A 288,358-nucleotide genomic window follows, 5' to 3' on the forward strand; every position below is an offset into this window, starting at 1 on the left:
GCCATTAACTTGTACACCATTCCTTGTTATGCTTCTCAGCCACAAGAAAGAGGGACAGGAGAAAGTTGCTGAGACAAATTTATTTTGCTAACCGTCAGCAGATTCACTGACAGATTCAGAGCAGGATTCACTAAGACTTTCGGAGCAGTCCCTGAACGTAACTGTGACATTTTAAGTTACTTAAAGCCTGGAAACATGAGAAGAAGGTTGCATTTGCACTTGCTTTTCTGTAAGGGTATCTATGGCCATGGAAGCAGAAAGGAAAACAGAGTTTTAGAAAGGTTTCACTATTCAGCAGAAGTTATAGCAATCCAGATATGAAAAGGATAGTGCAGGAATTATAGCAAAAGCAGTTCTGACCACTAAAAGGTTAAGGGTCTTCTACCAGCAATATTCATCTTTATCCACTTCCATAGGCAGTTTATCATCAGTTCCAAATTTTTGTCATTTATCTCCAGCTCCAAGTTAGCCACTCGCAAAGAAAGAAATACGCAGGTGAATTGCTCTGTTTCCATTCTAGACTTTGAACTAAGGAGAGAAAACTAACACGCTAACCTACTGCTAAATATAACCATTTTATAATTACACAGATTAATCTGTGAATGAGAGATTTTTTGAATAAAGTCTGTGGGAAACAAACTTATGTTCTACTTGGTCATATTTCTTTCACCTTGAACATAAAAAAAGACCAGGTTGGGTTAATATACAGCTGATAGGGTAGAAATCCCCTTACCTTTCATATCACATGGCAAATTTACTCAGCACAACCATTTCTATTGAATCATAGCATTACCAGGCACAGAATATTTGCAAGTGATTCACAGTTAAACTAAACCTTAGAGAATCTAAACCTGGTTTACTGGCTGTGGGTCAATACTGAAGAGTTTCAAAGAGTTCAGAAAACTTCCATGTATGAACATTCATCTTGAATGCAGTTCTTTTCCTGTCAGTCAGTTTTGTTAAAGACTACTCTGAGCGAGGAGCTTCATCTGAACATATATATAAAAGAAGATATAGGGAAGTATGCAAAACAGTTTAGTAACAGACAGATGGGATGATGACAGTATTCAAAGACATATGGACCTACTGTAATCCATTAGAGAATATGTTCCTCCATACAGTCACAAGCACTCTGTATACGACCGATACTGTTACCGGTTTGCCTTTTTCACTGGGTATGAAAAGCTCAGAACATCTAAGAAGCTTCTCCAGCTTTTCAAGTTATGCCCCCTAGCAACTGCTAAATCAAAATGCAATCTGTAGGCCAGTTGGAAATACAGCAGTAGCCCCTAATGTCAGAGCACAGCACTACAGCGGCTGTGACGGTGGCTGCCCCACCAGCTCTGGCCCAAAGAATGGCAGCAAGCAGCCACACCACAGCTGGAAAAACGCGGTAGTCCAACATCTAAAGCTCACCTTCCCCATTGCTGTGCATGTATAGCTGCTGTGGTGAACATACTGAAGAGAGTGGTGATGAAGAGAGTAGTGGTGATGATGAGAGTGGTGGATGAAGGAAAGGCTGTGGACGTCACTTACCTGGACTTTAGCAAAGCCTTTGACACAGTCTCCGATAGCATTCTCCTTGGGAAGCTGGCAGCTCATGGCTTGGATGGGCATACTCTTCGCTGGGTAAAACACTGGTTGGGTGGCAGAGCCCAGAGAGTTGTGGTAAATGGAGTTAAGTCCAGTTGGTGACCGGTCACGAGCGGTGTTCCCCAGGGCTCAGTTTTGGGGCAGTCTTATTTAATATCTTTATCAACAATCTAGATGAGGGGATTGAGTGCACCCTCAGTAAGTTTGCAGATGACACCAAACTGGGTGGGAGTGTCGATCTGCTGGAGGGTAGGATGGCCCTGCAGAGGCACCTAGACAGGCTGGATCGATGGGCCAAGGCCAGCTGTATGAGGTTTAACAAGGCCAAGTGCTGGGTCCTGCACTTGGGTCACAACAACCCCATGCAATGCTACAGGCTTGGGGAAGGGTGGCTGGAAAGCTGCCTGGCCGAAAAGGACCTGGGGGTGTTGGTCGACAGCCAGCTGAACATGAGCCAGCAGTGTGCCCAGGTGGCCAAGAAGGCCAACAGCATCCTGGCTTGTATCAGGAATAGTGTGGCCAGCAGGAGCAGGGAGGTGATTGTTCCCCTCTACTTGGCGCTGGTGAGGCTGCACCTGGAATACTGTGTCCAGTTTTGGGCCCCTCAATACAAGACAGACATTGAGGTGCTGGAGCATGTTCAGAGAAGGGCAACAAGGCTGGTGAAGGGTCTGGAGCACAGGCCTTATGAGGAGCAGCTGAGGGAACTGGGGTTGTTTAGTCTGGAGAAGAGGAGGCTGAGGGGAGACCTTATTGCTCTCTACAACTACCTGAAAGGAGGTTGTAGTGAGGTGGGTGTTGGTCTCTTCTCCCATGTAGTTAGCGATAGGACAAGAGGAAATGGGCTTAAGCTGTGCCAGGGGAGGTTTAGGTTGGAAATTAGGAAAAATTTCTTTACGGAAAGGGTAGTCAAGCATTGGAACAGGCTGCCCAGAGAGGTGGTGGAGTCACCATCCCTGGAAGTGTTCAAAAAACGGGTAGATGTGGCACTTGGGGACATGGTTTAGTCTAGTCTACCCTTGATTGGTTTAGTGTGGACTTGGTAATGTTAGGTTAATGGTTGGACTGGATGATCTTAAAGGTCTTTTCCAACCTAAACGATTCTATGATTCTGTGAGAGACTAAACCAGGCAGCTCCAAAGCTTTGCATTCTGGTTCCAGCAAGGAAGCAATTTAGAGGGTTGTTTTTAATAGAAGCTGGTGAAGAATTCAGTGAGGTGATGTAGGGAAGGGAAATAAGGTTAGTTTAAATTCAAATATAAAGTCAAAGAAATTACTGCATTGACTTTGCCTGCCTGTTTTGAGCAAGTAAGCACAGGATCCCTACCTAAGCTTGTATACCAACACTGAGTTAAATATTTATCTGTCAAGACTTGCCTACATATTGTTGGATTTCATACAATGTTTTATTGGTATTTTTCAATAAAGTGCAATATGCAGCTGCTTATATTTTAAGTTTCCATAGGTACCATGTTTTAATATTGACTTTTCACATTTTCAACACAGCAAGGCACAATTCTGTATGTAAGCCAAAATGGTTGAAGTTTTGAAAGATACTGAATTAAATATAAATTACTCTATTATCTTTATATTAAAATTACCTTAAGTTGAATAAAATTCAGCTTTAGATTTCAAAACTTAGATTCTTGTCATATGTATGAGGTTAGCGTATAAAATTACCTTCATTTTAACCTCTGAGTTGTAAAACACAGTTGTGCTTTTTTTTTTATTTAATTCAAACACCTAACACAGTTAGCATTCACAGAACAAGTCCACACCTGCCTCCTATTTAATATCAGATAAGCGAATTGGAGAGGACATGCAGACATTCTCCACAATCAACTAATCAGGAAACAAACATTATGCATCTTTTCAGAAAGGTATTTGGCTGTATATTCCTAAATGTCTCTGCTAAGTCCTACTTAGAGAACAGGATAACATTTAAAAACCAAACACCCCAACTCACAAACCCAAAACCACACATCTTCCAAGTTAATAAGGAGCAAACAGTGAAAGAGTTTAGTCTTTTTATGGTGTTTTTGTTAAGGAAAAGTAACAACAGAGAACAATGAGCTGAAGGAAGAAACAAACCAGTCTAAGGTCACATCAGAAAACTCCTCTCATTGACTCAATATGCTCTGCAAAAAGGATCTTCAACTTATTTCTTTTACATTATAATCATTGTAGGAACCACAATAGCAGAATCAAAAAAAGGCAGCCTATAGCAGTTTGCTGCTAAATTAAATTCTTGGTAGTGGTTTCTTTGATAATTTCTTATCATACCCAGATAGCTCTGGATGTCATCATGCTATGTAACATATAAGCAAAATAAGGGACGATCATTCTGCAGAGGAGATTATTGTATTTTGATTATTCATTCCACTTGCTCAGAACAGAAAGAGCTTGTTTTCCTTCTACACCATGCTGAGGAGACCAGGAGGAGCGCAGGAACAGGAGTAGTATCTTGGTGGACAAGGCTCCAGCACTACACAAGCTGCTGCCTCAACATGCCAGCGCCTCAAGACTCTGCAGAAGGCAGCAGCTGTGACAGTCACTGTCCTTCAGATCACCTGCAGAAAATCAGCCAGGGAGCATGCTGCCAACTGCATGGCACTGATAAAAGCACAGCTGAAGTGACCATTTGAAAAGGGAAAACAACTTTGGACATTTGAGGCTCTTGATATAATTCTAGTTTGACTGAGGTAGTAATAGACAAACACAAGTCACTGCTGCGTTATTACAGAGATTTTTAATGAAAATTTCTGACTGCTAGAAACTTGCCTATAATTTAATAGATTATCTTACAATATCAGACATGCATTAATCATAGAATCATAGAATCGTCTAGGTTGGAAAAGACCTTTAAGATCATCCAGTCCAACCATTAACCTACACTACCAAGTCCACACTAAACCAATCAAGGGTAGACTAGACTAAACCATATCCCGAAGTGCCACATCTACCTGTTTTTTGAACACTTCCAGGGATGGTGACTCCACCACCTCTCTGGGCAGCCTGTTCCAATGCTTGGCCACCCTTTCCGTAAAGAAATTTTTCCTAATTTCCAGTCTAAACCTCCCCTGGCACAGCTTGAGCCCATTTCCTCTTGTCCTATCGCTAGCTACTTGGGAGAAGAGACCAACACCCACCTCACTACTACCTCCTTTCAGGTAGTTGTAGAGAGTGATAAGGTCTCCCCTCAGCCTCCTCTTCTCCAGGCTAAACAACCCCAGTTCCCTCAGCCGCTCCTCATAAGACTTGTTCTCCAGACCCTTCACCAGTAATGATTACCTTCAACAAACAAAACTCAGTTTACATTTTCTACACAAATTCAATATGCTTTGTAAAAGAAAGACTAGCCTTGTCATCAATAGAAAATATTCCAAAGCCAATACTAAAAAACTGGTGACTTGATTGTGTCAGCCTACTGCCTTTGGCCTCGTGCTTGCAGTAGCCACTGTGCTAACAGGGTAGGCAGGCAGCATTACTTAAACATAGAGGAGGGCAGATAATTCTGAAGAACAACCTCAGTTTGTCTAGCCCTTTTCCCTGTTACTCCATAGACATATGGCAGACATGATTATTTCCAATGCAAGACAAAAAGCATTAACTGAAAGCCTCTGAATGAACTGGAGTTAAAAAAAAAAAAAAAAATCAGGTTAGATATGGCTAAGAGGCATTGCTCCTGACCTTTACTTGCTAATATGAAGAACAGTAAACTAGGCTTAATGTCCAGGGGAGGGAAATCACATTATGCAATTATGGTTTAATACTTGAAGGTATTAACCATACCCAAATGCTGACGTCCAAACCATATCCACATCCAACCATATCCTAATGCTTAGCTCCAGTACAGTCTATCAAATTACATTAGGGATTAGGTTGGCCTCCTGCCGGAGGGAATATTTTTAGATTACCAGTGAAAGTGCCTTGGAAGAACTACCTATACTGCAATGCCCGTGACAAAGCCAATGCACTGAGAAATCAGTCCCTTTGCTACAACAATATAGCACTACAGCTGGCTGAAGCAGCCTGTCTAGTAACAGTGCTGTGAGCTGGCAGACACCTGGCATTAGTCACATTCTCCTCAGAGATCTTTATATTTTCTTAATCACAATTTTTAGTTCCTTATTTTCTACTTTAGCTTTTGAAGGTGTTCCTTATTTTCCAGGAACTGTTAGGTAACATTTGTGCAGATTGCCATTATGTCCCAAATAGTTAAACACTGACCCAATGCTGTTTGTAAAAATAATTTTTAAAAATTTTTTTTAAAAATCCTTTCCCTCCCCCCAGTAGTTTCTGTCCGTGGCAAGCCACCTATAACCTTTTGAACAACAACCAGAAAAACCCCTAACAAAATATAGATATCAGACCTCTTTATTTTACATAACTCTGAAGTCTCTCAATTGACCTGCAAGGTCAAGGTTACGGTCTCTCAAATTGACCTCCAATTTGCTAAAAGATTTTAACTCAACTTATTTAAAAAAAAAAAAAAATGTTTTCTACAACAGGATTAAAAAACAACCAAGCAAAAAACCACCCAGCTGACCCACACTAACAGGAACCATGCTACAATTAAGAACCACACTCCCCAAATAGTTTAATTGTATAATCATAATTTAAATAGCAGATCATTCAACAGTATAACATCCACATATAGAAAAAAAGATAGGGGGACAAGACAGTGTACATTCCACACAAAAACATAGATGATTTGCTTCTATTTACTCAAATATATGTCATTCAAGAGCTCATGGTAAAAACTGAGGTTGTTCTTCATTAGCACAGGATTACCTAGTTTTCTTCTATGTGGCTTATTAGCAGTTGCTGTAAGACAGTTCAGAAATTTTCATTTAAAGTTTAACATGCTTACCAGCTATCAGAATTCTCCTGCCTTCTCTCAATGTAAGCCCACACACCAAGAAAAATAAAAGAAGAAAAATCCTTAGGATAAAGAGTCCTTTCAACACCATGCAGTCAGCTTGCAGTCCTCTCTCCTTAATTCCAGTTACTAAATAGCTTCTGCTTTTCCAACCCCTTGAGTACCATGCCTGGAAAAAACTGTTATCAGAAAGCTGATCCTGCTTCTACGCCCTGAGTCACTGCAAACATTGTATTTTAACTTCAAACAACCTGCCCTTCTATATGGACAAAAAAAAAAAAAAAAAAAAAAAAGAAATCCAACTGTAGTACTTCAGACACCTCAGCTCTGTGTATTTCGGTTTCCAGCTCTGCTAGCCTTACCCACATTTAGGGTTGCCTGTCATCTCACTGACTATAATAAGCATGCAGTCCTTATCAGTCTTAGAGAGGATTACATATTCTCACTTTTCATATTTAAAAAGCATTTTTCCTTCCTGAAACTGAAGCTAACATTTGACAGTAGATACTTTGATTTCTTAAGGGGAGGAAAAATACTTAGAGAAATTCTTCCATTTCTATCCCAAACTATAGATTCAGGGTGGTCTGTGGGCACAAAGGCAGCCCAAATACTCGTGACATGAAGGACTACCTCAGAATGAACACATGGGAAGCAGAAAGGGGCAGGAGTGGTTTTTTTCCTTCCGATAGGTACTTTTGTACTAGCAAACAGAGCTGAGCAGAGCACTGTGGAAAACAGAAGACTGCTAAATGTAGTCACTCCCATAGTCTTCACAGAGCACAAGTCATGTACTTCTGCTCAGTCTCTAATCTCCTTCCCTGGGACCAAAGGAAGGAAACAGTGAAAGATTTCCTTTTTTTTTTTTTAAGCCAGCACTGGTGTGAGCAACAAACACTCTACACCACAGAGCAGCAGAGGGAATCTGATTTTCTTTTCCTGCAGCAAACACTCTCCAAAATGTCACTCTATTAGAGAATTTCTGTAATTTTTTTCCCGATCTGTAGAATATCTCCCAAGCACCTCCAGGCAAAAGGAAATGACTGGAAAGCCTGGTGCTCCAAAGGGGCATTTATGACACTTACTGGGCCTGAACAACATAACTTGAGTTTTCATTTGTAGTGCTGTAGAGTCATTCCTCTACAAGCGACGGTTTGGATTCTGTAACTTCACCAAATCTGAGTATTCATTACATCATGCGTAGACACATTAACTGGAAAAGAGTTATGCTAAACTGCTGTGCCCCAGATCCATTCCCCATGCAGACACTTCAGCAGCGTTACCAACCCAGTCTTCCTGACACCAACCATTTTTCTGTGTCAGCTTTAAAAACACTTTTCTTTTTGAAAGGACTATGTTAATATTCTCTCAGAAAACCATAGTGAAAGTCATGAATTTTAGAGAGTAAGAGTCTGAATTATTTGTATCAAAGAAATTTTAGAAGACTGTGAAGGCTTTCTGATGTCTCATATAAGAGGATCATGGTCCTGCTCACGCTTGTCAAATACCACGTGCTATTTCAGATGAATGCTGAACATGTATGTCTTGAGCCCAGCAGAACAGAAGCAATCAGCAAGGGCTTGGCAAATGCCTTTAAACATCACTGTTTAACACTGTGGGGAAAAAAGTAATCTGACAATTTGAGATGTGCGAGACACCCCTGGAAATACTCTTCAGTTTTCTAAATGATGTAAATATTTGAATCAGCAAATCATGACATGCACAGTGAAACTACGTAATCCCTTTTTTTTTCCCCTTTTCCATTTAGAATATATTACCTTCCTATCTCAACATTTTCTGTAAGTTACATGAGGCAAAAAACCCAATTAAGATCTGTTTTAATCAGGATCCAGTCCAACACAACTGCTGAATGGCATTTAGGAAATAACAAAGAGGATGCAGTATTCACGGTGGTAAGATTCACATGTTACATACCACATTCCAACATCTCAGTATTACTCAGATTTTGAAATGGTAAGCCTACTTTTTTGTTACAGCTCAACTGCATTTGCTGAAAACAACCAAAAAACCCCATATAAAACTAGTTAACTACACCACTGGTATCGGCCACATAAGAAAAGCAGGGATTATACTGTTAAAAGTGAACAGCTGTTAAAACCAGGAAGTAATATTTCTCCACAGTTAGGATGAACAGACACTTGTTCGTTCACGCTCTATCAAAATCCTTGGAACAGGTAACTAATTTGTGTTTTGAAGTTCCTTATTAATATACACAATGTTAGTATTATTCTCATTTCCATGAACAAAAGGCTTTTAATATATCTTGTGCACAAGCAGTAAAGTCCTTATACAGAAAATAAATAAGATAAGCACTTAAAGAGGCAGTTCTCCACACTGAAGTTGAACACCAAGGGCAGCCCATGCCAATACTAGCCAGGTCTCTTGCCAGCTATACACAGCAGTTGGGATAAACTTTCCCCCCCCCCCTTTGACTGCATGTCAGGAATGTTATTCTGAAGATAACCTCTATGCTTGATGCAGGTCAGGGAAAGGATATAAGGAAGTTTAGAAATAGATTACATGCACAACCAACCGCTTGGGTGGTTGTGTTTTGACTTGCTTACACACTTCCATTCAACCTAACCACAGAAGCCAACACAGAGTGCTACAGCAACTACCTTCTGCTACCTGACCTAGCTTGGCAGCGTCCAAACAGCATGTTAACAGGCAGCTCAGGTGTTAGCATGCCCTTCTTTTGTAAGCCTGGTGAGCATATTTGTCCACTGGATCAGATACAGATAAACCAGGAACACCATTTACTGCACTATCATGCATAACTCAAGAGAGTGTGAAGGTAATTACAGAGCAACAGTATGGTCAGATTACCAGAACTTGATGAAAGTCAACTTAAACTTCTGCATTAACAACCACTCTATTTTCTAAAATGGACAATTATTTTTAGTAGTAAATAGATGCAACTTGCTTTCAAATTTAAAGTGCATCTTAATAAAATTCATAGTTCTATATTTAGAATTAAAATAAGCCAAAATGCAAATGCTGAATTGTTTTATGCAGTGATAGTAATTCTCATTTATTTTGTGGTATATTGTATATACCACAAAAATCAGGTGTTTTGCAAAGCCTCCCCTAGAACTGCATTTTCACCTGAGAATGCTTTTGTTTTAAAGACACAAAAGCCCTCTTTTTTAAGAGTTAAGAAGTTACAGGCATTCAAAAGGCAAATAAAAAGGATCTCCAAGAACTCTTGAAAACCATCCTCAGGTGTCTGTCATCCCACATAACTTTCTTGAATGTTATAGTACTGCTAGCCCATAGGAGAATAGCTTAAGATGTTGTTAGAAACCTCTATATTGACTCTATACTGACTTTTCCTTTGAGTGCTGCAAGGTCCCCAAAGAGATCCCACAGAAATCCCATCAGAAATCCAGCTGGTCCAGATAAAGCACACAGCACTAAACCAGGGCCTAGGACAGCCGGCCACAGTGGGGCCACCAGCAGCCCTGGTACCGCAGCACTAGCACTCAGGGGCAGCTCAGACTCTGCAGGTTTCAAGTATGCGGGAGCCAGAGTTACAACGTAATTACACAGCTACAAAGCTGGATGCCATTACAGTAGCTGGAAGTCCCTACCCTGAGGACTCAGTCGCAACAGCGACCAACAGAACCAAAAGCCTAGCACAGAAACATCACATACTCAACTAATAAAAAGCCAAATCTTTAAAGAAGCCAGAAGAAATCCAGCCACTAAATCAGTCAGAATTCTTTTTAATCATTGGCCACCATCTTCTCTCCCCAATTCTCATCTACATCCGGGCACACTAGCATCTATTTGAGAGGGAGCACAACTACCTGCAGTTACTCACAAGAGGAAGGCTAGACCTCTAAGTCAGCTGCATTATCATCTCTACTGCAAGACAACATTTGTTCAGAAGTCAGGAATAACTCACAGGATTTCACATCTCACATTCCAGTCCCACCATGCTTTTCCTTCTTTAAAGGCTATTTAACATATTTTACATTAACATCTGTGATGCGCTTAGCATTAATACTTAGTAACTAGTGCTATTTCATCGCTCTGCCCTACCTTCAACTACATGTCTTCCGCCTCCAATTTTAATCCATTTTATGCCCCATTTACTTGAGTTTCAGCATAATCAGAGGCATTAAATTGCTCCAAAACTCATTAGAAATACATTTCTTGACACATCTGGCTTTGCAGTCTACTGTAGCGGTTTAGTTTTTCTTCTCTTCTGCTTTTACTCATTTTTCCATATCTTCTGGGATTGCCTTACTGTCGTGTATTTGTGCACTGGGACCACATCTCTGATTTTTACTTGGTTCATCAACATTTCAACAAAGCCCCTCCTCCCTTCCCTACATTAATTTCAAAAGTTGTTTCTTCGGCTAAGGCCATCTCTGTCAAAATACTACTTCCAAGGCAGCTAGTTCAAGAAACCATTAGAAATGTCTCTTTCTATTTCCTCCCTTTATTTAGTTGGGTTATTGACAAAACTACCACTCTGGGGATACCCTCTCTTGAGAATATAGAATTCTCTTCCCCTTGTCAGAAGTACAGGAGCATGTTGATCCTGTTGCCTGAATATATATTGAGCTGTCCACAGCTACACATTTGATTAAAATGTTTCGACCATCAAGAGCTGGAGGCAAAGTTTATTCACAGATGTAACATGATGGAAGGGATCGCTCTGATCATCTAAGTGTAGCTGTTCATCCTGGATCGCCTTGTTTTCAGGAGAGATATCATATACAGTATCCCATACTGGAACAGAAAGCCACTTTTTCCCCTCATAGAAAAAGGAGTGTCAGCTACAAGATTCGCAGTCATTAATTTGATTAAAATATTGAATTGACAATAACATTTTGAAGAAAATCCACCCAGCGTTAACGGAACTAGAGGAAAAAGCCCAGAAGTATCTTATTTTAAGAATGCGCTTGCTCCATATCTTTCCTTTCCCTCTGACAAATCCTTTGTCCTGGGAAGATAACGTGTCTTACACAGCAAATGCGTAACACTACCTAAAGACAAAACAGTGCAAAATACAGCAGTTGGAATGCTTTAATCACAGATCACACTGTACCCAAGACATACCGACATACAGTATCAAATAAAAATACTGCCCAGTTATAAACATGATTTTGACTGAAATGCTGGGAGGTGAGATAGTCCCTCACCATGACTTAACAAGTGGGTGAAGTCTGACAACTGCAGTTTTAAGCAGCACAGGTACTGACAGACAAGGCACAAAATAATAGCCAAGGGCAAATCATTACCTTTTTTTGTATGAACAGTCTCAATATTTGTGTGTAACTGGTCACCCAAAAGTAATACATTCCTCGAGCAAGCTCTCCTTTTCCAATCCAAAAATCTCCCAACCGTATTTAATCATTTATCTGCAAAAGCAACCTGCTCCTGTGATTTTGTACAACAAACTAATCCGCATTGTGCATGCAAGCTATTACTTTCCCAATTTCAACTGTGCCTAAAAGCACTTCAGCAATGCTATTTACCAGTACCTCCGCAATTTTGCCCTCTCACAGTATATTATAAAGAAGCCTCTCCAGCAAAGAGCAGACTTACGTTATTTTCAGCAAATTCACATCAAATTGTACATCTTGTTTGAAACCCTTTGTGTATTGTCATTAGCAAGTCAAGCAGTTGTGAATACAAATTCAGCACTCCTTGAAAAATCTCATTCAGAAAAAATTTCAAAAAACCCTGCATTCACCAGAAAAAGCATGCAAGGCAACTACTTCTCTTTTATGGTGATCCCTAATGCATCTAGAGATTCCAGTCACTGCTTAGATTAGCCCTAATGATCATACAGGTTTTCCCTGAACACCCTGTATAGCAATCAAATTTGCTATCACCACAGATCAGTCAGCAAAATGCAGCAGGTAAGACAAAGCCAGGAGCAAGGAGAATGATAGCCCAAACTTCATTATTTTCAAAAATAAAACAAAAACAACAACAATGAAAAACTATCAGGCAGGGCATAGTTGTTGTTTGAGCTTTTAAACTCCTGAACAATAAAGACATTTTTCTTAGACTAGAGCAGCACACCATTAGAGTCTCATTTAGTTATATCCCACTGCAAGATGGAAACCCAAAAGACTACCAAAATTTTGCTAACATAATACCATAAAATCATATCCATTTAACAGGCAGCCATACAACAGTAGTGGTAGGGAACTCTTTTTTTAATTTCCTGTCAATGTTTGCAGATACCTTGCTGCAGTGAATGATGTCCTGAATGCAAATTACCTCAGCTCCGTAAGAGGCACACTGCAATGTCTGGGACTGCCAATATACAGTACAATGCCAGCAGACGTATATTTAGGAAAAAAGGAACAGAAGAAAATAGTTCAGAAAGGGTGTAAATTTGCACTTAAGTGAACAAAACCAAGGAACCAGTGCAAGATTTGAATTGTGCAAGAAGTTAACCTAGTCTATGTACAGCAAGGACTGAAGTAGCTGTACTGATAGCTGGAAGAAGCTATTTCTTGCTATGAAAGTGAGCTACTGTGTCCTTGTGTTCTGAGCTATGTCTTCATTACACAGCTAAATCAAGTGGAGATACAACCTTCTAGGATAGCTTAATCCAATGCAGAATCAAAGTACTGCCATGCTCACACATTGCAGAGCTCTTGGCTTGTGAAAGGTGCTGAACAAGCCAAGAGTAGCCTACGCCTGCTTCTTGGCAGATAGCTAATTTTGAGTTAAAATGCATACATGTATTTGAAGTAAAGATTTGTTCAAGTTAGTATCAACTCTGAATTCTAATTCAGCAGAAAAAAGATACCAAATCCACATTAGTTACTCCCTTCAAAACCAGATTATTAATCATGCTACTCCATTGAATGCTCCCCTCTAAACCATCTCCAGATTGTCAGCCTTGACGTTTTCCAGCCATTTTGAAGTATCTCTGAGGAGTCACATACTCTTTTGTCCAAACATTTAAATTAATGTCAGCTTCTAATAGGAAGTAATTTTTGCTTTGTCCTGTAGGTAGTTAAACACACCAAGCTTTTTCAAGCTGAAATGTTAACAAAATTCAATTGTGATTTTGCCTATGACAATGAACCCGAATGATTTGGACTATTATATGTTGAAAAGGAGAAAGATTTTTCTGTTAGACACTTAGACTGCAATGCACAAGAGGTCTGATGCTGTAACGGAAACCTTAAGTAGCCCCTTTCAGCATTAGAAAATTTTCAAACACCAAGAATGGAAACACTTCCAGATCTTCTGTCTCCCAGCACGGAAAACCTGTGATGTTCCCTACTTCATCAGGCCAATGTCAAAGGCTCTGAGGAAACTATTGAGCGTACAGGAGTTATAATAGGTCTTATTAAGTCTTCTCACTAATTAACACACAATTTACTAGTCTGAGAAGAGTTCCAATATGCCTGATATATACATAATCCAGATTTTTTTTTCTAATGCATTTATAAGCAAACATAGCTCATGTAATAATACATCTAGTTTCTCCAGTTGCTTTCCAGATACAGATCCAAGACAATCGCCGGAGTCCTGTTCCCAAGCAGTAACAAGTAACTAGCATATTTCACAACACCTGGCAGAGGTAAGGATTGGTGATGTGTAGGCTACACTAACTCCTCCTTCCCCCTACCATTTTCAAGCAGGTCAAAGGCATACTCCTGCATTAGAAAAGCCCTTTAAAACCCCGTTAGCATTTTGCAAGTCAGAAAAGTGTAAACACCTGCTTTTTTTTTTTTTTTTTGGATAGGCAAAAGAACACACCCAGCTTTATGTTGCACCTGGGGATTAAAGTTTATTCTTGCATAATCAAGGCGGTCTGATCACCTTCTGTCAGCAACAGAAGCAAGTGCAGTTGCATTCTGACTACAAAGAACAGAGAGGGAGGCTAGGAAGCTATCCTGGGATTATAGGATGCTGGAGCACATGCCGCAGTAGCCACTGCCAACAGAAGGAGCAGATAGGGAGCCAAAGTCCTACTAACAGGAAACATGGGGTCCCTGTTGTTAGCATACCTCTGTTAGAGGGAAATGAAATCCTTTAAGTCTACATCCTACAAATACAACTGACAACTCCTCTTTCCCGATGTCAACATGCAAGTAAAGCCTTGGGGGGGAAAAAAAAAAATCCCACCACCAATAAAAAATTGTGGATTCACACACTTATCCAAAGACACTACACATTAAAGCTAAAATAAAGCACACTAGGAACAGCATTGTGATAGTCTGTTCTTATCTGTGCACACCCCTTGTTAAATTAAGCAGGCTTCTTGGCCAGGAAATTGTGAAAAGACAAGCTAAACATCCCTGTCCTTATATTTGGCGTGTCATCGTTCCCAACAATATAACAAGCATATGTCAGAGATTTCAAGCTTTATTTCATCCACTTTGTCCTTCCACATCCATAAAACCAAGCTGCTGTGACATTACAAGTGTGAGCACAGCGTGTCACACCTGCTGTCATGTCACAGAATCACAGGGTTTAGACAGGTAAATGGGTATGTGCGTTACCTTGCTCATAAGCAACAACCTTCTGAAGTTTGGATTTTATGATAGCCTATTTTTACAGCACGGCCAAGGCAACACAGATAACCAGCCTAAGCTGACCACCCCTTTTAATAGCACTGCATTAATGCCGTAGCAGCTGCCTTCTGAAGCGCAAGTCTAACACAGGTTCGCTGCTGAAAGGGGTAAAGAAACCCGAGGCATCGGGAAGGGGCACGCGTCAGGCACGGATCTGTCGGAGGAGGGAGACTGCTTTCTTGCCGGTCTAAGAGCTGTTAAAAGCACAACTCGGGAACATGTCGTGCCCAGGTGGGGCTGAGGGTATGAGCCGAGCTGCGGCCGCCCTGCCGGCCCGCCCGCCCCCGGCTCCGAGGGCCCGGCGGGCTCCCCCCTGCCCCGGCTCTGCAGCCGCCACGGCCGCCCGCGGGGACGCTCGTCCAAGCCCTCAGCTTCACCGCACAGGCACGCACGGCAAAAGTTCACTAAATAAGCCCCTTCCCTGACTTTGAAGGGGAAACACCACCTTTTACTTACCGAGACCGCCCGCTGCCAGCCGAGCAAGCAGAGGAAGCCCGTGGGAGCTCGCCGCGGGAGCCCAACCCGAACCCGCACGGCAAGAGCGACCCGGGCAGGACGGCGCTGCCGCCTTCCCCGCTCCCCCCGGGGCAGGGCGGCCCCGGGCCTGCCCGCCAGGTCCGGTCCCGTCCCGTCCCGCACCCCCCCTCCGCCTGCGGGGCCGAAGGAACCGTTAGAGCCGTTACCTGCGGGCGCCCTCGGGAGCCCCGCGAGGCAGGTGGGCGCCGCTCCGTTGGGGCCGGCGGCGGGGCTGGATTTCCTGCGGATGGCCGCCCGCCTGAAGTTCGCGCCCTCGGCTCCGTTCATCCTCGGGGCGGGGGAGAGACGGAGAGAGGCAGAGTGAGGGAGAAGCCGCGGGGTCCTCAGCGCCCCTCCCGCCCCCGGGGCGGCGGGGACGACATAGCCCCGACGGCAGCGCCTCCCTCCCGGCCCGCCCTGCGCCGCTCCCCGCCAGCACCTGAGCGGCCGCCTCCTCCGCCCTGCCCAGCGCTGCCTGCCCGGCGAGCCCCAGCCCTCCGCCGCCCGTCCCGGGCCAGCGCTGAGCGGCAACTTCCCCGAGCAAGTTCCCCCCGCGGCCGGCGCAGGGAAGTCGGTGCCGTGGGCGCCGCACCTGCTCTACTTCCTCCTGGCCGGTGCTGAGCTGAGCCGAGCCGCCCTGGGCCCAGCCCCCGCCCTGGCCGGGCGCGTCGCCCGGGCCCACGGCTGGCCCAGCTCACGCAATCGCCTGGACCCACGGCTGGCCCCGCTCACGCAATGGGCCCACGGCTGGCCCCGCTCACGCAATTGCCCGGGCCCACGGCTGGCCCCGCTGCGCCCCGCTCACGCACAGCCCCGCCGTGTCCGTGTGCTGCCTTCTCTCAGCGTTCGCCTCCGAAATGGCTCCCCTGGAAGGAGGCCCGGTTCCCATAAGATTTATCAGTGTATGTAAAAGACGTTGGCTGTAATGCGGTCCCCCTCTTCCAACGAGAAAATTGTCAAAGACATCCGAGTGCTTAGAAGTTAGTTTTGATGCCAGGGATGGAGCTGCAATGCTTGCATCAACAATAATTCCAGCTAAAACGGTTCCTTCGGGGCAAAGCAGTTGCTTCCCCCTCTAAACTTTAATTAACATTAACTGAAAAAGACAATCAGAAGGCTATGCTGTTGTGAGACCTGGGAGTAGGTTCACTCATATAGCAACAGTGTCTGAAAGCACCTATTTACCTGCTGAACCCAGACGTGATATTTGGAGGCAGAGCACTTCCACCTGTGCCACCATGAGAGCAGGTGACAGCAGTCTGTGGTATGCAGGATGAGAATCTTTGAGTCTGTCAGGGAGCTTCATGTGGTGCAGTTAGAGATGAACTGGTTGCAAAGTGGTGTTCCTGCTACACAAGGATTTCCTAGGGTTTGGAAAGCCCAGGTTTTAGGGCTTCTTTAAAAGATAGCCTCCTGTTTTGTAACGTGCCGCTGCATTTGCCATCAGCCATACTTGGAGTATTCCCTCACAAAAGAGAGGGAGAGCAGTCAGCTACGCTCCAGGGATGTTCTCCCTTTGGCGATGGTCCGACACAACCTTTATTTGCCAGGAAGCCCATGAATTGCTGGGGCTTGGAAGACTATTCTGGGGAAGTACTACTCTGCACTTGCCCTGCTCTTACATCATTTTTGGCCACTGTCAGAGATGGGAAGTGGGCGAGAGAGACCTTTCATTTGACCCATACAGCCACGCTTATGCTCTTACATCTTCAGCAATAAGATTTTATGGACTGCTCAGGCAGGCTGCTGACTTTGCAACATCCTTGTCTCCCAAGGGATCAGGATACCTGTAGTCAGCACCCACAGGGTCATGCATGCAACGTGGCCACATCTGCATGGGGGAGCCATGTGACGGGGCATCATGTTCCTCCAGAGTCCTGTGCTACTGTGTGAGGCTCCTGCTGAGTCTTTTCCAGCGGGCTTCCTTGGCATGCAGGACGCGATGGTAACACACTTTCTCCTGAAGTCAGGAGGCCACCTGTGTGAGGCACCAGCTGTGTTGGACCCATGGGAGGCATGGCAGCAGAGAGGGGCCGTGATGGTGCTACCCATACTACACATGCAGCAGCAAGGGAGCACGAGGAGGAAGTCAAATGAGTGGGTCTTCTCCTTTCAGTGTTAGAGAGCAGGTCAGCAACGAGCACAGAGGGAACTGGTGTAGCTGGGACATCTGCCACCATGCACCAAGGATCTTACTCTTTTGGCCTCTTTGTGAAATCATTCTTTTCTGGAAAAGGGTTGATACCTTACATTTTCTGCTAAAAATGAGGGAGATCACCTCCTAAATTTATTTGTGTGCTTGCAATTGCAAACACTGGGTTTTACTTGTGGAAGCATGTAAAAAAAACAGTGACTCAGAGGTAAAAGATTGATTTATATCCTGACTTCAGTCACTTGACCTGGGCTGGGCATATGGAGATGAATATACTTATGCTATGAAGAGAGCTAGTACCTGCTACCTTTATTGCAACAAGCTAGAGATCTTGTAAACTTTAGCTACGTACAGTTCATGGGTGTGTACCAAGGGTCAATCATTAACTCGTTCAGATAAAAATCTTCTTCCAGATCACTCGTGCACATTTAAATCTTCCTCTGGACTCTGACTAACTCTAACACTGAGTAATCTTTAGTTTACTGATTTAAACAAGGAGAGAGCAAGAGAGGCAGAGAACCTCTCATTAATAATTCTCAAAGCACTACACCAAGGAGGAAGCATCAGCCTCTCTTGATGGGGGAGGAAAATGAGGTATTATGGGAAGAAGTGATTTATTCAAAGTTGTCCAAGACATCAATACAATAGTAAAATACAAAATGTTAGTTTATGGGAATGAAAGTAAGACTGAAAATAGAAGACCTTTCTCTGTTTCTCTTATGGGTGATAACTTAACTAAGATTAACCCAAATATTAGCCAATTGCTCAACTGCCCATCTTTAGCCAGGTATAATTATCACTTATTATTGAACTTTGTACTTGCCTCTTTAAACATGGAACTCTGCTCCTGGAAGGAAAACAGCTAAGGAAGCAAGGGCAAACGCATACACCCCACAAATCCCAAACAAATGGTAGGAACTATGTTAATTTTGTTTTCTGCGATGTTATCAGTGAGCAGTAACTTATTACAATGTCACTCTGGAAAATAAAGGTCTCCTCAGAAAAGAGAATCATGACAACTCGGTGGCATCAGGAGATCGGTCACAAAAGCTCATTTTCTTGAGAAAATCCTCCTGAAGCACACTGATGTATTTAAAGCAGTGAGGTGACAGCCTGTGATAGAAGAAATTCACACAGTCAGTAAATTCATGGTAACTGTAGAGCATTTGTACACTGCAGTGCGGTACAGGCTTCTCAGAGTAGCTAATTGTCTCTTTTCAGTTAGCTACAGCACAGACCTGGAGCAGCTGGTTCAAGCTGGCTCTGAACTGCTGTACACCAGCAACAGGTCCGTTCTGCCTGCTTTAACAGGATAATAACCGGCCGCCCCTTCTGGCATGCCCTTCCTCCTTTTTTATACACTGCTCTCAATCTCTTGTTCTCCATCTCCAGGGAGAGACAGCGAGTCTTTTGGCAATGTCAGCAAAGAGGAAAAACATTTTTCTAAGTGTAAAAAGTCAATCTGAGATAGATATTATCTTGGAAAACATCACCCTAAATGATTAAAAATTTAGTGTAATGACTGGAGAAGGGATCCAAAACCAGAAAATACTGAATAAGCTTAAACATAGACGTTGCTGCAAATTCTGCTTAAAATACATGAAGGTCAGAAAATTACACTACTTGAATAAAAGGCTTGCAATGTACCTCCCACCCTAGACAAAGTGCAGGAAAAGTTATGTACCCCTCTGTTGTATGGTAACTGAGGTAACCAGTAGGCCACATCTAACCTATGCAAATATGGTCACTAGCTGGGCCATCTGGCTCCAAAGCTTTCTGTGGGGGTGGTGAGAAATACAGTGGTGGAGACTTGATGTAATTATACCTATTTGCATGCAGGAGGAACAACAGGATCGCTGTGGAAGCACACAGAGGTGTAGAAGGAAGGCAAGGACAGCTGGCAAGGTTTAGCCTCAAGAAAAAGTTGAAAGAACGCTTCTGGCATGCGAAAGGCTTGCGAGCACTCATCTCATGCTGCTGGAGCCCCAAAGCATTCAGGCAAACAGGACTTTATAGGCAATCATTTTTGTGAGAAAACAGATGCTTCACTTTGTATGTAAACCATTGTTCCTCCAGTAAACCTCTTTGTATTAACCTTTTCTTCTCCTTAAGGGAAACAGCCTTCAGAAGACTTGATTTTGACTAACTCCTTGAGTGAGACTGTTTCTGTTGTTGCCTCTGGTCAACTTGCTTTATTTCTGCCGGAGTTTAACTTTATTTTCTTGTCAGTTACACAGTAAATCTGTTCCTGGATTCAGTTTATGGCCTCTAGCATTAGTTTCTCCGAATACTACCTTGTGCTGTACCCCACGGTAAATCTGTGTAGTAACATATTTTTAGAGCATTAATCTACAGGACCCTGAGAAAGAAGATGCATGAACTCAGCACCTAACAAAAACACATGTATAATGTTTCTAAACATTACGAACATTAGCCTCTTTAGAGTAGCTTATTTAGAGCTAACTTGGACAGTACCTCCTCTGAGGTCTGACAGAAAAATTACATTCTCTGTTAGGTATGAAACTCCAAATAAAAACTAAAGTTAAAATGCAGCTTATAATATAGAAAATCCATACTTAAATACATAGCTAACCAAGCCAAGTCCTGCCTAAGTTAGGGTACAGCTCGTCATACATTTTGAATCTGCTGTGAACTGCATGTTGTATAACCCACAAACCAGTTCTGCCAGCAGGGAACTATAATGAAGAACAAGAACCGATATAGCAAAAAATAGAGTAGGATACTAATTAGAGAAGAATCTCACTCATCTCAGGCCCTCATGCACATTCCAGATGAAAAGTCTCTTCCGAGGGCAGCAGCAGTTACAATGCACAAAGCAACTGCAGTGTGTGCAACAGAGATACACAGAGTAAGCAAGCAAATGCGAGGCAGATACTTAACCTCAGTTAAATCAGCAGGCAAACACAGAATCCAGCATTCAAAGACATAATGTGACTTTCAGCCTGAGGCTGCAGTCTCTGGCTTCTTAGCCTGGGGAGCCAAAGATGAGAGGGACTCAAGCCTGATGCTTGTTCCCTGGGCAGCACCCAGTGTGTGTGTCAGAACAGGGTGGGGAACCCTGAATGTATAGCATTGCACTGGCTTACACCAAAAAACACACCCAGCTTTTTTGTTACTAACTCCCCATCGAAAAGTCTAGAACATACCATATCTTAGGAACGGCTTTACTTCCCCATGAGAAGGAGCTGCAGCGTCAACAGCATGAATTAGGAGTCAAACATCAGAAGCAACCCATGACAAGCACTCCAGGGGGGTTAGACAAATCCTAGGTATTAACTGGTGAAACAAAAAAGGATGGGTAGGCAGCCCTCAGAAGAAAATCCATGGCAGCTTCTTTTTGCCCAGACAATAATGTTTCTACAGATCTCTCTTCTGTCTTGACCGTATGAGAGGGAACACTGTTGTATTTTATTTGTTTCCTCCTGTTGTCATTTTGGGCCCTGTCAAAGATAACTATGGGGACTACCCAGCAGCAGGTTTTGTCCACTTCCAGCCACTGTAATAAAGAATCCTATTTATACCCCCTAGAAAAGAGGAAGCCAGGGCTTCTTTCTCTACCATACAGATGAATGCTGACATGTAGCTCTGCAAGAACAGCACTATGATAATCAAAGGAAGAAACATTCCTGCTACGTACTGCCTCGATGTTAATTTTGTCTTACCCCTTTTTTGCTGCACAAAAGCATTTTGTCTATTGCAAGCAAATTCTTGGAATTTATTGAAATCGTGTTGAGATAAAGCTATCACACATATGCCTTAGTTTTACTGAAGGATTGCTGCTTAGAGGTAGTAATTGCTATTTAATCAGTTTTGTTAGATAAGTCTTGCAGAATGGCATTCATTTAACAAAGACTGATTGCTTTTAGAAGTAAGAATATTGTTCATTATCACCACCACAGGTTAATGAAATATGTTTCCCACTATCCAATTAATGTCAGACATTTTGACAGCATTAGCAGCAGTGCTTTAGCTTTGATTTGGATTAACTACAGGTGAAAACAAATTTCTGTAAGGTCATGTTAGTAAACAGGAGAAAGCTAGCTATGCTCAAGAAGATGTTCTACTCTCCTCCCATTTCTTATTTCCTTCTGCAGTGAAAGACACCAGCCATTACAAAAAGAAGTTTAAAAACCATGGTCTAAGCTCCCCATTTGAGACATTTTAGTGGGGTCTGATTCCCAGGGCAAGAGTGACAGATCAATAGTGCCTCTAGCTTTTTGCCAGATCAAGTTAAATTCACTGTTGAAAATTGTGAATTAATAAATTAGGCAAAGCTGCTCCTGATATAGCCCACAAGTTCCTTGTGGTCTGACAGGAAAAGATGTGCCAGTGAGATCCTTGGTGGGCTTTTCCAAGGGGCCACTGAGGAGCTGGTGGTGGGCTGTGCTAATCCGCCGATGGTGGCAGCAGCCAGCTTCTAGCCACCATCTCTTCTGGGACCTGCAGCTTCTCCCTTTTCTCCGAGAGTCCCATGCCTGGTGAGATGATGGGAAAGTTGGTGGTGACTCCTGGGGAAAAGATGACAGCTTGTGTGGAAGGAGCTGGTGGCTGCTATGAACTGTTCCTCTGGCGTGCTCCCTACGGGAGGAGCTCTTCTCCCTACGGGAAGAGCTGCAGCTGGGAGCAGGGGCTCTGTCCACATCGAAATGTGTGACCATGAAACAAAGTGTTCTTTGCCATTGCTTTGCATTATTCCCAATGTCTAGCCTCAGCTCCCCTCTCTTTCGTCAGTGCTATGACAAATGGGATTGTACGTTGTTTAAAGAGCCGTGTACTGCTAAGATGCTGTATACATTAAATATTAACCATTGTCTCTCTATGAATGCGTACCAAAACAGTGAAGCAAAACGTTTTGGTTCTCTCCTTAACAAATCAGCACCTAGAGAGCAATTGGCTGATAAAACATGTTGCGAAAAGAAAGGCATAATTCTTACTTCCAGCTCTGGAAGAGAGTATATCGGTCTCAATATTGCAATACTCCCTTAACTTTGTTTCTTTTCCTTACTGTAAAAACCAAGCTGTCAGGTACTTAAGTTTGCTTCTAATGAGGCATATGGTACGTGCACTGGAGTTTCAGCATGCTTCTCAATAATTTATAGTGACTTAAAACAGAGAGACTTCAAAGCTGTTGCTGCATTTGCAGACTCCTCTAAGTTAGCCTCATCCACCCTTGTTTGCCTTCATTCTGTTCCGCATTTCACAGACTCCTTTCGATCTTTTGGGACTGAAATATGATTATTTGGAGCAAAGGCTGTGAAAAGGATATAAATGCTGCTCCTGTTCCACTTAAACTCTCTCTTGTATCCTAAATCTCAAAAATAGCATTCCATTCATATTTATAATTTTTACAATGTATTTTTACCTCCAGAGAGCTAGCATTGTCTAATTTTGGAACTCAGTACTTCAAGCTAGCTTTACGGTATACATCTGAGGCTCTATGCACTGCAAATGGCTGTAACTTTACCAGACTGAAATGTGCCATGCTTTTATATTCAAGCATAAATAGTGCTAAACATAACTGCATAGACAAGGGGTTTGAAACTTCAGAAACTCCAGAATCTTAAGCTGGGCTCTGTCACGGATTTATATTCGTGATTTTGAACACAGTTGTTAAAAGGATGCAGTGACTTTAAAGGAAATCCAAGTTCTCTACCAGAAAAAGAACATTTCTATTTTACTGATCTAACATTGTTGGAGGAAGAAAAGTTTTCCCATGTTTAGTCAGTGTTTTCATCTTGGACCCTGTGAGTCAAATTGCCTTTTTGGTTTCCAGGCCTGGCAGACAGTCAGAAAGAGGGCATAGGGCTAAGGAAATTAAAACCAGAAAGTGGATGCTAAACCTCAGCTATTTATAGTGAGGATATATTAATACCAAGCACGGGAGAAATAGGGGACAAGCTCTGAACGAAATCAAGCACTCAAGTAATGCGGGTTCTGGAGCAGGGTATATACCACATGGACTAAATAACTCACCTTTCTGAGAGCACCTGGCTACCGCATCTAAAATGACTTTGGTATCCAGTGTGGGCAGGGTGGATGTACGTGGAGAGGTGAAGGGTTACATGTAAAGAAACCTGGCTCACTTTGCTGAGCGTTGATGTCTTCCCATCGCATAGTCTCAATTTGTCTATCTGTAGCTGAGAGATAACAGTACCTATTTTGCAAAGATGTTTCAGAAATGAATTAGTAAGTGTACAGTGCTCTGAAGGTAAAAAGAGCTACTTTGAATTTGGCTTAGATAACAAAAACCTTTGAAAGCAGTGGTGGCTTTACAGAGGCTTTTCTTTTTTAAGTAACGTAGGACTTTGGGATTGCTGCTATTTGTATGCAGTGCATTTATATAAGTTCTAATTTTACATTTTGCATGGCTGAAGTTGAGTCACAAGCTGGTCGCGAAAGCACTCATCAGTCACATCTTCAAATTGCACGAGATACTCCATGTTATGCCCACAGTCCTGTCATCTGCTCCACACGGGTGAATGCCCAACATCCAGGTGGAGCCCACTAAAGTCCGTGGAGCTTTGGTCCAACGCAGGGATCTCTTTAAGTCAAAGCTCAAAGGAATGAACTGAATGGCAGGTCCATTAACTCAGGTCAAAGCAAGTTTCCCAACCAACTGTGAATGACATGGGTAAAACCCCACCTGATTCTAAAGTAACTTCCTTGCTCTAGGGCCTGATGGTAGCATCCATATAGCCATGAAGCTTCATCTTAGAGAACTAACAAAGAAAAGAAAGAGCTACCTTGGATGGGTCAGCACTGAGCCATCTGAGTTTACAGAGGTTGTCTGTCTGTAACAGAGGTTTCTTATCACTATAGCAAAGCCATTTAGTCTTGTATAGGGGGATAGAAGACGACCTGTGTCCCATAAAAAGAATAGTTCTTTTTCTCCTGTGATCATGGGCCTTTCCCATCTCTCTGAAGAGGAACAAAATATTGGGCCCACATCCTCTGCATTCAGAATTTGATCTTCAAGGCAGTTCTGTACTCATGTAGCTTTCCATATTATATTCCTAATCTGAGTAAGTAGCCTTAGTTTTAATACTTTAACCAACGTGACAGCACTGAATAGCAAAAATCAATTTCTTGACAGAGGTAATCAACACTTAAAAAGATGACAGCCCTCCCCAGGTAAGGAATCCTATGAATTAATTTAAATGGACACAACTCTCTCATTATTTATTTCCAAATTTTCCTGATAACTCACTTACTTAAGGGAGACGAAAGGGCTTGTTTCCTGCCCTTCTATGGAGCTTTCGCACAAATAACATTTTCTCAATCACATATTATAACAGTAATTTAAACCTTTTTTTCCCTCTAAAACCAGCCACCAAAACTTATTCCTGACATTAGATACCTCCAATATGATATAAGAGAATTTATAAATAATAATGAATGAAATATGTGTTTTCTAATATACTGCTCTAGTCAAGAAGGAATCATTCTTGCAAAGGTCAATATTTTTTACTGGGTTATCGAGCTTCTGCTGAGTTGTCAACTATAGTATTGAGCCTTATTTTTGTGCAAAGTTAGGAATTTATTCTTTCATTCAGGCAATCACTCAAACCTTCCACTGAGAGGAAAGCATTTGTGCCTGTGCCTTTAGAAAACACAAATAGATGAGAGCTGGCTTTATTCCCAATATTTTTTCCCAGGATGTACATAATTAGTATTATCTATTTTAGCTCCATTTTCCCCCTGTATTTTGTTCTATATATAAAATCTTCTCTTCTATGCTTGTCATTCACAGGCTGCTAGAAGATGTGGATGTCAGGCCCTTTAATATGGCCCTCTTCATAATTAGTACATCTGTTCTTATTATTGGTCTCATGAAATCTAGGTTTCAACATTGTTCAAAATTATGCAGTAATTTTTTGTGCTCAACCTGAGTTGCCAGTGGCCTGTCAGTGTTTCATGGTGTTAAGAGAGTCGAAGTATGGCTCCTGCTGCCTTTAGGTATAACTGGGAGTACTCTGCATTTCTTTAAGCATAACTCCAGGACTTATCAAGGGAAGCATCCAGAAACAAGGACTTGCAGTAGCAGTCACTGTAAACTTGAGCTTTGGGATATTTTCCATTATTATCTGGCATGTTTCTATAGGAAAACCAATAGTTCATTTGTCAGAAATTACCTCCTGCTCCAGAACGAGAGATACTACACAGACATTTTCTTTGGAAACAAAAGATATACATTTTTTAGGCCTGTTTTTTTGGTGGTTTTTTTTTTTCCTTCAATCCAGACTATTTCAGTGACCTTACTCATACCATTGCCTCTCAGAGAGCTGCACAGGACCAGCTGAAGGGAGGATACAGAGGAAGGGGAAGGAGCAATAAGGGTTAGAAGTTTCTCAAATCAACTTTGCCATGAGAATGTTCACACAAAGGGCAACCCTGTGTGAAACTGCTATCAAAACAAATATGCTAAGGAAGAAAAGTCCTCTCTCCCCTTTTTTTATTCTCAGAAACTCTTTTAATTTAAAATTGAAGAGGAGGAACACCCAGTGTAAGAAATTTCTATCCTGAGCAGCTACACTTCTGCTAAAATGATCAATGCAACACTGCTGCCAAAGGCACTTCTGCCATGAACACAGATAAGGTGGGAGACCTCCCCCCGCTAGATGAGAAAAAGGAAGAAAAGAGAGAAGTGGGAAGAACTTGGACAAGTAACAGCTCTTGAATTGCATTTCTGACACTATGCACAAATCCTGTTACTATCCAAAGCACCTTGCCAGCCAGCCAAAAACAAAAGCAGCCCTCCAATAGCTCCTATTGAGTGAAATATCACAGCAGGCTTGGAGGCACAAACCTTCCTCCAGGCTCTTCCCTTTTCCTGGCCCATTTCTAAAAGCTGGACATTTGCTACCCCTCAGAGACCCTGCCAGCAGTGAGGTTCACCGGAGGAGCTGCCTGCCAGGGCCACACTCCCAGACCACTGCAGGACTGGCTGCTGAGGGAGGACTTTGACCCCCTTGCTGTCAGAGCAAGAGATAAAATCTCCACAAGAGATAAAAGACATTTCTTACTTTAAAAAGCAGGTATGGTACGCTGTACTGTATACGGCACTCTCAAGACAATTTTATGCCAACTTCAGCTCTTCCTTTGCTTCCACATCCCCTGAGGGTGGAAGTTTGCATCTTACAAAGCATTTCTGTACTGAGACTTCAAGCAGATGTTGCAGCATTTCAGAGATTACTCAAATCTGTTGGAAACAGTATACGGGGAATCAGCCTTTATTTTAGCGTCTGCCTCAATCTCAGAAAACAGAGGAAGCTTTTTTGCTTTAATTCTGATTCCTTTTTCCTTGAATGTTGATTCCCCTTCTCAATTTCCTTTCTGATACCTTTTAAACTTACAATTATGGATCTTTAAGAACTAAATAAATGCAAAAGTATAAGCCAAGCCAATGCACTGCAAACTGACGTAAATAGAAGTAGACCAGACAGCATGGAATTAAATGAACAAAAATGGCCAGTTTATTCACTGGAACAGTTATGCATTACACTGTAATTTTAATTGCAACGTAAAGATGTAAGAATCAGTATATTTGCTTCTTTTAATTATTTTCTTCAGCACTAGAGTGTTTTTCCCAACCATTTGACTGCATGATCATATTACACATGTACAAGCACAGACTTTATGAATCCCTCACAAGGCATTAATCTAGGATTGTCTACAAGGACAAGGAAGAGTTAACATGGGAATTACTTCAATTTTAAAAACAAATGATGCATTTTTGGAAACAAGAATTATTTAACTTTTTTGCTTTTAGCATAAAGTAGCAACAAGAAGAGTTTCCAATATTCAGTCTTTAGCAAATGAACATATATACTTTTATATTCATCATCTAGAAACACTCCATCATTTAACCCCAAGAAGGCAGGACAACATAATGTCAATTCAACAGGAGTAGCTGAGTTATTACAGCAGTAAACATACAGTATACAAATTTGTGTTTGTCACAAACTCCACCAATGTTAAAACTCTTTTGAAAGGAACACAGCAATCTGTATGGTTCGTTAGATACAGAACATCATGCAAATGGAAACAGTCATTAGATTACAAAAGTCACAAAACATCAGTTTTCTTTTTTTTTTTTTAAATTGTTTACAAAGGATCAAGTTAATTAACCCTTTAACAGTCAAACCATAGGGCTGAAAATCAATAGGGCAATAACTAATAAAATGGACTTAATTTATCCACTGGCATAGCACACATAGCCATATCTGTGAACAGGAGGGGGGAAAAAAAAGAAGCTAGATTACTCTTATTTCTTCTTCATAGCTGATAAAATAACAACTCGGCTAGCAAGCCAGTCTACTTGAAACTTTTATCAATCACTTGTGTTTACTGATTTCCAAAATATTCTTGAAATCCAATAACCATATAATCAATAAAAACTTTTCAACTCAGTTTACTAATGCTGAGAAAAAAACACACTCTCCTCCACTCTTTCTTTTACAGCAAATCATGATAAACAAAACAAATACAGAGATTTGTAGAAAGGCATTTTTGAAACACGAGGCCCTATCACCCAGAGTCTGCCTGCACATTAACTCCAGTCATGGAATATAGGATTTTTCCTTTACCTTTTGTCAGTTTGTCACGTGGTTGCAATTTGATTTCACAAAGGGGATTTTCAAGAACTCCACAGGAAACAGATTAAAAACCAACAAGGATTTAAGCCATGCACCTCCAAATGCAAGATACAGACTCTCTGTGATAGTCCTCTTGCCTTTCTAGCAAGAGGAATATGCAGATTACACAAGAAATAGGAATTTTCTATCTTAGTTATGGATGTGGAAAAGCTACGCAATGTTAAGAATCTCATGCATGCATTTTACATTGCATATTTAGATGCATTTGTGCCTGAAGGCGAAAGGCAATTGCTTTTTTGATTCTTTTCCACAGGATGCTTAATTATACTAAAAAACCCCCTTAATGGCTAAAAAAGTCTGAATATTATATATCCCTTTCAGACTGACTGCACACACAACAAAGGAAAACTGAAGAAAAGTGATGACTGGAATTTTTAAAGAGGTAACTGTAGCAATTCCCATACTTTGAAGGTAAAACTTCAGTGCCTGCCGTTCTCAGATGAAGATTTCCAAAGCACAAAAGAAAGAAATTTAATGTAACCTCAGTGGATATGCATCTTCTGCCAAAGAAAGGAACAGACCTCGGAAGGGCCGGTATAATCTATGCCTTATGATGATGATCAATCCAGCTATAGTGGAATTGGCAGCACAACTACTGACTTTGGCATTGCAAGCTGAACAATAAGGTTGGTATCAAAATAAGGGCCCAGGCTCGTGGGTGTCATTCCCAGTGTGATAAGGACTGGGTCACATTTTACTAACAGCTTACTTGCAGATTTCCAACGTAACTATTTTGAACATCCTTCATAGGTGAGGTAATATTTCATAAGTGAGTTTATATTTCATAACTAATCTCCTTTCTATTCACACTTAAATATGGCAAATGGCTTAAACAAGTTCAAATAAAAAATTATCTGGAAGTCATTTTGGCATTAAAACTTGCAGCGTTAATTAGTTTCACTCTATGAACCCTACTGTATAGCTATGATTACATTAATTTACTGTGAAAAATGTGAGTGGAGAAAGCACAGAGATGCCAACCTGTCAATCAGATCAATCAGAAAGAATATCACTATTGCCTCCATCTAGAAGGCAGAAAATTCTATACAATTATCATTAAAAATGGTAATATTTCCTCTTTCTGTAAAACCTCCATTTTTCTTCTGACTGATAGAAAATATATTTTCTATACTGTTACATTTTACAATTTTATCTTTTTCTCCCCTTATATTTGAATTTTTTTTTCTATTTTTTTTTCCTTTTCTTCCCCCCTCCCATTTCCTATAAACTGGATTTCCAGAAGTGGACCGTTTCACTGAACAAGGAATATTTTTTCACTACATCTGAAAATAAAACCCAAACCAAAATGCCCCAGAACTGAATAGGCTATTCCAAATCCAAAGACATTTCAAGGCCATCATAGAGAACAAAAGCTGCATTTCAGATAAAAAAGTCAGAGCAGGATTTGAATTGCTTCCTTACTGTGTAGGACACATTTCAGTATTTCCGAGTACACTCGGCCTTTACAAATGTATGTATAATTTTTTCTTAATTTTTAAAAATCAGAATACATATCAACACATCATAAATTAATTTTAAATGGGCAAAATATAATATTTTGCAACCCTTAAAAAACCAAGCTTTTGTTTCTGGTTTTGTCTGCATGTAAATATTTCCTACAAAATCTCTCACAAAGTTGTATGTAATCAATCACTATATAATAAAGAAGAGTTTATCATCTCAATTTCAAGATATGTATTTTATTTTGTACTGGTTAACTGACAAAAGTTGTCCCAGGGACCTACACAGTTTTACAACTTACAATGCAATAACTACAGCCATTTGTACATTTAAGTTGGTTTGTTTCTAGTTCTCTTACATTTCCAACACTTAAATTTTATTACATATAAAAAAATGTAAATTGAAAGCTTAGAAATGAAGAATTTAAAGCTTTAAGAGAATAAAAAATTTAATAAACCCACTTATTTCTATAAAACGTGGCCACAATTTCTGTACCATTGGATGCTGTTTCATAACTTTTGATCCTCATGGACATACCAGTACAATGTTTCAATTTCCCAAAGTTGCTCTGCAAATTACAACTGGAAACAAATACGTTCCTAAACAACTGTTCTGATACATTTTTCCCAACAAATTCATATCTATATAGAAAGCAAATGTATTTCACTGAATTGCTGTTTAATTTAACTTAAATTCAGAGAAAATGCATTTGATTTGGATATGAAAATAGGAAAAACTATTCCAAGTGAAGCCTGCAGTAACTGTATTCAAAGTGCAATGCAAATTCTTTTTCTTTTTAACAATGTACAGTAGCTGTCTTTGTTGGACGCAGACATGGCCACTGTGCGATATTCATACACCAGTCTGACAAGGTCAGGAATGCTTTTTGAAGGAAGCATTTGCCTCAGACAAAATGTTTGGTTTGGGTTTGTTTGGTTGGTTTTTTTAATAAAAATCAAAATAGCAGCTAATTTCAGTATCAGACAGTATGATAGAGCTGAACGAGTTTTTACTTGACTTTTCTATGACAAGACAACACGTAGGTTAAGTATGATACTGAACAGTGATGTAAATGTGTACGAGAAGAATCACATGAACCGCATGGAAACCGAAGTCGAAACACTGCCGAGTGTTGTCTGTTTGATCTGATCAGAATTGGTTATCGGTTTGTTCCTATTTTCTCCACCTCTGACTCTGAATGTTTTGTTACAATAGCTCAGCTGCTTTGCCAAGGTTACACGACATACACTATTGATGACACAGAGTATTTCTATTTACAGCACCTTCGTTACTGGTACTATGGTAATAATGATTTGTTAGGCACACTGAGTGGTCACCGATTCTTTCCTCTGCTGATGTTTTGTGTATTGTAACATTTGGTAAGCACTGTTACTAACAGAAGACTGACTTCATTTTCTCAGATTCAGGCAGAATATGAAAGCATTATTCCAACCGCACCTGCAGCAACTTTTTTTCCCCCAGCTGCCCTGTACCTTAGGCTGTATTCTGTTTCCCGCTTCTAGGTCATACGTATGCTGCAGAGAAGGAATAAAGACATGTGGAAATACCTAAGCCTTTCTTCTGTAAATAAATTAAGGCCACCTGACAAAGCAAGGAGTCTGCTAGTTGCCAACAAGTAGGCAGATAGGCAGTACTGCAGACTTTTTCTCTAGCTGATAACCAGACGGGAAGCCCATAGATGCTGAACCATGACCCCCTACTCAGTTGCTTGCCTTGCTGTCAGGTACTGTGCAAAATAAATTCCTCTATCCTCGATTTTGTTCTGAAACTCACTACTTTTTAAGAAAAAACCCAGACTTACTCAGCTTTTACAGGAAAGAATCTTTAACTAGGAACACTGTGCACTGTTGCGATAGAGTCTGCGTAGCGTAGATCACCTGAGTATTTGTCATAAACTGACATGAGCTAAGGTTCTGTATCTGTTGATTTTTGGCAAGGAAAAAATGCACTACAGGAAAGTCCTACTAACTTTGATCCACACCATTAACCCTACCTGCATGAGTTCTTTCACCACAGAATACTTCACACAAAATGCATACAACTTTGCCACTCATACTAGCCTTTCACGGTAAGGCCTCGAACTAGTATCCTGAATATGGCAGCGGGAGGAATTAATTTAATTAGCACACATTTTACCTGTTTTAGATTTTCTTTCTCAGATACCAAATAGAAAGTAACCCCAAAAAACAGCACCAATTCATCTACTTGTCTGAAATGCAAAAATATAATTACGATGCAAGCAAACAACTGAAAACAAATCAATACATCATCCTTTCATCTCCTTCTTAGGCTTAATAATTATCTTTCAGTGAAGAGCTAGAACAAAACCAGAAGCTAGTGTAATAGGAATTAAAAAACCCAAGTGCATAAACAATATCAGTGCAGCAGCAAAATGTACAGTCATTGTTAACATTCCAATTCAACCCATTTCCAACATTTTTGTGCAATAAAAATTGGCCATATGCTGGCCAATGCAACAAGCCTCTTTTTAATATTAACACAGTCATTCTTCACTTAAGCTATTTCTGCTTGGTTTTAAAAAATAAAATCAGTGAAACACAACTCCCACAAAAAAAAAAAAAAGACTATTTTATAAACACAAAATTCTGGTGCAAATAAAGTAAGAAATAAATATCACACCCTTAATGACAAAAGGAAATTTGAACTGGTTCCTATGGCTGAACTTAGAGGATGTGAGGGTAGGATTTTTGTAACATACTTTTTTAAATATTGGCTTAAGTCTCTCATTATTTCAGAGGTAAAGCCAAGCAGCTGGGAGGAACATTTCTGTCAAGATGTTAAATTTCACTACTCTTTAGTTGTGACAGCAAAGTTTGAATACAATCAGAGGAACCATAAAAAGTCTTCTTGATAGGTTGGGCTCTGTGCTTTGTGTTCTTCTTCTCAACCTTCCCTCGGTCGCCAGAGCAGGGGATATGAATCCAGACTTGTCAATGCAGCAACAAGGCAGGATTGTCTACCCGCTTGCTGGGAACAACCCCAACCTTTGTTTCATGAACTCCACTCTGTTTGCATTTTCTCTTATGTTGCATATGAAGATTAGGGGTAAGGAGGAGGCTTAGAGAGACAGTTGAGAGGGGCACACTGAGAGCTGGAATGTGGCTGCTCTTCTGCAAGAGCATTAGGACTGAAAATTAAAAAGAAAAGAGAAAAAGTGCTTAAAATACACAGCAAACTTTTTACATGCATGCAAATAGTACAGGGCTGGAAACAAACTTCAAAAGGGGATGAAATGTCATCTATAAATCTGTAACCTCAGATATACAGTATACATAAAGAAAATCCTCAGTGCGCACACATTCAGTGACACCTGGATGCATACATGAAATGCCACAGATATCCTGCTTGCCAGTTCATGTACACGATTGCTGTTTGCATGCTCTGATGAAAAATGCTATGTGGAGAAATGAGTGAATGTGCAAAACAGGGGAGCAAATAATTACAGGTGCCATCTTTATGTGAACATTAAAGATTTCCTATATGTAACCGGTTAATTGTTCGAAATGAAGCACAGTGCCAGTCTGGAAATCAGGTTTCGTCACTTTGCAAAAACGTGATCTTTTACTGAATGTGACCTATTTAGTAGTATATTCATACAGATACGGTGTAACCTTCTTCATCAGGCAACATAAGCATGACATTTTTCAATAAACACTTGCAAAAGGTGGGGCTTTTTATGGTTTGTTTTCTTTTGGTTTTGTGCTGTTTGAATCCTCTTCAATTCTATCATATGCTTTTGTCATTTGACTGGTTTTCATGTACAATTTGTCTGACAACAGCATTCATCCCTGAAGCATCTAAATGCGTAAATGTGCATTTATAGTGCAGAGAGGTCTGAACCAGCTTTCAGCAAACCAGGTGGGGCTGGCGTAGCAGCCTAGCAGTGGCAGCACAAAGATAACGGGCAGCTAGCACAAACATACCCCACTTCTTGGTGTAGAGTTCCAGGGCGCTCCTGCTAGAAAAGCTTCAGATACTCAGGTTTGCTCATTTAAAAGCAGCTCAGCAGTCTATGCTACACTGCAGTAGGCAATGTAGACACAGCTTAAGTGAGACCTGTATGATTCCTCGGCCTTGGGCTCTCCTGTTTTAAAAGGGTGAACTTCAGCTCATCTAGCCAATGTCAAGCTAAGTGACAGCCACTAAACTTTCAAGGAAAGCATGTGGCAAAACAAGATACCAAAAGAGAATGCAAGTAAATGCAATTTATAAAATTGCAAAAACTAGCTCTTTGATGTGTCTGGGAAGAGTTTTTTCCCTAATGCTTCAAATGTTCTACAGTCTTGAAGTTATTCCAAGCTCAGCAGTGTGATATATGATGAAGCACAATCATTTATGTCCCTGTCTTCAAGAAAATTTGCTTTTTTCATTTTCCTTCTTTAGAAACGATGCTGTTACATATTATCTCTGCTGGACAGACTATTGGAGTGTTGGCTGATGGAATGCAATTAGTCTATCGCTGGAAATGAATCAATTTGAAATGCTAGAGGTATTTGAAAATCTGCCACTGGAAATGCCAGCAGTACTGAAAATGTCTGTAATTCCACATATAGCATTTACTCAGGGAAACAAAGAAATGACATTGCGTTTGCTTGAAGACAGAAACAAGCGTGCACCATCACCATTAAGAAAGTAGATGTCAATGTCCACATTTTCAAATCAGAGAAGCCTAGGAGACTATGACCACAAATCCACAGGTATTACAATTCAGCAGGGGCTACAGTCCTTGCACCTCTGGGCTTATTTGAAGAACATAGACTTGCATGTCTTAAGTTAGATTCTGTTTCATATTAATGCTCCTGAAGATGAGTTTCCTGATTGCAAAATGGCTGGTGAGAGTCCTTTATAGAAGCTCAGGATCTCACAAGATTTGCTTTGTGCTCAGCTGTCTGAGTAGGTCAGTCCCCCAAGGTGTTTAGTGTTATGGACTATGACTCCTCAGTTTACATATTGATTTAGTCTAACCCTAAGCACCTAGGCATAAATATTTAATCTAAAATATTTTCTTGAAGCTTAGTAGTTGGACTTATTTAATCAAACACTCTGAGAAGAAACCAGACCTGTCTTCTCTAAGTAATTCTTCCCATGGCTGTAACTATCCTTTTCTTGTGCCATATTCTGCCACATACGATGCAGATACAGCACCTAAAGAGGGATCCGAGTGAGATCTTTGCCTACTCCACTCAAATGAGTCTGCGTCAGGAGTGGCTGCAGATGGACCCAAAAGGTCTGCATTTACTCTCAAACTTATCCACTCATCAAGAGCCAGCTCCTGGCTTCAGCACCTCCTAAGTTTTCAAGACAGGCTTAGGAGAAGCACTAGTCTTAAGTCCTTCAGAGAAATAAAAGTGAATTAGAACTTAACATCACATTTGGGGAAGACAAACATGGGGTGATCATGTCACCCTACAAAGACTGCCTTACTCTCTTCCCCTGCTGCCCCATTTCTTTTTTCAAAGGACTTCTCTAATTGTCCAAAGGGAACAGAAACTTGACATTTTCCTTGCTCATTAGCAGAGATGTGTTTGTCTTCCAGGGCTTCCTTCCCAGCTTTAAAAATAAGCAACACAAGATGTTTGTGCTCTGAGGGAGAGGACTGGTGAGGAAATGGCCATAGTTAAGACTAGTTATGTACAACAATGGCCTAGAACAGGACCTCTTTGAGACACATGAGATTCTCCTCTACACAAATATGCACAACCATAATAATGTTTTGGTGTGACCTTCAGTACAAAGTCAGCCCTGACTGCAAATACTGTAATACACATTATCCCAGACTAAACTCAGATTAGGAAACACTGTGCTTAGAGTTACATTCGTTTTCTCTTCATGGTAATTCTGTGTTGCTTCTCACTTTGAAATACCAGCACACTTCTATGCACAGAAGAAATATAGAACTTTGTCTCACCATTCCCTTTCAATCAATAATAAATACTAGGGGCATTAGGAAGAGAAAAAAAAAAGCAAGGTTATCAAGCACCTTTGTGGCAACATATATACATCCATCACTTGCAGTCCCAGTAGATTTGAATCTTATCCTAACACTCTACTGTTACAGCATCCTTTCTTCAGAAACACAATACATCCAGTTCATTAATGCAGATTACTGTAGCAGTATACGAACAAAAATTACATCAGAATCAGCAAGTGACACGTGGCATGCAGTGTGCTTTTTATGGCAGTATAGGTGATCATGGCAGCAGGTCCTGGAGCTGAGCTATCAGGCATATTGACAGTCATGGGCAGTAGAGGATGGCAGGTGAGATTAATAACACAAAGCAATAGAGAGACATGGAAGAATCTGAAGCTGTTAACTATTAACTGAGAATAAGGAAGAACATTGTTACATGCCCCATGGGATATGTGCGGCTTTTACAACATTTGGGTTTAACAGACATTTTTGTAAACCCCCCTTCAAAGGCCAATATCATTTGGGGATCTATTCATTCAGTTGATGAATGAGGCCTGTGTCATTTTTTTGTGTTAGTGTTATCATCTGTTTTTAAGCAGCTCTTTTTTTCCCCAGCACTCAAAATGCTAATCATGTATTTCTAAAATCAATTGGAAAATAGCATGCAAAGCCCTTTGGTGTTAGTAAGTACTCTGTTCTCTGTCTTAAAGATGCCATTCGCATGCAATATTGTCTGGCATTGATTGTAACCGTAACAAATCATCAATAGAAAATATAAACAGACCAGTGATATTTTCAGAACACAACCATTTTGTATACAATAATATTTTACCTTATTTTTAACTTATTCCCTATTTCATATGAAATAAAAGCATTATTTCTTATTATAAAATTAAGATTAATTTAATTTGCAGTAACAGGGTTTTTTGGGGTTGTTTTTTGTTTTTATTAATAGATAACTTGGGTCTAGAGTTTGGCCTCTGATAATGAAAATGAGGTTTTCACTGCATTCAACAGAAACCTGAATACAATCCAAAGACAGACACTTGCTTTTTAATATTGGATGATGGTGATATTTTAGCCTTGTTCGATACAGTCCATCAGACAGGCAGCTACAGATGCTAGGAAGGGTGAACATCATCCAGTAATTTTCAGGGTAGGCCTAAATTTGGTTGCTTGTCCCATACTCCTGGACCTAGAAATTGAGGTGATGCGTGGAAGGCAGAGTAAGACTTTCAAGCATTGTTGCATCAGTTTACTTAGAAAATCTCTTAAGAAAGGTTCCCACAGATTCTCCAGATTAGGTTCCAGTTGAAATATGCAGACTTAAGCAAAAAGACAGACAGCTGTATAGCTAAATAAATTGACTAAACGTGTCCTGGAGTTTCATTTAGCTTGAATCTGTTCATAGCTTATCTAGTGAGGTTCACCAAAACCTATGCACTGCAATCACAATTACTAGAAATCTCAGAGTTACACAGGTCCCACTTAAAATTCAGTATAGATAATGAATGAGGGAAAACTCTCTGTATTTGATGTTAAAGTTCAGAGTGAATCTACCTGTGTTATGGGCAGGCATATTAACTAGCTTGAACATGATTAGACATACTGCAGCATGCAGAAAACATCTGTGTGAATTACAAATCTTAACAAGCTATTGTTTAATCCTGTGTGAAATGTCACTGAGAGGTCACATTACTGCAAGAGTAATGTTAGAAACTTAAAAAACAAGCATACCTCTCTTGAAAAGGGTGACTTCAGGGCTGGACCCAGCCTTAACCTGCCTCATCAGAGGCAGATTTCAATCAACACATGATTGAAAGCATGTGTGCCATATCAGAGGACAAGGAAGGGCAGTACAAGCTCCTGTCTTCCTCCTCTGCTGGATTTAGAAAATCTGAACTTCAGTAATTTTAACTGGTTCTTCAAATGCCTTCATATTTTACTCCAGATTTCAATTACTTTATTTAAAGCACTCAATAACTTATGCCATCATGCTGACTTGCATTAAACCTGTTGTTACGCTTCACTGCTTTATGAGACTGTGCAGCTATATGGCCCAGACAAGCAAGGCAACAGTGTTAATGTAATAGTCTGTTGTTTTCACTTCACCAGAAGAGTATCAATCTAGCAGTAAAAACCAACAGTCATTTGAAAGTCAATAGTTCAGCTAAGTATACAGGTGTGTGTTGTTTGTGGGATGACTGATGTGAATTTTTAAAAATATTAACCATATTTTTAATTATCATTATTGTTTTCCATATTCCAGGGGTTTGATTCAGAAACATGGCAAGAAAGTGCTCTTGAACAACACTTCCAGTTCTGGTTGTAGCTGATGAGGTCTTCCTCAGTGAGGAAGAATTCAGGGGCAAACCAGAAAACCTTGAGACTTTGCTTTAGACCTTATCCCTTTCTGTAGGTTTGTTCGCAGAACAAGGTAATGCTTGCAGATAAATGTATAGCAGCAGTATATCAGGTAGGTTTTCTATTCTGAGAAGAATTTTTAAAATGGCAGGAGCAATTGTTTGTTAGCATTTAGAGAGGGATGGTATTAGAGCATGTTCTCCACCAGGAGAATAGCTCTGGAAGGAACAGAATAGGCTTTGGTTTTGTGATGGTAAACTAAATAGTGTTGAAATAAGACTTATTGACATTAAACTTCTGCATAACCAAAGCACCTAATGATGTTCTCAAATTGTTGTAACATCTAGAATATAGCAGAAACCACTTCCCAGGGATTTTAAATGGAACTAGTAACCCTTTCCAGTGTGCTGTAAAACTCCAAACTGGAAACCAGTCAACAGTACTTAACAGTTAGAACTTTCACCAACTTCTCAGTAACATTTTCATAATACCCTTATATAGTAAGGAAGTTAATAATATTTCCACTTTATAGGCAATAACAGAGAGGCAGAAATGAAGCAGCTGCTCCAAGGCCACCGAGATCGCCTGTGACTCGCAGAATTAGTGCTCAGCGGTGCCAGACGTACGGTCTGAAAGCTGTACCGCACCCCATTCCCCAGTGGGCATCACTGCAGCAGACTTCCACGCATGCGAAGCTTAGCACTGCATGTGAAATAGCTTCATTATATGTAGGGCTATAGATCAGCTTGGTCACTGCAGATCAGGCTAAGGTCTAAAAATAACGTAACCTATTTCAAATGAGGGAGTATAGTCATAAGTGAATATATGCACAGAATATACTGTGAACTGTTAAGAAAAGTATTGCAATCTCTTTATGTTTAGGTTGTGTTTTGTGCCTTGATTAACTGAACTGTCTCAGAAGCATGATTTGACCTTTGCACCACCTGCAAGTAAGGACACCAAGAGTTTACTTTTAATGACAAGATTAAGATCTGACCGCGGTAGCACTGAGTTTCCAGGTCAGAGAGAGCTTCTCAGAAGTGTCTACTAAAATCTCACAAGTGCCTTTAAAATACTACCTTATAAAAAGAGAAACCTACACCTACTCCTAAAATTACAAGCCCCCATTTATGTAAATTTATCTGGCAACAAAATAAAAATCATTACTATTTTGGCATCACTGAGAAACTGTCTGCATAAAGAGACCAAGTGAGGACTGCAAGATCCAACTTTGCATTCTTTTCCATATTTTTACATGGATATAAGTGTGTGAATGCTGTGATTGATGTTTGTACTGTCACTGCTGAAATTATCACTGTTCCTCAAGCTGTTAAAAATTTGCTGTTAGTGAAGAATTGCAGTGAAGAGCTTTCATATAAGGAAGAGGAAGGGAGTTGCAGGCGTGCATGCAGCTATGTGCAAAGAGAAAATAGTTAGTTAAATTTACCTGACAGTCTGGCAATCTGGCCCCCTGGCTAGTTGTGAGCCGTGTGGCGGTATGGAGGCAGCAGGCTGCTGACAATCTACAAGAAACTGATAAATTAGACATATATACAGAGAGATTACAGAGCAAGGGGTTAGTAACAGTAGTACACAGGCTTTGCATCTGATGGAGAGATTTAGTGAGGAATGTGTTCTTGGTTCCTTATCTGACAGAAACACCTTTTTCCTGATAGTAATAGCATTAGGTGCTGCCTTTTTTTTCTTTTTACAAGAACCAGTGAAGACATTTTTGTTTGCCTTCCCTTAGCATTGGCAAATTTTTGTTCAAACAGACAGCAACAGCGGGCTGTATTCAGAATCTGGGTTTAAACCTTGTACTCATCACTCTTCTGCTGGTGATGAAGTTGTTTTGCTTACATCTAATATAAAAAGTGTCAATAAAGCTACTCAAAATTTCTCCAGAAAACTTACATCCGTATAACAACACTTACAGATGCCATCTCATTATGGTCTTTGAGAAAAAGCTTGCAAGAAAGTCTTCGCAACTTCTAAATAGTGCTTGTGAGATTATTTTTTGTAGGAAAAAGGGAGAAATTGATACAGTCTGTTTTCACTGTTCTGTCTAGATTATTTTATCAATTCTCTGCCAAAGCAGTTTCCACACTAATCTCTTGCAACACTGTATTCTAGTTCTTAATTTATTAAATAACCATAAAGCCAAATAATCCTTTGTTGCTATAATTTTACATTTGGAATATGAAAACAGCTTTAAACTCAGTAATACTTGTGGGACTTAAGAAAAGTAGTTGAACAAGACAACCCTGCTTTCTAGCTCACTAGTTTCTACCAAGATTTCTCAAGGTTTGCTAATTTTCCCCGCAGGGGTCTGGCCTTTCATTCCACAGCCTGTGTGATTCAGATTGTCAGACAACAGAGTCATCAAGGTCCTTTTGAACATTAAAATCTACAGGTGAAATCCTGACCATCTGGAAAACTACTGGAGATTACTTTTTGTCTCTGGCAGGGTTTGCATATCTATCACCCTCTCTCCTTCAACTTGATCCTCAACCTGACTCTTCAGTGGAAAGGAGTTACTTTCCCCGAACCTTAAAAACGAGATGACTAGACTTCATGTACTTGGAAAGAATTTGATTCCCCCCCAATTGGCTGCTACTTACAGCTCAATACCAGTAATAATTTCTCTTTACAGTGTGGACATTTTCCAAACCCCACTTCTATTCTTCGCCTCAATCAAGTAGAAAAACATGGAAGTAATTTGCTGCCAAGAGTCTTGAGATGACATCAGGTACAATGCAGAGCAACACACCTTCCTAGCAACACTGAGCATCATATGCAGTATCTTAACATTTCCTTCTCATACAAGTCCAGAGTGCTTCTCTACTTCCTGTGAAGATCTGTGCTGACCTCCAGTGGGTGGAAGCAAGTGTACCCAAATCACTAGTTTCTTACTGCTTCAGCCAAGAGGATAGGGGTTTGGCCCTATTTTCAAGTGCACAGGTATCTACATCAGAAAAATATATGCACAGTTAGTGCTGACACCATTGTGTCAGGAAGCAGAAATGGAGTAAGTATACTGTGCCATTCTCTCATATGCCAGGATGGTCATTGCAGTCCTCAGTATGTCTTTTAGCAGAGGAGTGCAAGAGTTTGCAATGTATTTGAGCCATGAATAGAAGGGTCTGTCATTTTAGCACAAAGCTCAAGAAAAGGTGCCTGGGGGCACAGACAGAGCAGGCTAACTGAAGACAGGAAATGATTGTAAAAAAAAAAAAAAAAAGAAAAAAGTCTTATTCTAAACAAACTAGTTTTCAGAAGTCCAAAGCAAAGTCATCCCTGATTTATAGAAGGTAGTCAGTGAGAAAAAGAATACAGAACAGAATGCTGTGTGATGAAAAGGTGGGGACAGTTTTCATAAATACAGAAGAAATTGTTCTGACAGGCTTTTCCAGAACACCACAAATGCCCGATTTACGATCCCATTCTAACATCTTGAACATCCTGCAAATACTTTATGATGCCTCTTCACCTGCTAGATTTGGCAGAACACATGAACAGAGAGCCAGATTCTGCAAGCATTATGCAACCTACATAATAACTATTCAATGCGAGCAAACTCCCTCGACTTCATGTGAAACAACAGTTCTACCTGGCATCAGCAATGCTCGCACCATCTGGCTCACACTCACTTACATCAGTGGTGATCTGATATCTGGTGATCCATATGATTTAAAATGGCTGAATCGTCCTCCTACATCCTCCAGGAGTGAAGTCTTTGAGGATTATGCTAGGAAAAAGCTAAGCAGAATGCATATGGCTTACATATACACATTTCAAATTCAAAGGAGCTCTTATCTACTTACGTCCAAGTAGCTGTGCCAGAGCTAACTTTATTCCTTACATATTTGATCTTTAAGTATTTTGGAGGGTTTATAACCCTATCATCTAATGCCATGACAGTCATAAATGCATGTAACAAGAAGTAATTTTAAAAGTGAAAATTAGAAGCCAGCATTCAGTCCTTCCCTTCTACTAAGGAACTCCTGCCTGTATCAAATAAATGTTTGTTTCTGAAATACTCTGTTGAAGGTTAAAAGTTTCAAAGATGCCTTTACTGATTCTGTGGTCAATGTGACATACCATAAAGACAAGGAAAGACAGACATGCTCTCTTTTACTAAAAAATAAAAGCAAATTAAAAAATTAGGTTTGAAGAGGCCTGTTCCCAGTATTTTTTCAAATCTCAGGGAGTTTCAGTTGAGCTACACAGTGCAAGTTTACTATTTGTGTAGAAGACACTTTGGAGACAGACACAGATTATACTTTCTGCTGTGTCTTCAGAGAACACCACCACCAAAGTGGTTAATAAAGTTATTAAATACAGACTATCTTATTTCTCCATCACCTCCAGTTGCTGTGAGGAAATAAACTACTGGGGGCAGGAGGTGGGCTGGCTGATCTCGAGAACCCTTTTACAATTCTATGAACCTATAATGAACAAATGAAGTTCAGTGACCATTTCAACCACAAAAGGCGAAGAGGAGCTATCATACATGTCAGTTTTCACCGAATTCAGCAGGACTTGAGGCTGTACAGAGCCCTGTGGCAGTATCAGACAACGTACACCACTGCACCTGTGGGGAGCCTTGAGGCTTGACTTGTGCTATACATTAGGCCTGTTCCAATTTTCCAGTTCTTAACATTTTAGCCATTTGCTGGCAATGGTGGTGTAAAGGGCTCAGAGACTTCCTCTCTCAAAGACTAGCCAGTGCTGATTTTCCTTTGGAACTTAATGCTCAGTCCTAACCAGGCTAATCAGCTCCTGATATAGGAGCATTAAAAATACCAAGCTCAAAGAAGCTACATCTGCTCATGAGGCCTGAATGCGGTGCTATAAATTATCTGCAGAGAGAAAATCTCACAAAAAAGTATTTTCCTGTACTTCCTTTTGGCTTGGCCACAAAAACAACGCATTTCCCTCATGTCACAAGGTGTGCTCTGCCCTCCAGTCTGTGAACTGGGTGACTCCATTCAACACAGGCCTGCTTAATTGGGTTATTAGTGTCTGAGAGATGGGCATGCCTTGTGTTGACATCAGCAATGTCCTCAGTGAAAACCCTACATGCAAGCATTTTCAGTCCCACCTGCGCAGGACCCAGCGTACTGCAATGGCACATTTCGACACTCAGTAAATTACTAACCTCTACACAGTGCTGTCAAAGACCGATACTAGTAAGAATCCCAAGATAAGCATTAGCAATGCTATGAATCAGTAACTGACACATAACGTACTTTTAACTGTGCCTAGTTCAGTTAATCAATGGAGTGTTTTTTTCTCTTTTATCTGAAAATATAAAATTGAGAGTCAAACAACAAACATATCAAACATTTTTTACATGTACTGTCACATATTTGGTACTTCTGATATGAAAAACATTGGGAAAAATCTGTTCTTTATAAAAGAAAAGCTCTCAAGAAATGCTTATGACAAAATGTGAGACTGGGACTTTTTCAGTCTTTTAAAACAAACTCTCCTTAGCATCCCATTGACCACTCCAGGCCAACGGAAAGTCATTCTTTCCTAGCTAAAAGTTTTTGAGCTATCTCATTTTGTGTCATGCTACCCAATGTCAACTGAACTTGCTCCATAAAGTTTGAGGAATTTGATAACGTCTATGAAGATATTATTGACAATTTACTTGAAAAGAGAAGCTGTCTCCATTTATATAGTAATGAACTGTTTTCTTCCCCAAGATATCAGTTTAATGGGAAAGAATGAATGGTTAATAGCATGAGTCAAAAGTATTGGGCAAAGAACAAATCAGTAGTCTTCTAGTTGTGCAGAGGCAGAGACACATTGCATCACACAGCAAGTCCTACAAAGACAATAAATCAATCCTCCCTACTCAAAGGTGGGGAACAAGGAAAATTTCCAAATCCAACAAACAAGTGTGAGATGTCAAGAACAGGGCAGAGGGTACTAGAACACTCACCCACCTGCTGAGTTAAGATCTGTAGAGATGCTTTCAAACTGTAATCTGACAGGATGAGAAAAGTCCCCAAACTGTTTATGTCCAGAGTTGATGGGGACATAAGTTTATACTATTATTTGACTAGCTGGTTTCACTTATAATTTATCTCTGTTTTTCTAACAGATGCCAAGAAAACTTTGACCTTTCTCAAGGCCAAGAGGAACTTCAAGTGGTAATGGTTATCACAAAGAACAGCTGGTGAGAGGACAGCTGTGGCTTACCTTAGGAAAAAAGCATGAACAATGGTACAGGTCAAAGATTAGAAGAGTCTCTCCCTTCTCCTGCTTCCAGGGTCAGTTTGGGTCTGGAAAAACAGTTACCTCTGCCCTATGCACAGCCCCAGCTGGTCAGTCTGCCAGCTGCAAACTGGGTGCAGCTCTGTGTTTCCGCAGGCTGTCCCTGGAGGGAGAGGACTATGGTGGAGCAACCACATGGATCCCGGCTGGTCTTATTAATCCCAGCTCTTTCAGAGCAGGACTGACTTAGGTTGTCCTGGCTTGGGAGCAAAAGGAGCAGTGCCAAGGGACTCAGCTATGGTGCAGAGCCATTGTACAGCTCCGTGAGAGCCAGCCCTGTTCTGGCACAGCGAGCACGCAGGCAGCCTAATAAACTTAACCAGGTGCAAGTTAGCTCCTGCACAGACATTTTCCAGTACCCAGGTTCTCTTGGTTTTCCCACTGTCTGAGTTTTACCTCTGCTTCTATTAAACTGAATAATGGACTGTTGATTGGAGATAGACAAATTTATCAACTAAGTATCAGTTTTGGCTTACCTCATGGAAAAGCTGATCTACTATGACATTTTTATGTCAAGTCTTGCAAATACCCAGGTAACTCATATCTTAAGCTTGCTATTCAGAGAAACTTGATGTCTTAGATTACTGCTGGTTGGAGGTGTTTAAACAACAATGAATTCTTCCACTACTTGTTTCTTAGTCTTCTCAAAAACTGTTTGAAGAATAAAGGTTAAGAGACTTGAGCATGCTGCTGAACTCCCATTCACACAGAGCTGAAGGCATCAGCAGTATCTACATATTGCACTAAGATGCAATAGGCCATCAGTAGGATGCATCTCAAATCCTCATCTCCTGTCATCTCCACACGTCCACTCCTTTTCTTGCAAAGGTGGCCTTGGAATGTCCCACTGTTTCTACATTCCCAAGCTTCTGACACAGGCCTCCTCCTGTTCCTCCTCCTCTCAGATCTTTACCTTCAGGACAAGGTCAGACAGAGTAAACATAACAGAGAGATTTCTGCTAAACGCTTCTCAGGAGTAAGAGCAGATGATTAAGCCTAATGGAACAGGCAGGGTATCTAACTGATAATTTCTTATAGCATTTAAAGAAATGCTATGCGTCTTGGCAATTTCCACAAGCCAGCCCATGGAGCATCACTAACAACTTCACGCACTGTCTGACAGACATGGTTTAGTAGGTCACCAATTCAGTGGTTTTCCAGAACATGTGAGGTTTCTTGGCTGTGTTCTAGTGTGTTCTTTCATCTATACAACAGCTGCACTATATAGAGTGGGTTTTCCCCTTATTTCCTCATTTTGCGTGACTTGATTTCTACTTTCTTTTTAGACCTGAATTATCCCCAACCTAGACAGCTGTTCCTCCATCAGTCTATGTGCTTCAGTGGTACTGTAAGCTCAAAGTATAGTGATAAAGCTATATCCCAGCACTGCCCTTTGCTGTAGCTCATATTAAGAATAAGTTTTAAAAAAATAAATAATACCTAGTCATAAACAAAATTAGTGAACTGCATTTCTCTCCAATTACAGATTAAGAACATTAAGAGGTTTCTTGTCAGCGCTATAGGCTTTTTCACACTTTCTATATCATGATATGTTTATATTATTTCTCAAATGGTTTCTGTGAATGCTTTAAATAATTCCTCATTAAATCTACTGAGAAGCTAAATAGTGGGTTAGTAAAATAGCAGAAATGGAAATGGTAGAAGCTGAAAAATATATATTCAGTTCCTTTCTTTTATATACCGTTCATAAAAAGCACATTTAGAAAGGTCTGATGATTCATGAAGTACTTACTAAAAGACACACACATTTTAAACACTTCAAAAGAGGAAAAGAAAGGTCTTAAAAATACAGAAATCATTACACTTCTGTCTTGTTGGTTACCCATCTTTCATGGGAAGGTAAATGTCTAGGATACATTTCAGATGGCCACAAATATGTCCAAACCAAAAATACTTGCACTAAAGAAGGGCCTCATCCAAAACTTGAAGTCAGTGGGAATGGTAACTTTAGTAGGCTTTGGAAGAAACAACATAAAGTACAACTATAAGCTTTCACAGCCCTAAAAAATGCAGACAGGGAGATACTTACAATTAGGGATACTAGTCTTGATTAAAGAATTGTTGGTGAGCTTATTCCATACATCACAACATCCCAAGGAACTGCTCTATTATAGAGCTAAAACATCAGCATGTCTAATTTAAACAGAGAATCACTTCAGCTTTGCCTATTTTATGAGATGAGAAGCACAATATTGAATATTCCTGTATATTTGATGGTAAAAATCAATATGTCATGAAACCACATTAAACCTTGTCATAAAAGAAGATAAAGACCAACATTGTCAAGATATTTCAATAGCTGTTTCAGTTAATAAGAATGGATTCCAAAGCCCCAAATTTTTGTAGAAAGCAACAAATATCTGGTAACACGCCTTAAAGGTACAATGTATCACCTGCATACCTGTTTAGTTAAAAAGAACCAGAAGTCTAATAAGATTTTACTGCAGAACTTCAACAAATGATGCTAATATTAACGATTCCATGCAGCAATGACATCATAACTTAGGTACAGAAAAATGTCAATAACCTTTTAATGAAAATATACAACACAGTAAAGCATGGACTTCACCGCAATCTTTTTGTTTGGTTGGTTGGGTTTTTTTTGTTTTAACAAACAGATTGGGGCTTCTATTAAAAACAGGTTTTATTTTGGAAATACCTTCTTTATACAGCAAAAAATACAAATCAAAATTAAATGAAACTTGTAGAACTGCAGTGAATTCATGCCATAATATGTAAATTATGTTGAAGTAGCTAAATTATATTGATTAGCATGAAATGTATGGGTGTGGTCTCATCAGCGATAACTGCAAAGCTAAATGCAAGAGGGGAAAAGCATAGAGCAAAAAGGTCCTATTCACAGTGGCACCAAGAGGTAAAAGTACATTTAGCCAGCTAACTTCTTCATCAGTTACAGCCAACTAACATCCTTTGCAAAGATACTGCTCTTCAAATTCAAAATGGCCTCCACAAGGACAATCTACCGTGCTTGAAATGGCATAAATATGTGATGCTCATTAAGCGTAGCTAAATGAGCATATCAGATGCAGGACATGGCCCTGAGAGCGGAACGATATATACATATATCTGTATATATGCACTAATACCGCTCATTAAACAATGAACACATATATACACAAATATGGCATGTTTACAAAACCCACAGAAAAATAGAACAATGCAGAACAAAAAGTGAACACAGATAATAAGTTAATAATGACTGAATTATCCTTTTTGTGAAGAGCATCATGGTCAGGTAAAAAAAAAAAAAAAACCCAAACTTATACTTGATTTTGAAAAAACCTGCTAAACACACATCAAACGCATTTTTCATGGAGAGCAGAGACAGAGTAGACCAATACCACATGAGTCTTGCAATAGCCAGTAGCCTGCCTGATTATACAGGCTCAGAGACATCTTGCAGGTATAGGATCACCATCAACACAAGTAGGTTCTCGGTAGATAAAAATACAACATATTCATAGCTGAGGACTCAGAAGAATCATCCACGGATCTCTAGTTAGGCAAAGGGCAATTTGCACTCGGACTGTAAATTTGCATTGTCAGAAAAAAGTTGTGTGTTTTTTGATTTTTTTTTTTTTTTTAAATAATGGTTCTGAAGAACTATCATGCTCCAACTGCTTTACATTGCTTGGATGAATCAAATCAAAATTACCTGACTGAACAATCAGAGCAGACTAGCCTGACTAGTTAAATATTATATGGCTGCATAACTTAGTAGTGGTGATTCACTTAACCACCTACCCTGCTTTTCAAGACTAAATTCTTTCACTTAACGTACAGATAAATCCGTTATTGGTCATGAACTAGAATTCAGAATAAAACTCTTTAACACAAAATCAGCATAGAAAGAGGTATCTGGATCCTAGTCATGTTGATTTTCCTTTTCATTAATCTATAAAATTCCTTCACAAAGGAGAAGTAAGAAATATTTAAAACTGTTCACTGGGTGACCTGAGCAATCATAAAGACCTACAGAGCACCCTCTTACCAAAATTGAGGTCTGAGCTGATAGCATTCTTCAAAGGACTTCTTCCACAATAATTTTTAAAAGAAGCTGTGCTTTCCTCCATGTTCAGATTTCTCAAAGTTGAAAAGTGCATAGAAAAGCATAGTTGAGGTACTGAAGTAACATCTATAGTAGCAAGGCTTAGGAATCTGTGAGTTTTCTGACATTGGTATTTAAACTCAAAAGCAAAACTGGAACTATTTTTGGCAAAATATTTCTAAACAAACAAAAAGTGTGCACAGCTGAAGACCTTGAAATTAAACCCCTTTTCACCACACAATGAAAGATGACAGAAACCCACTATCAAAAATTTATTCCCACTACCTTTCCAACGCTGTAAGGTGTGCAGGCTCATCTCTGCAGAAAGCCTCCACTGTGGACAGCAGAGTCAGCCTGAGCCTCCCTCAGTCATTTTCCCAATCCCTTCATCAAAAAAAGGACAGTAAAGACAGCTTCATTTCCTACCAAGGACTTCTACCCATAATATTCCTTTTGAAGATGCTTTCCCGTATCTTCACACTGCCTAAACAATGTGAAGAAGCAAAAAGCAGGAGCCAAAGCCAAGAATCTTGCCCCACATGATAAATTCTACTTTAACATTATTTTAAGAAAAATATGTAAGAACAAACATGAGTTTCTGATTACACAGAGAATAACCTTTTGCAGAATACTTCTGAAAATCGTATCCTAAACAAGGCACTTTGAAAAAGCTCAAAATCCATAAAGAAGAAAATAAACTAGCAGTAGAAGATATCCCTCATCTCTTGTGCCAGGAGAGGTTATTCAACACCCCATATGGCCTATCAAAAGCCTCTAACTCCCTGTAATACTAATAACCACCCTACTCAGCAGACCCTCTACTCCTTGTTGTGTTAAATTGTTTGTGCTGCATCAAACAGATCAATGCATTCCCAGGTTTCTGAGCTGTTCTTCACAGGTGAAACCCCTTCCAGTGTAAAAGGCAACTAACAAAGACAACTCTTAAGCAATTCCCCTTGAGTCCCAGCTTAAAGACTTAATTGGAAGGCTTCTTAGGACCTCTAATTTGGGTGATTTGTGTTTTTTCATTATTGTTTTCTTTGTTATCTTCAAGAAATAGTTTCTACCTACAGGTGCTATAAGTTAGCTCTTGGAGACACTATTATGAAGTCTCTATAGCAATTTCCTTCAGAATAGAACTTCTGTAAATTAATTTAAAATTCATGGCAAGAATGCAAACCAACAAACAAAAGCTAGTTATTTGTATCATACTGTTATTCATATTTGATTTGTCTGTAAGCATAGAGCTACAGCAAAAATTAATCTTGGATGACTTTTATATAGAGTATATACTAGATACTCCTAATTATATATGAGAGGTCATGGACTTAGTGCTTGAGCAGTTGCTGTACTATTATACAGCATTCTTTGTGCTGTCTTTATCTTCCACATTAGTCTCTTTTTGTGAGAATCAAATGCCATTCTGTAAATCAGCCTTGAAAGACACCTGAAAAGCAAGCAAACTTTCAGGTTTAATGTGCTTTCAGAAATGAGCAACTCCATAAAATTACCTAATTTTGCAGTGGTTTTTATTTTTACAAGTTTTAGAGGTACCATTTTGTGAAATGGTCTTGTAACAATGAAGAACAATAAAATCTAAACCCTACAGAACAAAAACTTGGGACTGGAGTAAACTAGTATAGTTCTGTTGAAACCCAGGGGGCTAGCCTGGGTTGTGTCAACTAAATATTTGACCTCAGCTAGGCTTTGAATTTGAGGGAAATGTGTCACACCTTAAGGCTACTTTCCTTTTTCTATTTTAATCAAGTAAAATATATGACTGTATAGAATTCTCTAGAAAGGAAAGGATTGTTTATTATGATCTTATGATCTGATTTCCTAGGAAACATGAAATACTTTACTATTCAAAGTGTTTTCCTGTGTGGGATTTTAAATACTGAAATCTGCCCTGTGGTACCTAAACTGGAAACAATAGAGAAAAGAAGCATCTACCACAGTTTTTTTTTTGGGGGGGGGGGGGGGGGGGCACTTGAACAAAGGAGAGACTCTCAGGTGGATCGTAATTGACCCTTTAACCACCCCTGTTTAAGGGAGAACACCACAAGCCATTAGTTACTCTTCATCTCATAAGCCTGTTGGGAAACCTTTTTCTTCAGGTGCATCATCCACACAAGGATCTTCAATTGATTTAATTTTAAGCTAAAATTACCGAACATTATATTCAACTTTTACAATTTCCATGCTAAAATAACCGACAGAGAAAAGAGTGCTATCAGGGCACCTACAGCAGACTTTTTCTGTCTTGTTCTTTCCTTGAAGAAGGCAAGAGAGACATACTTGATATTTGGGACTGGGGATATTAAGAGCCATCTAGTGACTTTGTTTTCAGGCTCTGCATATGAAAATTTGGAAGGAGTTTGAATGCAACTGCAAAGGAAAGGTCATTTTTAATACAGTTACACACTGTCAAATCCAGCCTTAGGCTTTCTATATGCCCTGACTTCTTCACAAGTTATGAAAACAGCCACATGCAAAAGCAGCCTGGAAATGTGTTGAGTACATACTGGCTGGTTCTGTCTATCAGAAGGATAAAGACTTTAAAGCATAAAAATAATGGAAAATAACAGAAGAAAAGAAGAAACACACAGCAAAGCTAAATGCATACTACTTCCTAGGGGAAATTAAACATGCTACTTTGGAAATGGACTGAGTGGTATTTTTAGCCACAACAGTTAGGAGCTCTTACTTCAATTAGAAAGCCCAGACAAATTTATACTGCCACAGCTTGATGTCAGTCAGATAGAAACCTAGTAGGAAATGACAATCTCTTTCTTGCGAGGTCTTTAATTCAGCTGATCTTCACTAGTGAGCCTTCAGACCAGCGTCTTCCTCTGAAAAAGGCAGCCAAAAGCAGTCCCAGCTTTCCCTCTACCAGGTAGCCAGCAGCAAAGCTGAGGCCAGAGCATGGTGAAGGCAGCTGCTTCTGCCAAGTACCAAGTCCAGAAGAAGGTGCAAGGGAAGGACAGGCACAGCTTGCCTACAGCATGGGGAGCATGGGGCAGGGGACCCTGCCCAGTTTCTCCCTCTACCTACTTCGGTTTGGCTCCTGGTGTCTGTCAAAGGCATCCCAACTACAGGCTCCCAGACCCCACAACGCTGGGAACTAATGAAAGGATAGGGAAGCCTGCACATCATATGGGTGAAATATTTATGTGAATGAAATAGTTCACAGATTTAAAAGAAAAAAACATCAAAACCTGACTGCATTTAATTTAGGCTTCATTGCTCCTCCACTCCTGAGGATACAGCCTCAAGCCAAGCTATACCCTGCTCCGTAGTGTTTGAGCTTCGACACTGCTCTTCTGCAACCTCTCAGATGAAGAAGCAGGTGTGGGGTTTTTTTCTATCCCCAGCTACATTTCTTGCTGGCTTGCTTGACTGAACAAATCATCTGAGAAAAGAAACTCTGATACAAGGCTTTTAAAAATTTTGCATAAAAGCAGCAAAATAACATCCTTCACTGTTTCTTACTTTCAGGAAACACATAATTAGACAGATGGCAAAAAAATCCTACTTGGCGCATCATTCCTTTGAACAGTAAAAAATCTTCCAGAAACTGGTAAGAACAATGCTGAAAAATTCCCTACCTAATCCTCAACCTGATTCTAACATGGGCCCTGCTAATACTGGAATCTGAGTGCTCAGAAAGATCTCTAGTTTGACCCTGTCAGTCTCACAGGCTGAGACTAAGGCCATGTGATGGCATAAAATTCTGACAAATGCATTCAGAAATATACTCTGATATGCAGAGATGTACCTAAGGTGCCAGGTAACACTCCAGACAAACATTATTTTCTGGACAATTCTACTTTTCAGGCTGCTTCATCCTTTGGCCTCTGTTACTGGACAAAGTTAGAGACTATGACAATGTTTCTCAATCTGTGGTCTGTGCATCTGTGATGCTCCATGACATATCGCTGGAATTTTGGGTTCTTCGATCACAGGGAGGTCTACATGGCACCGGGCCTGCTGGCGGCTGATGGAGATCGGTTGTCTCCAAGGGGGAAAAGGATTCTCGCCCAAGAGTTGGCGGGACTCATTGAGAGGGCTTTAAACTAGGTTTGAAGGGGGAAGGGGATATAAACAGGCCCGCTAGTAAGGAGCCCAGGGGCGGCATGGCAACATTGGGGGCAAAATCGACAGCCCAGCTTAAGTGCATGTACAGCAATGCACGTAGCATGGGCAACAAACAGGAGGAGCTGGAGGCCCTTGTGCAGCAGGATGGCTATGACATAGTCGCCATCACGGAAACGTGGTGGGACGACTCTCATGACTGGAGTGCTGCACTGGAGGGCTATAAGCTCTTCAGAAGGGATAGGCAGGGTAGGAAAGGCGGTGGGGTGGCTCTGTATGTTAGGGAGTGTTTCGACTGCATAGAGCTTGACAGTGGTGATGACAAGGTGGAATGCTTATGGGTAAGGATGAGGGGGAAGGCTGGAAAGGCGGATGTCCTGTTGGGAGTCTGCTATAGACCACCCAACCAGGAGGTAGAGGTAGATGAGGCATTCTATAAGCGGCTGGCAGAAGTGTCGCAATCGCTAGCCCTTGTTCTCGTGGGGGACTTCAACTTGCCAGACATCTGCTGGAAATACCACACAGCAGAGAGGCAGCAGTCTTGGAAGTTCCTAGAGCATGTGGGGGATAACTTTCTAATGCAGCTGGTAAGCGAGCCTACCAGGGGAGGTGCCCCGCTTGACCTGCTGTTTACCAACAGAGAAGGGCTTGTGGGAAATGTCGAGGTCGGAGGCCGTCTCGGGCTTAGCGACCACGACATGATAAAGTTCTCAATTTTGGGTGATGCTAAGCGGAGGGGCACCAAAACTATTACCATGGACTTCCGGAGGGCAGACTTTGCCCTCTTCAGGACCCTGGTTGGGAAAGTCCCTTGGGAGGCGGTCCTGAAGGGCAAAGCGGTCCAGGAAGGCTGGGCCCTCTTCAAGAAGGAAGTCTTAAGGGCGCAGGAGCGGGCTGTCCCCGTGTGTCGTAAGACCAACCGGCGGGGAAATCGACCGGCCTGGCTGAATAGGGAGCTTTTGCGGGGACTCAGGGAAAAAAGGAGAGTCTACCGCCTTTGGCAGAAGGGGCGGGCAGCTCAGGAGGAGTACAGGGATCTTGTTAGGTCCTGCAGGGAGGAAATTAGAAAGGCAAAAGCCCAGCTAGAACTCAATCTGGCCAGTGCTGTAAAAGACAATAAAAAATGCTTTTATAAGTACATCAGCAATAAAAGGAGAGCCAAGGAGGATCTCCATTCTTTGCTGGATGTGGGGGGGAACATTGTCACCGAGGACAAGGAAAAGGCTGAAGTACTTAACGCCTTCTTTGCCTCTGTGTTCAACAGCCAGACCGGTCATCCCCAGGGTACTCAGGCCCTTGAGCAAGAGGATAGGGATAGGGACCAGAATGGAGCCCTCATAGTCCAGGAGGAAGCAGTTAATGACCTGCTATGCCACCTGGACGCTCACAAGTCTATGGGGCCGGATGGGATCCACCCAAGAGTACTGAGGGAGCTGGCAGAGGAGCTTGCCAAGCCACTTTCCATCATCTATCAACAGTCCTGGTTAACAGGGGAGGTCCCTGATGACTGGAGGCTTGCCAATGTGACGCCCATCTACAAGAAGGGCCGGAAGGAGGACCCGGGGAACTACAGGCCTGTCAGCCTGACCTCGGTGCCGGGGAAGATTATGGAGAGGTTCATCTTGAGCGAACTCCACAGGCAAGTACAGGTCAACCAGGGGATCAGGCCCAGCCAGCATGGGTTCACAAAAGGCAGGTCCTGCTTGACCAACCTGATCTCCTTCTATGACCTGGTGACCCGCCTGGTAGATGATGGAAAGGCTGTGCATGTCATCTACCTGGACTTTAGCAAAGCTTTTGACACCGTCTCGCATAATATCCTCCTCGGGAAGCTGGCAGCTCACGGCTTAGACAGGCATACTCTTCGCTGGGTAAAGAACTGGTTGGGTGGCCGAGCCCAGAGAGTAGTGATAAATGGTGTTAAGTCCAGTTGGCGGCCGGTCACGAGCGGTGTTCCCCAGGGCTCTGTTTTAGGGCCAGTCTTGTTCAATATCTTTATCAATGATCTGGATGAGGGGATCGAGTGCACCCTCAGTAAGTTTGCAGACGACACCAAATTGGGTGGGAGTGTCGATCTGCTCAAGGGTAGGATGGCCCTGCAGAGGGACCTGGACAGACTGGATCGATGGGCCGTGGCCAACTGTATGAGGTTCAACAAGGCCAAGTGCCGGGTCCTGCACTTCGGTCACAACAACCCCATGCAACGCTACAGGCTTGGGGAGGAGTGGCTGGAAAGCTGCCTGGCCGAAAAGGATCTGGGGGTGTTAGTAGATAGCCGGCTGAACTTGAGCCAGCAGTGTGCCCAGGTGGCCAAGAAGGCCAACAGCATCCTGGCTTGTATCAGGAATGCTGTGGCCAGCAGGAGCAGGGAGGTGATTGTCCCCCTGTACTCGGCGCTGGTGAGGCCGCACCTGGAATACTGTGTCCAGTTTTGGGCCCCTCACTACAAGAAAGACATTGAGGTGCTGGAGCGTGTTCAGAGGCGGGCAACGAAGCTGGTGAAGGGTCTGGAGAACAAGTCTTATGAGGAGCGGCTGAGGGAACTGGGGTTGTTTAGCCTGGAAAAGAGGAGGCTGAGGGGAGACCTTATCGCTCTCTACAACTACCTGAAAGGAGGTTGTAGTGAGGTGGGTGTTGGTCTCTTCTCCCAAGTAGCTAGCGATAGGACAAGAGGAAATGGGCTTAAGCTGCGCCAGGGGAGGTTTAGACTGGAGATTAGGAAGAATTTCTTTACGGAAAGGGTGGTCAGGCATTGGAACAGGCTGCCCAGAGAGGTGGTGGAGTCACCATCCCTGGAGGCGTTTAAAAAACGGGTAGATGTGGCACTTCGGGATATGGTTTAGTCTGGTCTACCCTTGATTAGTCTAGAGTGGGCTTGGTAGTGTAGGTTAATGGTTGGACTGGATGATCTTAAAGGTCTTTTCCAACCTAGATGATTCTATGATTCTATGATTCTATATCAGATGCTGGTCCATGAAAATAGTGAAAAAAAAATTTAACGCACAAAGGCAGTCAGGATCCAGAGTCCCAAATTCAAAGATCACGTACTTTACCATTTTACTAACAATTTTGCAATACAGTAAATTTTGTTTACCTATCTGTTGAGCACAGTTCTTTTTTAAAATCATTACTTCTTCCAACCACTAAACTGCATTTACAATATACAGTCAGTGTTCTTCACACAAAGGTCATCCAGTCCTTGGATTAAAATCTGGTTCTCCTTGGCCTGGCACTCCTGTAAATTGTACATGGGAAGTACAATTGCAATTAGAAGAGTATTTTAAATTGTATTTTACAAGATTGCCATTCTGGGGCTTAGAACCTCGCATTTCCAAACTGGGGAGTTTGGCTATAAAGAAAATGCAAAATCCAGTTCTTTAAAGAGATGTGAATGTCCATCAGAAAGAAAATAATCCTTATTCTGTTGTAGGACGAAGTGGAAAGAATACAAGAGACACTGCCAGTGTTTAGGAAACAGATTCCTTTCTACGGGGTAGAAAACAAGCATGTGGTCTTCCACTGCCAACAGAATACAAAGGAATTGCTGAAAGATCAGTACCATTCATTTTATACATTTTAAAGTCTTTGCTTCTTTCCCCCTCTCCGCCTTTTTCTCCCCGGAAGCCAGCTCTTTGATTTATTTAGTGCAACACTCCTTAGGAAAATGTCTTGTTTAGACTCTCTGCAGTTTTACACTTGTCCTCTGAGTGGGCGTTACTTGCATGGCACTACTCAAAGGCGGCTGCGATATTGCTGGGACTGAGTGAGAGATATAACCTCTTATAGGCTATTGCTCAGCTTTCCAGAATAAACATTTACCTGAGCAGAAACCACTTTAGGGGTTTTAGCTTTTATATTTTCTACTTATGCTTTTTGTGTATAACAAATTTCATAACAAAGAATGAAAAAATTTACCACCAGACAAGAGTGTGCACATTTAAAGGCTAAAAGTTCCGCTCAGGCACAGAAGAAAAGTAATTATTAGCTTGTCTGTCAGGAGAAGAAAGATGTCACAACCTTTGAAATGGCAATCCAGTTTGCATTTCCTTTCTACGCCTTGTTTGAAGCGGATACTACATTTTGGCAGGAAATGAAGAGCAAAAGCTTCCTGCGAAGATAAACTTCATGACTCAATTTATATAAACTAAACCTTCTGTGAGTTTAACATTACCCTTTAGAAAAACCTGATTGAATGCTCCAGGGTGAGCAGAAGACGGATGCTGCATAGGCTTGTGCACACTGCTAGTCTCTCCCTTGCTGGTCCTCACACATCTGACTCCTCTGTCCCGTTGGGTTTGTGTCTTCCATGGGGGCTACCAACACAACCACCAGACAAAGCACCACCCAGGCACAGGGGTGCAGCCTCTGTGGATGCCAGCGGAACGGCACCCACCTATACCACAGCAGGACTTTTTCCCCACTGCATGCGCAACCAGTTTGGACTGCTGCCGGCAGAATGTCATCTCCTGCCACAGGTGACAGAGGAGAAGACATTTTGCTTTTCAGTTCTCAAGAAGGTGCCCAAATTAGATTGCATCTGCAGTCCTGGGTGGGTCCCCTGCTCTGCTAACCACTCAGCACCACATGCACCCAAGGAAAAAATGTTTACCTGGTGTGGCCACGGTTAACCTTTTTTCCTTGCTGAGACGGTGCCCATGGATGAATTCACTCATGGAAGGGGGGCCCCTCAGAAGATATGATTCTGTGGAGGCGGGATGAGGGGGGGCTCTTAATAATTTCTGGAGGTAGGTCCCTGAAGTCCTGGGATGGCTCTGATCACAAAGGGAAGGTGAGAATTGTCTTGCAGGAGATCCAAGAAAAATACATATGGAAACAAAAGAGTTTTACTTTAATTACCTTTCAAAGCCTCATGAATGACAACATCACGTTAATTTGCTTAACAGGTAAAAACAAACTAGTGTTGCCACCCCATGTCATTTCCACAGCAGGGCACCTTGCCTGCATTGGAAATCTTGGTTCATATTAGGGGAGGAGGACAGGAGGTTGAGTTATATCTCAGCATCCTGGAGTCGACATGTACAAGGCTCCCTGAATGTTCTCTTGGTTTTGCATTGTGACTAGAGCATACAAGAAAAGGGAATGATTATCTAGGACTTCTCTAACAGAGAGTCCTTTTCCTCTTCAGAACCATGGAGATCCCCACACCTACAGAGCTTTGGCAGGGCAGTCACAAGACGAGAACTCACTGCCTGAACAGTGAAATATTTGCATTAGGTTATGAATGGCAGCCATCCCCCTTCAAAAGGTTGCTTGCTCCCATGCGAACACATCCATATTCTTTTCGCGCTGATGAAGAACAAGCGAGCACCAGAGCTTAACAAAGAGATGCAGTTTCTTTTGTGTTAAGCGCTGAAATGCTCATAGACCACAATCCTTTTTTTATTTCAGATGCTCGTTACGGAAAACTTTAAGGAAAACTTAAGGAATACTTGTTAAAGAAAATACATTCACACTAATATTAAAGACATACAAGATGCACTGAGACACTGACAGAATACAGTTCAAAACACTGCATTAAGGAGGAGGAAATAACATAGTGAGTAGGTGGATCAGAACGACATGTTGCCAGCCTTTGAATTTTGTATTCATATTCTCCCCACCTCCTTCTCCCCAGTCAAAGTACGAAAAAAAAAAAAAAAGAATTATAATGTTTACAATTCAGTGAAAGACTTTAATGAAAGTCTGGCCACTGCACTGTACTGTAAAGATCTCTGCATGCATACCTTTTCCTCTGAGTGCCACTGCTGACCAGTAAGTTTGGTTGCTGTGGGCCCTGACTATGCAGGAAGAAAGTGTCTATGCTTGGCACGGTGGCTGATGCCTCCTCACTTACTTTAGGGCTGCCGATCTTGCTCTTTCCAAGCTTGCCTTTGCTGCGTCGGGACTGCTCATGGTCGAACTCTAAATCCTCCAGTCGCTGGGTAAGGGCAAGTTTTTGCTGGATAGCTACGCGCAACAGAGAGTTTAGGGTCTTCTTCTCATCCTCCGCAGCTGCTAGCTGCCTCTGCATCTCATCCAGCTGCGTGACATACTCATCACACCTGGGAAAACAAACAAGGCAGAAATCTGGGGAACGAGTCCACGAACCAACCCTACTGGTGATCACATTCCCAGGCCGCAATTACAGGGACAAATTCACATCGAAGCTTTTGCCAAAACTAACCCTGGAAGCAGACAGTTTGAATTCTTCTGTTCCCATTTTGAACAAATTTGGACTTGGGTCTGAGTGCTAACACTTCTTGTTCAGCAGGAGAACATGTATCTAGAATATCAGAGTAGTCTATGACAACATGATATGTTTCTAATGCAGATAACGAGCAATTGTAGGGAAGGTTTGGGATTATCTCCAGGTTAGACGACAAATAGCAATTTTGGCAGCTGGTTCAGCTAGTAACTCACCGGGGATAAGAATGTCTACTACTTAGATAATATTATTTTTCATAGACTGTAATATCTACTTATGCAAAATATTTTTAATAAAAATGATGAAAGAAAGACTGCAAGTACTTTGAACACTTGACACATCAGATTTTGTGAAATGAGAAGCCCTCAGTTGTTTGCCACTGTTAACTGATTAAAGAGGTACTATTCAGGAAGCCCTGCACCTGGAAGTTATTTCACATTTACTGTTGAATCTCTTAGAGGTGTGCTCAGGTATCTATTGCTATGATCACCTACTCATTTTTAACCCTCAGCCTCTTTTATCTGCATGAAAAACTGTATCATTTTCATTTGCTTTAGGTCTCAGAAGATTTTGAAATAAAACCACCCTTCTCATTATTTTGTTAGCATTTAAGACTGAATTCAATTTAGTTCCGCTTTAAACAATGATTCATAAAATTAACAGGAAGAGCAAGGCATTTCAGTATGGTCTTAGTCACTTTTTGAAGTGAAATAGCTTCAGTTTGTTAACAATAGACCATCTAATCAGTAAAAACCAAAAGTGAGAAATGTATACCAGTAGCGAAATGATTCACAGATAGCAGTACTGTCTGACCATTGGACATTTGTGGCAACATCCAGGAAGTTTTCATATTAAATGATGCAGTTTTTGTCAAATCTCCTCCCCATGTGATCTGTATAAATCTAAATAGCTTTGCTGTGTAATTACAATAGTGTAACGGATGAGGATTTAACTTTATCAGTATCACTCACAGAAAACAAAAATAGAAAATAATTTTAGTTTTCCTTCTCAAAATGCCTCAAAAATAAACTTTTGAATTATTGCAAACTGAGAGATGAAAATTTCTCTGAAACTTTAATCTTCTTGGGAAACAGAAATAAAGTATACTTGAAAATTCATAGTTATTCTTCACACACAAACACTCACACATATATATTGCACTCTCCTTTTGAATAATTCAGGCACTGGAAGAAAAATTACTAAGTCAGACATAGTTTCATCTACACTTTCAGTATTATCTTTCTTCTACAGGACCTTGATAAGCATGACTGTTTCTATTCAAGCCTTGAGGAAGAGAGATATTTCTGAAATGTTGGTTGGCTTAAAGCCAACTTGCACACCTATTTCTGCTCCAAGCCATGAGATATCGATTGATGCTTTAGCCAGTTTCGTTGACAGAGACATTAGAATGAAATCAGCATTCTGGAGATGAAATTCAATTCATTTGAAATAGGAATCACTATAATGTCTGTGTTATCAGAGTTTTAAAGACTTACTCTTGTAACCAGACGGATCCTGTATGCATCTCTCTTATTCGCTCCTGCTTTCCTCTTTGTGTAGGAGACATTTTCCAAATAGGTTTTCTGTTGAAAATTTTAAAAAGTAACACATGCAGCAACACCTGTGGCACAGTGCCACTACAGGAATGAACTGCCTTGCTTTAGTATGCCAATAAGCCAATTTTGGTTTTGGAAAAAGATTGGTTTTCCTCAGGCCTTAGGATGTGTTCTTGGTATTTAGGCATCTGCTTTGTAGAACAGCGTAACTGAGCAGTTAAGAAACAAGCTCCATGAAGGTGGATATTATTAAAGCAGACTTAGACAAACCTACTTTTTGTTACCTGCTATGAACTATAACAAGCTGGCCCTAGAAACCTGGATATATTAGGTGCTGTTAGCTGGCCTCATACTCGAGACAAAACCAATCTTGTTAATACAACATTTTCCAACTGTTCTGATTAATTATAAGCCCTTCCTAGAAGTCTCCCCCTAACAGCAACCCCACATTTTTGGCAGTTCACTGCAGTGTTTGGGTGGTTCCAGTCATCTGACCTCTACCAAGACTCAAAGTTTCCTACTATTTTTCACAAACACATGGTCCATTGTCTCTGTGTTTTTTTGCTCAAGCATGTGGGGTTTTTTTGAGAAACAGCATTCAGAAAGGTTAAACCTAAATCAGTCAAGCAAAGGCCATAATTAACTTTAGAAACTGCTGAATTAACAGCATCAGATCTCCTTGAAGTCTGCAACAGTGAAGGTTATTCCATGTAGTGGGAGGTAGTTACTGCCTGCAGCCATGGCACTTCCTTCACTGAAATATTCCCTGCTACACACAAGTGTGGGATAAGAAGAGAAGTGCTTCCAATTAAAAAACAAAAAAGCATTACACACATCCATATTGCCTTTTGCCCACACGTTTTATAAGCATTTGTGAAGTCTCACAGCATACCAATGAAGAAAAAGGCTAAGAGCTCCTAAGAGAGATGACTTCTGGCATGGCACAGACCATTACGGACTGAGCAGGGCTCCAGGATGCACCAGGCTCTGAACGGGTCTTTCAGAAGTACTCCAATGATAGTGAATAACAAAAGTTAAATTATGTCCTCCTGAGTCAGAGCTCTTTTCCAATTTCTCCCTTGCCCCAGGACAGGTGTAAGCTGCAAGTGACTATTAAATAAACTGCACTGTTATCTTGCTGTCTGCTGGTCTACTTATTGCCAGAGCAAAAGTCAAGATTTCACCTATTTCTCATTTCTCTTGTCTCAGAAAGGAAGCAGACAGACACATAAGCCCACTTATTTTGTATGAACTGATCCAAGAAGCTTATATAGGAGTTTAAAGGATTTCTAGTTCCATCTATCTCTCTTGTCTAGGAATGCAAACCAAATGCCAAGTCAGGCTTATGCATAATTTAGGTAACATAAATCATAGCAGAGCTTGAGCTAAAACCCAGCAACACTGACAGTGACAGATCCCTGCTTGAGCCATATAAGCATAATTCTTTTCTGCTCATAAATGTTTTCTCATCTAGGATAGCTCCAGGACCTGTCCGAACGTCCTAGTCCATCTCTTCAGCACACCTTTTTCTTTAAATATTAATCTTAAGAAAATGCCTTGATGGATGGAGAATAAAATCAGTGCATGAAGTGTCAGGACTGTGGCAATATAGTAAGTAATATTTCTTGCTCTCTCCTTTTGAGCATCTCTAGGCTGGGAAAGCAAGCATACGTAAGGACTCAGTAAAGTTAGCTTTCTGAATCCCGTTAGGATCCTGCTTTAAAAGTAGTTCCTTCTCTCCTTCAGCACTAGACTTCATTTTCCTTCCTCTCCCAGGAAAACCCCTGCTCTAGATGGGAAAACTAATGGTTTAAAGAATATGTGTTTCATTTGTCCTCTGGATGAGTGCTTCCCACTCCCACAGCTCCTGCCTGGGTCAACGACTTGGGGTTGGAGTGAGGGGAAATGACAAGAGGGGCCGGAAAGGCTCTCACCATTTTTTCTGGTCTGGGACTACCAGAAGCAGTCCAGGACAAAATAAGCAGGCTAAAGGCAGGAGCTGCAAATCTGATGGCCAGCACATGGCCCTGGCATCAAACAGGAACTTCAGCTCTGCCAACCCCATGCATCCCACAGAAAAGAAGGCTTTATAGACTCTTGCTTTATTTTTCTTTTTTCATAGAATCGTAGAATCATTTAGGTTGGAAAAGACCTTTAAGATCATCCAGTCCAAACATTAACCTACACTACCAAGTCCACACTAAACCAATCAAGGGTAGACTAGACTAAACCATGTCCCAAAGTGCCACATCTACCTGTTTTTTGAACACTTCCAGGGATGGTGACTCCACCACCTCTCTGGGCAGCCTGTTCCAATGCTTGACCACCCTTTCTGTAAAGAAATTTTTCCTAATTTCCAACCTAAACCTCCCCTGGCGCAGCTTGAGCCCATTTCCTCTTGTCCTATCGCTAACTACCTGGGAGAAGAGACCAACACCCACCTCACTACAACCTCCTCTCAGGTAGTTGTAGGGAGCGATAAGGTCTCCCCTCAGCCTCCTCTTCTCCAGGCTAAACAACCCCAGTTCCCTCAGCCGCTCCTCATAAGGCCTGTGCTACAGACCCTTCACCAGCCTTGCTGCCCTTCTCTGAACACACTCCAGCACCTCAATGTCTTTCTTGTATTGAGGGGCCCAAAACTGGACACAGTATTCCAGGTGCGGCCTCACCAGTGCTGAGTACAGGGGAACAATCACCTCCCTGCTCCTGCTGGCCACACTATTCCTGATACAAGCCAGGATGCTGTTGGCCTTCTTGGCCACCTGGCCACACTCCTGGCTCATGTTCAGCCGGCTGTCTACCAACACCCCCAGGTCCTTTTCGGCCAGGCAGCTTTCCAGCCACTCTTCCCCAAGCCTGTAGCGCTGCATGGGGTTGTTGTGACCGAAGTGCAGGACCCGACACTTGGCCTTGTTGATCCTCATACAATTGACCTCAGCCCATCGGTCCAGCCTGTCCAGGTCCCTCTGCAGGGCCATCCTACCCTCCAGCAGATCAACACTCCCACCCAACTTGGTGTCATCTGCAAACTTACTGAGGGTGCACTCAATCCCCTCATCCAGGTCATCGATAAAGATATTAAACAAGGCTGGCAGGTGTTTGGGGAAAAGGGATTTTGAACTGTATTGAGGACGTATTCTTGGCAGGTCTGAAAGAAATTCAGAAAGGGATCACAAGACTAATGAAGAGGGAAGGAGGAAGCTGTAGAGATCAGAATCACAGAGACTATGGATTGGGAAAAAAACAGTCCCAGAAGGAAAAAGAGCAAAAGTAGAGGTACAAGCAGGACAGAAGGACTTTTGAGGAGGAGGAGAGAAGAACTGAAGAAAGACCTTAAGGAATGGAAGGATGCACAAGTGTCAGGGGAAATCACGGAAAAAGGATGGCTCCTGCTTTCTGCATGGGGGAGCTTTGGAGGAAAGTGTTGTATTTGCTGTTCAGACCAGAAACAGGTGTGCTCTGCTCTCCTTATAACATGGTATGACCTTTATCCAGTGCATTTAAGGAAGAAACCATACAGTTCAGCACCGGAATGAAAATCTGTTTGGGGACCAAATGAACAGAAAAGGATGGTTTATGAAAGAGAAAGGATATTGCTTTATCAAACAGTATATGAAATGATTTTCAGATCTATAATATAACTCTACTATCAGAGAGATATTTTCCTGACAGTACAAATTCAGAAGTACCATGTGATGCAGGATAACCATGGAAACCACTGGTTTATTCAACAGAAGACTAAACAATTGCTTTTTTATGCTGAAGGTTGCTATTGCATCAATTGTTACTGCATGAAGAATCTTACAGCCTTGTATTTTCAAACAGATTTCTCTTCTTGAACAGACATCTATAGTATACCAGCTCTCTGTCATTTAAACAAATACTATTCCAAATGGAGTATTCAGAATGAGTCAATGATTTGTACATTTAGGAAGACTGATTTAATTATAAAGGCCATTAGATTCCAGGGTAAGGAAGGAAAAGGAATATTTTACAACAGAAAAATCTATAGGAGCACACTGAAGTGCAAGACCTTGCGGTGAACGATTTTTTGTAACTGTGCTCAGAAAATAATGGGCAAAACTTACAACCTCATGGCAGGGATACGTTCCACAGGCCACACAGTGAGTGTTTAATCAGTACTGCATGGAGTTTATCAGCAGCAGTAGATGCTTTGGGTGGAATTTTCTCTACTGACATTAGATATTCACAAAGTGGAAATCTGTAACTCGGCCAGTCACCCAGATTCTCTTTATAGTTCATAGAAGAGAAACAGAAGCTTCATTGCATCCTACACACAAAATATCTAGAAAAGGCATCTAGATGAATGGCTCCCTTTAAGCCTAATTCTCCCAGAAAAGATGCTGCTGTCTCCACCAGCTTTAGGATATGCCTTAAACCCAACAGAAGCATGCACTCAGGATGCTCAAATAGGGTAAAGAATATTCAATACACCAACAACCTGGCATTCCCTTTAAGTAACAACTTCTAAATCTTTGCAAACGTCTTTTGCCTCATAGGTTGATGATTTATGCTCCACACAAGACCCTTGTTTGCTTTATGCTCATGATGCCACTCCTCTCCTCTGGAGTTAGCAGCTTTCCAGGTAGTCTTATAGAGTTAGTACATTCATGTATCTCCTAGAATAATGAGCTTGCAAATAAAGATCAACACATGCATTTCTAATATATACACACACACACCACTTCACTTTCTTGAAGAAAATCTTTAGATGCCAATGAAATCAATGGAGCTACCTTGGTTCACACCACCTGCTGAGCTGGTTCTTCATTTCCATTATGGCACTACATGTACTCTTCTGATGATGAACCTGTGATGAATTTGTACACAGCACCAATGCCACAGCATGTAAATGTCCCTTCTCCTTCCTTCCCACCTCTGCCAGCTGCTGCTGCCACTGTCACTAAGCAACAAAGGACCTTAGAAGGCTGGAAGAGGTGAGATGGCACCTATGTATCGCAGGGAGCACTGGAGAGATGTTGGCATGAGGCATGAAGATGTCTTATCACTTATGGACTAAAGCACAAGCAAGAAATCTGCATTGTGTTTGGCCATAAGGGGAAAAAATGCCTTGATATAACAGAACAATTTCCTGAGGATCTAATTTCCTTGCATATTCGGGAATTAAGAATTTATTAATGAAAGTGTTGGATCTTTAAAAAAAAATTAGTTTTAGGTAACCTTTTAAAAAGCAGCTAAAACCAAAAGCTCTTCTGAAGAAGGGGTGGGAGGAGGAAAGATGAGAGATGATTAATTACTGTCCTGCCAGGAGGACTGTGTTACATTAGATAAGTGAAACTCTTATCCTGTGAAGGAGAAGATAATAAATTGAATATCACAGCGAGAGAAAATAAGAATTCATGCTGGAATGGGAAATTGCAGTGGCCTTACAATTATTAGTGCTGGATTACAGCATAGTCTGGCTGATGAAATAGATTTTATTAGTGGTAAGTAATAAATCTCACGATAATGAAAACATGGGATTCTGAAGATCATCATTAACCGTACGATAGCTTTACATGACAGAATCACTGCATACTTCTGAATGTGAAAATCAGCCACATAAATCTACTATTTGATTTCCACTTTAAAAAGCCCTATAAATGCAAATATACTGGAGGTTGATATTGGCATATATAACACTTCCCTCAAGGTTGTATGGACATTGCTATTCTCCAGCTTTATTTTCCAAGACACGCATCTCAGTAGCACTTGAAAGGTTGCATTTTTTTCACAGTGTGCACTCCAAGACTCCTTCACCTTCATCCAGCAAACACCTGACCTTGCAGAAAATAATTTCTCTCTCTCCTCCTAAGCACCCAACATACACAGCTAAGCCTGTTCTCACTTAGCACACACATAATTACTTTTACAGTGCTCAGCCAGATGGTGGAACCATATCCCTTACCTGGTTGCAAACATTGCTCTCAAGGATGAGAAGGTTGCTGCATCTTCCTTCAAAGCCTTTAATTCATTCCGTAGTTTGGTCATGGTTTCAGTCACCATTGCTTTTTCGTTTTCGTATTTATTCTTCAAATTGGCTAGTGCCACTTCAGCTGTCTGAAAGCACAAACAAGGATATATGCTTATGAGACAGATATCTAATAACAGCTAAGATGCCATGTTTGATTTTACTTTAGAGTTCCTCCTTCATTCATACAGTAAAAGACAGTTAGACCTGAGCTTCATTGCACTGCACCCTTTAATGTCTTCTTTCAAGTTGTACTGCATGAAAACAGGAAAAGGAGAAAGCAGTTGAAAGGACAAAGCCAATTTCAATGCACTGGCAACAACCTGATACCTTAAATGTCTCTGCAAAACTGTGCAGTTGTACGCTGAGGGCTCAGGCAAGTGAGCAAGTTACTACAGCTTAAGGAGTTGCTACTGTGTTGTTTGGGCTGCAGTAAACAACCAGGGGTGTGTCCCACAACCACATCGCAAACCGGACGCACAGCACGTGAGACTTGGCCTCTGTAGCCAAGGTGGGCACCAACGTGTTTTGCCTCATGACTCCTGCCAGCTGAAGCTTTCCTTGGGCGAGGCGACTGCTAGGACCTGACAGCTTGCTTTTATGTCTGAGCACTGGCAATGCCTGCTGTCGTGCAAAACAGCATTATTTTGGCAGTTTTAACCACTACAAAAAAGAACAAAAAAGGTGTAAATTACAATTTTCATTTAATAGGAAAGCAAGGGCTTATAGTCATCCTATTCTTTCATTTTTTCTGCTCCCTCCTTTTTTTTTTTCAATTTTGTCCATTACATTTCTTTAATGTGTTACCCTACTGCTTTTAATATTACATATGTCTTATTTCTGCAAGAGTTGAACCTTCTGCCTTACTTATGAAGTCTGGAATCATTTTGAAGTTATTCAAAATACATAGTTTTATAGAGGCTTTATACCTACTGCTGCTATGAGACATTTAAAATTATCGCCATTGAATGAAACGAAGAAAAAAAAAGCTTCCTTTTACATTTATTGGGCGGGGGGTTATGGTTGTTTTTTCACTTCACTTAGTGCATAATAAATTGCAGCATTTCATATAGGCAATCAGCTTCCCCTGTTGATCTTGTGGGTTCTTGAGCCATCACCAGGGGAGGGAAGTATAGAAGAACATTAGGTTAAAGCCACCAGCAAGAGGACGTGACAAAAGATGGTAATGGCCGAACAGCTGGAAACCTATTTTAAACTCAGTTTTCTGAAACTCAATACATTTCCCCCTAACAATGTCTCTTAGCAAAAGGACATATTACCACCTCCTACTAAAATACAAATCTATTCATTTGTGTCTGGGGAAATAGCACAGTTAGAAATGGCGGCGTTAAAAAACAACTCAATTTTTTTCCCAATTGTACACTCACTAATAATGTTTTCTCTACTTTCACACTAGTTTACACTGAGAGAAGATATTTTAAAAAATCACTAGTAACTACCTGTCAATTTAAATAGATGGGTTTTTCCATGCCAAGTTTGAAATCATCAGGACTATATGTTAAAAAATCAACCACTTGGGGATATATTCAAATAAATGCAGCTTTTCTCTACCTTGCTGACATATGCTTTGGTATAATGTAGGATGGTAGACACCATCCTACGCCTTGGCAGGATAAAGCAGAAATCGTCAGCTTTCTATCTGTTTTCAGTCATGAGCAAAAATGTACACTCATAAATTAACATGGAGAAGAAGGATTAACTATGTTTAATAAAACTACTTTTGTGAAGGGAAATCTAGGAAATAGTGCATCAGAGGACAAATTCCTATTTAACAGATAGGATTAAATCAGATTTATTTAAGAATTTTCAGGTCACTAATGAGGCAGAAGTGGTTTATGAGAGCACAGGCAGACTCTGTAGCTCCAACTGAGTTCTGCTTTGCCCCTAAGGCAGGAATTCAGATGTCTTTGCTTTGTAAGAGAAATGCAGCCTTATGTCCCTTAACCTATCATAACTCATCTTCGAATACAGAATTCATGTAAAGATTTTCCTTTGTTTAGGAATGAAAATGAGTTAAAGATATGTGCTACCTAACGCTAGACTTTTAAAAAAAATATTGTTTCAGCAGTGGGATTACATATTCCATGTAAACCAAATACTTCACACATCACTGAAACTGTGCACAATGATCAGGCAAATCATTCTGATCCCTATGTTTTAGTCTGGATGTCAGGGTAAGTTAAATGGAAATGTAACACTACATGATGAAAAATAACTTAGAAATATAATTTAGTTGGTGAATAAAGGTAACAGAGGAATGACTGTGTGAAATCTTCAAACTTTTTTTTTTCTACCTTTTAGAGTTTACTATAAACCAACATATAGAAAACGAAGCAGAAATTGCAAAACCTGTTGGAAGTGCCTGGTGGCTCTCCACGCACCAGACAATCTTTTGAACACACCCCTTTGCAGGCTGTCGAGGGTCTCCCTTCTGAAAGTCTCCACAGTGAAGAACGAATGGGCACAAAGTGCTCTACTAGCGAAGCAAATAAAACTAACAAAAATGTGTTTTTAAGAGGCAAGAGAAAGAAGGGGGAAGCAAGCAAGGGGAGCTTCAGTTAGAAACCTGCAGACAGGCAGCCGGGGCCAGCAGAGCAGGAGTGCATTGCTTTAGCATGAGGCTCAGGAGGTCCTTGTAAGTGCTGGTGGGCGCCCGACACTGCGGGTGCTCAGCTTACCCACGACTCATCATTTTGGGACCTGGAGGCTGACTGAAGCCATTTGCTGTTGGACTCCTTGGCTCTGAGGATGACATTTTACAATGCAGCCAAGTCAATCTATGTTGGCTAGCTGTCACCAAAAGAATAATTACCCAGCCTTTCCCCATCCCTCCCCTTTGCACAACGGGTGGTTTCCTTCTGTGCTTACTGTGAGCCAGTTTGGGGAGCCTGAAGAGGCAGAACACTTGCCTGAAGCACCCTGGAGCCAGAATGTGTGATGGGGAGTGGGGCTGAGGGGAGAAGGGGAGCTTGGACTCCATCTTTCAGAGGTACCTGTGTGTCTGCTCACCTCAGCTGTACTGCTAGGCTGTGCAAGAGTAACAGGGACAAAATGAACTGAAGCCATAGCTTCATGCTACTCTTCCTCCAGCAGCTGCTCTAGTCTAGATTATTTCTATTTGTTCCCCCTCTCAGCCAATCTCCAAAATTGTGCCCATTGAACCACATACGCGTGATTGTGCCTGAAACCTGTGGGATAATCTAGATTTTAAAAACCTGGGGCAAAGGGTGCATTCAGAGAGTCCTGTGAAAGGAAGGATGGGGCAAATAAAAGTCTCCATCCCCAAGTAGTGGGTACCAGAAGGAAGCAGATGCCCTGGCTTTGTTTTTAACAGCTCTTTCTGAAGCATTTGGGTTTAAGCTGTGGTTAACTACAAAACTGTGTTAAGAGAAACTTTGCTCCACATAAAAATGCAACCTCTGAGCAACACACATGGAAATGGAGAGCACAAGAAAAGGATGAAAACACAGAAAAATGTCTGACTACTCTTCAGTGAAGTAAATAACGCAATAAGTCAGGAGAGGGGCTAATGACACTCCTGACAGGGGACCAGTCATGCAGAGGAATTGGGCGAACGCACCACCCAGCCACTCAGCGAGCTGCCTGGAGACACAGGATTAATGGCTTGCAGAGCATGTAGCATTTTCTGTGCAGAGGACATCACCCGGAGCTGACAGCAAGGCTGGGAGGGAGCAGAGAGCTCTGACACCCGGACTCCTGCGGGGTGTGAAACACTATCCAGGAAGAGAGAGCTGGGGCGTGCAAAGCTCAGCAACCCCATCCCCAAAACCCAGCCACAGAGCCGCACAGGCTGAGGTGGGCACACACCCAAGCCCAGGACCCGAGGCACTGCCAGAACTAACGACATCCTTATCTTTACAGAAGAGATGCCCAAATCCAGCTGCCTAAAAGTTGCTACCTGAGTCCTGAAATACATGAACAAACCTCATTTTCTCTATATATTCCCATTCTAAGACAAGTTCATATCCCATTTACTTTATATTAGCAATGTGAGAAGCAAACCAAGTAAAAAAATTGTTTCTGAAAGAATATTAAGTCCTACAGTGCTAAGTACTTTATTTTTTCACACGAGAAAGCAGAACAGTAGCCTGCTGTCTTAGTGCAGAAATCATACATGGTACTGGATCTTTCCATGCAGCCTCACTTTCCCAGCAGAAATTCTACTGTATTCTGTCTATATAATATCAGGGCACTTGTTTATAGATGAGGTACTGTATGTCTGGGGTTATCAAGTTATTTTTTCTGAAGGACTTTTATGGGTATCTCAGTTATGGGAGCTGGAGACACCATAGTTACGGCCAATACAGATGTCAAGGTCTTGCTGACTCAGGCCCTTCCCATCGACTATTTACCTATGAGAACAACCGATCATTTTTCAATCAGAGCTTCAGGTTATTAAATTCCCCTCATAGGCAGCTTTGCTTTCTGAATGTTAGTAGAAATCAAAACCATTATTGAACTGGTCCTAAAAGTTATTATATCATTAATTTGATATTACCTTACAATTTATGCTACTTGGTAATGCTAATGCTACTTGGGTTTGCTCCACAAAACTGGTGCTGACACAGTAATTATGGCTACAAATAAATGGATACATAAATCAAGACCAGGTAAGCAGGCAAGCTATCAAGATATATATGCCTTGCTATCACGAACAATTAATTTAATAATCCATTTTCCTGGGCTTAGGTTTGCAGCTTCTTAGAGCAAATCTTGCTCTCTTTTTTGTGTTACAGGGTTTTGTCCATTCCGTCTGCGGCCCAGCCTGATGCTTAATGCTTATTTGAAAATATTACTAAGGATATACATATTTATGTATATAAATATATAAAGATATAATTATATAAATATAATTATATAACTATATACAATATTTATATAAGATATAAATATTACTAAAGATAATACAGCCTGATAAAAAAATATCATGAGGTATTGCCAAATGCATTAAACTAGGCAACACCTTGTCGGGTTCAAACAGAAATTTATTGTATGCTGTTAAAGATTTAAAAGGTGCAGCTGCACTGCTGGAGGGCCAGGCCCACTGCAGCAGGAGGAGAGAGTCCTTCAGGGCTCTTCTGCAGTTGGGTAAGTTATTGCCAAGAGAAGTGAACACAATTCAAGTCGGGAGGCAGAAACTCTCTTCTTTTTCTCTTCCGGTGAACCATTTGCCCCTGTGTACCTGGGTAACAGAGGATGTCAGTGCACTGTGACGAAGTGTACTGCCAGGAAAAACTGTACAATTCTCGTTTTAATTTGCTGTTGCAATGACTTCTGGTGGTCACTAGATAGCACCCGTGCTTCCCTGGTTAAGGGTGTGACTTCCCTACCGAAATACAGCCCGAAATACCAGACCCAGGGACCTGCTGATGGTCTTCCCTCCTGGATCTGAATGGCGAGATTCTTTGGGAAGGCCAGGTCTTGCCATTTTGACAGTGCATTTGATGGTGCTCATCTTGCTTTCCAATATTATTTCAGCCAAAAAAGCTTCACCTAAAGCGTCTCTCTTTGGAGTGCTAACAAATACAGGTGTTTGGTAACAGTATTGCTACGAAGCACGAAGAGCTGCATCCAGCCCCGCACCAGCTGTGGGCTTCCCTCTGGCAGGGGCCTGCTGCAGCTCTCCCCTGCTACCTCGGGCAGTTTGCCGTACTACATAAGGGATGAAAAGACACAGTTTTGTATTAACATCAGCTTCATGAGGGCTCGAGGAAGGTTTTTAACAAATGAAAATTCTAGCTCTTATGGTTCTGCAGCAAATGTGAAAAACTGAACCAGATGTCCTCTGTAGGCTCATCGATACTGAAACCCACAAAGGAGAAATATCCCCAGCATATTACAGCTTAAAAACTTATTATTTTGGAGAGGAAGAACTCAAGGGGATGAATCTTGATTCATGTTTTTTGAACATGAGATGTGCTTTGGATCCTGGGATACACTTGAGGCTGGCGGTACTGCTAGCACATAATAAAACTCACCCCCCCTTCTCTGTAACTTTAAATTTCTCCTATCCTTTTGTATTATTATGTCTTTTAACTTGAAAGTTTGAGGATGTTGTTATTAGGTTTGCATGAACAGTATTGCAAGATTCTATACCCAGTTGTACAGTTACCAATATCTATGCTGCTATCCAATAAATAAAAGTCTAATTAATAACACCACCTTACTCAGCAAATCTGTCTTTCCCATTTCAGTGAGCAAACTTTAGGATGATGCTTTATTTCTGACAGCAATAAAGACCAAGACTGAGCTAGATTCTCTGGTAGTATAAAAAAAAATGATAGCTCTATGCTAGTAGAAAAAAATCTTTAACTTGGAATCTAAACCCATATACCTCAATTACATCCTAATTACATTTTAATTACATGGAAAATCCACATATAATTGCTCACTGCTATTACTGCTTAGCTAGAGATGGTATTTAATTACTTGAATTAATATTTAACATGTGTTGTACTGGAGGGGAGGAAATGCTATAAAAGACTCAATGTATATTGAAATATTGCTGCAATTTAAAAATCCCCAGTACTCTAGAAATGCAGTTACAGATCCAACAATCAATTAAACTTGAAACTGTAACTTCAGACTACTTGACTATTGGGAATTTTAACACTGAAATCCCATCAGTGTCATCAGCTAATAGTATCCCAAGCTGTTAACCAGGATTCATGCCCTCATGTGGCATAGATACAAAGGGCTTGGGAGGATATACTATGCAAAAACATTGTCAGTACCCTTGAAAAACACACCATTACATGGTCCTCTTTTGGCATTTGATATAAAATGTTAAAAATATAACTTTAGAATGAATCCTTCTCAAAATAAAAAACTGCAGTTACTGTTTGTCAGCTTTATCATGTAGTGATGTTGTCCTTTTTCTGAAAAAAAAGAAAAAAGAAAGAAAAATAAAACCTTGATTTTACTTCTTAAAGGATTAAAAATGTGACAATAGCAGGAGAAATTACTTCTGACTAAAAAGAAAAAGCATTAAAAAAAATTCCAACCACCTATAATGAAAATAACATTTCACCTGCTGTCTTGTTAAAGAAACGCCCAGCTTCTGTACAGTCCAAAGCCACTGGCCACACTTACGCCTGCCACTTTTTTCCTGAGGCGCGCCTTAGCTTTTGTGGCATTTATTTTTAATTCCCTTAAATTTGCTGGGGGGCATTCAAGTTTTGCAGCCTGTGGAGTATTACCAAGAGCCAAGAAGAATGCAATGGGTTGTTTGCACCATCTGCCCCTCTACATCCCATCAGCAGGGCCACCTGCAGCTGCTGAGGTGCTGGCCCAGGTGGTCTCCCCTACGCTTGCCCTCCCCACCGCTCCAGCAATACCTGCCCTGGCGAGGGGTAAGCACGCCCCTGAGCGCCTCTTCCAATGTTGGTGATTTTATCATTTTGCAATAATACTAGCAACATGCCTGTGCATCAAGCTCCGTGGTAGCTAATCCCTCCCTGCCGCTCTGCTTTTCTCTCGCTCGACAGGAAAGTCTCTTCTGCCTGTGACCTTGGTGAATGGTGGGTGCTGAGAAAAGCAGAGCTAAAGAGCTTAAAGAGGAGGCAGGGAGGGAGGGAAGAAAGGTCTGCCTTTGCCATGATTGAGTGAGAGGCTAAATAACCTGTGAGTAAAATCTCTCCTCCGAAATACTCCTGGGAAAGCTTGTAAGTGACCTGTATAAATAACAGATGTTCCCGACTGACTGCTTTATTAGCATCTTACCTGCTTGTTGGCTTTCAGCACTGCTCTCAGGGTTGCGATCTGCTCTCGCTTTGTACTCAGGAGTGATTTCAGTTTCAGTATCTCTTCCATTAAGGCCTCCTTGTCTTTATCGATCATGGGCGCCAGCTCCCGAGCTGCAGCACGCTGGCGCGACAGCTGCAGCGACCGATCAACAGCCTTCTGCAAGTGCTTGATTTGGTCCCTTATTATGGCATTGAGGTTGTAGATGTTCATCGGCTCTTTGCGGATATCACTGGTATCGGAGACGGGGGAGGAAGGAGGGGCTGTGATAACAGGAGAAATGGTAGGTGTTTTTGTCGGGCTCTGTTCCTTGCCAGGCTCCGTGACCTCTTTCGTCACCTGCTCGGTCGGGGTCCTGGCTTCTACAGGCGATGCCACCCCCCTTCTGGCGAGCCGGGGGGAAAGGAGACCTCGAGGGTCGTCTGGTCCTTTCAGGCTCCCGCTGCGGGTGACTCTGCTTTGCCTGTAATAGTCCAACATGACCCTGTTGGGTGTCTCATTGTTGCACAGGCAGACATGATGGTAAAGCTGAGCCAGCTCCTCACTAAACGTCACCAGCTCGTCCTGGGCGGTGTTGAGGGTATTATGGTTTTCATTTGCTATGCTTGTCATCCTTTGCAATTCCTTTTCCATGTGGACCATTTTTTCCTGGCTTTCCTTGGTCGACTTCTCCAGGTTTGTCACCTGTTCATCATATGTCTGGATTCTGCTCTCATACTTGGCCTTCTCTTCAGTGTAGTTTTCCACATATTTATTATATTTCTCCTTTAAGGCTTTGATTTCTGCTTTAAGGTCTATCACCTCAGTAACAGCTACTTTGTATTTACATTCTAGGATCTCCAAGCCATTGATGTCCACTTCATAGTCGTGTGCTTCCTCGCCGGGGTCTCGGCCCTTCTCACCGTCAAGCTCAGCTTTCAGCTCCTTGTTGCTCTGCAGCCCCCTCATGGCGTTGACGTGCTCCGTGAGCCTGTGGACTCGCTCGTGTTGCTCGGTCAGGGCTCCCTTGGTGTGTTCCAGCTGCGTCTGAGACTCCTGCAGGTTGGCCAGGAGAATGGCCTTCTCTCTCTCCACCTGCAACAGAAGAAAAGTAAGAAACCCAGGATCTCGTCCTACCCATGCTGAACACCACACTCTGCAATCACATTCATCTCTTCCACTCCCCGACTCTGCATACACAACTTGAAGGCTTCAAAGAGATTTTAGCCATATATCCCTAAACCATAAAATTAAGTCAGAGAGATGTACATATAACTCATACAGGGTTATGAAGTCCCAGCCTCTGTTACAATTTGCAATATCGCTAGGTCACAATTTTACACGTTGCCCACTGAAGAGTTACTTAGTGGCCAAGCACTAAGTGCTTAGTCAGCTAGATTGATAACGGATTTATTACAACATATGTTCCCTGAATTTTAATAGGCCTGAACTGCATGGCTGCCAACTATCAGTCAACTATAAGCCTTTCCACTGATAAATACACATTTCTCAATGGAGTTTGAATTTACATTTCCCATGAATAGCTCTACCAATCCTTCACAATATTTATTTATATCTTTGGACTGTTGCAAACTTTCATTAAGGCTTGATTACTGAGTGCAAATACAGTAAACAAATGGCTGTGTACATTCCCACAGATTAGATTAAATAACCCGCTGTGTGGGAATGTAACACAGATCAGGAGACTGAGGAGATGCAACTCCCAGGACTCCCCATCCCCACCACTTAACTATAAGCAAAATCTATCCTTTTAAGGACAAGGCAGAAAAAGCAGGATTTGTGGTATAACTAACAAACCACTGGTGCTGACCCAGTAAGTTCCTTTTGGAATGTCCACAGAGAAATGCGGATATTGAACAGCAGAAGAGGTCATGCAGGAGGACTCTAGACATTTTAATGCACAGCATCTTAAAGCAAGTGAACAAGAAAAACATAAACTTTGATCTGCTCAGGTATTTGCTATTCACAGTAACACCCCCGAAAGACTCCCATTTCAAGTTTTAAGTGTAATGCTCCAGCCTTTTTCCTACGCCTTTGTCCTGTTTTGAGTTCATAGAATCATAGAATCATAGAATCGTTTAGATTGGAAAAGACCTTTAAGATCATCCAGTCCAACCATTAACCTACACTACCAAGTCTACTCTAAGCCAATCAAGGGTAGACTAGACTAAACCATGTCCCCAAGTGCCACATCTACCCGTTTTTTGAACACTTCCAGGGATGGTGACTCCACCACCTCTCTGGGCAGCCTGTTCCAATTCTTGACCACTCTTTCCGTAAAGAAATTTTTCCTAATTTCCAACCTAAACCTCCCCTGGCGCAGCTTGAGCCCATTTCCTCTCGTCCTATCGCTAACTACTTGGGAGAAGAGACCAACACCCACCTCACTACAACCTCCTCTCAGGTAGTTGTAGGGAGCGATAAGGTCTCCCCTCAGCCTCCTCTTCTCCAGGCTAAACAACCCCAGTTCCCTCAGCCGCTCCTCATAAGGCCTGTGCTCCAGACCCTTCACCAGCTTTGTTGCCCTTCTCTGGACACGCTCCAGCACCTCAATGTCTTTCTTGTAGTGAGGGGCCCAGAAGCGGAGGAAGGCACAAGGAGATGAGATCCTTCTTGCTTTACAGCTTTTCCAACAGGACCCTGAGCCTACCAGGTTTTCTGCTCTTTCTCTCCCACTGTTGCAGTACCTTAGCCCTGTGTTTACACATGCAGTGAAAATGGCATGCTCCATGTTCCCTTTATGAGTGGCTGAATTACTAATTCTGAGAATTCAAAGCTGTCAGTTCTGAAAAACCCTTTAAAAAGTATTTCCTTCCCTATCAGCAACCCCCAGGCAGTATTTGGAACAGAGTCAAATCATCCACCATGAATCTTAGTGAAGCAAAAGAAAAGCCTTTTAGAGACTGAGAGGGTATTAATGCCATCTCACAAAATGTTCCAAGCAGTGCTTCAGACTTTTACTTTCTCGTAACGAGGCTTTTGAGCAGTGGCTGCTGCTCAGAAGTATTAAGGCACTAGAGCATATGATGATCCCCTGGTTTTACAGACAGCTTTCAAAACACAGCCTCTATTAGAACCTGCAATTGATTGCAGGCAGAAACTGTAAGAATAGAAATAGAAGCCATGTTAAAAACATCTAAAAAAAAATCAACCTAGTTTTCTTGTGTACAGGTGACTGATGGCTTAAGAATTAAAAAAACAGGGCCAAACCTCATCATTATTTTATGACCCCAAAGAGTCTGTCTCCTTAGATATAGGGCGCTCCACTTTAGGCGGAGTCTAGCACAGCACATATTCTGTGCTGTAATGCAGAAGAAGTACCACAAGTATGTTGGTACATTTATCCATTTGATGTTGTTTCCCCACTGCTGCCTCAGTCTGCCTGTTGCTGGTCACCCTCCCTGTCTCAGCCCTCTCTTGTTGAGAAAATCCAAATTAGAGCAACCTTCCCCTTTGCCAAGAGCATCTTAAAAGGTGACCACTCTCCACAGATTTCTTGATCAGATCTGTCCTGGGGAGCCTCAGAGAGCTGCCCAGCAAAAGACTCCTCACTAGCTTTCCTCTGGTTTTTCTATTGGGCAGTCTGTCCCAGGTCTGCTCTCCCCAGAAACTTTCAGCTGAACTCTAGTTATTATCGCCTGGTCTAGCAAGCTTAGGTATTAATTGCATTACCCATCATCAGATAATGAAAGTATTTATTCCTTCAGGCTAGTAAGGTGAGCTACACATGTGCATGAAAATCTGAGTGTTGGTTAATTTAAAGGACTGTCTCACCTTATGGTGAGAAGTCATATGGATGATAATGATCCACACGTTACACACCAAAGGCAGTTAGCTTTTTAAGGTGTATGGGTTCATTGTGGGTATATTCACATAAAAGTAGGCAATTAAGTGTAGATTGCACTAGTGTAAAAATAAATACAGAGCTTACAGCCAGAGAGCCTTTCCTTTGAGAAAACAACTTGGTGCTAAAGCAGCACGGTGTTTCAGTATCTGCTTAAGTTAGTTAGACAGAATTGATCCTGCCAGATTACTCATCTCAGACATCATATTCTATCATGAAGGAAAACTGTAACAGAGCTAATTGGGATCTTTATGATCATTTCTCTGCTGAACATGAATGGGTTCTGGAAATAAATACTTTTTTCAAATAGAAAGGACTGTTTCCAGAGAAAACATGCAACTTTTAAAACCCATATACCAACTTGGACAGTAGGTAAAATGAAATATGTAGAGCTACTAAATTTTACTCATTCTGGTCCAGTAATTATGGATTAAGATAATCCACTTCTGTTTAAAAATACATGCTCCTACTTTTAAGGAAAAAAAAACCCCAAACCTCTAACTCAGCCCTGAGCACACCTTCTGCATATTAATGACTCTGCTGTTTCCAAGTACAGTAATTATATTTCTTGTTCTAGACAATATCTTTATTTCCACCCATAGCAAACTTTTGGGAATTGCAGTTATGTTTCAGTCCTGTTGGTGGGGTTTTTTTGACATTAAAATTAGTAGCTGCAGTAAGGATCTTTACCATCTTAAAATGAAAATAAAAGCAATTCAAAAGTAGCTGTACCCATTTCATGATGCATCCTTCCCTTCAAAGATTTCTGTTTGAGGAGATTTTCTTCACAATTTGCTCTATAGTTTGCAATTATGGAACCCAAATGTATTGGGTTTGTGTGGCAAGCCTTTGGTAGCGGGGGGGCTACAGGGGTGACTTCTGTGAGAAGCTGCTAGAAGTTTTCCCCCATGTCCGACAGAGCCAATGCCAGCCGGCTCCAAGACAGACCCGCCACTGGCCAGGGCCGAGCCAAGCAGCAACGGTGGCAGCGCCTCTGTGATAACATACTTAAGAAGGGGGAAAAAGAAAAAAAAACACACAGGGACACAAACTGCAGCTGGAGAGAGGAGTGAGAATATGTGAGAGGAACAACTCTGCAGACACCAAGGTCAGTGAAGGAGGAGGGGGAGGAGGAGCTCCAGGCACCGGAGCAGAGGTTCCCCTGCAGCCCGTGGTGAAGACCACGGTGAGGCAGGCTGTGCCCCTGCAGCCCATGGAGGTCCACGGGGGAGCAGATATCCACCTGCAGCCTGGGGAGGACCCCACGCCGGAGCAGGTGGCTGTGCCCAAAGGAGGCTGTGACCCCATGGGAAGCCTGCACTGGAACAGGCTCCTGGCAGGACCTGTGGACCCATGGAGAGAGGAGCCCACGCTGGAGCAGGTTTGCTGGCAGGGCGTGTGACCCCGTGGGGGACCCACACTGGAGCAGTCTGCTCCTGAAGGACTGCACCCCGTGGAAGGGACCCACGTTGGAGCAGTTCGTGAAGAACTGCAGCCCATGGGAAAGACCCATGTTGGAGAAGTTCATGGAAGACTGTCTCCCATGGAAGGGACTCAATGCTGGAGCAGGGAAAGTGTGTGAGGGGTCCTCCCCTGAGGAGGAAGGAGCAGCAGAGACAACGTGTGATGAACTGACTGCGACTCCTATTCCCCATCCCCCTGCACTGCTGGTAGTAGAGCAATAGGGAGTGATGTTGAGCCTGGGAAGAAGGGAAGTGGGGGAGGAAGGTGTTTTAAGAATTAGTTTTTATTTCTCATTATCCTACCCTGATTTGATTGGTAATAAATTAATTTCCCCAAGTCGAGTCTGTTTTGCCTGTGATGGTAATTGCTGAGTGACCTCCTTATCTCAACCCATGAGCCTTTTGTTGTATTTTCTCTCTCCTGTCCAGCTTAGGAGGGGGAATGATAGAGTGGCTTTGGTGAGCACCTGGCATCCAGCCAGGGTCAACCCACCACACCAATTTTACCATTGTTATTTATCCCTTTTTTTTTTTTTTTTTAAATACCATCAGAATATCAGTGAAGAATTCCTGGTGGAGACTGGAACAAGTGAACAGGAAAACTCAATTCAAGAACCTTGAATCTCAGCTGTATCATGTCTTTGTCAGAGAGTACCGGACAGCTGGAGAAGAGTGACAGAATATGTGCCAATAGAGGTTTTTTTCTTTTTTTTTTTTAAGAGAACTTAATCTGAGTTTTCCAAATATGATGGCCTCAGGAATACAGAAAGCATCACCATGGAAGGAAGGAAGAAGTCCTAGGCTTTAAAGAAGAGATGGATAATTCTTCCCAATGGAGAACAATCATGAAAGCAGAGCAGAAAGCTTTTCTAAGAAAATCTCAGAATACAAGCATTTTCAGCAAGATACTTATTAGTTAGTGGATTTAAAAGATGGAAAAGGAATGCTTGCAATTAAAGTTTTAGGTTTCAATTAAAGGTTTAGGTTGGAAATTAGGAGAAATTTCTTCATGGAAAGGGTAGTCAAGCATTGGAACAGGCTGCCCGGAGAGGTGGTGGAGTCACCATCCCTGGAAGTGTTCAAAAAGCGGGTAGATGTGGCACTTTGGGACATGGTTTAGTCTAGTCTACCCTTGATTGGTTTAGTGTGGACTTGGTAGTGTAGGTTAATGTTTGGACTGGATGATCTTAAAGGTCTTTTCCAACCTAAATGATTCTATTCTATGATTCTATTCTATTCTATGATTCTATGAAATCTCTTCTAATGACCAGCACAAATCATGCAGCAGCATCTTAAAGCTACAGAAAGAATTATATCTGTCATACTAACTTTTCTGGTGAAGGCTTCTTTTTGAGATTGAGGAGTGACAAAATTTTCCACACACGTACAAAATGGCAAACCTGAAGTTCGCTTCTCTCAAAAAACGAGCCTGCTGTCCTATAAACATAAAAATACTTCCCAAGAGAGGGCCAGTTCCTTCAGCAGTCTGTCATTGAACAGCCTCTTCAGAGAAAACAAGAGGAATACATACCAAATATTGACATATCGCTAAATGAACACCACATGGCAAAGACACTGCTGAGGAGAAAAAAATCCAGTTTCACTGAAGAATTACCTTTTGTCAGCTTGAACTTGATTAAATCTCCCATCTACTATGAAGAAAAGTTTTGGAGGGATTTTTCACATTTAATTTGTGTCACTCAAGGTGAGCTGATGCAACTCAATAGATGATCACTTAAAAAAAAGTACACACCAGCATTTTGCAGTAAGCCTTGTCAGTATCTAAAGAAATCAGGTTTTCAGCTGGGTCTAGTCCTTCTTTTCAAACCTTTTAACAAGATTAGAATGCTGAGCAATGGTGGTGGCTATATTTATTTTCTAGGGTCCTTCTAGGATCCTGTGATGGGCAGCTTGTGGCCAGTCACCAGAATGCCAGAACGCCAACTCTTTGCTTAAGAAGTGTAAAATAAATAAGTTTTTAAGTCAGAGATGATCAAAACATTAGTATCTTTCAAGTAGAAGTTTTCTGATTCACCAAGCTCAATATTTAATTTAATAAAATCAAGACAAAACATATCCAAACAATCTTGGTTTTCATTTCCAAACAGCTTTTACTCCAAATTTATATTGCATTCATTTTAAATTATGGTTGAAAATGCTTATGTTATAGTTTAAAAGTGAACATTTCAAAGCATTTTTTCTGAAGCTGCAGTTTTAAAATTTTTAACATTGTATTCCTGAATGAAATAAAAAGCTGCATATATGTGCATCTATTATATACATAAATGTATATGTACATACACATTCATATTTTTATATATGCATTTATACACAAACTACACACACTGTTTACATTTTAATACTGGAGAAGTTTCTGACAGAACTTTTCACAGAAACAAAATTCCAAATTTCAAGCTTTTCCACTTGAATTATGTATTTCTTGCATCAAAATTATTTGTGCAAAGCACTGGATGCCATCAGTGTTTGCCATGTCATAGCTCAGATCAAAACTTCCCACAGCGCGTTTGGCAATGAAATAAACAGAACAATTAACTCTTCAGCAAATATAGGACAGACCACGCAGGGATTTATTGTTCTCTAGCAAGCATTGAAAACTGGATTTGCTCTACTTTACTTCCAAATCACTTAAAATTTTAAGTAGTAAAGGATTTACATTTACCCTCTTTAGAAGAGGCATTTTTTGGAAGCTGGCAGCTAGAAAATGCTGGATGTTTCCTTGATGGTGCCAAAACGTTTCAAGCTCTCGTGGCAGAGAAGATGCTCAACAGCTTGGGCAGTGGGACCCCTTCTCTGTGTGGCACTGTACCCCTTTCGAAGAGGACGTCAGCATCAGGGCTGGCAGCTTGAGTTTTAATCTGGCTTGCATCCCAGGCTCCTATTCTGGTTATGCCTGGGCTGGGCTTGGATGAATAGGTAACAAATGCTCGCTGTATGGTCCCTAAGGAACCCCCTGCAGCCTGCGCATCCGCCGGGACTGCCAGGGTGGACAAGGGCACTCTGTGACACCTCACACGCCACATGCTCTCCAAGTGCACGGTTATTAAGAGGAGTGCTCTGCTCCTTTTGTCCTCTCTTGACGGTATGCCAAATCTTGCTCAAACAGAATTTAATGGCAAAACCTCCCTCTGACTTGCACGGGAGTATAATCAAGCCTGTCTGTATTTTAGTGGGCTTGTTTCCGGATAGCTTTGGTCATACTGAAGAGTACTTTATTCCACTTGCAGTTTCAGGGACATTTCCCATTATCAAAGCAGGAAAAAAAAGAATCTAACCATCTGCAACCACAGCAACTACGTCCTTTTCTCCTCTTTGCATTAAACATCTGCTCAGATCACTCGGACTTTTTGCAGACACATACTCTGTTTACTGGGGATATTTCTAGCAAAACCTGTATATGAAGAAACACCAAAGCACAAGTCTGAGAACAGGACATACGCGGTCAAGAACGTCACTGGGAGAAATCATTGCAAAACAGGCACTAGGGTCCACAGGATGTGTGTCTAAACACTTCAGGACATTAAATTCTGCTCTTACCTGCATGAGTTGCTGCTTCAGTTTCTGTATTTCTGATATGTTGAGCTCACTGAAGAGGTCAGAGACGGGGTGCAGAGATTCTCCTTTCCTACCCGCAGCAGTTCGGTAGTCACTGTTGAGTTTCACAAGAGGCCCGTGGATATGTCCGTTCATTTTGTCATCATTGTTGGGCTCGCCCCCGTCCTCTGCAAACTTCAATCCATCTACTGATATATTAATATGGTTATTATACATACTATCATTGAGGTTGATATACTGGGAGAGTTCCTTCCTCAGATTGTTCTTTTGCTCTCTTTCATTTTTTAAAGTTTCCAGAGCTTCCTCCAGCTGATGCTCAGCAATCTCCTTCAGCCGGATGGCATCTTCTAGCTGACTATTAAGCAACACTGTCTCCTCCTCAAATCGTTTAATCTCATGCTTTAAGCCTTCATATTCAACCTGAATTAGACAAGACAAAGAACATTCATAATACTAAAACTTGAGTCATGAAAACCTGCCATTTATCAGCCTTATTGAAATAGGTGTTACAGAAAATACAGTTTGAAATGCCAGACATTGCCTGCAGCTGCAAAGAACTGGCTGCACAGAAAATGCAAGTGGAGCTCGCTCTGTTATACTCCACCGCTCACTTTTTCAGCATGTGAGAATCAAGAAATGTAACACCTTTTTCTGAGTAACTTATGGCAATAAACAATAAATTTCATGGAAAGAAGGCTGTTTAGTAGCAGATATCCTGGTAACCATAGATTTATTATGAACTGCAATAAGCAATGTTGGTATATCATGGTATGTATAGATCTTGGGTTAATATAGTCTGATTTAGTACTTGCAAGTATTCTGAAGATGACTTCCTATCTAAATTCTTACCAGATGTAAAGTCACTCAGGCACAGATACTCTAAAGTGTCTGGTGTCTTGTAGTGTCCAAGTACAACAACTGCAGAAGAGCCTCAACTCTCTTCTCTGTGTCGTAAAAGCCTCTCTATTATTCAAGCAGCATTTCATTTTAAAAATTAAACAGCAAACTATTTATACAGTCAATCAGTTTAAACTCTAAGGTGCCCCAAATTGTTAGAGATTTTAAACTACCGGACAAATGTAGTAAACAGCTTATCCAGCCACACAATCCTTGAACTGTGTGTTGGGGATGCCATTTTGGAGCCCTTGGAAACCTCTTGCTCTAACAGCGCTGCCTGAAGTGCTTCCTGCAGTCACCTGGTGCGGCCTCGCCAGGCTTGGAGGGACTCGCTGGTCTTCTTCCTTCTCAGAGGGCAAGCTCCCCACCCCACACCCAGGTGCAGTATTTTATCAAGGTATTTATTGGCAGTGTGGGCTGAGGGAAAAAACCAGCTGCTTCTCTCTTCTTTAAAAAGCAGCTCCCACATTCATTCAGTGCTTTCTATTGCACCTAACAAGAAGCAAAGCCTAGGTAAACCCAATCTAGCTCAAAACCAGTTGCTCAGCAATATCTAGATGGCACAGCTGATCCCCGCTGCAGAACGCCTTCCCTTGCTGGCTCTCCTCATCTTCCTTTTCACTGTTGGAAAATCCCACAGCAATGAAAAGGAAGAGCTTTGTTTGTAAAGGTCCTTGCCCATGCTTGACCAACTCTCCTGGAAAAAATTATTATGCTTTAATTTTTAATTTAATTCTAAATCATGCTATTCATCCACCTTTTCATTTCTAAATGCAAAATATTCCCAGTATCCAGTGGAATAATTTAATAGTTTGGTGAAAGAGGAAAAGAAATATTGAATTTTCATGTTTCCATAAAAAAGTTTGTTTGGTTGAGGCTTTTCTCATTCAAAGGCATTAATATGCGTTATTATCTGCAATTTTAAGGCATTGTCTAGAATATTTTTTATTTGACATATATGTATTTAAACAAAGTATAATAAGGTTCTGGTGAAAACAGAAATATCAACCATTCCTATTGGAGTAGAATATTTATCAACCTGCCAAAAGTCTTGTGCTCGTAAGCCTTTGGAAAGGCAAACTTAAAAATCAAAGCACTAATCTTCAAACCCAGTGAATGGAAACATTTCAAACAACAAAGAAAGTTCCAAAGTTGTGTTGGGAAATGTTAAATAGAAAAGGAAAATCAATGATGTTTTGCAATCTACATTTAGGAACTTGATATCTTTTCTAACTGGACAGAGAGATCCATCTGAAAAATTATTAAATCCCATCAAGTATCTGTGTTTATAACTTAAGGACATGGTAGAAGATTTTTTAAAATTTTAAGTCCATATGAAATCCAGAGGTCTATATTATCTTTATGGTTACCATCTCATGGATTCTTGCTTACAAAAGCTACAAAAACCCTCAACCCAGATAATGACAGTTTAGCAGTAAGACTTGTAATGTATGGTTTTGTAAATTAAAGTATTAAAGTATAAAATGCTCTTGAAATTTTATCTTGTAGATCAAAGCTATTTTAGGAATCACAAGCGCATGGATATGTGATGCAAAATGACAGATTTTTAAAGCCATTCAAAATGTGGCAATGCTTTTTCTCTCCATAGACTGCTGGCATTTGGTTTCATTAAGAATGAAATATTATGACAAATATAAACACTTGCAAACAGATTTTCTTCTGGGGGAAACTAGGACAGTCCATAAAGGGGTCTTTAATTTCCTGATAGTGTGAAAATGCCTCCTATGAGGTTGGGGAGGAAAAAATCCGTGCCTCAAAGGGGGAATTTGCTGGCTTGGTAAATAACTCTGACACAGAGATGATCTGCTATAAATTCAGTTTCAAGAGTGTGAAAGTCTGGGTATCTTCATAATAAGGAAACGATGTACCCATTTCTATTACCTGTGTATTCCCTGCAGCACGGCTCCGTTGTTTTAAATGTTTCAGTTGCATTTGAAACTAGAGCAGTAAAATAGGAGTAAAAGATAACTGAAATAGTACTGCATATTCCTGCAGGAATAAGGCAGCTTTGTTACCAGGCTACCATTAGAGACTGTGACAGTCTTGGCTATTTGATAAAAGCTTAACTGAACCAGGCAGTAGGTTAGGACATAAACCAGGGGCTGCAACGCAGTGCTGTTACCATCTGCTAGCAGTTAAGGAAATGGTGTTATGGAGTGCGGTGTTATGCTGGTCTGGACAGTGTCTAAAAGACAGAAAGTGTTACATCATCCAGCTTGCATACTTAAATATTGATCACGGCAAGTTAACTCTTCTGATGTGAGAACAAATCTCTTTTGTTCAACTTAAAGGACAACTGTGTCCTTAATTGCTTCCTCAGCGGTATATATATCCAGCAGCAAAGGAAGCTGTGCTTTTGTAAGGGGGAGAGAACAGACCCCACGACTGCTTACATCTGGATGCAATGGGGCTGTTGTTTATGGTGGTTCCTCGGGGTATATTCTGCACTGCGGTGAGAATTACAGTGTTTGCCATCAGCTGCAAATTGCTGTAACGGGAAAACAAAAGACAAACTAGGAACATCTGGCATCCCTTCGCCTATTTTTGAAGCTTGCTAAACTTGCGGGTTAGCATGGCTGAGAAGAGAGCAACACTGGTACAGGAAAACCCAAGGAGCAGGGGAAAAAAAGGGAATGGGAAGAAGATTATTTCCTATTTTCTCTGCTTCAGAAGAGGAAAGGACATGCAGGAAACCAACCAAGAGGAAATGGAGGGCTGAACTCTGCTGCTGGACACTGAGTTCAGTGTGCAGGGAGGGAGGAGAGGAAAAGCAGGAAGCTAAAAGATGAGATTCTATCTATTTTAATAATTACTCTGATATTATAAAGTTCTTCAATGAAATATTCCACCAGAATTTTCCTAAAACTGAGGTAAGGGCCTCCCCATATGTCAAAAATGGCCAATAACACTGTTTCAGTGTGTTTAGCAAAAACCCAACTGAAAAAAACAAAGAAACTTCTACCAAAGTGTTCTGTGGGATCGCATTATGGAAATTGGAGAAAATGGTGTCATTTTTCAGCATAGTGCCTTGAATCTTTCGATGCTTACTTGATTCTGTTTCAGTGTGGACACCAGTTTCTGTAAAGTGATGTTTTCTTCTTCAAGCTCGGTGTAGTCCTGTAGGAGTCTCGCCTCTCGAAACTTGTATTCTCGAATTTCATCTTTCATTCGTATCCTCTGTAGTTCCACCATTTCGTTATTCTAATGAAAGAAAATGCAAGTACATTACCGTTCATGCACAGCCACTTTAATGATGAACACTGCCTTTAGAAAAGGCCAAACAAAAAATTAATCCTCAAATAGAAATGATTTAACAGTGCAAATCAAAACAGCATCACCTTTTAATCTGAGGCCAAGCAGTAATTTCAGGTGTGTGCTGGCAATGCAGAAATGAGACCATCTGATAAGGAAGCTTGATTAAAACAGTTTCAAGATTAGGAGCTTATTGAAACAGAAAACCTGGCAAGGTTTTATTATCTCTTTAGTTTTACTGCTTTACAATACAGTTGGATTTAAATAAAATTACCACCTGTTTTGCACCGAAGGATGCTTTCTACATTCACACAGAAAAGCAATGAGTAACAGCATCCGTTCTTTAAAGACATCTGTTACTGAGCAAGGTGCGCTCACGTTTGTATCTGCAGGCATTGGAGAGGCACACAGGCAGGCGGGGGGACCTGCCAGGCAGATGGCTGTAAAATGCTCATCAAAAACCTGACAAATGCATTGCTGTGCTGAGCAGGATTACACCCGGTGAGTCTGAGAACACACAAGGTCACCACTTTATTTTTCCCATTAGCATACACAGTTCCCAGACAAGCCTTATGAGAGAGGTCACAAGGGATCAGTTTCACCAAAAATTGCTTCCACTGGATTCCAGCTCTGACCAAGTTTGACATCAAAGGTCAGTTTATTCTGGAAAGACTCTGCTGACATAATCCTGATGTAAAATGCACTACGGGAAGATGGAGTTAACACACAGCTGGAAAAGAACAGTAGGAGCAGTAGGAGCAACCTCCTCCTCTACTTTGAAGAGAAGCCTGCATTTTCCTGATTAATAGGACTAGGCATAACCGGTCACATCTTCTCCTTGCCTGCAGGAAGAACGTGAGCATTGCTGCAGTAGCTGGTGGAGGGAAGCACTACTGTGACCTTAATGATGGGGCAGAACCCCCTCACTGCTGGAGTGACAGAAAGAGCACACCTGGGAAGCAGTAATGGGTTTCTGTAAAAGATTCCAGTGTGGAGGGAGGGCAACCACTGGCCTGATAGCTACCTGGAAAAGACAAATGCTGAAAAAAACATTACAGCAGAAATTGTAGTCAGTGAGCTCTGAATAGATCAATCTGTACAACTCACCCTCTGGTATGTAAAGGATAAAACCCCATGTTCTGAATTGAGGATAAGCAGAACTTTGCTTAGCACCTAGGTTAAATAAACCATTATAAACCCCTGGAAAATAACATTGCAAAGCATGAAAAAGAATACGTTGATGCAAGAGTTACAAAAGCACATTTTAAAATGAAGCCTTTTTGTTAAAGATAAATAAAAACCATCACCTTCCCCCTCCTGGCAGCTAATTAAGAAGAAATAAAACTCCTACGTGCTTTCTTAACTGAACACATGCCTTTGGTTTAAAAGAGCCCCAGTGGCAGAAGACCCACAGAGCACTAGATAAAAGTAACTCCCTGCAAATATTCCTGCATCCATCACTGCCTAATAAACCTCTGAGTGAACTGTAAGAATGGCACCACAGAAAATTTCACGAGATGAAGGCATTTTATACCTCAGGGCTGCCTTTGTACGTTTTGTTTCTGTCAGCTATGGCAGTTATTGACGCTTGCTAGGTGTGGGTATACATGCGAGTCTGATGCAGTACGTGGACAACCCCAAATGCATGACTCTGCTGTGTTAAGTATAATTAAGCTACTCTGCAACTCTCCCGGTGTTTGGAGGATGATCAGCCCAGGGAAATGAATAGCAACCGGCTGACATCCATCCAATGCATACAATCACACTGCTGGTTGAAAGGAAGGCCTCTCTGAAAAGGGAGGGAGAAAAAAGGTGGCCAGAGATAGAGGACCTGAGCAAAGAATTTTTACTGAATCTTGATATATTACTTCCCTGAAAGAGTACAAGGCATGTGACTTTGAAAAAGCCTCTGATAGTAACTCGGTAAGGTCAGGGTGCTCCTTTGTCTTTCCCATTACTACAAACAGCACAAGAAAACGCAAGCTATCATCTTGCTGGAGTGCACCACCATTTCTTTAAGAAGAGAGAAACCACATTCCTTCACCACTCGTAACCACTCCTTCTCCTACACAATCTCAGAGGTATAAATGGAAGCATTTATAGCACCACTTCTCCTCTTACACACGCAGAAACTACCTCTGCAGAGCAACCTCTACTCCTCATTAGTCATGGCATTTCGTCAAGGAAGAAGCAACACCAAAAGGGAAGGCTTGCCAGTCGGAGCACCCTGCCTGCCGTGCTTCCCGTGACCACGGCCAGGGCCTCCGCTGGACGCCATCCTACTGCTCTGCCACAGGGGCAAAACAAACTCAGCACGTGCGAGAATATGGTATCACCTTTTCAAAATAACGTGAAACGCGCGTTTCGTCACTGCAAACACCCTGGCGTTATGGTCCATGCTCCCAGATCCCTCCTCCTATTTGCGAACACCTGCATTATGCTGGCAGACATCCAGCTGCAAAGCGCTCTGGTGCCTTCGCTGCTTCCTATGAAAGGCAGCGCTGCCATGTCACAGGGCAAAAGCCTGGCGTTCTTCAGGTTTACGAGTAAGTAGCCACAGGACATAGAATCATAGAATCATAGAATGCTTTGGGTTGGAAGGGACCTTGAGAGATCATCGAGCCCAACCCCCCTGCAGTAAGCAGGGATTGAACCTGTGAACTTGGAGTTATTGCTGGAGGGCTATTCTGTTTTCCTTCCTGTGAGATCTCTATGCATTTTGTGGAAGTGAACTAGTCTTCAACCTATTAAAAAAAATTCATAATGAGTTTATTCTTTTGTACCGTCATTAAGAAAGATATACTTGTTTCCATCAAATGCTCTGATTAAATGCAGTATCTTCTCACAACTCCCTATTGTTATTTTGAACGATTTTAAATATGTATTTCTTAAGCAGACAATATACAGTTATAGAGGACAGATCTTGCTGTACTCGTACAGTGGCAATAAGATACAAGCTTTTTATTTGGCCATTGCATCAGTCCTCTTCCGAGGTGACTTGGACTTGTAGGAAAAGAGTATGAGGGGATTTAAAAACACAAGGCAAAAGGAGTCTGTGAACAGGGCAGTTATCTATATGAGCCACTAGAGGACAATGTAACCCCAATTATTAGTAAAATAATTCTTAATTAAACTTTACTGGTAATCAAGCACTGAACATTAAGCTTGCAGAATAGAGCAATTGAGCCAGATGCTTTTACTAGGGCACCGCCTCAGGACTTTTTACATTTCAAGAAAGGATCCCCCTATGAACTACTGTATCTGTAAAAAACAAATTAATCCAAGTGGTGGAGTTAATGATACACAAGCAATGTTTTAATGGCTGTAAATTATTTTCAATCTCAGCCACCAGCTGAACATGGTGCAACGGTTTTAATGGATCGGTGACAAAAAAGAAGGAAAAAGCCTTCCTGTGAAACTATAGAAAACGACAGAGTCCTTGTCAGCATTGCATCTAATTATATGTGAGCACTAATTGTGGAAGATGTCAGTCACATAGCTCAATGTATGTCTAATGAGCCTATACATAACAGAACAGACCATGAGAAATGAAGAACAGAAGGCTCAGTTGAGATACAGTCTGTTCAGGTCACCTATCCACTAGCACTTAGATCCATTTTCAGACTTTTCATAGATGAAAAGTGAAAGACATCTCTAGCTTTTACAGGAGCAAGGACTGTTTCTCTGTAGTACAACCATCACTTCAATCCTGACAGGTCTCTGAGCATCACTGAAACACAAATACTAAAAAATAAACTTTTGTACTTCTTACCAAAATTAATATGAATATACTATTCATTTTTGATTCAGCATACAGTTTTAAAATGCTGTATTCCATATGCTATATACAGAGCACATTGTATTACTTGTGTGTATAGACGCATTGTAATACATTGTGTAATATCAAATAATTGCAAGTGAGAAGGTACTTTAAAAGGAAAGAATGGAAACGTCTAATTTTGAAAACTGTGAGAAAGTACTATGAAAAAATATATGATTCTCCCACAGTCATTTTTTTGTCAGAACACCCCCAGTGTTGCCCAAGAAAGCCGCTTCTTACAGCCTTGTGTCCTATCAATACGTCTAAGGAAAGCAAACTGGGCAAGGGACAGTGACCTAAAGCCGGGTATTCTCATCGCCAAGATGAGAAATGAGCTCTGGTGGCTCTTGATTTCCTGAACTGTAGACCCGTAAACTGAACTTTTTGGAAACTGGTGGTATTTTGAAGCCTTCTTTTTAAAGTGAATGCTGTTCCATTACCTATTTTTGGTTCTCCCCTATCCTGGAATATATAAAGGACTTCTTTTATTTCTGGTTTTGTCTACTGGATTTTGTCCCAAACAAAATTGAGGAACTAGTGTTTGGGCTTTTTCCCCACATTTTTAAAATACAAATTTCCATTTAAAGCTTTCAGGTCCTTACTGCAGTAAAACATACTATTGTTCACACTGCAAACCAGCCTTGTAATCAGAGATTAATTATATGTCCCAAACTACCCTGACTAAATCACTACTTATCTGTTGGAATATGCAAGCCACAGCATGATGCTGTGCGTAACTTTCTAATTTTCATAACTGATGAGTAAGAGAACAATGGAAAATTTGTATACTTCCAATTTAATAGCATTTTATTATAGCTGATGCAGTATAAAATCCCATTCCATCTGATGACAGTTTTATTGCACTAGCAGTAAATTGAAAGTAATAGAAAGTTTATGCTCAAACTAATATCTGTAATCTCATGTGTTTGTTGACAAGTCTCACTGTAAATTAGTATGTCATGTTTACTTTACTCTGCAGAGGAAAATAAAAGGTGTGTTTTTAATAAAGAACAATAATAGGCATACCATAGAAAATAGATTTTTTTTTTTGAACAGGCGTTCAAATTTAATTACTAACATGCTAACTTTGCATGGGGAAGCACTAACAGCACGACTTTGGCCCTAACCAGGTTTGGGACTTATTTCAGGATCATTCCATCATAAAATTAAGCCCATTTATAAATGATTTTGGCTTCTTTTTAAATATGTTGTTTGTATCTACTTGGCAAGTATAAATAAACTCATGAGAAATTAATGAGGAAAAATAACCAAGCCCTAAAGTATCTTTGATTCATTACTTTTAGAATACACAGATATACCCTTAGAAACTTCAAAGGCCAATTATATCTCCTCTTTAGAAGCCTCTAATGTGAATTATGAGTACATTCTTTGTTTTCCATAAACAATGGAAAATCTAATTCTGCATGATACAGAGAATTCTTCTCACCAGCACGATGTAGCAGGACACCAGGACACCACTGGAAAGCCAGTCCTCCTCCTTTCTACTAATGGAATAATCCAGAGAGGAAAATAATATAAGGAAAAGACCCAGAAAGAGACTTAGCACACCAGGGAGGAGGTAGCCAGGGAGCACCGGCTGGTCTGCAGAGATACCCACCTTGCCCCAGCAGGTCCTGATTTTTCATTCTGAAGGGATAAGGGAAGTCGAGAGAAGAGAGGACAAAAGGGGGAGTAGAAAAGCGAGGACCATTTCCTTGTATTTGACATCAACTGTTTTAAGTCCCCAAAGAAGGTCCTCTAGACTCGCCTTAAAGTCTCCCTCTCTCATATACAGGAGTACTCACCTTGAACTGAAAGAATGACATTTTCCGTGTTTCCAGATGTATTTAAAACCATAATGGGATTTTGTGGAAGACCTAGTGTGACCTGGTTTGACCCTTTTGCAGAATTTGCAGCCCAATCCTCTTGATTCATAGATGCAGACGCCTAGCTAAGCAGGGACAGAGCATCTCTTGCAGAACCATTTTTCTCCCCTTTCAGTACACAGATATCTCTACATTCCAAAATAAATTATTTCAAAGATTCTTTTTCCTCATTGTTAAAAGTCTGCATCCTCCTTTTTAATCTGCGTTTATCTGATCTCATCCTTCAAAAAGTTTCATTCAGGTGGCATTATTGGAGTTCATGATATTGTATCTGATCTAATCAGCTATACTGGAATACTACTTTAAGAGCACGCATACAGCTAGCTCCTATTGTCCAAAACCAGAAACCACTAACTTTTGAAATTATGTAAGATTCTGACATTCCTTAGCTTTTGATGTATCATTCATTGTCTCAAAACTAGAAAAAAAGCAGATGTGCTATTGTGCACAAGATATTTTTGAAAATACATCTGTAGAATAACATAAGTACCTATAATCTTCCCTTCCATGGATATACTTACAGAACGACAGCACTATCGAAGACAAGGATGAAAAATGCCATATATTTGTTAGCTACAGCATATTGAATAGAAGCCAGGTCATGATAATAAATGTTTCAAGTTGTTTCACCAACAATGGCTCTTGAATAAAGCATTTACAATACATCTAATAATTTAACCATCTAAAATGCTCAACACATTTAATTGGAATCGCTAAAGCTAGAGAAGTAAGATGAATGTCTATAAAGAACCATTAAATGGCCCATTTATGTAGTTATTACAGAGTTTGAAAACCATAATAGCTAACGTTGTAAATCCTGCTACATATAAATCCCTATAATATAATATAATAATATACATTTTATTGACTTTCATATACAAGTATATATAAAAAGATAGAACTAAGGAATGTTCTGGTTGTTTAGGTATCTGATTTTCCCGCTCAGTATCATGGTCACATAATATTATAATTACTTCTTCATAAACTGATATAAACTACAAGTCTCTAATCATACATATTTATCTGAAAATAATGGTTTGATTTGACTGCATATGTAGCAATTAATGCATTAGTACTAATGCATTCATTATATATCAATTATATATTAATACAGTAATTATAATTAATTATAATTAATATTAGCACCTTGTAACAAACACTGCTGTAACATTCCTAACTAATTCCTTAAAAGGAAAAGAAACTTTACTGAACTAAACTGTATTAAAACAGTGTGAGAGGAAATTCAGACTCCGGAGTTATAGTACAGTTCAGTTAATATGATCCTTCTGCATATCTGCAGAATGGCATCATACATTAACATATGATCATTGCAAATAGCAAAATATCAATTGGCTGGAAAAAGTTTTGCCATGAGAAGGACATCGTGGAGGTCATTTTGTTTAAACTTAAAACTCTGCTACTCATCTGTCTCCTGCAGCTCTAGTGGCATTAAACATTTCTAAGTGGGAGAATTTATTTCTAAATACCACACTGACTGGGTAAAGGAAAGATGATGACACATGCGTGCCTTGGAGCAGGCTGATAACAACATCTTGCAAATGCAGCACTCTCCACAAAGAGTCTTCCCACAGTCCATGCAGGCCTATACTGGCCTTAAATTTCTCCAGGTACCAATGGACAAAACCATGTCCGCCTAGGGGCCACCCGCAGCCCAAAGGCCAGTCCCACTCCCACTTACAGAATCACAGAATCATTTAGGTTGGAAAAGACCTTTACGATCATCGAGTCCAATTGTAAATCTAGCACTGCCAAGTCCACCACTAAACCACATCCCTAAGCACCACAGGCACATGTCTTTTAAACACCTCCAGGGATGGGGACTCAACCACTTCCCTGGACAGCCTGTTCCAGTGCTTGACAACCCTCTCCGTGAAGAAATTTTTCCTAATATCCAATCTAAACCTCCTCGGGCACAACTTGAGGCCATTTTCTCTTGTGCTATCACTTGCCACTTGGGAGAAGAGACTGACACCCACCTCGCTACAACCTCCTTCCAGGTAGTTGTAGAGAGCAATAAGGTGTCCCCAAGCCTTCTTTTCTCCAAGCTAAAACAACCCCAGTTCCCTCAGCTGCTCCTCATGAGACTTGTGCTCCAGACCCTTCACCAGCTCCCTCCATGCCGTGTTGTTGCTGCCATCTGCCCAATCCCATTGCTGTGGGAGCAGGATGGGCTCCCTTGGAACCCCCATGCTCCAGTCGGGGTGAAGCATGCAGCCAGGGTGGACAGGGCACTACCTCTTAATGTCACGCTTCAGCTGAATTATTTTGCCACATCCTCATTATTCCCACTGCACTGAATAGTGCCTGAGTAACAAACACTTGAGACTGCACTCTCTGAAGTGGGGCTGTTGCCCACTCTACATCACCGACTATCGCATGGCTGACTGGGTACTATCATAAAGATACCAAACACAAATTGCTCTTGCCAGATTAGCTCAGAAAAAAAAAAAGGCGGGGGGGAGCATTTTGGACTGAATGGCAATTTATTTTTCTTCCCCCAATTACAGCCTTCCCTATAAAGGTTGTCACTTTCTATCCACAATATAAGAAGCCAACAGCAGTGATTCTACATGACAATGCCTGAAGGCAGGCTTTTTGATGGAGAATCCACACAGGCCTTTTCAAGCTCATCAAGAAACCAAGATCTGGTTTTAAAGTCTAACTGATCACTTGGGAGAGGCATCTGCCAGTTATACATATCTCTTTGAGAGGCCATCTGTCAGGTGCAAAGTGCCAAATCTCCTTCTAGAAGGAAGGGGCACGGTTAACCAACAAAAGAGAAGTTGTGCTAACAGGATGTGGGTCTGTGATCAGTTTAAGCTCAGCTGTACCACAGCTGCTGCTCGCAGGTCCTGATCCTCCCTTGGGCCAGCGCTAGCTTTCACATCATCAGCCACATCAGGGGCAGCAAGCCACCCCAGAAAACAAACAAACAGAAAGTTAGTTTTAATGGTATTTATACTCCCTGACACAGCTGACGGGGGACACACAGACACTGGTGCTAGTGGTTACCTCAAACGGATATGTTTTTCTTGGATGAAATGGAAATAGTGCAGGAGTTATTCATAGTTAAGAAAGGATCACAGTAGGAGTGGAAACGAACACATGAGAATTTTAGAATAATCAAGGTAGTAAATAATGCGTAGACCAGATAAGAGGGTTTTAGCAATGCATGCCTCACCAACGAGTTATCTCCTCAAAAGAATATAAATCTGTAGAACTTCAAGGACTGACAATGGAGACATCCTGCTACAAAGAAGGCTGTAAAGATAAGGGAAGGCCACAAAGGTGAGGTCAACAGTGATAAAAGGGAACATCTTGCCCCAGAAAATGCTGAGAAATTGGGCAATTGCCGAAGCATGGCAACTGGAAGAAAGGTAATTCTGGCAGGGGGAGATTGCAACCACCGACTCAACTGAGAGCCAAAAGGACTACCCCCCCAACGCTCCTTTTGAGCATGGGCGGTGAATTAAAATCACACTGTAGCTTTAAAATTAAGCGGAAAAGATACAGACCAATGGAAGAAGAGGATGCTCAGTCAGTTCAATGATTATGTATTAGATAGGTGTGGTGTGTTAACTGTCATGTATAAGTGTCAAAATGAACTTCAGGAGGGGTGCTTGATTTGTGGAAATATTCCACCTTGCACCCTGTGCAGAATAAAGCAATGTCTCATCTCTAAACATACTTTGTGTTTTTCAGGAGTTATTTCAAATTGTAGGTAACACTAGCAGGAGGTAGGGAATAGGAAGACATGCCATTGCTATTTTGGGTATGCTTGCTGCTCAGCCACAAATATATGATCTGCAGAAACTAGAAGCGGAAACCCAGCCCCATCGATGTGAACTGTGAAATATATATAGCCTCCAGCAGCACTAAGATTTCACTGTATGCACTGAAACATTCAGGTGCAGGGAGCAGTAAAGTGAATTTCTGAGGATGGAAAGGAGGAAAGAGAAAAGACACCAGAGCACCTAAACAAAGAGGAGTGAGCTTGACTATTTTAGCACCCATTATGCTTGGTTGGTATGGAAAAATATGTTCCTCTTTATTTATTATTATTGCTATTCCTATTCTTTTGCATTGCTTTCTGCTGTCTTACTTTAACTTTTGATGTCAGGATAGTTTCAGAGCTCCCTGTGGTAACCCGTCTCTGAGCTTGCTGGTCAGCGACTCCATTCTCCAATGTTCCAGGCACAGAGCTACGCTCCTTGTAAGCTTTCCATTCCCCATGGCAACTGCCTCCCCTCCTTAGGACTCAGAGCTATTTTAATTGCAGCTCGCTGCTAGCTCAGTCCTACCTTCCTTATACCAGTAATCAAGCCGTGCTATTGAGGGATGCATGTGCCAGGCCAGGGCTCTCAGCTCAGCCTCGCCATCCTGCACTGTGTTACAACACTATCCAAGCTCTGCTTTTTTCAATTTGCATGCTGAGCCAGTCTTTGGTCTTGTAAACACCAGCTGGATGTTGCAATATCGATGTCTGTGAGCAAGTGCTTCTGCCTTCTCCTGCTGTGGGAGGACTGTGCTGCAGCGCTGTGTTAGAGCTCAGGAAGCTGAGAGCATGTTGACACACAGACCCAGGGCTGGGCAGCAGTACTAATAAATCTGGTCCCTGGGACAGTGCAGCTAAATTAGTAGGGGGCTGAGTTCAAATTAATCAGACATGTAATGAATCCTGATCCTCAGCTCACAAAAGATCATAAAAATCATAGAAAAATGGATCTCAAAGGGGCCCCTGGGCAGCATCTAGTCCATTCATCTTTCCCAGGATAGGAGCAACTACATCAATGTCATTCCTGGTGTTGAAGGCTAACTCTGAAACTAACAATGAACCTAACTAAAATGTGGGAAGACATGGGGAATGGGGAACCTAATGGGTCCACCACATGGTACAATAAGGAAGGAAAATACACTCTTAAATGGACACTGAAAGATGGTGCAATGGATAACTATAATATCAGTAGGCCTGAAACTTCATGGACTAAAGTAGTAATATATAGACCATCAGGAAATCAGTGTACTAATACTCCGTGGGGCTGTCAGATGTCTCAACCCTGGGAAACTCCACAAATTGGGGAGTGGGAATATACCCAACCCACAAATTGCTGTATTGTTCGGGGAGGAGATGAAGGTGTTCGTGATGATCCCTTACAGGTACAACTAGTTTATCCTGATATTAATAAGTCAAGAACTGTTTCCAAGAATACAAAGTCAAACTGAAATCGCGCTAGAATCTTTAATTGCAGTAGTCCAGAACCAAAGGTGCAAAGGATGTATCCAGTTGCTATGGCTTTAAGGTTAGGATGCATATGTAGGAACTACACTACCTCCTTGAATGATACTTGGTCGCACCTGACTAATGATATTTGGAGTGATCTTGATTGTACTCAGTTGACTGTTCCAGCTTTAGGATTTACAGTATGGATAAGCAGTGATGGGGAACGGGTGACCCTTCTTCCCCTCTCAGGAGAGAACAAGTTCTGGACCTTAGGACTGTTGACTTTCAGTCCCTTATGGAGAAAGTCCCCATTAATTTGAAGGTTTTGGGAAAAATAAGAAGATCAGCAGAAGACAATTGGCAACATCCAAGTACTGGAACTACAATAGCATGGGTATTTGAATCTATATTCACTCCTCAGATTACTTCATTCTGAAATAGATCAGCCATTTATTATTTAACCTTACCAATGGAGACATCAGCTAATGCAACTCAGACTGAACTGTCAGATTGAAACTTCCAATTACAAGCCACCTCTAAAATGGCGTTGCAAAACAGCCTGACTCTGGATTTGTTATTACTGCACGAACATGGAGTGTGTGGCTACCTGAATCTTTTAAACGATAGCTGTTGTGTCCACATTCCAAATGTAACTAAAGATCTGTACCATCAACTAAATGATATTAAAAGAGTAGCAAAAGCAAGTAGGGAACTAAAAGCAGGGTTAGAAGGAGGCTGGTTAAACAAAATCCTGAACAGACTGGGATACTCATTAACTGGATGGTTGGAGAGCTTATTTCAAAGTATAGTTGTCGTAATAATAATACTGATCATTATTTGTATTGCTGTTAATTGTTTAAAGAGAATACTGTTAAAATCAACTAAAGAACATTACATTATGTTAGCACGAATCCATAGTGAGACTTATGAAGGTCTTAGAAAGCCTCGTAGTCTCAAAGGGGGGAACTGTTGAAGGCTAACTCTGAAACTTAGCTAACATCGTATCAGGCCAAGATGTTTTTGTAAGCTGGCAAGTAAAGGACACTTAATCACCCCTAATCAGAAAAAAAAACATTCAAAATCCTTTAACCAAAGACATGCCAGAGCGACTAGACCTTGAAGAACTGAGAAATTGATAAAAGGGAACATCCTGTCCCAGAAGGCGCCAGAAAAACTGGGCGATTGCTGAAAAACAATAACCAGGGGAAAGGTAATTCCAGCAGGGGGAGATCGTGACCATTGACTCAATTTAGGATCAAAAGGATTTGCCCCACCACACCCTTAAGGAGCATGCGTGCTAATTTACATAACAAGCGAGGCTAATTAGAATATAGTTGACCAGTAGCAGATAGGATGGTAATTACTAACCAATCATCATAAAAAGGATAATTACTAACTCTGTAAGTTTTGTGTATAAATAAGGCACAGAAAGTCTCTGTGTGCTAACTTTGTGGAATTACCAGCTAGCACCGGTCTCTGCGCGGAAACGAAATAAAATCAGTATCTTGACTCAGTGCGTGGATTGGATTGTTGCACACCAGGTAACAAACTCCCTTTGTGAGACAACACTGGTATCTGTCTAACCTCTTCTTAAACACTTCCAATGACAGATCCCATCACTTTTCCCAGAAACTTGTTTCCTGACTTCATTTTTGCCTTTGTCAGAAACCTCTTTTGAATGTGTAATCTGAACCAAAGTCTTTCACACTGCAAGAGGAACACAGTATTTCTTCTCCTAGCCACAAAAGGCAAGAAAACACATGCATCTGCTCCTCTCTGCAGGAGTCTTCCATCTACCCACTATATCCATCTTCAGCCACTTCTCTCCTTTACAAACAGAACACGTGAGAAGTGAGGATCCCAGATAGCTCCTGCCACAGAGCAAACTCCTTAGATGTCCTTGCATGAAATACAGCAGAAGTGTAGGGAGATGGGTGATGACGACAATGGTAACTAGATGTCAGGGGAAAAAGGAGACCCCAATTAACATTCTATATTCCTTCTTGTACGTGGTTCCTCACAGTGGATTGGGAGAGGAGAAATATATTGAAAGAAGCAAAGAAGAAACCCTTAATATTTTTTAGAAAGTAGCATGAATAAATAGCTAAAGGATACAAAGAAACTATTCACAAGTAAAAATCTATTTGAAGTAGTCATCTGCTGGGACATTCTCTATTGTGCTGCAGAGGAGCTGTGAGAGCCTAGCATCAAAGCAGGTCTGTAAGCCCATGCTCATAGCAGAGCTTCCCTTGTCAAAACTATTGTAGCAGATTGCCAGCTGCAGAGGTGTTTTAAAAGCTTTTTATGAATCTGCACAGCCCTCCCTCCCAATGACAACAGATTATTTCAAGTTCCCCTTGAAAAATATCAATAGGGTATAAAAGGTTGATAAGAAAGGAGCAACAAGAAAGTTAAACTTCAGTAATTCTCCTTCTTCTCCAGAAGGACAGACATGGCATCTTTAAACAAACACATCTGTGCCACAAAATTCAAATGTTACCATGCGGCCGATTCTGTCATTATTAAGAGAGAGTATTTCCTCAAAGTCAGGAGTAATTTCAATAATTAAAATACATGTAACATTACCCATCTGCTGCAAAAAGCAGCACAGCAGCATTCTGCAGCTTATTTGACCTTGTGTACAGAACACCCACCCACCCCCACTTATTCTTCTGTGGCATGAGCAGAAACATCAATTCAGAAACAGGAGTTGATTAATATTAAAAAGATGAAAATGGCTTGATGACTAATGCCTTTTTTTTTCTCAAAGATTTAGCATTTTTATTTTAGGTAATATATTTGAAAGACTTAGGTGGCAAATATAGCCAAAGATAAGTACCTCATCTGTGTGTAAACTACATCCTTTAGGACTGAATTTTACACATAATTTTTATTCATTACAACACACATGGTGATTCATGAATACAAATGCCTACGTAGAAGATCTGATAAAGTAAACTGCACTAAAGTTTACTTGAATTTATTGATATGGACAGTGAAAATACCTGTACTCAGAAAGTGTGTCTGTAACACTGTAGTACTCTTGGTTGTTCAATACAAATTGGTTTGAAACCTGATCTTGGCTTTTATAATCTGCCCTTTCCTCTGTTTACTTTAACACAGACTGCATATTTCACAGATTTGCTTTTATATATATACATATGTATATATATTTTTTACAGTCAATGTTAGTAATTTTTACATTGACAGTTTTCCATCTTGTCCTTAAAAGGCTGAGCAAACAAGACTCTTGTTGCTTGGCACGGAGGACAGAAATACAAATGTAATACATGCCATAAGAACACAGTGCAAGGGCTGACTATTAATGCCATGATCTCTGGGAGAGTTACTCAAGCATGTTGCTCATGGCAGCCCAGCCTTAGAATTAAATTATTCTCTTGGAAATTGAATAAACACTGAATATTATTCACTGCCTACAATGCATCAAAGCAGAAAAAAAATGCCATAAAATGCCACATTTACTCAGGAAGTAAAATAGCAGTCAAGTTACGGGATTGTTTGACTTTGGATATTAAAATGATGCTTAAATCCATTTTCTTCTATCCTCTTGTATTGCCCTCTAAAACCACTGCTGTTTTCCTTTCACCATTTGTTTCCACTGGACTTCCATCTAGCTTATGATGGGTGTTGGTCTGATAACAGGAGCCTTCTGCTGAAATGGATTATTGAATTATTAATAAGACACAGTTAAAAGAACTGAACTGGGAACACCCACAAAAACTTAAAACAGCCCTTTATTTACCTAAAGATAATATTCACTAAAGCACTGATAATTTTCTATAAACACCTCTGGCACGAGGAGGGCAGTATCTTATGGCAAATACCCAGCAATCTTGGTGATCGTTGGAGCACATGTGAGCAAAGGGACTTGGCAGCTCTTGGAGCTGGGCCACAAAGTCCAAAGTTCAGCAAGAGAGTGAAGCAGTTCCTTTGCCCTTGCTGAGGTTGTGCTCAAGGACATTGACAAATGAAGAACTACTCTTTTCCAGATTTATGCAAATACAGAAAAACATGCCCACATGACAAGTAGAGAAGAAAACACTATTTTCAAAGACATGCTCATCTAAGCCTTATCTATCTCAACGTAAGTGTTTCCAAATTCTGAACTCGGCCTTCGCTCAAGCCTTCAAGCCTGCCAGCGACAGCTTGGCGAAACGGGGGTGCCAGACTAGCCACCCTGCCCAGCCCTGGCAGGCACAGACACCCAGGCAGATGCCGGCAGTGCTACAGCCTCCCCATCCAAGCCCTTGGCAGCGATTCCCCAAGGTTCCAGGGCGCCCATGTGTAACGTTGGAGTGCTGGACTGTAAATCTCCAGATACTGATGAGAAACTTCCGTGGCAGTGGAGGATTGCAGTCCAAACTCTTAATTGCTCCCTCTGCTTTCTAACATTCCAGCAGGTCACTGCTGATTGATAGTTCATGCTCCCTTTGTTTTTTTCTGACTGATTTTTAATATAAAATACAACAAAACTTTAGAGGATGGCTCCAAACTCATTACAGTGTTCTTAAATTTCCTGAGTTTTTAAAGTAGCCAACCAAGACCTTGGTGTAACATCATTACTAATGAAATCCCGTAACAGTTTCAGCAAATAACTATTTAAATGCAAGTTTTTCAGTTCTTATTCTGTTGTATACCCAATGGCTTGATACAGCACAACTGAATTCAGTTATACACTGCAAAAAACATGCAGCAGAATAATCAATCTAATAAAACGACAGCCGTCCCCAGGGAGGAAAAACAATATCACACTTGAACTAGGTCAAAATTCAGACAGGCAACAGGAATAAGATGAGATTTATGAACTTCCCTTCGTTAATTGATCAATATATTCTATGTCATATAACTACACAGTTGTGGACCATTCACAGGTTTTTCATCTTTGAAATATTGCTACTAGTGCCTATAGGGAAGATGACCCAGACTGCTAACAACTCCTTGGGTCTTCATTATTATACTGAGGTTTAGTTCACCAAGTATCTCAACCAGGGAATCGACTTTGCATCTTCCTGATCTTGTGTGCCTGCATACAAATACATATATCTGGGACATGGGATATGCATCACATCTACATACTTGCACCATGCTCTCTTCGTGCAGTGTAATGTAAGACATTACCAAATACAATGGCAGAATGGGAAAGATCCCCCAAACAAAACTTCTGGTGTAACCACAACTTCTGGCAATGCACACACCCCCGTTGGAGACTGCACACTTGTTTAATAACCTTTCATGTTTGATCACACGGGAGTTTCTGTGGCACAGGTAATTTTTCTTCAGCTTGTACAGAGTGCAAGTACTTCCTGTGCAAGACTGCAACTGTGAGCAGGAAAAATTAACCCTGCAGCTGCATCTGTCTGTTCTTTGCCCTTATCCTGCCTCCATTGATGGAGGCTCCTTATGATCGAGTAGCCAAACTGCCCCAGTATGTGAGCCCAGTATATGAAATTAAAGTGCTACCCATTTTGGTGTTCCAGAATATGGCGGGCATTACTTTGCAGGAGTTTGGCGTCTGCTGCAGGAGTGGCATAGCTGCAGCAAGCACAGGGAAAAGAGCTGAGCTGCTTTAGGAAAAGAACATCGCCATTACAAATCAGAGACGTTAATTGTGTGGGAGGTACTAAGCCAAAATCTCCGGCTTTCCATAAAGTATGGATTCCTTTCTAGGTGCAATTCAAAGCCTCAAGTTAAAATTAAAAATCCATTTCTGGCCTTGGTCCAGAGAAAGTTGGAAGCATCAGTTTCCCTGTGGACCTTTCCAGCTATCATCACTAAATGGGAAGCTTTTGGAGTCAGCTCTCGCATAGCAACAAAAGGATGAATAAGATAATCAGCCTCTAAATCCTAAATGTTTTTCCCCCACACTCCTGAGCCCTTCACAGATCACATTAGTTTCAGGAACATCTAGACACAATTCAGATATACTCTTTGTTTTTAGCCTAGCACACTACTGTATCACAACTGCTACTTCTTTTTTTCCTTGCTTTTATACATCAATGTAGTGTGAAGCCTAAAGATTTTCCTCAGTCAGTCTCATTAAGGGACTGGAGCTGCTTTTGCACTGTTCTTATGGGCTGCTGTTTGACACTCAACAAGCTGGTGTTTTATTTAGAAACCGCTTTACTCACTAAACTACAGACTTAAGAGTAGGCATGCTAGTTTCCTAACAGAGGAGACGGATTTCAAGCAAAAGCAAACATGCCTGTCCCACACAGACTTTTGTTTTCTTTCTTTTCATTCACTTGGGGAAGTCTTTGGGTGACCCAGAGAAAGCCCAGCAAATCTTTTCCAATCATTTTCCTCAAATGTAAACATTGTATTGAAAGCTTCTCCTGCCCTGACTTGTTCTAAATTCAGCAACAAAAACACCCTGCCCTGCCAAATAACACCAGCAATTCAGACTTCCCAGAGACTTGTTTCTCTCCTCGACTATTTGTGATCCTTTTTGTCCCCACTGAAGACTGCCAAGATGTTTTTTTTTTCTTCTGCCCCTCCAACCGTTACTTCTTATTCCCTTTTTCTCCAACAAGAGGCATGAGTGTGCTGAACTCACAACAAATACTAATTTCTCTCAAATATCTGTCATTTGAGTTAAACAGGGATTAATGAAAGACACACAAATGTGATGTACAATAGCTAAATTCAAAGTGGCAAGAACAGAAGAAAAGATTGCTAATCTTGCAGGTTGCTCATTTGCCAAACTTAATCAACAAAGTGGATTAGTACCCCGGTGATGACAAATGTTTCAAGCTGTTTATTCACTAAAAAAGACAAAAGTGTCATACCCCAATGAGAAAAAACCAGAAACAGAAACCAACAACAGCAGTCTATGCCACTGTGCTATCTGTCTCATGACAGAGGGGCAGGCTGGTCTCTTTTTTTCCCTTGGAGCTTTATGAACCTGAGGATACCTTCTGGCAATCAAAGTCGTTTGTTTTTTTTTTTAAAATCAAAATTTTCTCCCAAGTTCCCCCTTCATTTTAAGACCATATTCTCATATTCATGGGAAAAAAACTAATTAAGAAAAACAAAACCAAACCAACAAAACCAAAGCAAACCATCATTTTGGAAAAGAAAACCCCACTGTCAGTAAAATAGTTGTGATATTCTTGGCTCTCAGTTTGCAAGGAGAGGCTGAGGAGCCACCATGGACATGAATTTTTGTCTCCATAGTCCAGACTCTAAAATGTGTATTTTAACATATATTAGCTAGCATGCATTAATTAGCCCATATTAAAAGCATACAATGGAGAAAGTCATAATATCCTTGCATGTCACTTCACTGAGTTCAGCCTCATCAGTTGTTACAAATGTAAGATGTTAACATAAGGATTTTAACACTTACCAGCTAATACCTGGAAAAAAATACATCTTTTCTTTCTTTTATGTTTGACAAGGCCCTGAATGTTTGCTTGAAATCAAGGGTAGTAGTCAAGGTTAGTCAGAGCATGACTAATCGCACCTGAATCTTATTTTTTTCCTACTACAGAATTACCTTCCACATTTTACTTCAGTGTAACAGGCTGTGGTAAGAGATACCCCATGCCACAAGCCCGAGCGTCAGCCCCTTTCTCTTCTACAGAAATTCTAAGTCTGATTCAAATCCAGGGTAATAAGGGGAAGAATCTGGATAGGAAACTTTAAAACACTGTCAGTTTGGTGAGCTTTGAATAGGATCCCACGTTTCTGGCAAGCATAGGACTGGAAGGGACAGGTAAGACAGTGGTAGATCACAAAGTATACACCAGCCTGTAGCACAGCTATTTTCTTGCAGTGTCCTTGAGGTCAAGCACCATCTCTCTTCCAGGCTCTGAGCAAAGACCAAAGGCTCCCCTTCTCCCAGCCCTGGGAAATGGCTTGGAGATGGAGCTCCTTCCGACTGTACCATGTATTTCACCACACCAAAACTGGTGCTGATTGTGCGTTGCGCTGGTAAGTAGGACAGTGAAGGCTCTGGGTAAAGCTCAGTACTGCTCTTCGAGAACACTGAAATGCCGCAGTACTTGTTTCAGACAGGAACTCTTTCTTTGTTTTCAAAGGTGAAAGGGGACTGGTTTATATAAGGCAGTCTCCATTAGTATGGGCTTTCATGGGAGAACAAAAGCAGTGATGTAATTTTTCCTGCTTAGAATCTCAATTAGAAACTTGGATTAGGCACCAGTACACAGCTTTGAGAGTAACTGCGAAATGGGAGAGAAGAGTTGATACAGAAGAAGGGATTTCTGAAAGTGAAAAAAACTTTCTTTAAAGAGAAAGCCAGTTGTAATACCCTATAAATTCATAGCAAACAAAAAAGAATGGTAGGTTCTTTAAATACTCCATCAGGGAAAATGCAGAATGTTGCTAGTATTTTCTGCGTTTAAGCACACAAAACAGATGTGAAAGACAGCTGCTACATGACAGAGTCTGGGTCTTCTTTTGCAGGATATAAAGAAGAACCCAACAGATTCATACTAGCCCTGTTAAAAGCTCTTGAATATCAAGAGCACTGGAAAAAAGATTACAATATTTGTATCTCGGGTAGGGAAAATTTCAGTTAGCATTGTGGATACAAGAATCCCAGGAATTTGTGAGCTTTAGGATGCAACACAAACTTCCTCCATCATCTCTCATAGACCACTAAGTGTCAGAGGAGCCAACAAATGCATGAGGGCAGCCAGTTATTAAAAATTGGGATCTCAGCCTCTGTGACCTCCACTTCCCCATTAGAGGAAAAAAAATCATGTAATTATAGGAAATTTGTGCAAATTACACACTTGAAAAACTTAAAGCACAGTTAAAACACAGTGCAAAAATCTGATTACCAGGTAAAACAACAATACATGCATTTATATAATGAGGTAGGAAATTTGTAAAACATGTCTTGGGGTTAAAAAAAAAAAAAAAGTCTTATTGCAAACAGAATTTATTTCCATAGTATTTTATCTCCCATATGAATGAGATTAATGTGTGCTATAAGAACAGACTGGTTAAATTATCTCACCAAGTAGGCAGGGAGCTGAACAGATGGCAGCACCACCGAGGTAGCAACAGGAATCGCTAGTCCTCGCTTATCCAGATGATCTTTATCATTTCCATAACATTAGAAAATGACTCACCTATGAAATGCAATGTTCTGAGGATGAGGCAGAAAATTTCCTTTTTTTTCCCTCTGGAATGGAAGATTATGGACTGTCTAGACATCAGCATTATACTGTTAGTAGTTCTAAAAGGAAGTCACACACAGAGATACCCCATTTCTTTTAATTTGTGGGCTTTTTTTTTTTTTAAAGACCACTTATTTGATAGAGAACGTTTATGCAGAATGTACATGAACTACGTGCAGTCTGCTGGTAGCTGCCTTGGGTTATTTTCTTTCTTTGTAGGCAGGGAATTTTTTTGGATAAGATTATCTTGAACTGCACATACACCTTTATTTTGCCCATAAAGGAGAGTGGTTTAGAGCACTATTAGTGTGCCCAGCCAAAACATGTATGATGGCATTTATAGGGATTCAATCCATTACCCACAGAAGGCAAACCACTTAGTTTTGGGCACTTTTGAATTTATACGGTCATATGAAGCACACAGGGGAAAAAATACCTTGGTGATAGTGAGAAACAAAGCTTCCTTCTTCCTGCTTCTTTATCCCATCCTGCCATATGTTCCAAAGCAAAGGAGAAAGGTCTTAATTACAGGAGTTACTGGAGTACTTCCCTGTCTACAGAGCACAGCAGACCCTTTTCAGAAAAAGAATTGGTTTTATCACTATTTTCATTAACAGCTAGAGCTCAAAAATGAGTTTTTAAGTGCAGCATTGCACACTGAGGCCAAGAAAATTAGCTCAGTTGTACTGAATGGAAGAGAACCATGTGAAGTCTGTGTTTAGGGTTTGTCTGGGGTTATTTTTCTTCCGACTTAGCATGCCCATATGCAAATTCTTAATCAGAAACATTTAGCAACTTTTAGTAGCAATTTGTGGACAATGAGGCAAATATATACTAGATTTAATTCAGCTGAGGTCAATGGTGATGCATTAGGGATTAACTTTAGCTAAGGTCTATCAACATACGATGCAGACAAACAGGTCTTTGATGCCTCGATATCTAAATGAGACCAGTTCTGGGAAAAAAAAAAAAAAAGCAAAAAAAACCCAAAAAAAGCACAGCACTTAAGGTCTCAGAAACTTGTCCCTCACATAAGCAACTGAAAAGAGCAAGTCAAATTAGGCCACATGATGGAACAGAGCTTCTGAAGTCTGATCTGGCACCAAGAAAGATGCTTCTTGTAGCCAGCTGTCTGTACCTTACAGAAAAAAAGCCTCCCAGGGTAACTCTTTGCAGGGTAAGAAGGCTGGAAAAGTTCTCTGTGTTGCAGAACTTTATTCCAGCACAAATCCTGCATTATTTTTTTTCACAGTAACTATGATGTCTGATGTCCTTCAATCAGCACAAGTGCACAAAGCTGAGGGATGGTGACTTTTCTATGATGGGACAGTGCTGGAGGTTATAACCACTGCACTCCCTGAATCTTATAAGGGATTTCTTAATTTAGTTGATGATGAAATACGTGCCTGAGTTTGCCTTCAGGCTATTTTTACACTGAAGATAGTTGAAATGCATGTGTCTGGCCTCAGTAAGGCACAAAACAATTAAACATATAAGGCTACAATATATACTGAAAGTCAATAATGCACAGGTAATAAAGGAATACAGTCCTCCTGGGAGATGACACATGGAAAAGATATTTGCGTACACAAGAGAAGACATATCTGCAGTTCTCCCTTTACTCAGAAATAACAGTGAGTGAGATCTGCAAGAGCTATTTCCTGCCTGGAAAAAACCCAGACTGGTGGTATCTGCTCTGGATTTTTATTCCTTATTAGCCCTTCTCAAAACACAAACGCTAATCCTACTTACCTTATACAAGAGTGATCTTGGCAAACAAACAAAAGGCTACCAACCCATCAACCCAGAGACAAGCACACTTGTGCAAGGCCCAGAAACAACCTCTGAATGTTCATTATCTCAATCAGGGAAGATGCTCTATTAGTGCTTTGGTTGTTCTTTCATATCCACATCCCCTCATAACTTGACTGCTGTCCTGCTTATCCGCTCCCAGGAAAGCCGTGCTGGAGCCACAGGAAATCCATCCGTCTCCTCTGGGAGAAAAATCCTCTTCAAATAAGCCCTGAGTACTATCGCTAGCTGCCAGCCAACTACCTGGCAGCATGGGAAACCTCCACCAAGACCACATTTATTGCTGTCGGTGCCCTCTGAAAGCCCAGCCATGCACAAGGGAGCTCAGCACACACCCAGACATTTTCTCCATCATCACTTTTAAACCTCCCAGTACAACTAAATCTTAAATCTGGCTGGATTTAAGAGAAGGGATAGGATGTGGCTTGGCCTGTGCAACAATGATATGGGACAAATAATTTGTTTTAAAGGAAGTCTGAGGCCTCTCTTGAAAAAAATCAAGTACATAAATATAGAAAAATGTTCACCTTAGGTAAACTATCTCTGTTATTAAAAGAATTTGTCTATTCTTTATCTATTCTGTACAACATAACAGAAGTTCTTTAAATAAATGACATTTTTATTTTTCAGTGAAGCTTTTTCACTCTGAGGTATGTGAAAATGCAAGGTACTGGTACTGCATGGACTTGCTGTTCAGCTGGCCAACTGCAAGGACAGGGTACCTCCACACGCACCAGCAGAAGCTGCAGCATGGGGGGAAAGGGAAAGGTGAGAGAGAGAGACTTCGTATTACAGCTGCACTTTGCTGAAGGGCCAAATTAGCGCTTCAGTGCTTGTTGTTATTTTCTAAAAGACAAGTAGGAAAACTCTAGGAAAATATTAAATAAATATTTTTTTTAAAAAAATCTGTGTTCTGAAGAACGTGAAAGCTGTTCCCAGAACAACCAAAAGCAAAATGTCTACTTCATACACAACCTTTCTCAGACTAAATTATTTTTCCCCACCTTTGTTTGAACAATAATAGGGTAATAAGTCTGTGCAATAAAACCCCACACTTTAAAGTGGAAATTACAGCAACAGCAAAAAAAATCTGAATCTAGCTGGAGACCAGTGTAGCTGAAAACACAGGTTCCATCTGTGTATTCGTGACAGGCAGCAGTAATAAATCATGTTTAGAAGTTAACCCTGATCATGCTGAAATAATGAAGGTTTCTAATGGATTACAGATGGCCGTTGGAAAGCAGAAAGCCAGAGAAGATGAAGGCACATGGCTCCACACCCCAACAGCCCTTGAGTTATGTGCTTCAGTGGAGGAAGTGACATGTGTTTATTTTACTTTACTGTTGTTTTCACAACCCATTTTACCACACCATTGAATGACACCATTATAGGGCTTGAACTGTTTTGCAGCTGCAGCACTAGCTTTAAAAATAACTTGACCTTCCAGACCTCAGATGGGAACGATGCTTAGAGCTGTCTCCACTACTTCAAGGCACAACTAAGAGGGAAGTTTTCTTATAAATCCAGCATAAAAAACTGTTAAACAAAAATGTTTAAATACATGTAACAAAAACTGACTGTGTTTTTTAAAGTTTCAGTAATAAGACAAGCTTTGATATTTCAAACATTGTAAGATGTATGATTCTTATACCAGAATTTTGCTGCAGTGGTGGGCAGAAAAGAAATAGTCAAGGCTAAATTTCCTTAAGTAGTGGCATATAATAAAGAAACCAGCCTATTTTGGTTTTATTGTCCTGGGCTCGCTTACAGCCCCCCAGGGAAAAGGTCAGTGCAACATGAAATGAAAAACACAATGACAATCCAGTCTGCATTTGGTTCTTGATGGAAAGAAAGATTATCTCTCCAGTCCAGTTATTGCCACGATATTTAGTGAAATGACAACAGAGCTGAAAACAGTCGCTGATAAATTTGCTACCTTTGGAAGCAAGAAGCTTTCCAGTTTTAGTCAAAGAACAAAATTTTTGCTAATTATCCTGCCTTTAAATAGATGATCATGGCTCTTCCTGCCTCAAGACACTAAGTTACAGAGGCTGTAGCACTGGTTATTCTGACTATGCAAAGAATCAATATCTCTGCTATTTCTCAGTTCAGCTAAGAACAAAAATGTAGACTGTTTTAGGTGAACTTCAGAGTTTCAGTTTGTAACACGCATTTATTGGGTCTGAAAAGGAAATATGGTTCCCCAAAGGAAATGGGTATAAAAGAATGATTAATCTACATAGATGTTGCTGAAGCTGATCTGGTAGTTGGTTCGCCTTGCCTTTCTGATTGCTGCAGTGTGAAGCTAGATAATAATATTCATTGAATTCCTGCAAACTAGTCCTTAGCTCACCCAGGCGATTAACAACCTGAATTCAGCAGGAGGCAGGTGGTTTAGCTGCCCCGTGTTAAAGCTAATCGTACAGGAATAGTTTATTACTATTGATAACATGCTAAAAGGAGGAGGATTTCCTAAACAGAAACACCAGCAGGGTTATAAGTTTCTTATTTTAAGTTTCCAGACCCACATACATTGTTTTTTTCCTTTCCTAATGCTCTAAAACTTTTTCACTTTTTAAACTTCAGAATATGCACTATCATCATTTTTTTCCCTTGAAGATGTGAATACAATTTCAAGTGGACTAACAACATAATAGTTTTTTTTTTTTTAAATCTATTAGCAATTTAAGGTTCAATTTCATTTATAGCCTATAGAGTGATTTATTTTAAAACAGAGTTATGGCTCTGGTGTATAACTCCATCTCATAACAAATTTGGTGAAAAGAAATTATGTAGTCAGGTTAGGAGGAAGAGTCATTCATAACTTTTAGAGGGCAAGAAAAGTGGTAATGGAGAATTTATAACTGGCTTTTTAAAAGCGTTTGCAAAGGATAAAAACATAAAACAATATAAAAATCTAATACATGAAAGCTGTCAAGGGACTGACTTCAAATCATCACTGATATTTATAGGGCATGGGCAGACCAAGCTATATAAAAAACAGCTTTACCTCCTAGACTCCAAAACAAAAATATTCTGATGATGTCTCAAAGATCAACAATAAAATGAATGTAAAAAACACACTAATCACATAAATCTACACCTATAGCTATTTCTTACCTGCTTAACAGCTTACTGCACAGTAAAATGCTTATGAGAATTGCTGCTGAAACAAGGTGAGCATCAGTTCTACAAAGCACCTATGAACATGTCTGAAAGTAACATGAATAAGCCTACCTATAGGCTTTCTTGGACACCATTTATGTTTGTCTTTGTGAATTGGAACTTCTTTTCTGACATCTTGCAAAGCGGTCTGCGGATTCAATCCTCCTTCCTCATTGTGTTTGAAGTCTTGGACAACAAGCCAAGGCCACCCTTTTTTTCTCAGATTTTTGGAGCAAACCAAGGCAGAATCAGTTTATGGAACCTTGTTGCTGACTTGTATAGGCCAAAATATTCAATTTCTCTAATTAATATATTCCTAGTTACTTGACAGCCAATCCCTGTCTATACCTATTGGTTAGATTTTTTACTTTTTCTTCCCTGATTTTCTTATCTGTCTTGAGCTCTCTGCATGCCTCATTTTAGAGGGGCAGATAGTCACTGCATGTGAAACACCACTTGTGAGAAGCTCTTTGGGAAAGAACCACTTTCCTTTCTCCACATCATTGGCCAGAATTTTGCCATTTCAATCAGGTACAGCTACTAAGCACAGACCCAGAAACTGGTGTCTTTTCACTGCTGGTGTGTTGCCACTTCCATTGGGAAAATGAGACAGGAGGGGATATGAGCAACAAATGTAAACTACCCTGTATCATTAGCCAAAACTCACAGTATTGCATTTGCAAACAGCCGTTGCAGGCAATACCCTTTGCATCCTATTTTCATGACTAGGTTTGCAGGACTGATGGAAAATGGCCCATTTTTAACCCATCTCACTCTGAAGCTGACACTGTAATGCCACAGCGATCTTTCATTTATAGTTCACAGCCAGCATCAGATCAGACATCCTGACTATTTCACTGCAGTGAAAATCACGTATCTATGATGATGCCTTCAAGGCACATTTGGCTGAAAGAGCTAACATACTGTGCTTCAGAAGGAGAAGAAAGGCTATGCAGGCAGAATGAATGACAAGTGAAGACAAAAACTGCATTCATATCTAGTCCTACCTATTTGATGGGTTTTTGGAACAATAACGTCACAAGAGCAGACAAGCTCCGATTATGTATGAGCATCTGCACGTACACATCTAAAATATTTGCCAGCAAAAGTGCCTTTCTCTCAATCCTGAAGCTTAAAAGTGGATTTGACCATCACAATGAAAGGGTGATAACACTGTCTGACCTCTGCCTGACTCGCTGCCCTACTCCTGGATGCTGACTGGCACTGACTGTTGAGAAAAACTAAAAATAACCAGCTTGTCTCATATATTGTAATAAGGGCAAAGGGAGAAAAAGGGGTGACATATTTGAGTTTCTTGCCGTTCACCTTCCTGTCATCTTCCTCTTATATTTTTCCCCTTGAGAACAGAGTTTGTTGCAGAAAACACAACCAGCAAGGATGATGGGACCCAAGAACTTATTAATGATTTCATACTAGTGTCAAACTGGTTATGAGTTTGGGGTTTTGAGGCAGAAGAGGGAATTGAACAGGAGAGCCTACTCCACAGAGGACCATACCTAAGGATGGCATCACATTGCCACACAGAGCAGACTTCAGTTTTCTAAAGTGTAGGCTGAATGAATCCAGATGAGAGGATGCCATCATACAGAGCACAAAAATATAAACCCCAAAGATGCTTTCTTATATTTTTCAGGGTTTCATAGGTTTTATGTGACTTCTTTCGTTTTATTTGCTTGGTGAAGTTTTTTTGCCAAGGAGATTTTTACTAGTTGCTAACTATCCAAAGGCACGTATTAGAAGAGTCATGTTCAGTCTCATTCTGATTGCACCTAACAAATCATCCACTTCTGGGGTCAGGTCACCAGGAATGCTCTGTGCCCTGGTATCTAAGACATTTCCCTAGGAAAAGATAAATCCCACTTCCCAAAATTACCTAGTAAATCCCAGGAGGAACCCTTACAAATAAATGAGTATTGATTAAAGGACAAGAAAAAATACACTGAAAATAAATCTGTTTTTTCAACAAATAAAAGCAGATGTGGAAGCTCAAGTACCTTGGCTGGTAATTATTGTCCACATGTGCTCAGCATGCATGAGTTTCTCTCAAGGTCCAAGTACCAATCACAGCACCAGAAGAGATCATTAGGTTTTTCCATTTTTTTGGTGGATCTCATTTCTGTATCAATGACCCTTTAGTGCCATCAGTTCTGTACTGCTTAATCATGAGCAATGTCAAAAGTTCAGGAGGAAACAGGTAAGGAAAATGGGCAGTGATGCATCCATATGCAGAGAAAGGGGGTAAGTCAACAACAGAAGGTAAAGTTAGGCAGAGCTACAATGAACACAGGGACTCCCAGGAGAAGAGAAATACATCTGCACCGCTTGTGTACTGACAACTAGGAATACATTAAGATAACTGCTCTGTAATCCCAACAAGGCATAAAATATTCAACAATTGCCAGGCACATTCTAACACTGAATGACTGGAAAGAACAGCATCAGTCTCTCAGAGAAGATTTAACTCTTTTTTTTTTTTCTTTTTTAAATTTGGAACTGCTCAGGATATTTTAAAAAAAAATCAAAGGGAATTAATTGGAACAGGGACGACAAACTTACTTTCATTCTTTGTTTAATATTCTTTATTGGTGGCACATGTCAATGAAACATGCGCTATTTGCTTATGCACTCAGGCAGTGAGGACTTTCAGCAAAATTTTCTCCTTGTTATGTCTTTATTTTATCAGGAATAGTGCTTAAGCTTTTGGACTCGAGCTTCAGAAAGTCTGGCACCCAGGGTATTCTTCCCTTCCCGCTTAATCCCAGGCAAATGAATGAAGTCACAAGGTACAAGTCAGCACAGCTCCTGGGCTCTTGCTCCTGAGAGTCCAGATCACATTGCAAGGATTCTTTAAAAATTGGCAGCACAGCTAATCCCAGCACTGCCAAAAACCATCTTACTCCACACCACTTGAATAGGCAAAACCCCAAGTTATTCTTAACCAGCAAATTAATACTGAAAAGAGTGAGTCAGCACAAGCCGTTCTTATGAGGGCTTCCTCATCTAGAAACAAAACCAAGTCAGCAAGTTATGTGTTTTTTAAAAAGTAGAGGCCGCACAAAACTAACATTTTCTCAGTTCAGAGAGCTGCTAGTCCACTACCCTGCCTCTGGCAGCAGCTACTCACAGGTGGGTAACACCGGAGAAATTGGGACGTTACATGGTGATGCTTTCCCTGGTGACCCTTCCCAGTCCCCTGTATAAGGGGGTTGAGGAACTTTCTGAGCTGGGTGCTGGGTCTGGATCTTCAGGTCTAAGCAGCGCTGATGGCCCCATCCTCCATGCAATCTGTCTCCTCTTTAAGCACAGGTATACCTCTGGCCTCCACAGCTACCCTCAGCACGTTCTCACAGAATACCTTGTACAGGGGGATACATAAAGGGCTTTGAAACTACCTCGGCACAAATAAGGGGTCATTATTTCACAGATCTTATGTAAGACAAGCACCGCCAGATCCCGATTTGATTAATTACTGCCTAGAGATTACGGAGCGCAGCTGAAAGTACACCCTCTTTCATTTTCAATTTGAGGCCCTGCAAAGGACCCTTTCTGAAAGAAGGAGCTGGGAATTTGAGTGTTTATAATAAGGCACTCTGTATTTATGCAACAGTCCCTTGCTTATGCTCCATTATCCTGCCTGGCCTTTTTTTGACCTCCCTACTGTCCATTGTTTGACTCTGTCATTCACAGCAGAGCTAAATGCCTGAACCTTGCCAAAGAAAACGGTGTCATGCGTGTGTCGGATCACAAGTTTGCATCTGAAGTCATTGTTCCAGGCTCATTAACAGGAAACACAACCAACCAAAGCTGCTTTTGGTACATTGCAGGTATATTCAAGGGCGAGAACAGCAGAACAAGGAGCTGAAGATTACCCTGAGAAAACAGTGCCACAACAAAATGTATTTATCCTGCACTGTTGACCTTCCTATTCTATTACAGTTGGTGATTATGAGGAGTATGAGCTTGGAAACACAATCATTGCATGAGCATTTATAGGATTACAGCAATTTAGGATTATAAACCATATTTCAGGAAATAAAAGGGTGAATCTTACCATGGCCACCTTTGCGTGAAACAAGAACCACAAGGAAGTATTTGGTGGTAACTAAGTAGTAGATGAAGTTGAATGGCAGGTTTATAATTAAACCTTTATCTGTTAATAAGGGTACTCAGAAGCAGTCTACACAGGACAGGTCTTGCTGCCTATACTCAAAGCTCTTTCTCTGACAGAGAAACAGTATCAGGCTACTAGTACATCTATCCCTTTCACAGCATGAGGACAGGTTTGGTAGGATTACAAGTCACAGCTTGCTTTATTTTTTCTGTCTCCAAAACATAAAGCAAGCCTTTTTGTTTCTTTTCAGAAGCAAAGTTCTGTGAACAGGGAAAGTAAACGCACAGGGCAGAGAAAACCATTTAACAAGCATCAGCATCTAACTCTACAAAATAACACCCTCAAAAAAACACTGTAAAAACCAAGTGAAAAGGAGTAAAAAAGTTTTGTCAGCAAACACCCACTGATGACAACCTCCACAGTTTTGTACCTTCCAGACTGCCTCGTGCTGCAAAGCTAGGCTTTACACTTCAGTGTGGTCTGCTGCTATTTTTTCCCATTGTGGCTGGTGGCAACAACAGTCACCAAACCCATCCACACGCTACCTTTATTGCCTGTTGAGAGAAACTCTGCAGTGGACCTATTTTACAGAGATTACACCTTGGTCCACATCAGCCTGAAGTGAGCAGATGTAGGCACTTGCACAAGGAATAGTGAGACTGACATGAACACAGTATGAATGGAAATGTGCGTGCAAGTGTCAGAAAGAAAAAAGAGAACAAGGGTTGAAGGCATGGCCAGCAGCGATAGCGAAGGGCACCACTTGCAGTCAATCCAATGATGGCCTTCACTTCACTGGTGGCCTTCACGTACAAACATGCACTGCTGATTTTCCAGAGCCCGTATCAAGAGGACAGGAATTCGGAGCAAGGACAGGCTCACTCTCCACACTGCTCAGCCTAAAGCGCCCGGAGACCCTGCAGCTCTCTCCAGGCTAGATAGAGCACAGGCAAGTAAGTGCATTCACAGGAAAAGCATTAACACCTAACTGCTTAGAGAAACCGTTAACATGTTTTTAAAGAGGTGCAGATAAGACACAAGTGTACACTGGAGTTTGATTTGAAGCAGGTCAGCAACATCTAATAACATTTCCCATATTTTAGAACATTACGCTGTAATACAATAATTAGGATTAAGGGCGATCTGAAAACTTTTCCTGAAAGCAGAAGGAAACAATACATTTTCAAGCAAACTTTTCCACCTCTCAAGACAAAAAAAACCATTAGCACTGTCAGCAAAGCAGAGCGAAAAAATTATGAGGGTGGCTAGGCACCAGCAAGGTAGAAAATCTCCCTTCAGCAGGCTTTTCTAAAAACAGGAGGCAGAAAAGAAAAACACCTCCAAGTAGGCAAAGTAACAAATTTATATTCTAAGCCTAATTTAGAGCCGGTTCTAGCCAGTTGAAGGAAACTTTCAAAACAAAGGAATGTAAATACAGACATTTAGAGTGACTATGCTAATACTATCCTAACTTGTGATGAGAGGGCTCTCCTGACAGGAGGAACAGTTCTGCCATCTCTCTATGGCTCCTCTGCTGCACTTTGTTCCTCTAGGCAGCTGTGACCCCCACAGTCATCTCTGTGGGCTGCTCTGGCATCACATTCCTACAGCTTCTTTTCAAAAAGCAGTGCTTGAACGAAAGCACATTAAGATGAAGACACTATTAGCAACGGCCATACTGAATACTTCACCGTATTTATTTCCTTACTCATTCTCCCTCTAGAAATAAAGCCATTCCTGCAAGTACCAGCATAATGTTGGTAAGAAGATAAATATATTTGTAACACAGGCTTTATTTAATCAGTGCAAATACCAAAAGAAATTTCTATTCTTCAGTAGATTGAGGGGGTAGGTCTGTCAATGTAGTCACTGGGAAGCACAGCACGTCACGAGGGAGGAGGCGAGATCATGGAAGGATGCTGCATGCATTGTCACAGTCAACAGTACAGTCACTTAAATCACTTCAACTGTCTAGGATAATCATCAAAGTACAACCACAGGTTCCCTATTCTATGCATGAAGAAAATTAAACAACTACGAGGGAAAGCAAGCTAATAACACTGAAGAGAGTTCACTACTCCTAAGAGAGCTTTGTCACTATGGCCAGGCTGCTAAAAGGTGCTTCCCGCAGTAGATGGTTTGTAGCAGTGATTCCTCTCTCGGACTTATCTTTTCCATCTTTCTGCAACGCAGAGCGGAGAAAGTTACCTCACTCGGTAACCTGGAGCTGCCTCCCTCCAAGAGCTCAGGAGTCCAACCATTAGCCACGGACACGGGAGATCCAGGTCGAAGACCACACTCTCTCTGAGGGATGGAGACAGCCTTTGCTGAGGGCTGTCACCTCACAGAGGAGAGACTGGGCTTCTGGTCTCTGCCCCGATTAATATTTAAGTATTTCTTATTAAACATTAATTGAAATAGGGACTAGAACTAGTTCCCAATTCCCAGCTGAGTGGCTTAGACTTTAGGCTACAGTCATTCTTATGAGCTTTCTCACTCTCGCTCTCCCTGACCCACAAAATACTACCTATCCCCCAACAAAGTGGAACAGCTTCATCTGAAGGAACGAAGATCCTGCCGACTGACTGCTAGGCTACTTTCTTCAGAGGGAGAAGTGGATTTATAATCCCTCATGCAGAGAAGAAGTTGGAGCCCCAAACCTTGCCACAATCACAGAACCAGAGAGTGGAAGGACATCACTAGGTGATGAGGTCAGCTAGGGAAACATCTGCTGGAGGATACCAGTAGCACCTACAGCAGTGCTCAATATCCAGCAACAGTGTAGTAAAAGACCTCAGTCCCAATCAGAGGTGTTCCTGAACATGTCTAGAAACAGACCATTAGGTGGGCAGAAAATTTTACAGGTAGAAACTTAGGCACCTAATGACTGCAGGAGTCTCCAGGAATAGATGACAACTGGATGTGTTAAGGATCTCAGTTTTGGACTTAACTACACCCTACATTAAATAGGAAGTGTTGTGTACCTAAATCCCATTATAGTCTAACCCTAGCGCAACAAAACAAGAACCTGAAATTGGTGTGGGTATTAGCTAGATATGTGTTCACATTTAAAGTTTTAAGTTTTTCCTCTCATTTTTGACAATTCAGAATAAAGCCTAACTCTTCAGACTGAGAAAGTATAATTTCTAAATAGGAAATAGCTGATTAGGAAATTTTTGAAGGCATATTTAGTATAAAAATACCAATTCTTTTTCTTTTTTTTTTTTTTTTTTTAAGGTAATAGTCAACTTGAACACAATGCCTGTAAATTTTTTCCATTTCTCATGTATTCTCATGTATTTTCAGAATGCAGATCTGGCCACTTAGCATGAGGTTACATTTCTGAAATGGCCATAGCTAACAGTAAAACTTCTAATTATTTACCCAGCACAATGCTCACACATTGCATCATACATAGGTTCCCCTCAATAAGAGTCCAAGCTATCACACCCATGTGTTTCCTCATTAGCACAAAGTACAAGGTCTTTCTACAGCTGAAGTGCACAGAATTTTAGCTATTGATTTCAAGGGCAGTGGGGCTGCAAAATTTTATCCTAGATTTTTTTTTTTCACATGGTTTCAGCACATAATGCCTCAGCAATTTATATTTTTCTCCTCACTCAGTTTTCCAGTGCCCTCATCCCTACTTCTGCCCTCCAGAAGCCCAGGTGTGTGCTGTTGCCATGGTCCATTAACATTGCCATCGCATCAACCTCCCTGTTCATCTGTCATCTCCTAGACTGCAGGTACCCAGGTGCCGATTTCTTTCTGCAAGCCTAGCAGCTGCTGCAGTGACATTTAGTAGCACAGACTTCTTCTGTTACTCCTCCTTCTTTTCACTAGTCTTGTTGGGAAGAAAGAACTGACCCATACCTGCCAGGCTTTTCAGGCACAAAAGCATTCATCTACCCACCTCGCACAATTCCTAATCCTAGTCAAAATTCACACCATACTATCATCTTTCATCTCCCATTTTCTACAGCTTCACCTGCTTCCCCTCTTTACTTCATGTTTTTTCCCCTCAATTGCCACCTCTTTGGGGTCAGATGCCCAGCTCCAAGGCATTCAGCCTCCTCATGAAGGAGGACTATGATCTCCTCACAAGAACTTTCTGCTCCAGCTTTGGAGCTGGATCATTTCTGTGTGCATAACCACCTCTGTCAGTTATCAACTTCTCAGAGTGGTGATTTCATCTCCTTTATCGATCCGTAAAGTGCTTATGGTTACCGTAAGGAAAGATTTTTCAATGGCACAAATGGAAGAACCAGTCACTCATCTCCCAACTGTAAGTAAACACAGTGTTTTTAAATAGGAAAAAACAAATACTAGAGAATTAGCAAATGAGAAAAGATTGGGTTTTTTTTTAACAATTTTCTTTAATATTTATTATAAAGTCAGGCAGTTAGAAAAGGTTAAATGAGCCAATAACCATACTGATGTCTCCACACAGAGAGGCCACCTACCATAAACTGTGTGATTCATAACATACACAAAATCTTGTCTCTGCTCAAAATGATTTCTCTGGCCTCACTTCTAAAAATCAGTGTGTTTTCTGTTTCAGATTATAGCAGTTTTAAGACTCTCCAAATAACATTCTATGTCCCCTGTCTGAGGTCTCAATGGGAGAAAAGAATGAAAAGCACTACCTGCTTTCCAAAAATGCATATTTTATTTAGTTAGATGACAGTTAATAATATTCCTATCCAAAACTCTAGGGATTTTTATTACATCAAAAATAATGCTGCTGGTGTTTTACTCTTTTGATCATTTTAACATGAATCTAGAAAGCCACCTGTGTACAGAGATTCCTGGTTCATCCTTCACCATCAGGGTGAAACAAATGCTTCAAACAAGTTCTTCAAAAATATGTCTTTTTCTAGTGATGAGCATTGAAATTGGTTTGCTTCCTTTCTCAGGCTGAGATGCATAATCTCCAGAGACCTGAGCCTGATACATTCCGTTTTACAGCAAGAGGGATCCAGGTCAAGCTGCCCTGCAGACATCAGCTGTGACTATATGGCAGATACTTGCAAAAAGGCATGAATTTTTAAACTCTGGGGCTACGGAATTCCCAAGCTTCCTAAAAGCCATCAGCATTCATGCGAGAGTATTCTGATGGTTCACAAAACGCTCATACACATTCATATGACTATGGATTTCTGTGCAAATTCAGAAAGCAGAACCTATTCACAAGGGAACTCCCACAACAGACTAGAGAATGGAGGAGTACTGACTGTGTTATTTAGGGGTGTGGTACCAATAACACAGGTCACTTTTTGAAAAGCTAACAATCAGTCTTCAGTATCATAAGGGACTGAGTGCGCAAATAAAGTGCCATAAATTTCTGTCATCTATGCAAAAATGCTATTTCCAGAACCACAAAGCAGGTTTTCAAACCCTTTATATTAAGTCTGAATCTGAAAAGAGAGATTATTTTTTGGGTTGGCTTACAAGATATCTTAGTAAGGTTTAAAAAATAACTATAAAGCATATTCTCTTGGGGGAGGTGAAGCAGGGAGGGGAAGAGTCAGGATGCAGCCAAGTAACATACATCTAGAATCTATCTTTACATCACTCAGTACAGCTGCTCACATAAAGACCAACTTTTTTTCTTCCATTTCTTTCTCTAAGTAGATTTTCAAATATACTGGTTAAAGAGACAAATTACTTCCTCATTGTAGCAATCTACCTGTGGCAGCTTCTAATGACTGTCTTTACCCCAAAATGTACCAGGCATTTCATTAAAAAATGGCATTTTTTTGCCTTAGTGGTTGTCAAGATTTGGAGTAAGCTATTGTCTGCCTTTTCCTATCAGCAGTACTCAGAACCAAGCAGACAAAGTTCATAAACACTTACAGCAGAAGGGCATCTCATTTCTGCAGGCACTTGGACATCGCAGCCTTAGGATTTATATGTTTGGACCAAGGAAGGTATACTGAGCTGGGTACAAGGGTGAGACTCCTTCGAGCACAAGGTGCAATACCAGTGTAATTCAGTGTGGCAAGATCCCTAAGAGCCCGAGGTAGGTGTCAGTCACCCTCTATCTCTTATCATATTCAAGTAATTAATCATAATAGTGTCTGGTGTAAGCTTGGTAATGAACTGACTGCACTAATCCCATTTATGTTTAAATACATTGATTGTATTTCTACGATATAAAAGTTCAGCATAGTCAAGGACTTTATGCTCAGAGTCCAACACCATCTGTTAATAATAACATCTGTTAATAATAACAAACAGTTATCAGCCTTGTTTTTATTCAAGTAAATTCTTTTCTTGCACTTTAATGAGCTACTAGGGCTTGTTTCTATTTAGCATTAGAGCAGGAAATAATTGCAGCTGGTCTCACACTAGGGGTTACTATTATCTCCAAAGAAATGAGGACAATCAATATTCTAGGGAAGACAGGTACTGAAACTGCCTCTTGAATAACTTACAGATCAATAATCATGATAGAAAATTGAAGGAAGATTTGCACTTGAAGGAATCCGAAGCAGACCCCAGAGGAATGAATCGAGTACAAAGACAAACGTGTATCCTCTAGCTTGGTTGTTCATCTGTGGCTGAACCCCAGGTCATTCAGATTCTGCTCACCTCCAATCTTTAACCAAATGGCTAGGGGTAGGTGTGTCAGCAGCTGGTTGCCTGCTACCAGAGAAGCTTTCAGGATATGACTTTAGGATGAGCAGATAGAAACTTGATTTTTTTGTTTGGGTTTTTTTTGTTTTTTTTTTTTGTTAACCACCACAACAGCAATTACAATCACATGTTTTACTTGGAGCTTGTGAATAAATAGCATATATTTACTTCTTACTGAAACCTGACTTGTATCATGGGCAAGTCCAGTGCAACCATTAAATAAGAATGTTCAATGGGAGTAAAGGATCCAGTCCCAGGGAGACCCTCTCCCAGGGGGTTCTGTAGGTCAAGAGGATGCCATTCCACTCAGCTACAGAAAACATGATAATTTTTGTTAATTTGTTAAATTCACATGAAAGAAGCATTTTCCAGGATCACCTAGGAAAGATCTCATCCAGCAGCTGGACAGTGGGGAGAGCGCCTAAGTCCAAGAATTTCTGGGGAAAGCAGGAAAGATGTGGGGTTACTTCCAAGTGCTGCCATCCCCTGCAAGTAGTTGCTCTGCTTAGAAAACTGAATCTGTACAGGTTTGTAAGAGAAACAGTAAGACCGCTATGAATAAGGTATGAATGTGTGTGTGAAAGCACTAGAAGAAACGGCAAAGGCATGAAAGTGTGCATTGAAGGCACTTTGATGAACAGGCCATCAAGATCACAGCAGACTCATGTGCAACTTCTCAGACACCCACATTGCAAAAACAGCCTACACCCAAGGAAAGAGACTAGAGACCAATGAATAGATCAGCAGTGCTGCACAGTGACTCACAGCAGTGGGACAAGCCAAAGAGGCAAAAGGTTTTGATAAACATCCACTCCTTACAGGCACAAGTTGATCCGGGCAAGGTTTTTTCAGCGTGGTCCCACCTGGGTCGCCAAAACTGTTGTCTGGGAAAAAGCCTTGCCTGGATTGACTTGCTGCAGCCAGCAGGGAGTGCTGGACCCATTGGACTCCAGCATGCACCGAATAGTTTTTTGGGGACTCCATCAGCTCATCTCCTTGCTGGGCGGTAAGCGACACAAAGGTGCAATGCTAAATCGAGATACTGTAAAAAAGGGGGAAATTCTGATAGAGGAGCAATCTGAATTCTGGTATTCTGGATATTTGGTATTTGTATCTGGTACTTGGTATTTGTATTTGAATTTGAGTCTGAATACCTCCGCATAAGTCGCTCCATGGAAGAACCACTGCAGTAGGACACTTCATACACACAGATGCTAACAGAGGCTGAGTGTATGAAGTTCTGGATAAAGCAATTTCTTAGGAAATAATATGGGATCTAGCTCCTCTACAGATGTGCCCCCTTGTTCTCCTTTAGGATGCATCCTGAAACACTGGGGAAAAATTGATGGGGATCCACTGACCAAAGAAAAGTTGAAAAAGTATTGTAGTCAGTAGTGGCCAAGGTATAAGTTAGAGGATGGAGAAAAATGGCCTGAAAATGGAACATTGCATTACAACACTATTTTGCAATTAATGTTCTTTTGTTGGAGGATGGATAAGTGGGATGAAGTTCCATATGCTGATTTGTTTTTCATGTTGTGAAATGATCATAATGCTAGAAAGAAATGTAAATTAAGGGATGATGTGAACAGTATTCTTGTATTAGCTGAAAGTGTACAGAAAAAAACATAGGCAAAGATGTTGCTCTGCTTGTGATATTGGAAGAGGGTGTCATAGGAAAAATGAAGAGGAGGAAGACGTGCAATTATTGGTAGTAAAACCCAAGGAAAGGGAATTTGGATTAGATAGCAATAGCAGCAGTGATGGCAGTGGTTATATGGAACGGAGACAGGAGACTTCTCAGGAATCAGGTACTTTCAGTCTGGTATTGGGGAGAATGAGGTCCCAACAACAGCCAGCTCCCCTGAGACAGGCAGTAGGACCAAAGGGGATGCCTGTGTTTGTGCATGTACCGTTTACTACTTCGGATTTATTGAACTGGAAGGAGTCAGAAGGATGATAGAGGGATAACCCTGAAAAGATGCATAGCTTAGGACAAACAATTCTATTAAATCATAATCCTACCTGGGGAGATGTACAAACACTGTTGAATACTATTTTCACTCTAGAAGAGAAACGACTGGTATTGGAAAAAGCAAATGAGGAAAATGAGAGACAGAATGCGAGGAATGATCTGACTTGATTTATGCCAAAAAGGGAACCAGATTGGGACCCCAATACCAGCGTGGGGAGAGCAATGATTAAACAATATTAACAATTGATCCTGTATGGGATATGGTATGGGGTTCCTAAACAGAAAAATCTTTCTAAGTTACATGGGGTAAAACAAGAAAATTATGAAAATCCCTCAGCATTCTATGAAAGGTTATGTGAAGCAGCTGGGAGATGGACGGATTTGAATCCTGAGGACAGTAACAGAATGATGTTTAATAAATGTTTTATTGGGCAATCAGTACCAGATATTCGGAAAAAGTTACAGAAGGTGGATAGTGTGGAGGATATGACTATTGCACAGCGAATAAGTATTGCTTATAAGGTGTATAATAATAGAGAGGAAGTGGAAAAAAGAGAAAAACAGAAGGAAAAACAAAAAGATAGAAAGATGCAAGCTAGCTTGTTAGCTGCTGCAATAGTAAGTGCCTCTCAAAGAGAGGGAGGAAGGGGCTATAGAGGAATAGCAAGAAGAGGAAGGGGCCAAGGATATGAACCCTGGCCTTTAAACGATAGCCCTGCTGGGATAAATTAATGTGCATATTGTAGAGAAGGAGGACACTGGAAAAATGAATGTCCCCCAAAAAAAAGGGACGGGGTCAAGTGCCAGACACAGATTTGTAATAATGGGGACTTAGGACTGAATGAAGGGGACCGGGGGTGAATTTAACCATTTCCCCAGCAGATCCCCTGGTTCCAGTTCAGCTGGGGAATGAGATTATAGAATGTTTAGTTAATACAGGAGCCACTTATTCTGTAGTAAACAGCTGTAAGGGACCTTTAAGTAAATTTTCTATGCCTGTTGTTGGGGTCATGGGAAAGCAGGAGGTGACATGCTTCCTACAGCCAATGGAATGCAAAATTGGAGATCAAATTTTAACACATGAATTTCTGTACATGTGTGAATGCCTGGTACCTGTCTTAGGTCAAGATTTATTGCATAAATTAGAGGCACAAATACCCTTTTCCAAAAATACAATTCAAGTAAACATTCCAAAAAAATAATGCCTGGGAAGTTCAGTTATGTCCATTACAGAATGAAAATGGGTGAGAGCTTAAAGTACCAGAAGAGATTTTAGATGCTGTCACTCCTATGGTATGAGCCACCAAGATACCAGGAAAAGCAAAAGCAGCCACACCCATAAAAGTGGAACTAAAACCCAACGCTAAGCTGCTAAGAAGGAAACAGTATCCCATGAAATTGGAAGCAAGATTAGGACTAGAACCATTGATAGACAATTTCTTGCAATATGGACTTTTGCAAGAATGTCAATTGGAGTATAATACTCCAATATTACCTGTAAAAAAACCTTGATCACAAGAATATCAGTTAGTTCAAGACTTGAGAGCAATTAATCAAATTGTACTTGATGTGCATCCTGTGGTACCTAATCTGTACAGTCGGTTATCCTCCATTTCAGAAACTAACATATATTTTACTGTGTTAGATTTAGAGGATGCTTTCTTTTGTATCCCATTGGAGACTGAAAGCCAGAAGTTACTTGCCTTTGAATGGAAAAGTCCAACAATGGGACGAAAGACACAACTTTGCTGGACTGTACTGCTGCAAGGAGTCTAAAATACCCCTACTTTGTATGATACTGTACTTGCCAAGGAATTAGAACACTGGCAAGGTAAGAATCCTTATGTCACTTTTTTGCAATATGTGGATGACATACTTTTGGGAAGATACTGAACTACGATGTAAAATGGCGACCATAAGTTTATTAAATTTTGGGGGATTGGCTGGATACCAGGTGTCACAAAAGAAAGCACAAATAGTGCAAAAGACTGTCACTTATTTGGGATTAGAAACCTCTCAATGGGAAAGGAAATTGGGGACTGAAGGAAAGGAGGGCATACGTCAAATTGCCCATCCCCAGTCAAAAAGAGGATTAAGAGGATTTCTGGATCTGGCGGGCTGGTGCAGGCTTTGTATACTGAACTTTGGATTGATGACAAAACTGTTGTATGAGGCTTTGAAAGTGCCAGGAGAAGTCTTGCAATGGACCCCCGAATGTTTGAAGGGGTTTGATGATATCAAGACAACTTTGATGAAAGCGCCAGCCCTGGGATTATGAAATTTGACTAAACCATTCACTTTGTATGTGTATGAAAAAATGCATGTAGCCTTGGGAATCTTAACTCAAACACTAGGAGACTGGAAGAGGCCAGTTGCTTACTTCTCTAAACAGTTGGATGCGGTCAGCAAAGGATGGCCTGCATGTCTTCGAGCAGTGGCTGCTGCGGTATTGCCAATTCAAGAAGCCCGTAAACTAAACCTGGGACAAAGAATCACTGAGTTTGTCCCGCACGCAGTGTTAATTGTTTTGGAGCAAAAAGGACATAATTGGTTATCCCCTAGCAGAATAGTATGATACCAGGCTGTGTTAACTGAACAGGATGATATGATGCTAAAAATTTTACAGCCTTGAATCCTGTGACATGGTTGCCCATCTCTAGTGATGAAAACTTAACCCATAATTGTTTACAGACTATTGAACAGGTATATTCCAGTAGACCGGATCTAAAAGATACTCCTCTGGAAAGTCCAGACTGGATTCTGTTTATAGATGGCAGCAGTTTTCTTTTGAAAGGAGAATGAAAAGCTGAATATGCAGTAGTGACTTTAGAGGAGGAAGTGGAGGCTAACCCACTTCCAGCAAATACTTCTGCACAAAAAGCAGAGCTAATTGCTCTTATTAGGGCTTTGGAATTGTCCCAAGGAAAACAAGTGAATGTTTACATTGATTCTAAACATGCTTTTGGAGTAGTACATGCTCATGGAACTATATGGAAAGAGAGCGGACTGCTGTCCTCTCAAGAAACTCCCGTAAAATACAGATCTGAGATATTAAGGTTGTCAACAGCAGTCAATTTGCCTAAGGAAGTGGCAGTCATCCACTGTAAAGCACACCAACTTGGACAAACTGACATGATTAAAGGAAATCGCAAGGCTGACCAAGTAGCAAAAAGAGTATCCTTTGGCAAAGTAATGGGCGCTTTAATCCTGACCATGAACTTGAATTTGGAAGCTCCTAGGTATACGGAAAAAGAGGATAAGTTAGCTAAGCTTCTGAATTGCAATAAAACACAGGATGGATGGTGGGTAACATGGAATGAACAGTGTATAGTGACGGCCCCAGTCACGAGGGAGTTATTGCAACGAACTCCTAGGGACACCCACATGGGAGAAGATGCATCAGTCTCAAGTGTTAACAGGTATGCAATTGGACCCAGAATAAAACAATAGGCAGAAGAACTTGTTAAACAGTGCCAAATTTGTTGCAGAAATAATCCTAAAATAGAAAAGAAGCTTCCACCTAGAGAGGTAAAATGGGGACACCTCCCTGGAGTACGCTGGCAAATTGATTTTTCTGAATTACCTAAAAGTAATGGATATAAGTATCTTTTGGTATTGGTGGATACTTTTTCAGGGTGGCCTGAAGCCTTCCTGAAGCTTTTCCTGAAGTTTTCCTGAAGCTTGGCCTGAAGCTGTACCAACAAGGCTAGAGAAGTAATTAAAAACTTGTTGAAAGAAATAATACGGAGATTTAGGGTTCCTGAAAACATCTCCTCAGATAGGGCTCCCCATTTTATAGCAGAAACAGTAAGGGAAGTTGCAAAGTATCTTCAGATACAGTGGGATTTACAAAACCCATGGAGATCTCAATCAAGTGGGAAAGTGGAAAGAATGAAACAAACATTAAAAAGACAGATAGCAAAACTATGTCAGGAAACACATTTGATTCGAGGTGGGTAGAGATTCTACCCATAGGTTTGATGTATATTTGTATTACTCCTTGAGCTAAAGAAGGAGTAAGCCCTTTTGAAATATTGTACGGCAGCCCCTATTTGGCAAATTTGACTGAGAAAGCAAAGCTAATCAAATGCATGTAATGGGTAATAAAATACTTACTGACTATATTTTATCTATAGCTAGAACTCTCTCCTCACTGCACAGATATCTGAGGGTGAGAGCGACAGTTCCATTAGATACTCCAGTGCATTTCTTCAGATCAGGAGACAGAGTATACCTTCAAGTTTGGAAAGATGAACCACTAAAGGAGAAGTGGAAGGGACCGTATACAGTCTTACTCAAGACTAATACTGCAGTAAAGGTAGACGGAGTGGACTCCTGGATTCATTATACGAGAGTCAAGAAAACACCATCTCTGGAACAGAAACAGTGGACTTCTATAGAAACAGAACCCTTAAAATTAACACTTTCCCATCCTAAATGAATTGCACTTAGGATATTAGAGGGAAAAGCGTTAATTACTAGACAGGTATCTCAATCCCATGTATTAGTTATACGAAATGGAAATGAGACTTGTCGAAGAACTAAACTTTGACAAGTCTCAAAGGGGGGAATTGTTGTCCAAAACTGATGCTGCTATAGAGATCCATTGTAAAGCCCTACCCCAACTAAGTTATACAATGTGCTTTTGTTTAGTTAACAGATCGTCTGAGAGCAGAAGTCTAGGTGATGTATTACTGACTTGATCAGTAAAACATGAAAAGTTGCTTCAGCATCTGCCAAGAAGGAAACTAGGGGAAAGGTAGTTCCGGCAGAGGGAGATTGCAACCACCAACTCATGACCCCCTTACTACAATTACATCCGAGGTGTAACTAAAGGACAACTGAGCATGCTCACTAATTTACATACTAGGCAAAGAGATTTTAACCAATCATAACACTGCATATGTATTACAGAATTAAATATGGTAATAGAATCATAGAATCATAGACTCAGAATGCTTTGGATTGGAAGGGACCTTCAGAGGCCATCTAGCCCAACCCCCCTGCAGGGAGCAGGGACAGCTTTAACCAGATCAGGTTGCTCAGAGCCCCGTCCAACCTCACCTTGAATGTTGCCAGGGATGGGGCCTCCACCACCTCTCTGGGCAACCTCTCCCAGTGCTTTACCACCCTCATTGTAAAAAATTTCTTCCTTATATCTAGTCTAAATCTATTCTTCTTTAGTTTAAAACTATTACCCCTTGTCCTGTCACAACAGGCCTTGCTAAAAAGATCATCCCCATCCTTCCTATAGGCCCCCTTTAAGTACTGAAAGGAATGAATGTGTATAAAGAGATGCTAACTCGATTCGGTGCGCTAGCTTTGTGGAAAGCCACCTAGCACCCAAACTTGCACAACTTTGTGAATAAACAGTATCTTGTGTCAGTGTGTGAAGATTGTCTTATTGCACACCAGGTAAACGAGCCTTATTTGGGACAATACAGATATCAAGGAAAAAAATCAAATTATTAAATGCTACTAATTTCTCCATTGAAATTTGTCCCACGTGGCCAATAACTATATTTGGCTTCCTTACTGTTGCCCATTTTCTAAACATGTTCATGCATTTTAATTTTGCTCTGCAGGAGAAGAGATCTGGTGAAAGCTTTATCTAATCCTAGCCAATCCAGAATACTGGAAATTGTGTGAATGGTGAGAAAGAGAGGAGCTGCATAAATATCAGGAGTGTGCAGAAAATGTGTTTATGTAAAATTCACTTATGTGTAGGTGTTATAAAATACAACGCAAAATACTAAGAGTACTTGGGAAATTACAGCTTTCTGAATTGGGTTTTATTATATTTGTAGGGGGTTTTGTTGTTTTTTTAAAAACCAAAAAAAAGTTACATTTTTTCCTTTCCAAATCACAGCCCTCTCAGGCCAGGTGTTTTCTGGATGATCACAGACTGGTAGGTGAACATTTTTACTTCTTATAGTATTTTCATGACTCTGAGCCATGCTATCCATGATACTCCAAAAAAATTCAGCCCCCTGCTCCATGCACACCCCCATTTACCTCTTTCAAGTCTTGGACAATAGCAGTGAGTCTCTCATTCTCTGCCTGAACATTGGTGATCACTGCCCTGCTCTGCTTCAGCTCATTCTGCATCTCCAAAATCTTCCCGAGATAATAAGCTTCCTTTGATGCAGACTCCTGGAGGAGCGTCTCTTCACGTGTTTCACCATCTTCAGCCACTTTGCGGTGAATTGAGAAGGACTGTCCAAATGCCTGCAAGAGGAAAACAACGCACAATATAAAACTACTGAAGCCCTAGGAAAATTATCAACAATAACGAGCAGCTGCATAGCCAGCGGGAATGAAATAGATCTGTGAGTCCCAAACTCTGACCTAATAAATACTGCCTTAGCAGCTTCCTAGCAGCTGAGGGCCACCATCTCATTTAGCTGAAATGAAGCATCTTGAAGCTGTTCTCATTTGCAGTATGGATTTATGGCCCCTATCCAGGCGACCTCCACTGAGATCAAGATGGTGCGCTGCTAACTAGCCATTAATTAGTGCCAGTATTTAACTCTCCTGCATGAGGCCAGCTGATAATTCCTTTCTTCTCTAGTTCTGCAAAAAAAATGTGTGGGTTTTTTTGTGTTAAAGAGAGTAAATAGCCGACAAATTGTTGTTCTTTTAAATTGTTTTCTATTTTCAACATCCTTTTATTATAGGAACTGACTTCATGGTATGGAAGAAAGCTTCCCATAACTTGAAAGAATGGTAAATATGCTGAGTATCAGGCAGTGGCCATCTACACTGCTGGTAAGCTAAACACAGAGTTTGACAGCCCTTCATTTAATTTGTACTCAGTGTTTTCTACTTCTACTGAAAAGAAACAATATTTAAGTATTCAAGAAGTTTCTAAATAGGTATTTTCAGTGATTCTCTTCCTCTTCTTGTTACTAGCTTAATCAGTTTAATAAGGCACTATTTCTCAGAGTCAATTTCTGATGTTATTTTGGACAGCTCTAAAGTAATCTGGAAGAAAGCAAAGTACAAGCCACAATAGTAGAAGTAATGGAGATATCATTTAGCTGTGGAAGACAGAGGGGGAAAACTTGCAATAATGCAATAACATAAAAAAGAATGCAATAACACAAAATAAAATATAAATAAAAATAAAATAAAAATAGTAATAAAATAATATATAAAGTAAAATAAAAGCAAAACCTGTTGTATTTGTATTACCTTTAAGAACAGACATTTGGTTGAAAATGACATGGCCTAATTCTGGAAAAAGCCAAAAGATGACCTCTAATGTTAAGAATGCTTAGCTAAATGTACGCAAACGCTCTCTCGTATATCTTAATTCAAAGAGAGTGTGTTTGAAAAAACAAGATTTTTAATATAGGAGAGAAAGATATAAATGATGGTAATATATGTTCTTTCAGTTGGAAATTCTCCCCAAAAGCCTGATTTCTGCCCAGTCTTATGAAACAACAAAGCAGAGTATACATTTGTACCCACTGTAAGCAGTGGCCTCCTTTGTCTTCCCATCAATAAGAAGTACTTCCCAAATGAAATCCATTGTTCTACTGCTGCTATTTATAGCCTTTCAGAACACATTCTAAGTTTTACTGGCACTAGAACTGAAGCAGCCCCTTAGAAACTTCAAAGCAAAACCCTGTTAAAAAACTTTTTAGCTTTTAAGTCTACTTCACTTGGAGAATCCTGTGAAGTCAGCATTAAAGGATTCTAAAAATATTCAATAATGTATTAACCCAGCTGTCTTCTCAAAAGACTGCAAGTTACTGAAATAGCAAGCATCAGCAACTTGCCGAATAGGATTTTCCAAATAACAAGAAATTCAATTTAATGAAACTGTTAAGCACTGAATCAGTCACAATACCTGTGAATCTAAGAAGGCTGTTTCAGGAACACTGGTAATAAATTATATCTTACTGTACATACTTATATTCAATGGTTCACTGTTCCTAATTTGAGACTGAGTAAAAAGCACCAGTCTAATAAAGACCCTACAAGACAAATGTAAAGGCCACATAGTATGCAGGAGAAAAATCAAAACACAGCAGAACAGCAGGTAGGACTGACAGGGCTGGAGAAGCTCATGCAGAAATGGGAGCTGGAGCGCTCTCTACCAGAGAACTATAGTTAGAGTGCTATGTGTAAATACCAGTACATAGTGATGAGGGCCTTCCAGGTGCATACTATATTTTCCTCAAATGTACTTTCAGGATGCATTTTAGCATGTGTGATGCTTGAGAATGACCATGAATACAGATTTTGGGGAGAGTGTATAGCATAACAGAAAATTACTGTGTACTTAACATTTCCTTGTACCTGTGACTACAGAAAATGTCAGAGAAAATAATTCAAACATTTTTTCCTCTGAAACCAAATTTGAACAGTACTGTATCTTATAGTATTCAATTTCTTTCTTAAACTGCTATCAATACGTTAAAAATCAGGGGAAGGAAAGAAAGGAAACATCATTCTCTTTCCATATTGATGGAAATTATGCGGATCCATGCAACAAGGAGAGGAACACGAGATGAGGTTGTAGTGAGGTGGGTGTTGGTGCCTTTTCCCAAGTAACAAGTGATAGGACAAGAGGAAATGGGCTCAAGTTGCACCAGGGGAAGTTCAGATTGGATATTAGGAAAAATTTCTTCACCAGAAGGGTTGTCAAGCACTGGAACAGGCTGTCCAGGGAAGTGGTTGAGTCCCCATCCCTGGAGGTATTTAAAAGCCATGTAGATGTGGTGCGTAGGGACATGGTTTAGTGGTGGACTTAGTGCTAAGTTAATGGTTGGACTGGATGATCTTAAAGGTCTTTTCCAACCTAAACGATTCTATGATTCTATGCCTTTTAATTAAAAAGCAGGCAAAAAGTCCTGCTTCTGTATTTCATAGTTTGTATAGAACACCAAAAAGTTTAAACTTTCCAGACATACGTGCTTAAGGCCTTCCATGAGATTGACCACTTTTAAACTAAGACATACATCAACATTTTTCAGCTGGTAGCCAGATATTTGTTCTGCTTTGATTTTATATTTTAGTAATTTGCCTAATATATTTACTTATTTATAAAACCTTATAACCTTGCTATGATATAGATATTTCAATTAACTGTGCACACTTATTTCAGTGAAGCCATCCCTGTAGTGAAAAACTTTTCAAGTAAATTAACTTTATAACAGGCACAACAGTCTTCCAACAACCACCAGTTTCCAGGCCTGGATGTGACAAGAGGCCTCACGCCACCACTTCGCACAAACACCCATGCTCAGCCAGCGGCACAAATGGGCTGGAGGCTGGGAGAGCTGGAACAGCCCACTTCAGCCTTCATAATTACCTCCTGAACATGTTGGATGAGAAAGAGTCAGAAGGTTCCCAGGAGCTGGGAAATTCACGTTGGTAAGGGCCTGTAACGGATGAGATACGAACTGTAGGAACGTTTGGCACAAACGCAGGCATTTATATGTGTGAGCTGGATGCAGCTGGCATTGGCATCAGGTGTGGAAGAAAGAGATGGCAGATGAAGGTCAAAACATGAGAAGGTGGCAACCTGGACTGAAGGCTAAAGAAAGTTCACTTGTGTTTGGGTCAAGAGTCAGATACAAACTGGTTTGCTGAACATATCTTATGGCATTGTATATGGGAAAATACCAGCCTGCTATGGAAGCCTGACTGGGCAAAGAGCCTTCCTTTGATACCATGTGACACTGAGGGAGAGAAATAAGTACCATGCAAATGCAGAGCAGGTGTTCTCTGTGCTCACCATTGATGATACCAATATTTTGGTCAGATATTTATAGTGAAGGTATATAGTTTGGCTCCTGGAGAGATGCTGTTCCTGCCTAAAAGTACTTTGTCACCTATATTACACACAGCTTCTCCCTAAGCGAAATTTCAGGTGATGCCAGGATGGCAAAAGCAGGGCCGGTTTCTTCCATGCTTTTGCATCTTTTCAACTGGATTGGGACAAGTACACCGACATAGGCAATGGAGTTCTCTGAGCAAACCATGAAGAAGTAACTACAGAAGCAAAGACCTGTGGTTGTAACTGCAGGAATAGTGCCCAACTCGCTTATGTTGTTTCTATGATAGTATTTTGGATTGGTGCTGTACTGTATCTTGCAGACGTATTAGTTAATTACCAGAGTTCTTTTCAGCATGGTGCTGCCTTGATTGGTGTGACCACTCTTTAAAACCACTTAGAAATCACTACTGGTCCCTTGGTGGCTCTTAGTGTCAGCAATCACATTGCAGAGCTTTTCTGACAAAGCACACCATCTTCCAAATTCAAATCAGGACTGAGGGGGCTGTATAGCCTTTTATGCCTTCTATTCCCTTGAGAACCCCCCTCCCATTGTAGGCACAATAGCTGAAGTCAGCTACAAAGACTGTCCTAAGAGACACCAGTCTGAATTTCACTGTATACTAGTCTTATCAATTCTCTCAAGACTTTTCTTGAAAGGATGCTGTTGACTGAGTTAGGAGATACTTTTTTTGTAAGTTGGTCATAAAAGCTGAGTAACAAGATGCCATTAAACACTGTATATATATTCTGAGACTTGAGAATTGTATAACAGTATTGCAACTTTTTAGGGGTGTCTTCAAATTTGAACTTGGAGAATGATAAAATCATGATCAATATTTGTTTGAGTGCATGATAAAGGATGGCAACAGTGGGCACACACATGTAAGAGGTCAGTCTGATCATGGAGAAACATATAACTTTTGAGGAAAAGGCCATTTGCCATTGAGCTCTAAATAACCTCAGATGGAAATTCCAGTGTCAGAAGCAAACTAGCATGAAAGAAATAGTGCAGTGAATAAAATGAGCACAGATTTGTAAAAGAGCAATAGAAAAATATGACTGTTCCAAACAACATATGTAAGAATATTTATATGAGAAATATAAACAGCAATAGAAAGCTAATGTGCTGTGAATGACATGAAATGATGCCTGTAAAACAAAAACTATAATTAGCTCCTGAAAAAAAAAAGGAAAATGAGAAGCTGGATGTCTAATTTAGGTGCAGAAAGCAGCACATATGCAAAAGATCAGCTAAAAACATAAATAGGTAATGAAGGATGTTATTTCTGAGTTTCAGTTTTATTTTTACTAGCCACATCCTGGGGCAGAAATTCTGAAGTATTTGCATAGAAACTCACTCTTCTAGACTGCGATGATAATAAGCAATAAAACATGACCTGACTGCTATCAGGATGAGCAGGTAGCCTACCTTTATGGCTTTGACGCTTACTGTGTTTTTTCTGATGCATAATGCAACAGCATTGAATTTGTTCAAATGATTACCTATTTCAGCTGCTAACTCGCTGCAAAGCAGAATGGATTATATATTAGTTACCTCCATGTTCCTAACACAAAAGCAGGGAAAAAGCAGTTTGAGATTATGCAAGAGCGTAGCGTATTTCCTAGGCAAATGTCAATATGGCGCCACAGATGGAAATCTTTGCTAGAGGTGCCTCACTGGGTTTAATATTGGGGCAGGCCTTATTTTGCGGCACAACTTGAATGCCTCCAACATTCCCTTAGTCACCTGCAATTCTATGTCTCTCTTTCAAACAGGAGATTTTTTTTTTTTTTTTAAATTAAGCTTACTGTATATTTTTTTCCTTCACAACTCATTAAGCAAAGCTCAAGGCTCTCTGACACTTTTAAGCTAAGGAGCAATCAGTGGCAGGCATAGGTCTGTGAGGAAATCCCCTCTAGGCAAGGCTGAACAACTGAGCAAGTGGCTGAGCAGGATCTAGCCCTTCCCTCAAAACCAGCTGGTAGAAAACTGCCCCCCTGTAAGATGTGATGTGCCTCCACTTAGACACATTATTTCCTTAACTTACCTCCAATATTTTACACCCTGGTCACCTGAACGCTGCTGAAATCAACCTGCACATAGCAGTTGCTTTGTTAGTAAACCCAAGCCAGCATTTAGCCTAACTGGGAAACTCTGTCTCTGTGGGCTTTCTTACAGGCATACGCTCAGTATTGAGTTCTGATCACTCTGCTGTTTGTCATTTCCTGCTCCCTCACACCTTGGGTATGCAGATTATCCAGGGTCTTGGACAAGGACTGTGTTTTATTCTCAAAGAACACAGTAGGTAGCACTGAATCTAAACCTGACTTGTGTTTCTTGGCAGTGTTGCAGCGCAACAGCAAACAACAACGCCCTCGCAGAAGTGCCTGATGGGTTCCAGACATATTATATCTGTTTTCTTAAAAAGTGGGAAAGTTTTATGCCTCTAAAATTTACTCTTAATTTAGATTAAATCGTTATGTAGTTGACATGACCTCCTGATGTTCATTTAAGATGGCTGAGAGAGGTCAATAGGTTTTCTTTTGGAATCCAATACTGAAGTGATGAAAGTCTTCAAATGCAAATAATAGGCATATTGCAATCGAAACACAGACATATGCACGTTTAGTCAAAATAATGACAGAAGAAGGAACTTAATAGGTATTGTGTGCATGTGAGATGGACAGCCCATGCAGGGAAGCAGATTGAAAACTCAGAAACAGATTGAGAACACAGCCTGAATCAGCATGGGCATATAGGCAAGAAAACTAGACCATGAACTTCTGGGTTGACAGGCTAGCTGAAAACAGCTTGTTGTTTTATAGCTACAGAAGTGTTCCATTTGTCCGATTCCTCCTGTGTTCAAGAAAGCAGGATGCTGAACTCTCTTACAGAGAGGTAGAAGATAGAAAGATGCTGGATCCCATCACTAATTCCTCTTTCAACTCAGAACAGCAAATACGGTTTCTAGGCTTAACCAGTCTCCTGGTCAAAAAGAATATGAGATAACTGATCAAAATTCAGTTGTACCCAAGCAACTGTCTAAGCATTGGTTGTTTCATAATTTCCAGACTCAAGATGATCAGTTTTATACTGAATGCCACACAACACAAACAGAATTTTTGTGTGTTTGTGTTTTGCTTTTTTTTATTTCAATGTAACAACACACCATTCACTTCATACGCCCCATCTTGGAGAAAAAAAGGCTAAATGTTTTGTACTCAGTTTGAAGCAAGCTGACAAACTGGGGTTTACTTATTTGTTCTCATGAGATCGGTCTGCCTTCTGAAAAAGGTGAAAATTAAACTTTAAAGGACAGTTGGTTTCAATTCATGCTTTGCTACAGACACTTGATATGACCTTAAGGAAATTGTTCCTCAACTTCCCATTTGAAAAATGTAGAGGACAGTATCTGCTACACAGTGAAAAGGACTGTTATGATACATCCATACATGATCTGAGATACAATATATTATAGTATATGTATGGAAATGTTACCTGAAAAAGCTATTTTATTACCTTCTAAAGGCAAAAAGCATTTAACTTTATTTCCAAATATCAGCTTAATTAATTCAATAATAATGCAAGTGCTGGTACAATGGTAAAGTCATGTACGTTAATATCTGCATGAGAGACTTAACTTGCAAAAAAGACTTGCAAACCAACGTGCTAGAGGTTTTATCTATGCCAGAAATACTGAGGAGATCAGATACATGGAAAACATAAGTAATGCTAAGACTGTTTACAGTTGCAGAATAGTAGGACAAATGTAAACAATTCATAGTCTTTTCCCCAAGGAAGCTTTTGATAAAAGCGTGCATAATGTGGACGTCTTCCCTTTGCTCTCAATAGATCCCTACAGTGTCTACAGGCCAGCTGAAATTCATATATCAGATGCTAATCAACAAAGCCTTCAGAAAGTGCTGAGGGAAATGAGCATTTATATTCAACTCGGCTACAGAGACGGCCGTGCTTCTGCAGTCCCAGTACATATTGTGCTGATTTCAATCAATGTGCCACGGTGTGAGGCCTTAGGCAACCATCCTGCTTTTTTATAAATAAGGAACAAAAATGTGATGGTTAGGAAATATTTATAGACAAGAAGAAGAAAGCACTACCATGAAAATGAACATTCAATAGTAACATCCATTGTTCATCAGCAATCCAGTAAAAGGGGGAATGAATAAGAATTTCCATTTAATTGCCTTTAACAGCACTCTAGATGAGGATTTAAATTCCCCATCCTGAGCATTCCCTCCAGGCACAGAAAACACACGAAAGCGAAAGCTTGTAACAAAGAGCACCACTTATCTACAACACAACTAATTAGATTCATGCTGGTAATTTTAAAGCAGCTCTGTTCAAAATGAATATGGCCAATAATTAAATTATTTCTATAAACAAAATAATTCACACATTATTAATGAACCATAAGGTGGCTTAAAAATTTGCACCAATTGGTATTGGTGTTTACATGAGCTCATGCTGTTATCAGGTTAACCTCCAGCTATTACAAAATTCCAATTAAAACCAATAGAAATATTACCAGAACAAACATGGAAGACTGTCAAGGATATTCTTCTTTTTAACAAAATGTGTCTGAAGTCTGAGATGGAACATGCCTTCCATGGATGCTCTATTGCCTTTGCAGTAAATGGCAAAATCCCATGTTTAGCTGAAACCTAATGGATTTTTTTGCTTTTCTGACTGCTTTTCTTTTTTCTGTTTGTCTAACTATGAAATGGCAGAGATAATTGCAACTCTTTCTCCTGCACTTGCTTGGATAAAGCTGCAAAGAATGTGTGCCAAAATCCAAATCTTTAAAGCTGTTGGCCTGCCAGGACATTCTAGTTATTTCACATTAGCTCCCCATACGTAAACTCACATTCCATAGTGAGAGCACACGTACAGTGCATTTTAGGAGTGGTCTAAGCAAAGTCATGCTGCTAGTGAATAATAAAAACAACTCATGAAGAATAACAAGTGCATTCTACATTGCTCCTACTATTTTTGCCGTAGTTTTCTGCTGGAGAGAAGTTTTGAGGGTAGTATTATAGGGAAAGATTATCTCCAGTTGTAAAAGTAGAACAGCAGGGAGCAAGGAAGGACTTCTGTTACACCAAATTAGGAGTATCCCAGAGCCACATATAAGGAAGCAGAGGCTGCATGCCCAGAATGCCTTTTCTAGAAAAGAAGGAAGGAAATAAGGAGTAGGGACACAACTACGTCCTCGACACAGATGCACACTAACCAGTGAAGCTGGATAGAGCAAGGAAGGAGAAAGCTGCTTCTTAGAAGATAACGCTCTTTGCACATTAGAGTATGTGTTTATTAGAATTAGAACATTAGAATATACATGTTCCTTGTATACCTCACTAAAGTACTCGTGCTTATTAAATTTAAAGTCTTAATTTGTCTGCCATCACTAATATTCCTATTCTCTGCAGTTCTTTCTACAAATTGACAGCACAGCAGTTCTGACTACTCCATAGGTGATTAATAAGAATAGACTCTCTCCTTGTGACCACACATGACATACTTAATGTCAGCATGTGACAACCACAGTTGGGCTTAGCACAAGTAGCTTCAACAATGGAGTGCTCCATGTTCCAGTTCCTAGAGATGCAGTATTTAAGTTCCTGGGGCAGAGGGAAGCAGGAATACATTAGCTTTTAGAAAAATAACTTCTAAACCAAAGGTTTAAAAGGTGAAAGAAAGATGATTCAGACATTTCTGCTGCTTCAGGCATTTATAAAACCTTCTAAAAATTTAAGTTGGACAAAAATCTCTAAATAAAACCATGCCCTTCAGAACAAGAGGCCAAAATTACAGACCTCTCTTTTCTTTTCAAATGAAGGTTTAATTAGAGTGCTGCCAGCCACAGATTTACCATAGGGAACTTTATGCTTCCATTAGCATTGATCAATGCAGCTCACACACCTGTTTCACACAATGCTATTGCAGCTGGGTGCTTACTTCAAGTGCTGGATAATCTCATGCCTCCAGAGCAAGTGAGATTTTAAGGCATATGGTGGTACTGATAATCATGTTACAGCAACAACAGCTTGCCTACTTAAGACAAAAAAAAAAAAAAAAAAAAAAAAAGAAGAGAATCAAAGAATGGGATTGCTATAAGTTGGCCCCACTGCAATCCATTGGGAGCTTCAATTCATTTTGTACAGGGTAAAAAAAAAAAAAACAAAGACAAAAACAAACAAAAAAAACCCACCACCACCACAAAAACCCAAACCAAACCAAGAAACCAAACCAAACCAAACAACCAAACAAACATACAACAAACCCAACCCCCCCCAAAACCAACAAAAGCCCCCATTCTTTTAGTCAACCAAAGTAAAGACAGTGAGGAAAGGAGTCTGGTGTATGCTGCTGACCAGCAGATCTACTAATGAGGAGAGGGACTTGTCTGACACATGAGGTTGTGTGAGAAGGTAGATGGCCTGGCACTCCTCCAAGTACTACTGCATTCACACCAAATGTGCCTGTCTAAAGCCAACCTGATGATAAATTGAGGAAGACTGGCCATGCCCCATCCTCTGCATTTGTATACCTACTTGTCCTAGTGTAGTGGGGCTCCAGACTGATCAGGCCACCATATGCCACCCCAGCATAAGCAAAAGGCAATAATCCAATCAAGATTTAGCTTTAATAAGCAAGAAACCTGCAATCTAAACCATTTGTCCAGGCGTAGCTGTCCCAGTGTTTTTGCCTAAGGACCCAGATGTCCCTGGCACTAGTTTCCTTTTACTGTACAAATACAGAAGGTGGCAGCTACAGCGAGGATAGGATTTGAAAACCACACACAAACCACACACAAAAAAATTGAGGTCTGGAATCGGCAGGAAATTTCCAGGGTTGCAAGCACGTCTATAGCATGTGCCGGTCTCACCTCAGCCAAAACTGGAATCTTAAGTAGTTCTCAGCATTGTTCTCTGACACAGTGTTAAATACATAATACTGCCTGGTGATGAAAACTCCCTTTTGTGAGATAAGTTGTCTCCCAGTAAGCAATTTGAAAAGGATAACAAATTTAAGAGGATAATATGGTTTTGCTTTGTCAGCAGCTTTATCTCAGGCTGACTTATCTTCCAGATTGTAAAATAATTGCATAAGAATATGCAAATCAAGCACCCATGACTTATCTAGTTCTACTGAGAAAGTAACCAGAGCTTTCATTGGCTTCAGCGGAGCCCAGATTTCACCCCTGTGTATTTATTTCTGAATGATATACTGTATTGTGGCTCCTGATTCACTGTATTTGCTCATGTGAAAATTGCAAGCAAATTGCAAGCAAATTGCAAACATTTTAAACAACTAACTTTTGAAAATCAACAAAACCTGTCAATCTCGGCTCTTTCAGAGGCAGTCCTGTTTTCACAGAGGCTTCCAAACTACTTCACCAGCGTCATCAAAATTTTCCCTTTAGAGTCTTCCTTCTCACAACAGCAGTTTTTGTGGAATGGAAAGCCTTCTTTCCTCCCTTGACATGCGTCCGTGGGAGCGATGCCCACGCTCCCACAGAGCAGAGGATCAGCAACACAGACAGGAGAACACCCCAGTCAGCAGCCAGCAAGGGAGTGCTTAGCTAGCAAGCTAAATCTGTCACAGCACTGGATGCCAGAGCTTTCCTTTTCTTTTCCAGAAAGGAAGCTTTCACACATCTCTGAACTTGATACTTAGCAAACTGCAAAGGAATGTATTCCAGTACAAGTCAGATGGCCATTTGCACAGTTGCAACATCAGAATGCAAATATCAATGCCTTCCACAAATGATTAAGGTGAATGATTTCCTACTCTTCTGAAGAGATTTAAAACAAAAGTATTAAGATTGGTATAAATTAAGTACAAAAGAAAATATTAGTGTATGTATGCATGTGTGCTCACATGCAGACCATAAGAAACAGCTGAACAGGGGCGAAAAGGAAAGTTAGCAGCTATTTGCTACAGAGTACCATATATGCAATTTCGTGTAAAAGAAAAGGAAGAACAAACTGACCTAAAGATAAGGTATCAAGATAATGAACAACAGCACTAGAACCATAAAATATCCAGATAAAGAAAAAGAGAACTGTGAAATTTGGGATTTTTGTGGAGGAATGAAACAAAGTATGAGGCACAATATCAAAACCACCATCCACTCTTAACGCATACAGTCAAAAAAAAGTTTGTCGTTACCAGTCAATAAGAACTCAAGACACATGATGAGTACCCAGTGTCCCCTATCCTATGTCACGCAAATGATCCTGACGTGATTACTTGTGCACACGTACATGTCTTTGTTCTTGAAAGTATGTGCGTATGAGAGCATAAGTGAATGAAATATATAACAGAACGAGTGCGAGTAGATAGATGTCAGGCGTCTTAAAGATTTGGTAAAATGAGTATCACCTGCCCCCTCTATAAGTCTCCAGAAGCACTAACAGTTTGCCTCATTTTGGAGATGGCTTTTTAAAAAAAAAAAAAAAAAGTTTTTAAAAAAATGTTTAAAAAAAAGTATACCTCTCCAACATTAACAACTCATTGCAAGACCTCTTTGTATTACCTGGACTACACTGGCTTCACTAGGCAAATGAGTCTAACACAGCTGGTATTTTGCCAAAAGGCGTGCATCACAATTCACAAGTTTCTATTCATCCTTCAATTTTCTAGTGGTGCAGGTAGCAGACTGTGGTACGAGGTGTTAGTGACCCACACCCTTGTTTCCCTCTCACATACGCAGGTGTGCTCTGGGTAGCCGATGATACCAACCAGCCATGGCAGGGTAGCCACAACTCCTTCTGCAGTGTGTGCCTCCATATCACAGATAGGGCATGACGTTCTACACAACAGTATAATTAATCTGTGTACACGTAATCAATGCATAGATAATCATTATGTATATATACAATGTATACTCAATTGTAAGTACACGTATAGAGCATTATCTTGTCCTTGAAATACTATGTGCACATGTACAAGAACTGTAATTTTATTGATATAAGGTAGTGGAGCATATTATCCAAGGGACTTTTCAAAGCTAAGTCCACCTTCCAAACTTGGCTGCTATCAGTGATTGATGAACATGTATTATGATTCAAGACCCTGTAAGAGTACCAGGTGAACAGAAAGGCTGATGACACTCACCATAGATGGGAATGACACAGTGTGCCATGAGCCACCCGGGGCTCATCCAGGTCCACAGCAGGCAGGGTCCCAGCATCAGGAGGCATGCAAGATTGCTATCGCTCTCTCTATAATTTCCATCCTTTATTGAATAACTTAGTTAACCAGCTTTAAGCATTGAGTGCCTTTCTTACCAAGATCCCAAAAGAACCTCGGTGCAAAACAAGTTATCATAAGAGGTTTCCATTAACTGTTAGCCTCTCATACTCTGTCTTATGAAACACTTCCATTACTTGAAGAACATTTCTAATCTACATTTACAATTTACTCTGAATCATATTTGATGATGCATTAGATGAAAAAATGCTATCACAACATGACATCTGACAGAGATGATGAAGCTGCCTATAGGGATGCTTGTTTTCCATTCATTGCTTTACAGGCAAAGAGCCTTTGGAGAGTGTCAGACAAATCTACATTGGGAAGACATGTCAGTTAATTGAAGTATTTTAACATCAGAAGGGGACAGAGAGCTCCCTATTGACTCCCACTTTGAGGCAACTCCTGAGAGGGTCAATGGTTTCTTTTCTTTCTTTCTTTTTTAAGCCTGCATATCCACAAAACATCTTGAACTTGTGAACTGCAGCACATCTACAAGTACATTTGTTGGAAGCAGACACCAATAGAAAAAGATACACAAAGTGAAAAAGACATTGTGTCATCAAACAACACATTTCCTTTGCAATGGATTCACAGATACTGCTTTGTATCAAAATATAGTTATAACTACCTTTACTGCTGGGAATCTATAAGACAGCCTTTTGAATACAGTAGCAACTCCACATAAAATCTATCCAGAAGGCTTTTAAGTCAAACTTCACCACTCTCAAGTATCTGTGTACCCAAAGGGGGACATCACAGAACAAACAAAAGCCACTCCACCGAAGCGACCCTAGAAAACTGGAAGGATGTGCACTTCTTTTGGGCATGGTGGTGTTTGGTTGATGATTGGAATGATGATCTTAGAGATCTTTTCCAACCTTAATGATTCCTAGTTTTTACTTTCATTAAAAAATAATCCAGCCACCAAGCCAGGAAACATGAAATTGCTACTCTACCCGTAATTGGTTTAGTGGTGGACTTGGTAGTGTTAGGTTAATGGTTGGACTGGATGATCTTAAAGGTCTTTTCCAACCTAAACGATTCTATGATTCTCAACACACTTTTGAAAATTTTGTAAATACAGGTGTGTGTAAGTACAGTTGTGTGTATAGCAACACTGACACACTCTACGTGGCTGTGCAGTGCCCCCTTAACCAGGATCCCTAGGAAGCCAGAGAGGAGACTTTCACAGGGCTTGGCACTGTCAGCCAGGATGGGATCTAGGCAGTGATGAACCAGAACAAACAAGCCCTGACAGACCTGACCTGACCACTGCAGCTCCAGCCAGCCTGTTTTACACCACATTTCTCAGCACTTTAGGTTTTCCACAGGCTTGCTAGTGAACCAAAAAGGCTGGACTCAGACAGTCCACGAAGTGTGATCTTGTGCTTGAGCTGACAAAAGCCCTCAGATAGCAGAGCACAGACAAAAGGCTCCACAAGAGCCAGCAGGATTTTCTTCACACCAATCCAACATCAGCCAAGCCAACCCAGGCTGCCTCTGTAGAGAGCTAATCAGCCATCTCTGTTCCAAGTTGCCCCACAATAGTGGTTTCTGAGTTGGCCCCACATGGCGGGAGTTGCCCCTTTTGCACAAAAGACTGAGTCAGTGAATCCAAGCCACCTCCAAAAGTTTCTCAAGCATTGGTTTCCCTTTACAGGATGAATTGCAAACCTCCATAAACTGCTAACACATCAGTGGGAGCTGTGATGAGATTTCATAAAGCATAGCTTGGAAGGAAAAAAAAATCAGGGAAAGGTGAACGGAATGAAATATTTTTAGTGAATTTCTAGTATTATGATACCATATATTTCTTTCCCAATGCAAATGAGAAAAGGCTGGCAATATGCAGAACCCGGAGATTTATAATGCTATATGTCTTAAAAGAAATTGATTAGGACAGAGTTCTGTGGTAGTTTGACCCTGGCTGGATACCAAGTGCCCACCAAAGCCGCTCTATCACTCCCTTACTCAACTGGACAGGGGAGAGAAAATATAACAAAAAGCTCACGGGTCGAGATAAGGACAGGGAGATCACTCAGCAATTACTGTCACAGGCAAAACAGATTCAGTTTGGGGAAAATTAGTTTAATTTATTATCAAACAAAACTGAGTAGAAGAGAGGAGTAAGAACATGTGTAGGGTAATGAGAAATAAAACCAAATCTTAAAACACCTTCCCCCTGCCCCTCCCTTCCTCCCGGGCTCAACTTCATTCCCGATTTTCTCTACTTCCTCCCCCTGAGCAGCACAGGGGGACAGGGAATGGGGGTTGCAGTCAGTTCATCACACATTGTCTCTGCTGCTCCTTCCTCCTCAGGGGAGGACTCCTCACACTCTTCCCCTGCTCCAGCGTGGGGTCCCTCCCATGGGAGACAGTCCTCCATGAACTGCTCCAGCGTGGGTCCTTCCCATGGGCTGCAGTTCTTCATGAATTATTCCAGTGTGGGTCCCTTCCACGCAGTGCAGTCCTTCAGGAGCAGACTGCTCCAGCGTGGGTCCCCCACGGGGTCACACGCCCTGCCAGCAAACCTGCTCCAGCGTGGGCTCCTCTCTCCATGGGTCCACAGGTCCTGCCAGGAGCCTACTCCAGCGCAGGCTTCCCACGGGGTCACAGCCTCCTTCGGGCACATCCACCTGCTCTGGCATGGGGTCCTCCCCAGGCTGCAGGTGGGTATCTGCTCCACCATTAACCTCCATGGGCTGCAGGGGCACAGCCTGCCTCACCGTGGGCTGCACCACGGGCTGCAGGGGAATCTCTGCTCTGGTGCCTGGAGCACCTCCTGCCCCTCCTTCTTCACTGACCTTGGTGTCTGCAGAGTTGTTCCTCTCACATATTCTCACTCCTCTCTCCAGCTGCGGTTTGTGTCCCTTTGTGGTTTTTTTTTTTTTTTCCTTTTTCCCCCCTTCTTAAATGTTATCGCAGAGGTGCTACCGCTGTCACTGATTGGCTCAGCCTTCGCCAGCAGCGGGTCCGTCTTGGAGCGGCTGGCATTGGCTCTGTGAGACACATAGGGGAAGCTTCTAGCAGCTTCTCACAGAAGCCACCCCTGTAGCCCCCCCCACTACCAAAACCTTGCCATACAAACACAGGACAAGTTCAAAGAAAAAAGATCAACTTAACTTATTGTGACTGCTGTTTATTACACAAATAGCACCAAGACAGCGTGTTGTGTATTTACATGCACATACACCTAATCGCACACCAGTGCTGATTATTTCAGAACAATCTGGGAAGCGGAGAAGGATTTTGATTTAAAAGACAGTCCAAAATGCTTAGGCTGCTTTGAAAATAGCAACTCATAGGTTTTTTTCAGGGCTACTCAATCCATTTTTGTTGACATGCTCCAAGCAATTTTATGGAGGTCTGTTCAGCAGGAGCAGCGTTGCAGCTCAGCTGGGCCAGCCACATGTGGCATGCCATCTTGCAGCTGAGAAACACTGGCACATGCTGAAACTGTGCCCAGAGAGATCAGAGGAATGGAAATAAAAGTGAAAGGAATCAAGTACCTGGAACTTCATCATAGCCATGTCTAGGGTAAAGACCACCACTTATGCTGTCCTGATTTAATACATGTGCCAATGACAGATGATAAAGGTAAAGAAAAATGGAAAAAAAGAAATAATGATTAAGTATAACAGAAAATATTTGAATTATTGCCTTTACAAGTTATTCCATATATTACCTGGCATGCTGTAATTTATTACTATAAAATTCACATAGACACTATGCAAGACTCAAATTCAACACATACTAGGTTTATTGAGCTGTGTTTAAAAAAAAAATCATATGGGAGAAGTAAAAGAAGTGCAAAATGTTAAAATGTTTAAAATATTTGACTTCTTGGAAATACAGCAAACAACTGAGATAGCTCTGCTGTCATAGCAGTATATTTATTAGGAGGCTAGTCCCAATGGGTCAAAAAGTTAAATGTCTGAGCCACTGTGAGAATTACAGGAGGCAGGAAACTATTTCATTAGATCCCAAGATAATCATGTCTCATTGCTGACCCTGGCAATACAGCGCAGAATACAAATAATATTAGGATGACAGCATGCAGCAACCAATGGTGACAAAAAATATATATACTTGTATATAATATGTATACTTGGAAACAAAAACAGGGACTCTGGCTTTTAACTTCAGTGAAATATCACAGGGGAAGGTCTGGGGTTTTGGAAGGGTTGGAGTAAGAAGACAACATATTTTCTGTAGAAAAAGAATAATGCTGATGACTGATTGTTTGAGGTTATGGTGACATTGTTTACCTTAGGAAGGAATGTACTGAAGATAATAGGCACCAGGATATCTATAATGAGGAGCAGAAGGCCAAGTGATCTCTAAACCAATGAACGTATATCGTTGAGTGTCAAAACTCCCTTCTACTCCTCTTTTACTACTCAGCAAGATCCACTGATGGGTGTCCCCTAAGTGAACCAGCTAATTATGATATGAAAACCACACCTCTGTTGGAAGAGCTACCCACGTCCAAAGGGAGACCCCTACCCACTGAGCATGAGTAGTGATTTTAAAGGGAGCTATATCTTTAAATCAAAGCAAGACCAGAAATAACCAATGACTAACAAGTAGGTGTTAACAGTAGGCATTGTTATGTTGTTTAATTGTATAAATGTGATGCAGGGATAACTAGCTTTGTGGAGTTACCACCTAGCACCCATCTCTGCGCAGAAATGAAATAAAATATTTTGACTCGGTGTGCGAATTTGTTCTTGCACACTGGGTAAAGAACCCATCTTTGGGACAACAATGCCATTTGTTGAAAGCCCTGATGGGCCAAGCTTCCCAGGACAAAAAGCACTGAAAATAACCACAGAAAAAGTGGCCAGATTTTATCCTGAGGTACCATCGTAATATTTACTACTATTCAGACTGAGATTATGTGCTTGAGACAGAGAGAGGATATGTCCAGCACTATCCGGAAGATTAGACCAAATTGTTGCAACAACTATTGAAAACTGAACAATTCTTACTTGTAAGTTGAGTTGCTGGAAACATTTCCTACATGAAAGATTTTAAATGGTGGCATGGAGAAGTGCATCTCTAATGAAAAACTTTTCATGAAAATTCATTTATTAGCTACATTGTAGAGGGGTCACCTATGACAGACATCCTGATTTTAGGAACACTGATCTCTTGCTGTGGAAAATGGTAAGTTAAGTACCTGGAAACGTGTTAACTACTTAATATCTCTAAGCAGAAGTAGCACATGAGCTACCAGCCTGTTTCAGCAGGGAGCTGGCCAAGCCTCCTCCAAGGGACTGAGGAGGTCACTCAGGTCCTATGACTAGACACCCTCCTTGTCCATCACACCTCTGGAAGAAACCAAGACTTTCATCCCATGGCCTCTTTTCAACTGCACTGTGACTAACACTATGTTAAAGAGGGAATGAAAGAAAAAACAAAGAACCAAAGGTGAACACATTTCTACCCTTCCATTTCTGCTTTGATATAAGTGACTAGTTATAAACTACTCCCAATTAATTTCAATTGCAAGGGGACTAGTCTATCAAAAAGATGTCATTTACCTAAAGAAGCAAACTGATTTCAAGCGCAGAAAATACCATGAACCAAGAACTATTTTATCAAAAGGGAAAGATATTAAGTTAAAGTCAGACAAGTCCAAATGAGAAATAGCATGAATGCTTTAAACAGGGACAGCAATGGAACAAACCACTGGCAAGAACAGCAGCTTCTTCAATGTTAAAATAGAAAGCCACTGTATTATAACCAGAAAAGGACAAAAATACCAGTATCTCAGCAGAATTCAAGTAGAAGTTAATAACAAGTTATTAGAAAGAATCTGTCTATATATACTCATATATACAGATAATCTTTTAATATTGCCGTGTAGCATGCACTCCCAGGGAAACCTGAGAACCCCAAAGAATGAAGAAATATCATGTTTTGCAATACAGTTCACAGCAAGAAAAGTGAGGAACATGTTATTTCTGTCAAGCTCAGCATGCCTGTGCTCTAAGATCACAGCAGAGAGGATTTGTTTGGGGAAGATCCTGCACTCTGACAACAGGAGAATGGCCACAAGGCTGCAGCACATCACATGGGCCTTTCCCTTCTCCCTTAGCATGACACTAAGACAGACTATAGCTCAAAGGGAGGAAGCAAACAAGAAACAGCAAACTTGCCTAAAATTTATGGAAGCTGAAGTAAGCAAAATTCTGTAGCAAAAGGATCATGCCATATCTACAGGTCTCCAAAGGCTATAACCAACCTGACTAAAAACCCGTTTACTGACACCAATCATAAAGAACTCAAAAGACATGATGAGGACTCATTCAATAGCTGGAGTCCCTTATCTTCTATGCTCCATGTGACTAGTCCTGGCCAGACACTTGGCATACACATCTGTGTGTACCCATCTCCTAGGTATGAAAGCATAAGTGAGTTATAATTATGAAAAAGTGAGTACAAGTGGGTTAATTACTGCACAAATTAAGTATTCACCAATTAAGTTAATCTTGTGAAATAAATATCACCTTCATCTTCCAATGAGGTCTCTCATTGAGTTTTGCTACACTAAGTTCCTGCACTGTGATGTGTGGTCTACAGATAACAAGCTGAGGAAAATAGGCACCTCTGTAAGGAAAAAAAAAACCTGAAGCAAAAAACAAATCAAGGGGTCTGATAGCAGATCTAGACTGCTCATATGAGACTGCAAGAAACACCACTTCATTGCCCTTTTCCTTCAGAACTGGGTCCACAGAATAGTTCACTGATATACATGGAATTATAGTCCTATTATCATTAAAAGGAAAATGTATTTCAATTATTTGATCTCAGGTTTGCTGTTTACACTTGGTTGGTCTGGTTACCTACTTCTGAAGACTAGCTGTAAAGCTTGGATGAAACAACTGATGGAGAATGTGGGCAGTCTAAGCAATTAAGGACTGCTGAAAGTCTGAGGGGAGGAGAAAAACACCATCTCACTGTCAGTCTGCAGCAGTGTCAGCAGCCTAAGTGATTAACGGAAAGGACATCATTTTGCTTTCACTGCTTCTCTATAAGGTAGTTTCAAATGTCCAAGTAATCTACATGATTGAAAACTATGGAATTACCCAAGGGGTGGCGACCTGACCAGTAATACAGAGGAAATACCCAGGAAACATGGATTGAAAGGATTTTCATCCTTTGTCTTGTCATCGCAAAAACAGGGAAAAATAAGTTCTTGGTTAGAAGCACAGGGCTCTCAGTGGGGTCCCAATCCACGGACAGAGTATATTTTTTAATAGCAGTTAGGAAATGCAGAATGACTTTTTTGAGAGCGTTAAACATGAAGTGCAGAATTAGGTTAGGAGCATCTGAACAGCATTAGAATCATTGGACACTGTGTGTATGAGAAAATGAACCAAAAATAGGAGCTGAAAAATAAGATAAAAAAGGCTGAAAACACTATTAAAAACAAAAAACCTGAAGCCCTAGAGCAGGAGTTATGGAAGTTGCAACAGTAGGTGGAGGAATACAAAGCCAAGGAATGTAATACAACAGCAGAAAGATTGTGAAGAGTAACTGTGTTAAGAGATGTCCAGGAAAAGGAAGCTTCAGCAGAAAAAGGGGTAACCATTTTTTTAAAGAGAGGATGCAAGAATGAAATAGAAAAACCTAAGTGAAGCACGGGCTGCCGTTCAAGTCATGCTGGAGGTAAAGAGGAATCAGGAGGAGACTGCTGATCACACACTGGGTAATGAGCAAAAACCAGCTTCAGAAAGTTAGCAGGGAAAACAGGTACAGTAACAGCCACATAAGTTAGGGAAAGTTCAAACAACTGGAACAGAAACATCTAGTGTGATTTTGCAGGACTTTATGAGTGTGCTGGAGAATATAGTACGCACTCCCCCTGCACTCCATTAGAAAAGAAATAAACCAAATGCAAAAACTTTGTGACAGAGCACATTATTAAACACAGAGCGTCAGGGAACATGAGCAAAGCAGAAATGAGCAAATTATTACTGAAATGAAATTAGATGTCAGTCAAGTTAGAACCGTACCAAATTATATTAGGCATTTAAAGAGGGAGACATGAGAGATTTGCAATGGAAGGGTAAAATATAGATCAAAATCAAATTGCTCAAGTAACCAGAATAGTGGATGACAGGGTTGTGCTCAATTCAGAAATGCAAGCTAATCCAATAACTAAAAATGAGCTAATAAAATGGACTTGATGAGTCTCGCAGTGCTTTAAAGGCTTTGCTATATTATCAAGATTGCCTTAATGTTATACGTCCCTCAGATCTCTCCTTTTCTCATTACTCTTCATAAAGAAGCAACTGCTGGGAGCTGCAGCTGCGATTGTGCTCAAGAACAAGAGGGAACATAATTATAATGAAGACAGCTTCAAACTAACAGTATACGAAGGATGAAGTGACCTCTTAAAGGTGCTTATTGCACCACCAGATAGCAGCAGCTAGCTTGGGTAAGTTCATAGATAATTTCTGAAAGATTGAAACATTTTACAGGAAGACTGTGAGATGAACTTTTGCATGCTTTTTTAATAAGGATGAAACAGAGCCTATTTAAGAGGTAATCTATTACAATGAAGGCCTAGAGAGTCAAGCAAAATTCATGAAGACGAAACCAAAATAAAAAGATGTAGATATCTGGTAACCTGCATTAAAAGACTGACCATGTCCTCACAGGATACCAGAAACAGAAACACTGGGTAACATCTGGGAGTAATTAGAGGGATGGGGAGAAAATACAGCTGACATAAGAAACCAGTGCTTTAGTGAAAAGTATGAGGGACATGAAGTATGGAAGACCACAGTTACAGCAAAAACCCCTTTTTGATCAGTAATTATTTGGGGAGGGCAGGAGAACTATAAATAAATCCCAACCAGAACCACCTCTTTATGTTAACAGATTCCAGGGCCAGAGTAAATAGTACATAACAGGCTTGAGTACTAAAGGGAATCAGAGGGATTACATAGACAGGAAATGTAGTTCACAAGCAGATCATGAGCACATGTGAAGGGCCTGGTGTTACAGCTGCTAAAGGCAAAAAAAATAGGTAATTAGCAAGGGAAAGGACCATTGCATGTTCAGATGAAGACAGACCCAAAGGAGCACAACTAGCCATATTAGGCAGCATGTTTTTAAGGGAGAATAATTTGGTGCCGATTTAGCTAACTGATGTCTAAGAATGAGTTTAGCGAGAACTGGATTTTTATGGTTCACCCATATTGGACAATAATAGTGCCCAGCCCAAAAGAAAAACAAACATGGGAATGTCCAAGTGTAAGTACTTATTATTGGTCCAGACCCAATCCCTCAGTGCCAGTACGGGTATCTAACAGAAGCTGAAGGGGGATTGCAGTTGAGATCAGCAAGTGGCCCTGCGCTACACACAGCTCTCCAGTCTGGTCAGTGCTGCAGCAGGCAGCAGACTGAATCCTAAATACACAGAATACTCCCAAACCCAATAGAATGAGCCCTAAACCTTTTAACTCCACAAACAGCTCCAGTTGCAGGTAAAGCACGACAAATATTGGAGCGGCAAAATGGTGTTCAGCGGTACGTTCAACAAATCTAGCAGAATAATGCTGCTATAAATTTGGTCAAAGGGAAGCAGTACTGTCTTATTAACGTGCCACAGGCTTTCCCAAGCGCAAGTGCTCTTTTGTCCACCTACTATGCTACAATTATATTCACACAGATAACTAAGTGTTACCCATCTAGTTAGTAATATTCAGAGGTGGTTGAAAATCCAGAAAAAGAAAAGAAGACAAGACATCACATCTTGACCACTTTGACAGAAGAAGCAGAGCTGCCTCTAGACTGTCCATATGAGACTGCAAAAATACCATTTGGTCTCCCCCTTTCATCAGACCCGGATATGCGGTCAGTACTCTGATATCCTGCTCTGCATTGCTATGTATGTACATATTGTCCTAATACCATTGAAAAGAATAGGTATTTCTAGTATTGGGGCTATTTGCCTGTCAGTCTGTTCATCTGGCCTTTGACAACTGGTAGTAGTTTGGATGCAATAACTGCATTAGTTAAACATAAGCTCTTGGGCTCAACAGAAAAATGACTATGAAATTTTATAGCCTATATTTAATAGCAAATTAAGATAGTTAATATAACAGTCTCTTCTGGCCTTCAGATTTATTCTTCTCTTAATAGTCTTGGCCTTTTTAAAACATATCTGAAAGAAGCTCATTATCCTTTCTCTTTTCATAAATTTAACACTGAAAACCCTACACTGGTAACTACTGAGTTGACTCCAGTTAACTGAAAGCAGCGGTTTAATATAGTAATTATACTGACACTGTCCTCAAAAGCCTATCTTTTAGCTTAGATACTAACATAACTCATAAGCAAAGAATACTTCCTGAATAGAAATTAGATAACATCAACAGGTTTCACAGAAAAGAGATAAAAGTTAGACAGGAGTTACAAGTTAGGCAAGAAAGAAACCAAGAAACTACACAGCAAACTCAGGAAAACTTCCTATGTAACCACATTCATTTCACATTACCTCTCTGTGTGCATCAGTCCACCTCACCACTACTTGACTAAGTTAATTATTCATTAACAAATAAAGATTATTTTTCCTCGTAGATAGCTGGAACTTATAGATACCACTTAAATATGAATAAATAATAGCATACTGACAGGAATATGGTATTCATTTGGTCAGGAGGATGGTGGAGATGGATCAATGTTCATTTTATACACTAAGTAGATACCACAATGATCATGGCTTTAAACATCACCACATCATTTTGATAATGTTTTTCAATACTGAAGTGAAGACACTAGTCAACATTTTTCAAAGGGTATTGAATATCTGTATTTATATACCCCAAAGGCCTTTGAATCTTGAAAAGGCAGGAGGTCAGTGCTTTCTAAATATCAAGTCCCTTGTAACCTAGTTTCAAACTGGGTACTCGTAAGTAATTTATTACTGTTGTTATTTTGGAAGCTTCCTGGAAAGATTAATTTAGTTAGTATTTCCCCTCAAAAATGGAGCAGAAAGCCTTCCCTAGATCTAGGACATTTCACATTTTTAAATGTGAAAAAACACACTAACCTTTCCATTTGAAGAGCAAGGAGTCTGGCATCCAGTAAAGGGAAAGAATCAAAATCCCTTCCCTACACTCATCTCGACAATTCAGGGCTGTGTAAACATCTTCTTATTTCTCAAAATAGGGGATTACTACTTAACATACTTTGATTTTGCTGTTTAAATTGCCAAATCAGTGTTACTGTCTTCAAGCTGGTTGCTTTAACTTTCTATGGAACTTGTTAAGGGCAGTCCCAAACCAAAATTTTTTTATTCTGTTTTTAAATAGACACATGCTATAAGCATTATTAATGGCAATATCAGGAAATTACAAATGTTTATACTTTGAAATAACAGTTATATGCTCTTTATAAGTGAGATGACAGAAAACATGTAGCTTAAAAGGAGAAGTCAGAAACTTTACATTCCCTCTTTCTCTTTGATTACAAAAAATTTTTACTTTGTATGTCATTTTTGTGTGTGCAATTCATCAGTTGATGCTGCAATTGTGTATTTCTACCTATTGCCAGAATGCTTCAGAAAATCCACATAAATATTTTAAGGTAAATCACATAGCAGGAAGGACAGAAATGCCACCACAATTCTCTGTTGAAACAACTGTGGTCCAAGTAGGCAAAATCATAACAGTAAAATTACACAGCCAATTTTAATGCTGCTGAAAGAGCCTCTTGATTTGCAGAAAATATCCACGTTTTTCACCTAAAAAAAAAATACTGTCAATCGTGACTACTACTCAAACCATAAGGGTTAGTGCATTTCTGCACACAGAATTTAAATTGGCAAATCCCTATTATAGAGAGCAGTTTTGAGATAAACTAGTTAGATTTTCAGCTATTAAAACACTGACAGTGAGTGATGGCCTGGCTGCTTGCACTATTATTTCTCCTGAACCAGAAAGAAACCCTTATGTTAATAATAGTACATTACTAGAAGCATTTTAAGATAAGACACTACCTGTAATAAGCAGCACTCATTAGTGCAAGCTGAAAGTACTTTACAATGGCCACAAAGGATCAGCAGATGATGGTGCAGCTAAAAGCCAGTGCGGGTGACATTCAAGCTGGGGTTTATTGTGAAGGTCGGTGTTGAAGTTACAAGGTTTCCAAAAAACCTCTTACATAACTTGTATAAAATTATGTTCAAGCACAACCAGTAACTGGTGCAAAAATAGAAATCCAAAATAAACACAAGCTTGGAATGGGCCGGAAAAAACCTGATGTTGCTTCTGCTTTTACAGGGTGGTCTCACCTGTTTTTACACAACTATTATTCACAGGTAGGTATCTAACACAGAAGTCATATAAGGAAGACCCAGTCAGTCTCCCTAAAATATAGTTTACACATGTACAAGGAGCTACATGTTCTATGTAGGTTTTTCTGCTATTTATTTTTTTAGTGCAGTTCTCCACCTATCAGTTAGTGGAGCTTCTATCACTGATCTTTGGGCATGATTCTGTGAAGTAACATATAGACTTCTTTCCACTAAGCTTCTCTAGGATTAGCTTATTTATTTTCATTTCAAGTGTTTCACTCAGGAGGAGATAGGTAGTAGCCATGAGGAAAGCAAAATGGGGAAAAAAATTAATTCTATTTTATACTTTAATAATATATCACAGTCCTTTGGCCATATTTTCAGTAGTCACAAAATTAAAGCCTAAAAAAATCTCACTAGTTTAAGAACTAGGTAATTCTACTATTATACACACACACACACACACAAGTATGTTTATAGAAGCAGAAACTAAGAGAAAAAGGAGGTTAATGTCAAAAGCCTGAACCCATTAACAGGACAGAGTTCCAAGGGTGCCAGCTATAGACTTCCCTCACTTTCTTCACTAGTATTGTAGATAAATGATTTCTTTTAAAAACAGGCTACTTGTCTTGGTATATACATTTTGACTGTTGGTCTCTATCTCTTCATAGCCAGTAACATTGGCCCAAAGTTCTTCCCAGCTTGTGTGTCCATGGCAAGGGAACCCAGATCTCCTGGTCCCATGGAAATGATCTAGCTGTATCAGTTGTAATATCAGGCAGCAGAAAGGACAACAGGCAAACAAGTAGGAAATGCTATGGGATGAGAAGGAAGAGAAGAAATTAAGAACTTCAGATCCTGAACCTTCTGACAGCTGCTCTGAGCAAGACTAGTCTTAATTTTGGAGTACACAAGATACATGGTGCTATAAGAACCCCAAATAAGCTTTGACTTCAGGGGAATGGGTTCACTGAATTTACAAAGGCTATATATTTGTATTCCCCATTTTCTCACTAATAGTATATCTAGCATCCATTTTGTGAGAAGAACAAACCGCTTACTCAGAATCTACAGACTGTTACACTGCAATAGCAATTCACCTACTGACGTGACAGAGACAGCAGAATATCTGTGCATCTTAACACCTTGATCAATTTTATTTAACAAAGCTGCTATCCATTCCAAAACTGTGTCTGTAAGAAACATCCTGAACTGCTTCTTTTAAATAAGTTCAACCAATGCCGAGTATGCCAGAACCCCAGAATCACAGAATGCTTTGGGTTGGAAGGGACCTTTAGAGGTCATCTAGCCCAACCCCCCTGCAGTGAGCAGGGACAGCTTTAACCAGATCAGGTTGCTCAGAGCCCCGTCCAACCTGACCTTGAATGTTCCCAGGGATGGGGCCTCCACTGCCTCTCTGGGCAACCTCTCCCAGTGCTTGACCACCCTCATTGTAAAATATTTCTTCCTTATATCCGGCCTAAATCTATTCTCCTTTAGTTTAAAACGATTACTCCTTGTCCTGTCACAACAGGCCTTGCTAAAAAGATTGTCCCCATCCTTCCTATAGGCCCCCTTTAAGTACTGAAAGGAATGAATGTGTATAAAGAGATGCTAACTCGATTCGGTGTGCTACCTTTCCTGTAGGTCCCCTTTAAGTACTGAAAGGCCGCAATAAGGTCTCCTCGCAGCCTTCTCTTCTCCAGGCTGAACAACCCCAACTCTCTCAGCCTGGCCTTGTAGGAAACGTGCTCCAGTCCTCGGATCACTTTTGTGGCCCTCCTCTGGACCCGCTCCAGCAGGTCCATGTCCTTGTGCTGAGGGCCCCAGAGCTGGACGCAGTACTCCAGGTGAGGTCTCACCAGAGCAGAGCAGAGGGGCAGAATCACCTCCCTCGACCTGCTGGCCACGCTGCTTTTGATGCAGCCCAGGATACGGTTGGCCTTCTGGGCTGCAAGCACACATTGCCGGCTCATGTCCAGCTTTTCATCCACCAGTACCCCCAAGTCCTTCTCCGCAGGGCTGCTCTCAATCCCTTCATCCCCCAGCCTGTACTGATATCGGGGGTTGCCCTGTCCCAGGTGCAGACCCTTGCACTTGGCCTTGTTGAACCTCATGAGGTTCACAGAGGCCCGCCTCTCCAGCTTGTCCAGGTCCCTCTGGATGACATCTCATCCTCCTGGTGTGTCAACCGCACCACTCAGCTTGGTGTCATCTGCAAACCTGCTGAGGGTGCACTCGATCCCACTGTCTATGTCACCGATGAAGATGTTACCCACCGAACAGTCCACCCATCAAACCCATATCTCCCCAATGTAGAGAGAAGGATGTTGTGGGGGACTGTGTTGAACGCTTTACAGAAGTCCAGATAGATGACATCCATTGCTTTTCCCTTGTCCACTGATGCAGTCACTCCTTCATAGAATGCCACTAGGTTAGGCAGGCTGGACTTGCCCTTGGTGAATCCGTGCTGGCTGTCTCTTTAGTTGTCTCTAAACCCTCTTTAGCACAGATTTCTCATCATTTTTTAAACGGAATAAGGAGTGAAGCTCAAACATTTAAAGTCATGTTTCTTCATCCACAAAAGCATCCTCACCTCTTTAAGAAGATGGGGAGCTAGGCAGCTTCTTATAAGCATCTGAGATACTGACACAGACAGCTAAAAGGAAATTCAGTTTCAAGGCTGGTTAGGTTTCAACTTTAGGTTTAGCCTATTGAAAAGAACTGAACAACAACATTTCTAAAAACATATGAGAGGAGAAAAAAAACCAGAAAAACACCCAGTAATTCAAAGTGCATTTCTAACAATTGCAGACTAATTTTCTGCTTTCAGTTATGAAATGCCACTAACTCCCTGCATGTCATGGATTTTATCTGTAGCTGAAATCTACATCTGGAATCTCACAGCATACTATGTAAAATGAAAAGTTCTTACAAAGATGATCATTCCCCTACATTAAAACCTCATGTGATATCTGGGTCAGCTGAAAAGTCATCACATAGAACATATGCCCACAGTGTCAGCATGGTGGGCAAGTGAGCCTGCAATCTGTCTTTTTCACACAAAATAAAAGAAAAAAATATCTCTGCCAAAAGAACCTTCCAGTAATTTTGCTTTACGTTTACTGTCCCTTCTTCTTTCCTTTCAAGGAGCCAATTAGAGACCCATCAATTATATCTTCAGGCTGCTTTGTGATAAGTGTACTTTCACACCTAAATTACTCTACTTACTCTATCAGCCAGAAAACATCTCATTTCCTTTTGCAGGTACCCTCTGGTTTTATTCACAATGTGTTCTATGAAGATCAGGGACTGAATTCACCTTTCATGACTAAACAAGCTATTTTACATCACCTATGATTTTCTATGTAATACTTCAGAAGGTCTGTCCTGTTATTCCATGCAGGTTTTATGCCTGCACAGCCTGTATTTTCATAGCATCAAATTGACAGCATCAAATTCTGCAGAGTTTGGGGATTTTTTTTTTTTCCCTTGTATACACCAGCATCATCCTAGGAAAACCAAGTTGTAATAGCGTAAGTGCTTTATGGCAATGATAAGGAATACTTTTCAATATTTCTCAATACTAATATATGCAGATAGGCATGTATATGTAGTAATTATAAAGAACAGGAATATTTACTGCAATGAAGCAGTAAATGAGAGCATGCAAACAGATTTAGATTGTGTGAACTTGTACTCTACTGAGCTGGGAGAGAAGGACTGCTTATAAGAACTCCCCTTCCTGCTTTGGATTTTGTCCAAGTTGACAGCCTGTGATACAAAGTAGCCTAAAATACTGAAGACTATTTTCCATGCATATATTAAGGACGGATTGCTTTTAACTTCTTTTGAAAAAAATCATATGCCTTATCTACAGAACAACCACACTCAGAAGTTATGCCCTGCACATTTCAGACTAATTTTATAGTTGGTGCTGCTCACTTTTATAGTTGATTTGCTTCACTATTTTAGAGAATACATTTTCCATTAAAGGAAAAAAAAAGCCACCACAGAGAAGTGTTTCTCCTCCCACTCACTCCCCTACACAATTTATTCATTCAGCAGTCCTGGAAATTCAGCAGGGAATTATCAGCCTTCTGTTCAGTAACACAGACCAGCTCCAGGGAAACAAACAACAACAACAACAAAAAAAAAAAGTTGTGAATTGTAGCTGTCATCAACACTAAATCTGACTGAATACCCTGCCTGCTAAGTTGCAGGAAAGAAGATAAGAGAGGAAGAAAATTATTTTATGTACTGATAGATACTATAGAAATAATATGGCAAAGACAACCTGATACTTCAGTGAATGAGGTAGTTCAATAAAAAGGAGCTCTGCATGGCTTAAGAAATCAAGCCGATTGTCCTGAATCAAACAGGCTTCAAGTAACCGCTTTACATGTCTTTGTGTGGTTAGCCCTGCTAGAGAAAGATAGGGTACAGCCTTACCTCCCCTGGGGGAGGAAGGCCAGTCTGTGCTATCTGCCAGCCCCCAGCACTCCAGCTGGTGCCTTGACCATGGATGAACTAAGGAGCACATAGATAGATGAGAGGGTACTAGCTCAGCTGTTCAGGTCTCAAGCGAGAAAAGAAGTGTTTGTAGGAAGAATGAGTCACTGAACCAAAAGCAGCTTAGTAAGGTACCTCCTCAGGTGGCTACAGGAGACCCATGGTCCAAGGAACTGATTGACCTGTTGCACTGGGAAAAGCTACAGCCACCAAGAACATCCTTCAGGCTCCAAGGAAAGAACGAGAATGAAGCACCACCCATGGATAAAAATCTGGCACATGACATGAATATGCTCAAAGTATAGTTCTCTGCTAAGTCTGGGCAAAGAAGGCTTGTTTTTTCTGTTTTGGTTTGGGTTTTTTGTTCGTTCGTTTGGGGGTTTTGTGGGTTTGGTGTTTATTTTTTTAGATTATCCCAAAGATAAAAAAAGATCCTCAGAAGGTATGTCATGACTGGCAAAAAAGCCTTTCTTATAGCTCAAAGAGACAGAATGTGCTTTTTATCAGCCTCCACCAGCAGGATGGGGTCCATGGAAGTGTCACTCTGGTAGCACACAACAAAGTGAGAAATAGATGCACCCAGTTAGCTGTGAATGAGCTAGCTCAGGCACTAGAATGAGTGTGCATGTGCTGGCATGGTGCACAGCTTGGGCCAGTCACAACTCAGAGCTCACTATGAATTCGCTGCCTGGTGGAGTGCCACATCAGCGTACTACATTGTTTCCAGGATCCATGACAGTCTTTCAGTCAACGTAGATCTCTCTGTGTGCCACTTTGTTGTGCCGATGTACCTACAGTTCCCCATGGACAACCTCTTCCAACTATTGTGGGAATGGAAGTCACCTCCAAGGATGTTCAAAAGCACGTCCATCATCCATGTACTTAAAAGCTGAGGGTACATAACACATGCTGTAAAGAGAGATTGCTTATGAAGACAGCCATTTTCCCCCATACTGTCGCAGTCGCTATCTTAAATCAGTACAAGATCATGTATCACAGAAAATTCTCCCAGAGAGCTGACATGGATTTAGAAAGACTGATGCACAAAAGATTCAGTTTTACCAGTGGACAACCTCAAGGAAAGCAATAAGAACAAAATCCAGACCTGAGGATCTCATGAAAGCTTTTGCTCCAGTCATTTGGACCTTATTAAGCAAAGCAGGTTTCCCTGAAAAAAAAAAATCATAGAATCATAGAATCATTCAGGTTGGAAAAGACCTTTAAGATCATCCAGTCCAACCATTAACATAACATTACCAAGTCTACCACTATACCAATTAAGGGTAGAGTAGCAACCCCATGCCTCCTGGTTTCGTGGCTGGATCATTTATAATGAAAGTAAAAACTAGGAATCATTAAGATTGGAAAGGACCTCTAAGATCATCAGTCCAATCATCAACCCAACACCACCATGCCCACTAAACCAGGTCCCAAAGTGCCACATCTACAAGTTTTTTGAACACTTCCAGGGATGGTGACTCCACCACCTCTCTGGGCAGCCTGCTCCAACGCTTGACTACCCTTTCCATGAAGAAATTTTTCCTAATATCCAATCTAAACCTCCCTGACACAGCTTGAGCCCATTTCCTCTCATCCTATCGCTAACTACATGGGAGAAGAGACCAACACCCACCTCACTACAACCTCCTTTCAGGTAGTTGTAGAGAGCGATAAGGTCTCCCCCTCAGCCTCCTCTTCTCCAGGCTACACAACCCCAGTTCCCTCAGCTGCTCCTCATAAGGCCTGTGCTCCAGACCCTTCACCAGCCTTGTTGCCCTTCTCTGAACATGCTCCAGCACCTCAATGTCTTTCTTGTATTGAGGGGCCCAAAACTGGACACAGTATTCCAGGTGCCGCCTCACCAGCGCCAAGTAGAGGGGAACAATCACCTCCCTGCTCCTGCTGGCCACACTATTCCTGACACAAGCCAGGATGCTGTTGGCCTTCTTGGCCACCTGGGCACACTGCTGGCTCATGTTCAGCCGGCTGTCTACCAACACCCCCAGGTCCTTTTCAGCCAGGCAGCTTTCCAGCCACTCTTCCCCAAGCCTGTAGCGTTGCATGGGGTTGTTGTGCCCGAAGTGCAGGACCCAGCACTTGGCCTTGTTGATCCTCATACAGTTGGCCTCGGCCCATCGATCCAGCCTGTCCAGGTCCCTCTGCAGGGCCATCTTACCTTCCAGCACATCGACACTCCCACCCAGTTTGGTGTAATCTGCAAACTTACTGAGGGTGCACTCAATCCCCTCATCCAGATCATGATAAAGATATTGAACAAGCCAGCTAATGAGTCAGTTCTGGCAAGGTACAATGATCAATCACTGAAGATGGGTACACCTGAAGCCTTTTTCATTTATCCTGCTAAAGAAAATAGGACTATAACCTACTTTCAGCTTTGCTTGGTATATTGTTTCTCTTCACACTCACAGATGTTTCCAAGTTCTTAGGTAAAGTAGTTTTCAAGTGAATGGTAAATTGTACAGGTTTTGCTACCTACAGCCCACATTCTTACAGGGCTCAGGGTAAGGGACATATGGAATGTGAGATGCCTAAACTTGGAAAAGGAAATACATCTGCCCATCTGAAATAAAGGGCGCTACAAAGCAGCTGAATGTAGTGGCAAGGAAAGAAAAGAGAATTTCTAATAGTATTTCAAACAAGTTTTTTCCAACTAGTTGCAGAGAGGCAAGAGAGAAGGTGAGAATTAAGCCAGCCAATTGTTCCTATATGAGAAAATACCCTGCCAAAAAATGGACTTCATAGTCATATGAACTTATACAATACAAGAAAATAGAACATCTGCTCAAGTTTTAAATATCTTCATTGCTTATTGAAAACTATTTTTACTCTCCCCTATATATTGCTGTCTTGGAATAGGAGTTTTACCCATAGGGTTTGGGCATTCCTGAGAATCAATCTAGGTAAGTAATTTCCCACTTTTATCTGCTTCTAGATCCCTAGAAGATCTTTGCTATAAAGTGAATTAAAGTCTACCGACATTAAGTCTACATTTAGGTCTACTGCTTTAGTTACTCATTCACCCCTTAAGAGAAGTCATTTTAGAGCTGCTAGGCATCACTAGATCATGCATTGAAAACCACTCACAAGCTCTCATTTAGGCAGCTGGATTACATGAAATATTATTGCACAGATTTTTAAAAGTTACTGGGCTCCACAGATTTTATCTTGCTATGTTTTCCTTTGGGTCATGAAATAGTTTGACTATAAATAATTGCTAAGATCAGGTGTCACAATTTAAGGTATGATTAATTCTTTTCCAGAGGTATGGTCTACCAGTGGGAGGAACACCACACCCCCACTCCCCAAAAAAACCCCCAACCACAAAGAAAAACACTCTCCCATCAGATAACTTCCCATTAAATATGTTCCTTTTCTACTACAGAAACAGCTACTCCTCCCCACTGTACAGACATGATACTCAGATAAAATTTTTCATGGATACAGAAACCTCATTCCAGAAGCAAGTCAGATGTAGCAATCACTATACTCACTTAAGTAAACACATTGATCAAAGTCTTTAGGGGGAACTGCATTCATCCCACTGGCTTAAGCCTAGCATTAATGACAGGCAAGGGCATACACACTTCTAGAAGTCTTGACTAGTAGCTCTACTTATGCTTTGAATTTCCATACTGAAACAGCTGCTCAAGTCCCCTAGTGGCTCAAGATGTAAGAATAAGTATGTGCACATTAATCTTGCTTCCTCAGGACACCGTTTTGCATGTTAGAAAACTTAATCATGCTTCCTTTTTATCTGAGCCTCCCCCCCCTTTTTTTTCTTTAAATATAGCTAATGTTTCTGTCAAATATTTTTTTTATCTTAATCTCTACCTGGCAAATGTCAACTACACTGAAGCACCTCATACTCAGGACTAAACTGGATTTTAGAAGTTTCAGCCCTACCAAACACAAATGGAAGCTTGAGACATCTCAGCAGATGTTTTAAGATGCAAATCTGCTCTCCTAACTTATAAAATATACAAACTTAATGGTCATATGATGTGCTGATGATTTACTCTTATTCACCATGCAAGATGTTACCAAGCTCCCTGGCACTGACATTGTCATCAATATCATCATCCTTTAAATGGAAGAGAGGCATTTCAGGGTGAAAAAAGGAAGTGGGCCCACTTCAAGTCATGAAGAAGAATAAAAGCAGTGCAAGAGAGACTCAGCATTAGTAGAGGAAAAACAGCACTGCAAACCCTGTTTTAGGAGTTAAAATGGCAACAAGATCGATACAGATGTTCTCTACGCAGATGTTCAATAAAGATGCAAAGAGGTCTCAATCAAGAAAAGCACGTGAGCACGATAACCTTATCGTGCATGTAAATAGGCCTCCAGGTTTCCATGGCACTAACAAGAAAGAAAATGTTTCATTGGATTAGGACAGAACTTATTTTCTCCTTGCAGCTACTCAGGTAATTATTTCAGGCTGAATAAGATCTAGGATATTCATGGATAACCTCAACAGATTCACTATTAACTGCAAAAATGACCAGTCAGATATACTCACTGATATATTATTTCACTGGCTGTATTTCACAACCCTAAAACTAAAAATTTCTCGGTTATTCGATTTTCAGGGAAACTTTTATAAACACTAAATACACAATATAAGTAATATAGTATCATCTATAAATGACCTTTTTTAAAGTCATTAAATAAAAGGTGATGTAACACAATTCTGGGTACTTTTATTATATTTAGTCTCCACTCAGTAGTATTTTGGAAGGAGTAAGTAATTATTTAACTTATTTCAAAATGGCCAATCTTCCAACTATCTTTTAGAGACAGTAATATACCACAATAAATATTTCACAGAAGAAACAGGTTCTTGGTCTGTTTCCCCCAGTGAGGCTTAGCGTTCGGTTTAATACAGAAAGATTAATGCACACCTGCTTTTCAACAAAACTTCATGCTATTTGTAAAGCAAGGAAAGTAAATAACCTTCAGAGTGGGAAGCCCTGCCCGTTGAGATGGAAATCTGAATCACAACTCTAGCCCTGCTCCACAGATTTATTTCTCACGCACACTGGAATCTATCCCAGCCAGCCACAAATCCATTGCCAAGGCTGATTTCCCCTTCCCCCACACTTTTCTACCAGTAACACACCCTCTAAAGATGGACTGAATTGTTGGCATCACACAGCAACATACACAGAAGAGTACATGTGCCAGATAATCTCAGCTGCTTTTTGTGCTTCTGCTACTGCAGTGCTTGTTAGAATCAAATTCAATAACATCACCAAAATGTTAGATGATCCCATAAGATTACAGCATCTTTTTTGGCTAATTGAGTTTTATTTGCCATCTGCAGTAGCATCAAAAGAGTAACTTAGTCCAGCTTAATTGAAAGAAAAAGCTAAAGTCACATAAACATAAAAATTCAAAACAAATCAACTTGTTTTGCTTCAGCAACAGCAACAAATTTAGGAAACATGTAATCCTGAGCAAAACATGCACTCAAGTTTGAACTCAGTCTGTCCTACTGCACCATCATAGCCAAAGCCAAGTACTATTTTGGGGTCCTCGGTCTTCTGAACAGTCCCAAATAGCTGTCCTCATGCAGCCCTCTTCCACAAGCTACCCAAGAGTACATAAGCAAGATGGAAATAAGAGTGAAACAGACTGACACCCACAACAGAGTGTCCCTCTTATCAGACACATGAGGCCAGGCTGGTTACAGCCCTGCCAGCACAAACACCCTGAATCAGAAACTGGGCTGGCAAGGATGTGGTGGGTTCCCACACCTTCCTCCACAGCGTAACTCGTAACCATGCACTGCTTAGGTCCGAGGTGCATGATTCCAGGCCATCACTATCCTTTAACAGATCTTTAACTGTTGATCCAGGAAAATAAACTCATAGAGCATCTTTTTTCCTGAAGAGAGTTGGTTTTTAACCAAAGTCTAGAACAGCTTGCCTCTTCAAATGCGCAGAAGGTTTCTTTAACCTCTATACTTTGCTCTCAATAGTTGAGAGAACAGGTTAAGAGTTCTCCTTTAGCTTCTTCCAGTAGTAACAAACCAAATAAAAATATTGTCATAAGGTAGACTAATAAAGCAAAAAAGTATTTTGAAGCATTGTATTTGACAGAAACAAATTCCAAACGTATTATCTTTAAAAAGAAAAGCATTTAATATGTATAGTATTATGTCTCTACTGCAGATCCAGAATAAATCCCTAGAATAAAAGGCACACCAATATGGCTGACGAATATTTTATATTTCCAATGTAATCCAAGCTTGTTTATCTCAGTGAAACTTCCTGTTGTTTTCTGTATATATCCTGAAATAGCAATTTCACTTCTCCTGTAATAAGATACAGAATATTATCAAGCTCCTGGTTTTGGTACAATTATCCATTTAGCTCTCATACAGACCAAACTACAACAGATTCAAAGTGAGCAACGTGGAAAATGTAATAGCTCTATGAATCAAGAAGGGTATTAAAACAGCAGAGAAGAGGATAAAGGACAGCCACTGCCTGGAGAGCACAGTCCCAGGATTCTTTCTATTGCACCTCTCAGTTATCTAATACCTACCAGCAATGAGAGATTTTTCCAAGTTGATTTATTCCACTGCAGCTTCTCTGGCGTTAAGAGTCAGCTAAATTACAGAATGTGAGGCTGAGAGATAGAATTGCATGAGAAATATCTGCATTGATTTTACTAATACACATTCAGTGAGATCTGAGAAAGCCTTTGGTCAGCTGGCAGGATGTCTCACCCAACTTGCATACTTTTGGCACATATCTACATTTCCCCTTCTCCCTCCTTTATTAAAAATGCAACAAAATATACAAGTGATAGCAAATTCTTGCAAATTCCTTCAGGAGAGAATTAATGCATTTGACAGTGGCCTAATCTGAAAAGCTTTCTCTTCAGAATCCTTGTCCCTTAATATTTCCAAGGAGGCATGTGCAGATTACTTTACATCTTTAATTCAGGAGTCTGGAGCAAGTAACAGGAGAGTTGCAGTTGCTGCCTATGCATGTATTCCACTCATTTAGAAGTAACGAGCTCTCCAAAAGCATCCTATTATATTTCAAATATTCTTGCATGCTTCACCATTCCAATTCACAGAAATCAGATGAACCTGTTTCAAATGTTTTATTCAGTTATCAATATAACTAATATTCACACAGTATTGTTGCTATGGCTTGTAGAAGGGAATCAAAAATCTATACTAAGATTCTTTTTAGCCCATTTTTTGAATTCTGACCTAAGGTTACAGTCATCTCCGGCAAAGGCATTGGGTTGGCCCCCAAGACTGACCATAACTAAAAACTGTCGGACTACATTCTTGAGATAACATGTGAGCAACTGAGATCTTCCCTTTTGCTAGTAAACAGAATTGAAGTTGTTGGGGGCTTTTTTGGGGGGGCTGGGGGATGCTGGGGGAAATAACTTCAAAGTGAAGAAGGCTAATTTTTTAACAACTCAAATGTGTTATGCATTTTTATGGAACTAAAATCTTTTGTACTTGAAGTATACTTGAAGAATACACCTCTGTATTAACAGTCAGTTTAAGAAGCAAAAGAAACTTATAAAAAGTTAACCTTCCAAGCAAGATGCTAGTAACATGAGATTATTAAAAATACCCAGTGACTACATTCTGTTTGTGGAAATACCATGCATGAGAGATACTCAGTATGGCCCCTGTTGATCACAAGGAATGTCAATTCCTTCCCATCACAGTTACTTCATAACGGCAGAATTCAATTACAGCCATAAACAACAGCAGTGAACACTTTGGAAGAGAGAACTGGAATTTACTGGGGTAGGAATAAACAATATAAGAAACACTTATCAAAAACATAGTAGCCATACATGAGCACAAACTTCTACTGCATTTCATCAGTTTCCCTAACCAAAAGCTTTCAGAACAACTTCTAACCTACTGGATCCTATAACTGCAAAAAAATGGAACAAACTACAAAAAACATTAAGCAAGCAACATTCATACTCATCACTTATACTGTCCTGTCAGAATCTTTTTTCCACAGTTACAAAGTAATAAAATAACTCAGAAGGAGGAAGAAAAAAAAAACATTGAGAAGAGGTAATCTTCAGAGTCCTGACCAGAGCAAAAAATCCATCCAGCTGAACTGAGAAGACTATGGAATTTCTGCATCTTTCAGCTGAGCGTATAGTCAAGCTGCTAACTTTAAATCCTGAATAGGTATTTCTAAACGTTGCCTAAGTACTCATAACATACTTAAGTATCACTGTCTTCAGGTTGAGAGACATGATGAAGTTAACACTGAGCCACTTGAAGAGGCACAAATTCCTGACAGGACACACTCAACAAATCTGCTGTGGCTCTTGAACCATCAGATATTTTGTGGCTGTCCAAAGCCATGAAGGCTTCTCACCTAGCAAAGAAATAGGAACACTGTCAGGATACTCTGAGGCTGCTTTGGTCCCACCCCACATGCTAGCTGCACAAATACCAGACCTTCCACTCATGCTATCGTTCAGCTTGCCAAAATTGAGAAAAGTCAGTCAGAAGTCCATTTTACTGACCTAATTCCAAGAGCTGGCAAAGACTCTTTAAATGCTCAGTGCAATTGCAAGTGGCTTCATAACCTGTATCTGGTTGGAGTCATGCCCTACAAGGCTGTCCAGGTGCAGCACTGTACAGGTGATGGTCCTTTCCACAAAGTGTTTCAGCTGACAAAGCCAAGAACAGTGGCTGCCATCACCTGAGAATTTCTTCAGGTGTGGGAAGCCCCAGCTAACCTGACTGAACACACCTCGAAGACTACTTTGCCTAGCAATCACACCAATTGCACCAGCAGACATTTAGATTGCACATTAGGAAAAACTTCTTCACCAAAAGGGTTATCAAGCACTGGAACAGGCTGCCCAGGGAAGTGGTTGAGTCCCCATCCCTGGAGGTATTTAAAAGATGTGTAGATGTGACACTTACGGACATGGTTTAGTAGTGGTCTTGGCAGTGTTAGGTTTATGGTTGGACTCCATGATGATCTTAAGGATCTTTTCCAACCTAAATTACTTTATGATGATCCAGGACAACTAAAGAAACTCAAAACAAAATAAAGAATTTTGAGCAAGCAAAAGTACTGAGAGAAATCAGTGGCTAACGAAACTGCATCTCTGACACAGCCCACAGCACTAGCTTTATTACAGAGCTCATGGGTGCACCTAATGGAATAACTGCCTCCACTACCTGACACTAATCAGAGACTTACAGCTGTCAAGGGAGATTTCTTGCTACTGACCCACTACTAATATCTAAACTGGTCCTTAAAGCTTGTTGAAATAAGTATGGCATGGAAACCTGTTGTGAAATCCTGTAAGCAGCAAAACCCATGCTGGATGGTGCATATATAGAGGTTAGCAGCACCCTTCTGTATTCAACTTTGCTGCTCTCCTGAACATGTCTCCCTGCCCCCCAAAAAAACCAACCCAAACCAACAAAAAAACCAAACACTAAAGCCAAACCAAAAGTCAAGTGCCCTCTGCCTGTCAGCTTTTTTCTGTGACAGGTTTGAGCACTAGACAAAAAAAAAAAAAAAAAAAGATGATGAAAACAAAACTCATTCCCACAAAGAAAAAGGTTTTGATTACAGCATCCAAAGCCCTGTTACCAGATGTAGGCATAAACTATGATTTAATCAGTGGAAGATTTAAGAAACTGCTAGGAAAAGTACACAGACATGAAATAAGGAACTCATAGGTAGTGCTTCTGTCTGGAAGAAGAGATAAGACACTGAATAATGAGCTTTTCTGATAGCTAGCTTTTGACGGTTAGATTGCTACAGTTATCGCTCAGTCATGTATTTAACAAACTTAAACACATCCAACAAACCCACAGATATCAAACAAGAGGGAAGCAGTGCAGTAAGGGTTATATAGCACAAGCGAAGGTCCTTAGGTTAGCCTTGAACTAGCACAAAAGTGAGCATGCAAGGAAGAAGCCCTGCAGTCTCCATCCAGGGAACAGATCTGCAGTGGCTGGTGGAACAGCTGATCAATAGCGGATTCACTTCTATAATTATAGGATTGATGAGCTAATCTCACACATACTGTCTTGAATAAATGTCTGCCTTAAGTAGGTTGCAGCCCAATCTGTCCTGAAGTGAAAGACAGTACTTGAATACTTAAGCTTGGAGTAGCATAGATGAGAAAATAAAACATAATGCTAGGACTTTCTTGCACAAAAATCCTTCCCAAGTTGCTCTTTTATTTCAGTTAGTTTAGGGATGAGGAGCTGGGTATTTAATTCTCTCTCTTCTGCTACACACTTCAGGGGCTCATGGCAATGGAGTATATCTGAAGTTACTTCTAGCCTGTTCCTTTCTTAAAGTGATCCTTTCCACTGCACTATTACATGTGTCCAGTCTGTTTGTTGAAGATGGAGCCCTTTCTCTTACTATTGTCCCCTCATGTTTTATCTCTCTCAGTTAATTTATCTGACAGAAATGCATGAACTTATACTAGCTGCAGCTCTGATGACTTTGTTTTCCTCTCACTCAGAAGCTGAAATTTAAATTTCCTTTTCATCCTTATGATCTTTTCAGAATTGAGATTTCCAGTGTATACCTTAACAGTATCATTCTTTCTATGTAAAAGCTTTAGCATCAGTTGCATGATTTTCCATATTGTAAACAGAGCTGATAAAGTCAGATTTGTTAGGAGAAGCAGTCACAGCACATGCATCATATCGGATGGATAACTCCCAGCATGACTGGAGTTTTCAGTAAACACAGCAAATGACATACTAATAAAGCAGATGACAGACTTGGCACTTAGAGGGTTTTTACAGGTTTTTTTTGTTTGGTTGGTTTTTTGGTTGTTTTTTTTTTAAGTCACTTCTTCCTTCTCCCAAATTCTTTCTGTACTGGCAATCCTTCCCTCAGCAGCATATAGAAATTAGACTAAGAAAAGTCAAAATGCCTTGCCAAGGACTGTTCAATGACATGGGCAGGCTTCCACCTGGCTCTTCGTTGATCCCTCAGCTAACAAGGTTAATTAGTTACTAACACTATCATGGAAAACCATCTTGAACTCCAGCCCAAAATTCAGCCATTTCATTATTTAGGGAGTGTTTTATTTCTTGAGCAACAGTCCTCTGCACGATTCTCTATACCCAAAATACCAGACATCCTGACATTCGTAACAAATGCAACCCGGCAATATCCCTAAAGACAAAATGCCAATCCAATTTTAGTTCTTGAGGCTCTGCAGTGATGGCTTCTGACAAGGTAATCCAGGCATGGTATGTTTTCAAGACATTAGATCTGAGCTGTCAGCCCGCCCTGGGTAATGTTAAGTCTGCTGCTCCAAGCATCCCTGGATAGAAGGACACAAACATCCCTTGGGTCCTTCTAGTCATACACTACTCGGGGTTTTCCTTGCCTTCACCCTTCCCAGAGCTACCAATATTTCTTGTTTGCACTGTTTGCAAATCTGCATTTAGCTTGTGCCTGGGTTTGAACCCTTGACCTGCAAACTTATCAATCCTCAGGACTTCTCTCTTGTCACAAGGACACCTCAAGTGCTTCTGCTGTTTCAGCTACTGCTCCCCACAGTAGTCTCAGCCCTGACACTTTGTCCTTCCCTTTGTGTCTGTGACAGAACTCAAGCAAAAATAATTTTGATTAAAAAAGGCAGGAGAGATGAAAATCAGCTCTTTGTCCTCACTCAAGCCTGCTTCAGCCCAATACTGGGATTTTGATGAAAAGCTGTTTGCTTCTCTTCAGATTAAGAGATTCTGCATTTCCCTTTAAGGCCATGGTAATGAAAATATTCCCTCTTTCTTTTAACCATCTGGAAAACACTACTAAAATTTGAAATAGAGGCTGAGTAACGGAACTTGCCTGTTCAACTCAAAAATATTTTTAACCAGTCACAGACTGTTCAGTTTAGATGGTATTGAGACATGTAGCAATATCTGTATACTTGCACACACATCAAAAAACAAACCAGCCATATAGAATTATGTATAGTGCAAACTACCACTGAAGTCACTGAAAACACTGATTTCACCTAAATATGGAGCACATCATATATCACCACCACTTGCATAAACCCTGATCAAGAAATTATGGGTGCCAGCAGGAGCCCCTTGATTGACTTCAGAGAATCTTGAGTCAGGCCTCAGTATTGTACTCGCTTGCAAACGTCCTCACCTGCTGGCCCCAGCCAGCAGGAGAGCACAAAATGGAGACTTCTGGATGACAGATTAAAAACAAAACAAAACAAAAAAAATCTATCCAGGATACACCAAAAATTGATTTCTCTAGTAGAATTTATTATGTTTAAAGAATAGCCACCTGCAAAATGTATATTTACCTACAGTTACAGTCTCCTGTAATTTCCAACTTCCCCTGAAAGAATACTTTCCATCTGTTTTAACATCTGAGATCAAAGACTGGCTTGATTACATCTTTTCAGCATGAGAACAGTGTCACATACATAAGACAAAAAAAAAGTCCAAAGTCAAATTTGCATTTTAAGGCTAAAATAACTGCCAAACCACTAAAGACAGAAAAGCAGGCTTTACCTCATTCATATCATCTGAAGCTGTCCTCAGAGGTACAGCCAAGGAGGGGGTGGGTTACTCAAGTCCAGCCTAGTATTCCCATAGCTTTCAAGGAGAGGTAGGAAGGCAGGCAGGATTTTTCTTTATGTTTCCTTACTTGACCATCTCAAAGTTATTTGAAGGTATGGGATAGCATTGTTATTGGCTGTCCCAAAAGACAAATCATTCCACACTTGTTATAAATCCAAGCAAGTGTACCATACATCTTCATTTAGAAGGAAAGACTTCCCATTGATTTTATTATTTGCCATTACAGCTTTAAATCAGAGACTGTTTCTGCTTAGAAGGAAATTAAGGGCATACATTGAGCTGGCTAATAAAACAGTTAATTGCCAAGAATGACAGCAATGAACTTGACCACAGAGGAGAGAAGAGGAAAACATGAAGAATTAGCATTTTAAAAGCTTGCAACTGCAGGAAGAACAGCTCCTTACAGATACTAGATAGAACTTTGAAGAAGCAATGGAACCTCTTTATGAAATTGAAAGAAAACAGATGTCCTCCATCCATGTGGCAAAGCATGGTAATTAAAACATAGATGGCAGAAAACCAGGAAGTTGCATCTCAGCAGTGAGACTTATACAGATACGTAAGCAGGTTAAATTTCTCATTCTACCTCACCCATGAATTGTGTGACTATACCTTTCCATCTTTCCACAGGATTCAAATACTAGTTTAAGAAACCTGGGTGTATCATCAACAGTTTCTGACAATATGTCAAGGCATTGATTTCATCATGACTAGTTTCTGGCGTACACTTATCAAAATCAATTGTCAATAAAAGTCAAGATGATGAAAAAAAGTCAAGAAGGTGCAAAAAAAAAAAAAAAAAAGGAAAGATTTTGCTTATGAGATTCATTCTCCATTTGCTTTAGTAGTTGCAGGGCCAGCCCCTATTTCAAAGGATCTCTTGCATCACTATGTTGAACCAGTTGCAGCCATAACAGTAAAAAAAAACCCAACTGACCAATTTTTCTTAAATGATTTGCAGTACCATCTAGAAAAATGGTTCATGATAGCCTTGGCTGCAGTGATGACACTATTGTGGAGTTTGGGATCCTGCTGAGCACACTGAAGGTTAGTTCCAAGACAAAGGTTTTAGATTCTATAAATACACTAGCAACAAAAGGAGGACTAAGAAGAATCTCCATCCTTTATTGGATGCAGGGGGAAACATAATGACAAAGGATGAGGAAAAGGTTGAGGTACTTAATGCCTTCTTTGCCTCAGTCTTTAATAGCCAGACCAGTTGTTCTTTGGGTACCCAGCCTCCTGCACTGGAAGACAGGGAGCAGATTGGAGCCCCCATAATCCAAGGGGAAATGGTTACCAACCTGTCACACTACTTAGACACTCGCAAGTCTATGGGGCCAGATGGGATCCACCCACAGATACTGAGGGAGCTGGCAGAAGTGCTCACCAAGGCACTTTCCATCATTTATCCAGCAGTCCTGGCTAACTGGGGAAGCCCCTGATGACTGGAGCTTAGCAAATGTGACGACCATCTACAGAAAAGGCCAGAAGGAGGATCCGGGGAACTACAGGCCTGTCACTCTCACCTCAGTGCCAGGGAAGGTCATGGAGCAGATCATCCTGAACACCATCACATGGCATGTACAGGACAACCAGGCAATCAGGCCCAGTCAGCATGTGTTTATGAAAGGCAGGTCCTGCTTGACCAACCTGGTCTCCTTCTATGACAAGGTGACCTGCTTAGTGGATGATGGAAAGGCTGTGGATGTCATCTACCTGGACTTTAGTAAAGCCTTTGACACCATCTCCCACAGCATTCTCCTGGAGAAAGTGGCTGCTCATGGCTTGGATGGGCATACTCTCCGCTGGGTAAAAATACTGGCTGGATGGCCAGGCCCAAAGAGTTGTGGTGAATGGAGTTAAATCCAGCTGGTGGCTGGTCACAAGCGCTGTTCCCCAGGGTTCAGTACTGGGGCCAGTTCTGTTTAATATCTTTATCAATGATTTGGATGAGGGGATTGAGTGCACCCTCAGTAAGTTTGCAGATGACACCAAGTTGGGTGGGAGTGTTGATCTGCTGGAGGGTAGGATGGCCCTGCAGAGGGAGCTGGACAGGCTGGATCGATGGGCTGAGGCCACTCATATGAGGTACAAGCAAGGCCAAGTGCTGGGTCCTGCACTTCTGTCACAATAACCCCATGCAACGCTACAGGCTTGGGGATGAGTGGCTGGAAAGCTGCCTGGCTGAAAAGGACTTGGTGGTTTTGGAGCCAGCAGCGTGCCTAGGTGTCCAACAAGGCCAAGAGCATCCTGGCTTGTATCAGAAATAGCGTGACCAGCAGGAGCAGGGAGGTGATTGTCCCCTTGTACTCAGCACTGGTGAGGCCACACCTCAAATACTGTGTTCAGTTTTGAGCCCCTCAGTACAAGAAAGACATTGAGATGCTGCAGCATGTCCAGAGAAGGGCAACGAAGCTGGTGAAGGGTCTAGAGAACAAGTCTTATGAGGAGTGGCTGAAGGAACTGGCCTTGTTTAGCCTGGAGAAGAGGAGGCTGAGGGGAGACCTTATTGCTCTCTACAACTACCTGAAAGGAGGCTGTAGCAAGGTAGGTGTCAGTCTATTCCCCCAAGTAACAAGTGATATGACAAGAGGAAACTGCCTCAAGTTGCACCCAGGGAGGTTTAGACTGGATATTAGGAAAAATTTTCTTTACTGAAAGGGTTGTCAAGCACCGGAGCAGGCTGCCCAGGGAAGTGGTTGAGTCCCCATCCATGGGGGTGTTTAAAAGACATGTAGATGTGGCACTTTCGGACACGGTTTAGTGGTGGACTTGGCAGCGCTAGATTACCAGTTGAACTTGATGATCTTAAAGGTCTTTTCCAACCTAAACAATTCTACGATTCTGTATGATTCTATGATTTTAGCAGAATTTTAGAAGAGCAAACTTCAGCTCACTCAGAGCTCGGTTGGGAGAGATTCCATGGGAACCTTCCATGGAGGATAAAAGAGCTAGCGAGTGCTGGGAGTTTTTCAAGAACACTCTCCTGGAAGCACAAAACCAGTTCATCCGCTTTAAAGGTAAGGCAAGTAGGCAGAGCAAGAGACCCCCTTCACTTAACTGTGAGCTACTGAGTCTGCTCAAAACCAGAAGAGAAGCATACTGGAGATGCATTTCTCAATGGATATTTGTCCATGTTTCCAAGGGCATTGCCAGGGTGTGCAGAGATGCAGTTAGAAAAACAAGACCTCAGCTCAAATTCAAATTGGCTAGAGATGACAAAAACTACAAGAAAGGGTTATTCAGATAGGTAAACAACAAGCAGAAACAGAAGGAAAACATTGGCCTGCTGTTGAATAGGAGAGATGAATTAGTCACGAACAACACTGAAAAGGCAGAGATTCTCAACACTTTCTTCACCTCTGTCTTTAACAGCACTGTTGGGCCCAGGTCTTGGGAGCAAAAATCCAGGTTGATGCAAACACAGACCCACCATCAGTGAAGGAGGAGTTCGTATGTGAGCTATTACAGGAGCTTGACTCCTACAAATCAATGGGCCCTGACAATATCCACCCAAGGGTGTTAACAGAGCAGGCTGATGTAGTTGCAAGGCTGCTCTCCATAATCTTCGAAAAGTCATGGAGAGCAGGGGACATCCTAGAAGACTGGAAGAAGACTAGTGTCACCCCCATCTACAGGAATAGCTTAAAGGAGGATCCAGGAAATTAGAGATCCATCAGTCTTAGTTCAGTTCCTGGAAAAGTTACGGAACAAATCCTCCTGGGGACTATCACAAGTCAAATGAAGCACATGACTGGGAAAAGCCAGCACAGATTCACCGAGGGCAACTTGTGCTTGACAAACCTGATTGCCGTCTACAACAAAGTAACCTGCTTGGTTAATGTGGGGCAAGCGGTGGACTTTGTCTACCTGGACTTCTCCAAGGCTTCCGATACAGTTTCCCCACAGCCTCCTCCCAAAGAAACTGATGCATTATGGTCTAGACAAGTGGTCTGTGCAGTGGGTGGGGAACTGGCTGACAAGCCACACCCAGAGAGTGATGGTAAATAGCTTCTTTTCAACCTGGCAACCTGTCACAAGTGGGGTCCCCCAGGGATCTATAATGGGCCCAATGCTGTTTAGTATCTTCATAAGTGATCAGGATGACGGGATCAAGTGTACCGAGATGAAGTTTGCTGATGATACCAAACTGAGTGGAGAAATGGACACTTTGGAAGGGAGAGTCACCCTGCAGGAAGACCTGAATAGGCTGGAAGAGTGGGCTAACAAGAACCTTATGAACAAGGACAAGTGTAAGATCTTGCACCTGGGAAGACATAATCCAGGAGTACAGCACAGGTTATGATCTACCCAGCTGGGCAGCAGCTTTGTGGAAACAGACCTGGGGGCCCTGGCAGAAAACAAGCTCAATATAAGTGAACAGTGTGCTGCTGCAGTAAAAGAAAGCCAACAGGATGCTGGGCTGCATCAACAAGGGCATCATCAGCAGAGATAAAGAAGTCATTATCCCACTCTACTCAGCACTTGTCAGGCCACACCTGGAACGCTGTGTTCAGTTTTGGTCCCTGCTATACAAAAAAAAGTGTGGACAGGCAGGAGAGGGTCCAGAGAAGGGCCACAAAGATGATCAAAGGACTGGGAAGCCTGACATATGGGGAAAGGCTGAGAGAACTGGGTTTGTTCAGCCTTGAGAAAAGACGACTTAGGGGAGACCTTATCACCATGTTCCAGTATTGAAAGGGTGGCTACAAAGAAGATGGAGACTCCCTTTTTCCAAGGAGTCACATGGAAAAGATGAGGGGTAATGAGTACAAGTTACTCTTGAGGAGATTCCAATTGGATACAAGAGGAAAATTTTTCACAGTGAGAACAATCAGCCATTAGAATAATCTCCCAAGGGAAGCGGTGGATTCCCCAACACTGGACACTTTCAGGATTCAGCTGGAGAGGGTGCTGGGCAATCTTGTCTAGACCATGCTTTTGCCAAGAAACACTGGACCAGATGATCCTTAAGGTCCCTTCCAACCTGGTATTCTACAATTCTATGATACTGGAATGGTAAGCCCAGATCTCCAGCAGCTCTGCATCTGTTTCTCCTCAACTTGCAGCATGTTACTTTTCTGCTGATAAAAGAAAATCAGCAATGGAATTTTTAGGTCAACATTATATTTCTTACATAATTTCTATCCTGTACTATCTCAACAGAGGAAGCAGTAGAAAGTCGGCTAAATAGTAGACTACTCAACTATAGATTCTCTGCCTCAGTCAACCTGTAGGGCCAGCCACTAATGCTCAAGTTCTTCCCAAATTCATATTGAAGAACCCCCCACAGAACTGTTCTTGAGGACCCTGCAGTGCCCATGACACACATTGCATCCTGCCCTGGTCTTCCCAGGAAGAGATGGAGTCCTGTGAAGCCCTCCCCACTGCCTGTATACGGATCCATGTAAGGGGAATGACACAGGGAAGGACAAGACAGGAACAGATGTGGAAAACAGGTTCTCACATCCACAGAGCATCAGCCTGCTCTGCACTGATTAGACAAGGTGGTGAATCCCTAGGAGGGGGGTTAAATACACCTTTCTCCTCCCTTTCAGCTACCTCCTCTTGCTTCCTCAGGTAACAGCCTTCTCTTGAAGAGCTTAAATAATACAAACAAAATTTTTTCTTCCCCTCAAATAAAATTATCCATTTGCCTTAGTGCAGCCTAAAAAGACATGGCTAAACAGAAACAAAGAGTGCATTAGTAACAGAAGGAGCAGATAGTGTGGTATGTTTCTTTTGACATGGCTCTTGCTGCTTTTAAGACCATCTGTAGAAGGACAGATTGAAAACAAAGTTAAATCTGTAAAAGCCAATAACTTTACCCTCTGCTCTCACCTTAGGAATTCCGAACTAATGTTATGGTTTTTTTTTTTAAAGCCTACGCAAATTCCCTTTTCTATTGCAATAGAAGCAAGGACAACAAAAGGGTGAAAAAGATACTGGCATCTTCCAGAAAACATTATCTTCAATTCTCCAAATAGATGTTTATCCAGCTGCTGAACACAGCACTATAACCTCTGCATCAATAAACTCCAATTTAATCCTTATTCAATATCTAACCAATGAAGCAGACCAAGACCACAGCAGTAACTTCTTGGTTAAAGCATGCAGAGAGCTGTAATATCCACAGTCATCAGAGAACTGTAGAGTGGAAACAGAGTCGCTCTAAAGCTGTCACTGAAACACAATATATTAGGTGTTATCACCATTGGAGTGTACCTCAAAAAAGAATTTCATTTTATATGTGCGTACATGTGGCAAACTCAAATCCTGGTGAATTAATACGGTGTTAAAGAAGGTGTTACGGGCCTCCTTCATCTAAACCTTTCCACATAAAATTCACTTACAAAGCCATCTGAACCAAATTTGTCTGTTAGATATGCTGCATATGGTTACTTCGGTTGTGGCAATGAACAGTTTGTCTGTACGAAGATAGCACAAGTGGAAAAATGTTCCAGCTATGAAAGTTGCATACTTGGCAAAAGAAAAGTACAATGCTTGCCTTTACCAAAAGGAACCATTTCTTCTTTCTATTCCTTGCATTTCATCTGCCCCAATTCTCTATTTCAGAGAGCGATAGAAAAGAAACCAAGTATTTATTTTCTACCTACTACCCTCAGCTACGATAAGTTAAATGAAGTTGGATAATCTTAAAAATTGCCCTCAATTAAATATTAGCTTGCAGATGCTGATGCAATTTGTATCTTCAAATTAATCGTATCACGGTGTAGTGGATGCAGCTGGAATGGAGTTAATTGTCTTCACAGCAGCCCATATGGTGCTGGGGTTTGGATCCGTGGCTAAACCATCACTAATAACTCACCAGTGTTTTAGCTGTTGCTGAGCTGTGCTTGTACAGTGCCAAGACTGGCTCCGTTTCCCACTCTGCCCCTGCAGCGAGTGGGGTGGCCAAGAGGCTGGGAGGGCGCACAGCTAGGACAGCTGACCCCAGCTGGCCGAAAGGATGGATACCTCAGACCATGTTACATCAGGGTCTGTGATAAACTGGAGGACTGTCTGCCCAAGGTAGCCACTGCTCATCATCAGTCTACTGGTGGGAGGTGGTGAGTGATTGCCTTTGCATCACTTGTTGGTTTTCCTCTTCCTGATCAGGGTTCAGTAAATTAGCATTTCTTTCTGATTTGGGTTTTTTTTTTCTTCTTTGTTTTGTTTTTTGTGGTACAAAAGGCCATGGAAACGACTGTCTATGTTGCAAACTGGGTTGCATCATGGAAGAAACTCAAAGGGCAGTCAAACATGACCATCTCTCACCAACTCCTTCAAAAATAGAACCATGCCCTAGGAAGGCAGGGAAACATCCATTTTAGGAAACAAAATCTGTAATTTAAATTAGAGGAGGCAACAGCTTATCAGCAGACAGAGTAGGGCTGCTGCAGTTCAGCAGTCACAGCACAAGCTCTACTAGGCACACATCATACCAAATGCAATGAAAAATTGCCTTCAGACAAGTCTGTCAATTTTTCAAATCACACTATCTTGAGACAAACTGAGCTCCCAACTATTTCTAGGACAGATCAAGCTGAAGCTTACTAAGTGAATGAGACTGAAAATTCAGTTTCCTTCCCAGCTCTGCCACTGATCCAATCTGGACATAATTTGAAATCCATCCGAGTTCAGTCAGACTGTGACCAACTAGCAGAACAAGCGTGCACAACCACAGCCACGCTGCTGGGCTCCACCTCCAGCACTGCACCACCTCCTTACACCAGTGTGCAACTGCTTGGGGATGTTTTTGGTCTCTGCTTCGTTACCACCAGCTGTAAGTTTCCCAGACCACTGTATAATTTCCATTGATTTAATCTTGAAAACCAGAAATATCAATAAAGCAACATACTGCTCTCCAAAACCACATTAGTTTTTTCCATTACTGAGAAGCAATTAAAATTTAAAAAAAAAAATTGTTTTCACTACAACAGAAAGTTTTTAGGAAACAGTTTTAATGAAGTTAAAAAAAAATCAACTAAAGATCACCACAAGTTATCTCATAACAACATACAATTATGTTATATCCTGATTTTGGGAAGCTGATGCTTTTAACTACACAAATGTGTAGGTAAAAACAAAGGCCAGCGGAGTCCAGGCATCTTTTTTGTGCCTGCTCATCCTCTACTTTCATTTCACCTTGATTATTCAGTTCCTGTCTTGAAGAGATTACTATGTATTTTATACAGTGCCAAAATCTTGCATAGAGCTTCTAGGCTCCACCAAAAAATAAACACATCAGCAATAATAAAATGACAAGTTATATCAGATTCAGAACATGTCTTTATCTGAGCAGCTTTGGAACCTCTTCTGTACCGGATTTAAACCTTTTATTTATATACCCAAGTGTATGGCATGTACATACACATATACACACATATGTATATGTATACTCCCCACATGCATGTTTTACACATGTATAATCTATATTTTTATAAATATTATATATGTACATTTTATAAGTAATAATATACATAAACTTAATGTATATTTTATAGTATATAATGGTGACTGGTCACCTGCTTCCTCCTGACTCTTAAATCCATTTCTCTATAAAGCAGCAATCCTTTTTCAAAAGATAAAACACTGAAGGTACCAGAAGCAGGAAGTGGTGGAAGAGTCCAAAGGAAGAGGAGAGAACCCACCACACTGATTGCACCTCCCAGCAGTGCCAGCATCTCAGGACACAGGCAGCAGGAGCAGAGGCCGGAAGCACAGCGTGCTGGGAAGCTTGCACAGGTACCACCAGCGGACCCAGGAGCCTCGGCTCACACGCTTCCCAACGGTGGATGACGGGAGCGGCTAGGAAGCCCACAGAGCACATTTCAAACAGAACAGCAGGAAAGAGTCCAAAATGGACCATTCCAGAAGGGAAGTTTTGCCTTGTTAACTTTCCCACCAGCCTTATTACCTCCTCTACCGACCTGCTGCTTCATAAACAAGAGCTGAGGCACTAAAATGATGCATTTGTGGACTTCGTGGTGTTGCATAAGCTTATAACTCAGTAGACTCTATGACTGCAAGTCATTTGTATTGATTTATTTACTACTTCATCAGTGAGGGGAAGATGAATTTCTGCATTGATGGAGAATCAAATTGAAGAAGGAATAGCTGATGAGACATTTTAAAAATCACATTTTAAAGTGAAGTTTTCTAATGATGTACCCAAAATTAAATACCAAAAGTATAGAGTTAGACAATCTAAATGTATAGTTAGAAACTTAAATCACTGATCTTATTTGTAGATGAATGTTATGCATCTGCTTTTACAAACTGTCACCTTACCTTCCTACTCAATAAAGCTTTACAAGACCTGCTAACATAATTATGAAAACACTTTAATTGCATAAATGACTTTGCAAATTTTTACTCCTGGGCTTTGAAGGAACTGTGTTAATTGGAGACCAACAGTTTCCTAGAAACGCAGCTGAACACTCAATCAGGGAAGTCCCTTCTAGCAGCCACCACACACAATGTGGCAAACATTGTGGCTTTGAAATTCAAACCATTTTGTCATTTTCCTTTGATGCATCCTCTCCAGCAGCACACTGGCATAATTGTCATTAAAGCAACAATTTGGCAAGCATGAAACATCTTCTTTAAGTGAGAAATTAATCTTCCCAGAGTGAGATATGTAAATATTTAATGCATAAAAATTAATAAGAGAGATGGGAAACAGAAGCAAGTCTATGAATAACAATATTTACCACCTTTCTGTTGGGCATCTCAAAGTACTATAAAAAGATAAATAAGCACTATTGTCCTGATTTACCTATGGGGAAAGTTGAGAGCAAACTGCTCAAGGGCAAAAAGTGAGCCAGACACATAACTACAGAGCAAAGCTGAGGTTCTTCAGTCCCACTCCAGTACCCTGCTTTGCACCACACCTTATCATGCAAATCACTACAGAAATGACAACAAAGAAATCCACTCTCCTGTCGACCTCCCCAACATCACCTTTCCTTTGGTGGCTTTCTACAGACCACTTCCAACCTACCTTCCCCTTTTGGATAACTCTGCCTCCTGGCAAGGCCTGCAAGGACTGCCTCAAGCATCCCAGCCAGCACCAAGCCCAGGACAGACGGCAGTGCTAGGACATCTGGACGGCTGCAGCCTCCATGAAGATAACTGCGCGACCGTGCTGGGAGGGACGGCACCCTGGGAGAAGGCACAAGGGAGGATCTCCTGAGAGACTGAAGTTCTCAGTAGGGCTGAGTCAGCTCTATTGCTGCCTCGTGAAGATCCAGGAATGGACGTAACCAAGCATGATGTCAGCACTCAGAGAACATAATCTGTAATATCAACCTAATGGAGACTGAATCTTTAATGTGATATTGATTCCGCTAATGTTCCTCCATGCTGTCATCCAGAAGCAAAATACCTCTTTGTTATACAGTAAACTACACTCAGGGTCATGCAGTACAATAGCCAACATCATTATGAAGGAGTTTTGGTTTGTTTTGTTTTTCCAAGCAACAAAAGGTGTTTAAAATTCTGCAGAGGCAGTCACTAACATTATTAGCACTAAGAGGAAAACAGGTCATGCCTAATTCCAGTCATTGTGTATTACATCTTCTAAGGAGAATACATCTCAATGTAGCAGGCATGTCCTAAGCAAGCAGGCAAGGCTGCCAGAGCTGCAGGAGTTACAGCACCTTGTTCTGTAGCACTAAATCAACATTTCAGTGCTCATTTCAAAGACTCATATGGTCAGAGGTTCTGTTCTTTTTTCCATCTCTTCTCACTATGTGAGCCAAATATATTTTTTTTCCCCAAAAAATGGCTGCAAGTATGTCCACTGTATTTAAGTGTCAAGGTGGCCCACTTCAAACCATATGCTGAACATTCATCAGCTCCCACTGATTTCAGGAAAGGTGTATTATTTCTGTTACCAAGCTACAGGCACTGGAAACTCAGAACTGACTGGAGTGACCAGGTAAATTTTGGTGGCAAAAGGTTTTGCTACTAGACTCCTTCAATGAACCCCAAATCTCTTCTTGCTCTTTTCTTCTCCCCCATGCCCTGTAAGACAGTGACAAACTCTGGTCCCCTTCCTTCCTCCAATCACAGCCAGCTCTGATCTGCCATCTCACACTTTCTTGTATCATCATGATTAATAGATGATGATAATAGATTAATATCATGTTTCTGATAAGGAAAAGAGAAATAACAAGCATCTTCATTTTTGGGGGTGCAACCCTACCAGATGTCTAAAGAACTGTCTTTTGTCCAGGTTTTGAAAATTACAACATTTGTGGCTATTCATCATCTTTGCCTCTTATACCATAACTGCAGGCAGATGAGCTCATCAAGTTGAAAACATGGTAAATAATCTCATACACCTCATATGATGTATTTGAGGCTATTCCCCTCTTCTTCCCTCATATTCGGTACACACTACCCTCTCATTGACTTCCTCTGGAAACAGCAGGGACCTCGTCAGGTTTGGAAAGCTAACACAATGAGAAAAGCTATAGCAATGCATCTTTGGTCCATCTGCCCCTTTTCTCCAAATCCAGAGCTGGTCCCTGAGCAGGATCCCACTTGAAGAAGTAGTTGCCCCACTTCTGAAGTGCTGAGAAAATCTTCATCCTGCAGACAGCTGCAAAAGCTCTTATCGGTGAATAAATTATGAAATGCCTCTCAAAGTTTAACTATAGTTAGAATATACGAGATGAGTCATAATCCTGAAAAATGACACCCCCGTCTGTCAGATTCAAAGCTGTGAACTTTATATAGAAACCATACAACTTTCCTTCAGATAAAACCCTCCTGCCAAATCCATATCTGTTCTAAATGGGTTTTACCCCAGTCGGCAACCAAGCACGACACAGACGCTCACTCACACCCCACACACACCTCACCCCCGGCGTGACGTGGGGAGAGAATCTGAAGAGCAAAAGAAAACTCGTGGGTTGAGGTAAGAACAGTTTAATAATCGAAATAAAATAATAATAATAGTAAATCACAATGAAAAGTAAAACAACAAGAGAGAGAGGAATAAAACCCAGGAAAAATAAGCAATGCAATTGCTCACCACCCACTAAATGATGCCCAGCCAGCCCCCGAGCTGCAGTCACTGGCCCCCAGCAAACACCCCCCCCCCCCCCCAGTTTCTATACTGAGCATGACATCATACGGTACGGAATAGCCCTTTGGCCAGTTTGGGTCAGCTATCCTGGCTGTGCTCCCTCCCAGCTTCTTGTGCACCTCCTTGGTGGCAGAGTATAGGAAGCTGAAAAGTGCTTGATTTAGTATAAACACTGCTTAGCCACAACTAAAACATCAGTGTGTTACCACAGTATTCTCATGCTAAATCCAAAACACAGCACTATGTCAGCTACTAGGAAGAAAATTAACTCTATCCCAGCCAAAGCCAGGACACTAAAATAGTAACCTGCCTTGTTCTCTGGCTCAGAACACTATTTTTGGACAATGCCTCACTACAAATAAAGATTGCTTTGTTTTGTTTGCACTTCATCCAGCTGCAAACAGGTAAAAGCCCGGGGGGGAAAGAAGTAATCATTATTTGTTAGTAAAGGGACCTCTGCCGGATGGCCAAAAGGAGGATGCAGTGGGTTAAACACATTTCACCTCTGAGGGAATTTAAATGTGCAAATTTAGTTCCACTAGAAACTATACATCCATAAAAACTAAGCTATTCATAAGCCATCCTATTTTCTTCAGAAATATTCATGCAGAAAAATAATTTTTAAGATTAATAGTCACGTGTAGTCAAGCTTTCACATGTATTCATGTGTAGGACGTGGATTTTGTGTTATCACAAGGAAATTTTTTGTCGTGGGGTTTTGTTTGTCAGATTTTTTTTTCCCCCTCAAGAAAAGAAAGCCTTGTGGACATCAGATGTTCATTGATCCCAGGAATTTCTGCTGCAAGAGTGATAATATTGATACTCTCCACTTTAGGAAACAGATTAAAAAAAAAAAAATCTACTTTGTTGTTTAAACACTATCTGAATAGCTACATTATCACCAAACTGAAGATGCCATAGGGAAGATTTATATAAAAACACTTCATGCTCCAAGCATAAGACCTGCAATCCTATGTATGACAATCACAGAATTTTTTGTCATGTTTAGAAAAAACTTATTTTATTGAGCCATTTTACTCATTACTTTAATGTGCAATTATTTTTCTCAGAAAAAAAACCCAAAACATCTAAAGCACACACTAAAATTTGTGAAGTACCATTTCTGCTTCCAAGTACTTAAAGTCTGAGGTGATCTTAAAATGGTTTAGTGGTTTGGTTGGGGTTTTTTTATGCCTGTGTAGGAGATACTACAGGAAATCCTCAGATGCACTCTAGCTCTTCACTTTAGTTAGGTCAGTCAGATTTGTTCCTGTTTTGTATCACAACTCAAGTGTTTCAAAAAGTCCATTCCTTTTTCACTGAAGTGAGCATAGGAAAAGAATAAGAATTGAAATATTTTGTATAAAAGTCTGTCGGGGTCATCACAGAGCCAGGACACCTACAGGGAAATGAGTCCACTCATCATAAAACAAGAACTTTTATTCAAGAAGAAGATCCTCTAAATAGTTTCTATCCTTCACTATTTATGAAGCTGAGTCACAGTGCTTCTATGGTAAAGGAAGTTTAAATGTAATTTAAAAAAAAAAAAAAATCCATCTAGTGCAGTATCAGTCTTCACTCTTGCTCTTTAATTCCTCAGAGCTTTCATCATTTCCAACCTTCCTGGCACCTTTCAAGCTTACATTACATAGAAAAATAAACAAGTCCCTCCCATCCTCTCCATGAAGAGTAATGATGCTACAGAAGCTAAGCAAGCGGGCGGGAAACTTATTCTCTAAAGCCCAGAGAATACAGTCCTGGAGGCAAGGATTTCAGTGGTAACACCCAGGCAATGCGTGGCCAGTTTCTCTAGCTGTTTGGGCTCTTAACAGGCATGCAAGGTCCTGGTCCTGACAGCAGTATCCACTCAAATTATTGCATCATGGTGATAGTTTAAGCTATGAGCTTCACCAAACTGTTGTCATGCACGGTACTGATGAAGGAGATTTCCATCCAGCACGTGAAGGAGCTTAGAGGAATCAGGTAGCTCCTGCCACACAGTCCTTAGATTCACACACACCCCCCGCCCCACCCCACGCCCTTTTACACACAACCGCAAGACTTAAAAAAAAAAAAAATAAAATCACAATTGAATGGAAAACAGAAAAAGCAAAACCTGAAAACATTTCTAGTAGTTTCATAGTACAGCTGAAAATGAACAAATGAGCTTGCACAGGCAGAAATGTAAGTAGCATAATTCAATCACGCTGTGCTTTGCGGCACGAGTAATGGATTTCAGGGCACCTTGCAGCATTAAAGGAACCGATCTGTTTATGGAGGGAAGGGTCTCCCTCACAGTCCAGCTCAACAACATAAATAGCTTCACAAATCTTTGCCATGGGTAGAGTTGATAACAGAAATTGAATTAGCCATGCTAGCTCAATTAAATATACACAAAACCAGACTAGGAGAGTTAGTGAAAAACCACTACAAAGCTGGTTATATGTTAAGCATTAGCTACTAAGAATATTAATGTTATGAATTACTATTTTAAACCTGGACAATTGATATTTTGTTCTGTAGGTCTTCATTATTAGACATCACCTTTAAGTAAACATTGTCAGCATTTTTTACAATTCTTTAAAATAAAAGAAGTTATGCCTTTTGAAGAAACACATTATTTTGAATTCTTTTGCCTTAAAGATATTATGGTGACTGGGTATGGTCAAAAAAAAAAAAGTATTTTAAGTTATCTATTTTGCACATACATACCCTGTACAGGCCAGTTTCCAGTACCCTAAATCATTAGGGACTGCAAACACCCATGTGCCACAGGAAGAGAGAAGAGTTCAAAGGCATTGATACAGGTCAGAAAAGAAAGAGGAAGGTCCACCAAAAGGAACAGACTTTACCACACGTTTGAGGGAAGGCAATATGCTTTTCAAGGCTGTACTAGAAAACCCTTTGCTACAAAAACACAACTTCGTAAATCACCATCCCTAATTAGCTGCTAGCAATATTTGCATTATTTAAAGCTGCTTCTCACACTGGTGAGTGTGTGTTAATTCAGCACAGACTTTCTTAAACCACTATACGGTTCAGCAAATCATGCAATTTTTCTTTCGGCTAACCAGCGATCTTCCACCATCCACTACTCATCCTCAGACAAGCCTCTCTTTCTCAGTCACTTCACTCCTTTGGCCAAGAGGGTGATGCCCAGTTTACACTCTGCATCCCATCTGCAGCCGATACAAATGCTGGGGAGCCGAGATCTTACCCCAGGCGGTGGGGAATGTTGACCTATTTTGTATGAAGTGAATAGCCTGTCTCTTCCTATATTTCCTGGTGCCAGCCTTATTCTTCTGTTCTGTCCTGAAAATACCCAAAATAGAAATCATGTTGCTGGGTCACATTCTCAATGGAAAAACATGAAAGATTTCTAAAGAAGCCTTCCTGAGTCTTCTGAGCCCTGTGGCAATACAGACACAACAAAGTATCTGCAGCCTAACCTAGAAATCACTTTTTTTTTTTTAATTCCTATTGTAAGACTGCTGCAAAACCTCTTGTCATTAATTAGAATTTGGTTATGGTTAGCAACATTTTAACTTAGTGACATTATTTGCTAATGCAAGCTAATCTATTAGCTAACAGGATCACATCGGTTTATGAAACTCTACCTGTGATTTTATACCAGTTTCCAAAAAGCAAAGAAATTCTGATTAAATAAATGCAACTTTCATGCAAAGATTAGGTGCACGTGCCTTTATGAGCCGGCCGAGGTGCACACAGCTTGACAATCTAAGCCAAGCACAGGCTGCTCCCATGAACAGCCTTCCCTGGTCCTCCTCCTGACTACCCATTCCCACTTTGATACTCCCATCAACACCAGGATACATGCAATTGTACTGACTGCCAGCTCAGGGATCCAAAAAAACCAACCTATTGCACAACTCCAAACAAATCCCAGACAAAACAGCATTCAATTCTCTTTTCACTCAGCAATAATCCTGTCTACTCTTTGGTGAGCTTGTTCTTGGTCAACAGGCCTGATCTAGAGTCCTACCTGCTTTACCTACAGCAAAGCAGAACTCTCGCCTGCTTCTTTTAAGGCAGCAGCTCTAAAAGCAGCCCTAGAAATAAGAGATGAAGAGACTACTTATTTGTAAATACTATTAAAAAACCCCAAAGTCTACAGAATATTAGTGTAATTTGCAGGTATTTGTCCATACATACATTTGTTTTCTATTTTCAGTGAGGTACGAAAGGCTGTACAAGCCATGCAAAAGCCCACCTATGCTCTCCGACAGCCAGCAATAGCAGAGCCCTCGGGAAGCTGCTCATAAGGAGGCAAAGCATGCACCAAGACGTCCTCAGAATACACTCCAGCTTGCACATCTGGGACTCCCTAAGCCAGAAATACTATCTTCCTATTTAACAACCTTCAACAGATATTTCTGAAACCTGTTCTGTCATTTTGTGAAACAATGCGGCAAAGTACCACATGACAAGCTCCACATTGTGCAGAAAAGGATTTCTTTCATGTGCTTTGAACCTGTACCCTACCAGTTACGCTTGACACTGCTAGTTCTGCTGGAGGACACAGTGAACAGTCATTCCCTAGGTATCTCCCCCTGACAGTCACAAACACAAAGACCTCCATCATATCCCTGCCACTGTAACCCTTTTCCAGCCTGGAGAACTGCATTGTAGTTCATCATTCTGCTTTCAGAAATCATTCTGTGCCTTAAATCACCCCTGTTGTTCTTGTCTGTATCTACTCCGGTTAGGCTGTACCATTTTAGAAGTGGCAGACCATAGGAAAGGGAGGCCAGAACTGCACACAGTATTCAAGACATCAGTGCACCACTGCCCTACATAGGACCACTGTGAAGTTTTCTGCTGGTTCTCCATTCCTTTCCTAATAACTTTTACCATTTGATTTGCTTTTTGGGTTTTGGTTTTTTGGGGGTTTTTTTTGACCGCTACCGAGAGGCTGGTTTTGCAAGAATGTCTTTTATAGCCTTAAGAAATCACTTCTGAAGGGAAACCGGCAGCTCAGATCAATAGATTGATTTTCATTTGCCCTTCTGTTGCCCAGTTGCTCAAACTCATAAAGCCTGTCTGCAATTTTTCAGTTAGGTCTCAATTTGACTACCCTGAATACCTAAGTATCATCAGCAACTTGACTACTTCACTGTTCACTGGCTACCCCAAGTTATTCATCAATATATCGAGCAGCACAGGCTCCAGCAGAGATCTCTGCAATAGTTTACTGGTGCTTTATCTTCACCATGAGACCTGCCCATTTTACCGATACCTGCACTTTGTAATTTTTCTTCCATTATTAATGAAGACTTACCTTTCTGATCCATTGCAGTGTTGAATTTTTTTTTTTTTTTTTTTTTTTTTTTTTTTTAAAATGAAGAGTGGTGGGGGATTTTGTCAAATACCCATGGGAAATCCAAATGAATAAAGACAACTCCCAGGAGATGCGGTATATATGTTCATCATGTGCTTCAAAGAACTCTGGTAAATAAATGAGGTAAACCTTGTTGTTGCGAAAGCCATACTGATTATGATTCTGCTATGCATCATGCTTATCCAAAGGTTAATTCTATTCTTGAAAGTAACCTCAATTAATGTCCCCAATACAGACAATGGGTTTTTTGGTCTTCCCTGGAAACTCTGCCTCCTCCCTGCCCTTTACCATCCTTTCAGTAAAGAAATTGTGATTCTTTACCTTTCTGGTAAAGAATAATATTAAAGTGACTGGTTACTTACTACAAGTAGCTTTTCCATTCTTCAATGCATACCATATCATAGCAATGACTTTTTATTATCTATTTTACTTATTTATTCCTCCAGTCACTACTTCTACAGACACTGAGACAAATCCTTTGGTACCCCCCTCCCTTACAGAGGAGGATTGTGGCATGTAAGTCTCCAACATTCTCCACTGGGAAGGCAAAAGTAAGAAATAATTTGATTTTACTAATGCAACCATCTTCTCTGAATGTTTTTTTAAACTAGAACACATACAAGCCCCCAGTGGTCTGTTGGCCTGGGGTGGGGGACGGGTGCAAGATGCAGGGGAATCAGTAACACTATTCTTACTTCCAATGTATTTGCAAAGAAAATACTGTGTATTTATTTATACTTTTTTACAAGTTTACAATCTGACCTGCCAGGTTTCTGTTACTTCTTACATTCCCCATTTGGATCCAGCTTTCACTTTTCAAAGGAGTCTTTGCACTTAGTTTTGTTTTGCTGGGTTTTTTTGTTTTGTTTGGGGTTCTTTTTGTTACAATACCCTCTTTTTCCTTGCTATATAACCAAACTGTTTTCACTTTTCCTTTATTTTATTTCCTAACAGAACATACTCTTTTCCTTGGAGTCTCCAACACAGTGTCTTTAAACCACCACAAAGGTTTGAGGCTTAACTATGCCTTTCAGTTTTTGTTTAACAAAAAAAAAAAAAAAAAAAAACCCAAAACCAACCAACCACACAAACCCAAACCAACCCACACAGCAAATAAACACCCTCCTTTTCTGCTCTCTCAGTAGTGTTGTCCTTAGCTTCTGGGAGGGGGTTGCCTGGCTTTTGTTGCCCCTGCAGAGATGCTGAATTCACACATGCTGTAGTTACTATCACAGGGCAGCTTTTCTACAGTGACATTTTGAAACTGTATGCAAGCTCAGGAACCAGATGCTGCCTGTCCCTTATAGACGCCCTCACTAGGCAGTCCATGAAGCTGTTACTGACAGTGTCTAAAGCTGAGTTTCGGTATCCCAACCCAGTGTGACAGGTACCCAATGCAGACAGACATTAAAAGCACATGGGATGAGGTACAACACAGCTGTTGTACCTCAACTCTCCATGGTCTCTCCCATCTTCCTCCGTACCACTGTTGGTGTAACTGCACTGGTAGCATTAATACAGTCCTACTGCCATGTGTTTCTTTCCTATGCCTAAACTCCCTGGGATTTTATGTTACTTATGGCAGGCTGCTGATCTGACTTGAATTTAAGCTTTAGCATGCAGCACAGTTTCTCTGTCAGCTCAGCCTACTCCGTCTTTCTCTGTACTTTGATACTGCATTATCCCACCATTTGGCATCCTCCTGCCAAGTTTAAGATGCATATTATGTCAATATCCACTTTTAAAGATTAGTATTTAGTTCCCACATTTACTTCTTAGTTTTCTGGTATTAGTGCAGAAATATATATACCATGTTTTGGTTTTCTTTTCCTCCGTGCATGTTGAAGTAGCAGTCCATTTGGTCCCACTCTTCCCTTCTATTTCCTACCTAATTACAGCTAAGAGACAAAAGAAGACTTAGAGAGCACAGCAGAGGAGTTACTGCCCAAGTTTTGTTTCTGGAACCTCCAGATTCACTGTGCCAAGGATACAGGCAAGAGACCTTGACCACTGGGTCCTCTTATTTCTTTCCTAGGAACCTATCCAAACACCTTGTGATGCCCACCACCACCTCAACACCCAACAGGCAAGTCACTGGGTAGTCATTCCTTGAGTAAGGGAACCAGGTGTTAATATATTCTTAGTAATTTGATATTTCTCCCCATTTCAAAGAGGAGCATCCTGGAAAGATATTTTCAGTGCAATGGGACACATTACAAGAAGGACTCTTTCTTACACTCAGTTTCCTCATCACCACATTGTTGCTTTCCTGCAGTTAGACTGAGGCTGCTACTTTAGAGATGGCACTGTCCTCCTTAGTCCCTGACATGCTCCTCAGTGAGCTCCTCTGCCTCACTTCCCCTTCCTCAGCAACATCAGCATTGCTCAGCTGCCCAGTAACAGGTGTGTCAGTGAGCCCCTCCATTTCCCTGCTTTCCTTCAGTTCAGCCACCCTCCACTCAGAAGAGCTTTGGTTCCAAGAGCCCCGAGCTGTTCTCAGAGGCAAAGATAAACGACATTTTGGAAACTCGGAGCAGGAAATTGAGAACCTGTTTCTCCCTTGGTGGCCTTCTGCCTGCATTTTATTCAGAGGGGATCACTGCTAGTTTAGTCTGCACCTACATGGTCCTTTTAACTACATTTTCCATGTCTCATTGACAATGCTGGGCAGTGAAAACTAACTGGCCTCTGACCATGCAACATATTTGGATTCAACTGGCTTTCTAGTTGGGTGGTATCTCCAAGATGCAGAATTACCTGAACCTTGTACGCTGGCAAGGAGAATACTGAAGACAGCTGAACTGACATCATCTCCACAATTTACCTAGGTTCTGCTTAATAAAATAACCCTGCTAGAGGCAGGCATCATGTTTCCTGCAGCTGGAAGACTACAATGTAGATATGCAGTTCCTCTGGCTTGGGACTGTGGAAATATTCATTGCCACCATATTTGTTCCCCTGAGCAATATTCACTGACTCAGATTTGAATAACATTCTCATCTCTCAATACAAAGCTCCTTTTTTTCCTCCACCTCCTCCTCTCCCTTTCCTGCACCAAGCCATGGGACTTTAGTGACAGTGTGTTACCCAGATGAGTATACTCAGGGAAGATTTCTCACTGTTTCAGCAAAGCTGGAAATACGAAAGAGATTAAATATCCCTGCTCTGCCTGGCAGCTGATACTGTTAAATCCTAATGACACCCCACACTGAATCTTTCACTAAAATTACAGTGGCAGTCCATCACTGTGAACAACATAAAACCACCCTAAAAATATACAGCAACATGTCATCCACAAGCAATTCAGAATAGCAATGTACAGAAAAAAAAAAAAAAAAGAGCTGCTACAAGAGAAGCCACAGCTTCTCCACTAGCATCAGCACTTCAAGGAATAAGCATGGGAGCTGAACTTCATTTCACCACCACTGCGCTTTTTTCCCTGTGACTCCTGCACTGCAATGGTCCTGTCACTAAGGAAGGATTTCAGTTCCATATACATAAATTTGGGGTGCAGGAGGAAGCCCATATATAAAGACTAGAAAGTTAATGTAAAGGAAACTTTGAAAACAGTTCTCACTGACATTACCAAAGAACTAAATTATTCATATTACTGAGTGCAGAAAGAGGTGCTGACACAGGTAATTGCTTGGATGAGAAGGCTTTCCAGCACCTGCTAGATACACCAAGCTTCTGCTTTTAGAAATACGCAAGAGTTCTTACTCTGTGATGGATGTTACATGAAGTGATTACTTTAAATCTAAATTGCTTAGAATTAATTTTTCTCTTTTAATTCCTCTAAGCCTCCTGTCTGCCTAGCTGATAAAACCAGCAATTTGCTGGTTGTTAGAGAGTTCTTTCCTCCATCTCTGATATTCAATAATATCTCTCCAGGTATCAGGAGATACAAGCATACTGAAGGAGAAGTTTCCCTATTGATTTATCCCAGACCTCTGATCCAATAAGCCATTTATCACTGCCATACAGACAGTCACAAATACATTTAACATAATGTGTTAAACACAAAGGCTATCAAAGGATTGAACCACCTTTTCCAAGGGGCTTCTAACTCAACCTGCTAAAACATGAGAGCATGGTCTGCACGTGTGAAACAACCATACTACAGTTGCACCTACGTTTTTCCAGACATGAAGAAGTTGCAGGCACAGTTCCAGATGCTTTCTTTGGGGTGTTTTGGTTTTGGGGTTTTTTGTTTTTTTTTTTTTTAATCAAATGGATCAAAGTGTCTCTGTAAAGTGCTTCCAATGTTGACCTAAACCCACTTTTTCTGAAGTCTATTTTTTTTGCAGATTGCTGTGTTACAGCTTGGAAAACCTAGGAAACTTTTCCAGTGGAATCTAAAGATCTCTCTTCTTATCATCTCTACAAAAAAAAAAACCAACCAAAAAAACAAGAGATGATGGACTACAGCTTGCCCTCCACCCATGATTTATTACTCACTTGTAAGCAAGAATGTTTTCTGCTGGATCCTAAAATTTCATTTTAAAAACTCTCTATTCAGATTAATCCTGGGGTTCCCCACTTAACTACATGTTTAAGCATAATGCAGATTATCCACTTCATCGATGGACATCATGAAAAGGCTAACAGAAGTCAAAATTAACTCTACCAATAACTTCCTAGGTATATTGTCACAATTTTCTTATGAAATGGATGTACTTTAATAAATATACATATTTAAAAAAAAAGTTATGTGGGTGTTCAGCTAACATTGTCAACAAACTCAATGCCATGTGAAGGCACTCTACAATACAGAGTTAAGCACAGCTCCTTGTTTTGTCAGGCCAGCAAGAACTATTGCCAGATGCTACAAATATCTTCCTTGTTTGCAGGTAGCATATCCCCCAGTACTCCTACTGCAGCATGACTGGATGCTAAGATATGATACTTAAATTTCACAAGACAACTCTTCTCAGTCAATAGCTTGCTTAAAGTTAATGCTTTGGTTTCAGACTTGAGTAAAGGCTTGGGTCTTGAAAAGCCTGTTTGCTTTTCACCACTTTTTCATTTGCTCCAATAAGAGCCATCACATTTCCTTCCTAGCCTCACTTATTCTAGCCTTATTAATGTTACTGTAACTGTGAAGACCTTCTTTGAAACCCTGCAGAAAGTTATAAGCGCTTTTCTGCAGCTTCCCAATCCAATAATACTGCTGTGGTTAGGATATAGGGAGTGCATACCTAGCTATTCCCAAAAGCATAAGCATTACTTTTTATGGGATATTTTTTTTTTTAAAGACTGCTTATGAATTTTAGATGCATAGTAGCAATTTCTTTGCAACGCTTCCTGAAAATTAGGAGAATTTTATGAAGTTTCATCCAGCTTATTACAAATTTTTAAATAACTGAACGTGTGCACAAATGGACCACATCACCTGCTGCTGCAAATTAACATACGTCCACCAAACAAGCATTTAGGTTTACCACACATAGTAGTGTTGAATGAAAAATAATCAGACCTTAAAGTAGCTTGGAAAGCCTTTCATCATTGACACAAAATTACCCGATACTAGCCTAATTCAAAAAATGCCTTTAAGACAGAGAAGATGAAGTAGAGAAAATTTTACAATGGAAGGGTTTGTTTGGCTTATAACTATTTCGAACAGTCAATGCATAACTAAAAGTATATTATGTGTACCAAATTACAATATAGCTTTATTTATTGTTTCCAAATATTCAGTGCTCTTAGAATGCCCTAAAGGTCATTCTGCAATGATCCAAACATGCACATCTTGGATGGATTAGTCATACTGGTGTGCTTCAGATTTAACATATAATTATGATTCTCCCCTCTTAGTTCCCTATAACATTTTCTGTCTTTTAGTTTAAAATACCAGTGTATATCAAACCTTAAAATCCAAATACTCCCAAATGTTGCAGATATTCAGACTTAGACAGCAAGCTAAATCCCAGTGTGCCATCATGTCTAAGCTTCTGCCTCTTTTTGATGGACAGTTATTATGTCTCAGTTCAGCAAAGCAATCTCTTAACCAAGAGGAACCAAGTGCAGATCATAGAGAACAGCCTATCAAAAAAATGTTCAAACAGCTTAATTTATAGCCCTAATAAAAAAAAAACCAACCCTCACTAGTTGTAAAGGCATATTATATGAAAAAAATAATGGAAGAGGGAGACAGAAATGCTAGTTTTTAAAAGGCTCAGTACCTCAGGGCATTTGGAGGGAGGAGCAGGGAGGGAAGCTCAGGAAGTTTTTCTTAATTGCTGCTAGCTGGACCACTATAACAGAAAGAAGCTCTCACTAGGTACTAGATGCTACTTGCAAAAACAAAGCTACGGTGTCCTATGTTTTATTGTAAGTTATCACAAGATAGATACAGGCAGACAGGAGGAATAAAACTACAGCAAAATTATACTTCATCCAAGAAGGATCATCAAGAAGGATTTTTAAATCTTCATATTTAGACTAAAGATGTAGTTTTCTTACCACTTATGCCCATAATTCTCCTTACTGCATATATCAACACCAGATTTCAAACACACTGATCTTGTCTAAAGTGACCATGGAAGCACCTAAGAGCAACCTGCTGTCTTGCAGGAGCTGATGTTTAGCTACGGGTAGAATAAAATTAGAGTGGGAACCTTGGAAATACTTTGAAGCAGCAATTCAGGGAGATTGCTGAGAACTGTTTCCAGAAGGCGAAGGTTTTGCTGACAGCTAGCATTCTGAAAGATGCGTTTTCTAAAATTAATTCACTGACTGAGCTATATCATCCCTTCTGTCTGTCCTGTCAGTCAGGTTTGTGGGCTAAGAGCACAAAGGCACTAAAGCAGTAAGCAATCAAAGCCTGCTTCTACAGCTAGCAAGCATTACGGGAGAACCTCAGAGGCTTTAAAACTGCTGAGTTTGGCTGGAGCGTGGCTCAGCAGTGGCTGCAGAGCCTATTTCAGCACCTCGGAGCCATTGCTAAGGAGCAGACTGAACTGAAGAGGGCTGTAGGATCGGCTGTGCAATTCAAACCACACTTCAGCATCTCAGTCAGCACTCCAGCATCTCCTCCCCACCACCAGCCTCATCTTGTGCACCACATACCCAAAGAAACCACAGTTCAGGGTGAGATCATGCAATACAAACATCTGGAAGTTTCCACGCAATTCAAGAGCCCTGCTGTCTGCAGGTTTTTGAGGGTTGGTGTTTTCTCTAACCCTTATCTCCATTTGCAGGTGTGTGCTGTTACCAGCTGGCAGAAGGTTCACACTCACAGCCTTCGTGCAGGACTTGCAGGCAGAGGACCGAGCACTTAAAGGCCTGGCAGAGTCTTTTGCACCAGAGCTAGCAATTCTGGTAAACAAGTCTGAGAAGGTTTAAAATTACAGTAGTAGATAAGACTAGGCTCAAGTTTTCAGCTCAACCTTCAGATATTTAAATTTGGTTTTCTTTTACAAAAGTTGTTATCACAAAGTTCCCATAGCAACCAGATGTTACTTCCAAACAACTTTGATTCTCACCTCCAGATCAGGCTGGGAGATACACATGTAATAACCATGGGCACAAATTATTATCTATCTTCCAGATCAGATATAAAACAATAAATAAGACAGGTTAGAGGGTGACTAGGATTCAAAATATCTAGTATGAGAGGCTTTTGTAGACAATATAAATTAGCAATGATGATGAGCCATTAATATCTCCCATTAGTTTCTGCTATTGTTTAAAAGTCTCCTAAAATACCACACAGTAAAAAATCCTTTATTATAAGGGATGGTCTTGGAAAATTAACCAGCATTGTGGAACAGCCAAAGCTACTTAACAGAAAGCAACAGAAAACCCTGACTAATTAAGTTGGTTCCTCTCTACCCTCCCCTTTGCATTCAATCCCCCCAAACCGACTGATCTCCAGAAATATTGTTTCAAAATCAGTTCAAGGGACTCAGACACATGAGGAGGCAAAGGATCAGTCCAATAAACACTGTGCATATTTGCCTCTTGGCCTCCGTCACTTGGTAACAAGCAATGCTCAGTCAGGAAGCAACCACCCTGCACAAATACACTGCCTTTACAGGGTTTTTTTGCCAAGGTTAAAAACTGGAAAGCAAAAACACCTCTGCCTTTTCAGGTTAATTTCCTGCCAAACATATTAGCACAGAGACCCAGGCTATGAAGCAGCACACGGCCTTTGCTTACACCCACCCTCCTCTGGGCTTGCGGGGCCTCTGTCCCAGCCTCCATCTCTCCTCCTGGGATCCAGCAGCTGGCCGATCCCCACAGCAGCTCTGTGGCTTTGATGCATACTGGGATTTTGCCATCATCTTTTGTGACCAAACATTCAATAATTTAACTATTTCTGGCTAGAGTTTTAAAGTGTTGACAGGTCAAACAGGGGCTGACCATTAAATAACTGAGCCCTTAAGATATCTACAAGTACCCACTCCGTTGCTGCAAGCAAGTATTTGGGTAATTGGTTTCCTGACTGCGTCTTCATGACTTAGGCTTAAGAAGCAGAGCAGTATTTTGTCACTAAAACCAGGGTAAAGACTCAATTTAAAAATAATAAACAAAACCCCCACACACACCCCTTTAGACCATAAATACTTTAAATACTATCCATAATTTTAAGCAAATTATTTTCGCACCTGGAGATCATGAATCACATCCTCATACCTACTATATAAGAAGTATTTTGAAGTTCCATAGGGTTTTTTAATTCTTGCTTATGTGGATAAAGACACTGGAAATAGTGAAGAGAAGATGCCTGTACTTAAGAAATATGGACCAAAACCTCATTTGTTATTTCCCAAAGTAACAGGTATGAAGTGAAGATTTACATAAGGTGTTGTCATGAGTTCAGAGGTCCTCTGCCTCCTCACTAGATCTGCCTCATTGGTATTCTAGAAATGCTGCATTGTCTGAAGACGGAAATACTAACACTTCAAGATAATAGCAGATAATAATGTTGACATTTTAGTGCAGTAAACAAATTTCAGCTGGACAATGCGGTTTGCATGCGTTAATCATTCTCTCCTTTAAACAGTTCACTCACCAGATTGTTCCTAAATATCTTAAATAACTGCACACATGAATACTTTCTGTTAATGCTAGAAAGAAGGAGGGTAACATTGAATTCTCCTCCTTTCCATAAAGCCAGTCTGTAAAAGAAATGAGAGGCACGCACTTCACAGAACAAGCTGTTGCTATGAAACAGAAGCTGCCTTATTTCTGCGTGTAATCCTGTGACCACTCTCAACTGGCATAACAGGATGAGAGTAGCTGCCCTATCCCACACTGAAGACTTGGATCTTGTTTGCACTGTTATGGAGCCGGCCCTTCGTCTGGCAGAAAGAAGCAAAAACCTTGCTGAAGTTGTGGGAAGCCAGGAGTTGCCACTCAGGGCTCCAGCGCCAGCAGGAAGCCACCACCACTTTGGTTAATCCTTAAGTGCTTGCTGAGGGTAGGGCTCCTCTCCAGAAACATCCAAGCAAGAGAGCTGGCGGTGGCTGGAATCAAACAGGAACTGCTTTCAGGAAATCAGCTGTTCAGATGACGAGCAAAGAGATCCAGGCAGGGCTAGGTAATGATCCAGGAAACACAGAAATAGAAAACCTACAGGCAGGGTAAGCTGCCATGATTGCTTTACCTTCCTCCATTTCTGTAGCCCCATGTGGATACACAAAACCAACACTTCAGGCATCAGTACAACTGTCTGCAGGTTTATTAAGACAGCTGTAAGCAGATTTTTTCCCCCATCTCTTACGAATTCAGGCTTTCCTTCCGATTTATCCATCCAGTATCTTTTGCACAGCCACAGATCAGAAATGGGTACATCTCCACAGAGGAGACGGAGCGAGCATGGAGCTCACCCACACAGACAGGGCTCCTCCTGCTGAAGTGGGAGTGAGCAACAGTCTCGGGGAGCAAATGGAAAAGCGGAAAGGAACCTGCAGCTGTGCCCCTCCAGCCCGTCTCTTTACCACTACTAGTATTGTTTTGGCTGTTGAGAGCTGTGTCTTAGCCCAGCTCAGAGAAAATACCTTCCTGAGAAGCATCTGTGAAGACAGATCTTTGCGCAGACCCTCCCTGAAAGCACAGCCATGCAAACAGTTGAACCAACCTGCTGCTGGTGGAAGCAGCAACCTTTTAGAGGAGCACTGGGGAAGCAGGACCTCTGAACTGAGAGGTGTCACCAGCAGAAGAGCAATGCAGAAACTCAGAGTCTGGCAAATACTGCATCATACCCAGGTGTGGATTTGGGGCAAGCACCATTAGGTGTGCACTACTGCTTCCAGGGAGAGGAACCACCTCCTCCCCAACACACAAGCATAACCAACAGAGCTATTAGGGTCTCCCCAGGCAAACATGAAGCTGGGCAGAACCAGAGAGTTTACCCAGCTCCTGCGCTAGAAGCACAGCAAACCATTCATCTGAAAGGGAGATCAAATCTCTCTGCCCTCAGCCAGGACCAGGACCAGGACCGCTGAGGATGTCAAGTTCCACCCGTCAGGAGAGGGATTTCTGCAGGCAGAGGAATTACCACCTCACTGGTTAACTAAAACTGCACAGCCCGATAGAAGAAAAATTGTCCTGATCTCCTTAACTGGAGAAATAAAGCATCCACACTTGCAAAGGTACTCAGTGTAGAATAAACTAGGAGAAGAGATGGGATTTAACTGGTAGGGGTTTAGTTCCATCTCTTCCATATCTTGGTGGAAGAAGTTGTATTTCAAAGAACGGCTGTTACAGATTCTGGCTTTTTCAACAAATCCAAAGCACTCAGACTCCCATTACATACCATTAAGCCAGTGTCTGACTGGAGATGCACATGTTACAAGCTATTTCCTCTGCACAGATGCATGAGGACTTCCAGCATAGGAATGACACAATATCACCAAAAGAGAAAGTTGACATCTTTATGATCTGCCCTGATTAAGGAAAAAAAAACTATAAACGAGTTAACAGGACTGAATGATGAATGCTTTATCTGTCACTTGATTCACACCACCATTTAAAATGGAATCACTGCCCACCCTCATGGAGCAGAGTCTTTTTCCAATACTGAAAAAGACTCACACCTAAATGATGATGACAACAGCACACAGCCCTCATGGGTTAAAAAGGTTAGTTTTGACCAAAGCCTGAAGAAAGAAGGTCTGGAGCAATGTACAAGCCTGTTAATACAAATCCTGCCAACACCAGCACACCTATGCTTGAGCCCTTTTGCTATTTATCATTGCACAGTAGGAAAGTCTCTATTTGCTCTGCAATCTCTTTTTAATAATTTATAGCATACACATTTGCATGCAGTTGCTTTAATACTTTATTTCCATAGCTGTTTATATTCTGCCTCAAGTATATTCATCACTGGTTTAAATAAAAGCCAACCTTTAAGCAGATAAATAGTCCCAACAGAACTTACCACAACAGCTTGCAGTTCTATGTGGACATTTTAGCAATGCTACCGAATGCATTTTTTCACAGCAGGGTAGCAAGAATAAGCTCACAGTAGTTTTGGTTAGCAAGTAGTAGTAACATCAGCCATAATGATGAAAACCTGGCAAATAATAAAGTTCTGTACTTCATATTTTATTGGATAGTTTACTAATCAAAAATACATTTCCACAGAAGAAAGAAAAATAATTGACTTGCTTTATGAAGTAATAATAAAATATTTTTCATTGTTAACTGTCTCTGCCTGACTTCAATCTTTAAACTGATGGGACAGTAAATGCAGAAAGTCAATGACTGCACATTGTATGGAATAAACAAACATCCAAGAACCACTAGAAAGGAATTAATTACTGCTTGTAGAAGCAGTATGCTTTAGATATCCTTTGTCTTGAGCTGCACGAATGATCTAGACATTCAGGTATACAGATTCAGTCAATCGCTCTTCCCGAGTCATAAACAATCCATTACAATCCTGGCTGCAGGACTGACATTTCTGAGGTAGTAACTAAAATATTAATGACATTATTTACACTAACTATGCTTGCAAAACATAACCAAGCACATCTTTCACTCAAAAAGTAAGACCTGGAGAAGATCATTCCTCTATCACAAAAACGTCTGCAGGTATAACTCCAGATACCTGCTTCCCTTCTGTTCTTGGTCAGCCAAACATCTCAGCACAGCCTGGGCTGTTTGATTCACGCTCCTCAAGTCCTGCAGGGCCCTAGCTGCTCTACCAGCTAATCGTTATTGGGAACTGGACCCTAAAGAGAAGGCACATCAAAGCCAACTTTTTTGGCTTCTTCATCCTCTGTTCAAGTCAGACCTTAACACAACTTAGTGCAGCCTAAGAGTAGTAACCCAGAGGGATGGCCATCAGAGCAAGCTAGAGGGGATGGACTGGCAGCTGTGATCCAACGCACCAAGCCTCCAGCCTGTTCAGAATGCCAGTTGTCTGGCAGTTTTTGTTCTCAAGTAGGGAGCTTAAGCTGCACCAGAGAGGAAGCCGCCAATACCGCTGAAAATAAGAATGTGCCTATACAGGTAACACTTCCAAGATGGAAATACATGGGCCACACAACTGATAACGACACTTTCCAGGAGCAACACAGGGACCATATGATAGATGAGCTGGCACTGTAACCAAAACAAGCCAAATTCAGAAGGGGCACTGCACCTTGCTCAGCTGGGTCTTTCAGTAGCAGTCATGGCATTCAGCAGCATCAGGTCTTTAAGGTACCAATCTGCAATTTACTCCTGATCGTGGGAGAAACAGTTTGTGCCTGAGAGAGGAAAACTTTTACAAAAAGCTCATACAAGCTCCTTCCACCTCAGCTTCTCTAAACAGGTCTTCCAAGTTCATTTTTTCCTGGGTAGCCTTTGTTCCCCACTCTCTGCTGGTCTTCTGGACCATGGAGACTGGATGTCCTAAGTTTACTCAACTACTGAGAACAGTTGTTTTGGTGTTTTGTTTTGGTTTTTTTTTTAAAAAAAAAAACCAAAAAAACAAAAAACCCTGCCACAGTTGTTCTGCACAAGTCTGGAATAATGTGCATCTTACCTGTGCAGTCAATCACTTCATGATATAGGTGAAACGCAGTGAACATTTATGCAGATCAGATCCAGATTGCTGCATTTACACTTAGTTATTTTTATGAAACATTTTTACAAGAAAAAAAGATTCTACATTCAGCAAAATTGAATTGTTAGCAACAAAAGTATCACTTGATTAAGAAGGGAATTCCAGACAAAAACATTGAAACTGCAGGAAAGGAAAAAACATACTGTCTAGTGTTATCACTCAAATATACTGTGCAATGCTATTAATCATTGAAATAATGACATTATTTTAAGAGCACTACAGAAAGCTTCTTATTGCTAGTATTGGGGAATCTTTACACCTCCCAAAGTCAGAACCGATTCAGAATATTCTGAAGTTTTGAAGAGACAAGATGAAAACCACTTTTGCTGCAGCTGAACCAAGCTGGAAGAGGAAGTGTGCTACCTCCACTTGAGATAATCTCAAATTTACAAAATTAATGCATCTCTCCTCTTTGTCACAATGAGAATTACACACATATCAATGTGTCTCAAGTTTGCGTTGCCAACAAAATCCTTTGAAGTTTTTTTTATAACTCAAACTGCTTCACAAAGATGCACACACAGGAAAAAAGTATTTTTCCATTCAACACCAACATTTTTAAATATATATATATATAATTAAATGCATGCAGTGGTCACCTGTAAAAGATATTTTGAAAATGGTGGAGACACACAGAGTTACTAGTGTGAAAAGGTGTACCCTGGGTCACCTACCCATAACCTCCAGGACTTCTGTAAGGGACTGAAATGCAGAGTAACAGCAGCACTTCGATTTCTAACTGATGCCAGAAACTAATAACCTATTAGTTTCCAATTAAACTGTTTACATCCTTTCTGAAGCAAAACTGCAATATTTTGTCTTGTTTTAGCAGAAATAAGCATCCACAGGCTATAAGAAGAGGCACTGTAGTTAACATTGCATGTATAATTTAGTGACAGATTTGAATGCCAAATTTAAAAAAGAAAAACACCACATCAAAAACAAAACAAAAACCAAACACCACAACCACCATCACCAAACAAAATACCCCCAAGGCATCATATTTATGTGATTTAAACTGCTATGGTCTTATTGCAAAACTCATTAGCCACAGAAGTCAAAACATACTAGGGTTTCCACACTGTATATTAACAAATTAGGCAGTTATCTTTTTAGACTTCCAGGCTAAATTGCACCCACATATAAATCCAGTGGGTAACATCTGCAATCAGTTTGAGTCAAAAAAACCAAAACATCAAAATAAGTTGATACTGGAATTGAATATATTGTTCTAACAGCAAGGCTTCCAAAGCCTAGTCAGATGTGCTCAATAAAGGCAGGTCAAGCTTCAGGGAGAACGATTGCGCGTCTTACCATTCACCAAGTGATGCACAGTGGTGGCAATATCCAGACACGTGAACAGCACTTGCCATTAGTGGATTATAGATCCCACTGGATTGGTAGTGCACCACAGACCATTACATTTGGCACATTCCCTTGCAAATAAAAGATTCAGTGGGACAACACTTAGCCAGCTGCCAGCCAGACTCCTACCCAGAGCTATCCCAGTATGTAACTGCTAGTACTCAAAGTGATAAATAACAATCATAGGTTCATAAACTATACAGATTTATTTCTGCTTCCTCCCTATTCTGCAACTCAGGCAGGGAAGCAGTTGCTCCTGTGCAAATAGTCACTAAGAAAAGATCTTCCCAAAGGACTCTTAGCACTTTCCAATTAATTGTTCCATCCCAAGCCCCTTATAGGCAAATTCCCCTTGAGCTGAACAGTGGACCTCTGCTGCACTATTATTTCTTTCCTCCTGTGCAGTCTCTTGACAGAAAGCACAATGGAGTTGTTATGCCTTCAGTATATCCAAATGGGAGTTCCCTGAAGCCTGAGCAAGCTTGTTGTCCACTTCCCTAAGTACACTTATGCCTTGGCTAGTGATGGCCACAAGCCTTTTATCATGGAATAACCGTCTTCTAAACTTACAGAAGATTTTCGCTATCTTTCTTTCTCCTGCATCAGATTGCACAGGACTTTCTGTTTTAACTCTTCCTCTCTATATAAATCAAAGTAGATACCACAAATTCACCACACCCCTCTCCATACAAACTTTCTTCAAATACGAAAGACAACTTCAGTGAAGTTCCTGTGTTAACAAGAAAAAGCTTTTTTCTGATGACTTGTAAGGAAATGTGATTCTCCTGGAGCCCTCCATTCAACTTCTTGGGAGCAAATGGTGTGACCAGAACTAAAAATGTTGCTACTTACCCCTCACCACCATCATTATTCAAAACAATATTTTAGTTAAATGAGAAAGTTTTTTCAACAAAATCCCAAACCTAACATCTATATGCTTGCCTGTACAAATATATTTATTCTGTTACTAAAGTCAAATGCATATCTGAATGTTTCCAAATAAAAAAGCATTTTTATCTTCTAAATGAGATTTTTCTGAGCTTGCAGTTTCTCTGATATTACAAAAAGTATTTCAACAAAATTTAGAAGTTTTCATATAAAAAAACGTTGAGTCTAGTTACATCAACAGTTTTCACCATTAAATCGTGCACTAAATAGCTGTAAGATTTCAGGGAAAAAAGTCCTCTCCTGGTTCTATGCCTGCACAATGTTTAGATCGCAGAGGTCCTACTCCATTGCCAAGACTCACATGAGCCATAGTAACACAGATAACAGACAGCAATAACAACATATACGTTCCCAGGTAGAAAACAGTAGGTGTGAAGTAAGGGCATGTGCTAACCTACGGTGCAGGTGGATGACCTCCCACTCGCACAACCCATAACTCCATTAGAGTCACTACACAGGGCACAGTGAAACAGCCCCGTCATGGTGCTGACATCCTGCATCTACACCTCAGCAACATGCAGAACAGCAACATCATCTCCTTCAGGAGGTGATGACCCAACATTAGAGCAGTAATGTGTTCAGCCTCAGAAAGGCGGTGTGACTGGCCATACTGAGCTCACAAGCACTCGACTAATCCAGTGGGCTGAGCAGCTACGTCACCCTCTCCACAGTGGTCTGTCAAACACATCTAGCTGTGGGGAAGCAAGTGCTGATCACATCACTCAGCAGTCAGCGTGTACCACTCAAATGGCATTACGCTGCTGGGAGCCAGCACAATGTTGGACCACCATCAGCTGGCAAGAGGAGCTCCAGAAGCATCTGCTGCCACGTGAGGCGCCACCACCCAGGCAGTCATCTTCACTAGCAGAAGGTTCTATTTCCACCACATGTTAACTACCACATTTTTGGTTCCACCAAGTGATACCTAACAATAGAAAAGGCCCTGAGGTTTTGCTCCAAGACAGACTCAGTAAAGGTATAATGGCAGGTTATTACCTAGCAGTAACACTCACAAGTGCCCTCCATGCAGAATCTGGTAGCATCCTGTTGACCACCTTAGTTACCCTAACTGCTAATTTATTTAAAGTACCCCAGGCTGGTCAAATTGAGGTCCTTAAAGAAAAGCAAAGGATGCACTGCACCTGCTGAGGCTTCAGAGGTTCGATGCAAATATAACACAAGTCTTGCTCCTATTAATTTCTTCTCAGAAGAACAGAAAATGACTGTTTAAGAAATTGCACATTCAAATACAGTAATTTTCAACTTTGGCAGACTTTATCTGAAACAGATACTGTTCCAATTCAAAACTATTTTGCATCTTATGATCATCGACAGACTTGTTGGACTTCTTTTGGGAACAAACTTGCTCATTAAAGAGCTGTTAGAACCATTTTGAACCTTCAACCCATCTCCTCTCCTTCTCAAAAAACAATGATTCCCACCCAAAAGACAAGGATAGCAGAGGGCTCACCCTGAAATGGTTATCTGGTCAGGCCACTCACACAGCACGTGGAGACCTCCATTTAGGCTGGCACTTTGCTTAATTTTGAAGTACTTAAGTCCAGACCTTTCAGATCACCCGAGAGAGACATGGCCACTTTTTTTTTTTTAAAGCTAAACTTAATTGCTCAGAAAGCTCAGATTTACCTTCATTTAATCTACAATATCCACAAAATAGAATTCCTCTTGTCAAACAGCCCTAGTTAACTCCTGCTCAATGTTTTGGATTGACAACCAAATACATTACACAAATGCACCAATCCTTACACACATACACCACTCCCACCCCTCATCTTAAAGTGGATTTGGTTAAGAAGTACCTGACATTTAGTACCCAAAAAGTTCTTTCCCCCTTCACTTAGTTAAGCGACTTAAGAGTACTGTTGGGGTTTTGTTTTAAATTCACTGGGTAACTTTATAGAAGAAACTCTGCAACCTTGAAATTCTCTACAACATACAGCATTTTTACAAAACTTTGAAAAAAAAAAAATCATTATCTACAGCTATGCAACAAGGAAGAATGCCAATATGGAGCAGTACTTTTCCTGCTGCTCTGAACGGTTTTACTACCAGACTGATCCCGTTATATCTCAAAGACATGAAGCAGTTAATTGTTTTCCTAATTCATTCTTCTGAAGAGCAATTTAAAATTCCTAGCAATTGGCTGTCAAAATTTTTATATTTCCTTAATTTTACAGTATTATCCAGATAAAATTGCATAACTGCAGGCAGATAATATGATATACAAGAGATAAAACACAGGATCAAATATGATTTTTCATTACATTTCCACCACCATTTTCTATTGAAGAGTAGAGACTGCAGAGACTGTTTCTAATTAACGAAGTCCAGGTCTGGCACTATTCAGTATTTTTATGAATAATGTTGGCAGCTACAAAAGCTCTGAAGAGAAATGAGACATAGTAGAGGATGAGCAATTCAGTGCAAATCTCAGTATGATTCTGTGTCAGAAAAGAGCAAACTCAATCCTCGGATGTATAGAAAGGAATTAGGAAGCAAGAATGCAATTTTTCTCCCCCAGTAAGGTATTAGCTACACAGATGCGGGATTAACTGAGAGTTCCAATAACTTGTTTCTGTTAAAGGACACCAAAAATTCAGACATGATGCCGAGAATTACAATACTGTCTCAAGGTTATATGAAAATTCAGCTTTGAGGGTAAGGAGCTCACTCTGTTTAGCAGATGAAAGACAATGACTGGGTGACTTGACTATGGCATCTAAAAAAAAAATTAAAAAAAAAAAATCACCTCAGGCAGAAATTGCAATGTCCTCAGGGCTTTTTATTCAAGCAAAGCATAAAAAGGAACTTCCAGATGGAATTTAAAACCCAACACATTGAAATCTGGGATTAGGTACAGATTTTTTAATCACAGATGGAGTTAACTACTAAAATTAATTGTCAAGGAAATGGTAGAATCTGCCTTTTAATGTCTTTACATCCAGACTATATGCCTTTTCAGAAGATGCCTACAAGACAAATGCAAACTTTAGGCTTCAAAACACAGAGCTAATAGAGGAGTTATATTCCAGCTCTTACTTCCCAGGTCAGCCTATGCGAACTGTAAGTGCTTTTTTACCCCTAAACTCTATGAAAGTGTTCATCCAGCCAAGAGCAAATCTGAATGGTGTAGCTGTAAGCACTTTGGATGCAATTTATCTTCCCCAACCCCAAGTCATCCAGAAGTTGGTTGTCCACCCTAAACAAGCCACTAGCTCCTCACAGCAGAAGCGCTTCCACAAGTGACCTCTTGCAGTCTCACTGTCCATCCCTCTCCCTCCGTTAGGTAAGAAGGGAGCCCCAAAGGCTACGTGCTTAACATTTGGGTGGCAGAAGGTTAGCAAGACAAATCCAAGCCTTCTTGACAGTATGTAACACTATTAAAGACAAAAGCACAAACTGGTTACTCAGATGCTGGGAATAAAATCTCAGCCTGGCTTAAGTCAAGGGGAAGTTTGCCTTTGACTTCAGTGACTCTAGGACTTCTGTCCCTGTTCTGAATTACTTGTATGGCAGTTACACCTACTAGTCTTTTAGTCAGTGCCTGGGATCTGACAGAGCTGGGTGTTTCTCAGAGTGGAAAGGCAGACCCCTGCTCCAGGGGGTTCAGAGTTTAAAACAAGAACTAGCAGAGAGATATGTGGGGGCGTTGGGGAGCAAAGGGAAATGACCAGACAGTATTTGTCAGAACTGATTGCTGATATATTAGACAGTGTTCATCAAACAGCACCAGCATTACTCCGAAGAAACGCTCTATGAAAAGAACTGAAGGGAAGACGATGAGATTCCTTATAGAGGTGTACAAAATGTCTCTTCCAAATGCGTGTAGTGAATTCATCTTACAAAGCATTACCTGTTAAAACAAAAATAATACTTCACCATCATGCAATTTGAATTTCTTTTTCAATGACAGATTTAAATATTTAACATGTGTAGCAGAGTACAGTTGAACTGAAGTGCCTCCTGACTAAGAAAATTCACCGCAGTAACCTATAGTAATGTTGCAAGGCGACAACTCATTTTCTGATGGGCTATCACTGCAACACAGATTTCCAGCTTAAATGCTAGATAAGACTTTTTGTTTAGCTACCCCCCTCAAAAAAAAAAAATCCAACAAGAGAAGTCACATGATTTCCCCCACCTTGCTGTTTCTTGCCTTAAAGGATTCATTTCTATAATAAATCATGAAGCTAAATACAAAATTTTAAATACGCATTTACATATGTAAAAATAGCTAGTGAATAAATGTTTTCTACTAAAATAATCCCATAAATGTATTTGCTACTAAAGTAGACTCTGAATACAAGCCAAAAAAATATTTTTGAAAGTCTCGACAGCTGTGCACGATGCAGTTTTCCAGAAATTTATTCCAAACACTTGAGAGAGAAAGGCCTAGTAATTGGAAAAAGAGGACAGAGACACTGAAGAACAAAAAATTGAGAGACTGAAAGTGACACAACAGAAAAAATGGACAGATAACACACATGCATCAGCAATTCTCTGGGGTTGTCCTGGTTTCGGCTGGGATAGAGTTAATTTTCTTCCTAGCAGCAGGCATAGTGCTGTGTTTTGGATTTAGTAGGAGAAGAATGTTGATAACACGCTGATGTTTTTAGTTGTTGCTGAGTACTGCTTATGCTAGGCAAGGACTTTTTCAGCTTCCCATGCTCTGCCAGGTGCACAAGAAGCTGGGAGGGGGCACAGCCAGAATAGTTGATCCAAACTGCCCAAAGGGCTATTCCATACCATATGACGTCATGCTCAATATATAAACTGGGGGGGGTTGGCCGGGGAGCAGCGATCGCTGCTCGGGAACTGTCTGGGTATCAGTCGGCGGGTGGTGAGCAATTGCATTGTGCATCACTTGCTTCGTGTATCATTATTATTATTATCATTATTATACTGTTACTATTAGCATTACTATTTTCCTTTATTTCAATTATTAAACTGTTCTTATCTCAACCCAGGAGTGTTTCTCACTCTTACTCCTCCGATTCTCTCCCCCATCCCATCGTGGTAGGGGGAGTGAGCGAGCGGCTGCGTGGTGCTTAGTTGCTGGCTGGGGCTAAACCACGACAGTGATTTAAAACTAAATAAGAAGCGTATCTTATGCAATCATTAGAGATAATTTTAAAGAACAGACACAGGGCATTACAAGTTTGAAGAAGGATATGCTAGGTAACTTCCTCAGACCAAAGAGAGACAAGGGAAGCAAGGTCTAAAACCTGAATATTATTCTTTCTGTTAAGCCCAGTTCTGTTAACAGTCACAGGACATCTGGTTTTGAGGGCACATTTCTGCACCCATGCAGGGAGGGCTCCTTTAATTCTAGCCCCTGAGCTTTGGGATAGAGCTACAATTGAAGGGGAGGGGAGGAACAAACACCACACACACAACAAAAAGGGACAAAAAAAAAAAAGAAAAAAAACCCCACAATAAAAGAAAAAAATCCACTTTCTTTTTCTTTGAGTCCTTTCAAGCTACAAATGTATTTTGTATTTTCCAAGAATGACAAGTTGATATTGAGCAGGTGATCTCTCACCTTTTGAGAGGCAGAAAAAAATTCAGACAATGCATTAAACAATGTTGAAATACTAACAAGTCCAAGATTAGAAAGGTTGCTAAACACCAGTTGGAAGGTAAAGCCTGCTATAATAGAAAAGAAAACAGGATGAATTCGCATTTAGTTCATACCTCCAGTATTAGTGGTCTTCATAGTGCCCATTAACATTTTAATCCAAACAATAATTTGGAAGAACAATTGCATTTTAGGTTTCTATTAGCAGTTTGATGTATGCAGGCAAGCAGTAAGGACAGGACTAAAGTTTCAAGCTTCACTACAAACTAGCCTAAAACACAGGTTTAATTAATGGAAAAGGAGACAAAGCCATAACCTGGTACTATCATTTATATGAAGAATAGTCTTATCAACAATCATTTTTTTAATAAAAATAGGTGTTGATATGACTGCAGAAATCAGGTTTTTCAGTATATTTTCCATTTAATCAGAGCCACTAGTACAGAGATTTGCAGCTGGGCAAAAATTCTAAATATTTGTAAGTATTCACCCCTGTTTTCTTTCACAGAAACTATCTGAAGCTAACAGCCTATGCTGCCCTTAAGGTAAGCCTCACATATTTAGTATATACAGGTAAGCAGAAACAAATGTTATCAATGCTATACATAACATAAAAAGTTGAAGCCTAGAACCAAGACTCCTTTGTGGCTGCAACAGACTTTTTGTCCTGAAGTATCAGCTGAAATCTTTGAAGACCGTTCGCGATGAACTGAAAGCTGCACCCAGCTCCTTGTTCAGCCAAGGAGAGGTACAAACCCTAAACCCGTGACACTAAACATTAAACTCAAGTCCCTTTGACCGAGTCATCCAGCACCTGATGGAATACAGAAGCCTCATCTATCTGATTAAGGCAGGACAATGCAAAAGGGAAAGTGAAAAGGAAACACCGATTCATCAAAATATTTAGATTCATACACTCACTCTTGTGGAATGGGCTATGAATGTTGAAATTACTGCACTGACACAGAAACATCACTAAATTAGCAGCTAACAAGCAGGGAAGTCAGTCTCTCAGCTCTACCATGTGTCTGACACTTGGTTAGCCCATGGGATCAACCAAGACTGCAGCCAAAATAAAGGCTCGGTTTTGTGCTGAATTACTAAGTCTTTTTCTCTCCCACTCAGAAAAGAAGATAGAAAAAGTGACATTTTAGGGCTCTGTACTTGGAATTTTATGGTAGAGCTACCAGTTTAAAAGAAAAAATAAGACTTTTCTAAATGTCACTTCCAACTATTTGCCAATAGATATGAAAGTCACTCTGAGTTCACCACTTCCCACACACCCTCAGAAAAAAAGGATTCCAGAAGCTCAATTACCACCTCAGTTACATTTCCACAGCTGAGCTACTAAAATTGTAGAACTGAAGAAAGAGCATTGTTTAAAACCTTATTTACCCAAACATGGCTGAGAAGCTTCTGATGTCTTTCAGGACGTATCAACACAAGCAGCGTATTTTACAGAGCCAAGGCACGTAGCAAAGAGCTATTCATGGCTAGGCAGCTCCCGTAGTCCTGCAGCCTGCACACGGAGTATTTCTGACCGCACGGGAAATGATATGAAGCCAGATAAATATGTAGCGATAAAAATCAGTGTGCCCAGGTGGCCAAGAAGGCCAACAGCATCCTGGCTTGTATCAGGAATGGTGTGGCCAGCAGGAGCAGGGAAGCGATTGTCCCCCTGTACTCGGCGCTGGTGAGGCCGCACCTGGAATACTGTGTCCAGTTTTGGGCCCCTCAATACAAGAAAGACATTGAGGTGCTGGAGCATGTCCAGAGAAGGGCAACAAGGCTGGTGAAGGGTCTGGAGCACAGGCCTTATGAGGAGCGGCTGAGGGAACTGGGGTTGTTTAGCCTGGAAAAGAGGAGGCTGAGGGGAGACCTTATCGCTCTCTACAACTACCTGAAAGGAGGTTGTAGTGAGGTGGGTGTTGGTCTCTTCTCCCACGTAGTTAGCGATAGGACGAGAGGAAATGGGCTCAAGCTGTGCCAGGGGAGGTTTAGGTTGGAAATTAGGAAAAATTTCTTCACGGCAAGGGTGGTCAAGAACTGGAACAGGCTGCCCAGAGAGGTGGTGGAGTCACCATCCCTGGAGATGTTCAAAAAACGGGTAGATGTGGCACTTGGGGACATGGTTTAGTCTAGTCTACCCTTGATTGGCTTAGAGTAGACTTGGTAGTGTAGGTTAATGGTTGGACTGGATGATCTTAAAGGTCTTTTCCAACCTAAACGATTCTATGAAATGCGAAATTTTCTCCCAAGGTAAGCATGAGCCACAGCCCTGAAAAGACTGCCCAAGCTGCTCCACACACATCCCACTCAGCCAACCCCTACTGCTCCGGCACTTACCCAGCTATGAACAAAATTCTAGGCCCACCACTCTCCTTGGCACGCCCTCGCTTCTCCTCTGACAGGAAAACAGGTCTTTACAGCTCCAGTACTAATAAAGCAGCACAACCTTCTTAAAAGGCCCAGGAGCCCAGCACTAAAAAACAGGCAGCCCCAACAACCTTCCCTGCAAGAGATGGCAAAATTTACAACCCTGCTGCATTAGCGTAAACCCATTTTCACCTGCAGTAGGAGCCAACGCTCCGGAGCGCGGCTCCCTGCCATTGCAGCATGGCTTCAGCGTGGGGAAGTTGAAGTCCGGCAGAGGCGTGCAGCCAGCAAGCTGGGTGTTCATTTGGCTCATTTCTTTACTGCAAACATGGCAGGGTTGTTTATTTATTTGTTTTAACGTTCCTGGAGCATCAAAAGCCTCCAGAATAAACACAACCGACCCTGAGCCAAAGCACCCCCTTAATCACAGCTGTCAGCTGGCCTATATTGAGCTGGCCCAGCCTTCAGGGATGCACAGGTGAACCAGGCAGGCTGCCTACAGCTTTCAAAAACAGCTGCTCTTTACTTTGCATAGCACTGGAAACATACAGATCAAAGCGGTAGTTACCAGCTCTGGTGTGAAAACTAAGGCAGGGAAATAGCTCCCTGAATGTTGCTTAGGCTCAACCTATAGCATTTAAATCAGGGTTCACCTGGCTTCTCTGTTGTAACCACAGGATATCCCTAACCCTCGACACCTACCTCCTTTCCCTTCTCCCTTTACACTCTATTTATGTCTCACCTGATCCTGTTGTTATGCCAAGCCCATAAAAAAGAAATCCCCTACATTTCTCTTTTCCACGCAATATTACTAAAACTCTGTGATTAAGGACTATAGACTTTCCTCTTCACATGCTTTTTCCAGAACTGCATTAAGGAGCAATCAAGCAATCAGCAGCGGGCAGTGAGGAATGGGGAAGATCAATAGGTAAAGGCAGTAATCCCTTATTCTGGTAAAACAACAGCAGGAATAATGTATATGACTGCAGGCTTAATTATCCCTGTGCTCTCATGGTGGGATTTCAGGGACAGTGAGAATACCTGGTCTCCTTGGACTGGCATAAATTCATTCCTGTAAACCCCAATCATGCAGAGAAACTGGGTCAGCCTGATTTTCTTCAAATGCATCAAACAGCCTCTTATCCTGAGGTGCTCTCTCTAGAAAAAATGCCATCGAAATTCAACAGCTCTTTACATACTGCTTCATCCAGAAGATGGGGAGCCCAGCCCTAACAGCACATGAATGACTTGACCTCTAGTAAGGCATTCAGCGATGCAGCAGCAGCCACCACCGGATTTCATGTACACATGTAGGCATATTCCCCAGATTCTCTCATTGTATGTTTAGCACTAAAAACTGTCACTTTTTGCAATACTGAATCCATATGAATTAAAAATGAGCATCTTCATGACTGTCTGTGTATACCTATAATAAAAGCCTTCAACATTCAGAACATGTGGGAATGTCTGTGTCATTCATAAATCATGAACAAGGCTTCTTCAAGCCAGGGTAATTACTACAGGTATACAGCACTATGCAGAAATGTAATATTTACATAGAAATGCCTTACTAAAATGTCAATATTATAAAGCCTACAATAACTGATTAGATTATTTTGGATGAAAACTTCAGCAGATACGAAACAACGCAGCTTTTTTTGATGCTCACAAAGGCAGTCCAATTTACCAACTGTAAATTACAGCTATTTTTCTCCTGCTTTCTAGTCCTCTGTTGCATACATTACAGAGCCTGATTATCTGCACATCTTATGAAGACTATCATAAAAAATAAAATCTTGCAATGCAGTTCACTTTCATTCACAGGTCACTAAAATATTTTACGTGATTATGGCCAAAATCAGGAAATTACGGCGAAAACAACAACAAAAAAAATCTGTTGCAGAAGATACAAATCATATTTTAATTTGAAATGAACAATTACTGCAAACTTTTTCCTCCCCATGCTTTCTCAAACTACTTTGCACCTCTGTTACAAAGAAGGTAGAAAACGTGCCTACACTGAATGACATAGATATGTAGAGAAAATTGAGATAGCCTGGAAATAAAAAAGGCTTCCACTGGAATTGAAAGGAGATACTGTAATTTTTTTTAAAATTGTTTTAAGCTTAATTTAGAAACTGTTTCATTTCAGCCAGTTACAAATGCAAGTTTAACTCCTACATCCCAGCCAAAATTATTGTGATCACAAATATAGCAGTGATTGCTGCAAACAGTAAGATTTTTACAGTCGTTTGAGATGCCATCTCATCCCAGTTCTTGCTGATGCTTAATCACTATACATAGAGGCAGAGGGGACAGGGGAGTTGCTGTTTATTTGTTGTTGTTTGCTTTTGAGGGAAAGAGAACCAGCATTCTCCATTCTCCCTCCCTTTGCTCCCGGCAGGTTGTGGTTCACAGACACCGCCGAAGATCTCTGTTCACAGACACAGAATCATAGAATCATAGAATCGTTTTGGTTGGAAAAGACCTTTAAGATCACCCAGTCCAACCATTAACCTAACACTACCAAGTCCACCACTAAACCAATTAAGGGTAGAGTAGTAATTTCGTGTTTCCTGGCTTGGTGGCTGGATTATTTTTTAATGAAGGCAAAAACTAGGAATCATTAAGGTTAGAAAGGACCTCTAAGATCACCAGTCCAACCATCAACCCAACACCACCATGCCCACTAAACCATGTCCCAAAGGGCCAAGTCTACACATTTTTTGAACACGGCACATGCAGCCCTTGCGCAGCTCGGTGGAAAGGATGTACATTTTAGGTGTCCTGCTGCTCCATGAGTATCTACCTACCCTCTTAATGTTGTCTGTTCCTGTTGGATCAGAGGCCTGCTTATATAGAAGTTTCATATTTAGATTACAGTTATTACTGGATAAAGTTAAGAGGAAAAATAACAAGCTCAGCACACTTCATCAAAGATATGGTTAAACAAATATTTAGCAATGAGCTCATACAAACAAAAACAACTGAATGTACTGTGCTCATCTAACACCTATATCCCAGTTCTAGCTAGTTCAGGAGGTCTTCCACAGGTTTTTAAAGCTAATTCTGCAGGGGATAATCCAGTGTGCAGCCTTCTCTGGTGAAATGTTCCTTCTATAAAGCTGATGTCCTGATTTGCTTTACTTTATTTCACCTTTATGGAAGTGATGAGGGAATTCAAATGGAGAAGCAAAGATCCTCCATGGATTTCACATGTACACCTGGAATTTAAAGCCAGTTTTAAGAACTCCTTTACCTAGACTCACAGACTCACACCATGGTTGAGGGGGAAGGGACCTCTGGAGGTCATCTGGTCCAACCCCCTGCTCAAGTAGAGCCACATAGAGCCCTTTGTCCAAAACCATATACTTCTTTGCTAACATAATGTTGCTTTAAAAGGTTTTGCCTCTGTAGGACTCTTAAAGGAACCCTATCTATTTGAGACTTTTGGGGGTAAAGTGGGCCTCTGAAGTGCACATTTTTTTTGTCCTTGTTTGCTTCTACAGTCAGTGGGTTTCAGACATCACCTGTAAAATAATCTTTCACAAACTACATAACACAGAAGTTCCTTAGCTCCCCTCCCCCAGCTTGCACAACTTAAAACTAGACTTTTTTAGGATTTTCATAATAACTCTCAATATAGGTATTAGAGAAAAAGACTAGCTATACAATGTTCTGAAAGATGTACTCCGACATACTAACAAGTGATTACCTTGGGGACTTATGTGCCCATGTTTCCTTCTTATGTCAGAGTTAGGAATTTGGCTGGTGGACCATTTGTTCGCTTGGAGAGAGTCTTAAAGTATATTAGCTAAGAATGTTTCAGCTAACACTTGCAAAAAGGCACAACTTCTAGATTAGCCATGAGGACCAGATTCTGCTCTTATCTGTTATAGTGTAAGAAGGTGCCTGGTTTGTAAAAGCCAACACTTGTACTGCTGCCATTTTCATGCCACACTGCACTGAGGCAAAAGCCTTCTCACAAGAAGCCGCCTTTCACATAGAAGAAAAGCTCCTTTCTGCAAACAGATCCCAAACCTGAAAATGAGAAGGGAATGCAGCTTTAAACCTCTTTAGGATGCATTTCAGCACGGATAATGACCAAAGATAGATAACACAAATTTAGACCTAAGTATCCACGGCAAGCAACAAGCAGCAAGTCTTAGCCTGTTTCCTATGGGCTCTCACCTGTTCTAATAACTTGGAATCTGTTGGCTAATTATGACCAAATTTGACTGAAAGATAAAGATTGCTGTCATGGCTTAGCCCCAGCCAGCAACTAAGCACCACACAGCCGCTTGCTCACTCCCCCTACCCCGATGGGATGGGGGAGAGAATCAGAGGAGTAAGAATGAGAAAAACTCCTGGGTTGAGATAAGAACAGTTTAATAGTTGAAATAAAGTAAAATGGTAATGATAATAACACTATAATAATAATAATGATGATGATGATTATTATTATTATCATTATTATTATTATTACATACAAAGCAAGTGATGCACAATGCAATTGATCACCACCCGCCGACTGATACCCAGACAGTTCCCGAGCAGCAATCGCTGCTCCCCAGCCAACCCCCCCCGGTTTATATACTGAGCATGACGTCATATGGTATGGAATAACCCTTTGGTCAGTTTGGATCAACTATTCTGGCTGTGCCCCCTCCCAGTTTCTTGTGTACCTGGCAGAGCATGGGAAGCTGAAAAGTCCTTGACTAGCATAAGCAGTACTCAGCAACAACTAAACCATCAGTGTGTTATCAACATTCTTCTCCTACTAAATCCAAAACACAGCACTATGCCTGCTGCTAGAAAGAAAATTAACTCTATCCCAGCCGAAACCAGGACAATCGCAAACATGATTAATCTATTCTACCAGCTCTGTAAAAACAGACAGCCAGGGGTAGCTATCTTGATATTAAATTTACAGAAAAGCAGCAAGAATACTAATTTTTCTTTTCTAAAAGTAATACGCAATAATTTTATGAAACCAGATGGGTTCACAACTCATAAGAACAACACAAAAAACAGACTACAAACTGCATTGCTGGGGCACTAGTTCGTTTCTGACTCAGAAGGCAGAGCACTGCCCACTGAGTCACCAGTGCTTCTAGTCTGCTGCCAAGTCCACCCATCAAAACACCTTACAGTTCTGGGAACGCCATCATGACAGTTGCTGTTAGAGTTGTGTGACTTAACACTACGAAGGACCAAATTATTTGCTAGCAATAATTCTGTTGATTTCAGGAGAGGTGCGGCAGCAGGGAATTCAGATCATAATTTGCAGTGTTGTCATGGAGCCCAACATTTTTATTAAAAAAAAAAAAATTAAAAAATACTTGCTGTGCCTGGCTCTGCATGCCTTATGAGAACAGAAAAAAATCACATTCTGTATTAGTACCAGTGCCTTTGGCTGCAGGCCACAACATGATCTTTATAATAACAAACTGGTCACCAGAAGATGTTTTGGTCATGGGTAGGTTAAAACCACAAAACTGTAGTGCAATTACTATGGTTACCAGAGTAGAAATAGAACAGGGATTGAAGAAAAATAATTCAGAAATTACTATCCTCCTCATTAGCAACAATCTACCAAGGACACTTGCATTCTTGCATTGCTTACTGGGAGCCCAATACTCTAAAACCCTGAATTACGATGTAACATTCTCAGTCATACTCATCTTCATCATGTCACCAGCTGTCAGTTTACTGAAAAAGTCAGGTTTGCGTTCAATTGAAGGAACAAGGTTTTTATTAGTAGTAAAAAACATGGAGGAATAAAGCATCTTGTGGCTATCTAACTTTGAATTTCAGAGTCATTAATGCCTTTTTTTGGCAGAATTCTGACAAAGGCTATAAAGAAGGCTGCGGAAGAGGTCTCTGAAGGCCTCTACAGTTCAGCTTCCCTTGCATATGGGAAAGAAGATGGACAGAAGGAGCCTTCAGACCTCGATGAACTGTGTGGACAGGAGGACCCATGTTACACCGTTCCTTACATTGTACTACCACCACTCACTAGGCTCATCTAAATGGCAACCTGTGGGCCAGATGCGACCCCTCCTGCAAAGGGGATGAAGAACGGCTGTTGAAGGACTGTGACGTGCCAAAGCAACCAAATGCTTTATCCTGCCTTCAGGCCCAAGCTGCCACGTGGGTGAAGGCAGGATTCAGAATCACCATCTTGTAAACCACATCTGGAAATAAGAGCCTACCTCTTGCGGCTGCAGCAGCTGGATGACCCTGACAGGAGTGCATTGGCAGTGCACAGCACAGCTAATACTGTGTGCTCCGTAAGTCAATCGGGTGCAGAGCAACAGGGGATCGGTGGTTTGCTTTGCATGATTTTGCTTCTTTTCCCCTTATTAAAAATAGTGACAGTTGAAACACGCTCTTTGTGAGAAGGGTCTTTAATCAAACAAGTGTCCATTGCATAAGAGCTCAATGCTGCAACAAAAGATCCACAAACCAGTGAGCCATCCGACGATTTAGTTTTGGGAATTTCCACCACCGCCTACACAAACAAAGCTAAAGGTTTGTGACAGCTGCTTGTGTTCCGATTATCTCTTTTGGGATCTTGAAGTTCAAAACCACATTCTAGAGAAGCAACTGGCAGAAGGAAATTATTTCTAACAGCCCATCCACAGAAGAGGCCCCATTATTAGTATTAATTACTCATATTGCCATAGAACCTAATTGTCCCAGCCAAGAATAGAGGCTTACTGTGTTGCATTCAATACAAACAGGCGGGCAAGGGCAGGCCTTGCCCCACAGAGCTCGCTCTCTACAAACTCCCAGTCCACGCTCCACATTAACCATTGCCAGCTCTGCAAGTAGTTATGATTTAGTGCTCAACATACCCTGTGAGATTTTAGCCAGCCCGAGCTCCCAAAGAAAGAACTGCAAAAGTCATGCCTCACAGAATTAAATGAAGATTTCCCACGTACTCTCACTATAAAGGGCACCCCACATGCCGGAGCTCAATACAGTAAAGTGTGTCGTTTAACTTTTCCCCATGCAGCAATAGGAACAAGGGGTACTTTGTGGGGTGGGGCTAGCCGGAGACGGCGGGTGAGGAGAGGCGCGATGCATTCTTTGCAGGGAGAGGCGGCTGGAATCTGGTCTCCCCCCGCAATGAACAACTAGATGTGGGGAAAGAGCAAAGAAAAATGAAGCGTTTCAACGAGCTGTAGGGACTAGTAAATGCTGATGTGAAAATCTCAGTCACAGCAGAGAAGAGTCATGGTTCGGAAAGGGAGAAGTGGGAAGGAGTAGGAAGACTGTTACAAACACTGGGATGGCAGCCAGGAGCGGTCAGCTTCCAGAGTGGGAGAGGGCAGAAAGCGCAGCTGGGGGTAAGATTTAGCGAAGTACTCTGGGATCGCAGGTACTTTCCATGTGCTCTGGAATCACCAGAGTACGTGGGAGAGGGACCACAAAAGGACGGTAAGGCAAAGGGGGCAGTTCCACAGGAGGCAGAGATGCAGGCGAAGAGCTGCTGAGGGTCCCTAATGACAAGGGCTTCACCACTGAAACATTGCCAAATAATGATTTAAGAAACCAAGGAGGTTGCCGTAAGTTTTTCATCCTCAGTTTTCCTTAAGTTTTGATTGCGTTACTAGCAAAACTACCAGCAGCACCATACCTAAATGGCCTTAGTGGTCACACTGACACCAGTGGGAGGTACTGCCCGTGCACACACTGGTCAGTGAGTACAGGGCAGTGGATTGCTTTGGCTTTCTGGTTGACCAGCTTTTTAAAATGGAAGGATCTTTGGAAGATAAATGATTGGACTAGATCTGAGAAAAATCTGTGTTTTCTGTGATTTAGCCACAGATTTCCTGTGAAATTATGGCTGAACAAGCTATCTCTCCACAGCTTCTGGGCCTCCATTAATCACCTGTAAATTCCCCTTACTATTCCTTAATAGCAAATTCCTGACAAGGTTGTCTATTTCCACTGTAAAATCTCTAACCTTTTATTTATATGCCTGAAACTCATTGTGCCAGGCATCGCAGAATCCCCAGGTACTACTGTCATACAGTAAATAACAATTTATCCCACCCTGCTGAGATCCGGTGGGCAAAACAGCAGCTCATGAAAAAGGTGGTATTTTGATTTTTCAGAATGTTTCTGCTTTAAGAGAGTGTGGTCTGTTCTTCCACAGGGTAACAAAGAACTAGACCTGTTTACTAACAAAATTACTTTTTAATAACTACAAACTGGTTTATGCTGTTTTCATTACTACTATATGGATATGACACTTGTCAGACACATACCAGCAGTGGTTACTCTAGTGAATTTTATTTCACTGTAGGCTCTTGCCACTAAAGACCCCAACCCATGTCAATGACCACTGAGGCTGGAAGCAGAACCCATCCCTCTGGCAGCAGCCAAGGTCGTGCTGACTCACTGCCTCTGGCTTTTCCCCGGCATCCATCCTGTGCCAGTGCTCCGGTAAGTGCTTGACTATTCATAACGCCGTCACTTCCAAAGCTGCAATTCCTTTCTCCACAGACAGCACAAAGCATTGGACTGCAAGCTCCTAAAAATGTTGCTTCTCAGATTTTGGACTCCTTTTCAAGTGGTAGATTACTTTCTGCTAAAAAAATAAGTGATAAAAGACTTGAAATAGAGGCTTCTCGCTCTTAACCAGAGAGCTTTCCTAAGGGAACAGCTGAGCTGAGGAACCTGGCAGGAGAAGAGTCTCTGCCACAGGGTTTTGGGGCAGAATTCAGGATCCCCTTTTCCAAACCCATTTCTTTAGAGTGGAATAATTAACAAGCAGATCCTTGGGTAACAGCAAGAAAGCAGCAACTGTCGGTACCCAGCCCAGCTTCAGCTGTGGGTGCCTAACTCAAGTTCTTACTGGTAAAGAAACCAGGGGCCATGTTTCAAGAAGAATCTTGCAAATAAGAGATCTTCACAGAATAAAAACTGTACACAGCATGGTCTTTAACTGCAACTTTTCCTGTTATACCCAGGCAAAGTGTTGTTTATACCCAAACAAGGCTTATATGCTCATTTTTAGATTTAAGTGTCTTCTCATCAGTCTAATCTGCTACAAAAGCAAATTCAACAGCCATAAAACATAGGCATGACTCTCAATGTCTCTAACCTCAGCCCAAGGAACAGTGAGTAAAGCACTTTTCAAACACCAGGTGCTAAAGCTATACTCAAGGCATCACTGCATTTCCTGTTCTTGAATAAATATCTCTCCACAAGCAAGAAGACAGAAAATACCTGAAATCACAAATCATGAAGCGGTGTTAATTAGATTACAGCAAAAATGTTCAAAGCCAGGAGCCTAAATCTGTATCCCAAAATCTACCTGTAGTCACCCAGAGAAGTGGGAGCTGTAAGTTTAAAGTATGTGGGCAAAAAGAATTCATATAAGTTTCAATAAAGGTTGCTCAGCCTGCTTAATAAAGCAAACCCAATGTTTTCCATGGTAACTAAAATACAGTTTTCTCAAGTCCAAATGTCCACGTATCTAAATTTGATAATTCAGTTCTATCACTTTAATATGGATTTTATTTTAGGAGTAGCAAGCATCTAAGAATACATAGCATCATTGTAACTTCAAATTCAGCACATTTAGAAAAAAATGTTATCACTCAACCTCGTTGTTCCAGATTTGCTACTATTTACACAGCTGAACTTGCAGAATCTTAAGTGAAAGTTTTGTTATTATCAGATGCCAAACATCGGCCCTTAAATGGAAGAAAATACAAAAACTTACCTAATACCCAAGAAATGGAATTACCTAATGCCCAAAGTAATGCACTCCTAACAGACGTCACATGCCTTCATCTCCCATATTGGTATACACAGACAATTATATTCCATCTAACCACTGTTTCTCTTACATATAGTTATATAACATACACTTTACTTCACAGAGGAGCCCTTGTTACCATATCCTTTTATTTTACTTAAAAATTTGTCACCAAGGACCCAGATTTATGACTGAGATTTTATGGATTAGTAATTGGTCTAGTGCACATTTTTAGCTTACTGCAGATGGAAGATACATGTCAGCTGAAAACTCTTTCCTTCAGGTTTCTGCTGGGTTTTGTGTTTGTTTGGGGTTTTTTTACCTTTCCCTTACACATTTGGGGCTAGCCAAGTGCCCGCACATGATCAGTTACTGAAGCTCAGCAGAGTTATGACAATTGATTAAGCTGCAAGAATAAGATCACATTTGAGACACAATAATTATAGTTATGCCAGTTCTCCCTTCTTTGGTGGGAATAAATCTGAATTCTCAGTTTATAGCACATTTCATCACTTACATCTTGATGACAGTGCTGTTTGCCAGCAAGTGGTGGGCACAGACTCAACAATTAAATCATTGCCCAATTTTACCTTTGACTTACCCATGTAGCCAGGACTTCAATGCTGGTCTTCAAGTCATACCCGCTATAAATGACCCTGACGTGCAATCCTGAATATAGGATATATTGAGAGAGAATTCTTCACATGAGATGCTTAAGTAAAACTTCCTAACTGTTTGTAGGTGGGAATCACATGCAGTTATCAAATTAAAAAAAGGACTGAATGTAAATGTTCCCCTCAACTAAACTCAGGCGAGCTCTGCATGTTTGCCATTGCTGTGCAGACACCTGGAATTACCCAGAAGAGTGCAACCTTTTAATGCTTTGTAAACACTCTGTGAGGTATTCAGGGTATGAGAAAAACTTTTCCCACCCACCTAAAAAAATGCCAACCTGTATTTATTAATACTATGAACTACATGAACTACAAGCTATTGAGAGCACATTTTTAATAAGAGGAATCATACATTCAAGTTGGACAATTGTTCTTAAGTAACCTGTATTAGCCATCAAATTGAGAACCAGAGGCTATGCCTGCACAGACAGTTTAACCCAATTGTGAACTCCCCTTGTACCCCCATTCCAAATGTTCTAGCTGTCTTAAAACTCAAATGCCAAAAGGCTGAGAGCTCTGTCTTGCTGGAAATACGGGGCCAGGATTCAGTGCAGTTTGGCATCCTGCATCTTGCCTTGTGGATATGAGTAGGTAAGACTCCAGTCCTGAGCAAGACTAAATCCAAATCATGCTGTGTTCATGTTTGGCCAACAGCCAAACTTTTACAAATGAATTATTTCACCAAGCCACCTGTTCCCTTTGCCTGACCCAATTCCTATCTTTATACTTAGAGGCTTGCTGATCCTTTTCCATCTTCCTATCTGAGCTTTACAAGTACTAGGAGCGGGTTTTCCTCCTCTAAGTATCCAAAACAGAAGTTAAAACTCCAACTGTTAACAACTTCCAGCTTCCCTCCATGGATGTAGCCATTAGTCAGTGATGACAAACAGCACTTCACAGTTAGTTTTCAATACAGACATTTAAATCCATACAGAGCGACTAGGGAAACCAAGGAAAGGCTGTCCGGTGCATACTGAATGCATGGCGCTGCTCCTGCTAACTGTGTGGCATCTGTGAGCTCTGAGCGATCACAAAATTAAACATAAACACACACAGACAAAAAAAGAACAGGAAGAAAGACGAAGTTTATGAAATTTAGTTGAAATGTCCCCAGAAGGGTTTGATTGAAGGGAAAGGTGACTAAGTCTGGTAACCGAGGACTTCTTTTATCCTTCTTTGTTAAGTGCAGTGTTGTATATATTACTGCTAGCACTGGGAAACTACTTGCTGTATAGATGGGTTTAACACAGCTGTACAGCACAGAGGCAAATTAGGTGTGATTCAGGGGAGAGAGGGCGATGGATAGGATACGGCATGGCTGTGGTAATGGGCCCCACTCCCAGCGCTGATTACATGGACTGAGTGCATTATCTAACCTCACTGGGCATCATTTTCCCTGTCTGGGGTCAAATAAACAAACAAGCCCAGAAACCAAACAATAATTAAAGAAAAAAAGGTTTGATTTTTGCAAAGCCTTCTGAAAAGGTGTTTTCTTCCCATGCGCGCATGCAGCCAACCCAATTTTAAAGCTGCCTTGAAAGTGATTTTTCCAAGGATGATTTTAATGGAGAGGCTGCTACAAAGCAGAGCTGACAAGTCCTCTGCTGTTTCATTTTCGGCCTGTGCTAAAACAACATTTCTAAGTATTTCTAGGATTCCCCCATGTCATTACAATATCTGAGCATAGTATGGAAAGTCTAGTCTGCCAGAAATGGCCAGATTTGTTACATTCACATAATAACAAAAATGGTCTTTAACATAAAAAATTCAGCTCCATGTCTTACAGAGCAGCAAACCAACACTAATTAACATGTAGGGCAAAGACTGAAAAAAAGAAGCTTAAAAAGTACGTAAACCATCATGGACAGGAGATAAACACTATAGAAGAATGAGAGGCAGAAAATGGAAGGCTGCAGACAGAGAGGGAGGAACCACAAGAGAGATGCAGAAAATGGGAGCAGACCAATTTCAGTCTTAGTGAAAGCCTTTTCGTGTCAATAGTTCTCATAGGTCTGTCCCAAAGCCATAGATTTAGGACAGTGGCCTGCTTTTCCTTTTAACTATTACGTTAATTAAACTTTGATAGTGAAAGAAATTCAGAAACACAAATGTTATGACCCTGAAATTATTTTTTAATACTACCCTCCACAGAGAAGTAGAGTCCCCAATTAAAACACTAATCTGCAACTTTGCTTAATTTCTACCTGCTTACTTTAGCTTTAGGCACCTGCCCTTGCTGAGAAGCATTTTTCACCTTCTGAATAGTCCTAACTACTTCTATCTGTAGCTGGTCCATACTCATGGACTGCTTTCATAGTACAGTATGAAAAATTGCTGGTTTCGCCTCATAATCATCTGCTGCTAGCGATGCAAGTGGGTAAGGGGACAAAGGGCACATTCATGTCTGTACATGCCATATCAAGTCCTTTAAATTAGGAATATACCCTCTCTTTGCCCCCATGAAACAAAGTGTTGTTGAGTTCACAAGGAAATGAGGAAAGAAGAGGGCTATGAAAGTCACGCCACAAACGTAAGACAGTTCAGCAGAAATGAATGCATGCTTTTCAGTCTCTGCCATTACAAATTAAAATCACCCCAAAGAAAAAATGTATAGTACAGAATTGTATTGAATTAAACATTACCCCCCTCAGGTATCAGACAAATATGGAAGGGAAATCCATAGCAAAAGCAACTGTGCAGCAAAGCCCTACAACGCAGCAGAGCCATGAGGGATGCAGAAACAAGCAGTGAATCAGATTTTATTCCCATTGCCCATATGCTGAACAAAACACCAGTGCAAAAACATGGTAGAAAATGAGGTGCTAAAAATGAGGAGCTTGTTTGAAAAACTGAGAGGTTGTTCAAAGAAGAAAGCTCTTTTTCTGGAAGACCTCAATACAGCCAGAAAAATCTATGCTCTTGCATGTGTTTTCCTCCAACTACCAATTGCATAAGGTACATAAAAGTTGCCCAGGTGCAAGTTTACTCTATATATCTGACTGAGGATGTTCCTCATTTCACCATGATGAATGTTCACAAATTACGGTTTTATGCCAAATCTTGTTTTCTCCACCATTGTTTTGCCCCTAGTTGTACTTTCAATAAAGCCAGGTGTTCGATCTGACTGCTGTTGTGCTTACAGACTGAAAGAAAATCTACAATGCAATACAGAAGGGAAGGAAAAGTATTTCACCTAAAGGAAGGTGAAAAGATGGTAGCAAATTAATTTTTTTAATCCATTACAAAAGGCCTAATTCTGAACAGAGGAGGACCTTTAGATTAAAATCTCTTCAGTGAGCCCTAATTTTACATTCTCGAGCTTTAGACAGGAAGAACTTCACAATAATAATGCCTGGCTCACCCATTAACACTTCAATCAGTTATTTTGTATTTGGTACTAATCAGAAGTTTTCTAGAAAAATCTTCAGAAAATTAACTTTTCCATGATATAAAATCCAGCTGCAACTCCCAGTTATCTAGAGGAGTTCTACCCAGGTGACTGACTTAATCAGAACCCCTCAGATTAGAGAGGGATTTCTTAGATGAAAGAGTGAAAGTAAGAAAATGATTTAACTGTGGGGAGAAAACAAATTGAACTCTATTTAGATTTATTCCAGGAGTATGTGAGACCCCAGTGTTTAAAGCTGACTATCATTGTCTAAGGGTTGGGTATTGTAGGAAGTCTAAAAAAATCACACATTTATCTGTACTGGTACATAAGGATACAGTGCCATTACTGAGAGCAACTGGCGATGCAGGTCCCTGGGAAAAACAAAAAGGTTCATCTACATTTTTCTTTGCATGCTGCCAAAGCTCCAACAATAGCTCTAATTACCCCTAAGATGATTTCAGCTGCTTATGTTTTCTGTAGGCTAATGCACAGGATTCATTTCCTTTCAGAGGAAGCGATCCTGCTGTAATTTGATGAGCATCTCTTTTTAACATCGGTACCTGTTTAAGCAGTTCATCCCGTTCCCCTCTTTCCTCAGCATTCATTTCTGTTCTCATGCTACCTTTTTGGCAATACAGGTAAAACGATTTATGGGAACGTATTGTGAACCAGATGATGTAACCAGTCTGGGTTACAGATAGCATACACCCCCTCCTCGGTTATTTTTAACTGAGGTCAGTTTTCTACCCTGGTGTGACAGTATAAACAGTTGCACAACTGAGCGCCAGAACAGCAGGGGCAGGAATGACAAAGGGAGATGCGGGGTTGTATTGCTGAAAGAAGAGCACATCAAACTACACCCTTAGTAATCCCAGGTCAATGCAGGCTTAATGACGAGCAAAATAAAATGAAATTCAAGCAAGCAGTGAGGCTGTGGCTCTGCTGATGGTCACTGTTTCCAGGCAGCATGCTGTTATGTATTGGGTAACTCACAGCAAGCTGCTACTGGAATTTAACTGGGCACAGTGGGCACCCTCAGAGACCTTGCATTGTTCAAGGTCCCTTGCTGTCTACCTCCTTTCTTCTCTAGTCCAACCTCCTGCTCACAGCAGGGTCAGCTGAGCTTAGACCAGGTTCCTTAGGGCTGTATCCAGTTGGGGCTTGAAAACCCCCATGGAAGGACATGCACAAACTCTCTAGGCAACCTGTGGCAGTGCCGGTCCTAATGGGGAAACAATTCTTCCTTAAATCCAGTCTGAACTTCTCTAGTTTCAATTTATGCCGGTTGCCTCATGTCCTCCTGCCGTGCACTGCTGTGAAGAGCCTGGCTCTGTCTTCCCAATAACCTCCTTCTAGGTATGGGCAGGCTGCTGCTGGGTCCCCACAGCCATTTCTTTCCCAGGGTGAATGAGCCCAGCTCCCTCAGCCTCTCCGCACAGGGCAAGTGCTTCAGCTCTTGACCATCTTGGTGGTCCTCTGCTGAACTCAGTCCGGTTTATCCATGTCTTTCTTGGATTAGGGGAGCCCAAAACTGGATGCTGTTTTCTAGATGAGGGTCTAACAAGTGCCAGTTTGAAAGTGATAATCACTTCTCTCAACCTACCAGCTATGCTACTGCTAATAACAGTCCAGGATGCTGTTAGCCTTTTCAATGTCAGGGCACGCTGCTGGCTCACGCTCAGCTCACTGTCCTCTAGGATCCCCAGATCCTTTCCGGCAGACCTGCTCCCCAGCCAGTCAGTCTCCAGCCTGTAATAGCTGAATGAAAGCTTTGCAAGCTGCTGCTTGATTTTGTTAAGGCATTCCTTGTAAGCATACCTCCCAAAATGAACTGCTCGGAGCGTCTTCAGACTTTTTGTTGCAGACCTATGCTTATGAGGAAAGTGCAGAGTAATGGATGCCACTTAGAGCTGTTCTGGATCCAGCTGCTGTGCAAGCCCCTTCATAACCGCTTGATCACTGAAGTTTATATATTGCCTTCCACATGTTCCTTTCTGCATGTAACAGTTTCCTGTACTGCTCTGCTCTCTTCTCCTAACCCGGCCAGCTGTGAAAGGGAACTGGGTAAAAACTCTTCCATTAGCAGCGTATACCTTAGAGACACAGATAGTGTTGGCTGGGCTCTGGAGGAGACAGCACTGCAGAAAGCATCTTGAGTTCAGTCCCTCCAGCTCACTCACCCTTGCCCTGTACTCATTTCTGAGCTGGGTGCTAGGCAGCACAGCCTTTCTGAGTGACAAAACGTGGACACCAAGGACAAAGTGCTGAGATCAGGATGAGATGCTGAAAATATTCAGCCTCATCCAGCACAGGCCCACAGATGCTATCACTGGAAGAAGGTGTAAAGATATACTGAGATGGCATCAGTTCACAGCTTTCTAGTTGTGTATTTGGGACACATTCATCTTTGGGGAGAATTCAGAACATTTCATTGGGATTTTTGAGCTGCTTCACACTTTTCTAAGCATCCTGTGATGCAGACAGGCGTGTACAGCACTCCCCATTTAACAGGGCTGTATTTAGAATAGGGAGTCTCCCCCTTTTCTGCCTTTTTTGGATCCAGATAGGTCCCAGAAACTGCACACTTCAACAACGGAAGAGGCAGAGAGGTGACTCCAGCAGCAGGCATGAGAGAGGCTTCGGAGAACAGAGTTGGAGGGGCAGCACCGTGTCAGAAGAGAGGGGAGACGGAGCTTGAGTCACCTGCATTAAAGCAGTACAGGGAAGAGCAGAGCAGAAACGAAGCTGCCAGAGAGAGCTTCAGCTCTATTCCTCAAAATCCCTTTTCAGTCACAGACCAAGAATTGTTTGTGGAAGTCCCATTACTAAACTGACTAAGCACTTCATAATCGTTGATACAACATCTCTGTGAAGTAAAGAAAACAAGAATTTTTGACCTGCCAAGGATAGGCCTGCTCACCAATAGCCTGGTTTCCAATAATTTACCAAGGATGATTGGGTTTAAAGTAATGCAAACACCAAACTGCATCTTCAACCTGGAAATCAGATAGCCAGCTCTATCTGTAATCCAGGGGAAGAGTTTGTCTCCATAGAATGAAATACATAAAAGCCAAGAAGTCAGGTGACATATTGCCTAAATTAGTCAGACAGAGAGGGAGTCAAGGAGAGGGACTTGAGGATCTACTCAGTCGCTATGTTCTTGATCTGATTCCCAAAGAGAAATCTCTGCTTACGATTTCCCAGGCCTAAATGTCTTGCAGAGTTGGACACCAAAGCTGCTTTCCATCCCTATTTTATCACGACTGCGGGTGACTGATGTTTCCCCCCTTTCAAAACATTACAGGCCACCAGTGCACACTAGCTAATCACAGAATCACAGGAGGGTTGAGGTTGGAAGAGACCTTTTGGGATCACCTCATCCAGCCCTGCTGCTGAAGCAGGGACAGCTACAGCAGGTAGCTCAGGCAAGAAGATCAATATGAAGCCATTTTACACTTCATTAAAAGAATTAAAACTAACAACAAACATTATCCTTACAGCAAATGCAATGTGAACGTGTAAGACCACAAATACTAAAACCACTGGAAGATGGCTTCCATAAAATATGCTGGTCATTAAACTCCCACCTCAGCAAGACAGTGAAAACAGGCTACCTTCAATCTCATGACTAACAGCAATGAGTCTTATTCCCTGCATTCTTATGAACTGCAGGTTAAGAGGCACATCTGCTAAAGTAACTTTCTGAACAGGGGCCCTAAAACTACAGTGTTTTTACCACAGGGCCAAAATTCCACTACTTTGAGATGTAATTGAGAGAGGCATAGAAACATCATTTACAGACTGGGGAAAAAACAAAACCACCCAAACCCTATGAAAATGAGTAAAGCTTTAAAAATAATAACAATGTTTTGTTTAACACTACAATGTTGTCTAGCATCAAGACCACAAGTACTCCATCTCATAACACTGAAAGTTGTTAAGTCAACACAACAGAGTATACCTCTTCACATTCCTGCCATTCAGTTCATTTTTGAAAACATAAGGCTGGTAGCTGATAGAAGTCTCGAGTCTTTCCTGGACAGCTTACTTGTGTAATAACTGCTCTAATTTGGAAGAAGTCCTTATTAGGTCACTGATTAAAACTTCAAAGTTTTTATAGTGTAAATCAATCTCATGGCCCAAAACGTCAAAGCCTTAGGCTAAAGCAGAGACCTCTGAATACAGCACAAGAAACATCAGAGGTTACTAAAACAATTCATATTGCATGGTGGATAGCATATATCCTGTATACAAGTATTAATATTTAATGTGATGTACTGCAATTTGCTTTTACTTCAACATCCTATAATGGCCTTACTTTCCCATCTCACTCTCCAACAATGGAAATTATCATATAGCTGAGCCTCTGTATTGCAATCTATATGTAAAAGGCCGTGCTGATGCTCACTGGAGTTTTGAATTGCCAAGGAGGGTGGGAGAAGACTTCACATCCTGGACTGCTAAGCCATGATTGAGTAGTTAAAGATGGGCAGCTCAGTTTGCTGAGCAATAAATTCAATGAAGCTTCTAACAGCAGAACACAAGAATTCAATCATGAAACAGTTCAAAAATGAAGACTTGCCTCAGTAAAATTCAACCCCAGTAATTGAATCTGTTCAGAGACCCACAGAAAGAGAGGTAATAGTCCTAAGCATAAGCCTGCCCACACTCTTGCACCTACTGTCACTCATGAATGGGTAACCTATTTGTTCAGCGCAAACCTGAGGCCTAATTTCTATACCTCAATATGACTTTAGAGAGGCTGCAGATGCAATGAGGTAAGAGCAGAAGCACAGATCCCCGCTGATATACTGGGAGTCTTCCTAGCTCCCGTTAGCCAGTCATGGCGTTCTGGCGTCCCACCATGCAGACCACACCCAGGCTGTCGTCCAGGCCATCCTCTGCAGGGCCTGCTGGAGATGACACACAAAGACCCTCCTCCACACATTTTGGAGGGAGCCTTAATAAAAAAAAAGCTGTCTTTGGACTTCTTCTGCCACTTTGAGAGCTTTCAGACAGAACCCTACAGCCCCAAAATCTATGCCCCCAAGTCTCCATAAGACGGTTTGCCCAAATCACCTGAATTCTGCCTCACTAGTGTCGTCAGAGGCACCGTTTGCTTATGCCTCACAGTTATGAGTCTGATCTGCACTCAGGGAACAGTCATAATGGAGGTGATAACAGAGAAGCTTAGAAAATAGATTACAGCAACAGGAAAGGATATGAGCAAATTCTCCTTTGCATGGCTTCATGTACAGTAAGAATCAGTGTGGTTTCTCCTGTAAAGGTTAGAAGCAAGAAAAAAACACCTCTTGTAGCCTAGGTAGGGGATGGAGATGCCCTACCTGCAGCTATGGAGAGCTCTGGAATTGAGAGCCCCAGGCCTGAGCTGGAAACTGGAGAGGCTCCACTCTCGCTTGGCATCAGGCAAGCTACAGGATTTATCCTCTTCATGGATATCCTCAGTGTCCATGCTGTGGTTGGCACAGCACGAAGGCACAGCCCCACGGGAGACATTCTAGGCTGCAGAGCATGCAATCCCATTGACTTCAAGAGGAGGTAAACAGGAAGAGAATTTGTGCCTATCTTTGATTTCAGTTAATCGTGTTGACTAATCCCTCTAGTTTAATAATTTCAATTCAGTTCCTTGCACTATCCCTTCTACCTGTGGCCATGTGCACCCATGTGTCATCCTGGTTTCTGATCAGTCATCTTTTATAGATTATTGTGATGAGATAACCGCTAGCTACAGCTCTGCTTATCTCTACCAGGTGGTTTTTTTTTTCCCCATCCTAGAAATTGCATTGCACTTTTCTCCCTCAATTCTGTTCCTCTGTTACTGCCAGGTCATTTCAAACAGCACTGCCTTCACGCCAGTGCAAGTCATGTATCTCTATCCCAGAACCTGTGATTACTGGTTTCAAAGTCCCGAGCCTACTGCATAGGCTCAGTGGGGGTGGGGAGGCAGAGATCCAGTTTAAGGAGATCAAGAGGTTTTTCTGAAAAACAGCTTTATTCTTTTTATTGAAAATACAAGTTTTTCAACTCTTCTGGACACTGAACCAAGTCTGTAGCATAACTCATTTACCTGCAAGTAAAATGAAACCTTAATTTTATTAAAAATACTTCTAAAAGCGCATCATTTAGTACTCTAAAGAATATATTCATATAAAATCTAAGTTTAAGTGGCTCCCCTCAATATGGAATACTTCTGCACATTATATATAGCAATGTATTTTTGTAGAACAAAAAGATACCTTTTAAATTTGGCAGAATATCTGTTTGATACTTTATCTTCTCTTTTCAAAAGATGTAAGTAGTTACATTCTAAGCCAGCATAAAAATACCATAAACTGTAGAGATACGAGTGCTGCGTATGCGCGCACACACATGCCTTCTGTAGCTCCCGTGTACGTGCACTGTATCAATCTCGAGTTACTCCCCTTAATGATGAACCCAGGAAGAGTGATGATATTTCAGAGTCATGTTTGGCAAAGCTGAAAGGTAAGGTGTAGCACTCCCTCCCCTACTTCATACTTTGGATGTCACAAAAAACACATTTGAAAGACAAACCAAAACCCACCTCTCCGATCAAATATTTTATCCTTCCAGCATGACGCAGAAGTTTAATTTCCACTGATGGGGGGGGTGACCTCAAGACTATTGTACGGCTACCTCCCCCCCGCCCCCCGCCTTCATGGCAGCGATTCCCTGACTGGCAGAACAGAGCAGGTCTATAAATAACTTGCCAAGGAATTGTCTCTCTCCCCACGCACTGCAGACAACTGTTTACATAGATCCCGAGTCCTTATATACCAGGTTTGCTCAGCTCACATCCTACGGGCTGGTTAATTTCCTCTTCCTAAAAAAGCCTTGGACGATGCGGCTATGCCTGGAGGCACCCTCCAGCGCCGCAAATCCCTGTCACCAGAAGTTGGGGCTCCCGGCGGCAGGGGCTGGAGCGCGGCCCCGGCTCCAGGGACATTTCCCGGGGCAGGGGGGTTGCAATCTTGCGTAAGCCGTCCCTAAGCCCTACGGTCCCGGCTGACCCTCCGGCCCCGGCAAACCCCTCCTCCCCACCCCACGAATCCCCGCAGCCACTCCGGGGCCCGCACATCTTTGCTCGCCCACCTGCAGGGGGCTGGCCCGGGGCTCCGGGCAGGGCCACGCGTGGGGCGCTCCCGCACCTCCCCGCAGCCGGCGGGGCGGCGGGCAGAGAGACAAAAGCCCGGGCTGCCTCACCTCCTTCAGCTGCTCCAGCTCCTGCTTGAGGCCGTCATACTCCGCCTCCAGCTCGTCGTACTGCTGCTTGAGGGTGAGCTTCTCCTCCAGCACCACCAGCCCATACTCCGCCGCCTGGATCTTCTCGTGGGTCGTCTCGGAGAGCTCCCGGGTCAGCCGCTCGATCTCGCTCTTGTAATGGTCGGCGCCCTGCAGCACCTCCTCCGCAGCCATAGCCCCGCCGGCACTACCGCGCCGCCGAGGCAGCCGGGGGGCGGGCGCGGCCGAGGGGCGGCACCGGCACCGGCGCCGCCGCCGCCGCCGGCCTGGGGATGGGGATGGGGATGGGGATGGGGGCCGGGGCCGCCTGCGGCAGCAGCAGCAGCCGCCGCCGCCGAGCGCGGGGGGCGGGCCGCCCCGCCGCAGCCGCGCCTCCCCCCCGCCCCCGGCCGCCCGGGAGGCGGCGAGGCCTCCGCGCTCGCCTCCCCCGGCCCTGCGGCGGCCCCGGCTGCCGGCGGCGCCTGGGCCGGGCGAGCCCCCGCTGGCCGGGGAGGCGGCGGCGGCGGCGGCGCGCTGGAGGCCGGGGCGGCGGGCGGGAGCGCGCCTTGGTGCGGCGGCTGCCGGGGAGACGCTGCTGCCGGCGCCCGCCTCTTCCCGCGGAGCCGGCGCCCCCGCCTCCCCCCCCGGACGGTCCCTCCCCTGCGCTCTTTAAGATGACAGCCCCCGCGGGTCCGGCGCTCCCCGCCGGCCACGGGGGAAAGCAGCGTGGAAGCGCGGGCGGGGCACGGGCAGCGGCAGCCGGAGCGGCGGGCGCAGCCGGAGCCCCCCGCGCCCCCCGCCGCGGTGTCGCGGTGGTGTCGCGGTGGTGTCGCGGTGTCGCGGTGCGCTCGCTGCGGCGGGGCCGCTGCCCGAAAGCGCCCGCCGAGCGGGGCTGGCCGGCCGCGCTGCGGCTTCAGCGCCTCTCGGGTTTTTTTTCTTTTTTTCTCAGCGTGTTGCAGCGGTGGCCACATGAGCGGCCGTGCTGCTTAAAAATAGAAAGGGAGATGCAGCCCGGTAAACTGCGGGAGCCAGGAGGGCAGCCTCACGTATTGCCCTGCCATTTCGGGAAAGCGGGAAGGAAGAGCCCCCCGCTCCCTTCCCTGCCGCCGGTGAACGCACACGGGAAGGTGCGAGGAAACCTGGTCGTGAAACAGCGGCGGGATGGGGGCACGGAGCGCTCTGTGGCCGCGCTCCGTGAGCCTTAGTGCAAGACCTCGGCGCTACTGATTAGGCAGCGGGACAAAACTGATTCAGATCAGATGCGGTCACACCATTGTCCCTCTGTCAAATTAACCGGAGGACCTGATGCATAGATTATGTCAGTTTTACGCTGGCTTTATGCTGGCTGCAGAAAGACAGATGCTACTTGTCCAGCATGAAATTGGAGCGGTGCAGACAGACAGTAACGGATCTCATACAAAGCCTGCCAGTAAAAAGTTCACACGCCGGATTAGGGGCATTTTACACATTTGAACTGGAAGAGTGAGTTCATCCTGGATCAATGTCATAACGTCCCATGTCACAGCCTTTTTTTGTTTGGTACTAGGAATCTTAAACCCAAATTTACTGTTTCTTTAAACTATGGCCTGCAAACAGAGACCTGATCCTATTGATATCGACCAAGTTTTGCTCTAAGTACTAGCAGGATGAGGTTTTCACGCATTACAAACTTCTTTTTTTTTCTTTCTTTCTTTCTAAAATACTAGCAAAATTAGGTCTTTAAAGTTTAACAATCGAGTTAGAATTTCCAGGGAAAGGAAAGGGTTGTTTTTTTTTTTAAAAAAAAAAACCAAAGTTACGTATAGAAGATGGATATCGCTGCCCACCAATGCAGCACTGTATTGGAAATCAAAGACATAGATTCCCTTTCTTGCTGACCTGTTAATGTGGTTTTAAACAAGCCACATCCCCTTTCTACCTCAGCTTCCCCATGTCTAAGAAAGAGGTAAAAATGTTTAGACTCCTCAGCAAACTGGTTTGAGGTCTGCAAATAGAAGCACTAACACTGGTTATACAATATATGCATACGGTATTTGAGAAATACATGTGCATGCATACATAACTAACACAATGTAATCTAGCCTGCATAAACACTTCTCGTTGCCTAGAGAACATAAATGGAGGAAGCTAGCAGAGTAATAGATGTTCTGTCAATTTTGTATCTTGAAAGCAGCTTTCAAAAATGCACATTTTTAATAAATTCTAGTGTGGAAGCAAGCATGAATATTAAAAGGAGAGAAACAAATGTGAATATTAATAGGTAAGGAGAGTGAGTGGTTCTCATCAATGACTGAATGTCAAAACAGAGAAGAAAACACCAGTTCTCCAACCGTAATTCCAACTGTACACCTAACCTCAACATCCTTTTTTTGAAAGAGGATGAAAGATTCCACAAATCAGAAGAAAAAAAATCCCAAAACCCAAAGCGGAGGCAAAATGTTGTCTCAAGAGCTTTTACAAGTTCTAGTCTAGCCGTCTTCCTCAGCTTTTGACCTAGGGCACTGTGCAAGCAAGCTTTTTGTGAACACTCATTCAGGAATGGATCAGAAAGCAAACAGCTTAAGACCAATGCTGAAAATGAGCGTTTGGGTCAAGGACAATGTGGAAACTGGCTGAAGCAACCGGATGCCTATAGCTAATCTATCCTTGGTGCAACTCCACTTAACATCATTTAGTTGACAGTGGCACTCACAACCCAAGGGCAGCCTCACCATATGCCTGAACATCTGCACCCCAGAGGGGAAATGTGGCTTGTTAACATGTGTCAATTTTTCCTGCAATACCTCACAAGAAAGTTAGGGAGAATCTTTCCTTTTAAAATCAGAAGGAGGCGCGAAGTCCACGTCTTGTGCACTGTGCACTGTGCAGTTCACAGTGGCTGTGGGAGAGTTTCCATAAACTGGGGGTCCTGTAGCTACTCTAAATTGAAAACACCCAGCATGCCCATGATTTGCTATCATTAGTACCCATTTATTCTGTAGCATGCCTTCTAAACATATGCAGTGTCGAATCTGGCTCCTTTGCAGGTATTTGTCTTTGCTTTAGAAGTCTACTGCTTTAGAAGTCTTCTTTAGGATTAAATTAGTCTTCTCCAGAGTTGTCAGTTTCTCTCCACTGACTACAGAGGACCTGACACAGATGTATACATTCAGGCATATACATTTAACTAAATGAATCCTGCCTTTTGCATCTGCATCTTTTCTTAGGGCTTAAAACTGGTACCTACACTCTACTGTCCAGACTCCTCCATCTATATTTATAATGGACTACTAAGGTCACTGATGGATCTGAAAAATATTCAAGCTCCTTTCCCTGATACAAGTGGCTCCGGTTTGCCTCCTTCCTGTCTCTGTGGAGATGAGAAAGGATGGATGATCCTGTAAGTAGCATCTCAGTGATAGGGAAAGTCATCATTAAAGAAGGAAGCGTTGCAGCATGAGTTAAAGGTGGTCATTCCCTAGCGAGGATCTCATAACTGAAACAACACGACCTCCTTTGATAGAGATTTCTTCCTTTCTGGAGTGCCTGTAATAATCTATGAATTCAAGTGTCTGTACAGTGATGCCAGCAAAGTGCTGGTCTTAGTCACAGATCTGATATCTTTAGGAGCATACTTATCACTGCAGATAGCCCTCAGATAGCCCTAAGCAATCATATCGGCATTTTAAATAATTTCACTGCTCAGATATGCATCACCTCACATTGGTTTAAGTCCTGCTACAATGCTCTTACATTTTCTACTTCCTCAGGTCAAAAAACATGCCCTGATTTTATTAAAGGTTGGCATAGCACCCCATATTGTTATTTCTCCTTCGTTTTGCCCTGCTGCACCCCCTTCACATGAATATTTCAAACCAGTCTTTAGTCATTCAGTGGCATTCCACATGCCCGCATGAAACAAGCCGCCTTATGACTGCATCCATTTCATGGTCAGAAATTGCCCTTTGAATTCCTGGCATGTGACACTGGTAGCCATTTAAACTAAGGGTAGTAGGTTCCAGTACTAAAAAATGCTGTTCTGATTACACATTTTTTGAGACAATGGGATATTCAAGGACAGGCAAAATGATACAGTTCAAATCTTGCTCCAGAGAATATTATCCAAATTTCAAACCATTTAAGAAGCATCTAATGACCTATATGAAATGAACAACTGGTTCTACATCTTAGTGCAAATGCAGCTATAAAAGGCACCTTATACTATACATTGCAGATGGCTGAATCACTGCACCTGCAGCATACACAGAAATTGCTCTGAGTCCATTTGTATGGAACATCTCAGAGGACCGGAGCCCAAATCTAACAATTGCTAATTAGTAGTGTTTGGCAGGCTCAGCAGAGTAGCCAAAGGAAAAAAAAAAAAAAGTATAAGGACTAATCTGTCATTGTTAGTAGGAAGGGGAATGATTTTCTGAAAGTGAAAAGAGGGGAAAAGCACTGAGGGAAGGCAGTATGGTAACTGTGCTGGGTCTGGTTTGGAAATAAACAAGTGGCTGTTATACTGCCAAAGCTTTATCTTTCTCGAGTGCTGAACACAAGCACCACATTTGTAATGAATGACCAACCTAGAGATAAAAAGGAGGCACTGAGAAGAAAATGAAATTCTGAAAGATATTTCAAGATCCTAGTGCAATAGAAATGGTAATAGGTTTTAAGAAAATTAGTTTATAAAGAATGTTAAGAGAAACTGAACACAGGAGCCAATAAACAATAATGCATATAATGAAAAGTAATGATGCTGTGCTGATCAATATGAGTGTCAGTATTCAGAAGACAGGCTTTCAAACAGGAGTGTCCTTATGTGAGTCCTCTGTGAACTACCTTTAAAAGATATGCAGAGGTAAATAATTTTTTTTTTAAAAAAAAAGCCTATTGTCAGGTGGACTTAAATTTGGTGTACAGGATCCTGTATCCCCACCAGAATAATTCTGGGCCCCAAAACCCTGAAAAGGTTGAAAACTACTCATGTAGAACATACAGAATCTGAAAGGAAGAACGGGGTAAACCAGAACACTTCAACAAGGAAATCACAAAAAAGGACTGTACATAAATGGTTGGCAGGATGTTTTGTGTATAATGAGCAGGGCTTAGAGAACCAAAAAATGAGTTTTGCAAGAAAACTACCAAAAAACAAAGCGTAAGGACATTTAGAAAACACAGTCAGCAAGAAATAAGCAGCAAACTGATACTTGCAGTATAGAAAAACTACAGGCTATAGCAAAGAATGTGAATTATTATTCTGTTAAACTGAATAATACCACCTCAGCTTGCAAGGATGTTGCTTTCAGCAAGTGTTGCACATGGGTCTTGATTCAGCTCCACAGGCATCAGCTGAGTCTTTTAATTGACAGCATTGCCCCCAGGCTCAAGACCCAGGACACAGCTCTTCCACTCTATGCAGAGTCCTACAGTACAAAAAAAAAAAAAAAAAAAAAAAAAAAAAATGCTGAAAGAAGCACACAAAGGATTATTATGCCTATTTAAATTATTAGGCACTTTCCTGTGACACAAGGAAGACCTGTCCACTTAGAATACTTTGTTCAAATGGCTTCTCATCAATTTAGCCTAGATAAATCAGTGTCAAAATGCAAACTCTTCCTTACAGATTTAAAACTGGGAATAGAAGGGAAAACACGGGTTCTCTCAGATGAGCAGCAGAAGCATCCATTGCCCAGAGAACCACTACAGTCAGGGCTCAGGCAAACTGCAAAATAGCCAGCCATCTAGGGCAGCAGATTGTTATGAGAGGTGAGGGCAAAATAACTATCTCCTGAAAGACCTTATTATTTTTGCCAGAGCCTTGGAAAGCCAGGCACCCACTGCTGCGCCCACTGAGAGGCAGGTGATGTGGAGAGGCAAGGCAGGTTGTATTTGGGAGGCTGGATCCTCCCAGCAGTGATAAGTTCAGCTCCACTTCCCCGCTCTGAGCTTCAGCAGAGCAGTGGGACAGTGTCTCCACTGCTCTCCAGCTGCACTTTGCACCTTCCGCCTCCTTCGTACGGTCCCCCTCTGCTATCTTTGCCTGCCACTCACTCCGGAGACGTCCCGAGCCTCTCTGTCTCTGCATTAGAGACATGGAGGGCTGGAAGGCATCTTAGAGGGTCATCGAGTCCAATCCCACATGCAGCTGGGATCAAATGCATCTCGACCATTCATGGTTAGGGTTATCTAATATGTTCTTAAAACCCCCAGTGACAGATATACAACAATATGCCTACAAAGCCCTTTCCAATATTTCACCACCATCACAAATGGAAACTTTTCTAATGTAGAATTGAAACCTTTTTCACTACACATCAAGTTTATCTATTCCTACCCTTCAGTAAACACCATGCCCTTTTCATCAGTTTCTTCGATGTCTGAAGGCTGTTCAGTTTTCTCTTCATTAAGCAAATTTCCAGCTTTTCCTCAGACCCCTCAGTCTGTCCCTGTAAATCATCCCTTCTAATCCCACCCAGAGCTCTGGATGGTCTTTTCTGAACTGTCTCATTTCTTGCTCTTCTAGACTGACCATAGTCCCTCCAGGTGAAGGCTTCCCCAGTACTGAATAACACAGGTCAAATATCTCCCACAATGCCAGGTAAAAGGTTAATTAGTATGTACTTTGTGGTCTACCATAGCTTCAGGATCTTTTTTTGCCCTGCTGCGTTTCCAGCCACTTACATCTTTGCATTTATCTCTGCTGAGGTTCATCCTGTTGATTCTGGATCACTTACTCAGTATGTCAGTTTTGAATATCCTCCTCCAAAAGGCCCACCATTGTTTCTTGTATAGAGGCATCAACAAAGCCATACAAATGTGTGATCAACTTCTCTTTGTCTAAAAATTTTTCATTCCCAGAGAGCAGGATCAGATCAGGGAGTTTCTTCACTACACACAGTTGAGTTTGCCACATTTAACTCAAATCCAGCATGATAACAGCATGTTAATTTTTTGCCATCACGACAGCTGAACGGTTTTTAAACAGAAATACTCCAAAACCTGCATGTAATCCAAACTCCTCAGGGCCTGCCCGCTGGCCACAGCCCCTAGCTCTACCTGCTCGGTAATGGCCACCTCCCTCCCACCACAGCTGCCTGCAGTCCCCACCAGCCCAGCACTGGTCTGGGGGCTCTGCCCCACAGGCACCCCCCAGACTGGTGCGCTGGGTGCATGGGGGTCCTCCCCATGGCTGCCAGACAGCCCACCCGCTGCTCCCCAGCACCTCAGCTAAAGCTGTCACACTGCCATCAAGCCATCAGTAATGACCCTCCAAGACAAGTAAATATCTGCGGAGATTAACAAGGGGCTTTGCTGTCTGGAGCACCCAGTCCCTCCACACAACAGTGGCTTTTTGCTCCAGCAGCGGTGACCCAAGCCTCCCGCTGCCGCTTGCCCACCCGGCCAGCTGCTCTCCTTAAAGCAGAAGGGGACAGGACCGATGCCCTCTTTTCTTGGCAATTCTACCCTGGCATTTTTAGACACGATTTATTTTTTTCCAGACTCTCGCAAATCAATTGCTCAATCATCTTCAGTGTCTTTCTGGGAAGTGAAATGAGTCTATACCTTATTCCTCCGGTCTCCTTCTTCCTTTTATTATGTCAAGTCTCCGCCAATGTCTTTGGACTGAGTGGATGTGCAGAGCTGCCCAGTTCCCAGGCTTCCTCCTACCACAGCAGTATGGGCAAAAGCAGCTGGCAAAATCAGATTAATAGGTAGATCCCCTGTCTGAAATGGATGTTGACTATGAAATAAGAACAAAACTGCAGCTTACAGTCCCATTTTAACTGATTTTTCTCCTCAGAAGTGATTAGTGTGGGAGAGGAACGAATTTGTATTTAACAATGTGCCTTGTCTTGAAATCGAAAACGTAGGATCTGCAGTACACCTATTAAATACAGCTCCAAAAAGCAGTTAATTCTGCTAAAGTTAGCATTTGCCTTACATTCCATATCACACATCAATGACTAAAAACATTTATAGACAATGATGGCCAAGAGAGAAACTGAAATTTTTATGTGGAATTTAATTATAATGCTGTGTCGATAATATTAAGAAAATTTGACACAGATACTTAAAAAGGCATATGATTTAGGTTTTTTTTTTTACAGAGCTATAAGCTAGTATTTCAGCACTCTGGAACAGGTTGGTTGTGGCCTTCTCTCAAATGCAGCTGCTAAACAAACATTGCAATGAATGCAGAACACACAACACAAAGAAAATTACATTACGTCTCTATTAAGTGAGTGTAGCATTTGGGAAAAGTGCCAGATTTCTGACACTATGCTGTAAACATGGGGTTTATTAGATTTTTGTCAAAATACCTAATACAGAACAGGTGGTGTGTATTCAAAACACTAAAATAAAGGCCTATAAAGAAGGCATCTGGATCAAAGCTACAATTATTTTCCTCAGGTAAGAGAGGAGTCAAAGCACAATTAGGAGATTAAGATCTTGAATTGGAGATTGACTTCAGTGTGAATTTTCCCACTCACGCTTTGTACGTCTTGGATGAAGTGATTGGTCTGTCACAAAGCAGGGTATCGCAAGCTTAACTACTTAAAAACCTCTCCAGAACTTTTTTTCAACAATTGCATTTATACTATAAATGCTTCTTCTTATAATAATCACATTATTCAACACACAGAAAAGGATTGGAATAGCTGAAAAAAGTACTGCATAAAATTCTTTCATATGAATTCTGTATTGTCAAATCTGACCCTTAAAAAAAATTGAAACCCATAAAAAGATCCTAAGGGTGTTTTCTTTGTGGTTTGTTTTGCCACAATATTTTGGGCTATTTTAATTTGTCTTATGCTTTCTGAGCCAGGTCAAGACTGGCTGGTTCCAGCTTTTCCTTATAACCAAGAACTTTATTTAAAAAAAAAAAAAACAAAACCCAAACAGAATACTGAATGAACTTTTGAGGTCCAGGAGAGATGGACTGTAAATAAACCTGCAAATTAGCAATGAGAATACAGCCATTGCCAACCCTGACCTTCAGACCAGAAAACACAACTGAATTCCTAGGGCTCTCCTGGTGAGAAACACGGTAAGGTTTTTGGGTGAAGCATTTTTCTTTCAAAAGAAAGTCTTGTCAATGAGGATACGTAGAGAAGTATCGTGTTGTATTTTAAGAATAACTATCCAAATGTATCTAGCTGGAAAACAATAATACAGTGTAAGAATAGAGTAAACCAATCCCACAGTGCCAGAGCCTTTCCTGATATGTACTACCATTTAGGAATTTCTGTGACATTGTCTCCCGAGGCGTTTTTCATTCCTTCTTGGATGATTAGGAGTTTCTGAAAGTGCAGCAGATGGAGCTTGACATGGGGAGTCTGTGAAGTGGGGGTATAACCACCTTTGGGTGCTGAATGTTACCATTGCTTGCAGGAGTTCCTGGTGTAACCAGGGGAAAAGGCAAGAGGGACGCTGCTATTTGCCTACCTTTGTTTGCCCAACTGGGCAGCAAAGGATCAAGGGAGAATAGGAGAAACAATCACATTCTTGCCAGCATTGCACAAAATTGGGAAGGGAAATAACAGATGGTAATTCCTTTGATGCAAGGAACCCATCTGCTACTGCTTCCCCTGTGAGCTCCTGGAGATACTATGTGGAAAAGCTTCAGAGACAGCCTGTGAATGGCAAATGTGAATGTGAGTTGTATAGGAGAAGATGGAAGAGAAGAGTAATTCTGCTCGTGGAAGGGGATGTGACAAGAAGGGGAGCTGTACTTCCGCTCAGCTCTTGGTAAGTCCCAAAATAGGCTTGTGAAAAGCTGAAACAACTCAGCTATACAGGACAACATGCAAAGTAACTGCTCCCTGATGTCCCACATTGAATATGCATGAGTGATAATATCTTCTGAAAACCTAGTTATGGGCAAAGTCCACACAAAGACCATACTATAGCTGTCGTACCAGACCGTAGTCCTGCAGAACATCTCAGTTCTGCTATTGACATCATCTCTGATCACACCTCTCATTCTTGCCTGCTTTGATGAACAAAGAGGTAATTTAACATTGATATTATTTAACATTGGTGCATGATGATTACCATTTATTGTTCCTTTTAAGATGAATAAGTTCATTAACCTTTCTGGGTTTCAGGCTGTCTGAAAACTCAGGCAGCTATTATCGTCACTTATCTGCAAGAAAGATGGTACTTTGGAGCATTCAGTACAACCATGTGAAAATAAATGTGGGCACCTGATCATCCTCCCGCTTCTGCCTGACTTCCAGCTGCTCTGTTGTCTGCTGCCGATCACTCAAAGTTATTGTTGACAGGCAACCGAATACATAGGAAATATCCTTCAATAAGAAAATTCACCATCATGGAGAAGACAATACAAGTGCCCAGGTAAAAGGAGAAAACCAAATACTAACCCTCCTCTTCTCCCTAATTTTCTTTAAAAACATTCCCTCTTTTTACTATTGTGAGAAAATGGCAGCTGCTACATTTTAAAAGATTTGGCAATTTACTGGTGTTAGAAGCAGAAGGGAAGGTTGATTTGCAAACTTGTCACAGATTCTCTCTGCAAGGGATCTGTCAGAGTAGAAACATGTTTTGAAAAGGAATTAGCAGGATGAGGGACTTGTTTTGAACAAGGGATTCCTCATAGGAACGATCAGGGGAGACGTGTCTCTTGGCTGACCTCTGTGGCCGTTAGCTGGTGTCCTTTGACTCCAATCCATGGAAAGCTGGAACAGACGCACATTCACACATATGCTTCACGGTTATCCAAAGAAAAGGGCAAGCAGAATATTTTTTTTCATTGTCTTTTACAACAAGCAGTTGAGATTTGGTGTTAAGTAAATATAAAACAAGACTTAAACACCCACAGGCACACATTTATTTATGTACTTGTTTATAAACAATGTTACAGGAGCATCATGACTTTGCCTTGATCAAGGGTTGAGCTACTGAGCATAATGAGCTACGGCTGATAGGATAATGCAAATGACTGAGTGATGAGCCTTGGGACATGGATCAACAACCGACTGGAGAACAATATCTGAAACTGCTGGGAAAGTGGTATTGTTGTAGACAGATTTGGCTGGTGGCCTGTGTTGACATCTGGCTAGAAGTCCCCCAGCACTAGAGAGTAATAGAGACTGGGGGGAGGCATTGGTCTGAAGATGTCCAACACCTCATTGAAGCAGATTGCTCAAGGTGGAACCATCACATATTGCCACTGAGCTGCTGCCCAGAGCCCGACATAGAGACAGGTCGGACAGAGCGAGTGTCGCCTTCCCCTGGGCTTGACTGTGCCAACTCACTGCACACAGTGAAGATCTCAGTTAATTCTCTGTGTGTGCACCGTGCATCCTGATACAGCCTGTCCCTTGCTTGGTGAACTAAGTTGAGCTTGGCAGTACCACATTGTCTGGTGTTTCTTTTCTGCCTGTGACAGATGGGAACTAGAAAAATAGAGAAAAAGAGAACGAGGGATGGAAGGATGACTTTGGCAATATGGCAACAAGAAGAAAATAAAAAGAAAATCAGAAAATGTATGGGAAACATGAGACTTCAGTGACTGGCCGAGAAGGGAATTAATCAGCGGATCAGACACAGAACTGAGGCTGGTAGGGATTTGTCCACTCAGTGCAACCTTCAGGGTTGGCAACCTGCCATCTGATCCTTGTCAGCAGTGTCTGGGGATATGACCGGAGAGTGAAATGGGTCCTCCCTTCCTGGCCCTTCAGGAAACACGGCCAACAGTACATTGCTGCTCCCATGCTTATGGGAAATAGATGTCAGGAAAGGAGCTCCTTGAGATGACAAGCCAGCCGCCCACCCCAGTGCATGGCGCTCTCTTCAGTCTGGGGCTTCATGCGCTCCAGATTCTACTGTCTCGATAGAGTGGTTTGAATAAAAACATCAAGAGAAAACTTACTTAGGTGACTAAGCACTACAAAAAAATGAAGTGAGAGGCCTATTATAGCCAGCCTGGTAGATGAAACTTGATGTTGAAAAATGAGATTACATATGGGAAAGCTGTTGGCAGACTAAGGGGAAAAGAAACCCCACTATTAAGCAAAGTTTCTTTTAAGCTATTGCTATTAATCAGCTGTGGTTGTAACGATTGGATGTAGTAAGTGTAGGTAGAGGTTACGTTAGCTGCTCTGAGACTTCCAATTTTCTTTTTAAGGAGTGATCTGAGAAAAGCAAAAAAATATTACAGGTGACCAAAATTTCCCGGTGGATTACTTCCCTGACCCCGTTCAGCACACAGCATCACGAGCGGGTGGCTGGCCTAGGGAGCAGGGGGGGTCAGGATGCTGGGACTCCGGGAGCAGGCACTGCCTGAGGCACGGCTCCCCAAACACCCTCCCACCTAAACCTGACAGGCTGTCCCAATTCAGGATTAATTTAGCACGGCCAAACTGCTTCCTCTGGCTGCAGTTAACCTCTGCACAAGTAAATAGACTTAAATCTTTGGAGCCTGAGGTACTGACTGGCAGTGTGAATTTTAAAAAAGCCTTTCAAGATCAAGGCCTCTGCCGCCTTAAGGTGGTGCAGCCCTCCCCCCGGGCCACTCAGGATAAGAGATCCCAGGATAAGCCCTACTGCTGCTGTTATCTTGGGCGTCAGGCACTCTCTGGCCACACCTGGGCCATCTGCTGCCTGAACGGTACATCAGGACCATCCTGAGATCTCAGGATAAGCCATGCATGCTTTGGGAAAAACTCCCACGGTGCTGCTACCTTGGTTGCAAGCGCAGTAGCCTGGGGCTGGGGTGGGCAGGCACCCTCTGGCCACACCCGGGCCACCTGCCACCTGAATTGTGTACTCAGCACCAACTGTGGCCAGAATGGAAAATACTGACCAAAGCCAATCATCTTGAGATCCTATGAATAGCGATCCAAAATGGAGACCCTTCAAGCTCTCCGGGACCGCAGTGGGCTGTGTGACCCAGTATCTCCCCCTGAGGCGGGATGCCTCCCAGGGTAGATTTTGAGAGGATTGAATGATCGCCCATTGACAGTTTCATAAGGACTCAAAGGCCTGATTTCGTGAGGTTCACTGACCATCCGTTGATGAATGCTGGCACATAAACTGAGTAATTCATGAAACTCACAAAAAGGGAAAATTTAATCACAGGTTAACCTCTTGTGGGTGTGCAATTTGATTCAGAACTGTTTGTCCATTTGTGTGTGTATGATTTGATTTAAACCCCATCTCTGTGTGCACCCCTGCCATAAGTTTCGGGTGACCCTTGCCACTCTCGAATCTTTAACTAAGTCGCTATTTTGATTGCAACAAATTCCATTGAATTGCTCTGTTAAATTGGCTGACATTTAAGTGCTGCTAAGAATTATACAACCTAATTTTGTGATCTATCTCAAAAATATTAATAAATCCTAAATTGCTGCTAAACCAAAGCCATGTAAAAAATCATATTCCCAGCACGCCTTTTGTTTCATTCTCTCCACATCACATAGATCTGATATTTTCACTGAATGGCTCTATTAATGGTGTCTACTCCTTGAGTTAGGAATGATGTCTGAAATAAATCAGTACTTCTCTAAATTATACTTCATGCTGAATGTTGCAGACCTGCCGATACATGTGAAAGATCACATTTACCTGTTCCACAGACCACAGGACATCTTGTCATCTTAACCACTAAAGCAGCTCCATGCTGACACACCGGGACAGCAGAAGTGTACAATGGCCAGGGTGAGTGTTTGGTCTTTCAAATGACGAAGGTAAGTTTCTGTGGTAAATTCCAGATGTGTTTCTGCACTTCCCACTGCATCATTTGCAGACATTTCTGAACAACAGGTAGCAGCGGGCAGGGACAGCTCATGCCTACTGCAAGAATTAACTGCCATAGGCATCAATGCTTTTACATTTCTGCTCTCTGTTCTTCCTCATGGGTTTGTATGTCAATAGTTCCCAAGCAATTTCATTTGGTTCCCTGGGAGACAAAAAGATCTTCTTGTTTGGTCTTTGAGCAGCTTTGTTTTTCTTAAATCCCCCTCTGACACTATGTAGCACTCTGTTCTGCATATTCCTCCTCTTTTTGTCCTCTCTCCATTCCCCTTTATACTCCCTGCTTTCCTCAGGCTTCTCCTGCTGCCATATCATTGACAATACTAAGTTGTCCTACAAAAGCTACACTTCTTCAGATAATTTAGTTTCCTATTTATACTGCATAAACTAAAATACAAGACGCCTGTCTCCTGCAAAGCTGTTAATAAAGTGAAAATTCACAGCATTTCTATATATAAACTCTTATCTAAATAATACTGTCATCCCTGCTGGGTTCAGCTGCTATGTACTGACAGGACACCGATAAAATATACATGTGATGTATCCCCATCCTTAAAAACACATATAAAAGAAGTATATACCAATGAGACCAATTATTTTTCACTCAGTATAATGAAATGTGCCAAAGCCAGCAAGGACCCATTGTGAACGTATCGATCCCACGTCTAAGGCTATTGTAGTTGCAGCGTCGGAGGACATCTCAGACAGACCTCTCATACATCTCCTCCCCACTATTGTAGTTGCAGCGTCGGAGGACATCTCAGACAGACCTCTCATACATCTCCTCCCCACGACAGCAGTTGTTCTGCCATTTCTTACAGCTGTCTGTCTAGCCTGTTGTTGAAAATTTTACTCATGGAGACTCCACTGTGGGGAACCTATCTGTAGCCTCTGCCTTCAGTTTATAACTGAAGAAAATGGTTTGCCTGACAATTTGGGAGGCAAAGTTAAAAAAAAGAAACCTTATCTTTATTTTGGGTTTCGGTTTTTTTTGTTTTTTGGGTTTTTTTTACTTTAGGCTGCTTAACAACTGGAAGAAAACACAAGAAAAGATCTTTTTCTGTGAGATTTGGCCTACAAACCTCTATCATTTTTGGTTGGTTTTTTGTTTGGTCCCCACCCCACCCCGCCCCAGCAGGGTTAGTGCTTCAGAGTGGCAGAATTGAACTTGCCAGCCAGGAGATACAGAAAGATCTCGCAGTACTGCATGGCTAACGAAGTGGCAGAAGAAATGCAGCACTGATAAATGCAACGCAGTGCACATGGTGAAGAGAGACCCTAATTATATGTTCCCAATAGTGAGTTCTCATGCCAGCTTTTATCACCAAGTAAAGTATTCTCCTATGTCATTACAGATAGTTCTTTGAAAGTTGAAGCTTCCTACTCCCTGACCATCAAAAACAGCAGGAAGGGAATTGAAACCATCGTTTGGTACTCCACAAAGCCATGGTGTACCAGATCTTGTGTGAAGCTCTGATCACTTAAAAAATGAGAATTTACAGCTAGAAAGTATACAGATAAGGAGGGTCAGATTGGTCAGAAATAGGAAACAATTTCCACTGCAGAAGAGATTTGGTTTCCTCAGCTTGGAAAAGAGATTACTGAGGACATGATAGAGGTCTAGAAAAACATAAATCATGTGGAGCAGGTGGCGAGGGAATGATTAGTCATTATTTTTCATGAGACAAGAACTACGGGGCACTAAATGAAATCATCAGGCAGCAGGTCAAAGACAAATGAGAGAAGCACTTTCACATGCAGTGCCTAATTGCATTGCAGGACATAACATCCTGTTTTGTTTGGACGCCCAAAGTAAAAATAAATTCCAAAAGCTACTAGATGGGTTCATAGAAGAACGGTCTGTCAAGGGCAGCTGGACAGGATGATGTAGATACAATCTGTAGATCAGAAACCCTCTAAATCAGAAATTGCTGGAAACTGGAGGAGTATCCTGGAAAAAATATTAATCCAAGATTGCCCTGGTTTTATGGCTTTTTCTTTACTATCTACCACTGGCTATAGTGGAGATATAATATATCAGATAGGGTATATGGACCTTTGTTCTTATATAGTATAGCTGTTCATCTGCTATTTGGTCAGAATGTCTATTTACAAACACTATATAGTCAGAAATGTGAAATCATATTAGAATAATTTGATTGTTTCAATGAGACCACCAAACATGCAGAAGCAACACTACTTTTCCCTTAAAGAAAATCTACATATCTTGAATAATAAAAAAAGCTCAAAATCTTAAAATTGGAGGAGTGGAGACATGAGAACAATAGAAATCTGTACAAATGAGAAAAAAAAAAAAAAGAAAACACAAGGAAATAGATCTCCTCTGTGAGGCTGAAACCAGCACACCAATGAAATCATAAGTTTTTTCCATTATTTGCAGCAAGACTAGGATTTCATGTGGAGGATTACATTTTGTAAGGAGTCAATGTGGCAAAATGATGACAATATCAGATCTGTCATTTCTCTCCCTAACCAGGGGTAGGAGGAAAAACTAGAGGGTGGGGTTTTTAAAAAAAAAAACCTGACTGAACTCAGAATTTGACAGATAAATCATATGAACTGAGGAAATGCACGGAAACGATAAGGTGAATTAAAGACTGGAGTTCCCATGTACACCCAGTCATTTTCTTCACATTGTTTGTAAAGGTGATGTCAAGGAATTTCAGACAGACTCAAACCAAAGTACTACTTTATGCATCAGTATTTAACTTACCTTCCAGCTCACATCCCAGCCAATGCCAAAGGTGTACTAGGAAATCGATCAACAAGAGATTTGATTTCCATTATGATAAGGAATGATAATTACTAGGACCATCTTGACAGATAGGTACTGTAAGAAATTAGTATTACTAGAATAGAAATGTATTTCCTCAGCTAAAATAATACACTGTTTTACCTCAGTGCCTCTATAACAGATTTAGAGAAAATATTCTTCAAGTAATACATGCCTAGGAAAGATTTTAATATTCATCTCCACTCACAGGACACCTAGGATTAATTATTTCAATCTAAAAATTATTTCAGTTTATTCAGGTACATACTAGAGATTCTTTATATCCTCACTGAGCCTTGCAACTTTAGAAAGTTGTTCTTTAAAGGTGATTATTTAGCATTTTTTATTATATTTTTAAATATTTTAAATAATTTTAATATTGAATATTATTTATTATTATATATTACTGAAACTTAAATCACGTTACCACATATGAAGATCTAAGTAGTGTCTTGATACAATGCAATGTTCACTTAATTGGCCTAGATACAAAAGAAAGTTTTGCTTCCATTTAATGTCTGTATTTCTTTAAATCCTTTCAGAGTCTAAAACTTAGGAGTAAGTGGTAGATGTTTTATTTGGGTTTCTTTCAGCATATTTCAACTGAAATGTTTCAGCGTATTTCCTTGGGAGGAGGGTCATTTATACCTTTTTGGAGGGAATCCTAATAGATTCCATTTGCCTCTTTTCATGGGCTTTTCCTGCCCCCATGGACCTGTATCCCTGGTGTCAGCACCCAGACAGAAGGGTGTACGTATATTTGAAAGATATGTTGGAAAACGAAGAAGTTCTGCTCAAATAGTTTTCTTCAGCTGCATTGTCCTATCCTTCTGTGATTTGCATTGTTATCAAACCTCACTGGCATCAGAAAAGCAGCAGGATCAGGTTTTATTTTCCAACAGAAATTTCCATATGGATCAGCCTTTTTGATCTCATAATATTCTGCAGCGCTGGAGAACAAACTCAGTCAAATGATCATCAAAATGTGGAAGCTGGAGATAGATTACTGGAAGTTTTTGGCCCCATTTTTCCTCTTATTCAGCCCGAACTACTTCATTTTTAGCTTATACCACTTTGTACCCCTTCAATAAATAGTCCATCTTTTCACTTTGATCGCAAGTTCATAATTGATTTATATTAACACATTTAAATCCAGAACAGGCACCCATATAATGATTTGCAGATTTTAACAGTTCTTTGCCATCTCCTGTCTCTTCTTCCATTTATCATCTACTCCCACAGTTTTTACCAGAATGAATAAACTTCAATCCAACTGGTAAAGTGCTGGATAAGCTTCATCTAGAGAAGCTATAATGCTGACCCCATACTTTGATCTTCCTGCATCTTGTGCAAATAGGGCTGGCTATTCCTCAGCATTGTGTCCTTCACATCCAGGTGAAGGACATCACATCCTCTTAGATCCTATGCCCAGTAAATGCTCTGTAGCCAACAACTTGATGTAGTTCAGCTACCTAACCTAGAAAACAAGTACTGGCTCATTCGTATCTTACCTGCAGCTTCTGCACAGCCCGAGAGTACCCCAGGCTGTGAACCCAGGCTGCGTCTGGTTTCCCTGTTCATGGGTGATGTGACAGAGCAAGGTACTCACAGAGCCTTCAGAGGAATATCTAAACACAAGCTTTACGCTGAAGACTGATCAAGAAATTATACGAAACTAAGGAAAACCAGCAAGACGTGCATGCAGTTCCTTTCCTCAGCTTTTTCAACATTCCACCCCTCCAGTCCTCACCCTTCCAGGCAGCCACCTTTTGCCTTGCTCTACCTGATTCCAGGCTAGATCTCTGCCTTCTCACTCTCTACAGAAATGGATCATCAAAGAACTCCTTTTAAAAATCCCCTGTCTTCTGCTACCAGATGGCTTTCCTCAAGGACTTCCATGCCTTGCCAGGTAATTCAAGGCTTGTTACAAGGTTAGATAATTGGATAGGTTCCTCAGATAGGAGCCAAAATTATTCTGATTAACTAGCTCTTTGTTTATATACTCTTCAGAAAATATTAAAGCAACACCCAAAGATCTAAGGTTCTACTTAAAAGTAATTCATTAAGACTCTTTCTGGTTTTGCTGGTATACATTTTTCATCAAGCACCATCAAATTGGCAAGTAATGTATTTCTGATTTTCTTTTTTGCCCATTAGAATAGCATAGTTACTACATGCTAGTTTCTGAACCCAGCTGCATCACTCGTGTCATATCAACCTTACTTTGATTTTTCCAGTTCACATGGGGAAGTAGCTTTCGATAACTGAGTCAACAAGAGGACAAAGTTTAATTACAGTTCAGAGTAGCCTTGATCATGTGTTTCCTTCTTTCTGATGAAACCCAAGTAAGATCAAAGACAACAGGTCATATTTTCAGCAGTACGGGCCCTGTACTGCTAACAGGAACGGTCAATTGCAAAGTCTTTTGGGCATTGAACAGTTAGCTCATTTCCTGATATAAAAGCAACTTCTGCAGAATTAAGATTTTTCCAGTAGGAAAAATTTCAGTTTACAACTGGAATCATTGAAATGAAATAATCTTTGTTGAACTTAATGCGGAATATACTTAAGTTGAAGTAAAGTTCAATATTCTTCCAAGTGACCCAAAATGCTTTATTCTGAAGCACTTCTACTGTAAACTGCAACTGTTGATTACAGTGTGTTGTATGATAAAAATTAGAGTGCCAATGTCCATTCTTTCTCAATGTCTTGGTTTCCCTGACCTAATTCAGTATGTTATTTATTTAAACAACATGGATGGTGCATTGTAGGAGCCACGGGACTCTCATAGTGCTATGGAAAATGCATCTGACGGGGAAATTCTGCATTACAGTGAGCATCAGGTTGCTCAAAAGCAACATCTAAGATGCAATGAACAATATTGGAAAAGCTGTGTGTGACAAATTACTCTAAGCAAACCATTTTTAAAATCAAGAACCATTTTCCAGATCATACGACTTGGTCCTGAAGTCATTCACACGGTTAGTATACAATGCAGCAATGTTCATTTGTTGTAGAGCCAAGTTCTGTTATCGGTCACAACAAGTTGACTTTAAGTGGGGTTGCACTAGCTTATTGAAAACCAGAAATTTGGTCTGTGTTACTGTAGTTTCATAAGAAGTTACAGCAAAATGTGTTTCCCTTTCAGGAATGTCAGGCTGCTTTGTTTTGATGCAAATTTTTAGCATTTCTAGAACAAAATCTTAAGGGGAAAACATTTCATATTTGCATTCCAATTTGAGTCAAAACTAATACTGCATTATCAGGTTTTCTTGATCTCTTTTTCACCCAGCTCTAGAAATTACCTCTTACAGTCTCAAAGCCTGCCATGTGAGTTGAACTAGGGGACTGCCAACATATTTCTGCCTGCACATTTGCCTTGGAGCCTCCATTGATGAGTAAAATACTTTTCCTGAGATCCTAGGTAGTTACTGGTCTCCTCTTCACTAGAGGAACTTATTTTTATGGGACTACTCCTCTGTGTTATAGTGCTGCTTTTCTTAGTGCAGTTTGCGTCATTATTCTTTCTACTGTGGCTCACAAATAAAGTTATCTTCATAAATAGAAATCCAGTGGTTTTTATTTCAGCACGAAGCGACTGAAGTACACGCGGTTTTATTAAACAAACCTCAATATATTTCTAAAAGAACAAGAAGAAAATCAATAAAAAGTGACTAAAAATTGTATAAAGATCTGATGCATATTTAACATGAATAATTTTTCTCTGAGATGACGACATAAAATGAGGTATTTCTTCAAAAAACAGAATTTTCTGGATACTTATTTAACTCTTTGTTCTGCTGGCAAATTAAAAATTCTTTTTGGCAGCATTATGTGGTCAAGAAGTGCTTGTAAGTTTACACTGCACTGCAGTACAATAAGGTTTTCCTTGCAGTGTCCAAGAACCCAAAATTAAGCATGTGCACATTCAGGAAGCACTTACCACGATAATTCTTAATCCAGAAGTACCAAGGGGTTTTACAACGTGGCATTTTCTTTTGTTAAAGAGTCAAATTCCATTCCTGCCTACAAAACACTGACGTGTGCATGAAACCAGGCCTTGGCCTGGCTGAGATGCTGTGACCGATGCATTGGAAAATGAAAGCAGATAACCTTGATTATCCAGGTGATGAGACCCTACATTGCTCAATCCAGGGGCAGGTGAGTTTTTACCCTTGACTGCAGGACTGCAGATATCCCATCGCTACACCAACCCCAGCTCTGCTCTGTGCCCAGCATAGTTTTAAATGTCCCCAGCAGGGTTTTAAATGTCCCCCTCTTAGCATCCCTTGATGTCTGCTTCACCACAGGTAAGACCAGGCTAGCTAAGGGAAGACAAACGTTTTTCCTTAAGTGTCTATCATAACCTCATCCTCTCAGATGATGTCTCTCATCATCATTTCAACTACAGTATCTTGTAAAATGTCTTTTACTGCTACATAGTTTTATAAGACGGGCATGGCAGCTCCACATGCATCGTTCATAGCACAAACGATGGCTTTCCTGGGGCCTACCACATTCCCTGTACACTCCAGTGACAAAATGAGTGCATAGTGTAGGCGTTTGCAGAAATCTCACTGGGAAAATAGGAAAAAGGAGCCTGCCATGTGAGGAACCCTCAGGAAAGCTGCCGCAGCCCCAGGCTGTTCATTGCCCCTTCCAGAAGGAAGCGGTGTCCCTCCGGAGGATTGCTTGCTTTCGTCTTTGTTGCACTGGCATCAGAAGTTCCCCTCCCTTCCACAGCTTAAGGGTTCTGCAGAAGCAGACCCCAAATGTTTGACAATTTAAAAAAATAACAAGGTTGCTTTGTTTTCCATCCTAATTTTTCATTGCCTAGGCTGCTCTGCTGGCAGGCAATTTCATGAAGATACGGTCTGATAAACTGACTTTGAACACTGAATCAATTGTGTGATTTAAAGTAAGAGCCCAGACTCAGCCAGCAAGTCATAAAGCAAAAAATTCATTAGAAAGAGAGCTGCAGTAAGCCACTCAAATAAAGGGCATCCTAATAGTTTTATGTTCAAAGCACCCTTTAATGAAGAATAACACTGTGTTTGAGAAGTAGAGAGACTGAAATAATTGTTTATGAAATTGCAATATACAGTTAATTTAGAAGAAAAGGAAGATTCACAGACATCCTTATTTTAAATCCTTCTCTGCACAGCCGCCTATCCAAAGGCCATGAAAGACTCATGGATCGGTGGTTATTAAGTGAGATCACTCATGGTATTTCTTTTCCTCTTTCTAGTTACAGAAAGGGTGGTAAATTAGACTGACAAATCTTCCCCTAAATGGAAAGAAAAAGCAGAGCAAAAGAAAATCCATCCGTTCTCACTTGTGGAATTTCATGTTATCCCATATATGGACAAGTTTCTGCAGCACATGAATCAAAAATCCTAAAACCCTGGGTGTTATAAAATCACTAGGACAACTGCCAAATGCCAGTTTCAAGGCATCTGTATCAGGCTAAGACAAAATTCAGGGCACTTTGGGATTCCAGTGCATGGCAAGCTGCGCTACAATAAATGGCACAACAGATTCATATTTCATGTATCTCGAACTAAGGCATTTTTTAATAGGGGAGAGATGGAGCAGAAGGGAAGGGGGCAATCACCTTAGCCCCACTGCCAGCAATTGGATGGTTTGTGCCCTCTGACTGGACGATTTGTACCCCCCCACAGCGCTCCTGCCCCAGGGAGGCCACCACAAGAAGACACCACTGTAACATGTCTGGGCTGGACTGCAGGAGCATGACTGAAAACCATTAATGTTGTAAGGAAGGGATGGAGAGCAACCCATAGAACTGGTGTGAAATATAGACAATATTGGGGTGAAAATGTGTGGTGTACTACAAAATGAAAGATATTTGAGAGGACTAAGCAATGAAGATCACATCTATCAGCTTAAAGCAAGGCTAATCACAGCAACCAAGGTTTGCAGACTCATTAACTTTTATCTTGCCTGTGTACTGACAGCACATTTTCAAAACAGACAGTGTCGTCATAAAAATTACATTACATATATATACAGCTTTATTTACATTAACCTAGTTTGCACTGATTTTGATTCATATACAGTCTTTGCTTCAATTTTACTTTTCTTGTAGTGTAAATCCCACTTGACTATTAAATATTCAGCCATACCTCTTAGTGGTCCTTCACACTGCAGCTACAGTGATAATATGTGTACACTGGCTCACACCACATCCTAGCTGGAAAGGGGCTGTGTGGAGAAACTAGTGCTATGAAAGGAAACCTGCTGTGTTCCCCAGGTGTTCTTACCTTGCTTTGCCCATTACCTCATACAAAACTGGAAAAGCCACAGAAGCCAACACTGTACCGTGCATCTAGCCCTTGTCAACTGGCTGTCTTCTAGTCTCTTCCTTCCAGCTTTCTCTTTGCTGTATCAGTTGGTGGTCCCTGGGGGACAGCTGGGCCAGGCACCACACGCTGTGGGAATGCACCGAGGCAGCGATAGGGAGAGCTCATGGTGTGCAAACAGAAGCACAGAATCATAGACTAGTTTGGGCTGGAAGGGACCTTTAGAGGTCATCTAGTCCAACCCCCCTGCAGGGAGCAGGGACAGCTTTAACCAGATCAGGTTGCTCAGAGCCCCATCCAACCTGACCTTGAATGTTTCCAGAGATGGGGCATCTACCATCTCTCTGGGCAACCTCTTACAGTGTTTCACAACCCTCATCATAAAAAATTTCTTCCTCATATCTAGTCTGAACCTACCCTCTTTTAGTTTAAAACCATTACCCTTTTCCTATCACAACAGGCCCTACTAAAAAGTCTGTCCCCCTGCATGATTGTCTGCAAGGCTGCAAGGCACAGCAGAGAAATGGTGGCTGTCCCTTCATCCTTTAGCTTGCTTTCCATCATCACTTCGCAATTTAATCCAAGCTCCCAGACCTCTAGGCTTAGGAAAAAACAGCCAGTGCGGGAGAAGTGACAGCTGATTCTTTCATGCCAATGTTACCTTTAATGTTAGTACCAACCGAGACCACCTTCTTTCCATGGACGCACGCAAAGCCCCTGGGTAGAAGCAGAGGCGTGTCGCAAACTTTGATTTTCTAGCACAGCAGTGAGACAATGCCAACAGGGCTGTAAAGAACAGACAGATGTTGCTGTCGGGCTGAATGCAGTCTCCACACTGTCATCTAGTGGATTTAGTAGTGATATCCAGAGCTCAGTTTAGTACTACACTGTAATTTCACTGGACACACTGCAGCTAAACCACTTTTTTTTTCCCCTGTGCAGTTTCTGCCTTTTCCCACCCAGTTCTCTTGGGATTGTTCCTTTCTGAATCCCCTTTTTGCAACCATTTTATTATCTCCATTTTAATCCCTTTGTACAACAGTCCCTTTTTCTTTGGGTTACAGTAATTCCCAGGCAGGCTACTTCCCCACTGCCAACTAGTGACTGCAGAATGTCTTCTTTCCTTTCTTTTAGGAAAGTATCTCTTTTCCTTACAGTAACGTAAAAATAAGTTTTTTGTCTGTGAAAGACAAAATAACTGCCCTTATGGATTTACTGTAAGTGCTGTAGGTGCCCTTTGACACCCCTCCATTTTTCAAAGACAGCTCTACAGGCTGAACATGCTGGGTGTCTGACAGTCTCTTCACACGGCATCCCTGCCTCTCCAGACTCCAGCCCCACACTGTTTGCAGTCTCCTACTCTATGAAATTGCCCAATAAACTCAAGTACTGCAGGGGTACAGCAATTATGACATGTGACTATGCCAGCTGTGTTTGCCTACACCTAACAAGTATGTAACTACGATAAACTTAGCAAATATGATAAATATTAGCAAAGTGGTGTTATTAGCATGACAAGCACTCCCAAAATCCTGAGTTCTCCCAGTTCAAGAAGGTCTGCAAGATGCAGCTGTTGGCCTCTGGGTCCATTCTCATGACACGGTGGCTCCAAAGGTGTCCCATCTCATGCATCAAGGTGGCCAGGAGAAGATGTTTGCCTTTGTAGCTGTGGATTCTCAGACAGTGGGATCTTCAGTGCTGATCCTATTCTGCTGAACCTACCTCTGGATCTTTGATTTTTCCTTTTATCTTCTCAGTTTTGGTGACCTGTGACCTTCTGTACTTCCTCATTTATGCAGCCAGATTGCTCACTAACCCTGGGGATTCAGCTCTGAATCCATCCCAAAGGCAATCTGTCACTCCATCCGCATCCTGCAGCTGCCTTCCTGAGAAGTCAGCTCCCCAGGCTGACCCAGAGACAACCCATCACTTCACCCTCGCTCTGCAGCTGTTTTAACCACAGTGATTTTACAACATCTACCCTATGGTCTACCAGATGTTAAATCAGCAATTAGCTAAATATATTAATGCCAGGTCAGCAATTCTATTACTGCTTTACAGTTATGCTAAGTCAGTGATTTGGCCAGTCTCTGTCCCATCAGAAGAAATGCTAAATATGTTTGTGCTGGTTTGGCAATTTTGTCACTGGCCCATCTCGGCTCAACGATCCCTTTTCTGTACCAAGGGTCTGTGACCCCCCACTGCCTCCAGCTTTTCTCTTACAAAACCTGAGAGGGAAGATGACTTGTCAGACATTATAAAGGAGGAATATAAGGCCATTGACATGCAACGGAAAGGGGAGTAAGACTTTAAACATTGTTCAGTCTAACAGTTTACAAACCACAAGCTAATAGTTCAGACCAGCTTTTCTTCTCTAAAACTGTGCTTCTGCATTCACATCAGAACGAACCTTTTGCATGAGTGCATGAGTGCATTCTGAGGTTATTTTTAATGGAAATCTCCAGTTTAATAACCAGTTTAATGACTGCCAAAAACTCTGAGGAAACGGTCTGTTCCACAGGCAATGGTATTGATCTAGCTGGGAATGAGGTCCATTGCCACATTCATGGCTGACTCCTAGGCAAAAGCTGGGAGTGCAGAATTCAGGCAACCTGCTCTAGAGAAACCTGGTTTCTTCAGCAATTAATTTTCAAGAATTTAGATCTACTTTAATGATTATAATTAAGCAGAATATGATGCACAAATAACATAAGGAGTTCAGAAATTGGTGTATGTACCAGATACAACTTAAGCTGGAAATTAAGTCTGTGTGAGGCCACCTGCTCATTTGTCCCTCAGTGGGATGGGGGAGGAAACAGCAAAAAAGAAAGGGAAAACTCAGGTTGATATAAAGACAGTGAGATTTCTTACTGTCGCAGGCAAAACAGACTTGCCTCAAGGAATTTAATTTAATTCATTGCCAATTAATAAATACTTGAGTAGTGATTTGGATTTTTCTTTCAAAAAAAGAAGCAAACATTTATACACAGGGAAAACACTTTTCCTCCCCCATTCCCAGGCTCAGCTTCACTCCATCACTCCAGGCACCTCTCCTTCCCCGTTGTTACCACTGTAGGGTACATTCAGTCCCTTCATGGAGGCAAGAGGCAGTGCAGGGGGTTGGCTCAGGACATAGCAGTTTCTCTCTGCTGCTCTTTCCTAAACTCCAGCGTGGGTCCTCCGTTGGCTGCAGTCTCTTTGGGTGTGTACCTGCTTCAGCATTGGCTCATCCATGGGCCGCAGTCCCTCTGAGGAAGTATCTGCTCCTGTGGGGGTCCTCCACAGGCAGCAGTTACTTTGGGAATATCTGCTCCACTATGGAACACCTCCGCCTCCAGCTTTGGTGTTCCCTCTGCTGTTTCTCACTCGTTTGTTTCCTCCTCCTCTCTCTCTCTCTTTGGTGTTTTCTACCCTTTCTTAAATATGTTTTCCCAGAGGCACCACCAGTTTGGTTGGTAGGCTCAGCTGTGTCCTGCAGTGGGTGCATTGTGGACCCAGCTGGAGCCAGGGCATCCCCTGGCCTCCTCCCACAGAGGTCCCTCCTGCAACCTCCCCACTGCCAAATCCTTGCCACTGACACCCAATACAAAATTATATACCTATTATCAGGGGAAAAGAAAAAAAAAATCAGATGTGCATCTTATTAATCAAATAAGAAACCACTGGCATGCTGTTGTGATGTTTTATCCTCCAGATTTCTTCCCAGACTCTCTCTCATTAAGACATTGCCTAGAATCAGACCAAAGGGACATCTCAGCCTGACTAAACCAAGGAGCCCTCCAAAAACATACCTATTTGTATTGAGTTTGTGTGGCAAGGTTTTAGTAGTGGGGGAGCTACAGGGGTGGCTTCTGTGACAAGCTGCTAGAAGCTTCCCCCATGTCTCATAGAGCCAATGCCAGCCGGCTCCAAGACGGACCCACCACTGGCCAAGGCTGAGCCAAGCAGTGACAATGGTAGCGCCTCTGTGATAAGAAAAACCCAAACAAACAAAAAAAAAACCCAACAGGACACAAACTGCAGCTGGAGTGAGGAGTGAGAATATGTGAGAGGAACAACTCTGCAGACACCAAGGTCAGTGAAGAAGGAGGGGGAGGAGGAGCTCCAGGCACCAGAGCAGAGATTCCCCTGCAGCCCCTGGTGAAAACCATGGTGAGGCAGGCTGTGCCCCTGCAGCCCATGGAGGTTAATCGTGGAGCAGATATCCACCTGCAGCCTGGGGAGGACCCCGCACCACAGCAGGTGGATGTGCCCATAGGAGGCTGTGACCCCGTGGGAAGCCTGCACTGGAGCAGGCTCCTGGCAGGACCTGTGGAGAGAGAGGAGCCCACGCTGGAGCAGGTTTGCTGGCAGGGCGTGTGACCCCATGGGGGACCCACGCTGGAGCAGTCTGCTCCTGAAGGACTGCACCCCATGGAAAGGAACAACGCTGGAGCAGTTCATGGAGGACTGTCTCCAATGGGAGGGACCCCACGCTGGAGCAGGGGAAGAGTGTGAGGAGTCCTCCCCTGAGGAGGAAGAAGCAGCAGAGACGACATGTGATGAACTGACCGCAACTCCCTTCCCCCAATTCCTTATCCCTCTGCACCTCTCAGGGGGAGGAGGTAGAGAAAAATCGGGAATGAAGTTGAGCCTGGGAAGAAGGGAGGGGCAGGGGAAAGGTGTTTTAAGATTTGGTTTTATTTCTCATTACCCTACTCAGTTTTGATTGGCAATAAATTAAACTGATTTTCCCCAAGTCGAGTCTGTTTTGCCTGTGACAGTAACTGTTGAGTGATCTCCCTGTCCTTATCTCGACCCATGAGCTTTTTCATTATATTTTCTCTCCCCTGCCCAGTCGAGAAGGGGAGTGATACAGCAGCTTTGGTGGGCACCTGGCATTCAGCCAGGGTCAACCCACCACATTATTTGATAATTTCAAGTTTATTCATCAAGCAGTTGACCTCTCAGTCACCACTGATCTTTCAAAAGAGAAGCTTCAAGAAGCAAACCAGCACATTTTCAATCCACTTTCTGCTTTCTGCAAATTGTATCCACATCAGAATTAATCATGCATGTGCCTAACAACCAAGAAAGAGTTACAAAGCAGATAGGGCTACAGAAAGACAGCAGGAATTTCTTCTGCTGAAATCCTAGGAAGACTTCTGCCCAGCTCCATATAGGAAACAGCACTTGCAGCTATAGCATCCATACAGTCTAGTCGTCACTGACTATGCATTTGACCCTTCTCCTGTTCCCAACACACAGACCAATGGAAAAAGTGAGGCTCTCATCAAAACATTGCAGAACAACTCTCTGCAGTTTCTTACCTCCCTTGCAACAAAACATCCCAGAAGCACAGAAAAGATTCAAGCCCCTTGCATTAACCCAGCACAGAGCACATCCCCACCAGACAGCAGTGGGACTTCTCATTTTACTCCGTTTTTTTTCCCTGAGAGCCTTTCTTTACACTGTGTATGGAAACCTATCATCCCAGTGCCAAATTAATACAAGTCAAAAGCATTCTGGGACTAGTGTTCACAAATAAATCTAGTACAAGTATCCTCAGGATACAGTCATTACTAAACATCTCTTTCATTTTGCTCATTATATCAAGGTGAAGCTTTTTCAAAATATGCCTATGTGAGGGACGGCAGTGACTTACCCAGAATATATATATTTTTACAGCAGAGTATCAAGATGTCTTTCAACATGAATACCACAAAATTAATGAAGTTTACAGAGCCATTAAACCCTTCAAACTAACCTTATTTATATATATAGTTGCCTCCAAATATTAAAGCATGTCATAATTTTGTGCTTTATTTGTGCTCTTTCCCATACTCTTTCTATAAAGAGTATCTTTTTGTCATAATAACATTTTAAAATGTAAGGTTTAGGGAGTCATGCATGTTTAAGCCTTGTCTGTAGCTGTTTAAGTCTTATCAGAGAATAAATTTGCTTTGGATGTGCTTGTACATCCGAACAGGTTCAACCATAGTTAGCTGCATGAGATGCAGAGCAGAAATGCTGAGGAACAACATCACATTTCCCTACAGAAAGCTTTTCTTGGCTCTTCTGCTAAGCTGCCCATTTATATTGTAGTTGCTGGAGATGCCCACAGGTGAAGCAGACAGTACCAAAGACAGACATGTTTGGTCCTCTGCTCTGCAGGTCTGTGCCAAGCCAGCACGACCACAATAAGAGATTTGATATTAAATGCGACATTTATGCACATATCCAGACTGCTTCTTCTATGGAGCAGATGGTCTTCAGGCATTTTATGCCACTCCCTGTAGATACTCCTTGTAGCCATAATGCTGCTCCTTGCAGGTATTTTCCTCTGAGCAGCTGTCTGAGTGGATGGTGGCCAATTTATCAGTCATGGCAATTTATCAGAGATTCCAGTATTGGCAAAATCACTATGAAGTTAATACACTGGAGACTGGAACTGAATAGAGTGGTTTAAAATAACAGCAACCTGCTGAATATGGCATCTTTGAACCCAAACTGCAAATTACATTAAAGGATATTTGCTTACGGAGCTTGACAAATTACAAATGTATAACAACCCCTGATGTACCTCAAGGATAACTGCCACTGAACTAATTATTCCAAGTTCATAAGATCAGACAATTTTCCCTTTGTCAATACGCCTCAGCAAGCCAGTTGTGATAATGAACAGAAAAACCCTGCATTTTTTTTCCTACCTATATGTCTTGCTGGGAACGGCCAGGAACATGAATCTCTTACACATATTTATAGACAGCTTTGCAGAAGTTTCCTGTAAAGTGTACTGCCAGATCCAGTTAGGATTCTGCAGATAACTCCTTAAAGGAAAATGCCTGTTCCACCAGCTCATGAGCTCTTGTTGTGATGGTCCTGATGGCTTGTATTAGGAAAACTTCCACCCACCCACAGAATATGTCTGCTATACCTACCAAATATTTTTGACCTTTCTTTGGTTCTGACTAAATGCCCTAGAAGATGAATTTGCACGGTGGGCCACAATCTGTCTCCTGCTGGGCTCTAAGAAGAGCATTCTTTTTTCTTGTTACTTGCAGAATGATTGCATGCACAGGTAGAGGATTTATCTTAGTCTTCATTCACATCCATTGTATTTATAGCCTGTTACTTCCAACCTATATTGTTTCGTCTGTTCCTCAAAGTGTTCTGAGAGAACACTATGGACTAAACAACGTCCTTCAGGTTTGTGTTGGTGCTGACTTTTCTAGTTCCTTATGTCTTTGAGCATGAACAAGGAGATCTCTATGCCAAACTTAATTTTGGTTCAGTTTAAAGGTGAATCGTACAATAAATTCTCCTTGCTTAGGCTTCTTCTAGTACTTCTGGCAACACTGCATCTTGTTTCTGCAGTGCCTGAGATTCAGGACAGTCTCTGTACTTCTAAAGCACAATAGACATATTTTTTTTAATCACTGTAGTTAAATCATTAAAGAACCAGGTAGGCAGAGAAGTACTAGCACCAACTAGCAAAAAGGAAACACAAGCTTTCTTAGGCATTGTGGGTTTTTGGAGAATGCATATTCCAAATTACAGTCTGATTGTAAGCCCTCTCTATCAAGTGACCCAGAAGAAGAATAATTTCAAGTGGGGCCCTGAGCAATGACAAGCCTTTGAACAAATTAAACAGGAGATAGTTCATGCAGTAGCCCTTGGGCCAGTGTGGACAGGACAAGATGTAAAAAATGTGCTCTACAGTGCAGCTGTGGAGAATGGCCCTATGTGGAGCCTCTGGCAGAAAGCACCGGGGGAGACTTGAGGTCAACCCCTAAGGTTTTGGAGTCAGGGATACAGAGGATCTGAGGCCCACTATACTCCAACTGATAAAGAGATATTGGCAGCATATGAAGGGCTTCGATCTGCTACGTAAGTGGTCGGTACTGAAGCACAGCTCCTCCTGGCACCCCAACTGCCAGTGCTGGGCGGGATGTTCAAAGGAAGGGTCCCCTCTACACATCATGCAACTGATTCTGTGTGGAGTAAGTGGGTTGCACTGATCACACAGTGGGCTCAAATAGGAAACCCCAGCTGCCCAGGAATCTTGGCAGTGATCACGACCTGTCCAGAAGGCAAAGATTTTGGAATATCGCCAGAGGAGGGGGTGATTTGTGCTGAAGAAGGCCCACTATATGATAAACTACCAGAAAATGAGAAGCAATATGCCCTGTTCTCTGATGGCTGCTGTCGTATTGTGGGAAAGCATCGGAGGTGGAAGGCTACTGCATGGAGTCCTATATGACAAGTCACAGAAACTGAAGGAAAAGGAGAATTGAGTCAGTTTGCAGAAGTGAAAGCCATCCAGCTGGCTTTATATATTGCTGAATGATAAAAGTGGCCAGTACATATCTCTATACTGACTCATGGGTGGTGGCAAATGCCCTGTGGGGGTGGCTACAGCAATGGAAGCAGAGCAACTGGCAGCACAGAGGCAAATCCATCTGGGCTGCCGCATTGTGGCAAGATATCGCTGCCCAGGTAGAGAACCACTCTTTGCTGGGTAAAAAACTGGCTGAGTGGTCGAGCCCAGAGAGTAGTGGTTAATGGAGTTAAGTCCAGTTGGCGGCCGGTCACAAGTGGTGTTCCCCAGGGCTCAGTTTTGGGGCCAGTCTTGTTTAATATCTTTATCAATGATCTGGATGAGGGGATTGAGTGCACCCTCAGTAAATTTGCAGATGACACCAAACTGGGTGGGAGTGTTGATCTGCTGGAGGGTAGGATGGCCCTGCAGAGGGACCTGGACAGCCTGGACCGATGGGCCGAGGCCAACTGTATGAGGTTCAACAAGGCCAAGCGCCAGGTCCTGCACTTGGGTCACAACAACCCCATGCAACGCTACAGGCTTGGGGAAGAGTGGCTGGAAAGCTGCCCAGCGGAAAAGGACCTAGGGGTGCTGGTTGACAGCCAGCTGAACATGAGCCAGCAGTGTGCCCAGGTGGCCAAGAAGGCCAACAGTATCCTGGCTTATATCAGGAATAGTGTGGCCAACAGGAGCAGGGAGGTGATCGTCCCCCTGTACTCAGCACTGGTGAGGCCGCACCTGGAATACTGTGTCCAGTTTTGGGCCCCTCAATACAAGAAAGACATGGAGGTGCTGGAGCGTGTTCAGAGAAGGGCAACAAGGCTGGTGAAGGGTCTGGAGCACAGGCCTTATGAGGAGCGGCTGAGGGAACTGGGGTTGTTTAGCCTGGAGAAGAGGAGGCAGAGGGGAGACCTTATTGCTCTCTACAACTACCTGAAAGGAGGTTGTAGTGAGGTGGGTGTTGGTCTCTTCTCCCATGTAGTTAGCGATAGGACGAGAGGAAATGGGCTCCAGCTGCACCAGGGGAGGTTTAGACTGGATATTAGGAGAAAGTTCTTCATGGAAAGAGTAGCCAAGCATTGGAACAGGCTGCCCAGAGAGGTGGTGGAGTCACCATCCCTGGAGATGTTCAAAAAACGGGTAGATGTGGCACTTTGGGACATGGTTTAGTCTAGTCTACCCTTAATTGGTTTAGTGTGGACTTGGTAATGTTGGGTTAATGGTTGGACTGGATGATCCTAAAGGTCTTTTCCAACCTAAACGATTCTATGATTCTATAAAAGTATGCCACGCAGATGCTCATGTATCCAAGAGTTGGGCCACTGAAGAACATCAACCAGCAGGTGGATCAGGCCACTAAGATTGAAGTGGCTCAGGTGGATCTCGACTGGCAACATAAGGGTGAATTACTTATAGCTCGGTGGGCCCATGACACCTCAGGCCATCAAGGAAGAGATGCAACATATAAATGGGCTTGTGATCAAGGGGTGGACTTGACCATGGACACTATTGCATAGGTTATCCATGAATGTGAAATATGCACTATAATCAAGCAAGACAAGTGGTTAAAGCCTCTGTGGTATGGAGAACAATGGCTGAAATACAAATATGGAGAGGCCTGGCAGACTGATTATATCACACTCCCACAAACCCACCAGGGCAAGTGCCATGTGCTTACAATGGTGGAAGCAACCACCGGATGGCTGGAAACATATCCCGTGCCCCATGCCACTGCCTGGAACACCACCCTGGGCCTTGGAAAGCAAGCCGTGTGGCAACATGGCACCCCAGAAAGAACTGAATCAGACAATGGGACTAATTTTTGAAACAACCTCATAGACACCTGGGCCAAAGATAGTGGCATTGAGTAGGTATATCACATCCCCTATCACGCACCAGCCTCCGGGAAAATAAAACAATACAATGGACTATTAAAGACTACACTGAGAGCAACGGGTTGTGGGACATTTAAACATTGGGATACACATCTAGCAAAGACCACCTGGTTAGTCAACACTAGGGGATCTGCCAATCGAGCTGGCCCTGCCCAGTCAAAACTTTTACATACTGTGGAGGGCAATAAAGTCCCTGTAGTGCATGTAAAAAAAGTGCTGGGGAAGACAGTCTGGGTTACTCCTGCCTCAGGCAAAGGCACTTGGTGGGTGATGTGAAAGAATGGGAAATTCCAATGTGTACCTCAAGGGGATTTAATTCTGGGTGAAAATAGCCAAAGAACTGAATTGTATGATGTTAATTGCTATATAACACTGTATGGCATCTCGTTTATGGTTGCTATGTGCCACATCAATGGTATTAAAGTAAGAATGGCCCAGATTAATAAAGAATGATCTTTGATGAAACCAAGCAAAATGCAGCAGTGATGGAACCAGAACTGGCTTCAACATGCAACAATCCAACACCACACACCACCTCTCCTGCCCTGAAAGACTGTTATGACAGAGGGAGCCCAAAGTCATGGACTGAATGAACTCAATGGACATTTTAGAGAGGTGGCCCATAGACTAAGGGAATTGTATCTGTGTGTATATACCAAGACAAGGAAAGTGGTGGTAATCAGTTGGAATGTATTGGAAAGGGTAGGACCTGGGCATGATGTAGATGGTATAGAATAAGGGGTGGATACTGGTTTCAGTCCTGGTTGTCCTGGTTTCAGCTGGGATAGAGTTAATTTTCTTCCTGGTAGCTGGTGTAGTGCTGTGTTTTGGATTTACTAGAAGAATGTTGATAACACACTGATGGTTTAGTTCTTGCTAAGTAGTGTTTACACTAATCAAGGACTTCTTCAGCTTCCCATGCTCTGCCAGGCGCACAAGAAACTGGGAGGGGGCACAGCCAGAATAGTTGATCCAAACTGACCAAAGGGCTATTCTGTACCATATGACATCATGCTCAGTATATAAACTGGGGGGGGTTGGCCAGGGAGCAGCGATCACTGCTCGGGAACTGTCTGGGTATTGGTCGGTGGGTGCTGAGCAATTGCATTGTGCATCACTTGTTTTGTATATTATTATTATTATTATTATTATTATTATTATTATTATTTCCCCTTCCTTTTCTGCTCTATTAAACTGTCTTTATCTCCACCCATGAATTTTACTTTTTTTTTTCCGATTGTCTCCCCCACCCCACTGGGGAGGGTGGGAGTGAGCAAATGGCTGTGTGGTGTTTAGCTGCCAGCCAGGTTAAACCACAACAAACTGTAAGCAGTGAGATTAACAAAGTGCATCCAACATCTCCAAAGAGATGCTCTCCCAGTGCTGCAATCAGTATTCTCTCTACAGTATCCCCTGTTCAGACCCCTATTTTCCCTGGCCCAAATACAGCACCCTAACTTCATTCCACATCGCTTCCTGGCAGGGTGCAAGTCAGCATCTCTTGTGGCTAGCTGGGAACTAGACGTATGCTGATTTGTGGGCTAACCTGAGGGCTGAGTTCTTCTTGCCTTTACCACAGTGTTGGGGGAAGAACGGATTCATCATTTTTCTCATCTCAAACCAGCCATCAGCATTATCTTCTATAGTTTTTGCTTGATACTGGTCAACAGAGTCCAAAATTACTGGGTGATAGCACAGTGGCAGGCTAATTTCTTTCTGAAAAATATCTAATAGGGGTGTAAGGGAAAGGCATTTTCAGCCAATTAACATGTAGAGGGTTTGGGGTTTTTTTCTCCTTATTAGCTGTATCTCCACATTTTGGTCTGAAAATCATCTTTTGTGGTGATTCACTGAAGGATTATTTTGTTGCAAAGATTATAGTTTCTGGCTTTCAGTTTGTGTACTCTATTGAACATGTGTTGCTATGGCAGAGGGACTTTATTTTTTAATTTTATTTTTAAGAATACTGTTTATGACTTTTTTAATAGCACTGATGGTTGGAAGAAAGAGGATAGTCCCCCAGGGGACATGGGAGGGCTTGAGGTACACGATGGTGCAGGCTTAGTTTTACAGTCCTAACACCCTTTCACACACAGGTTTGTTTCCCATGAGCTTGAATTACTAGTGCCATAGCAACGTAAAACTGAAACAGAAGCAAGAAACCTCTATCATTTTACACTGAGGTGTAAAGTTTTACATTTTAAGACTGAAATAATTTTATGAATAATCTAAGCCAGCTTTATAAGATCAAACAAGCGATGCTCATCAGTTAGTACTGCGTGGAGAAACACAAGCAGTGATACAAACTAATCAGTACTGCAAAACGCTTATGCACGTAGCCATAGAAAGCAACTTTACAGAAAACAGATACCTTGGCAAAGGTCACCATTACACTGTATGAATGTCTTTCACTTTATGCCATGATATAACCATAAAGGTAGGAATCTTTCCTAGTGTTCATTAAATGAAAACACTGAGGTGAATTTTACCTTTAACATTGAAGACTGCAAGGCCTGCGTTCATTTGAATTTCGACACCAGCTTCCATCATCACAGCCAGAAGGTGCTCCTCACAATGTCTCAGCATTGGGACTGAGGTGCTTGCGGAGAGCCACATGGATCTTCATTTTCCTATGACAAGTGTCATAGCCTTGGACTGAAAACTTCAATCCATCTTTGACTATGTACTGTGCCTGGTTGGGATGAAGCTAATTTTCTTCATATGGTGCCAGATTTTAGATTTGTGACTAAAATAACATTGCTAACCCACTAGTGTTCTGGCAATTGCTGAGCAGTGCTTGCACAGCCTCAAGGCTTTCTCTGTTTCCCACTCCACCCCCACAGCAAGTGGGTAGTGGTGGGCAAGAGGCTGGAAGGGGACACAGCCAGCACATGTGACCCAAACTGACCAAAGGGATGTTCCATACCATATGATGCCATGCTCAGCAATAAAACTGGAGGATAGTCTTTCTGTAGTTGTTGCTTGGAGACTGGCTGGTCATTCATCTGCTGGTAGGAGGTGAGTGATTGCCTTTGCATCACTTGTTGGGATTTTTTTCCCTTTTCATCACTTTTTACATTGTCTTTATCTCAACCCATGAGTTTTCTTGCTTTTGTTCCTCCTATTCTCTCCCTTATCCTGCTGGGGGTGAGGTGGGGAGTCAATGAGTGGCTGGTGGGTACTTAGCTGCTGGCTGGGGTCAACCCACCACAGACTACCAAACTTGAACTGCCTTATCTGAAACGCCATATAAATGGAACTTAGCTTCAGGTTATTTTTAAAGTTTCTTCAGAAACAGTTTAGTCATTTCTAAGAAAATGACAGAAAAACTGTGCTGCATTCACTGGGAAATTTCAGCATCTTTCTATTGATGATAAAGGGCTGGAAACCTGGACCATGGGTTCCTGCTGTAGCTGTGTGCCTTTTGATCTCCCCCAGAACCACTTCCCCCCCCTAAAAAAAAGGGGCAAGCAAACAAAATCAGAGCACCCTAGCATGGATAATCTGCTTGCATGTGCCCCAGGGGACTTGCTGAGACTCAGAGCTAAGTGCTCCAAAGCTCCTGCTGCCATGGGCATGCTCCAGCCCCAGCCTGCAGGGAGGAAGCAAACATTCTCAGTTGCTTTGCTTGTCAGCTAGATGATGTTCTAGTAATGAGCACAAGAGCTGGAAGCAGGGAACCGTTTTCCTCTTGTAGACTTAATACTGATGAACAGACAGCAAACAAAATGAAAAAAAAGAAGCTCCCTGGCTTAAATGCGTAAGTCTAAATATGAGGTAGGCTTTGCATGGTTGAGCTGGCAGCACAGGAGCTCTAGAGCCCAGGAAAAGTTTCAAGACTGTGAGACTTCCTGGGATGAAAACAGGCTAGGGGCCTGTAGGCAGAGGAAGACAAGCTGGAGACCAGGAAGATGAGAAGAGAAAAAGATTTTAAAAACCAAGGTTGCAGTGGCAACCTTGCAAATTCAACAAGAAGTCCCGGGGCAGGGGGAAAAGTGAGGATGAAGGCAAGGAAGGTTTCCAAAAGGAAGGGCAAAATATTGAGGTCTAGGAAGGCAGAGAGAAAAGGACTGAGACAGGGAGGTAGTAACTGTAGCCACTGCAGCCAAGTTTAAAGGAAGACTTAGTTTAAAGGACCACATTTCTAGAACAAAGGCTGTATTCTAGATTACAACCCACCTGTCTGCCACCAAGAAAATCACTCTTGATGGAAATCAGAGCACACACCTGTCTAGCACTCAGCTAACGAGGCATCAGTAGGAAAAAAGATTCCTTACAACACCCAGGAATGAAAGTACTGTCAGCACCAAATGCGGTGGTAACATTTTTCCAAGTTCCCAAGCCCAGCACTTTGTAATGCATATTTTCCTGCATTTTTTTTTCCCCCTTGATGACTGGCTCTATTCTCGGTTTACAAGGACCAGGTTACTGTATGACTGGACACATGGCAAGACAGTGGGTGTGATTTACAGCATGTCATGACAATTATGTGAAGTAAATGGCCACTGAATTTATGCCATCTGCATTCATACCTGGTCAAAAGAAATAGTGGTGTGGTTAACCAGGCATTGCTGCCTGAAGCCAAAGATAGCTGGACAGGCCATCCTCTGGGGTCATGGCCTCATCACACCATTAGAAACCAGCTCTTGTGAGTATCTCTAGTTTCATGTGTTGGAAGTGAGCAAGAGGAAGCAAGTGGTTTTGGGAGACACGCTGTGTGCCTCTCCTGAACTTCCACAGAAAGTTACTCTGGAGTTTCCTGAGGATCCCATTCCTCCATGCAAACCTGCAAAGGTTCATTACATCCGATTCTCCAATTCATTAGTGAAGATGATGAACAATGTCCGCCCCAGTATCAATTGCTGAAGAATGCAGTAGTAATCAGATGCCAGCTGGACTTTGTACCACTGATCACAGATGGTATCCCTCCAAGCCCAGCTGGTCAGCTAATTTTCCACCCACTGTGTAGGTCAATTACCCAAACCATCTCTCTCCAACTTGGCTACAAGAATACTATGAGAAACCATGTCAAGAGCCTTGTTAAAAGTAAACAACATTTCTACAGTGCCCTTGTCCACAGAATTTGTCACCTTATCATAAACGGATATCAGGTTCGTGAGGTGTGATATACCCTTTGCAAATCCACACTGACTGTTCCAAATCACCGTGTCCTTACTGTACTTGACTAGTCATGGCTTCAAGGAGGATTGTTCTATAATCTTCCTAAAGAAATTGCTACTATACCCTTAATTGGTTTAGTGGTGGACTTGGTAATGTTAGGTTAGTTGTTGGACTGGATGATCTTAAAGGTCTTTTCCAACCTAAATTATTCTGATTCTAAAGGGGTCAGGCTGGCTGACCAGTCTCCTGTAGTTCTATGGGTCATCTTCTTGTCATTGAAAATGGGTGGCAAATGACATTCACCTTTTTACACTTATCTGGAACCTCATCCATGACTCTCTTGAGGCACAAAGGCAAGAATGATGGAAGTGGTAGCTCTCCCTACTGACACAGAAGGCTTCCTAGAAGGGACTGGGATGAAGAGAGAAGACAGATGCCAGCAGGATAGGATGCTGCACACCCACCTCCTACAGTTCTGTATCTGTCAGGGCTCAGCAAGGACCAGCGGCTCCCTAAGGGCCAGGGGCCAGAAGCTGAGGGAGATACCACAACTGGCAAGGCAGGGGCCTCACCAGCCAAGGCCCCAGCCCCACAGCACCCAAGCAAGGCAAGCAGGACAGGAATGGTAACCAGGGTCAAGCCAGAGTCCAGATCACCAGGCAAGCTTGTAGTGATGAAGGAGGGCCAATGTGAAGCCGGGAAATAATCTGCAGGTCAGGATCAGATCCAGTGAAGGTAACCAGGGTCAGACATAATCATGACTGACAGGCAGCTTCATAGCAATAACATACATCTGAGTCCAGGCAGGAAGGCAGTGTATGGGTGCTCTCAGATCCATGACAGGATCCATGGTTTGTACAAAGTAACCCCACTGGTGACATTCATATCACAAGTCCTTTCAAATATAGGCAACATGCAAGACAATGGGCTCACAGCACATTCTTAATGGTCACCTTCAGTGCTAGTGAATGCCCTCATGCTCCTATTTGTCAGTTTGCTTCAAACAACACTGCACTAGTTTTTTCACAGTAGCCTCATCTAGGTGGATGTCAGCATCTTGGCTGTCCAAGGCCAAGGGCTTGGTGTAGTATCATGGCTTCAATCAGCACCATAAGGAGCAGGAGAAATGGCAACTGAGTAAGAGCATCTGGTACAGTTCTCTTAGTATGCAGGTGCACGCAGCAATTATGCAGTAAGCCTACCACAGGCTAGAGGCCAGCCTTAAGTGCAAAGTACTTTAAGTGCAAAGGCTTACAGGATAGCTACTGAGCCAACATGTGAACCAAGCAGAAAGGATGTGGCCCATCTATCCCAAGGATCCTAGCCATACCAAAGCAGTGTAGGCACAAGTCACTGTGTAAACACGGTCACAGAACCAAGATTCACTCCTTGGTATAAGAGAGGAAGGGAAGAAGATGTAGCTGTATCCACTGAGACTCAAAACTGGCATTCTCACTTATTGGGTGGACAGGGTCAATGAGCAAACTTCTCCAAATATTTAGAATATAATCATCATGGGTCAATGGATCAAATAATTTCCTATTGAAAAGAATTCACTCAAGCATTTAAGTCAGCTTCATGTATCATTATGCAGAACAAAACCCAAAATACTTTCTTGACAGGAACTATGTGTTGTTTGTACTGGGTACACTTAAGGCTACATTGAATCTTCCTTAATGCAGGCAATATAATACAGGTGCTAAACTCCCAAGAAAATGCAGAATAAAACCTTCTCAGAGTTGCCAACATTATTACAGAATTCTCCAGTGGCAACATTCCCCACAGACTAACAGTTGGGCAACCAGCCAGGAAAAAAAAAAAAGTCTAAGTTATTAGCACAGCTGTTAAAAACCTCCCAAACAGTTCCCTTGTTTGAGAGAAGAAATGTACAAATGATGGAAGGGTAGGACTTCTTTCTCCCAGAAAAGCCAATTTTTAATTCAGCATACAGACAGAGCTAGGAAATTATAATGTTATGCTCCACTGAATAATTACATCCAAGATGCCGACAAGCATACATCTTCAGGAATGGAGTAGTATTGAAGGCTTTGTAAGTACTCATGCCAACCAATTCCCAACTCCAAGTCAGAGCAGGGAAAAATAAAAAAAAAAAAAAACACACAAATGCTGAAGAGAAAAACGTTCCTGATGTGTTTTCTGAAGTATAAGCACATGCTGTTAGGAGTTCATTAGAAAAAGCTTGGACTCAAGTCCAGTTCTCACTTGCAACTATGAAACCTTTTAAGAAGGAAGATCTGACAGTTATTTCAAAGCTGCTTTTCATCTACAAGAATATCTTCAATGCCTATTTAACTAACTGCAATAAACACAACTTTATACTTTTAAACTAAAAAAAGACAAGGCATAGCCTTCAAAAATTTATTTCAAGTATAAAAATTGTTCAATGAAATATCTACTGACTTTTTATTTTCAGTATAAAGGTTTAAACAGATAGAAAGAATCAAGTACCAAATTTCTGAAAAAATACGATTCAATTCAAAATTCTGAGCAATAATGAAAAGGCACTTAAACAAAAGATACCCAGCAACAAATATAACTCTTCTGTCACAGTGGATGTGTAGCAAAATATTATCTAACACTTTATAAACAAAGAAATTAATTACAGTCTAGTTAGAGTGAGCAACATAGTCCAGACAAGAGTGAATTCAAACTCCCTGCACTACAAAAATCACACTTTTTTTTCAAGTATAAAGAAAGCAGAAAGAGAAAAACAAGAGCAGAGAATTCTTCAGTCAACTATGGGTTTACAGCATGGTGTTCAGATGAAGAACTCGGAGTTCACTTTGTACAAGTTCCACAAAAAGAAACGTAAGAAAACTGGGTAGCAGCATAAATACTTCATGGTATCCCCTGATCTGTATGTCTGATTTGAGTGTTTTATATTTGTATTCCCAGTTTAAAAAAAAGTCTCTACAAAAACAGAAAGCCTTGTTAGAAGCACAACAATCAGACTAGCATAAGTAGAAAATAAAGGTGTAATGCTTGGGAATCCACTGCAATCCCTTTCCAGTCGAAACATTTTTGTACTGCCAGCAATGAAAAGTACAAGTAGAAGTTTTCCAGAATCAGAAAAGAAAACAGACTCTGCCAATTTAAATGAGTTTGAGTTTTTTTGGTCAAGATTCAACTAACTCCTGTATCTTTATAAAAAAAGATTCAAATATGCCAAAAAGAAACAATACATTTTACAATGGCATTTTCAGCACCAAAGCATATTTGTGCAATAAATACAGAATAAGATATCAATCATTCACAAATGAGGAAAATAGGTGGAAAAATTGCCAATACTCCCCCCCCAAAAAAAAAATTTTTTTTTTACAATTATTCAGAAATATGAAGTAAACAGGAAAAATCATTTTAGTGTTGGCATTTCTTCCCAGTGATACTGCATAAGACCTATGATACAGGAGTGCTATCAAGGCTTTTGCATCTTTTTTTCCAGATACATTTTCCTGTAGGTCTGAAACATCTCTTTTGAGTCTTTGATTGGAATGTGAAGAGCCTCACGATCTCCATCCAGGATCTGTATAGCTGTATCAAGTGGAATACTGTCCTCAGCTGAAAGACAGACAGAGAAGCAGGTTAAAGCAAGTCTAAGAGTCTCAAATGACTCTACTCCTTATGCACGTGGTACTTAAGACCACCCACTGTCAAAAAGGAAGCCATAAACTTCCTTCCTAAAACACCAAGCACCTCAGATTTAAATCACTCTCCAATGCATCTTTAAGCACCAAATGGTCATTTGGGTGTCTTCATAAGAGAGATTTCTGAAGAATATTAAGAAAGATGTGAATGAAAATGTGCATTTGTGAAAGTAACAGAATAAAGAAGAGGAAGGGCTAAAAGAATGGCAGACACCAATAGCCAAGGACACATTCAACAACAGTAAAAGATGTAGACATTGCAAAATGTGTTGCTTGCATCAAGACCACAATATGGATAACTTGTTAGCAGAGGACTTGCACTCTGATAAGAGGATGGCAACAAGGTTACAGCATGCTGAATGCACCATTTTGCTTCCTGCTAGACCAGTAGGAAAACAAGACTACAGCTAAAAAGATACCCAAAGCAACGAAACAAAGACAGTGGGAAGAAACCTCGCCTGAGATTTACAAAGGATGGAACGACCAAGATCCTGAGATGAAAGATGCCTCTGTGGTAACTGGTGACTCCTAAAGGGTATAAAAGACCATCCAAAAAGTAATTTGCCAATCAAGAGAAACAAGGAAGATACAGTAGTGGCAGCACTTTTCCTATGTGCGTCATAGACTTAATCTTGCCCAGACTAACGGGGGACACAGGTTCCGGTACTTGTGAGCACGGGTGTATGTGCAGATAGCATCAACTTACTGTGAAAGCCAAATTAAAAAAAAAAAACAAACAAAAACCAAAAAAACAACCCAACAAAACAAAACAAACCCCACCTTCTGTTTTTATAGTCTCACACTAGGTTTTGTTACATCACTTCCTACATTTTAAATTGGGAAAGAGCTAGCTTGGTCTTCACCTGCAGTTTAAAACTGTACTTGAATCTTGTCACCAGTGCTACCTCCAATTTAACTGCACACATGTATGTAGGAAAATTCCAGCAATCTCCAGCAACATGTTCTTATGGCAATAAAAGTTTCCACAAATCTTTGAAACTCATGTCTACTCTACAGTATCCATTTCAGCAGCAGAGCTAGTAAAGAATAAGTTAAAATACTTTATTAAGATTTGCTACTGTAAAGGAACACTTAAAACCAAGTCAAGAGTATTTAATTTATATTACAAAAGGGATAATCAGAAGTCATTTCACCTGTAGAGATATCTTCCAGCTTTTTTTGCTTCACTGGATCACATTTTAACCAATCTTCTTTTTTACTCTTGACACCTAAAGAGAAAATTTTTAAAATGTTTTTGAGGTTCCTATATCACAAGTTTTGGTCTCTATTCAGCATGAAGCTTTAACACATATATTAGCACATGCAAATGGTAATTTCATTTGAGTGTGAAAACGACTGCAAGGGCTGGTATGCACAACTTAAGATTTGGTTTTATTTAAAATCAAATATAACATTTGACACAAATATGCTTCACAATGCACCATGTAAAATGTCAAAAGACAGGATAGGGAAGAACAGAAGGAAAAAAGGCACCTTAAAGCAAAGATGGCAAAGGTTACAGAGACTGCGTTCAGGATATGTCTGGCCCAAGCCCTCTCTCTTCCTCAATGCCGCAAAAGATCTCTCCCTCCACTGTCTACCCAGCCAGATTTATACACAACCAGGTGAACACTAAATACAAATCAGACCACATTTGGTAACTATGCCAAGGGAATCTGCTTTCTATGAACAAGCCAAGGTACCTTCTACAAGTAGGTTAGAAAGCCTTCTTGCGACGTTACTTTTAAGAGCCATGCTCTAAACTAACTTTATTCTGTAAAACTTGAGGAAAAAGAATAAAACATTAAATTGAAGGAAAAGTCTCATGTTCTTTTTCAGTTTCACACACAGCTACAGTCTGTCAGAAAGCTAGCTAAGCTATTTCAACCTTCAGTTTCTAGAGTCCCATGTTTTCGCTGTCTGTAGTTTTGTGCAACATGAATTTAAAAAGGAGTACATACTTTTTAATTGCAATTAATTTACTTACAAATTAATAATCGAGATAACATCATACCTGCCACAATGGCTTTCTCTCTTTCCAGGGAATTCTTTGCAGCTAAGCTTTCTTCATCAGTGGTTGGATTTCTGAACAGTATCTCTGGACACAGCTTAAATTCAAGTTTGCATGATTTCTCAACTTCTGAGACAGAAGCATCTCTTTTCACATCTGGGCTGTTTTGTGACATCTTGGGCTTTACATGCCGGACAGGTCTGACAGGTGATGTCTCTAATTTTGTCAGACATATGCGTTCCTGTGCCATACGTTTAAATGCAACCCTGTTCAGGTAGTGTTTTTTTGGTTCCTTCTGAAGATGCAATTTTAATCTGTTATTTCTTCTATTTAAGTATAGCAGGTTTTTATCAGGAAACGTTTTCTCAGAGCACTTGTCTTTGGTTTGACCATCAAGACGTCTCTCTTTGTTAGAAAAGTAGGTTTTAGAGATGGTAGAAGATCGAGCCATTTTTCTCTGTAGTTTAAGCACAGAGCGATCTGCTAACAAACTCTTCGATTTCCAGCCATTTTCTCCATTAAATTTTTTAGCTTTGTCAGTATTTATCATGCAATTATGTGAAATCTGCTTGGAATTCTTTGCTTCAGGTTGTTTCAGTCTTTCCTCTTCCACCTTTGTTTTCTTAGGGTCTCTCTTCCCAATCATATTTTCCTTCCTCTTCCGTTTGTACAACTGATCCTGTGAAGAATGAACTTTCATAGATTTATGCTGAGAATATTTGTGGTTTCTTGACTTTAAGTCTACAGTGCCAAAATTTGGGAACTTTATAGCATCAGCATGACAACTATTCAGCTTTCTATGTTTTATTTCTGCTGGTAATTTGGCTTTCTCTTTGATGTTAATTCCTACACCTTGCCCAAGTATCTCCTTTTGTTTTGTACAGTTCTGTTCTTCAGCTGAGTTCTCTTCACAGGTTTTAATTTTTTGTCCTTGATTGACTTCAGCATGCTTAATTTCAACAATTTCTGACTTTGTAAGTTTGTGAACATCTGTTTTGGAATTCATGGCCAAACCTGTTTTGGTTTTACCTTTTGAAAGGGACTCCATTTTGAAAACGCCCTCTTTCTTTTTGAATGACTTTGTCATGTTGTCTGCATCTGCATGACCAGCTTTCTCTGACAACTCTTCTGAGACTCTGTGATGTTCTTTTTTGTCAGAATGAAATTCTTTGTCTAACAATGGGGTTCCTCTGTCGATTTGCAGCTCTTCCTTCCAGCTGCTCCTTTCAGATTTATCAACATCCTGGTTTTCAGAGGAATGAAGTGGTCCAATTTTTTCCTGTTGTGTTGTAATCGGTTTGTATTCATTATTCACTGCTAGCCTAGCTTTTTTGTTCATTACAGAGGTGTATTTGCAAATATCTTGTTTATTTTTGCTAACACTGTTTGGGATTTTTTCAGAAATTGGGAGGTTTTCCACTGCACAGTTGTTGTTCATTACAACATCAGATTTACTGTTGTTTTCTTGTCTCTCTGCAGAACTAGTATTTTCAGCTTTTGAAAGTTGATCATCATTTTTCTCTGAACCAGATGTTGCAAATTTACAGGGGCACTGAGGCATTGTACATGCTAGAGATAGCCAACCTATTAAAGAACAATCTGGGGTTTTTTGCCTAGGGTTGGAGGCCTTCTGTGTTTTTTTTTTCTTCTTATATAGATTCTCACTAGGCCGAATACTGCCTTTGAGGTTCTCCTTCTCAGCTGAAGCCTCTTCTGACTGTTGACTTGCTACTCTCTTCCTGTCACTAGAGGAACACTGGTTGTGTTCAGGAAATAGTTCTTGCATCTCATCTGAGCTTAACACTGCAATTTTTATCTGATCTACTGGGTCCTTCAAATGAGAATTCTTGTCACAAATTTGAGCCTCTTTTTGAGGTTGATCCTCCATCTGCTCAGCCACAGAATCATTTTGTACTGGTTCTTTTGTTAGCATATTGGCACCTTCAATGCCATATGGAAATTCTTTCACTAGTTCAGACAGCTGATTGTTTAGACATTTAACAGGTTCTGCTCCAAAAAGGTTAATCTCTTTTTTTGTACTACTTTTACTGGCCATGTAATTTTGTTTACTGTTGTCTCTTGGAACAGTGAACGCATTTGTTTCAGCAGCTACACTGATTGAGACTTCTAGTGAATTTTGAGCTAACTCCTGGTTTATACTAGCAAGAATTTCCAAGTCATTTTCAGGATGCTTGAAAGATGCATTGAGTGTTTTTTTTTGTCCTGAGGTAGAAATTGTTTTAAGAGGATTGCCACTGCTTTCTTTCTCCAAATGACTAGTTGTGGTATCATCCAAAATGTTACCTAGTTTACTCATGCAGCTTGATGATTCCTCCAATATCTTTTGCAGCAAGCTCTCTCTTTGGGAACTGTTATTGCTCAGCTCATTTTTATACAAGACCTGCTGTTGCTCCTTTTGACTTGGGTCAGATGCATTTCCTTCTGATGAGGTACTATTTAATGCATGTGTCTCGGGGACTGACCTGAAGATACTTGCTATTTGTGGATTATAAAATGTATCACCTTCAACAAGAGAACATACACTGGAAATACAAAACATCTGTTCTTCCAACACAGCTGTGGATGTATCTCCTGCCTCTAACACAGCTTGCTTATCTTTACGGTCTCTTCCACCTTCTTGAAAGATTTGACTAGAAAAATTTATACCCAATTCAGGAAGAAGCGGCTTGTTTTGTAATCCAAGCTGCAGATTTTCTCTGGCATCTTGTGCAGATTGACTAACTTTCCTTTGGTTTTCATCATATGGATCATTTGCACTCACACTGTTTTTTACTATTCTGTTTCCATCAGCTGATTTGGACTGTTGCAAATGTGAGTCCACTTTCTGTATCAGAACACTTTCTGTACTGTCACTGGGTGACAACTGAACAGTTTCTGTTGTTCCTTTATCAGTATTTACCACACTTAAACCATTTTTCCCCTCTTCTTGCAAGCTACATGTGCTTCCCGAGTCAATCACTGGATAGGTTTTACCTGCAGATGTTGGACATTTGTCTGCCTGTTCACTCTGTGTTCTCTGTTCAGAAAGTACTAAAGGAGAGACAACTGCAACTTGGAGTTCAAAACTTTTTATCAAATTGCAACTCAATGTATCAAGTTTTTGTCCTACAGAAGCAGTTGTTATAGGCAAAATTGCTTTGTCTGTACTAACCAGAACATTATTTTGTTCTCTGCTTTTTGTGCTTTGGCTGTAACATGAAATCTGATTTGCTGTGGGGCTTTCATTTGACTGGCTATTTTGCACACTTACAGATTCCGATGGATGTTTTCTCCACAAGCCCAGGCATGCTGTTAGCTCTTCCGCAGAGTAACTATAATTGCTCTGTTTAAAAGATGTATTTTCAGTAAGTGGCATTTTTTTCTGAGCTACATCACTCTTGAATTTAGCTTCACCAGATTCGGCTGTTTCTGATACAGGAGAGTTTGTGTGAACCATAAATGCCTGCTCACCTTTCAGACTTTCTACGCTCTTCTCGCTAGTATCTTTTAGTAAGCTTCCACCTGAGACAGATTTATCTACCAGTGGTTTTTCACTACACAGGAGACTAGTCAGTATTTTATCAGCAGTAGCACCAGCTGTCTTCTCTTTCAATATATTTGTGCTGCTTAATACAAACTGAAGAAATGATGAGTTCTCGGGGTTAATTGACACATTCTTCGATGCAATTTTGATAGTGCTATCCACTTGACTAAAACATGAAGCATTGTTCAAGGACGTCACAGTTTTTTGAGAAGAGGTCAAGGCATCCCTTTGTTCTGAGATGGGAGTGCTCTCAGGATTATTTAATTGAGCTGGAAATTTGCTCTGAGAGGGAACAGGAGCAGAACTCAATGAAAGGCTTCCCTGCTCCACCTGAGGGTTACTTTGAGTCACCTCCAATCCTCTGTTATCAGCACTGGCTATGTTTTTGTTGTTTCCTTCTTCAGGTGAAGAGTTAAGTATTGGACTCTCTGTCCTCACTGTTTCAGATGGGGAAGGTGGTACATTTTGGTTGGGCACACGTGGAAGACAATTAGCAAGAGCATCTTGATAACTTGGAGGAAGTGGGGGAGTACTTTTGTCACGTTCTGAGGCTGCTAAGAGTTGTCTTCTGTAACAATGCATCCTTTCAAGCAGGACACATTTTTTTTTAATAGCAAGCAGCCTTTGAGCTTCCCAAGCTAGTCTGTCCTTTGTAATTGTTCCTCCATCTGCTGCTGCTGAAGAGATTTGAGAATTAACAGGCCCATTCATTAAACTACTAGTCTGGCTTTCTTGAACTGAAGCAGGATCACTCAGTGGCTTTGAAGCAGCCACCGAAGAAAGAGTTTCCGTTTCTTGCACAACATCATACAGTTCTTTGGAAATGCCAGGGGATGGCACACACATTTCATTAAATAGTTGATTTGCTGTCACATTTCCACTTGAGTTACAGACATTCCTAAGTGATTGACTAACTTCTCCAGATTGCTGTTTCTGACAGTGTTGCTGAACACTGTTAAAACCAGAAGCATTTTTTGGATCTAATGGGCGCCTCTGTTGGCTAAGGGTGTATCCATTAGGCACATTTTGAACTGCCTGGGGTACACTTACTGAAGGTTGTGCTGCAGCTCTTGAATCACAGTTGGCAGGCAACAAAGACGGTGCAGAACATCCGCTAGGAGCTTCTGATCCCATCTGACTTGGTTGATATTGTAGCAGCTGTACATTTGCTGCAGAATTTTGATTCGGTGAGTGTAAAACTTTAAACTGAGCGTTGGGATGATATATTTGGGTTTGGACATGTTGCCCAGATGTACCAAGAGATAGAGAAATATTCTGGGAATGAATGTTACTTTGATATGACATTGTAGTTCTCATAGAATTATGCTGTGGTATTTGTGGCCGCACAGTGTAAGCGTTTGTGGTGACATACTGAGGTTCCTGAAGTACATTCCTCACATTATTTCCAGTGTTCATTTGAGAAGACAGGGGTGGTAACTTTCTAAAGGAATAAGTGTAGGCATTACAGTTTGGCCAAGAAGTCTGTGTCATCTCTGCCCGCAAACGTGATGTCTGATTGGGAGGTTTTGGAGCTATTGGTACACAAGACTGTGGATGTCGATCAACTGAGTATTTTGAGATAAAAAAATCATTACCAGCTACAGATGCTCCTGGTAAGGCCTGATCTGAAGTTTTGAATCCTTCAGCATTTACAGGAGGGAAGGGAACATTGCTAGTTGGCAGATATACCATTTGGTTATTTCCAGCGTAAGTGCATGCATTGTTAGAGGAATAGGCATTTGTCTGATGAAAAACATGTGCTTTAGAATACAACTGAGTGTAACATGCTTCTTCACTTTGCAGGTTCTTCTTTGCATCAGCATTCTGTGATCTTACATTCCAGTCCATCTTTTCTTGATTTCTTTTTCTTCAGCCAGAACCCAAAATGCTAAAAAAAAAATAAATTTAAAAAAAAAAATTAAATCAAACCTCAATCTTTTGATCAAAACCTATTTCAGTTACCAAGAAGTGATTTAGAATGCATTATGAACAGATCCATTGCACTTAAAATAGGTAGAAGAGCAACTCCATTGGCCCATCCTGTGGACATCAATTTTGTCAATGTCAAGTTGCACAAGTTACTTCCCAGAACACAGTTAAGGTACAAAAAGACAGAGCAGCAACTAACAGTTCTATTGACTGTCTAACAAACAACAAAATCCTCACATTATTCCGCTAATTCTATTGTCATTCAACTATTTAATTTAACAACAGATTGTTATATTTACCCTCTCATCCAAAAGCAATGGAAAAAACCCAGTGTATTTGTATAACATGATACAATAAGCAGTGCTTAAGAGCTGAGCATAAGAAGGACCTACAGAATATAATACAGGTCAGAGTTTTCATACAAGATGACTGGACTTCAATTATACCTTCAAATACAACAAAAGAAAGGAGAAAATTAATCCGGGTGCAGTAAAGATCTCTCATAATAATGTGGCCCACTTGTTTTTATTTTACACGTCATCTGCTCTTCCTCGACACTGTGGGCAGCTACTAATCTTTGAGAAATGCTGTTAGTGCTTCTAGTTAACAGCACAAGTAGCTACAAGCCAACCACCCCTAATTCTGTTTGGTAGCATTAACTTACTCAGCATGAAGCATTGAGATGACATCATCACCTCTGCTACTGCAGTAAGTACACCTCCAGGAGGTGACAAGGTCACAAATCTCTAACTCTTCATGTGTTATATTCCAGAATTTACGTTGATTACCAACAAGCCCATCTGGGTGAGCATATTACTTCTGAATAACCTCTGGAAAGCTGTTAGAGACAACATCTTCAAAGCCAAACACTATTTCGGTCTTCAAAAATCAAAAAGCACAAAAAACCTACAACAACCTACAAGCATGAATGCTGTTTGCATCTCAGTTAAGTTCCTCTCAGTATGCTCAAACCCACCTAAGACAGAACAAACACATCGCTTTGTGCAGGATGTTAGACAATTTCTCAAGAAAATGTTTCAGGTCATTTCTCCCAGATCACCCAAGGCTCCTGACTCTCTTTCATGGGCTCTTTTAGATGTTAAGATTCTCCTGATTTCAAACTTAGGAATTAGAAGCATCATTCAGATCTAGCCTATAAGAGCTACAAAGTTTAAATTTTCCAGGTGTTATTATCAAGATTCAAAGACAGCTCTATCTTCCTTCACTCTTTTACTTTCCCTGCTCTCAAAGGACACCAATAACAAAACAGGAAAACAAAGTTGTATATGAAACTTGTAAAAAACATAAACAGTATTGAGGCAACACTTACAGCGATACAGGAATCTTAGATGAGAAAACAGGCTTTCGCATCCAAGCGAAAGATTTCAGATTGCTAATGCTACACTGGGTATTTCCTGAAAAATAATCAGGGGATACATGCTGGTTTTGGCTGGGATAGAGTTAATTTTCCTCATAGTAGCTTGTATGTGGCTATGTTTTGGATTTGTGCTGAAAACAGTATGATAATACCGAGATGTTTTAGTTACTGCTGAGCAGTGCTTACAGAGAGTCAAGGCCTTTTCTGCTCCTCACACCACCCCACCAGCAAGTAGGCTGGGGGTGCACAAGAGGTTGGGAGGGGACACAGCTGGGACGGCTGAACCCAGCTGACCAAAGGGATATCCCACACCATATGACATCATGCTCAGCATATAAAGCTGGGGGAAGAAGAAGGAAGGGGGCGGGGGGGACATTCGGAGTGATGGTGTCTTGTCTCCTCAAGTAACCATTACGTGTGATGGAGCCCTGCTTTGCTGGAGATGGTTGAACACCTGCCTGCTGATGGGAAGCAGTGAATGAATTCCTTGGTTTGCTTTGCTTGCGTGTGCAGCTTTTGCTTTACCTATTAAACTGTCTTCATCTCAACCCACAAGTTTTCTTACTTTTATCCTGATTCTCTGCCCAGTCCCACTGTGGGGGAGTGAGCAAGCAGCTGTGTAGTGCTTAGCTGCCAGCTGGGGTTAAACCACAACACGATAAAACAATCATGTCCTTGAATTATATAACTGCTGACAAAATTTAAGACATTTATACGTTCCAGAAACATGATTGAGATATGTAAACAAGACTAAGATTCCAACTAGCAGTAATCGTAAAATCCTTGCTAAACAGAGGAGAACCTTTGACTACATGCAACACACAACTTAGCCAAGAGTAAAACCCAATTCTTGCCACTGCCAAGACCATAAAAATGAGGAGTGCAACCTTAGTTCATCATCATTAGCTGGATTAAGAAAACTAAGTTTGCAACTGTGATCACAACCTTAAAGTTTTTTATAACTTTAATACAACAAAATATGCTACTTTAAAAAGTGGTATTTGGCAGAAAGCACTTGTCTTAGGAAGAACATTTGAGAAGATCAGTATCAGTACAAGACTTCGAAAGACAAAAAGACGACTGTTCCTCACACATGCCTGCTTCACTCCTTCACCTGCTACTTTCTCACCTTGACCACAAGCCTCAGAAATCATCAGCAACTACTACACAAGCAACTGCCAATTTTTCATTGACAGCACATAGAAAGGGAATGGAGAGACTGTTGAACGTAGGAGTACCAGCACAGCTCTTTGACAAATCTATCACACAACTAAAACACCTAGACTTCTCCATCAGATAGTTTTAGATGTGTCTCTGGCCTCTGTCTATGTAATGTCCCTGAATCACTCTGTGGAGACACCTCACATTCACCTCACATAGAGATTTGAGGGGAATTTGAGTCATTTCTATAAAGACCAGTAAGTTCAACTGTTATGGGTTTCTATTCCAGGGGAAAAGGAACAATACATCCAAACAGTGGAAGGCTATGTTTCCTTCAGTTTTCTAATAGTCTTAATCTACACAAAACATCTAAATTAATTTCTGATAGGAAAAATCTCAATTTTTATTGGCAATGCTTGTTATGGATTACTTCTTAGAGGCCCTCCTCTACATACAGAGGTAAATAAATGAAGCCTAAAATACAGAAGAAATTGTTACAGGCTTTTGACCTGTTGTGTTGGGTAAGACATTCCAGCAAAGATTTAATATTTCATTCACTGAACACTGTAACTTAACATTAAAGCCTATACACCTGCACACTGGAGCCAGAAAATACCTAAACAGGGAAAACATAGGGACAGTACGAGACTGAGCAATGTTGTGTCGGACTCGTGAGAGGCAAACCAAGATCACAGTAACAGTTGACTGCTAGAGGGTATAGAAAGCACACCCAAAACCAGTTCACTGTCAGCAGTCAAGAAGACAGTAGGACATGCAGTAAAGACTCATGAGGTTACAGCCTTTGTCCTACACATTACTGGAAGAGAAAGTTAATATAAATGCAGCAGGAGGCTGCAGAACCATGGGTGTGGGAACAACTGTACCAAGACTGGACAGTAACTGAATGGCCAACCCCAAGCAAACAGTTACCATTTCTGCAGAGAGCAGCTTGGCAGTAAACAA

At 41.3% G+C, this 288,358-nt stretch overlaps 2 protein-coding genes across 8 annotated transcripts in view; both read right to left on the bottom strand.

Annotated features, from left to right (window-relative positions):
- Positions 1 to 32,831: 32,831 nt before the first annotated feature.
- BICD1 (BICD cargo adaptor 1) lies at positions 32,832 to 235,709 on the bottom strand. Of its 7 annotated transcripts, none has more exons than XM_075712288.1 (10): positions 235,497 to 235,709; positions 131,091 to 131,303; positions 87,034 to 87,186; positions 83,050 to 83,487; positions 74,167 to 75,261; positions 66,340 to 66,491; positions 58,504 to 58,711; positions 57,259 to 57,421; positions 39,624 to 39,699; positions 32,941 to 33,028 (listed from the first exon to the last, which is right to left on the bottom strand). In XM_075712288.1, exons 1-10 carry the CDS (start codon positions 235,707 to 235,709, stop codon positions 32,941 to 32,943), a joined length of 2,799 nt encoding a protein of 932 aa, XP_075568403.1. The 7 variants fall into 7 exon arrangements, with proteins under 7 accessions (XP_075568383.1, XP_075568403.1, XP_075568395.1 ...); XM_075712280.1 differs by having other exon boundaries at positions 57,259 to 57,449; positions 58,394 to 58,711; XM_075712275.1 differs by having other exon boundaries at positions 39,624 to 39,701; positions 57,252 to 57,449; positions 58,394 to 58,711.
- A 40,476-nt stretch (positions 235,710 to 276,185) lies between these two features.
- RESF1 (retroelement silencing factor 1) overlaps positions 276,186 to 288,358 on the bottom strand; it is a 13,792-nt gene continuing 1,619 nt past the window's right edge. Inside the window, exons 2-4 of the mRNA XM_075720595.1 lie at positions 279,387 to 284,815; positions 278,527 to 278,601; positions 276,186 to 277,286 (exon numbers count right to left, since the gene is read on the bottom strand). Of these exons, the coding sequence (XP_075576710.1) occupies positions 277,144 to 277,286; positions 278,527 to 278,601; positions 279,387 to 284,775 (5,607 nt within the window). The 5' untranslated portion in view covers positions 284,776 to 284,815 and the 3' untranslated portion in view covers positions 276,186 to 277,143. The remainder of the gene's footprint in view (positions 277,287 to 278,526; positions 278,602 to 279,386; positions 284,816 to 288,358) is intronic.

This window comes from Pelecanus crispus, chromosome 1, assembly GCF_030463565.1.
Source record: "Pelecanus crispus isolate bPelCri1 chromosome 1, bPelCri1.pri, whole genome shotgun sequence".
In the NCBI taxonomy this organism is placed as follows: domain Eukaryota; kingdom Metazoa; phylum Chordata; class Aves; order Pelecaniformes; family Pelecanidae; genus Pelecanus; species Pelecanus crispus.

What these genes read in the sequence shown, in the direction of transcription:
- BICD1 (XM_075712268.1), bottom strand. Translation starts at nt 235,709, where the DNA reads ATGGCTGCGGAGGAGGTGCTGCAGGGCGCCGACCATTACAAGAGCGAG. An exon ending in TTGTCCAAGACTTGAAAGAG is followed by an intron (nt 87,187 to 131,090) that starts GTAAATGGGGGT and finishes TTCTTTCATTAG; the next exon opens with AATAACGAAATGGTGGAACT. An exon ending in AGAGCAATGTTTGCAACCAG is followed by an intron (nt 58,712 to 66,339) that starts GTAAGGGATATG and finishes TTGTTTTCCCAG; the next exon opens with GTGTGATGAGTATGTCACGC.